Source organism: Hippopotamus amphibius, chromosome 5, assembly GCF_030028045.1.
Source record: "Hippopotamus amphibius kiboko isolate mHipAmp2 chromosome 5, mHipAmp2.hap2, whole genome shotgun sequence".
Lineage (NCBI taxonomy): Eukaryota > Metazoa > Chordata > Mammalia > Artiodactyla > Hippopotamidae > Hippopotamus > Hippopotamus amphibius.
This window is the reverse complement of record NC_080190.1, coordinates 837,218-1,113,538: the sequence shown is the minus strand read 5'-3', so window position 1 is coordinate 1,113,538 and position 276,321 is coordinate 837,218. Positions and strand designations below refer to the sequence as shown.

The 276,321-nt window shown below is 61.1% G+C and overlaps 4 protein-coding genes across 7 annotated transcripts; 1 reads left to right on the top strand and 3 right to left on the bottom strand.

The window, feature by feature from the left end:
• Nucleotides 1-20,016: 20,016 nt before the first annotated feature.
• LOC130853366 (collagen alpha-1(I) chain-like) lies at nt 20,017-28,689 on the bottom strand. Its single transcript, XM_057735095.1, has 9 exons — nt 27,939-28,689; nt 27,559-27,808; nt 27,175-27,330; nt 25,946-26,031; nt 23,938-24,301; nt 23,723-23,851; nt 22,763-22,952; nt 21,472-21,554; nt 20,017-20,803 (listed from the first exon to the last, which is right to left on the bottom strand). Exons 1-9 carry the CDS (start codon nt 28,687-28,689, stop codon nt 20,017-20,019), a joined length of 2,796 nt encoding a protein of 931 aa, XP_057591078.1.
• Nucleotides 28,690-32,010: 3,321 nt separating this feature from the next.
• LOC130853365 (nascent polypeptide-associated complex subunit alpha, muscle-specific form-like) lies at nt 32,011-44,333 on the bottom strand. The gene is made up of 14 exons (XM_057735094.1): nt 44,253-44,333; nt 43,771-44,091; nt 42,896-43,062; nt 42,672-42,777; nt 42,277-42,342; nt 39,672-39,788; nt 39,187-39,443; nt 38,939-39,141; nt 38,678-38,839; nt 38,299-38,563; nt 37,882-38,043; nt 37,666-37,788; nt 37,172-37,381; nt 32,011-32,305 (listed from the first exon to the last, which is right to left on the bottom strand). Exons 1-14 carry the CDS (start codon nt 44,331-44,333, stop codon nt 32,011-32,013), a joined length of 2,535 nt encoding a protein of 844 aa, XP_057591077.1.
• A 38,123-nt stretch (nt 44,334-82,456) lies between these two features.
• On the top strand, nt 82,457-256,208 carry INPP5A (inositol polyphosphate-5-phosphatase A). Of its 4 annotated transcripts, none has more exons than XM_057734839.1 (16): nt 82,462-82,670; nt 145,017-145,058; nt 164,392-164,492; nt 167,990-168,077; nt 197,956-198,019; nt 206,519-206,622; nt 212,248-212,300; nt 213,684-213,803; nt 223,886-223,970; nt 237,422-237,517; nt 237,608-237,682; nt 243,236-243,309; nt 251,291-251,402; nt 253,835-253,903; nt 254,663-254,750; nt 254,837-254,971. In XM_057734839.1, exons 1-15 carry the CDS (start codon nt 82,596-82,598, stop codon nt 254,741-254,743), a joined length of 1,239 nt encoding a protein of 412 aa, XP_057590822.1. In that variant the 5' UTR covers nt 82,462-82,595; the 3' UTR covers nt 254,744-254,750; nt 254,837-254,971. The 4 variants fall into 4 exon arrangements, with proteins under 4 accessions (XP_057590824.1, XP_057590820.1, XP_057590822.1 ...); XM_057734838.1 differs by having other exon boundaries at nt 82,465-82,670; nt 254,834-254,883; XM_057734841.1 differs by lacking the exons at nt 254,663-254,750; nt 254,837-254,971 and adding an exon at nt 254,138-254,444 and having other exon boundaries at nt 82,457-82,670.
• NKX6-2 (NK6 homeobox 2) lies at nt 256,117-259,624 on the bottom strand. The gene is given in 6 exon segments (XM_057734842.1): nt 256,117-256,187; nt 257,457-258,378; nt 258,572-258,744; nt 258,829-259,481; nt 259,483-259,576; nt 259,579-259,624. Coding segments are annotated over 5 exon segments (1,224 nt in total). The 3' UTR covers nt 256,117-256,187; nt 257,457-258,120.
• Between the last annotated feature and the right edge of the window lie 16,697 nt (nt 259,625-276,321).

Genomic DNA, 276,321 nt, shown 5'->3' with positions numbered 1-276,321 from the left:
CTCTGTGGCCGTCACCGGCTGGGAGCCCAGGTCTGCGGCGGCCCCGCACGCCCTGCTCCGTTCACCAGCGGGGAGACCGGCTGCTGAGGGGTGGGCCTGAGCCAGGGCCGCTGTCCCCAGGTCCTGCAGGGCTCTGAGGGGGCCCCTTGGGTTGCCTGGGGGTCATTTTTCCATATTTAATACACTTTTAAAAATTGACAGACTTTAGGGCATTCCCTGGCAGTCTGGTGGTTAGGACTCCACGCTCTCACTGCCGAGGGTGCGGGTTCAAGCCCTAACTGGGGAACTAAGATCCCGCAAGCTGCGCAACGCAGCCAAAAAGAAAGAAGGACAAGAGAAGTTGAGACTTTACATTTTAGAGCAGTTTTAAGTTCCCAGAAAAATTGGGCAGACGGTCCGGAGCTTCCCATCCCCCTCGCTGCACACCCCATCACTCACACCTGGCACGTTTGTTACCGGCAGTGAGCCAACTGATACATTATTATTAGTCAAGTCCAAGGTTCACATTAGGGTTGGGCTGTGAGTCCTACACTCCATGGGTTTTGACAAATGCACGTGGTGTGTGCCCACCGTTACAGTAACACGCAGAGTGTTTTACTGCCCTAAACATCCCCTGTGCGCCACCGTTCATTCATGTTTTCAACGAGTAAAGGCACATAGCATTACAAAGGAAACCAGTTATTTTGAAATCATTATCAAAATATTAACGAAGCAGACACGAGCTGGGTGGGGCAGCCCGAGCGGACGGCCACCCGGGTGTGGGGTCGTGGTGAGCGTGGAGCCTTGAGCTTCCTGGTGGAGGCAGAGTCCAGGCTCTGCGGACGCGCCGGGAGAGGGAGATGCTCGAGCCAGTTGGGCTCAGTGAGAAGAAAGATGCTGTTTGTTCCTGTCCGAGTTCACAGGCCCCGGAACCGAGGGTCCCTGCTCTCGAAAAAAACACCAGAAGCGGGTGACCCAGGAGAACGCGCGCCAACGGGAATAGAAAATGTGTTTTCAAAACCAAATCTATGTTGTTTTTGGAATCTGCAGCACGACACATAGCCAAGTGGGGCTCCGATTTCTCAGTCTGCACAGCCAGCTCCGAGCAAATTCAATTATCTCACACTGACGGAAACCGGGTCAATTAGAAGTGGATCAGGCTTCACAGGAGGGAGTGTGATTAGCGCCCGTCCACACCGCAGGCACGGCGGTCGCACGTCCATGTCGTCCCGGGACGGAGAGCTGCTGCCTGAGCCAGGAGGGGCTGCAGGGCGACCCGCGTGCGGCTCCCGGGGACCCAACGAGCGGCAGGGCGCTGCCCGCCGGAGGAGGCTGAGGCCTGGGGCGTCCGCTGCTCCGCCATCCCCTCCCTGCCGCCCCGATGCCTTGCGACTGCTCCCTGCGCACAGGGCGCCCGGGGTGGACGGGGCTGTGCCAGCTCAGACAGCCGTGGGCTGGGCCTGGGCCGCCCGCGCTGCGGGATGGACGGCGGCGGCCTCAGGGCGGGAAATGCCCGCTGGGCCGGAGGGATGAGAGCGGCCTGTGAGCGCGGTGGCCCCGTGGGCCGCACCAGCAGTGCTCAGGGCCTCTGCTGCCCCCGGGACTGGCTGAGGGGCAAGGCCAGGGGCTTCGTGGGTCTCTCCTCTGCTGTGGGAGTGGGGAGCGGGGGCAGCCTCTCCAGGGCCCCGGTCAGCCAGGCTACGGCGTGTACATTGACCTGCACCAGGGGCTCGGCCGCCCAGCGTCTCACGGTCCCCTCCGTGACGCCTGCCACCCCTCCATGTGGGTGTGGCTCTGGGCCGGTGGGCAGGGTGTGGCCGGGGTCTGCAAGGCTTTCTGTGGCCGGCCCTCCTGAGCACCCACCTGCCCCCCCCTAAAGTCCCTGCCGTGCCCCTCACCCCTACCCCAGAGGCCGGCCCTGGCATACATGATCCCACTGCCAGCCAGCGGGTGTCCTGAGCCGACCAGGGCCCCAGGGGAGGGGCCCCCGAGTGAGGGGTCCTTCCCGGGGTCGAGGTGAGTCCCTCGGAGCTTCTCAGTGCCTGCGTGACGCTCCTGGGCGGCGTCTGCCACGCCAGGTGCCAGCCTCCCAGGGGGTGAGCTCCAGGGTGACGTGTCCTGGGCTGTGGGCTCGCTGCCGTCACCCCTGCAGCCCAGGATCTATCAGGGCCTGGCCAGGGCCTCTCACCCTCCTGGCCCTGCCTGGCTCCGTCAGCATGTGGACACCAGGGTGCACACCCAGGGCTGGGTGGGAGGACAGAGGTGGCCAGCTGCCAGTCCAAGGCCTTGCAGGCGGTCCCTCCTCTGGCCCCAGCCCTGCCCAGAGCGTCGGCTCCAGTCCTGACCCCTCCCTCCCTGGAGGTGGCCCTGCCTTGTGGACGTCAGACCCCGGAAGAGCCGAGACTCCCAGCGCCCCCCTGCAGGGGTGGTCCCTGTCCTACCCCTTCCACTGGGCCACAGGACTCCAGGCCCACTTCTCCCTGAGTACCTCTCTCAGGGGTGCTTTTGTCTCCAGGAAAGCAGGTGTCTCGGGAAGTGCTTCTGCCTGCGGGCTGGGGGCCGGCCTGGCTGGAGAAGGCGTGGCTGGGGTGGGGAGGGACGTCCTTTCCTCCCACCTCAGGATCTGAGTGGGCTCGTAGGGCCTCTGGGGGGCCGGGCCGGGCCTCCCCACGGTGGTCTCAGTGCCTGTCCCCAGCCCACCAGGCCCCTTCCGCCCACCGGGCATCTCACCGGCCTCCAGCTGGGCCCACCTGTAACCCACGTTCCAGGCAGGCTCCGGGGGCTCATCTGGCACGTGCTGGAGGCCCTTGAGACTCTGCAGCGCCGTGACAGCCACAGCGTTTCCTAGGAAACCACAGCCAGCTGCTGGGCCGCCTGCCTGTGGGGGTGGGGGTGGGGCTGCGGCTGCCAACCAGGAAGGTGTGTCGCAGTGTGTGTGTCTGTGTGCGTGTCTGTGTGTGTGTCTGTGTGCGGGTCTGTGTGTGTGTCTGTGTGTGTGTCTGTGCATGGGCCTGTGTGCAGGTCTGTGTGCAGGTCTGTGTGGGGGTGTCTGTGGGAGCCTGTGCAATGGCAGGTCTTTGCGGGGCGTCTGTCTGTGCCCCCTGGCTCTGTGTCTGGGTGTCACGGGGGTGTCTGGTGTGGGTGTGCATCTTGGCGGGGGTGTCCTGGGCGCGTCTCCTCGAGCCTGGGGTTCAGGACGGCATCCTCGCCCTCCAGCACCAAGCTTGCCGTGTCAGCCTCGAGGCTGCTCCGCGTCCTCGCCCGCCTGGCAGAGGCCCCGGGCCTTCCGGACACTCCCACTGGCAAACAGCCGTGGGGCCGGCCGGCCCGGCCCCGAGGGAGGTGCCCTGCGGTGGGGGTGGGGGGTACGGGGCAGGCCTGGGCGTGCGGGTGCGGCCTGGGCCCCTCTCATCAGGAAGTGGATGCCGCCTCCAGACCCGGGGGCTCCTGGACGCCCACTGCCCGCAGCTCCCCGCCGGCCCCTCCGTGTCCCTGCCCGGCTCCCCGCGCCCCGCTGGTGCTCCCGCGCCCCGCGAGGACGGGACGAGCCCACCCTTCGTGTCCCGTGGCCTTGGTCTCGTGTGGAGGTCTCCCGGGCTCTTAGACCTTGAGACGGGCGTGCTCTGGGCCGCGATGAGGGTCACGGGCTAAGCTGCGGGGGGCGGGGGTGTGGGGGGCCCCTCAGGACACAGTGGGGCGCAGGGTGCACTCCCGCCAGGCCCCCGCCACCCCTCCATCTGCATGTGAATGTCTGAGCTGCACACGGTGCACGAGGCCAGGGAGCCTGGGACCCAGTGAGGAGGAGACGCAGGTGTGACCGTCCCCTGGGGGCCGCAGGCCCGCTCAGACCGTGGGGCCGCCCACTCTGAGGTCTGCAGGCGTGCAGGCCTGGCGGGGAGACCTGGGGCTTTGGTGGCCTCTCACCTGCCCCTGTGGTTGGCAAGGCCACACGCTCAGGCAGGTGACCTGAGGGGCAGGGCCTGGGACTGGGCCCAGAGGGGCAGGGCCTGGGGGGCCTGGCTCTTGGGCTTCACCAAGGACAGAGTCGTCCTCAGGTCACATCCTGCCAGCTGGGACAGAGCTGTCCCCAGCGGCCCTTTCCAGCCCCCAGACGGTCCACAGAAGCTCCGTGACTCCCAGCCTGCCTCCTGCTGGCCCCCCACCCCCACAGAGGGGCCGCTATCTCCTCCGTGTGGGGAGCCCGTTGCCCCTCCCTGGGGGCTGCGCGGCCCAAGGCAGGGCCTGGTCTCACGTTGCCGGGGAGCCGGCGAGCTCCGAGAACCCAGGGCCTGCACCTCAGTCTTGCGTTTGTTCAGCTGTCCCGCCAGCCCCTGGCGGACACAGGCCCCAGGATACCAGAGTGGACCCGAGCAGTCCCTGGCTCCCTGGCACTCAGCCCAGAAGCATTTCTTTGAGGGTGTGACTTGTGAGGGGAAGTACGGCAGGAAGAAGGAACCCGCCCGGCGGGGGAATCAGAGGGACTTCTTGGAGGAGGCGGTATTGAGGCTGCCACTGAAGCAGGAGTGGGAGGTCAGCTTGGTGAGGCAGGCGCTGGGGGGGAGGGGTGACTGGGCGCTCTCTTGGCCCTGCCCAGACACGGGGTCCCACACAAGGACGTATGTGTAAGGGGTGCTGGTGGAAGGCACAGCAGGGCCGAGGGGGTGAGCCGGGCCGAGGCGCTGGGACCCCGGGGGCCTGCTGCAGGCCCTAGAGGAACGCCAGCCTGGGCCCGGGCGCTGGGGGCTGACCCAAGCAGGTGTGCAGTGTGGGCTGTGGTGGGACCTGTGGGGCTCCTTGGGGCAGGTGAGGCCACAGCCCCGGCTCAGGAGTGAGAGCAGGTGCCCCGGGTGCCCCGTCATGCCCTGTCCTGAGCTCTGCTTGGGTGCACGTGGCGGGGGGGGAATGGGGCTGAGCCCAGACCCCGGGGGTCACTAGAGCACGTTAAGTACACGTGGGCGGCCGGGGCCCCTGCTCCCCTCCACGTGCCAGGAGAAGCAGCCCCCCGAGGCACCCCGCCCTCCAGGCACATGGACAGGCACAGAGCAGGGAGGCCAGATCGGGTGGGCCCAAGCCCCGCCAGGCCCAGCCCCAGCCAGCAGAGAACCCCGCAAAGGCCTCCCCCAGGACAGGAAGCAGCCCCTGAGGCCTGCGCTGGGGTGCCCTGAGGTGTCCCCTGTGCTGAAAGCCCAGAGACAGTGGCCCCAGGGAGGCCTTTGTACAGCGGCAGATGTGGCCACCTCCCTGTGTCCAACCCCGGAAGCAGGGGCCGCAGGTTGGAGAGTGACAAGGAAGCCAGAGGGTCAGCCAAGAGGAGGCGCCAGTGACGGCCCGTCAGGCAGCCCCTCTTCCCACTGGGCCCCTGCCCCGTGCCCGCCCCTCCCCCACTGCTCTGCTCCCCACGGTGTGGCCCGGTCCCCGAGGGACCCGGTATATAGATTTTCCTCTCTGCTAATTGGAATCTGTCTGCCTTAGAGGCAAATGGAAGAATTAAACATGCAGGATTTACAGTTAACATTTTAAACAAGCGCGTTCCCCTCTTTGAGCTAATATTGGACAAGGACCAGCAGGATGTCAGCCTGCAGCTGACAGGAACCAATGACCACGGCAGCCGCCATCGCTCTGCAGGGCCTTCGTCCCTGCCCTGGGCCCCATGCCAGAGCTGCCGGGGAGGGGCTGGCCAGGGAGTGGGGGCTGCCAGCCCTCCCCCCCCAGCGTCGCGGGGCAGGGAAATTCAATCCTCCTGCGGAAAGTCTTTCTGCAACAGAGACACGGTCAGGCTTGGTCCAGCGCGCGCTCTGTCTGGGGAAGAGAGGGAGGTGCGGTTCATTATGTAATTGTTCTCGAGTCTAATTTAGCACGGAGTCCTCTTGGGCTCCAGAAGCCACAGCACAACCAGTGCTTCAACAGGAGCGGGGCGGGGGCGGGGGGGGGGGTGCTGGTCTTTGTTCAAATTAATTTAGCTGCCTTGGACCCTGGGTCGGACAGAACAGAGCCACAAAGCCAGGTGGTGTTTGGCCTGCAAGACTGGCCCCGAGAGGCCAGGAGTGGGGAGGGGCTTCTCCAGGGCAGGGGGCTGGTGGTGCCCAGAGATGGGGGGGGTGGATGGAAGGCCCCGTCCGTGGATGCTGTCAGCAAATTGCAAGGGGGCCCTGGTCCTGCCCAGCTCAAGTGCAGGCCCCCAGCTGCGTGCTGGCGCCGGGGCCGGGCCGCGTTGCTGTGACGACGCGTCTCGTGTGTTGGCTGGGCTGCGGCGCTGGCCGTGCAGGCAGACACCGGTCCAGATGTGGCTGTGGAGGTGTAAGGTCTGCACTCCGGAGACTGGCGGGGAAGAGTGCCCTCCACGGAAACACAGCCCCCGCTTCTCCTCCTCTCACACACAGGACACTTCTGACGTCAGACGGGCGGGTTCTCCCACCAGCGGGGTGTCCTGCGATTCGGACACGGGCCAGTTAGCACGGACCGCACAGGGAAAGGGCTCCATCCCACAGCTGTCCCCCGCTTCAGACCCAGTCACGCGTAGCAGGGCCCCAGGTTACCCCAGGTCACACGTTCTGCCCAGCTTGGCTACAAATCGGGGTTCCCTTGACACCCTCTCCGATTTAATCATTTGCTAGAGTAGTTCGCAGAACTCAGGGACATGCTTCCTTAGGTCCACCGTTTGTCATGTCCCAAAGGGCCCAGGTGAACAGCCAGATGAAGAGGCGCTTCTGTCCCTGGGGAGCTGGGGAGCGTCACCCTCCCAGGAAGTGGATGCGTCCACCCACCTGGACTCTCTACACCCCGCGCTTTAGAGATGTGTACGGGGCTTCATCACATGGGCCCGACGGATCTCTACGTCAGTCTCCAGCCCTTGCCACGTCCCGGAGGGGGGTGGGTGCGGAAGAGAGCTCCGGCTCCCACCGCGGCTCGGTCTTTCTGGTGACCAGCCCCCGTCCAGGAGCCCACCCGGAGTCGCCTCATTAGAAGAAAGACACTCCTGTCACCCAGGAGATTCCAAGAGCTGAAGGAGGGCTGGCGGCAGAGGCCAATGTGTATGTTTCCTGTTATTTCACGCTCCAGCCTGCGGCGGGCCTCACCCAATCGGCTGCAGGAAAAGACTGAAACTCCCCTTAGGAAGAGGGCATCTGCCTCCAGACACGCGCCCTTCCCTGGGGGCTGCCTGCTGCCGGCCTGCCCTGCAGACTTCAGGTTTGCAAACCCTGCAATATGTGAGCCCGTTCCTTAAAATAAACCTCTCCCTCCACGCGTCCCCCACCCGCCCACAGGCGGTCACACCCACTGGTTCTGTTTCCCTGGAGACCCCTGACCGGCGCGGGAGCCCAGCGGTGGGGGGGGGGCTTTCCTGGCCGTGAGGACGGACAGAGCCCACCCGTCCCCGCTGCCACCCCCCGGTCCCCTGGTCCTTCTCCATCCTGGATCTGGCTCATCGGGGCTGCAGCTTGGGGTCAAGACACAGCTCAGGGCTGGGTGGGGGCCAGGGGCAGGGAGGGGCCGGGGGAGGACGGCCAGATAAAACACCGGATGTTTGAATCTCAGATAAACAAGGAATGAGACAGGCTTCTACTAAGATGATTTATTGTTGATCAGAAATCCACACATCACGTCCACCCTCAGGCCAGGCGGGCACGGGGCATCCCGTGTGCCAAGTAAGGGTCCAGCCTGGCCTCGTCCGCCCCGCACGCCACCCAGGCCCGCCTGCTCTGGCTCGGCCTCCTGGGAGGGGGCTCCTGGCCCTCTGGGGAGGGGCTGGACCCATCCCCACCGAGGGTCTTTTCAGCACGAGGGGCCGGGCTGCAGGCCAGGGCTGGACCAGTGGGTGCAGCCGGGAACGTTTCAAAGCCACTGCCACAGCCATAAACACAGGGACCACCGAGCCTCTGCCAACAGGACAGACCCACTACTGTGTCCAGGCCTGGGGACCGTCTCCACTGAGTCCAGCCGCCAGGGCCGGGCAGGGAGCCTTGTTTCCAAGGATCTCTGGGTGACCTGCTCCATTCCATCGCTTGCCCATCGCCCAGTGGGTCTCTTGTCGTCTCCAGGCTGTCTGGCAGCCGCTGGACACTCAGCTCCCGCCACGAGGCCCCCGGCACGCGCTCGCTCACGGGGACCTGGAGGCGGGGAAGGCCCCTCACCCACCAGAGCCCCGCGTTGTGCTGGGCGTCTGGAAATGGAAGCTGCTCGCTCTCCTCGAGGGGCTCTCTGGGGTGCGGGTCCTGCTGGACACCCCAGCGGAGCACAGAGGCCGCCGGCGCCCTCTGGTGCACCCCCCACATCCAGGCCACGTGTCCAGGCCCCCACGGAGCAGGAAGGTGACCCCCACTCAGTCCCCTGACCCCTTCAGCCCACCCTGAACTCCAGTCTGGAAACCCTCGTGAGGCCTCGGCTTTCAGGGCCGGGGCCCCATCCGTGCCCATCCTCCCAGGTTTGGCCATGACCCTGGGCCTCGCTGTGGCCGGTTGGCCTTCCGGGGCCCGGTGGGGGGAGGCTACCTCATCAGCCGCCTCTCCCTTGAACCCTGGGCCGCAGGTCGTGAGCGCAGGTGAACCGCAGCCTGTGTCCCTGGAGATGCGGTTTGCCTGCCCGCTCAGACCTGCCCTGGGCACCAGCCTCTCGCGCCCCTTCCTTGCTCTGCTCCGTCCTGATTATAAAAGTTACAGCCGCTCGTTCTACATTATTAGGAAAATGTGAAAAAAATTTTAAAGAACAAAATTAAAATGACCCATAATCACACCCAACAGAGATAATCACAGCTGCCTCATCGGTGTATTTCTTTCAGAGGGATACGCACTCACTTGCACACACATAGATACACACATGTACACACACACTTATGTACATGCATAGACGCCCACACACACGGAGACCCACACACATACATATACACACAGCTATATATACACACACGTACGCACAGATATATGCACATTCAGAGATACATACGTATACACGCAGATACATGCATACACACAGGGACACACACAGGGACGTACCCACACGCAGAGCCGTTAGGTGATTCTGTGCACAGCATCATTTCATACACCTTTTCTCTTGCATTAAAATTTGTTCAAAAACAACAAGATTTTGACGGACTGTGTGGGCTTATACGACACCTGACTTCCGGATGTGCTTAAGCTGCTGCGGTTTTGCGTTTACAAACCATCCCTGCTGAGCAGGTCTGCCCTTGTCTAGAGGCCACCCTCCCTGGGAGGGTCTCCTGGGGGGAATTACTGGACCCAACCCTGAGGACACTTTTAAGGCTCTTGGTATAAAAAGCCAAGCAGCCCTTTACAAAAATATGGATGGTCTAAAAGGAAATATTTCCAGGGGAAATTTGACACAAAATTTTAAATTTTCCTTCCCCTTTTTGTCACATCAAGGATGATCATTGTGCACTGCAGAGATAACAGATGAATATCAGTTAGTCAGAAAGGACATTGTAATCCCTGGTCCGGCCGCCTGGGCCCAGTGCCTGTCCTTCCAGGCCCCGCCCGCTCCCCCCGCCTCTCTCTCTGGAGTGGGGGTGCAGGGACGGGTGCCCCCAGGCCTCAGGCTTCTCCCACTGCTGGCCCCAGGGCCTTGGCCTGGATCTGACCCCTCTGAGCCCCCGTCCTCGCTGGGAGCTACCACCCCGCCGGCTGGGCTGTGAGGCCTGGGAGCCGCTGCGGCGCAGGGTGGGGCCCCCGCGGGACGTCCCCTGCCACGCCCACCCCCACCCCTCAGCACTGCACAGCCTGTGCTTTCATCCGCCCCCTGAGCCGCGTGCTTCCCCGGCCCTGCACCACGCTGGTCCCCCATCGCGTGGCCGGGCACACGGGTCACCCGGCCCTCTGATGCTGGACGTTGGGTCGCCCGCAGGTCTTGGCCACGGACGCCTCCGGGGGCACATTCCCGTGGGGGCGGCTGTGGCTGTGGGTCCACCTTCCTTGGGATGGTTTGTAGCGCTTTTCCCCCCGACAGCCTCCACTCCTGTGCTGGTGGAGCGTGTGCACACGTGTGAGGTGTGTGTCCCAGGGAGCCGAGACCAAGCGGAGGGGCCAGGGCTTTGGGGAGACGGGCGCGGGGGAGGTGGCAGGGGACTCTCAGGCCCGACAGCCTCAGCCAAGCCAGCCAGGTGCCACTCACCAGGCCGGCGGGGCAGTGCCCATCCCGGGGCCCCGTCCGCGTGGGGTGTGGCTCCGGCTCTAAGGCTGACCTCCTCCTCCCTGATTCCTTCATTCTCAGGAAGCTGCTGTCTGGTCCTTGGTGGCAGTCCCGTCTGGGGAGGACCTGGGAGGCTGCCTGGCTGCTGTGAGGGGACAGAGCAGGGGTGGGGGCGCTGCGTGGACAGCCTGCGAGCTGGCTGAGGGGCCCGGGCAGCCCCAAGGCCCTCTGAGCCTTCTTGATGCCCAGACCGAGAGTCCACTTTTCTAAATTCTGCCAGTCAGGCCCCCTGCACAAAGCCCCCCAGACTGTCAGTGACACTCACAGGAACAGACAGGACCAGGTCTGGGGGGCCTGGCAGGGTGAGGCCTGCTGTGGGCATGGGCCGGGGGACCTGGGAGGCCCCGTCAGGAGCGGAAACCCACCTGTAGCAGGGTGCTCTGGGGCACGGCAAGGCGACCTTTATGTAACTTCAAGTCCCTTCATCCTGTTTGCAGAAATTTGGGGGTGCCCTATATTTATCTTCCTTAAAAATAGCTTTATCGAGGACTTCCCTGGCAGCCCAGAGGTTAAGACTCTGCTTCCACTGCAAGGGGTGCAGGTTCAATCCCTGATCGGGGAACTAAGATACTGCATGCCACAAAAAAAAAAAAGGCTTTATTGAGATATAACTCACACACCATACAATTCACCCATTTAAAAGGTACAGTTGGGCTTCCCTGGTGGCTCAGTGGTTAAGAATCCGCCTGCCAATGCAGGGAACACGGGTTCCATCCCTGGTCCGGGAAGATCCCACATGCCCCGGAGCAACTAAGCCCGTGCGTCACAACTACTGAGCCTGCGCTCTAGAGCCCACGACCCACAACTACTGAGCCACGAGTCACAGCTACTGAAGCCCGCGTGCGTAGAGCCCATACTCTGCAACAAGAGAAGACGCCGCAATGAGAAGACCGCGCACCGCAACGAAGAGTAGCCCCAGCTCGCTGCAACTGGGAGAGAAAGACTGTGTGCAGCAATGGAGACCCAATGCAGCAAACAATCTAAAAAATAAATAAAATAAACTAATTAAATAAATTTTTTAAAAAAAGGTACAGTCGATGATTTTTGTGTTTCCACAGACGCTGCACACGGTGCAACCATCACCACGGTGCGTGTTGGCGGAGCTTCATCACGTTACAGAGAAACCTGAGTCCTGTAGCTGTCCACAGCCCCTGCCGCCCGCAGCTGCTGGAAGCCACTCGCCCGCGCTCTGTCTCTATAGATTCACCTTCTCTGGACTTTTCACAGAAACGGAACCATATAATACGTGGAATTTTGTGTCTGGCCTCTTTCACTTGGCGTGATGTTTTCAAGGGCCATCCGCGTTGCCGTGTGTGTCACTAATTCATTCCTCTGATGGCTTAGTGATGTTCTGCTGTGGGATGGACCACCTTTCTTTTCATCTTCATCCACTGATGGACATGTCGCTTCTTTTGCCTCTCAGCTCCTATGACAAACACTGTCCTGAACATTTGTGTCCGGGTTTTGGTGTGGACATCGGTTTTCCCTTCTCTGGGCCTAACCCTGGAGCGGCAGTTCTGGGTCCCGTTCTGGCTCTGTGTTTGACCGTTTGAGGAACTGCCAGCCTGTCTTGTAAAGTGGCTGCACATTTTTGCCTTCCCAGCAGGAGCGAATGAGGCTTGTGGCCTCTGGCCCTGGATGTCACCTGTCTTTTTAATTCTAGCCGTCCTGGTGGGTGAGAGGGTGTCCCTGCGGTTCTTGGGGCTTCCCGCACATCCCAGTGAAAAGCCGAGGCAGGTGAACACGCAACTGGGGGGTGGGGAGGCGGTCAGGTAAATAAATCCCAGCACGCCACCAGTGGCGGGTGCCAAAGGAACAGATTCTAGGAAACGTGAGGTGGTGACTGAAAACACGCGTGGGAGCAGTTAAGATCATGAAACTATTGCAAAACTTGAAGGCAGAAACACAGTTAAAACGAAACTGGTGAAAACCCCTAGTTCTCCTGATGCCATATTTTTAAAGCTTATTTAGAAAATGTTTTCCCTTTTCTTAAGGGTATTTAATTTTTAGAGAAAAATCAGAACAGTTCCTCTGCCTTGGTGTTGATATTGGTAATTATTTTTTATCAAGTGTTATTATTTTCTTTGTCGGGAAAGGAAGCGTGTCTTGGTCAATCATATTTCTTGTATGCTATTTATTTTTCCTTTAAGAACTTTTATTAAGATACAGTTGACATTCTTGTATGCTATTTTTAATTCCAGTTGGAACTTTCATCTCTATTCTGTAGATAATGCAAATCTACATATTCACGCCAAGCTGATCCTTAAAGAATATCTTTAATAATAGTTGCTCCTGTGAGAAGAGCCAGAAGTCCCCTTGGAGGGGCTTAGTGATTTCATCAAAGAGAAAGTTTCTTTCTGCCAGTGGCCTTCAATCTAAGAGTTATCTCCTAATTTTATTTTTTTAATTAAAAATTTTTCTTTCTTTTTATCTTTGATCCCTTTCCCCCATTTCTCCCACGCCCCCACGCCGCCCCGCCTCTGGCAGCTGCCAATCTGTTCTCTGTATCTGTGAGTTTGTTCTTTTGTTGTTTTTATTTTTTAATTCCACATATAAATGAAATCATATAGTATTCACCTTTTTCTGTCTGACATTTCACTTAGCACAATGCCCTCGAAGTCCATCCTTATTGTCCTAAATGGCAAGATTTTCTTCTTTTTTACCTGAATAACACTCCATCGTGTGTACACACCGCATCTTCTTTATCCGTTCATCTACTGATGGACACTAAGTTTGGCTCCATATCTTGGCTGTTGTAAATAATGCTGCTGTGAGCATGGGGGTGCAGGTATCTTTTAGAGTTAAGAGTTTTTGTTTTCTTAGGATAAGTACCCAGAAGTGGAATTGAAGGATCACGTGGTAGTTCCATTTTTAACTTTCTCAGGAACTGTCATACTGTTCTCCACAGTGGCTGCACCCATTTGCATTCCCACCAACAGCGTAGGAGGGTTCCCTTTTCTCCACATCCTCACCAATGCTTATTTCTTGTCTTTTTGATGAGAGCCATTCTGACAGGTGTGAGGTGATCTCTCACTGTGGTTTTAATTGATTTCCCTGATGATTAGTGATGTTGAGCAGCTTTTCACATGCCTGTTGGCCATCTGCATGTCTTCTTTGGAAAAATTGTCTATTCAGTTCTTCTGCCCACTTTTTACTCAACTGGGGTTTTGTTTTGTATTGTTTTTGTTTTTTGCTATTGAATTGTATGAGTTCTTTATTTTTTTGGATATTAACTCCTTATCAGGTATGATTTGCAAATATTTCTTTCATTCAGTAGGATGCCCTTTCATTCTGTTGGTGGTTTCCTTGGCTGTGCAGAAGCTTTTTAGTTCAATGTAATCCTGCTTGTTTATTTTTACTTTGTTCCCTTTGCTTCTGGTCTCAAATTCAAAAAATTATTGCCAAGACCTATGTCAAGAAGCATACGGCCTAATTTTTCTTCTAGGAGATTTATGGCTTCAGGGCTTACATTCAAGTCTTTCATCTGTTTTGAGTTAATTTCTGTGTGTGGCCTAAGACACTGGTCTAGTCTCATGCTCTGGCTTGTAGCTGTCCAGTTTCCCAACAGCGTTTATTGAAGAGACCGTCCTTTCCCCACTGTATATTCCTGGCTCTTTTGTCGTAAATTAATAGACCAGACACGTGTGAGTTTGTTTCTGGGCTCTCTGTTCTCTTCCATTGGTCTATGTGTCTGTTTCTGTGCCAGTACTATGATGTTTTGATGACTGTAGCTTTGTAGTACAGTCTGAAGTCAGGGAGCCTGATTCCTCCAGCTTTTGTCCTTTTTTTCTCAAGATTTCTTTGGCTGTTCGTTTTGTGTGTGTGTGGTTCCATGTACATTTTAGGATTATTTGTCCTAATTTCTCTGAAAAATGCTGTTGGAATTTTGATAGGGATGGCACTGAATCTGGAGATTGTTTTGTTTAGTGCGGACATGTTAACAATATTAATTCTTCCAATCCATGAGCACAGAATATTTTCTCACTTATTTGTGTCTTCTTTAATTTCTTTCATTAATGTCCTGTAGTTTTCAATATAAAGGTCTTTCACTTCCTAGGCTGAATTCATTCCTAGGTATTTCCTCCATCAGAAAGAGCTGATATAATTGTAAACACTATTTTATTTATTTCTCTTTCTGATAGTTATTAGTGTATAGAAATGCAACAGATTTTTGTGTATTGATTTTGTATCCTGTAACTTAACAATTCATTTATTAATTCTAGCAGTTATTTGATGAGTCTTTAGGATTTTCTGTATATAGTATTGTGTCATCTGCAAACAGTGACAGCTTTACTTCTTCCTTTCTAATTTGGATGCCTTTTGTTCCTTTTTCTTGCCTAATTTCTCTGGCTGGGACTTTCAATATTATGCTGAATAAAAGTGGTGAGAATGGGCATCCTTGTCTTGTTCCGTATTTTAACCTTATTTTCTTATTTTTCTTATTACAAAACCAGTCCATGCCTCTTCAGGAACACTCACGAGACACTGGCCATGAAACATCATGTTCCAAAGCACCTCCCATCACTCGCACTCCTCAGGGTAACTCCCTTTAACCCCGGTCTTGTCTTCTCGGAACGTCAGTAGGTGCAGGACGGGCCCGTGGGTAGGCGCGCGTCTTTAACCTGAGTTCACGGGGCATCGCTGTGTTATAGCCAGATGTTTAACCAGCCCCCAAAAGTTGAACATTTAGGTTCTTTTGAAATGTTCCCTTTACCAACAGCATCGAGCAGGAGGAGCTGGTGAAAAAGGAGATGAGAAAACCGAAAAGCGGGGACCCCAGGGCCTTTTAGAGAAACTGAAGGATGTGCTTTCAGAGCAAGTGACCTGGCATCAGAAAAACGGCGGTGGGGCTTGGACCTGATCTCGTTTGTGTGTGATTGGACACATCCACAATAAAAGGTTTAAAAGGTATAGAAGGAACCAGAAAAATCTGGAAAAAATGGAAGAAAATGCACGTAGTTCTTACAGGGTTGTTCTGGAAGACCCGAGGGGGCCGGGCTGCAGTGTCCCTTTTTAACCTCATTCTTCTGGGCCGTTTGTTCCCTCCGTGTCCTCCCTGAGGTCACTGGTGCTGACCTCGGGTCCACAAGGGCAGGGAAGAGAGGGGACCCCAGCCCTCACCCAGACCGGGGAGGCGGATGGCGCTGTCGTTTCGTATGAATACGAAAGTAGTTTGTAAGTATCGGCAGTGAGTTAGTGCTATGGTTGGACTTTAATTTTCACGTGAATATTGATGAGCTGTTGCCAAGTCCAGCCTGAAGTCTGGATGCTGAGCTGCATGGTGATGGCGCGGTCATCCCTCCCAGGGGCTCCAGGAGGGGCCGGCGCTGTCTGGAGCTTCCGTCCTCGGGTCCACCCAGGCCTCGTGCACCTGCCTGGTGTGTCCCCACCCTCTGCTCCCCCCTCTCTGCCTGCAGCCCCCCGCTGCATCTGAGCACCGGCCCGCCTCTCCTCCGGGCTCGGCCATCGCTGGGCCCAAGGGTGTCCTAGGCGGGGGGCATGAACTCTGCATCCCCACCTCCTCTCCCGGGGCACCAGGCCCCCTTCTAGGGGCACCTGCTCGCACAGTCAAGGCAGACCCTGACGTCACAGCTTCTGCCAGGTGTTCAAAGGGAGGCCCAGCAGGCAGGAAGGCCCTTTGGCTTGAAGAGGAAGGCTCAGAGCAGCCGTAGGGAGAGTTCTCTGAGTGACAGAGTAGCTGAGATGTGGGGTGTGTTCCCCCAGAGGTGTGCCCAGAGGCCCCCAGGGCCCTCAGAACCAGTGGGCGGGGCCGGGGTTGGGGGGGGCCGGGGGCCCCAGCAGGGAGGGCGGGGTCCTGCCGCAGGCTGTGTCAGAGTTTCCCTGCAGCGCATCCGTCCTGAGGACGTGTCTACAGAGAGGGTCTCCGTGGAGCGAGGTTCCAGCAGTTTCCTTGGAGAGGCCCAACGTGGAGGCCACCAGCTGGTGAGCCGCTGTGATGGGTGGTCCACCCAGGCAAGGCTGGCCTTGAGGCGACAGACGACCGAGGCAGCCGCAGCACCAGGCCGGCGGCGCTGCCCCGCGCCCCGCGCCCCGCGCCCCGCGTGAGCTGGGTGCTGGGTCTCACACGCTCCTCCTGGGCTCGAGGCCCTGGCACTGCCTGGCGACCCCCCTCGGGCTGCCATCTCCTGGCCACCGCGGTCCCCGCCCCCAGCTGGGTGGGCTCAGGGGCGCGGAGCCCCGGGAGGGGATTTTCCCAGGGCGCTGGGAGCGGCGGGCCAAGGCCCAGGCCCTGGTCAGCCTCGGGAGGCCAGGCGGCAGGATGAGGGGGGCAGGAGGGCTGGGACCCCGGGGTCAGCTCGCTGGCTACTCCATCCTGCCCCCACCCCTGGACGAAGCCTGGCTGGGTCCGGGCGGGGTGCGTGCGCCTCACCCTTAGCTACGGAGGAAGCCTCAGGTGCAGCCTTCCGGAAGCAGGGGGGCCTGGGCGGGGGGGACGTCCCAGACTGACTGAGACGCTCTCAGCTCCCTGCTGACTCACAGCGGGAGGGAGAGACCAGAGGAAGTGCGGCGGGAGGAGCTGGGGGAGGGGGAGCTGCGGGCGGGCAAGGCCAAGGCTAGGCGCCCGGGCCTCCCCAGCAGGCGGCTCCCGGGGGCCCTGGGCGCTGAGGGTCACCGTGTGGGGGCAGGGGGCGGGGGGCGGGGTCCGGCAGGCCTGCCGGCTGGGCCTGGGGCCTGAGGACCCAGGAGACGGGCCTCTCGCCGCAGGACCAGGAGGGCCAGAGGGGCAGTGCTGTGTGGCCCAGGGGTCTGCCCGCCACCCCCGGGGTCCCAGGGAGGAGGCCAGCCTGGCCGGGGGCTCTCAGGGCCTTGGGCAGGGCCGGGTGGGCCAGAGGGTGCGGGAGAGGCTGGGGTGGGGGATGCGTGTGCACGCGGGCAGCCCGGGGCTGGGGGGCGCCCCCGGCCCTCCCCGCCTGTCCCCATCCCACCAGCCTGCGACCCAGAGACTTTGTCGACTTCCTGTTCTCACACAGACCTGAGATGGCCGCCCCGACCAGGAGACTCGCCTTCCCCCTCCCAGGCGCCCGCACCCCCAGCGCCCCAGGGCCTGGGCGAGGCCAGCTGAGCGGGGCGGCTGGAAAAGCCAGTTCCGTGGGGCCGCCTGACCCCAGCGGCCTGTGCTGACGGGAGGATCCTGGGGGCCAGGCGGGCCGGGCAGCCCTGAGCTGGGGGGCCGGGCGCAGGGGGCAACAGAGACCTGCCCCACCCTGGACCCTCCTCCCCAAATCGCAGGGCCCGCGGGACCCTGGCAGGTCTCCTCGACCCTGGAGGAGCGGAGGGCAGTGTGGGGGCAGGGGCTGTGGGGTGGTACGGGGGCGCGGGGGCGGGGGGGAGGCCCGCAGCTGTCTCCCCTGGTCTCTGGGAGAAGCGGAGGCAGGAAGCAAATGGCCTGTCAAATTCCTAATTAAAATGCAGCATAAGCAGTGGCTCCGCACTGGGAGGGGGGGACCCCCCAACACCAGGTCTCGGCGCCTCCGCACAGGACAGCGCTCAGAGCCACGACCAGTGTCCTGTGGGTTTTAACCACAACGGAAGGAAGGCGCAGCCCCATGGGAAGCAGGGTGAGGCTCCGCCCCCCCCACTGCCCCCGCCCCCCCGGGGTCCCACTCCTCCAAAGCCCCCTCCCCCACCACCCCCCCTCCCCACCCACCTGGCCCTGCCCCGCCTGCAGGGGGCCGGGAGCTGCCTGGACTCAGACCTCCTGGGAAGTGTGGGCTTTGTCTTACACTTTCTGTTTTTTAAATACATTGTAATTTTTAATGAAATAATGTATCCTAAAAGCTGCACATTAGGGAAAGAGCAAAAATACAAAAAGACATTTCCATCTGGGGAGGGACCATCTGGGGAGAGAGAGGAGCGGCAGGGATGGAGGGAGGGTGGGCGGCCGTGGGGGCTGTTTGTCCTCCAAGAGCCCAGCCTCCATGTGCTCTGCGCAGCGCGGGGCAGGCTCCGCGAGGGGCGCGCGCCGCGAGCTGTGGAGACCCGGCTCCACGAAGGCCAGGCCAGCTGCCGAAAGACTGAAGTCCTGGAAGCCCCAGACATGGGGCCCACCTGGGCCACGGTGAGGACAGGTGGGGACGGGAGGGCTCAGGTGAGGCCAGGTGAGGATAGATGAGGTCAGGGGAGGACAGATGAGGTCAGGGGAGGATAGATGAGGACTGGAGAGGTCGGGTGAGGACGGGGGGTCAGCTGGCACTGGGTGACAGCGGGGTGGATGTGGACGCTGAGCTGAGGCCCCAGGGGGCGTGGCCTGCACGATGGGGTGTCCCCCCAGGCTTTGTGTGACACGTGGACCGGGGGGCCGTCGCCTCTAAATGTGGCTGCCGTTCCATCTGTAAAATAACCCGGCATCTTCCTCCGTCAGTGTGCCATCCATGGTGCTGCGGGAAATACTGTCTGAGTGGTGCTGACCGAGCCACTCGCCTGACGCGGGCGGGCGGGTGAGCGGGTGGCAGTCTGGCCCTTCCCAGGCGCCAGGAGGTGCTGCGGCTGGGACAGGGGTGCCCAGGGAGCTGGGGAGGAAAGTCCCACCCTGGCACCGGGACCCTCCCCACAGGCCGCCCACCCCCACCCCCACTGGGGAGCTCCTGCCGTCCACATCCACTGGGCAGACGGCGACCTGGTGCACGAGAGGGCCAGGAAGGCGGGTCTTGAATTTTCAGCGGAGGCCTTTGGTGAAGAGAAAGTGGGGGCCAGGATAGGTCACCGTGGGAGCCACTGAGAGGGTCCCTGCCCCCACGTCACCCTAGACCTGGAGTCCCTCCCCCATTCTCCCTGTCCAAGTCCCCTTCCCCCAGCATCCCCGACCCGTCCCCAGACAGCGGCTGGGAGGCAGCGTGGGCCCTCACGTGCTCTCAGCTGTCTCCCCCACCGGAACCAGGCGTGGGACCCTCCTGGCCCTCTGCCCTCACCAGGACAGAGGGGTCCCCCACCCGAGCCCCACCTGGGTCTGCGCCTTCCCGCCCATGCCCTCCAGTTATGTGACCTGGATTTCTCGGAGCCACGGCTGTGGAAGCCGCTGGATGGCGTGTTACCAGATGCGTGAGTGTGAGCACGTGCGTGTGCGTGCGTATGTGTAGCGTGTGCACGGCGTGTGTGTGTGCAGTAAGACCAGGAAGTCCTGTCTGCTCCTCTGCTGAGGCCGCAGGGCCAGCAGAAGCGGTGCCACCAGGGGCTTCCATCCCTCACAGGCCGAGACTGCGGGCCAACCTGTGGACAGCACCCCCCCCACAAAGGGCGGGGAGAGACGCTCACAGTGCCCCCTTGGAGGAATGTCCAGAGGGGAGCTGCCAGTGCCCCGCGGAGGGCTGGGCTCACGCATGGCTCAGGGCAGTCTGTGGAGCGGGGAACAGACAGGGAGGCAGGCGCTCCTGGTACTTGAGTTTACGGGAAGCCGTTGGGATGCTCGCCTGGACAAGGAGGAGGGGAGAGAGGAGGGGAGGGAGGGGGAGAGGAGGGGAGGGGGAGGGGAGAGGAGGGGAGGGGGGAAGCCAGGGGGGAGGGAGGAGGGTGCACCTTGGGAGAACGGGGTGCCAACCTCTCCCCGGGTGTGCTGTGGTGCTGGGACCCCAGGGCCTGTGGGGTCAAGGCCTGGGTGCGTGGTGAGCTCCAACCCTGGACAGGAAGCCGTGGGCCCCACGTGGGGGGCAGCGGGGAGGAGGCCCGCAGGCCCCCAGCCACCCCCCCCCCCACCCCGGCCCAGGCACGCGCTATACCTGGGGCTGTGGGGGGACCCTCGGCGTGACCTCCAGAGTCGCCTGGTCCCCGGGAGCGGGTGGGAGCCGCCATCGGAGCCCAGCCCCGAGGGCCAGCTGGACTCTAGTCCCGGAAGAAGGCTCCCAGGACGGGCTCCAGCCCAGCCTGGGGCCCCCTGCGGCCCACCGAGCACCCAGCAACCCGGCCCTGCGGTCCCTCGGGGGCTCCGCAGCCCCGCGGAGGGGGCGGGCGCCTTCCGGCCACGCTGCCCAAGACACAGCCGCCGCCGGGCCGGCAGCCGCCTCGGGCGCAGCGCCCAGGCCCCCGGCTTCCCCTGCGGGCGCCGCAGCGGCTCCCTGGGCCCGGCGGGCCCGGCCTCGGGGCGGAGGGCTGCCCGCCCCGTCCGCGGGGGGCCTCGGCCTTCCGCGCGCCCCTGCGGCTGCTCCCCAAGGCGCGGCTGCCCGGGGCTCGCGGGGAGCAGGGGCGACCGGAGACCGGGCCCCCCGCAGCCCCGCAGGCGGCGGAACCCGGGCCGGGTGAGCGCCGACGGCCGCCCGCCTCGGTCTCCCCTTCGGGGCCCCAGGCGCGTGGAAGGCTGCAGACGCGTGACGTCCCCGCGGACGGACGGCCACGCCGGCCCCTGCTCTCCCGCCGGGCCCCGCGGGGCACAGGCCGGCCCGGGCGGCGGGGGGCCTCGCGCCCCCTGGCGGCGCGCCTCCGCCTGCGCAGGGCCGCGTCCCCGCGGGCCGGCGGCGCCACCTGCTGGCGCCTCTCAGCGCCGCCGCGCGTGGCCGCAGCCGCAGGCCGGGGAGGCCGAGGGGGCCGGGCGAGGCCGAGGGGCCCGGGGAGGCCGAGGGCCCGGGCAGGGCTCAGGAAGCGGGCGGAGGCTCCGGGCTGCACCTCCTCCTGCCTACAGGGAGGGAAGCAGCGTTCGCTCACCTGCCGAGCCTTCCTGCGGCGCGGGAGGAAGCCCACAGGAGGCCGACGTCAGGGAAGGGGCTCTCCTCCCGTGTCTGAGCATCCAGGGCTGAAGGAAAGGCCCTTCCGGTCGAGAGAGCCCGGGCGGGGACCAGGCTGGGGGCACGAGACTGGGGGCCGAGCCCCGCTGCTCTTCAAACCTAGACGTTCTACTCTTTCATAGCTGGATTTTTGCGGGGGGACCGTGCCGCAGCTTATGGGATCTTAGCTGCTCGACCGGGGACTGAACCCGGGCCCTTGGTGTGAAGAGCGCAGAGTCCTAACCGCTGGACCCCGAGAGGATTCCCAATAGAATTCCCACTCTTTTGAAGTCCACGCTCCACGTCCGTTTTTGAGTCTAAAAACCGTCACAGGGGCTTTGAATAATTGTTCCCACGTACAAACTTCCAACATTTGAAACTGCGTTTATCCGTTTCGTGTACGTGGCTCCTTCAGTAGTTTCTTCGGTGGAGTAACAAACACACCTTTGGTACATGCTCTATAATCTCTAGAAACCTAATACCTTTCTTAAAAGATAATTTTCCATGAAAGGTAAGACATAAACACGAGCTCACGTGAAAGATATTATTTGCTCATTAATCAGTGGAGAACCAGGCGGACGCTCTAAGCAGCTCCAGAGAGAAGCCGCAGCACAGACGCACGGAAAGGTCACTGACGTTGAAGCCGCCGGGGGACCCTGCTTCCTGCGCAGGTGGGGGAGGGGAGATGGGACGTGCGCATCTGCCCCCGGTGGAGCCACGCTGACAGTGACAGCAGATCAGAGGTCCTCTACCACAGGTTCCTATCGAAGCATAGGTTTTGGTCTAAATCGCGGGTGTGAACGCTGTGGCCTTTAGCCTCTCCGCATCGTCGGCCTCTGTCGGGGAGGGCGAGTCTGTTACACTTCGCAGAGCGAGGAAGCTGCGCCCCTGCCAGGTTCTCCGACGCATCACAGAAAAGACCAAATGTGCACAGGTACGTTTACAGCACGCACAGTAACCTAGGATAGACGATGGTTTCCTGCCCCCTTCTGCACTAAATTCCAGTTGATCCTGGGCAGGACGGGTGCCTCCCACTGGCACGGTCCTTCGGCCATGTGGGCCGAGACGCCGGCTGCAGAAGCCCGACTCTTCTCTCGGGCGGCTGTGGGGAGCTCCGCGTGCCAGACGTGCCAGCCAGGCCAGGACCCATGGCCCCTGGGCAGCGGCTCTGGGGACGCGCTGGCCCTGTCTGGCTGCGCGTTGCCCATGGCATGGCATCAAGGGGAGGTGACAGGGGCTCAAGGTGTGCCCCATGGACCCATGGCCTGGGCGCGATGGGTCGGGCTCTCGAGACATGCCCCGTGCTCACACTGGCCCAGCTGCACATACACTACAACACAGCTTCCGTGGGCCCGAGGCCCGGCCTGACGGGCACGGTCCCTGTTAGATGACCTCACGCAGTCGTCTCCCTGACTCCCAGCCCTGGGCAGCCTGGCTGAGCCGGGCCCGGCAGCCTCCTTCCCCGGCCCTGGCCCCGGCGCTGCCCTCCCTACGGCCAGCCTCTGGGGCTGGGTGATGGGTGGCAAGGGCGGGAGCCCAGGACACACCCCCGGGCATGTTTCATGTTCTCTAGGGCACAGGGCACAGCCCCTGGGACCCAGCGACCCAGGGCGGGAGCCCCTCCCCATCCCTACGCCACTTGCTCAGAGCAGCCCTGCTCTGTCGCCTCAGGCCTCCGATCCCCAGGATTCTGGTTGAAGAGGTTCCCCTGCCAAGAAGTTGAGAACATCTGTCTCTGGAGTCTGATGGCTTCACTTCTACAACCAAAAATCACAAGAGCTGTGGCAAAGCCGAATCCTCCCGGGGCCCTGGGCTCCCGGGTCTCGGGTTTGCCCGAAGCTCCAACCCTTCAAACGTGACCCCGGTCCCACCAGTGCCAAGGTCCGGGGGTTGGGGGAGGCGCCTCGCACCCCGGGGACATCCTGTTCCCACTGGGGACCAGCGTTGGACTCTCTACTGGCCTGGGCGTGCCGGCCGCTGTGACCACAGTGGAAACGTCTTAAAGCTGAAATCTGGAAGCGACCCCACACCGGCACGGGGCACGGGAGGACGGGACCGCAGCTGTCACACAGGGACCCAGAAGGAGCAAGCGGTCGGCACGGAGACCTCCCAGGACATCGGGAAGTTTCCCGCTGAGGAGGGAGGAGTTGGGGGGCCTCTCTCGTCCCCTGGCCTGAGGTCCTGTGGCCCCAACTCACTGGATGGGCACCCCTGGCCTCCAGGGTCAGGGAGGGGCCCCGACACGGGAAGCTCCAGGGCCGAGTGCTTGCCCCCCAAACACCCCGACCACATGTGGGAGCGGGGCCCGCAGGGCTGTGCAGAGGGGAGCAGGTTGAAATCGACCGAGACCTGGAGGTTTTGTTAAAGGCGGTTCTTTCAGCGTGGGGGCTTGGTGGGGGCTGGGGAAGCATCTGGGTGCCTTAGTCCAAGGCCGGCAGGCAGGACACGGCGAGGGCTCGGAGGTGAGAGGCTTGGAGAAGCGGAGGCGCCGAGCTGGCATTTCCCACGGCCGGGCCCGTGGCCTCTGGGAGTCCCCGTCACCAGCAACCCAGCCTCTCGCTGGGCGGAGGCTCCAGGAGAGGTAACGTCCTGCTGATAAAGACAGTGGCCCCCAAAGGCGTGTCGGGGTGCCCAGGGTCCAAGCTGCACATCCAGAGAGTCTGGGGCGGGTCCTGCAGGGCTCAGGTGTTGCTGGGGACGTTGGGGGGCAGGCCCGCCGGAGGGCCCCTCGTCTCTTGGTCCCCGTGGGACGGTGTCCCGGGTCTGCCCCAGGTGCAGACACACGCAGACGGGCAGCCTTGGATGAGACCAGGCCCTGAGGCCAAGCTCACCAAGGCGCAAACCCGGGTTGGGCTCCCACCCGGCCTCCCTCCTCCTGGGCGTCCAGCAGGAAGCCTTGACGTGGACAGAAACGCCCGCCGGGCCGCAGGTAGTCATTTTGAAGCCTGGACTGGGGCCCGCTGAGCCGCCGATGACAGGGTCTTCAGGGCGAGTCACGTTCAGACGTCAAGTGTGAACTAAAAATACGAGGCCTGCGGTTACGCACCACAGTGGGGGAGGGGCCTTGCAGCCCCGGCTCAGAGCCCAGTGCCAGGCGGCCGCGGCGCCCCGGCTCTTATTAGCAGAGCCGAAACCTCCGCGGACCCACACGGCACAAAGCCCGGCTCCGTCCACCCAGCGTGTGGCGGCCACGGAGCCGGCGTGGTGGGTCCAGCGCTGCCCGTGCCCCGGGGCGGTGCCCTGTCGCGGGACGGTGCCCTGATGCGGGCCGGCGCCGGGCGCGGCGGGGGAAAGAAGAGCAGCCCAAGCACATTCCCAGGAGAGCGGCTGCCGCGGTCGCCCCCTCCTGTGACACCCAGAGCGCGTCCCCCGCAGGGCTGGTGGCACCTGGGACAGCTGGAGCAGGCGGCCTGGGCGGGGCGGGGCGGGGGGGGGAGCCCAGGGTGCAGGGTCTGGCCACCCCCAGGAGGCCTGGTCAGCCCGCCCACTGCAGTGCCCACTGCCACCAGCAGAGGGCACCCCCTGTGCAAGCAGGCGCCTCCTGTACTGTGCCCTGGACCCTCAGCTGCGGGTCCCAGGGCTGCAGTCCGCGTCAGACAGCGTGGGGCTGGTCCTCCCTGACCTCAGGGGACTTGGCTCCCAGCTCTGACCCTGGAGGGTTTGACCCCAGAGTGGACGGCACGGGAGGGGCTGCAGGGACAGTCACTCTGTTATCTCTGCCCAGGGCTCCCCACGCAAGCGTGACCCCAGACAGGCCCGTCCCATAAGGCCACGCGGTCTCTGAGGGTCTCCCAGGGTGACCGTGCGGGGTTCATGACCAGCCTGAAAGCCAGGAGGGCGGGGGCAGGGGCTGGAGTGCCTGGAGCAAGGAGGGGGCAGGGCACAGGCGGCCCCTGTGGGCCGGACGTGTCACCCCGTGGTCCCTGCCCACTAGAGCTGGAGCCACACACACACTTACTGTCCAGGTGACCACGTGGGGCGGACCGCAGACTTGTGGTGACACGGCGGTGCTGGGCCTGGTCTTCCCGTGTGTGCCCGTGTGTGCGCGTGTGTGCGCGTGTGCGTGTGTGTTTGTATACGGGCATGCGTGTGCACAGGCTGTACTCTGTTCTTGGGTGGGTCTCAGTTCCAGGGAGGAGGGTGTGTGAGTTTCTGTGGCCGCTGTCACAAAAGGCCACCGCTTAGTGGCTTGTGTGTTATCTTACAGTCTTGGAGGTCAGAGTCTGACATGGGTGTCCCTGGGCTAAATCCAGGTGTGGGCAGGGCTGCTCCCCTCCAGAGGCTCCGGGAAGAACCTGTTGCCCCTCCTTTTCCAGCTTCCAGAGGCACCTGCATCCCTCGGCTCACGGTGCCTCCTCCATCTTCAGGCCGGCGGTGGCCTCTCTGACCCTCTGGCCCTCCTGCCTCCCTTGAGATTATGCTGGGCCCACCTGGACAATCTCCCCATCTTGAAACCATCTGTCAACCTTCGTTCCATCTACAACCTTGACTCCCTTCTGCCACGCGAGCGACACAGGCCCAGACCCGGCTGCCTCGTCTTCCCACCCCACGGGGCCTCGTCTCAGGGTGCCGGGCCCTGTGCCTGGAGTCAAGGCTTGGAGAGGGCACCCCGTGCGGCACTCAGGCCATCGCTGGGGAAGCCGGGTCATGGGGGGCCAGGCGCTGGGAGCACAAGCTGCTTGCCTGGTGAGCTGGACCTGCCCAGGGGCTGCCGCCCCACGGCCGCGCTCAGCAGCCTCTGCTGCCTCTCCTCCCACCCTGGAGTTCCGCGTCCTCGGGCCCCTCGTCCTCCCAGGGTCCCTCCTCCTCTCAGAGCCCTCACCCACCCCCGCCACCCCGCCCCACACGCGGGGGCAGGGCCTTCCCTGCGGGGGGAGGGCCTTTGCAGGACAGAGAGGGATGAGGGCCCGGCATGGAGGCCTCAGCGCCGTGGTTGGGGCCCCAGCGTAGGTTTGGCGCAGGCCAGAGTCTTCAGCAACACCTCCTGCGGGGTAGTGAGGGGCTCCTGTCTGCTCTGTGGGTCAGGAAAGCCGCCACGATTCACGTGTGCCCACGTGTGGGCTGCTCCAGGGTGCTGCCCACAGCTACCCGGTGGCCTCCGCGGAGGCTGGGGAACAGGGCGACAGCAGTCAGGGTGGGCCTGCAGCAGGACCCGCGTAGGGAGCGGGGTCTGCCCTGGGCCTGTCCCAGCCGTGCTGCTGAGCACGGAGTGGGCAGAGCAAGCCCGGTGATTCCCAGGGCGCCCTGGACCCCCTGACCCGGGGGCCGGCTGCAGGCCGGGGGGCATCAGGCGACTGTCACTCGGATGATCTGTCCGGGCAGAGTCTCCAGCCCGAGTGCAGGTCTGTTCGGTCCTAGAGGGCTGGGCCTGTCCACGCCCTTAGAACCTGGGGGGCCGCCCAGGACCAGACTCGGGGCCTCACTTGCCTTCCCTCCTGCTCCAGGACCCCACGTGTCTCCTGTGCCCCACCCCCACCCCACAGTGCTCCCCAGCTCAGGCCTCGCCTCCTCCCTGGAGCCCTCCCAACCTTTCCCGCCCCTTCGCATCGAGGACCCCCAGGCCTCTCTGTCCTCACGGCCCTGGAGCCCCTCCCCTGCCGGGGGCTGGGACCTGGCCTGCTCTGAGGGCCCAGCACCAGCCCAGACGCTCCCGTGCGCGGGCTCGAGATGCTGGGCTGATGAATGAATACATGGGGGCACGGACATTTATTGCGTGGGCCTGGGTGGCCCTGCCGGGCCCTGCCCTGGCATTGCAGACGGGCACTGGGATCCAGGGAGGACGGTGACCTGGGGGGACCGGGTCAGGGCGCGGGGCTGCTGGGCTGCAGGCGCCAGGTCTCCAGGCTGGGGTGGAGCTCTCTGTGCTCCTGCTGTGGAAGGCAGCCTGGTGGGGGTCCCGAGAGCAGAGACGTGGGGTGCACCCAGGAGCATCAGCCTTGGGCACGTGAGTCTGCACCTCACAGATCTGTAGGGGTGTGAGCTGGCCTCCTCGCGGCATCGCTGGGGTCCCCCGGCATGGAGTCTGCAGCTGGGGGCCCCCCGCTAGTGCAGCCTGCCCACTGCCGGCTCCTGCCGGCCCTGCCGGGCTTGCTGCCTTTGCGGGCGCCTCCTCTTTCCGAGGGTAAATCAGGTCACCCACAGCTTCTCCTCGTGGAACAAGGGGGCAGCCTCTGAAACCAGGACAGATGGCAGCCTTTCTCCAGGGGGAGCTGCCTCATTAACCGTCTCTAAATTAGGCAGCGGGACGGTGGGACGGCGCGGGCCCTGGGAACCACGGAGTCACCTTCCCAGCCCCAGCGGGGAGGCCTGCGGCTCCGGCCCGGCCCAGACGCCCTGTCTCCCGCTTCCCTCCTTCCCTCCCCCACCCCCCACCTCCTCGCCACAGCCCTCAGACGCTTCCAGAAATGTCTGGAAGAGAAGAGCCTGCCCGCAGGGGGTTCTGGGAAAGAGAAGTGGGCTGGGGGGGGGCATCCGGCTCGCCCAGGGCTGGGCCCCGCGTGCCCCCGCTGGGACCTGGTGGGGACAGAGCCTCTATCCCATGGCTTGGGGCTGCTCCAAGCCTCCTCTCTGAGGGCAGGGCTGGGAGGGGCAGGCCCCGCTGCAGTGGACAGGCCAGGCCGGGCACAGGGGCCCGCCAGGGCGGGGCTGGGAGGCAGGGAGCCCTGACGGCCAAGCAGGGCCAGGGCTGGCAGCGTGCCCAGAGCTGACGCAGGTGCGCGGGTGCCCCGCGGGGGGGGGGGGGGGGGAGACAGGCCCCGAGACGTGGGCGGGGAGGCTCCGGTCCAGCTGCAGGGGCAGGGCTCCCAGCGCCGCGACAGGTGGGTCTGGAGCGTCTGCTGGCGTCTTGTCCGGCCTGGGTGCTGGTGGCGGCCACTCCCTGGGCTCCACCTGCTGTGTCAGCGTCGGGGAGCCTCCACCTGCCGGCCGGAGTCACGGCCCAGGACCCCTGCTCTCTGGACCCAGAGCCTGGGGCCAGCCCAGCTCGCCTCTCGTGGACCTGGGGAGGCCTGGCCTCTCCGGCCTCTGTCTCCTCTCATGTAGACCTGCCTGGGGCCCCCGTCAGCCTGCGCACCAGGGGCTGGTGAGAGCGGTACGAAGACCCAGACTGACTCTGGGTCCCCAACAGAGACCCCCCAACCCCCCGACTCATCTCCTCGGGCACTCTCCTCTGCTGGACCTCCTCGGCCCCCAGCACAGCCAGGACAGGAGGTGAGCCCTCTCCCTGTCTGTAGCCCTGACTGGCACAGAGGAGAGGAGACTGTCCTGACAGGGTCCCCGGGGGCGGGCAGGGCCCCTCTGCCGAGCTTCCCGCCCCGCTCTCCTCCCCACGGCTCACTCTCCCTGCGTCTCTGGGGCCCACATCCCGGATGGGAGGGTGGGGCTGAGGCCGCCCGGCCCCAGACAGCAGCTCAGGATTCACACCAGGTGGCGTGGGGCCTCGACCCCAAGGCTGCCCGAACCCCGCCCCCACCCCTGCCAGGGGCCAGCAGCCGGAGCCCTGCCACGCTCCCATCACGGGCCCCACGGGCTCGTGGGATGGAGGCCAGGCCAGCAGACACCCTTGCTGGATGCCCACCTGGCCCCCCAAGGCCGGCACCGGGCCAGGGCAGGCCCCCGGCCCCCGGCTGGCCGAGGGGAGCCTACGGTGGAGGCCTCCCGGCCCCGCCCACGTGCCCTGGAAGGGCTGCCCGGCGCGCTGGGCCAGAGCCTCATGTTTTCTGGCCCCGATGAAACCCAGCTTGTTCTGTCCAAGCCTGGACCCGGCCCAGGCTTCCGGCAGGGGGATGAGCCAGCCCATTCTCACGCTTGGCTCGGGGAAGGCCTGTCCTCTCCAGCAGTCCCGAGCCTCCGCGCCGCCCAGCAGATGCGAGCCTGGCCGGCCCAGCAGATGCGGCTCTTGGTGAACGCGGACCCCGGGTGGACGTGGGTCTGGCTGGGGTGCAGGGAAACGGAGGCCCCGGGGGTGGTCACCTCCCCTGGTGGGAGATCAGGCTGCCCCCGCGTCTCAGGTCTGCGGGCCTCACGGCTTCAGACAAGCCCATGCCGAGTCCGCGGCCCTGGGGTTCATCGCGCTGCCTCCCCCAGAGAGCAGGAGGCTGGGACGGGACGGGGGGTGGCGCGTGGTGGGCGAGGGGTGCCCCCGCACCCGGGCGCAGACCTCCCGGAGGTGCGGCTCGTCCTCCTCTGGGAGCAGCGCTCACGGCTGGCCCAGGGCTGGGAAGGGCAGCGCCGGGCCTGGCTCCCAGCAGCCCAGCTGCTCTCCTCCCCGGCTGCAGTCCGGGGGGGGAGCCGCCCCACCCAGGCCCGGCGGGAGGAGACTCAGCCGCTTGCTGGCAGGAGCTCGGCTCCGAGCCGACCTTCCAGAGCCTCCGTCCTGCCCCTGCAAGACGGTGACCACAGCCTGGCGCCTCCAGACCAGTCACAGGCAGCACAGGGACCCCCCAGCCGGGTCAGAGGCGCTGCTGCACGCGGGGCTCCCCGGCTGCCCCGCCGCCCCCACCCCCAGCTCGCAGCGGCCACGCTTTCCGCTCCGTGAGCCGGACTAGACGCCGTGCCGCCCCCCGGGGCCTCGTCTCCAGGTCCCTCGTGCAGGCACGCGAGGGTCCAACCAGGACCTCCGGGACCGGCGCTAAAGGGGTGAGGGCCCCACGGGTAACCCACATGGAAACGGCCCTGAGCCGTGAAGCACGTGAAGGAGGCCAAGTCCTGGTCTTTCCGCTACAGACCACGTGGACGCATGGTGGAAACCACGCATATCAAATCCTCCAGAAACGGGCACTGGCGGCTCGCCCCGCGGGAGCCCAAGGCTGTGACGATGGGTAACCCCGAGTGCCCACCTTAACCCCGGGGCGGGTGGGGAGGCCGGGCCTGTGAGCCCAGGGGCAGGCCGCACCAGGCTCCTCTCTGGAAGCCCCTGCCACTCCAGGCCCGCGGGCTCGGGGGCTCAGCCCCCCTCCAGGATGGGATCTGCCCATCGGCAGTGAGACAAGCCCCAGGAGGACGCACCTGTCCGGCGTCCCTCCGTGCGAGCCTCACCCCACCCCGAGCCAGGCCTGGCCCCCTGCCCCCTCCACTTCAGGGAGAGCCGAAGGGGCCAGCACTGCTTGGAGTGGGTCCCCCTGGGTGGGGGGCCACGCGGACAGTGGGGAGGGAGGACCGCTGGGCACGCAGGAGCGATGCTCCGTTCCCTCGGGTCAAGGCCACGTGTCCCCACACACCAGGTGGTCCTGCAGATGGACCATAGGCTCTGCTGTGTGTCCCACAGGGCTGGCCGGCCCTGGTCCCCCGAGCACACCCGGACAGGTGGGGGCAGGGCCCGGGGCAGCACCTGGTCTCATCTGATCAGACTCTCTCGCACTTGGGGACGCCGTGGCCAGGAGGGGCCAGCCCTGCCTGAGGACACAGGGCTGCTGTGACAGCCTGGGCTGTGGGTGGAAGGAAAGACCCTCCCCATCTGGCCACTGTTGGCTGAGGTCGTGTGGTGTCACCCGCTGAGCTGGCGGCTCCCTGCAGGCAGGGACAAGGCAGGGCGCATGGCAGGTGACACCTGTGTGACAATTGGATGGGCAGGCCTGGAGATCCAGGCCCTGGGGTCGTGTAGAGCTCACGGGGTCACCAAGGCCCCCAGCATGTGGCCGTCTGCCTAATGAAGGAACGACCTGGAAGAATATAGGCTGGCCCAGAGGGCGGGGTCTGCGGCTCAGTCCTCCAGGTTTGGGGCCAGGGGATGCTCTGCGAGATGGGGGCTTTTGATGACAGGGATGGGGTGTCACCCAGCCAGGCCACACCCCACCCCACCATCACACCAGAGAGCGCCTGGCCTAGCTGACCTCTGCTCCGCGCTCCTACCGGCCTTGGGGGGGGGGGGGGGGGGGGTGCAGGGTTGGAGACGCTTGGTGGCAACTGCGTGAGAGACTCTGGCCTCGGCCCCCTCCCCGCAGCCCAGGCCTCCCCTCGGGCCCGCCCTCATCCCAGTGCCCCAGATTCTGCTTCTGGAAATACACTTGCAATTAAATCAAAAACCCGAGAGCTGCCCGCAGAGCCAAGCGGTGGTTACACAACCCTCATCTCCCCGGCTCCCGGAGGCCAGGAAGACACACGTGCTGCCTCGCCGGGCTCTGGTCCTGGTCGCAAGCTCCCGGGCGGGGTCAGCACAGGCTGTGGGGGGGCATCCCGGGCCCTCTCCCGGCTGGAGGGCAGGAGGAGGGCAGGGAGGGCGCGTGCTCCAGGGCCTGGCCGCCCTCCGCCCTGGGGAGCTTGCGGGCCCCCCAAGCCTTCCTGTGGGGGGACGCAGCCCCCTCCCCGGTCGGGCTAACAGACGCCGTGCGCGGCACAAGGTGACCGCACAGGCAGCCTGTTTCCAGGCCGAGTCCCGAGGGAGACGGTCGGGCGGCGTGGCTGAGGGTGGGCTCCGGGCTGGGAGGGCATCCAGACGGAGGGCTGGACGCCCAGGGTCGGGAGGGCGGTGACGGCCCCCCGGGAGGCGCCGCGGGGGCGGGCGGAGGCGCAGGGCCCCACGGGCGGCTCCCCTCCACGCAGGCACGCGGGGGCCCCCAGCTTCTCTGCGGCCGACACCCACACGGGCCCGAACCCCACGGGGCCCGGCAGAACAGGGGGCGGGGGGCTGCCCGCGGACTGGCCGGCCACCGGCCACCGGCCACCGGCCACCAGAGGGGCCAGAGCAGGCGCCGCGGCAGGGCCGGGGCTCTCCGGGCCGCGCCCCCTCCCCCGCCCGCGCCCCCGGCCTCCTCCTGCCTCCCGGGCGGCCGCTGGGCCAGGCCGGGCCAGGTGGGGCCGTCACCGGCCACGTCAGAGCTGGCGCTGGCCGCCTGCCCGGGCCGCCGGGCACTCCCGGGCCGGGAGGTGTTTCCGGCCCCTTGGACGAGAGGAGCCCAGCCGGGTGCTGGTCTGTGGCCCGAGCCCAGCACGGGCCCTCCTGCCTGCCGCGCCCCCGCCGGCCCCTTGCTTTGCTGAGGACCCACAAGCGACAACTCAGCGGGTTCCCTCAAAGGGCGTGAGCTGCCCTTCCGGTGGCGGGGCTGGTTCGTCGGCATCGCGGGCACCTGCACAGGCGGACGCCACCCGTGCACCCAGAGCTACAGGGGCCGTGGGGACGGCGTTAGCCGCGTCCTTCCAGCCTGCCGCCAGGACCCCTTGTTGCCGGCTCTGTGCCTGCCCTGGCGGTGGACGCGGGCCCTGTCACCATGATGCTCATGGCCTGATGGGGAAGCCGACGTGGAAACACGCCAACAGGTGAGACAGGCACCGACAGGGATGAGTAGGTGTGGCCGAGAGAGCCGGGGGGCCGCCGTCCAGCCTTGCTGGCTGCAGGCGGGGGCCCAGCTGAGGAGGGGACGTTTAAAAGCTCTGATTGTACAAAGGCAGCAGCAGCCGGAGTATCTGGGGAGAGCGTCCTGGGCAGAGGGCAAAGCAAGTGCAAAGGCCCTGGGGCGGGAGGTGGTTAGAGGCAGGAGCAGAGGGGTTGGTGAGTGAAGCCAGCCTGGGGAGGGGGTATCCACACAGGCCCCAGAGGCCCAGAAAGGGGCTTTTGGGGCGGGCAGGTGGGGGAGGTGAGAGGTGCGGACGTACAAGGGCTCCTCGTGGACAGGGTGTGTGCAGCAAGGTGCAAACCTGGCGTTCTGTTCTGTGGTTGAACTTTCAGCAGATCTTCCTGCACTGACGGGGCTGCCAAGTTTGTCTCCAGGGGAAACTGCTTATTTGTTTAGGAAAATATGTTAACGGTCCTTTCGTTTCTGAAAGGAAAATTCCAGCACTTAGTCTGGACCCGGAATCAAAACAGAGTCAACGTGCACCCCCGTCCCCCGAAAGAGGGGAGTAGAGCACTGACAGTAAAGCGTTAGGTGACCCCCACCCCACCCCCCGCCCCACCAAACCTTGGGCCTGCGAGGGAGGGAGAGGGATGAGGCTGGGCCAGGAGGTAAGGGGTACATTGGACCTGTTTTCATTTAATTTCTCTGCTGGCTGGAGAGGTTGCATGCTTCCATGTTAGACATTTGAATTATTTTATGTGAATTGTTTTATCCTATCCTTCCCCATTTTGCACTGGGATGCTTGTCTCGTCTTGGTTTTGGAACTCTTCATCTGCTACAGATATTTTTTCCTGTTTGTCACTTGGCTTTTAATTTATGGAAGATATTTGTACATATAAAAATGGTGAAATGGTGTGCACTCAGATTTATCCGTATTTTCCTTTCATGATTCTTCTTTGAGTTAATACTTAGAAAGCTCTTATCAAATGTAAAATTGGTGCAATACCTCCATATGCTCTTTTAATTTATAGCATGATTTTATTTTTTATTTGCTTCTCTGGAATTTAATTTATGGGGATACTTGGCTAGGGGTATAACTTTATTTTTCTCCCCAGGTAATTAACCAATTATGCCAGCAACGTCTGTTGAATGTTCTCTATGTAACAGAGTTCTTGTGCTTGGCCTGGCACTTTGCGTAAAACTTAATAAAGGGGATGACTCAGAGGCGCAGGCACGGTTTAAAGAAACAGAGAGGACTGAGCCTTGCCCAGGAGCGTGGACCCAGGGGTCCTGGGCCTGAAGCTGCAGGCAGAGTGTTGGGGGCCCCACAGCGGGGCCGTTTTCAGAGAGACCCTGTGGGCTCTGCCCCGGGGAAGACACACAGCCTGTCCGGAGCAAGCTGGCCGAGCCGGTCAGGAAAGAATTCCCAGCCTCCCTCTCCTTCCACTTCCCCACCTGCCAGGTGGGACTGCAGAGGGAAATCTCTGCAGTCCCATCCCTGGAGGGAGCTCCGCAGCCTCTCCCCCCAGGGCGATCACCAGATTGTCACCTCTCTTCTTGAAGCCCTGGGGCCAAGGGGGCTGACCTGCTGGACAGGCAGATAAGGAGCAGACTGGTCAAACTCAAATGGCTGTCAGCCCCGCCCAGCTCCGTCCTCCACCGGACAGACGGGTCCAGCCCTCGCTTCTCTGTCTGCAAGGTCGAGTCTGGTGGAAGGAGCATCACCTGGATCTCACTGGTTCTTTCATGCACAGCGTTAACCTTATAACCAACAATTACCAAACATGGAAGAGGCAAAAAAATAGCATCCATAGTTAGGAGGAAAAAGTAGACAATAGAAGTGGACCCAAAGATGATTCGGAATCTAGAGTTAGCAGATGAGGACTTTAAAATACCTGTGATGAGTATATTACAGAAAACTGAGGAAAAGATGAAATAAGTAGGTGAAAAATGGAAAATTTCACCAGAGAATTGACATCTTAAAAATATGATTTAAATTATGAAAACATCCAATGGCCATTCTAGAACTACAATAGTCATCAATGGCTTTAACAGCAGAACACAGGGTTGGTGAAAATACCCAAACTGAAGCACAGAGAATAAAAGCAGAGAAACATGGACAATGCTCAGATGTTCTAAGAGAGGAGAGAGAACGGAGTGGAAGCAAAGTGCCAAGAGCTAATGACCTGGAATTTTCCAGAACTGATGAAAGACATTAACCCATGAATTCAAGAGGCTCTGCAAACCCCAAGCAGAAAAATCAAGCTACTGAAAAATAAGGAAATTATTAACTCCAGGAAAATATTAAATTGTATAACAAAGGGAATGCAATCAAATCACGTCTCCTAGCTCGGGTGTGAATGGCATTGACCTAATCTAATAACACAACCATCCATTTTGACTTAATAAAAAATTGTGATAAGTCCATAAAACCGGGGGAGGAGAAGTTCATGGGTCTGCGTAGTGGTGGAGGAAACGAGCGAGAGTCTACCTTCATCTTCCAAACCAGGAAGCCGACAGAGAACACCTGAAACTGAAAAATCAAGCTGTGGTAGGATGAGTATGTTGTTTAGAAATGGATTGGTATGGGGCAAGGGAGAAAGTGGGAGAGTGGGATTGACATACATACTCTAATATGTAGAAAACCGATGACTAATAAGAAAAAATATCAAATTGTACACTTTAAATATGTGCAGTTTATTGTACGTCAATTATATCTCATAAAACTCTTTTTAAAAGGAAAAAAAAAAAGAAATGGATTGATAAATACCTGGAGGAACTTCTAAGAAGAGCTGAAAGCAGTGACCTCTGGGGAGCAGGAAGAGAAGGACGAGGAGTTGGCGTTATGTTATAAAGCCCCAGACGGTTTTGAGTTTTAGAGTCAAAGTATGTATTACTTTGATTAAAATTAAGGTTAATGATGATTGTCCATTGACAGAGGAACGGATAAAGATGTGGTGCATATATTCAATGGAATATTACTCAGCCATAAAAAAGAATGAAATAATGCCATCTGCAGCAACATGCATGCAACCAGAGATTGCCATACTGAGGGAAGTAAGTCAGAAAGAGAAAGACAAATGCCATACGATATCACCTGTATGTGGATAATCTAAAATATGACACAAATGAACTTATCTACAAAACAGAAACAGACCCACAGACACAGAGAACAGACGTGTGGTTGCCGAGGGGTGGACCGGGAGGCTGGGGTGAGCAGATACGAACTATTACATGTAGGACGGATAAACAACAAGGTGCTGCTGTAGAGCACAGGGGACTCTATTCAGTATCCCGTGATAGACCATCATGGAAAAGAACATCAAGGAGAATAGATATGTGTAACTGAGTCAGTTTTCTGTACAGCAGAAATTAACACAACAATGTAAATCAACTACACTCCAATAAAATGAATTTTAAAAAATTAAGGTTAATGAACATTAAGTATGATCAAATGCCTTTTGTGGTGACTATTGATAATCGAATGATTGTATCTCTCATTTAATCTATTGATAGGATCAAATTATCTATACAATTTAGATTGTAGAGTTCTAAGTCATCCTTGCCTAAAAAGGACAAAATTAATGCCTCCACATATTGTTAATTTAAGATAGTGACTGAACCTAATTTGCTAAGAATTTATTGGGAATTGTTATACTGGTATTCATAATTGAGATTGTATCATAAGAGTTTTCTTGTAATGGTATCTTTGCTGAGTCTTAGTATCAGGGGTAAATTAGAGGTATGAAATTAATCGGGAAGCTGTCTATATTTTTCATTAATTATCAGTTGGTTCATACCTACGCGTGTGTGTCTATGTGGCGCTGAAAATACCTGCTCCTGACAAGTTTGAAATAATTCACCATAAAACTGATGGGCGTGGCACCACTTACAGGAATGGCTCTTTGGCAACCCTTTCAATTTAGTCCCTGGTTCCTCACCTATTAAAGTTGCCGTGTTTCTTCGTGAGACAATTTTGGAAAAGCACATTTTCCTAGAAAACTGCCCCTTTCTTTGAGATGCACAAACTTCATAACAGTGTTGTGGATGATTCACTTATTAATTTTATGCTACTGTGTTATTTTTTAAGAATTGCTTTTGACATTTAATTCTGTTTTGTAACTGAATATAATTCCTTAGACTAATTCCATGTGTAATTGATTTCGATGCTTACCACAGGTCTTTCCAGACGCAGGACGCCCGTCACTGCCCTGGGCCTGGCTTCCCCGCTCCTCGAGCAGGAGGAAGGCACCTCCTCTTCCAGTTCCAGTGCAGGCTCCGTCCCTCCGGTTGCTCTGGTTCCTTTCTCCGCGGTGACCCTGCCCCCACTTCCTTTCTCTCCGGCAGCCTTCCATTCTGCCGATATGCAGGCAGCTGCCCGCCTTCTAGAATGGTATCTTATTCCGCCAAGACCTCTTATTTGTCCTCTTGTTTCCTCAGTGTGTTTACTCCTGATTTTTAATGAAAGCACAAAGCAGACACTTGCAAACATACATGCTTCTCTATTAGAAAATATTTGGTAAAATGTGTATCCATTTTCATCTTGGCGGTTGTGTCCTCCATCTCTCAGGATGCAGGATTTTGACACAGGGCCCGTGGGCTTTTCGGGTGTGTGCACTTGGCTGTATGTGTGTATACATGTGCACACACGTGTGGGTTGTCCATGTGCACGGGTGTGAACACAGGTGTGTGTACGTGAACACGTGTGTGCTTGCGCAGGGGTGTGTGTGGGTGTGCCTGTCCGCGTGCCCGGGTACGCGTGTGTGTGCACAGCCCGCGTGTGTTTCCTGTTTGTCACCTGGAGAGGCCAGAGGCCCCGTGACCTGGGAAGGCAGACACCCGTGCTGGGAAGCTGTGGTGCTCCGTGCACCCAGCCCCCGGCCGCCCCACGGGCCCTTCACCCACGTGGAGGCCACTGGCCATCACCCCCCTTGAGAACCCGATCCTGGTGGCCCCGGGCAGCAAGGGCCTGAGCTCCGCGGCCCGGGAGCCGCTGTGCCCAGCGCAGACCAAGCGTGGGAGGGCAAGCGCCCCAGGCCTGCCTCCGGAGGGGCTGTGTCCTGGGGCGGGTCCACCAGGAGTCCCAGCGCGCACGCGGGCAGGTGGGTGTCTGGGCTGCGCCCGGGACCCCGGTTGCTGCCGGCCGTCCGGAGGGAGCGCGTGTCCAGCAGCCGCTTGGGGCCCTTCAGGGCGTGTGAGCCCCCACCGCGGCCGGTAACCCTTTACAGCCGCGGGAAGGGGAGAGTCGGCTGCAGCCCCGCGGCATTTTGTCAGATCAGCAGCAACGACCTTTGCGCTGAATGCAGTTCCGGGAGGACCCCCAGGTCCGCTGCCCGCCCACCCGACCTGGTCACGGCCGTGGGGTCCTCCCCGCCTGGGAGGGGCTGGGGGCTGCGCTTGACTCCTCTCGTCCCCCTGTGCCTGGGAATAGGGGGTCCTCCTGGATGCCCACCTCATGCTGGCAGCCAACCCTCCCGTCCCCGCTGCCCCCAAGAGGGGCTCACCCCCTTTCGGCCCTGGTCTCTAGCAGGCACTCCCCCATCTCACCGCTCCGGCCTCCCTCCTCACAGCACCTGGTGCCGGGCGCTCTGTGGCCCCCGGGGACATCCAGCTCCACCAGCATCAGGCTGCCCGGCCCACCGGCCAGGGCCTCCACCTCCTGTCCCCTCCCTGCCCCCACCTGGAGCCCCTTCCCCCTGGCCCGGGGGCCTCAGCCTCACCTCCTCGGCCTGGCGCACAACAGGGGCCTGTCGGTGGAGCTGCGGTGAGCGGACAGCTGCCGGCCCAGGTCCTGGGTCCCATCACCGTCCTGCTCGTGTGAGCTGACCTGCTCCCTCCAAGAGGACCTGGGAGACCTCTGCCCCTTCCGGAGCCTGAGGCCTCTGAGGGGTCAAGAGAAGACCGTGAGCTGCGGAAGGGAGTCAGAACCGCCCGCTGCCCGCGAGCCTCCTGACGGACCCACCCCAGAGGCTGTGCCATCCCCGTGGACACCCAGGTGTGGGAGGGATAGGCAGGGCTGTCTGGGGTGGCGGCGTGGCCTGGGGCCACGTCCAGGGTGTGCTGGCTCACTCATGTGTGGGCCTCGGTAGCCCCCGTCCACCAGCCGTCCCTCAGAGGCGGCCCGGGGCGGAGGTCACGACAGCCAGCCCGGCAGTCCCTCCACAGCCACCAGCTGCCCCGTCGCCGGGCACAGCGTGCTGTCCATACGGCCTTGGCTGTTTTCAGGCCTGGAGTGTGCACTGGGGCGGGAAGACGCCTCCCACTGGCCCCCGGGGCCCGGGGACGTCCCTGCTTCCTTAGCAGGTGGAGACGCTGCTGCGCCGTTCTCCCTTGGCCTCCGGGTCCCAAGGGTGGGCTGGAGGGGGTGGGTCACAGGACCACAGCCGCAGAGCTGGGGACAAGCTAAGGCCGGACAGCAAGGGGCCCCGCCAAGGAGCCTGACAAAAAGCAGAGCCCCTTCCCGTGTCCCCACGTCACCCTGAGCCCAAGCAGCAGAGGCTCCTGGGGAGGCTCCACCAGGCCCGCCCGGGGGCGCAGAGGGACGGGCTCCTGGGGGCCTGGGCGTCTGTCCGCTGGGAGGACCCGGGAGGCTGAGCCCCACGTCACTTGTGTCCATGCGGGAGGTGCCTGCAGGGACCACTCCAGGCATCCACGTGCCCTGGACCTGGGCAGGGAGGCCTGAGGGAGGAGCAGGGGCAGGTCCACTGCAGGCCCCCTCCCGCTGTCCTGCCCCACAGAGCGAGGCTGGCCGTGTGGCTCTGAGCCTGGCAGGCCCACCTGGTCCCGGGTCACCAAGCGACGTCTCAGGTTCCTCGGAGGCCGTGGGGGAAGGAGAGCGTGTCTGAGAAACATCCTCCTGGGGCCCAGCAGCGAGCTCAGAGGTTCTGGAAACCCACACGGGGCCCAGCCAGCCACCGCCGCTACAGGCGCTGTGTCTCACGGTGGGTGTGGGGCCAGAGGCAGGCCCGGCCTCAGGGTGGCTGGAAGGGCGCCTGGACACAGGCGCAGACCACCTGACCTGCTACCCGATGACGCAAAGCCGGAGGGTCTCACCCACCCAGACGCCCCCAACCGCAGCGATGGGCACAGCCGTCCAGGCGGGCCTCCAGGAGCCCCACCCCCCGAAGGCCTCCCACTTGTTGGCTGTGGGGCCCACCCCCTCGCGGGGCCTGGGCTGGGTCAGAGCCCGAGCCCAGCACTGCCCGCCCGTCCCCTGCCCCTGCTCCCCACCGCTCCCCCAATCCCCTCCAGGGCCCAGGGCCTGCGGGTGGGGGGGTGTGCCCTGGGGGAGGGCGGAGAGCAGAGTCAGAAACAAGAGCGGCCACGCTGGTGTGTGCAGAGCCCTGAGCTCACGACACTCCTGCAGGAGCTCTAGGCGGGCCCTCCCGCAGGCCACGGAGGAGCGGGGGACCACAGGGTGAGAGGGAGGGCAGGAGGCCCCTCGGCCTCCACTGGCCGTTCCTCCTCCAGATAAAAGCCAAGCAGGACAAGCAGCTTGGGCAGAGCCGACCAGAGGCCCCAGGGCCTCCTGAGCACAGAGCCTCACGCCACAGACGCAGATGCAGACGCAGACGCAGACGGGCCCCTGCCGTGCATCCCTGAGGGGGGAGAGCCCTGCCGCCGGCACCTGCAGGAGGCGGGGGGGTCAGAGGCTTCCCTGGCCGCGGAGGGGCAGTTGCAGAGCCCTCGGGGTGGGGGTGGGGCTCAGGTCTCAGGCAGTTCCCTGGTCAGGATGAGGCCCCCACCCTGAGCAAGCGGGGTCAGGGATCAGGAGGGCTTCCCCACGGAACCGCCGGCCGTGGGGTCACATGGGGTGGCGGGGGTGCCGAGGGCTGGGCCAGGCTGGGAGGAGTCCAGACCAGGCCAGAGTCAGGACAAGCCCCCGGTCCCCGGGCGGCCAGGCGGAGGTGGTGCCTTCCAAGGCCTGCTGCCTGCCGGCTGAGCCGCGTCCGCCGGCGAGTGTGGACACCCCTCCCGTGGCGCCCGGAGCGACCCTCCTGTCTCAAGTGTGCACGTAAAGCTCAGGAGAATAGCTACTGTCACAGCACAGATGCACCAACCAGCATCCGTGAAATGACACCACACAGACCGTGTTTTCAGACCATAGCACAGTTAGCTAGACGTGAAAACAACATTGAAAAAATAATCTTAATGATTTAAGGTAGTAAAAATAATCTTTTAAAATCTCCATTTATTTGGAAAATAAAATACACACTTCCAAACGATGCCTGGTCAGAGCGTAAAGCGTGATGGAAACTAGACACACTTAGACCCGGATTGTGGTGGAGAGGCTCCGTGTCGTGCTTGTCGAGTGTGGGATGACGTGTATGTGGACTACTGCAAGGTGGGCCCAGGGGAAGTTGTGTCTCCTTAAAAGAAGAAAAGGAAAAAAAAAAGTGGCAAGCATCCAACTTAAATCAGAAAAAGAATAACAGGCTAAAACTGATAAAAGTAGGAGGGAAAGGCACAGATTTGAGCAGAAATTAATAAAACAGAAAATGAAAGGCGCAGTGGCGAGAATCAAAGATGAAAGTTGGTTGGTGATTGGAAAGACAAACGCGAGAGAGAAAGGGAGAGAGAGACAGACAGACAGACTAACACGAGGAATGAAAGAGGGAACTTAGCTGACATACACAGAGGTTTTAAAAGACAGAAATATCGTGAACCACTCGATTTGAAATCTTATTCAAAAGGAACAAATTCCCAGAAAATTATAACTTTAAAAAATTGATTCCAGGGAAAGAGAAGACCACGTATTTCTGTGACGTTTGAGGACTTTTAACCGTTACTTGACAATCTTGCTACAAGAAATCTCACTGATGGGATAAAACAGATGTGTTCTTCCAAACTTCCAGGGAATGATTTTTCCACTCTTACGCAAACTTCCTCAGAGTAGACAAAGGGAGAAATCTCCCCGAGTTATTCTGAGGTCAGCATAATTTTTAAAAACAAAACCAGACAAGAATAGTACAAGAAGCATATTTTAGTCCCATTTCACTGTAAGTAAAGATGTAAAGATCCTTTTAACAAATTATTAGCAAACTGCGCCCAGTAAACCATACATTTTAAAAAAGCGATGATACCCGTGACCAAGCTGGGTTTATCCCAGGAGTGCGAGGGTGTGAAATAGTAAGTATTCTTTTAGACAAAAATATCTGATAATTATTTTTATGACCTTGTCCTAAGGAAGGATTTAGGCAAGGCATAAAAAGGTTAACCTCAGTAGAGAATATTTCATAAAGTGACAATGTCAGAATTTAAAACCTTCATTCATTGGAAACCATCATGTAGAAACACAAGCCACTCACTGGAGGAAGATATTTGTTTGCTTATTTCCAATTTTACTGAAGTATAACTGACATATAACATCGTACAAATTTAAGGTGTAAAACACAGTGATTTGATATATGTACATATTGCAAAATTATGACCGCAATAATTTAAATGAATATCCATCACCTCACATAGCTGCAAATTTTTTCTTTGTGATGAGAACTTTTGAGATCTATCCTCTTAGCAACTTTCAGATATACAATACGGCAGTGTTAATTAGAAAGATACTTGCAGTGTACATAAATGTCAAATCATGACTATTCAGCGTTTTTCAGCGTAACTTATATCTACTTATGTACGTGTAAGAAAAACCAAGCGGCCCAACACAGAAATGGGTGAAGGGCACGGACAGCTGGGAAGGGCAGAGAGGGAAACACAGTGACCCCCGACCACGCGGGGGAGGGGCCTGGCAGCGTCCTACGGGAAACGCAAACCCGCAAAGACCAGGGAGTGCTGGAGTGCTGTGTTCCCAGAGGAACTCTGCCAGGGCACCGCTGGGCTGTGCGTTGACGCAGCCCGCGCGGGAAGCGTCTCCGCATTTTCCTGTAAAGTTGAAGATTCATAAAGCTTTGACCTAGCAAACCGCTTCCTGGGCACACGCCGCTCCCGGACGCCGGGCGCCTCCCTCACCTCCTTCAGGCCTGTCTCCGCGAGGCCCTTCTCAGCGCGGCTCCCGGCTGCTCCCCCCCATCCTGCCTGTCTTCATTTTCTCCGCGGCCTCAGGGGTATTTCCTTCGTCTGCTGCCTCCTCCAGGACGGCGGCTCTGCGGGCGCGGGGGTACCTGCCACGCTCCCTTCTCCCCCTGAGCCCGGGCAGTGCCCGGCGCACACAGGCCACCCAGCACGCACTGGGAGAACAAAGGGACCAACGAGAGGCCCGGTGGAGGAGCACGTCACCCTAACCCTGACCCTAGCAGGGCAGGGCACTGGCCGGGCCCCCTGGCCACCTACAACGGCCACACCCGTGATATTTCAGGGCCCGGGGAAAGGGGCAGCTGGGGGCACACCTCACACGCCACGCCACGTGTCCAGACCCTAGGAGCTGCTTGTCCGTCTCACGTGTGGGCATGTCCCAGCCTCTGTGCCTCTGTGTCCACAGCTCCTGCACACAGTCAGGGGCCTGCGGCGCCACTCAGGCGCAGGGCTCTCCCTAGAGACAGGCCGGGGAGGGACTCACGCAGGCCCTGGAGGGGGGCTTGGGCCTGCGGGCGGGCGTGTGCTCTAGAGGCGGCACACGGCTCTGCCTGGACTCCTTATCGGTGGGCGGGGCGGAGCGGGCACCTCTGGAATTGCCATGGACGCAGGGGTCTCGTGGGACCTGGTTGGAAGACTGTCCTTATTTGGGGCCCTGGAGGGCCTGAGGTTCTGCATTTCTGACAAGCTCCCAGGTGATGCTCGGACATCCTTGGAGTGTCAGCGACCACGGGTGCAGGGCCGGGGGCAGGGTCCCTCTCCTGACGCTTAGGGACAGTGCTCAGTGCTGGACTCGACCAGCGCAGACCCCGCCCCGCCAGGACGGGCGGAGGTGCGTGAGGGCCCTCGCGCTCACAGGGGACCAGCCACACCTCCTGGGAAGGACGCGGAGGGAGGCCGGCCATCCAGGAGGCGGAGAAGGGGGTGCTCAGGAGAGAAGATGGGGGCAGGAGGTCCCACAGTGTCAGGGCAACCCACTGGGGGGGCTCGGGGAGAGCAGACCCTGGGCCAGAGGGGGCCCACCCTGCCAAGGGCCAGTGTGCAGTCCCCCCATCTGTCCCCGTGTCCCCACGTCCCCGTGTGCCGAGGTCCCAGGCCACATGGCGTTCTTCTCCTCCAGCCTGGGCTCCTCCTCCCTCCTCAGGCCCCAGCTCCGGGACCACGCGCTTCAGTCGCTAAGGCCCTGCTGCCCAGGGCCCCAGACAGCGAGGGCACCTCCGGGGAGACCCCGTCACGGCAGCCTCCCCCCCGTGAGGGCGGCTCCCTGCCTTTGCCGAGGGGAGTGGACGGCGGTCCTCGGGGGCCTCGCCCCGAGCTCTTGGGTTCCCGTCCCTCCGGCAGGACCCGGGCGGTGCTCGGCCGCGCCCCTCTCTCTGGGGAGACGTGAGAGCCCCTGAAAACGGAGCTGCCCGCCTCGGAAGGGCTGGACGCAGTCAAGAAATGGCTAAATACATTATCAGGGCCTGGACAGGCCAGCAGACGGTTCCAGAATTAAATCAAGAAGCCCATTTAGCTCGGCAGAGCCGGGATGCGCAGCGGAGAGAATTGTATCAGAGGCCTGGAGCCCGGGCCAATGAGGTCACCCTGAGAGCGCCTCGGGGCGGGGGGCTGCGCGCCCGAAAGCGGAGATACCAGGAGCCCTGGCGACGGGCGTCCAGGGGTCCTCCCACCGCCCTCCCTGGGGTCCTCGGGGCCCCCGGCTGGCGGCCCTGAGGCAGGAGCACACCCCAAGACGGTCTCCTCGCGTCTTCAAGTGGGGGTCTCTCCGTGGGCCTCCCGGGGGGTGGGGGCCGCAGGGCCGCGAGCCGCAGGTGCCCAGACCCGCGGGGCCGCGTCACCCGCAAACCGGCACCTGCCGTCTGCCTCCGCAAGGATGGCACCACGAGCCGCTGCAGCTGCTGGCCCTCACCAGCCGCGAGAGGCGTTCAGGTGGAGGTCGGGAGGGAGGCCCCTGTGCCCCGGGGGAGGCTGGTGGAGCAGGGCTTCACACAGCCAGCTACGTTCAGAGGCGATTTTACGAGCCCGGCTCCTGCATCTCCGCACGTCTAGAAAAGCACTAACGTACCTCACGGTGACGTCGGCCCCTCGCGACGCGCAGAAACCTTCCCGAGACGACCAGAAACCTCTGTAAACATATGTGCTCCATCGCATGTGCTCCCCCCTCACCCAGGTCACACCTGCAGGGACCTGCTCCCTCCTGGAGCGGCTGTCCGGAGCTGAGCTGGCTGCCGGCCTCTAGGCCTCACTCTGCCCCCCACACTCACACGGAGCATGTGTTTCGGCCAGCAGCCTCCACCCCCGCGTGCAGAGGGGAGACGTCCCTGCCCCCCGGCCCCGCGCCGGCTCTGTGAGCAGGAGGGGCTGGGGGGGCTGGGCTGGGGGGGTCTCTGCGGGAGGCTCCAGGCCCCGCCCTGCCCTCCACCGCCCGGCCTCCCAGGGTGGACAGACGCCACAGTCCTGGGTCTCCCGCGAGATCCGGGCTTTGTGTGTGTCCCCTCCCGCTGCCCGGGGCCCCCCGCCTCCGACGGGTGTCCCCCCACCCCCACAGTGGCGACATCGGCTGCCTGGTCCCTCGCGTCCCTCCCGCGGGGCCCCACGCAGGGCCTGGCAAAGGTGGGCACCGTGGAGCAGAACGGCCGCACCCCGAGGGCCCGAGGGCTCCGTGGTCAGCTCCTGCGGGTCCCCCAGCCCATGCCCACCCCCCACGAAGCGGGCCCCCCACGCTTGCTCCAGGACGGGGTCCTGGTGGCCTTAAGCCCATGGGCCGTCCCCTCCAGGCGCAGGCATGCCACCAAGCGGGTCCCACTGGAAGAGTCTCCCTGGGAGCAGAGGGCAGAGGCCGGCTCTCCTGCCGTGTTAGTACCTGGCAGCCTGTATCCCTCCAGGCCCCCAGCCTCCCGTGGAGCCAGGGGAGAAGGGAACCTGCAGATGGGGCGGGGTGGCGGGGGAGGTGGAGAGGAGCTGGGGCTTGGTACCCAGGGAAGCACCGCCACCAGCTCACAGCCCTCCCACCCCGCCCCCAGGTGCTGGGCAGGGGGGGAGAAGAGGGAGGGGGTGGAGGGAGCGGGGAGAGGGAGGCAGCTGGGGGGAGGGGGGTGGAGGGGAGGGGCTGAGGGGAGGAAAGAGCCGTCTCAACCGGGTGCGTGAGCGGCTTGGGGTCTCCCCGCCCCCTCCCTTCCTGGGCAGTGGGCTCCCCTCGGAAGGTAGTTGGAACTCAGAGGATGGAGAAGACAGCCGAGGCCGGGGCACCTGGCTCCACCTGGGAACTCTCTTCCCAGGGACCCTGCTCTCCTGGCAGCAGACCTGGTGCGGGCCCAGCTCCGACCAGGCCCAGGCCTGGTCCACTGAGTGATGTCCGAGGTTATGCAGTTATGTCCTGGCTGGGGGACCCTGAGACGCCCTCACTTCAATCCAAGGGAGGTCTCAGGTCCACCTTCTCTGCAGCTGCCCTGCGGTGAGTCTCCCACGGTGACCCTGTGCCCGCCTCTCCCCCCATCTCTTCCTCCATCCTTGGCCCCACCAGGTACCCTGCCAGCATGCTCACAGGGCACTAGTGGGGGCTTTGGTGTCACTGTGCTCCACGGGGTCCCAGGAAGATGTGGGGACAGGGTCCTCGCCCTTAACCTGCTCCCCTGGGCTCCCAGAAATCCCCTCTCACGCGTCCTCTGGAGGCCCTGCCAAGGGCACAGCCCTGTGTGGGGGGCAGGGCACCTTCTGACCCCCAGGAATGCCAGGTCGCTCAGGGGCAGGAGCACTGTTTCCTGTCCCAGGGCCGCCAGTGCGCACCCAGTGCAGCCCTGGAGAGGATGCGTGTGCCGCGGGCTCCTCAGCACCTTGGGGCCGGCAGAAACGAGGAACCGGGTGGTCCCAGGGGCTCCAGAAGCATCCCAGACCGCCCCTCGAGGAGCGTGGCCAGCCGTCCTCCGTGGAAAAGGCACCGAGCTCTCCTTGTCCAGCCTGAGACCCCGGGTCCCAGTCGTGAGACCCTGATGGCGGCTGCCGGCTGCCCGAGGCCTGGGGGTGAGAGCCCTCGGGCCCAGAGGCCTGTGGGAGCTGCGGGAGGCCGTCCAGTGGGTCTTCCCAGTTGGGGAGGGCGGCCACAGGCTCACCCCCTGAGGACACACAGACCGCTCCAGCCCTGCTCCTGGACCTGCCTCGTCCCGGCCCCCCGACCTCGGTGACAAGGCCCGCGTGGTGCCACCTGGTCCCTCCGCACCCACGCACGCCCGTGCACCGCCCGTCCCTGTGGGCCTGGTGTCCTCCGGCTCAGCCTTGCCTGGGCCTGGGGCCCCTCCCCGCCAGCCTCCTCTATGTTGGGCTGCGTCTGCTGTGAAGTGTCGGCCCGCAGGGCTCCGCCGAAGACCGCCCTGCTCCCTGCCCGTGTCCACCCCTGCCCTGATGCCGGGGGCAGGGCAGTGACCCTGCAGGCCCGGGCGACACTGCTCACTGTTTTGTCCCCACACCTGGCCCCGCGGGCCCCCCCCATCCCGCCGCTGCACCCGAGCACTGTCCCCGCCTGCTCGCACCGCCCAGCCGCTGACCCCGGCCCAGGGCACCCCGCCTGCCCGGCCACAGGTGCCTCAGCCGGGGCCCAGCCGTCCCCGCTCGGCCGCAAGGCTGGAGCCCCGGCCCCTGCTGCAGAGGGTCCCCTCTGGTCAGCTGGCCACACTGGCGCCCCCACCACGGGGCTGGACGGCCTCCCGTCCGAGAACGGCTGAAGCCACTTCCCCTGGTGGCCATCAGGCCACCGCTGCCTTAAACGGGCTGTCTCTCCCTTGCCTCTGTTTGTTTTTAATTTCTTAATTAAAATGATTTGCTTTAAATGTAATACTGCTTTCTTATACAGATCTGGTAAATGCATAAAACAGAAGGAAGAAAACACGTTCCCACGCCCCGTCGCCCGGCCCACACTCCCAGGCGCCCGGCAGCACCTCGTGCCGGCGTGTGCTGTCACCCAGCAGTGGACGCAGTGCACAGACGGCACGGAGTTCACCGATTAGCAGGGTCGTCTCTGGTTGAAAAAGGGATACCCGCATTTTCCAGAAGACTGGACGCCCCAGAGCGGCGCCCGCGCCCACACGCGCTTCCCTGGGGCCGTCTTAGGGATCATCTCGTCGGCCAGACCAGCGCAAAGGTATCCGTCGTCCCTGGTGGAGGAAAACGAGGAGGAGCTGGCTGTCGGGTAACCGATGGCCGTGGCCTTTCATCCTCTGTGAATAAAAATAAATTCACGCTTCAGCGAGAGGTTTCGTGACGCAGGAGGCCGTCCGTCACGGTGCGCCGTGCTGTGGAGGAGGGGCCGTCTGCTTGTTTGGTGCCCCTGCCGCCAGGCTCTCAACCACACCAAAAGTCCGCCGTTGCTGGGACGGCCGGACTGCTCGGAGCCACGTGGCCTGTCCAGCAGCAGGCGCAGGTCTGAGCTCCGGGCCGGGGCGGGCAGGGGGCGGCGGGGCGGAGCAGACGGGCGCCGCCCAGAGCTGGGCCCAGGCCCGGGAGCGGCAGCCGGGCGCCGGGCAGCCTGGCTTGGCTGCAGAGTCTGCACCGGACACACGGTTACAGACCCTCCTCCGGGGGCGTGGGGCTCACGCCGCTTCGCTTTCCTTCGGCCAAGCAGGTCTTCAAGGGCGCTTGGACGGTGTTACGCACCTTATCACAACCATTATCAGCATCCTGCGCGTACGGACACGTCATCAATACCTTTGGTTTTACCAGTAATAAACGCTGTTATTATTCTCTACCTTAGGAATCATGTATCACCTGTGTTTGCCTGTTTGATGGGCAGTGGCGCGGTATTTGCAGTGTCCTGAGGCAAACCGGGTCCAGGGTCCTGTTCCAGCTGTGCTGCCCGGCGTCCTCTCGAGGTGACGTGGCAGGTGGCGTCCCACCCGCAGAGCCCCGGGGCCGCCTGCTCCCGTTTCGCTGTGGACAGTGTGTTTGGTGTCTCAGAGGCCGCACGGTTTGTCCTAGTCCTGCCCCCTGAAGGGCCCGCTGTGTCTCCTGTTCTTCACCCGCGGTGTCTTCCGGGCTGAGTCCGAGCCTGTCCCCTGGCCCCTCCGGCCACCTGCCCTGCTGGCCCTCTGTGCTCCTCTCTCCCTCTGCACCGAGGGTTTTTCCTGTGGAGCCTCCTGCCCCGACCCTGCTGCCTGCGGGGCTTGATCCCCTGACAGGCTGCGGCTCCGCGAGCCCCGCTTCCCCGGCTCCTTTTGTCATCCTTCGGGAAGGCATCCCCACCCACTGTGCGTGGGGCCCGGCCTCTCACATCCTGTTGTAAATGTCAGAGTTTCCTTCTTTTCTCCAAAAGAACATCTTCAGACGTGGTTGTTCTTCTGAGTCTTCAGAATGATGCTCCTTTTGCTGTTTTCCACTCTTTTCTCTCCTCCCGCCAGGGCCGGCCACCCATCCCGTGGGCAGCCCACCAGTGAGGTGGGGGCCACAGAGCCTCCTCCTCCTGCTACAGGCGCCCGCACCCCTGTCCCACCGGTGTGGGGAGCCCATGGCTCCGGGCTGGGACAGTGGCCGCCCCTTGGCCACCCGCCCCCCCGCCCTGGCCCCCCAGCGCCCGCTGAGCCTGTGGCTCCCTTCGGTCCAGGCCCACCCGCTGACCCTACTTCCGGGCTGGGCTGGCAGCCGGCAGGCTCGGCGTGGCTCCTCTGCGGGGCGACTTGACATTCTTGACAACAACTGAGCCCCCCGATCTCCCCCGAAAGTCGTCAAGAGCCTCCCACGCAAGCGTGTCCGTCTGAGCAGGGGGGTGCTTGGCGTCTCCGCGGAGACCGAGGCTCTCCCACCCCGGGAACCCTGCCTCGGTCTGGGGGCCGGGCCTGCACCAGCGAGACGCCTGGGCACGGAGGGGGGTGCCCACCCACGTGCCATCTACGCTGTCCACTTTTTATGGTAAAATCAAGCTCAGATACAGAAAACCACACCAAGAAGACCCGTGGTTGAGTGGGTATAAACCGAGCGTGCTTGCCCCCACCACGCCCCGGGGAGCACCCCCCCACACAGGACCCCAGCCCCCGCGGCCCCGCTGGCCGCCCCGGCGTGACCGTCCGCGGCGTTTCGCGGGAGCTTTGGCCCCGAGGGTGCACACACCGTGTGCAGTCCTGCCCGCCCAGGGGCTCCCGCAGATGCAGGTCCCGTCCCTCTGGCACGTCTCGGCAGGGGGGTGGCCATCCCTCCGGGAGCGTGCAGGTCCACTGTGGCCCTTCCCCTGACGTGAGCGGCTGTGGGGGCCTGACGCCCAGGTCCCCTCACCCACGGGAGGTGCAACATGGTGACGTTCGGATTCTGTCTTCGCCTTTCAGTCTTGAGTCGACACGCTTTGATAAAAAGTCACCTCGCCTCCTCCACCGTTTGGTTGTCTGGTGGTCCAGTTCACGGGGAGAAGGCAGGAGAAATTCTGGGTTCTTTCCCTTTACCTGCCAGCTCTCAAGATAACGAATTGGTTCCTGTCATCTTCCCAAGGTGAGCAACCAGGTTATAGGTCATTAGGTTTTGTATAAACATTATAAACTAACCTGTGTGATGGGATGTATCCGTTGCGATGGTTACCTCTTTTGAACGTCAGGTTGCTCCACGCTGGGTCAGCCGGAGCCCCTTCGCGTTGACCCCTGAGTCCCGCTGACGCGATGCTCGTGGCCTCGACAGCACCCTCGTTCTGCTGGGACAAGACGTCCCAGGCCTTTCTTTGCATTTCCTCTCCCACCTCTGGAATCAGCCGCTTCTCCAAGAACTCCTGGCCTCCTTGCTACTGCGTGGATCACTGTTTCTAAACCTCTTCAGACGACAGAGCTCAGGGCCGTGAGGTTGGGTTTTTGTTTATTTTTTGTTGTTTCAGTTCTGCGTTAGGTCTGCTCTTCCTTCCTTCCACACAGAAGCGCTATGTTCGCAAGCACACAGGAGATGGTAATAGTCAACAGAGTCGAAAAATCCCATGATTACACACTGACTTTGTGCCAAATCGTACGTACAAGGGGATCCCAATAGCGACGCTCGTGCCACAGTCTCCCGTGTCGTTACCAAGAAGAGTTTTTATAAACGTTTGCTATGCCCTCTCTGCTCTCCCCTGTTTTCTAATTGCGTGCTCTCACCCCTCATCCTGAGGCCCCTCCCGCTTCAGCCCCTCTCGCTCGTAGTTCCATGTAATTCATCTGTAATGCCCACCTCTGGCCTTACGTCACCAGTGCTGTTCTCCTGCTTTCATCGTCTGGAGCTCGGTAGGGGCTCGTGGGGATGTTCCCGTAGTTGGTAACAGTTTCCTCGTAGAGTGTAACACTTGAAAGTCAGTTCTGCTGGGTATGAAAACCCTTGTCTCACACTTTCTTTCTTTGAGTATCTCAAGTAAGTTACCTAATATTCTCCTGGCAAGAATTGTTTTTTTACAAAAAAATCTGATGATAACCTGATTTTCTTTCCCTTCTAATTCACTGGCTCTTTTGGACTAGATGGCTGAGAGACCTTTCTCTTCCTTTAAGGTCCAGTGGCTTTACTGACCATGTCTTGGTTTTGGCATTTTGGACAATATTCTTGGGCATACAGAGTGCTCTTTTTATTCCAGAAAAATTTTGAATGTAAATGTTCATTCTGCTGCTTTGTTTTGATTTTCCTCTTCAGGAATTCCTATCCATCTTCTTTCCTGTCTTCGATCTTTTGTTGCTAACTCTGTCCTGAGTTCTGACACCTCATTTCTGAGCTTTTCTAATTTTGACTTATGTTATTCTCTGATGTCGTGTATGTATAGTTTTCTTCACATCTTTCAACTTGTTTGAAATAAAAGTTTCGATGTTTTCTGTACTGAGGACGTGTCTTTTTAGTATCCTTCCATTTTCTGTAAGAATGTTATTCTGCTCCTTATTTAATTTCTTCTCAAAATAGCTTAATATTGAATATTGCCTTGGTAATTCTCAGTGCTCACCTTTGTGTTGAATGGATTTGCGTAAACTTAGAAAGCAGGGGTTCAGGGCGGCTGTTTTAACCTCACGGAGCTCCCTGCTCTTGCTTCTGTGTAGCCTGCAGTGACAGGCTCTCCTTTCCCGCTCGCACCTGGACCTTCTCTTCCTTCATCTCGGGGGTCCCATGTCGCTCAATGCTGTTTCCACCCCAGAGGTCACCTCGGTGCGCGACCCTGTCCTGGAAGGGCACCCTGCCGGTTCCGAGGGTGAGAGCAGCCGGGCCGTGTCAGCTCCTGACGGTCTTGCCCCGGGACCCCGCCCTCACCTGCTATGGGAACGGGCGGACCCCCAGCCACCCTGCCCCCGGGCTCCCTGTTCTCCAGGGCGCAGCTGCGGGCTGTCGGGTCCCCTGCTCCCAGGTGTGCCAGGCGCCCCGCTGCCTCGGCCTCTGTGCTCTCCCACGGCGCGCGCACCCGCTGATCTCACGGCTGGTGCTGCCTTGTCCTCCTGCCGCTATTTTCAGCCTCACAGGAATCACTTCCCCTAATTTTGTTGCATATGCATGCATGGGTTTCAACTGCGCTTTCCAATCGCTCTGTCTGCCTCTGGGTGGGAGTTTGGAGAGATTCCCGTGCTGGGCGGCCACCACCTCCTTGCCTCCCGAGTCCCCTCCAGCCCCCGGGCCCTTCCTCAGCTTCCTTCCTCCCGCTTGGCCCCTCAGGTGGGAGACAGTTGTTTCATCCGTGACCCTCTGTGTGAGCTCTGCTCCTCGTAGAAGCAGATGCCGGGATGGGATGAGACCTGCAGGAGGTTTCACTGGGGGCAACACCGTGAAGGATGAAGGGAAGAATGCTGGATAAAGCCGGGAGACAGGCCCACCCACAGCACAGGCCTGACGCCGGTGGCAGAGGGAGGTACTAGTCAGGGTTCTGCAGAGAAACAGAACTGCAGGGTGTGTGCGCGCGTGTACGTGTATACAGGTAGACAGATGTACGTATAGACAGAGACAGAGGGAGACAGGTTTGTTGTCAGGAACCGGTTCACACAATGGCAGAGGTGGGCAAGCCCCAAGGTTTACGGGGGTGTCTGCAGGCTGGAGGCCAGGGGCACTGACCCCCCTTCCCGTGCACCTCGAAGGCCCGAGACCCAGGTGGGCCGATGGTGCGGCTCCCGCCCGAGGCCCGCGGGCCCAAGGCCCAGGCAGTGTCGACGCCCCTTCGTACCAGTCGAGCAGAAAGAACTCTCCCTGCCCGCGGGAGGCTCACCCTCTAGCTCCTCTCGGACTTCAGCCGACCGGACGAGGCCCGCCCACACGGGGTGGGGGGGTCGGCTTTTCTCTCTTTTTTAAAATATTTATCTATCTATCTATTTATTTAGTTTCTGGCTGTGTTAGGTCTCAGTTGAGGCGTGCAGGATCTTTTTTTGTTGCAGTGTGTGGGCCTCTCTCTGCAGTTGTGGCTCGTGTGCTCGGTAGTTGCAGTCTGCGGGCTTCGTCTTGCCGAGGCGTGTGGGATCTTAGCTCCCCCACCAGGGATCAAACCCACGTCCCCTGCACTGGAAGGCGGATTCTTAACTACCGGACCACCCAGAAAGTCCCCAATCTCCGTTTCTCAAAAAATGTTAATCTCATCCAAAAAAACCCTCACAGAGATACCCAGCATAACATTAGACCAAACCCCTGGGCACCCCTGAGCCGGCCACGCTGACGTAGAGTTCACCATGAAGGGGGCACAGCTCCAGGCCCGGCCCAGCCCGTGGGGCATCGTCCTGCCGCGGCCTCCCACTGGGGCCTCCCCCACCCCGGGTCCTGCAGGTCACTGGCTGGGAGCCGCCCGTGGGACGTGCGGCCTTGGGTGAACGAGGAGGTGAGCCCAGAGCAGCAGCACCTGGGCCACCAGGTAGGCTCCCGGAGCGGCAGGTCCCGGTCACACGGATTCACGGCCACCACACCTCCTCATGAGGCCTCAGCGCTGAGTCACAGACCAGCCTTGGAGCCATGGGGACGTTCTTGGATCCAAGCGAAAGAGATGAAAACACAAACCTTAAGCCACAAGGGAAGGAGCTGTCCTGTATCCACGAGCAGCTCCTTCCTGGAAAGACGGCCGTGGGCACGCTGGGTCGCCGGGCCCAGTGCCGTCCTGGGGGCCCTCTCCCCTCGGCTTCCCCTCACTCTGCCCGTGGCCTTGTCTCTGTGTCATGGGGAGCCTCCTCCATGAATCCAGGGAACGTGAACGTGAGCAGCTCCAGGTCCCCTGAGCCCCCGGGGAAGGAGGGACACCTCCGTCTCCCGGGTCCTCTGAGCTCACTTCCCGGAGCACTGACGGACCCGGCCTGGATCAGGTGCCTCCCTGAGGGCCAATCCTGGTGAACAGGGGGAGGGCAGTGGGGTCAGCCAAGCCTGGGGGTCCGAGCCCCCATTACCAGGAGGGAGGCAAGACACACCCTCCAAGCAAGCCCCTCCCTCGCCCTCCAGTCCGCCTCCCGTCCTCCTGAAAGTGGACCAGATGCCACTTCTAATTTGGCCACCACTTCTGTTCACCCTGAACCAAGGCAGCATTTTGGGTTGCTGAGACAGCACCGACTTCGAAGATGGGTCACCCTGGGTGAGGATCCGGCCCTCATACTCCCCGGCTGGTTGACTTCAGGCAGATCCTTGACCTCTCTGAGCCCCAGGTCCCAACAGCACCGGACCTTCCCTCCTCCAGCCGTGCTGGGGGTGCCGTCGGGCACAGCTCACCCAGGTCTCAGGACACACCTCGCCGTGGGCCGCCTCATGGACAGGGTGGGGCCCCCCGGCCTCCGGGGCACTCAGGGCCTCCTGCCTTGTCCCCGGGAGGCCTGTGAGCACCGCAGCCCCTCCTGGGGAGCTCACCTTCCTCGGGACGGAGGACGTCCCACTGTCCACCCAGGAGGCCCGCCCCGAGGGGAGACGTGGCAGGTAGGCGTCTGGGGCCCTGGTCCAGGGCTGAAAGCAGGGTCCCTCTCGGGTCACACACCCAGCCCAGCCCACAGCCTGGGACTGCTCAGGGCCACCTGGAGATGCGTCTACCATGAGGGTCCATGAGCCTGCTCAGTAGGCACACAGAGTCACACGTGGACATTCAAATTTACACTTTGCCCAAGTGACACGGACCTGCTTAACTCAGGGCCAGCACACGTGGTGACACAGACACCCGCACACGCGTGCACTCTGAACCCCTCACCTGGCGCCTGGTGGGTGTCTAGTGAATACCTGTGCAGGCGCGCTTCCAGGACCACATGAATATGGTGGCGGTTTGACTCAAAGGGAGGCCCTAAGGCTCCCGCTCGTGGACCTGGAGACCCGGGGAGGGGAGCGGCCACGGCTGTGTGGACTTGTCCCCTTTCAGGTCACCCTTCAAACATCCCTTCTCCAGAAAGGCCACGTGGCTTCTCCAGCCAGGCCGCGTCCCCTCCCGGGCATCCAGCTCTCTCACGGTCTCACCTTTGTCGCCGCTGCGGTTCCTCACTGTGTTCCTGTCCCTGCGCCTCTGGACGGCAAGCCCCCGGGGGCAGGGGTGGCTCTGCCACCCACCCACACCCCTCCCCCGCTCCCGGGCGCCCTCCTTCCCTCCTGAAGCACGCACTGCCCGGGCGGGTGGTGGGGGAGGACAGCGGCGGCTGCGCCACTTGGTTCCGTCCAGGGCCTCCCGTGCCGGGGCCCGTGGAGGACCAGCAGCCCAGACGTGTGCGTGGAGGTGACGGGGGCGGCCGGCGCCCTCGCCGCTGAGAGGCTCCTACGTGCCCCGGGGTGTGAGTTCACCCACGGCGGTGCTGGAAGAGCAAAGCCCTGGAAATTTTCCGAGGCAAACTAGCCAGGCTGGAGGCAGCCCAGGAACGGCGTCCAGGCCACACTTCCCAGGCCGCTGCAGCGAGAGCCGCGCGGGGACCACGGGGTTCAGGGGGTGCCGGGCGTGGACAGGACGCCGGGCAAGGGGCTCCTGCTCCCTCTCGGCCGGGAACTGGGTCACGGCTCCCTGCGGCTGATTTCAAACCTTCCTCATCGAAATTCTGAGGAAGGATTCACAGAAACGAAGGAGGACGCTGAGGTGAGATTCAGGTGTAAAACGACCCCCTCCAGCTGAGCCAAAGCTGGTGCAGCCAAGAGACGTCCTCCGCTTTGAACCGGGTAGAAAACGCAACAAAGCCCACATTTAGCCACAGCCGCGCGGGAGCCACAGGGGCCCGGAGGAGCCGCACTGCCAGACCCCGGAGCAGGGACCCTCCCATCACCAGAGGCTGCAGTGGAGCCCCGCGCCCCGCGAGCTCACCCCGCAAGCCAGGCCACCCGCCTGTGCTTCCAAGAGCCGCACCGTGACGGCCCCGCAGGGAGGACATGCCCTGCGGTGGGGACAGTCTGTGGTGGGCACATGCCCCGCAGAGAGGGTGGGAGGGCATGTCTGGAGCTGGGCCTGCCAGGCTGGCCGGGTTCCTCCTGGTCTGGGAGGACCTAAGCCCCACCGCCCAGCAAAGATGAGCCGGTCTGAGGCTGGGACGCAAGGGCTCGGTCCTCCAGCCGGGCCTGAGGCCACAGCCCGTCTGGGGTCTGCCTCCCCCAGGACAGATGACTGCAGGCTGGTGACTCAGGGGTGAGGACACTGCGTTGCCCCCTTGGGCCGGGGCGGGGGTGGGGCAGCCCGGTGCCGAGGGTGAGCTGGGCGATGGGTCCAGGCCCTGGGTCAGCTCAGCTTTCCACACGGCCACCCTCCTTACGCTGGGTCGTCCTGGTCGCCAGACGGCTGGAGCAGCCCCTGACCCCCACGGCAGGGAGGCTGGGCGCCTCCGCGTGAGTGGAGCAGCCGCCCGGGTGTCCCCAGCAGGCGTGGCCACGTGCCCCCCGGCCCCCTGCCTCCCGGGAACATGACTCCACACGCGGCACGTCTGACCCCACACCCACCAGGGCCAGCGTGGGACCCACACCTGATCTCCAGAACTCACGGGGTTTGAGTTCCTGGAACTCACAGGGGACTCACTGAGTGGACATCCTCTGGGAGCGGGGGGCCGGCCACGTTCAGAGATGAAGTCACAGAATGTCTCCCGCCCCAGGAAACGTCCAGAGCAGGGGACACAGAGAGGCAGAAAGCAGATCCGTGGTTGCTCGGCGGGGTGGGGGTGGGGGGCGGTGACCCTAAAGGATACGGTTTCCTCGTGGCGTAAGGAACATGTTCTAGGAAGGGCTGTGGCGGCGGCTGCACGAGGCTGTGAGCACCCGAAACCACTGCATGGCACGCTTCAAGGCGGTGAAGCCTGTGGGATGTGAGTTATAGCCCAAGAAAGCCGTTTGCTGTTGTTTCTGTTTATTTGTTTTTGTTTTTTAAAGATAGTGTCCCAACAAGAAGAATTTTCTCAGCAGACGTTTGTAAGGGCCGGCCCGGGCGGGGGCGAGATCCCAGGCCAGGACCCGGCCTCGGCGGCGCCGGTGCGGGGAGGCGGTCCGCCCACCGCCGTCCTCACCGGCCGACATGCCCCGAGGGAAGCGCCGCAGGCACGCGGCTGCACCGCGCCGGCCCCGCGAGGGGAAGGCGGCCGCCTCTGCTCGGCGGCGGCGGGTGCGCCTGGGGACACCTGGCATGTCGGACGCAGGCAGGCATGGAAACTTCCCAGGATGTTTAGGGCAAGATGAGTCAAAGGCAGAGGAAATCTGTTTTTAGATTCATCCCTTGTAGTGATGCCTTGACAGGGCCGTCGTTGAGGGTCTGTCCAGATAACGTTTCTGTGACCCGGTCAGGGGCGCTGGTTCTCAGCGCGGATCCACAGCCTGCGGGGGGACGGGGAGGGAGAGGGTTTGTCCTTCATTGTTAAAAAAACCCATCAGTCATAATTCTGAGGCTTCCGGCTTTTCTGCCAGGAATGTCACTTTTTCTGGAAGTTTCCAGAAAGCAGCCTCTCCCACAGGAGCACTTGTGGATTCGGGGGGCTGCCTGTCTGTCTGGGCTCCCCTGGGAGGGGGCAGCACCCAGCCGGACCCCCGGGGAGGGGGCTCCAAGGCCCCGGCCCCCCGCGTGGGCTCCTGCAGCAGCTCCCCAGCCCCTGGGGCCCTTGCTGTGACCTGGGAGACCTGCCTCTGTTGCTCGGCCTCCCGTCCCTGGCCCAGGGCCGCCCGAGGGTCCTGTGGGCCCGGCTGGTCCCACACTCCCTCCCCTTGCGAAGGGCCCAGCCCAGCCCGGGTCGGGGACAGAAGGTGTGCCCCACGTGCCGGCCGAGCCCTGGCCCTGCCTCCGTGCTGCACCCTGGCAGGACCCTCGGTCCGGTGACCTTTAGTCTCTGCGTCCTTTCCCGATGACCCTGGGTGCTGTGAGGCGCTCAAACTGGGATCTGAAGTGACTCGAGGGAGGTTAGGGAGGCCCAGGGGCCGCGCAGCGCCTCGCTCCGTGACGCCGGCGCGGTGGTCCTCCCGGGGCCGCGTCCTGGGCTGTGGGCGGAGGGCAGAGGCTCCACAGGCCTGCGGCTGTGAGAGCAGCTCGCGCGCAGTCAGCGTGGGTCCCAGTCTCTGTCTCGGACGGGGATTCTCTGAGGGGTGTCACAGTCCCACGTCCAGGCCACCCCCCAGACCCCTGGGGCGGGACCCGGCGTCAGCGTTACTGTGAAGGGACCCTGGTCCTTGAGAAGCCTGACACCCCGGAAACCCGCCCGGGTGCCCCCGCCCCATCCACGCCCGGAGCCGCGAGCAGGGTCAGCCTCACAGGCCCGGGGCCGAGCCTGGCCGGGGGGCCCGGAGGGGAGGCTCTGGGCACTGCGCAGGCCGTCAGGCGGGGGACCACGGCTCAGGCTCGTTAGCAATTGGATTCTCAGCGGCCGGTTCCGGGCCCCGCGCCCCGGGGACCGACGCGCGCACCTGCCGGGAGCCGACACCGCAGAGGCCGCCCAGCTTCCGGCCCGCCAGCCCCAGGCGGTCCTGGGCAGGCTGACCCCGGGCCCGGAGGTCAGAACCGGCTGGCCCGCCTCCCCACCTGCCGGTGCTGGCCCATTTGAGCTTATTGTTTACTGTGCGAACCAGGAAGAAACCCTCTGAAGAACACAGGACAGTCAGCAACGTCCCAAGTGCGCACGCACGGGGACCGTGGACATCTGGACAGACGGGCCCTCCTGGTGGGCCGGAGGTGGTCATGTTCCAGACGGAGAGACTTCCTCACACACGTGTCAGCAGGAGACCAAAACATTCCCGAAACCAAAGCACTTTCCACGTGCGCGTCTTCGAGCCTGAGGAATGAGACGGGGAGAGAGGGCAGGGGTCACCCGGGGTGACCTCGGGGCTGCCGAGTGCACATCCCGGAGAGGACGAAGTCTAGCCGCTGTGGGGACGTGCGGGCCGCCCCTGGCTTCTTGTGGGGCCACGACAAGGCCCCTGCAGAGCCCAGGGGAGCCCAGACCCACTGCGCTGGCCATGGCCGCTGGCTGGCTCAGCCAGGAAGAGAGCGTTCACCACCGGACGAAGCGGGGAGGGAGGAACTGGGGCCTGGGGGCGTACACCCTCCTCTGAGCCATGTTCTCAGCCCCACCTGGCCCTGAAGATGGTCAGCCTGGCTCTACAGGGCTTCTCCCGTCTGCCCACAGAGCCACTGGCCCTGCCCCCCTGCTCCCTGGGGCACTGGTGGGACGGTTTGTGGGCGTCTAGAGGTGTGGACGGTCCGTTGTGCCAGCTGCAGCCCCCGAGAAATGGCCCGGCCGCTCAGGGCTCAGCAGACTCCCTGACCCCTGGGCCATTTGGGGCTCCAGACACTTCTTGGCAAACAGGGATTCAGCCGACAGCTTTCAGCCACGTCCCCCACCCCCACTGGAGCCACCCAGAGCCCCAGTTCCCGCACGCTTCACCCTCAGGGGCAGGAAGCCAGGAGTGCGCACAGGGCCGAGAGCTGCTCCCAGACATGGGGTCCCTGCCCTGCCCTCAGGGCCTCATCAAGGGTGGAGGACGCAGTCTAAGAGGTGCAAGATCACCTCTGCGTGCAAACCCGGGAGATGTGCTGGGCCCCCGGGCTCATTGCGTTCATGTGGGGGAGGCTGAGGGGCGAGAAGTCACAGGTCCTGGTCCAGGGAGGCACGCGCCGGGGAGGGAACGGCAAGAGCAAAGGCCTGAAGGCAGGATGAAGTCAGCAGCTCTTGGAACAGAGAGGAGGGTGGAGGGAAGGAGGGAGAGAGGTGGGCAGGCGCCAGCAGCCAGGTCCCTCCGCTGGGCCAGAGCCGGCCTGCAGAGCCCTTGCGGACCCCCGGGCGGCGCGAGGGCAGCCCGGACCCTGCTGCATCTTCAGGTCAGGGGCCCAGGCTGGAACGTGTCAGACTCCAGGGTCGGGGTGGGGTGGGACCTCCCCAGGACTCAGGAGTGAAGGCCCATCGTCCTTGGAAGGAGAGCCCACCTGGCTTCTAACGTCCAGGTCGGCGCGGTTAGGAATGAGATTCTGGCCGAGGAGAGGGGGCCCAACCTGGGAAGCTCGTCCCCCACGGGCTGGCCCTGCAGGCAGCTCCAGGCAGCACCCCTGGCGGAAATGCTTCCCTCGGCGGCTGCGGCGAGGCAGTGCGTGTTCTCTGCTGCTCTGAGCTGTGCAGCCGGGTCTCGGACGCAAGCACAGACACCCGTCTGTCACGGGACCTCAGGGCCACCCCCACCCCAGCCCCCGCTCCCATCGGCCCAGGCTCCCAGGAGGCACCGACCAGCAGCTCAGGTGACCTACTGCTGCACCAGACCTTGAGCCCTGATCTTTTGGCCCCACCCTCATCCGGGACCCCGAGACTGGGTGGGGCCCTATCCCATCGTCCCTGCCCCCGTCGCCTGGGGACACACGTGTTCTCATGCTGGAGACCCTTGGGCCATGTGACAGCCACGTGTGACCTCAGGCCTGGGGCATGCTCAGGTGGAGGGAGACGTGGCTCCTCCACCTCGTCCCAAAGCCCTTGTCATGGCCCAGGCGCACAGTGAACACTGGAGAGCGCCAGCCAGCGTTTGGTACAATTAGGGTCCGGAGAGGCGGGCTGGGAGCCACTGACCCTTCCAGGATAAGATCATGGTTTTATTGTGTAGAAATAAAAATAGCTGGAATTTTCAGAACAATGTTAGTTAGTAGTGGTGAAAGTGGATAGGTCTGTTCTGACTGAAGCCAGTATCCGTCTAGACGGATTATAAAATTATATAAGATAGAAATTATAAAAGATAGAAAACCCAACTAAACTAGCTTCAAGGGCATTTATTCATTCACGTGGCTTTGAGATTCAGGTATGGCTTGATCAAGCATCCTGGTCTGGCTTCTAAGTGTATTTGTATGTTCCAGCTCAGCTCTCTTCTTTGTCATAAGATGCCTGCAACAACTCTAGACCCTATGTCCACACAGGTACAAATTCAAGGGAAGAATGAATACGTTTCTTCCAAAATTCCCCAAAAAAGTCTTGTTATATTTTATTGGCTATCACCAGGTCAGTTGCCCATTTCCAGCCAGGAGATTGGGATGCTTTGATTGACACACTTGGGTCACATCCCACCCCAGGTTGGGCTGGAGAGGAGAGAGAAGCAGTCTGGTGGTCCAGCAGTGACCAGAATCGCTGCTGTTTCAGATTCTGTATTATTCTGTTCAGAGTTTGTTAAGAATGCTGGGAAAAAATTTAGAAGTTCATCAAATGCTCTTTGGCATTTGTCGAGAGGCTAATAGTTTTCCTCTTTGATCTTTGGCTATCATAGAGCTTACACATTTTTGAAGTTAAACCATCCTTGCACTCCCAGGCTGAACCCTACTGGGACGTCGTAGGTTATTCTTTTCATATCACCCTGAATTTGCTTTGCTAGAGTTCCATTTATGATTTTTGCACCCGGGTGTCTATAATTTTCTTTTTTGAATCAGTTTCAATTTCCTGATCAAGGTTATGCTAGCATCATAAACTGAACTAGGAATTAACTAGTCTTTTCATCAGAAAAGTTTATATACCTTGGGAATTGCTTGTTCTTTAAATGTTTGAGAGGATTACTCGGGAAACCTTGAGAGCATTTTCCAAAAACCCTTCCATTGTTATTTGTGTGTCTAGTCTTTCTCATGCTTCTTAAAGCCATTTTGTTAATTTATATTTTTATAAAACTATTTTCATTGGGATTTTTATATGTTAATTGAGTGCCTGCTGTTGTTATAATTTTGCTTATTTATATTTTAGTCCTTTTTCTGGATTCCAATTGCCGTGGATTTCCTTATTTGTTTCTTCCATGGGCCAGCAGTTGGAGTTATTGATCAGTTTTTGTTTTTTTTCTAATTTCATAGTTTTTTCTTCTGGGATGATCTGTTCTTTCCCCAAGTTTGTTTTCAACTACAGCAGTTAGCTAATTCTAGATCTTCAGTCTTATTTGGAATGGCAACATTAAGGTCCCTCAGTTCACCTCTGGGAAGAGTTTTCGGCACATGCCAGCATTGGGACAGTAGCGTTTTCAATTTCGCTGTGTCTTGCACACCCTGGGACTGTGGTTTTGCTGGCCTCTTTGACCCAAGAGCTATTTTGGAGGATTTACTCTAATTCCTAGCGGCTGGGCATCTCCACATGAGCCACAAGGGGTGGCACAGGCCAGCGGGGAGGAGGGGCTCCAGGGCTGCTGCCATTGGCCCTCGGGTGGCCCTGGTCTGGAGCAGGGCCCGTCTGGCCCTTGGCCTGGCGGGGGCGGGGCTGGTGGGCATGGGCCCCTCGTCGGGAGGAGGGGTGCGTTAATACGTGCAGCCCGGCCCCAGCGCCGCGAGCTTGAGCTGCTTCAGGGTCAGTATCACGCTGTTATCCACGTCCAGCTTATTTCATCGCAGTGAAGAAAAGTGTGGTCTCTACCAAAACATTTTTTGGAATTATTGAGGTCTAGTATATGAACAAATTTTAGAAAGACGTAACATACGCTTGCAAACAAATGGATTCTTTGTGTGACACATGGCATTTGGTGACACAGTTTGTTCAGCCTTGTTATTTAATCTCCTTCAGTGTCGACAGCGGGCAGGGGCACGTCACTATCTCCCGGCGCAAACGGACTCCTGTCAATGGACCTCGGCTTCTGAAGCATTTGCTGTATGTGCTTAACTTGCTCTTATTCAGACCCAGGGGTTCAAGACCTTCCTCCCTCCCCCCGTCCTGATACCTCTAGATCCGCCCACCTCCCCTTGCGGACGCCTCCCTCACCATGGCTCCTCCTTGACCTTATGGCCTCCCCGGCTTCCTGCCGTTTCTTCTAAGGGAATCATCAGAATGATAACATTTTGTTTCTCTTAAACAGGACTATGCTGTGAGCTCTGTGATGTGCGTGCGGTCAGTGGTGTGTGTGTGTGCTGTAGCGCCTGCGTGCCGTTCGGCTGTGTGTGTGCAGGGTTCCCCCGCCGTGTTTGCCGGCAGCACGCGGGGACTGGTTTTCTTCCTTCCTGGTCCACGTGGGTGCTGGCTGTACCCCGGCCCGCAGCTGGATGGAGCTCCAGGGCACACCAGCCCCGTGTCCAGAGTTCCCATGTCCTCCAGTCACCTAGGCCCCAGGCCCTGAGGTCATGACTCCTGCTCGCCGGGCCTGCAGTCCCCTTGGGAGGCTTCCAGGCAGGGTCCACGTCCTCGGCCCTCTGCCCACCTGCTGGGGTTTGGAAGGGACACGAACCTTGAGGGGCTCTCAGGAAGCCGCACAGCTGCCTCGGAAAGCAGCCCCCATGGCCGAGGGGGCCACGTGGTTTCCCGTGAGCTCGGGCTGTGGGTCCTGAATGGGAGGCCATCCACCTTCCTGGGGTGCTGGCAGGCGGTGGGGAGCTGCCCAGCTGCACTTCTAGGGATTTCTGCCGGATTCTCAGAGCAAAGCGTAAGCCCTGGTTTCCCCGGGCATTGGAGGTGCGGGGGCGGGGGGGGGGGGGGTTCGTGTTTCTCCCTGTCTTTGAGGGCATGTTAGTGGGAAGTTTAAGAAGGTGCCTGGGACAGGCACAGGCAGACAGATATTTTTAATGGAAGCCTTTTTCCAAGTAATTTTGAAGTTAATGAAAAACAAGACAATGAGGACTTCCTAGGTGGCGCAGTGGTTGAGAATCCGCCTGCCAATGCAGGGGACACGGGTTCGATCCCTGCTCCGTGAAGATCCCACATGCCGTGGAGCAACTAAGCCCGTGCGCCACAACTATTGAGCCTGTGCTTTAGGGCCCATGAGCCACAACTATGGAGCCCATGTGCTGCAACTACTGAAGCCTATGCGCCTAGAGCCCATGCTCCACAACAAGAGGAGCCGCGCACCACAATGAAGAGTAGCCCCCGCTCACCGCAACTAAAGAAAGCCCGCGCACAGCAAAGAAGACCCAACACAGCCAATAAAATAGATAAATAAATTTATAAAAAAAACAAAAAACAAGACAATGCTTTCACTCTAGAAAATGGCTTTTATAAATCTTTTTATGTTCCCTTCACCACAGACAGATTTAGGAATAAAAAAAGAGACGCAGAATCAACAAGGTCTAATTTCCTGTCATTATCCATCCTCGGGAAGCCACTTCTCCCCTCAATATAACAGCATCCTAACACCTGAAGCAGAGAAAACAACCACAGACCAGGGAAAGGCTGTGAGTCCAAGGTCAATGCCAGTAGAGCCGTCTCTCTTAGTGACCTCATTCTGGGAAACACATGACAACGTGCGCCCCACAGCCGGATGGCACCGGGACGCTCTGTGGGGCAGGTAGGAAGACACAGCAGGCGGACCGGGAGGCAGGGCCTCTGTGCCTTCCCTGGCCTCCGCTTCTGGTGCCTGCCAAGGCGACGGCGGTCGAAACCACACGGAACTGCCGGGAAGGTTTGGGCTCGGGGCTTGTCAGAACTGCCCTTTTCAGCCGGAGGGTTCTGGGTCTCGGGCGGGCTTGCTAAGTCCACCCCCACCTCCAGCTCCAGGTGGCCCTTCAGTTCAGTCCCTGCCCACTGCCAGGTTGCCCCCGTGCCCCTCCTCACTGCCGAGCCCCGTGTCCCTGCAGAGCCATTGCCCCCCACCCTGGGGCCGGTCCTGGCTTCGAGCTGTCCTCCTCCTCCCCTCTCAGCCCAGGGGTGCCGGAAGACCTGACCACACAGCGCTGGGCCGTCCCAACCTCCTGGTGGGTGGGAAGGTGGCAGTGAGAGGGCATCCCTCTCTGGACGAGAAGATGCTGAAGAAATGGCAGTGTGCTCCCAAGGGACCAAGGCTCCCACATACACGCGGGTACATACATGCACACATGTGAGCATGTACACGCATGCACATGAGCACATGTGCCTACACACGCATGCCTGCCCCCTGCCCTGCCCCCAGCCCGCACACACTCCCCCAGGAGGGGACGGGATCGGGGCCTCCACACCGCCCAGCGGTCCAGGGACACAGAGCTGGGACAGGAGTCCGGCCCCCCCCCCCCCCCGCCCTGCTCCGCCCTGGTGACCTGCCCCAGAAGCACTTCCAGTAACACATGCTCCAGGCGGCCACACACAGGAACCGGGCTGCTGGGGGCAGGCCCAGCCTGGGGACACTCGGGGGGGCACCTTGGGCACCCAGTGCGAGGGCGAGACCACCAGAGGCAGTCAGGCCGGGGCTGCACGGGGCGCCCAGGCAGGGAGGAGGCAGGGTGGCCCCCGGGACTCCCGGACGCCTGCAGGGAAGGGGGAGACACAGGCCCAGCCCCCCTGGGGCCCTGACTGCTCCCCAGGAGGTGAAGGTCAGGCCACATTCTTTGCGGAGGCTGGAATTCTGACATCAGATTTTCCATGCTCCGCTTGGGGGAGGAGCTGGCTACGCAGGGAGGGAGCGGCGGGGCGGGGCGGCGGGGGGCGGAGGCTGCCAGGGCACCCACAGCTCAAGGCCCGCGCGGGAGGCTGCCTTCGGCGGCCTGACGCTGCCCCGGCCCGGCCTCCCACGCTCTGTCGCCTGGCGCATCCCGGCCATTGGCCATCGTGTGGCTTTCTCATCCCAGCACGGGGCCTTGCTGAGTCACATGGGGCTGGATTAAGGACTCTAAAAATAGCCTGGAGGCTGGGGCCAGCGCAGGAGTTATTATTAGGCCGGGACGGAGCCCCTCCCCCGGGGGCCTCCCTTCTCAGGGCCCCGGAAGAGCTGGGGCCTCGGCCAGGGGAGGCCGGGCTGCTGGACGCCCCACCCTGGACGCTCAAGCCGACCCCTCTTTCTGGGGCCCGGGGGCTGCCGTCCCTCCCCCGAGATCCTCCCAGACGCCCCTTCTTCCTCTGCTGCCATGGTGCACCCTGGGGGAGGCTCCTGGACCCTCTCAAAGGTCCGAGTGCCCCCAAAGAGCCTGCGGATGGGGGTGCCCCCTGTTCAGATGATCCAGGATCTCAGAGAGAAATCACGGCCGAGGAGCCTGCGGCAGCTTCAGCCACGTCAGGGTGCGGGGCCCCCGACCCCCCGGCCTGCAGCTTGTCTCCTCGGGGAGAGCCGTGGCGGCGCCGGCACCGCGCGGGGCAGCTCGGGCCATTCACGCGAGGCCAAGACCTTGGGGTGGCCAGTTCTGCCAGTGACGCAGCAGCGGCCCCGAGATGCAGCGCTGCGAGCAGACCCCGGCGGAGGGGCTGTGCTGTGAGCCCCTCCCTCAGAAACTCTGGTTAACGTCCGAGCCCCACGGCTGGGCCAGAAGGGTCACCCCAGGGCTCAGGCCACTTCCACCCCCACCCCACCCCGCCCCTCACTCACCATCCGACCCGGCGCTTTTGTCACCAGAGGCCTTGGCAACGGAGAAAGCCCCGGTCCAAACTCAGCCCCCGCACCTCCAATCCAGAGACCCCCTGGAGGTGAGCGCCCCTGAGGGCTGGACGCTGGCCCCGCCCCAGAGCAGGCCTGTCCCCACCCCGCCCACGTGGGTCCTCTCTGATGCTAAAGCTGCATCCACGCAGCGGTGCAAGAAAGCACTCCTGTGCCAGCCGATGTCTGGACTCAGAGGGAAGGGCCAACGCCTGGGGCACCTGCTCCGTTTCGGGAGAGGAAAGGATGAGGTTCACGAGGCTGGCGGGGCTCGCGGGAGCAGCGGCTCCCTGGGCCGGGTGGGGGCTGCTGTGACTTACCGGCTACTCGCAGGGAGAGCCCCTAAGCCAGGCGGCCTGGGAGGCACTCAGGCCACAGATGCTGCGCGCCACCCAGGGAGAGGGCAGCCTGCAGGGAGCGTGAGCCAGCATCGCCCTCACACCCGCCGAGTTGCCCCAGAGCCCAGCAGCCACCGGAGGGCGGCATGGCCGGCCGGGGGCTGAGGTCGAGGCTGGCCTCCCAGCGGCAGGCTCACCCCTGACCCCGCAGCGGGCGCTTCCAGACACCCCTCCTGGTCCTTTGACATTCTGAAAGAAGAGAGCATTTCCACACTTGCCACCCACACCTCCTGGCAAAGACGAGGCTTTTCCTTCTGAAAAAGTCATTTGTGGCCCGAAAGGGGCTGCCAGCGGGTCCTCGCCTGCCTGCCTCCTGACGTCCGCGCGCCAAGCCGTGAGCGCGAGCCGTGCGCACGTGGGGTGGCGGTCGAGCCCCCAGCACACCGTCGGCCCCCTCCCCGGCAGAGACCCCTGGGTGCGCAGGTGCCGGCTCTGCCGGGCGAAGGTCAGCATCCACGCCCCCCTCCGGGTCAGGAGGCCGCGGATTGGAGCTGCTGGGACGAGAACAAGTCCATCGCGGGGGCCAGAGCTGCCCGCAGCGCAGGCTGCGGCCGTCACAGGCTGGTGGCCGCCACCTGCACCTGTCCCGCTGTCCCTCCACCTGCCGGTGCCGTACATCACCAACGGCCCCGAGTCGGCCAAGAGGCCGCGGGGAAAGTGGGAATTCTGCACCTGACGTCCCGTGGGGGCGCTGCCAGGACCACCCCCCTGGGCGTCCGGATCTCAGCCCCGGCTGGCTGGGACCTGGCCTGGCGGTGAGGCCCGGGGAGCGGGGCCTGGAAGCTCGGCCCCTACTGCGGCCACAGGACGAGGGGACCCTGAGAGGGACGCTGCCCTGGCGTCGCGGCCGAGGCACGCTGTCCCCCAGGCCGCCTTTGCCCTGCGCCCCCAGGACGCCCTTAGTGCCTGGAGCCCAGGCCAGGACGGTCGCCTGCCCACAGCCCCGCAGGGGATTAAGGTGTGCGCAGGTGAGATGCTGAGGAAACGCTTCAGGAGGGACGGGCGTCTCCCGAGAGGGAGCCGGGTGGGCTCCGTGTCTGGCGTGCAGGAGGGGCGAAGTGGAGACGGGGGCGGAGGGGCCGTCATGCCCACCTGCCCACCAGCCTCGATGAAAAATTAGAAATCCACATTTACCTTTTTGCTCAAAGTAAGTGCCGCCCCTTGAGAGGAGACACCCGCTTTCAGGTGAAGAGAGGATGGACGAGGGGACAAGTGTGACACGGATGCAGCCAAGATCAAGGTCTCAGCCCAGGCAAAGGGAGAGGAAACAGAACAGGAAGGGGCAGAGCCACCTGCCGTTGGGGAGCCGGAGTCGCTGGTGGCGGCTGGGGGGCCTCCGACGTGGCCCTGCCCCCTGTCCGCCAGCTGCAGGGTGGCTGCACGCACGGCCTGCGCCTGCGGCTCAGCGACCACCTGCCGCCACGTGCCTGGCCCCGGGGCCCCTGGCGCCGCCGCACCGGACATGCAGTGGGGAGAGCTGAGCTCAGGGTTTGGGCCGCCACCGCCAGGAGGAGGGAGGGTGGAGCACTGGGTCGGGGGGCTTTGCACAGCGGACCTGGAGAGCAGGACCCGCTCAGCAGTTTGAACAGACTGGCATTCCTGCTGCAAGTGCTGGGTTACGTTTTGGAAATTCCGCTTGTGGACCCGAGCTCTGGGAGGGCTGGATCCTCTCCACTTCCATCGAAATCCCCTCCTCCTTCCTCCTCCCACCTCCCCTTTCTCCCCCCTTCCCCTTCCAGAGTGTGGGAAACTCCCCCCGCCTCTAGGCCTCGAGGGGACCAGATAGAGTCCAGAGGCCTTGCTGGGGGAAGCTGGGGCACGAGAGGCCGAGACAGAGGAGGTGCAGGGACCGTGGGGGGATGTGGGAAAGCCCAGGAGGTGATGGACCGGGAGGCCACCCACTGAGCAGTAACCCCCCCCCCCCCCCAACTCCCATCTCTCCCCAGGACAGGGCCCAGCTCCCTGGAGCAGATACCATCTGGGCCCCTGTGGGTGCTTGTGGTGGGGTGGGGCAGGGAGCACGCAGGCAGAGAGCTGCTCGCCTTGGGGCAGCGAGAGGCCAGCAGGCAGGCCGCACGCGGGGGAAGCCCAGGGCCTGAGGCGGGAGACCCCTGCCTGGGAGTGAGGGACCACGGGGGAAGGCCCCCACGGCGGCGTCCCGCCGGCTCAGAGCCCCTTTGTGAGCACAGCTGGGTAGGAACCCTCGACGGGACCCTCAGCACCGACCTCCCTCTGGACACGGGCTCAGGGTGGCCCCGTGACCTGGCGCTCGAAGGCCTGGCCAAGATTTCTCCTGGGCGGGACGCCACCCCAAGCCCTGTGGTCTGTGGCCAGGTGTCCAGCCCCGTGCACGCTGGGCAGGACATGGCCAACGGGGACCCTGCAGCGGCGGTGGGGGCACAGAGGGGGAGAGGGAGCTGAGCACATAGGCACCTGGAGGCAGAGGCACGCAGGGAGGGTCTCCAGGCCCCACCGAGGCCTGTGGCCTGGGCCCCAGAGGCAGTCCTGGGGAACCATGTGGCCACGGGGCGCCACCCGGCTGGTTCTGCGAGGGTTGGGCGGGGCCGTGCTCTCTTCTCTGGGTCCCGGGGCGGCGGCCGGGCCCCACCGGGCATGCCTGCCCTGGCCTCTGTGCAGCACCCACACCCGATGGGTCACTGTCCCTCAGCGTGTCCAGGGCCTGCCCGACCAAACTGCCTGCCCGCGTGCAGGACGCACCACACGTGGAGCCAGGCTGGCAGTGGAGGCCTGGACGCCCGGCGCGACCACAGAAGTCTCGGGCCGCTGGGCCTGCTGGCCAGGTCCTTGGCTCCATCACGCCAGGAAATGGAGATGTTCCTAAATGTGCTCGTTTTCCAGCTGCTTTTCCTTTTAAGTCTGTGCTTAAAATAGCCTGGAGCGGCCCCTCTGGTTCGCCTTTTCCGAGGTTAAAAACCGGTCGGCTGTGCAGGCAGAGGGCAGCCCGCGGGGAGCGCGTTCCCTTTCACTGCCATGCTTCTGTCTGAAAGCCAAGTGAATACCGTTTGCTCCTAGAGTCCCTGTTTTTGACGTGGACCAGAGGGCTGTGCGGGTGGAGAAGGTGGTGGGGTCTGCGCGAGGGCTGCTTCTCTCCGCGCTTGAGCTCAGACGGGGTGGAACCCGACGAGCAGCGCGGAGCCCGGGCCAGGGGCCGGCTGGGCCCTCACCTCTCCCACAAGCCCCCGTCCTCACAGCAGTCGGCTTCTCCTCAGCTGTTTGCCAAGGTTGCACGGGGGTGAGACACCTGGAGGCCCCGTGCCCACCCAGCCCGGCCAGGACCGCATCCCTGTGGGGATGTCCCGTGGGCCGCCACGTCTCCTCTTCCAGGGGAGGGCAGTGGTCTTCCCATCGACTGCAGGTCAGGCTGTCCACCAGGAAGACCCCCGCGCCCCTCTACACCCCCGGGGCTCACCTCCCTGCAAATGGGGTTCAGAGGGGAGCCCAGCAGAGCTCCCTGGTGCCTCTCAGGCCACACCCCAAGCCGGCCAGCCGGGAAGAGAGCCCCTGAGCTCTGCGGGTGCAGGGGGCAGGTGAGCTGGCCCCTCGCGGCAGTGGCGAACATCTGCCCCAGCCATGCTGGTCACAGGTAGCCCCTGGACGCCAGACAGATTCCCCGGGCCTGGAGTCGGGCGACATCCAAAACCCAGTTTAGGGCAGGTGCACAGCCCAGCAGGGCACATGGGGGGCACCTGTGAGGGTGGTTCAGGCCTGACCAGGTACCTCATGCCACCGACCACACAGCGTGGCCGAGTGTCTGCAGACTGGTGGCCCACAAGGTCCTGGGGTCCCCATCCTCCTCCCTGCCTGGGGGCCCAACACGCCCCCACGGCTGGAGGCAGGAAGCTGTGGCCCTCTGTCTGTGCCAGGAGGCTCCTCGGCCCCTCCCCGTCAGTCCGCTTCCCCTTCCTCTTCTACCCGCTCCGTGGCCACGGGGCTGACCGCACCAGCATCCTTCCAGGTCATTTTCTGAGCCTCACGTCCCTGAGCTCTGCTTTCTCTCCCTGCTCTGTCCCAGGGCTGTGCACCCCAACCCCGGCCTCACTAACTCCCCTACTGCGGAGCTGGCTGCCCCAGGGCCTCCACGGGTGGGCAGGGAGCCTGGGTCGGCCGGGAAGGAGGAAAGGCGGTGCGGCCCCGGAGCCGAGAGCGCCCGCTGAGGCCACGTTGCAGGGGTCTGGGCCTGCCGAGCGCAGCCCCAAGAGCCAGGATGTCAGGGTATTGCCTGCAAGTCCCTCGAAGAGGGCACTGCCACACGAACCCAGGTCACAGCGAGGGGGCCTGGGCCTGCTGGCCAGAGGGGCCTGGATTCCAAAGGAAGTGGCCTGGCCTTGGAGCAGGTTTCCGTTGGGGGAGCAGGAGATTTGAGGAGAGGTTCCCAGGTCCTGGCTGAGGTGAAGCAGGCCTAGGGGCTGGCAGGGCTGCCAGGCACTGTGTCCTATGGCCCCGGGCACGCCCCACGCCGGGCCTGGGCACCGCCCAACTCTGGTTGGCCTCCTGCTAGAAGAGTCTGTAGGGAAATGAATGTATGGAAGCTGGTTTTTGCAGTTTGCCCACCTGTTGTCCTGTGCAGGCTAATGTGAGTCTGCCCTGAGGGAGGACGCCAACGCGTGAGACGCCATCCCCGCGCCCCGCCCAGAGCCGCCGACACGGTGACTCCCTGGAGGGAAGGGGGGGACAGGAGGGTCCTCCCCAGCAAGGGTGGCCTGGCCACCTGCCCCGCTGCAGAGCCACGCGAGGTGGGGGCGCACACCCGGGGATGTGGCTGTCCCCTCGCTGCCAGATCTCAGTGGCTCGAGAGCCGCGTAAGGCCTTTGGGGGCGGGGGGGGGGGGGATGCTGATTCTCCCTCCGCCCCCACCCCCCGCCGCCCTGCTCTCTCTGCTCTGGCCCAGAGGCTGGGCCCAGCCTTGCTCCCTGACCGCTGCTTGGGCCCAGCCCACCGGATGGCTGGGCAGAGAACAGCAGGGCGTTTCTCCCTGCCCATCCTTCCTGCCCCGGGCGATGTGGCCATGGCCCCGCTGGCGGTCCCCGGGCTCTCGCTGGCCGTCCCCTCCTCTCTCCCTGCAGGACCCGTCGCCCTCTGCACCCCATCACTCGCCCATGCCTGCGGACGCCTTGGGGGACCTGAGCTGACCCCCCCGGCCACACCCCCTCTGTGTTGGCCCACAGGCAGCTCATCCCGTGAGCAGGTCACCTCCCGAGACTCTGACTCCATTCTCATGAAGAATTGGTTTCTGGTCTTATGAATATTTCATCCGTGCGTAATTAACAGCGGCCCTTTGGCTCTGGACAAAAAGAATTGCGTGTCCCCGTGTTTGACAGCCACTGCCCCGCCCCTGCTGTCCCTGGTTTTGGTCACCACGAACTTCACAGTCACACTGTCCCTCAGACCAGGGGTTGGGGGCCTCATCCCGGTGACCCCACTTGCACGAGGCCCCCAGTGTGTTGAGGGTCGCTGCTGAGATCACTGCCGGGGGTGGGGTCCTCTGAGAAGGGTGATGAGGCCGACCATGGCGGGCACCTCGCTGGACGGTGCGTCCGGCCTGGGTGCTGACCCTCGGGAGCCACCAGTGGCATCAGCCGCCCCTCCGTCCTGGCCGGTCTCTGCATCTGAGGCTCTAGCTGGCCAGGGCTCTGTCGGCCTGTCTGTCCGCTCCTGCTCCGATGGCCTTGCACGTGGCCTCTTCTTTCCTCCTGCAGACGGCTCCCTCCGTGTCACGGGGAAGTTGGCCGCAGCGGCTCCAGCCAGGGAGGGGACACCCCCTGGACCCTGCCCTGCAGGAAAGGACAAGCCCAGTCACTGGCACCAGCGCCACAGGGGAGGGGTCCCCGAAGAAAGGGACCCCGCAGAGCCTGAGTCCGGCTGGCCTGGAAGGGACGCGTGAGGGCCACGCGCGGGCAGGGCGCCCGGGCAGACCGTGGCGGGGGTGGTCCTGCCCTGGCTTGTCCCCCGCAGAAGCCGCGAAAGTTCGGGAATCAGCCAGGAAAGGGGGGGGCGTGCCCCGAGCCGGCTGGGAGGAGCCAGCGGACTCTGATGGGGGAGGGCAGCAGGGCCCAGCGGCTGGGTCCCCGTCCCTGCCTCCCCAGGGCTGGCAGGAGAGCGGGGCCCGAGGGCGCCCACGGTGTCAGGGTCGCTGCGCTCCTCAGCGCCCTCGGGACCTGGGCGTCGGCTGTGCTCTGTGCCTTCAGTGAGGAGCTGGGTCCGGAAGTCCTGCCAAAGAAACAGCGCTCTGCCCGGGACCGGGACCCTGGCCCTCCCGAGACCGTGCGTGTGGTTAGAAGCGTTGCCAATGGCATGTCCCTGCATGGTCGGCCTCTGAGCCCCGGTAGGACCCCTGCCCCCAACCCCCAAGCAGCCCCAGGCACCCCGGCAAGTCTGCGTCCTCTCTGGGTGTGGCCCACGGTCCCACCCGCCCAGGGCGTGGTCTGCGTCCCTGGGCCTCCCCGCTACACCGTGGTGGGGGAGGGGAGGAGCACTTCTACCCCCCCCCCCCACCCCCTGCCCCTGCCCCAAGAAGACCCCGAGCAGCTGGCCCGGAGCCCTGAGGGGTCAGGATGCTGGTTTTCTGTTTCCCGGAATCTCAGGGGCTCCTGTCTGGTTTGTTTCCTGGGCTTTGGCTGGAAAAGGCTGAATCTGCAGCTTTGAAGCAGGTTTTTAGTTTTGAACGAATCCTTTACCTAAGACGACTGTTCCACAAGTTGATCCTGGACTCACTTAAAGGCTGGAGGGTGAGGGTGCCAGCTGCGGGGTGAGTGGTAACTGTACCACCTGCAGTTCGGCTGCTGAGCTTTGGGCCATTTCTCCTGCCGGCCTAAGTGAGCTCCGGCAGAGGTGGCTGCTGAGCTGAGCACAGCGACAGCAGGAGAAATGGTGCAAGGGAGGCCAAGGCATGGGGAGGCCAGGGCGGGGGGGAGGCCAGGGCATGGGGAGGCTGGGGGCGCAGGGGAGGCCGAAGCGCGGGGGAGGCCAGGGTGCAAGGAGGCCTGGGCGCGGGGAGGCCGGGGCACGGGGAGGCTGGGGCGTAGGGGAGGCTGAGGCCTGCAGACCTGCAGGAAGGCCTGTCTTCTTAAAGAATTGCTCTAAATGGTTTGCTACTCAAGGCAGGGCATTTAACACGTTATGATAGGACATGCTGTAAAGTAAATATTTCGTTGGACTCATTTCAAAAAATAAACAGTTTAATTAAATCTATTTGTGGTTTGAAAAACTATCTGTCACGCATTTTCCATTCTTGGGGATATCTTAATTTAGCTTTAAATAGCATTAGCACTGTCATTTCAAATCTGTTAATGCGATTCCCTGCCTGAAAAATCCAAGAGAATGTCTAATAAATAATTAAAGAGAGAAAACCAGAAGCAATAGTTTTAAAATTTTGAACATATGTTTAGATTAGTAGCATTTCTATTTACAAACCACACCAGTTGTCACACACACTGTGTGACTGAAGACAGTCACATCCCTAATGACAATACAAAAGACTAAAACACCCAGGGATAAGTTTAAGAAATATGCATGACATTAAAGTGTAAAAAAGGAAATGACACCAAAGGATATATAAGAACCTTGCATTAATAGAAAGCCTTGTTTTTCATTTTAACACATTTTAACTTTATAATTAAGAGGATAATAAAAACTTCTAAGTAAAACAATGCATAGTATAATATCAGAGTACTCAATACTACTAACAGTATATTTCTATTTAATAGAGGAACAAAAACCACAAATACATATAACAAGAAAATGAAACATTTGGTTTTGATTAATTTTTCTCATTAGACTTGAATATTCCTAAGATATGAACAAATGGTGGATTCAAGCAGCATGTGTTGTGCGCCAGGCGGGCTCCCTGTCTTAGTCACAATTATCCCCAAGACACCCCTGTCTTTAGGAGTGAGCCTGTTTCAGTAAGATATTGCCGGCTAGATATAAGTAAATATTTTAAATAGAAGAACATTTGAAAGCACGTGGCCTTTGTAACAGAGGTGAGGCCGGTGTCTGGGGTCACCCTAAAAGGACCACCCACATCAGGAGGACACTGGAGTGACCTTCAGCCACAAGGAGATTCGGCTTTGAGTAGGGACTTCATCGCTGTCCTCGAATATGTGAAAAAGGCTTTCAGGGGTCCTGGTGACCAATCTTTTATTTTACTTTTCTTTCTTCCTTTTTTTATGATTTATTTTTAAATAAATTTATTTATTTATGTATTTATTGGCTGTGTTGAGTCTTTGTTGCTGCACACAGGCTTTCTCTAGTTGCAGTGCACAGGCTTCTCTTATTGTAGAGCACGGGCTCCAGGCGTGTGGGCTTCAGTAGCTGTGGCATGCAGGCTCAATAGCTGTGGCTCGTGGGCTCTAGAGCGCAGGCTCAGTCGTTGTGGCACATGGGCTTCGTTGCTCCACGGCATGTGGGATCTTCCCAGGCCAGGGACTGAACCCGTGTCCCCTGAATTGGCAGGCAGACTCTTAACCACTGTGCCACCAGGAAAGCCCCTCTTTCTTCCTTTCTTCCCTCCTACCCTCTCTCCCTTCCTTCCTTTTTTTCTTTCTCTCCTTCTTTCTTCCTTTCCTTCCTTCCTTTCTTTCTTTTTCTCTCTTTCCTCAGAACACTAGCTCTAAAATACAGCCCAGGTGACATTAGCCTGCCTACAAGAACACACAGGATGCACTTCCTTTACCGAAGGGCGGGTGGAGGTGCTGCGTGTTTCCTACCATTTTCCTTAAAAACGGAGGAAATAATACACTGACAGTAAGTGATTTATGAGGACCCCCCAAAGCAAAGATGCAGTTGGTTGGCAAAAATAAATCACTGAGAAGTTCATTTTAGCAGAGAGAAATACGTCATGTACATAACGTACCTAAGTTGTGAGATTTAACTTTGAACAGGCTGCTACTCAAAATAACGGCAAACGCTACTCAAAACAATAATAGTCTCCTTAAACCGTTTCCACCTGGTGGGTTCCGGTGTTTCCCTGCTCACTCACCGTCCATTCCCTCCCAGGCAGGACCGAGTGCCCACGTCCACAAGCAAAACCAGCAGGACCCTCTCCACACAGACCTCGGGAAAATCGGGAAAAGAAGAGAGGCGCGCTCACAAACTACTGTCGATTAGGGGCTTAGATACGTGTGGAGGGTGTTTTCTTATAAAATAAAGTTAGCGTATTTTTGAATTATGAAGATTGGAGCAAGCAGGCGAATCTTCATAAAGCTGATTTCATAAACACAAAACTGCAAAACAGAAATTACAGCCGAGTTGAGAATCCCTGAGCCATGGGGGCTGTGCACGGGCCGTGCGAGCAGTGACGGGGACCAAGGGCCAGCGCTCCTTCCAGCCCCGGTCGGCGGAGGACGGACGGCCTCTCGCGTCCCCTCAGAAGCTGCCGGCCAGGCCGGGCGCCGTGGCAACCGTAAGAGAGTGGCGCCGACCCAGAGACAGCGTTTCCTTGTACAACACTCCTGACTGCTTCCGTTACCACCTGCGACTCAAGGATTCCCGAGGCACTCTGTCCTCCTGGCTGCCAAGGGTTAACCCCTGGCCGGGGGCCCTGGGAAGGGGGCCACCGCGGACAGCCCCCCGGGGGTGGGGGCTGGAGGGAACGTGAGCCCTTGCCTGCCGGGGTGAGGAAACCCGGCACTTCTGCCTGCATCCTTGCATGTAAATCTCTTGGCCCCGCTGCGATCTGTTTCTGCAGGAGAGAAGTTGCACGTCTTCCCGAAGCGGCAGGCCTCTGCCAGAGGAACCGGCACCCACTCTGACTTCCTCCAAACTCGCCCCCTAGAGCCGCAGGGGAAGGTCAGGATCGGTCAGCGCTCTCAGGGCGGGTGGCCGAGGTGTCCAGAAGGCAAGGCCCAGGCCCGGCGGGTCGCCTCAAACCTCAGGGAAACTTGGGGGACGACGCAGCACCATGAATTTGATGGAGCGGAGTGAGAACAGGCCAGAATGAGGTGCCATCGGGGCCCTGCAGCGGCAGCGCCCACCCGGGGTTTGCGGCGTGTGTCCCCCAGCACCGGAGCCCCGGGCCCCTGTTAGCAATTCCCTTCCGGGGAGGTTCTGCTTCACCTGGAGGAGCAGGCGGTGAGGTGTGGCCCCTCAGCCTCCCAGCCCGGCGCCCCCTCCCTGGGCGGGCGAGGAGGACACGGCTGGCTGTGTGCCCGCCCTGCTCCCGGAGGTGCCCACAGGTCTGCAGGTTCGCGCAGACGTCTGGGGACCAGGGAGGGGACGGAGAGCAGCCTCTTGCTATTATGTTTCCAGACTCGTGACAGTGGGAGAGCGTCTTCTAAGGATGAACGTGCAGGTCTGAGCGGGTCTGATTTCCTAGGCGCTGTCCCAGTTAAAGCTCCACATCTCTTATCGGAAACCCTTGGGACCATATGTAATTTAGGGTTCAGATTTTAGAGAGATGACAGCCTGCACACCCCACATATAAACAGCAGGGGCTGGGGGAAGCCACATCCAGGCCCACATGCAAGTGTTTCCACGTGTGGGAAACGACAGAGATGGACGCGGGCTGAGCAGCGTGTGAAGACCATCCTGCCGTACTTGGCAGGTTATGCCAATAAACAAATCAGAAGACAGCTTCCCAATTTTAGAGGATTTGTGTTTAGGCTATAGAGCATAAGAAATTGTAGACGTACATAGTCGTAATGATTAATTCATTTTCCTTTTCAAATGTTTCAGGTCCACCTTACTGAGCTATGATTGTCTTACAATAAAATGCACCTGTGTTCAGTGGCCAGTTCTGTGAGTTTTGACAAAACGTGTACAGCATGTAACACCACCACAATCAGGATCAGGAATGTTTCCTTCTCTCCAGAAAGTTCCGTCCGGTGCCCCTTGCACGCAATCCTCTCCCCACCCTGGGCCCGGCAACTGCTGATCCACTTTCTGTCACTGGGGACAGAGCTGCCTTTTTCAGAAGTCTCGTAAATGGCGTCCCCCGTGCGCGTGTGTGTCTGGTGTTTCTGAGCCTGTCCGATGTCATTTCTGCTCCTGAATATCCTCCCGCTGTGTGTGGACACCGGGATCCTCGTTCTGCCTGTTCTCTTGATGGACGCTGGAGCGTAGAAAGGGTGGCTCTTTTTATTAACGGTGTTTCTCAAAGAACATGGTTTTAAAATTTTAATCAAGTGCAATCTTTTTCTTTTTCATTTATGAGCAGTGCTTTTGGTGTCCTCTCTAAAATTCTTACCTGCCCCAAGTCTCAAATACATCCTCATGTGTTCCTAGCAGTTTCACAGCTTTAGCTTTCGTGTCTGGGTCTACGACCCGTTTTTAGGTTAATTTTGGTATTGTGTGTGTCAAGATTTACTTTGTTTCCTGTGGATGCTCAACTGAACCCGTCCCGATCCGTTCTTTCCCCATTGAATGGGCACCTTTGTCTAAATCGGTGACCACGTAAATGTGGGTTCTCTGTTCTGCTCAGTTGATTTACGTGCCTGTCCTCAGGCCAGCAGAACCATCTTCATTTCTGTAGCTTCATAGTAAGTCTTGAATCAAGCACTGTGAGTACCCCAACTTTCTTTTTCAAACCTCTTCTGGCTATTCTATGTATTTTACATTTTCATATATATTTTAGAATCAACCTGTTAATTTCTAAAAAAAAATCAAACAAAAAAAAGCCTTCTGAGATTACAGTGGGGTTGCATGAAATCTATGCATCAGCTGAGGAGAACTGACATTTTAATATCTCTGAATCTTTCAACCCACAAACATGGTATATCTCCCCATTTACTTAGCTCTTTAATTTCAGTCCCCCATGTTTTGTAGGTTTCTTGTACACCTTTTGCTACGTTTATTCCTGCACATTTAAATTTTCTTGCTATTGTAACTGGAAATAATTTAAAATTTTATTTTTCCAATGTTCATTTCTGTTATAGCCATACAATTGATTTTTGAATATTGACTTGTATTCTGTGACATTGTTAAATTCGTTTATTTAGTGGCATCTTTTGTAGACCGCTTAGGATTTTCTATGTAGATGATCATGCTCCCTGAAACCAAAGGCAGTTTTACTTCTTCCTTTCCAATCTGTATGCCTTCTATTTCTTTTTCTGATTTTATTGTACAGACGGTTCTTTCATTCATGTTGAATAGACGGGGTGGCGGGGGTGCTCCTGCCTTGTTCCAAGACTCAGGGAGCAAGTGTTCAGTCCGTCAGCACCAAATATGATGTTAGCTGTGAATTTTTCCCAGGGGTACTTTATCAGATTTAGGAAGTTTCCTTTAGTTTTAGTTTGTGGAGAGTTTTGATCATAAAGAGGATGTTCAATGTTGTCAAATATCTTTTCTGAATTCCTTGACCTGATCACGCAAAATGGGAAATGACCTCGACTTACACACCAGGGTGTCACCAGTCAGGTGACTCACACAGGGATCACGTCACATGAAGAACATTTAGGGAGAGTTTCCAGTGGTGCAGGAAAGCCCTTGCGTCACAATGCTGGGCTTGGGAAAAGGAGTCAAGACCGCGTGTACAGCAGGATCAGCAGCTGGGGACAGGGCTGAGCGTGACAGTGCTCGGCGCGAGTGCCACGGCCATGCCGAGATGCTGGTGACTCAGGGTGAACTCCTGAGCGGCTGCTCCCCTAGCCACACCCTGTCTACAAACATTCTAGCCGAGTGCGTAAGCGGGCAGGTCAGCGAGTGACGGCGCACGCCTTTCTTGCCTGCTTTCCTGCGGGAACCTCGGCTTCCTGCGGATCTTTGCCGTCTTAGCTGTGGCGTTCAGAATAGGGCGCAGCACAGAGAAGGTGCTCGGTAAATACCAGCTGAAGGGATACGTGAATGCATGGCCAGATGGAGGTGGAGGCTGCACGGTGCCGCTGGGGGCCAGCTGGGCCTGGAGTCCCGGCCCTGTACCTACTGGCATGTGAAGGTGGCCAGCGTTTTAATCGCGAAGGCTTGGTTTTCTTATCCACACAGCCGGGATACACACCTCTTAAGACTGCTGGGAGGACTAGAAATAAGAACTGTGAAGCACCTCACACACAACTGGTGCCTGCGAAGTGACAGAATGACCAAGCCGATTCACAAGTATCCCAGAATTCAGAGGGAAAGAAACCTCCCTTTCTCAGATGAACGTGAGGTCAAGGAATACAATGCCCATCAACTTACTAATGGCAAAAATACCTCTGGCTAAAGCAACCGCGTCCAGCCCCTGAAAAACAGGACAGAGCCCTGCATTCCTTTCACTGTATGTCCAGCCACGCTGTCTGCCTACAGAAAATTAACTTGCGTGAGTCAGTTAACACAGTGTTTTAATCTACAATGGAATAAGTTTGCCCCACCTAGCAGGAGTATTGAAGATTGATGACTAAATGACTGAAATGCATTTTGCAACTACAAAGTGCCATCCACGTACCTATCCATCCATCATCTACCCATCTATCTGCTAAAGGATAACTTTTAGGCTTGTGGACAAGGAATCCCAGCTGCAAATCTCTCAACCATCGGATAACCTGAATCCATAAATAAATTGATTACTATCTTAAACCAAGGAACCATGTGACACACCTAGTGGCTAATATGCTGTCCTTTTTAGAAAAAGCCTACAGCATGTTGTTGTTTAGCCAAAGCATGGGGTCCGTCTCCCTCCTGGGAGCCCAGAGCACGCCTGGCCCAGCGGGCTGGGCTGGAGTGGCTGCTCCTCCGAGGAACCCACGTTGCAGTCCCAGCTGCCTCCACCTCCCCGGCTCAGCCCGCGAACACTGAGCACTGAATCCAGATGCCAGGCGGGCCAGGCCTCTCCTGAGCCAGGTAAGCAGGCTCTGCAGAACTTCTCCTTCTCCTTATTGCAAAGGTGACAGACAGGAAACAATGTTCTAAAGGCAGAGAAAGGCATCAAGCAAAAATGACTTTATGGACATGGCTTCTGACGCAGGTGGCCAATGTGCGATGTCTCCCTGAAAGTCGGGCAGCCCTGGCCCCGGGCATGGCGACGGCTCTGGCACGTCATCGATTCAAGTGACACATATTTATGGAGTGTTTCTCTGTGACACGCTGTGCCCGTGTGGTGGGGGAGGGGAGGCAGTCAGCAGGCAGAGGGGAAAGGAGAGCCTGGTTTCCATGGTGAGATGGGTGAGCTGAAGGGGATGCATGAGGTGCACTGGGGGGCTCAGAGGGGACTGATGGAGGAAGGGCATTTGAGAAGCCTGACGAGCCACAAAAAGGCAGTGAAGTCACCTCTGGGGCACAGAGACAAACACAGCTGCCGTGCCCTAACATGGCCACGGGCCCACCAGACAGCACGAATCAGGAGTCTGTGGCCACCCGCTGGGTTTGCCCGGTGCGGCAGCCAGGCATACAGCTCAATTAGGAGACGGTGATCACGGTGAGGATGGCCCCAGTGGGCTATGGGCACAAAGAAGCGTGGCCTGAGAGCCTGGAAGGGAGTGGCCCATTGGCCTCGAGGGCAGAGACTGGACAACTTTAAGGAGCGAGCAGGTTTACAGCAAAGGGAGCGGAGAGATGGAAGAAAATGGTGGGCCTTAGAGCTGATGGCACCAGCCAGCGGGTGGGCAGACAGCGGAGGCACAGCTGCTGGGGTGCCTGCTGACCCAGTGAGAAGATCTCCCACTGTAAGTCCTCCTCCGGCTGGGAGGACCTGCCGGCGGCTTGGAGAGAAGGGGGAAGGGGTGTCACCTTGGAGTGATGAGGGCACATGCGCAGAGAGGCCAGGAGGTCCGGTGTGCAGCACGGACACCCCTGAGGCCTGAGCGGTGCTGGGGACGTGGGGCTGGAGTTTCTCTAGTTTAGTGTTCTCTAATTTAGGTGCAGCCTCAGAGTGAGTGTGGGTGTGTGTGCAGGTGTGCACGTGGGCAGCGGTGTTTCTGGTCCACAGTGGGCTGGGGGGCTGGGGGGCGGCAATGCCACTTCCTAGGAAACAGGTTCCAGGCATCACGGACGCCCTCACATTTGACCTCTGCTAAGGGTACCCTTGGCATGTGCTGCTCTTGTAAAAAAAAGTAAAACAAGAGATGCTGTGTCAGTCGTGTCACGCTGCCATAATGGAACCCCACAGACGGGGCGGCCCAAACAACAGAGGTTTCTCGCTTACGGTTCTGGAGGCTGGAAGTCAGGGATCCCACCCCGAAGGGTTCCGTTTCTGGCCTGTGGGCTCCCAAGCCCTCTTCTCTGTCTCCTGCTCTGGGTGGAAGTTTGCGGAGGGCGAGCAAGTGCTCTGGGGTCTCCCCTTATAAGGAGGCCAACACCGCTGGAAAAGAGCCTCACCCCATGACCTCACCTAACCTCGAGTAACCCCCGGGAGGCGGGGGCCCCACAGGCAGCCACGCTGGGGGTGGGGCGTCAACCTAAGCACCGCGCGGACCCCCTCGGCCAGCAGCCGGCAGCCGCTGCGTGCACTGGACGGCGGCTCCCGCTGACGTGGTCTCAGGCCGCCGGCCAAGCGGTCGCGCGGGCGGGGGGCCGCCCTGTCCCCAGGCCCCGGCGGGCGGTGGTGCCGCCCGCCCCGTGGGAGCAGCGCGCCCGTCCCCGGCGTCCCCGCGGACACCGGCCGTCCCGCGGACGGGCGCGGGCGGCCACCGGGCCCTGCCACCGCACTGCCGGCGCGGCCCCTGCGTGTCGGCCGACCGCCTGGCGCCCGGGGCGGCTGCGGAGACCCCCGGGGCCCCCGCGCGCCTGCGGCCCTCAGCCCTCGGGCCCGGCGGCCGAGCCTCGCCGCCCTCTTCCCTGTGGGTCACGCGCGCCCACCGCGACCCCCGCCCGGCAGCGAGGGGCTCACGCCCCGTCGGAGCCCGGAGCAGCGCGCGGCCCCTTTAAGACGCGCCGTCGGAGCAGGGCCGTGACGTCCTGGGGGCGCGGGAGGAGTCAGCGCGCAGCCGCGGCGCGGGGGGAGGCGGGGCGGCAGCCGACGGACAGGAGCGTGGCTGCGGGCGGCCCGGGCCGGCGCAGGAGCGCCCCGCGCGGGCCCCACCCCCGGCCCGGCCCCGACTCCGCACCCCGCCCCTCCCACACCCTCCCGCCCCGCCCCCGTCCCCGCGGCCCCGCCCCTCCCCGAGTCCCCGCCCCCTCCCGCGCCGCCCCGCCCGCCCTTCGCCTCCCCGTCCCGCCCCCCGGCGGCCCCGCCCCGCCCCGCGCTCGCCCCGCCCCCGGCCCGGGCGGGCCTCGCCTCAGCCCTCAGCCCTCAGCCCTCAGCCCTCGGCGGCGGCGGCGGCGCTGCGGGAGCTCGGGCGGCCGCGATCCTAATGGCTGCGCGCGGGCCGCGGTGAGCGCGGGCGGAGAGCGACGGGCGCGGGGCCGCGGACAGCGAGCGCGGGCGCGGCCGGACCCTGGCCAGGCCCGGTCCCACCGGCCGGGCGCGCGATGCGCCCCGGGGCCGCCCCCCGGCGCCGCTGACGCCGCGGCCCGCGGAGACCCCGGCCGGCCGGCCCCGGAGGGCGGGCGCCCCGGCGCAGGCCGCGATGGCGGGGAAGGCGGCCGCCCCGGGCGCCGCGGTGCTGCTGGTCACGGCCAACGTGGGCTCGCTCTTCGACGACGTAAGTGCGGCGCCGGTCCCGAAGCCCGGAGTCCCGGGACCCGGACGCTGAGCCCCGAGACCCCGGGCCTGAACCCTGGGACCCCGGGACCCGGACGCTGAGCCCCGAGACCCCCGAGACCCCGGGACCCCGGGAGGCGGACGCTGAGCGCGGAGTCCCGGGGCCCGGACCCGGGCCTGAACCCTCGGGGCCCTGGAATCCAGACGCTGAGCCCCGAGCCCTGGACCCGGGACCCCTCCCTGAGCCCTGGCCCTGGGCCCCGGGACCCTGCTCTCCAAGTCCCAGCCTTCAGAGTCCGTAGGGTGAACCCAGAGCCCAGCCTCTGAACCCGGGTCCCTAAAGCCCGGTGCTGATCCCTGTCCAAGGTCCCCAGATCCTAGCCCCAGAACCCTCCTCCTAGGGCCCCCTACCCTGAACCTGGCCCCAACCTGGTCCTGAATTTAGACCCCAGAAGCTCAGCCCTGAATTCTGGTTCCCACACTCCCACGCATGTCTCCCGAGCCCCAATCCCTGACTTCTGGCCTCTGACTCCCGACCTTCCCTGGCCCTTGCCCCTGCCTGTCTGCCTGCCTTGTCTGCTGAGCTGTCTGTGGCTGCCAGGAGGAGTAGGCACCCTCATCGTACCTTGTAACTTAGTGTCTCTCTAGTTCTCAAACAAGGGGAGCCTGTGACAGCCCTGGAGGACTTTGTGTTTGTTGTCTATTAAAGAGAAAGATGCAAGAAGCTTTTCAAGGCCGGAGAAAGGATGCTGACTGCCCAAGGCCTTCACCTTCTGGGGCCTCCCACCCAGGCACCCGAGGAGGCCGTTGGGGGAAGCGTCAGCCAAGGCCCGGCGCTCCCCCGGCTCCCAGGGCGGGCCGAGGCTGACCTAGTTCGGCGCTGCAGCCACGGTGCCACCCCGCTGTTGGTACTTACACTGCCAACCCAAATAAAGCAGAGTGCGGCTCTAAGTGGCGTGCTTGTTTCAGAAGAAAGGGTGACGGCCCAGACGGAGCCTCAGCCGGCCTCGCAGCCCCCACCCCGCCCCTCCCCTCCCCTCCTGAGGTGAGCAGTGGGGGCGGCCACTGACCGTCCAGACCACTGGTGCAAACGTGACTTGCATCCCTGCCTCTGCTGACCTCCCTTGGCTGGCAGCGAGCATGGGTGAGGTGTTTCTGTAGGCTGAGTTCATGTGCAGGCGAGGTGTGATTTTATGAATCAAAGGTGGGCGCTGTTTTGTGTTTTTCTTATTTTAACTTCGAGGCGCTGTGTGTTATACTTCCGTGCTGGAGATGAACTGCTTGCCCTCTGACTCAGGCATGGACAGGACAGCTTTATCTTGTTTCGTGTTTGATCGTTTTCTACAAAAGTGCCCAGTATGGGTGTGTGTCTGTATATTTAGCATTCTATTCTCAGCTTTCCAGTAACATCCACTCTAACATGGTTTTACTCAGATGATTCAGATCCGTTAGCTGTGGCTTCAAAGCCTCAGAAATGTCAGGAAAATTAAGCACGGTGGGGGCATTTCAGTCTTAGAGGGAAAAGAATTTTGCTGTGCAGACATTCTTTCCAGTAATCTTTGATTCCAACTTCTAGCATTTTTGTTGTGTTTCAGCCACATACACACACATCTCTCTGTGGACATCGAAGTGGATCACTTCATTTACTTTTGTTTAGCAACAGGTTCTCTCCAAGTTTTCATTTTTCGTAAAGGCTGTATAGAGTTTTGCATCTTGTTTTTATCGGGAAGGAACCTTGTTTTGCTAAGCAGTGCACAGGTTAATTCTGCAAGGTGGCTTTTGACTTAAGGGCCAGTAGGGATGTATCTGTCCTCATCCACAGCTTTCCTCATGTGTGCCGCTCGGCCTGGGGCCGGCCTTCCTGGTGGCCTGGAAAAGCAGAGTGGGTGTTAACCAGTCCCCTGTTGCGCTGATTCTTGAGTGAAGGACATTTTAACTCTTTGCTTTATAGTAGGTTTCAGAAGACCTGCTTGGTGGCACTGTCTTTGTGTGACACGTGCCCCTGCTGGCCAGCACTATTCAGACGGTGGCCAGGCATCACGGGGTGTGACATTGCCTCTTCCTGGAGGGTGCAGGCTGAGGAGGAGGGGTCTGAGTTATAAACAGACAGGCCCTGCTGGGAAGGGCACTGTTTCCTTTTGTGCTCAAGTGACAGGTGATGTGTGTTGGCCTCTGTAGGTGTGTGGTCTCCCCTTGCTATCTCCTCCCCACCCAGAGGCGACCCTGTTAAAGCTCTGGATGGGGACTCTCACCGTGGTTTGGCCCTAACATTCTGCGACCCACAGGGCGTCGTCTGGCTGGCTGCCCGTCCCGCTCCGTCGGGTCCCTGCCCAGGGGCCTCGGGTTGCTCCTCACCCTGTGATGTCACAGAGGCGGGGTGGCCAATGTCCAGAGTACCTTTGTTCTCAAACTTTTGCCCCTTGCATCCTTAGGAATTATGGAGAGCCCCAAAGAGTTCTTGGTCACGTCGGTCATAACCACCAGTATCTACCCGTTCGCAGGCAGAGACTGAGAAAAGTGGAAACTGAGGCCGTTTCAGTGGCTCTCAGAAGGATGATGTCGTCACAGGCTCACAGCCCCAGAAAGCCCCACCGTTCACGCAGGAGACAGCGGGGTGGAAAGTGAGCCATTGTGTTGTATTGCTGTGGACACAGCTGTAACCTCCTGAAGCCCTGACCTCCAGGGCCTCCGTATCAGCTGGGGGCCCATCCTGAGCCTGTGGGGAGGGGGCTCTGCCTGGCCGGGGCCTAGCGTGGCCGGGCCACCTGGACCTGTTCCAGGTTGCCCCGAGAGAGCCCAGGGCCCTTCTGCAGTTCCCAGTCAGTCCCTTCTGCTGTCACCCCCTGTTTGCTGGCAAGGGACCTAATTACTTTGCTTGAGATGGCTGGAGTTTTGACAAGGGCGGTTTCTAGCTTTTGGTTCTTTGCTTGGCGGCCCCGCCCCCCTTTTTTTTTCTCTAGAAGTGAACTGAGAAGGTGGATTCTTGCAGGCTGTCATTTCAGAGCTCGGTCCCACCCTTACATGGTAAGGCTGCTTCTTGGGAAAGAGACGTAGCCAAGCGGTAGGATTCTGAGAGCACAGCTCGCTCTTGGGTGTCTGCCTGGAGGGCCTTTGTGCTCTGCGTGTCCGGAGCTGAAGGTCAGTCGAGAGCCAGTTGCCTTTTTGCAGGGCCAGCTCCTGAGCAGCCCCTCTCCGCCCTGACCTGGGATGGCGGCTCGCTGTCCATGCGGTTCTGCGTCAGGGTCTGAGAGTTCCTCCGCTGGGTCCGGCCCCTTGGGCACTTGTCCCTCTCTCTCCAGCACCATCCGTTTTGCCCTTCAGCCTCTGTGGCCATCCCACCCTGAAAGCTCCCCGGCCCTGTGCCCCCTCTAGCTCCTGCGGGGCGTCCTCTGTCTCCCCCGCCTCCGGCCCGGGGTGCGGGGGCCCTGCTGGGCCTCGTGCGGGGCCGGCCTTGGGTGCGGGCCTTCGCGCTTGCTCAGACGGCGTGGATGCCTCCTCTCCTTCGAGGAACTGCGTTTGGTGATGGCTTCACTGAGGCGTCCTTCACACGCAGGGACGTCACCCGTGTAAAGCGTCCCACCCGGTGGTTCCCAGGGTGTTCAGAGGGCTCTGCGACGGTCCCCGCAGTCACGTGTAGAAGTTGTTTTGTGCCTGAGAAGGGAGCCCCGTGTGCCTGCCCCCCTCCGCCGCGCCCCTGGACCCCCAGCCCTGATCATCGCGGCGGCTTCCCGCCTCGTGCGTTTTTGCCCGCGCTGGGTGCTTCTGCCTCTGGCCCCGTGTGGTTGGCGCGTCCCTCCTGCTGGCGGCTGTGCGGCTGTGTGTCTGCCGCCAGGCGTGGGTATCTGGGCGGCCTGCGCCCCTGGGCTGCCGCGGACCGTCGCTTACAGGTCGCCGTGTGGACGTGTCTTCGCTTCTCCCGGGCACGTCCCCGGGGTGGGGACTGCTGGACGCGCGCCTGAGCTCTTGAGGCGCTGCCAGCCGTTCCCTGCGCCGGGCCCGTCCTGCGTTCCCACCGGCGGTGCACGCGGCGCCGATTTCTCCACGTCCTCCGGAGCTCGGTGTCATGCGTCTCTCCTGAGAGACGTGCAGTCGGCCCCGCCCCGCCCCCGGCATTGCCACACCGGCCTCCTGGGGAGTTAGTGTCTCTACACGCGGGTGTGGAACGAGCGCCCCGGGAGGCCGGGAGGAGACCCGGACCCAGGCGCGGCCCGCGGCGCCGCGGGGACCGCCTCGCTCCGTCCGCCGTGGCCGGCAAGGGCCAGGCGCTTGGCCGGTGCCGTGCAGCCGCGGCCGGTTCCCGTCCAAGCCGCTGGGTTTTCCTAATGTCAGAGGTGGCAGTTTCTCTGCTGTCCACGCAGCCCCTGAAGCCCCGCCGGGCTCCCGTGCGCTGGGGCGGCGGGGAGCCGAGAGGGCCGGGCCCCTTCACAGGCCCGCTGCGGGCCCTCCTGCCCCTGTCCCATGGGGGTGGCCGCGGGGGGATGGCCACGGGGAGGTGTCTCCGCCTTCTCCTGGCATTACTGCCTCTGACCTGAGACCTCGGTGTACTTTCTCTGTGGGAATTGGGTCCGTTTGCCCGAGTTTGGGACCCTGTAGATGGGGCCCGCCTGTCCCCAGGGTGGTGTGGTCAAAGGAGATGGTGGGCTCGGCCTGGTGGGGTTTCCTGCTTCCTCTGAGTCAGGAGGCCGCGCTGCACCCCGCACACCTCCGCGCAGCCCCGACAGGCTCCCGCCATGCCTGCCCTGGATGCGGCTGGAGCTTGCCGTCGGCTCGCCGTCACCTGCCCGCAGGCTTCGTCTGTCTCCCGGCGCCCCCGCCCACGTCCCCGGCCTCGGCCGGCCGTGCTCTCTGTCCTGGATCCGCCGCCGAGAGCGCACGTTGCTCTGCAGCGTCTCCTGCTTTCATCTGCTCTGGAGATGCTGAGGGAGGGTTTAGGTCACTGGTGCGGGAGGCGTTTCTTGGGTGTAAAGTCTTAGATGTTCTGCGTGTTCGAATCTGCCGGGCGGCCTGCTGGACAGCCCTGGAGGGTGCTCGTGCCGGCGCACGTGCACATCCACTGCCTCGCGGCCCACGTCCCTCCGCGAGGCCGCGCTCTGGGCCTGTCATGCACTCTGCCCGCGCGTGGACTGTGTGCCCTCCTGGGAGTGAGCAAGCAGGGGGAGGGGCCGGTGCTGCTGCCCTGGCTTGGCTAGGGTGGGCGTCTCTTTCTGGGGAGAGAGGCCCGTGCTGGGGGTGCTTCCGCAGTGTGTTGGGTCCGATTCGGAGGTTACAGACCTTGCATCAGGCCTGCCTCCCAGCAGACTGCCCTTGTCTATGGAGTCCCCTGTTTGACCCAAAGGGAGGGGTGTGGAAACCGAGGTGGCTGCCTGGGGCCGGGGGCAGGGGGCAGGGCTCGCTCAGGTACTGGGGCGGGATGGCTCCTTACAGGTTGGCCCCCTCAGGGTCCGCCCCGGTGGGCGGGTGGCTGGCCGCATCTCCCGTGGGAGGATGGGCTTGGTGCAGGAATGGGGTCCAGTAGGTGGGGGCAGCGCAGGGCCGGGAGGCTCGTCAGAAAGGCAGCGGAGGGCCTGAGCGGTATCTTGGTCACCTGTCTGTTGTCACTGCTCAGGACACAGCCCTGCTCTCCTTGTGTTTGTGCGGGGCGGGGGGTGGGGCTTCCGGGGCGCGTGAGGCTAAGGAGGATGACCCTGGGCCTGGGGAGGAGAGGAGACGGAGGGAACGTGGCGAGTCCCCCAGGTGGACACGGAGCTGGCTTCCGAGTCCTCCCTTCCGTTGCCGCTTCGCTTAATTGGGGCACCTGGGACTCTCCCGTCTGAGCCCGAGAAGTGTCCCGACGTGAGCACCTCTGCAGGCCGGGGCTGGGCCGGTCCACTCCCAGCGTGGCTCTGAGCTCGCGGGAGACCTCATCCTGACGAAGGCGCTGCCGAGCACACTGCCGGGTCTCGTCTTCAGTGGCGAGTGAGGGTGGGGCAGCAGCTCGTGCTGGGGCGTCTGAAGTCCGGGGCCCGCGCAAGGCCGCTGGCTGTCTTGAGGGGACCAGAGCCGCCACCCATCCGTGCAGCCATGTGATGATTTACGTAACTCTGGAGTTGGAGCGGTTGGGGTGGCCCGCCTACCCCTGAGCCTGCGGGGTCCCGCATCTCTCGTTTGTCTGGGGAAGGCTGGGCACACGTGGGCCTCTGTTTGGGAGCATCTCGGACTTCCTGGGATCTTCCAGACGTTGCTGTCGTCATAGTCCCTGTCTCTGCTTGGCCTCTGGTGATGAGATCTGTTTTCTAAAACTTAAAATTTGAGTTTACAAGGTTTGTTTTGGGAGATGGATGTGGCCCTGGGACAGGATATCCCCTCGGATCTGCTGCTTGTGCAGGGGGCTCCATCGCAGGAGGAAGCGAGCGCGGTGGGGGGGGGGGGGGCTGGTGCAGCGAGGGCGTGGAGGTGTGGCTTAGGCGCTGGGCGCACCTGACCCGGGGGCGCAGGAGCCGGCTCGGCCTGCACGGCGGTCGGAATCTGAGGAGCTGGAGCCCACGCTGAGCCTGCTCCCCCTCCTCGTGGCCAGCGGTCCTAGAAGCACCACACACCCCAGGCCCCCACACCCCGTCTGCATCCTGGCCCAGGTCACTTCGTGTCCTCTGGGCCTTCCTGGCTCACCCGGCCTGTGAGCACAGGAGCTGGCGTTTGGGGCTGCGTCCTGGAGGTCGGGGGCTCCCGTGTCATCCTGGGCAGAGTCCAGCTGTGGCCCCGCTTTCGAGACAGCCCTCCGACGGCCGTCCTCTTCTGCCCTGCCTCTCGGGGCCTCTGAGTGACGAGCAGTTAGTTATTCTAGGAACTGAGGGGGATTTGAAAGCGGAAGGCCCAGCCTGGGCCCGGGCGTCAGTGGAGGGCCGCAGGCTTTTGTCATGTTTGTTACATTCGGGTGTGCTGGCCTCTGACCGGAAGTTCAGGGGCGGGATTTGGGGCTCTGCCCTGTTGGGCGCAGGGCAGAGCGGACGTGGCTGTAGGGCACCAGAGGTGCCGCCAGCCTGCTCGGTTGCCGGATGCCCCCATCAGAGCTGGATGGGGGCTGGGTTGGGGAAGGCGTGTGCCCTGCTGGCCTGGCACCTCGCGGGCAGCTGGGAGCCAGCGTCAGAGCTGCTCTCAGTGGTTGGTGGAAAGTTCTGCGGGCGCCCGGGCTCTGGCTGGCTTTTCCTTCTGGCTGGGACGGTCTGGTGGAGGCAAGAGTTGCGTCTCACATGGTCCACCCAGCGTAAGTGTGTGGTTGGATGGTCTTCAGACAGTCTTTGCCCTCGTGCAGCGTCACCACAGTCCAGTTTGAAACCCTGCCCTCCTGGCCTTTGGCAGTGCTCAGCTCAGCCCCCGGGGCTGCCCTTCCCTCTTCCCTCACTGTGGGTCCCACCTCACGGACAGCCTGTGGCCCTCGTGGCACTTCTCCGGCTGAGCGCTGTTCCGTTGGGTGGAGGCGCCAGCCAACGGGCGCGGGGCTGTTCCCGGCCTGGGCAGCTGTGCACGGCAGGGCATAGCCTCTGGGTGCCAGGGCTGGTCGTGTGGTGGGTGAACGCCTACTCTTTCCAGGCACCGCCCACCTGCTCTCAGAGCGGAGGCTCCAGGTCACACCTCCGGCCGTGTGGGCTCCAGCCACATGGGCTCTGGCCCTGCCACGCCAGGCCACACGTACTCCCGTCCCTTTGGTGATGTGTGTGCAGCGGAATCTCCTTGTGGCTGTTGTTTGCGTTTCCTGGCCTCTGCTTTTGAACGTAGGCATCCCTCTCAGATGGACAGTTTGCCACATCGGTGACACTTTTTGGCACACCGTTGACTGTATGGATGGGCGTAGCTCCGTGGGGCTGTCGCCCTTCTCATTCCCTGGCTGGGGGAGGCAGACGGTGCCAGAACCCCCCACGAGAGGCCTGCTTTGCCCGGACAGAAGGGGGCTGTGATCGTGGGGCACCTTTGAACACAATTACGTGGGGGAGTCGGGGTGAGGACACGGTGCGGAGCCGCCGTCCTTGGCCCCGCCGTGGCCTGGTGTGGGCAGCGGGACAGTGCATCTCTCTGCAGGGTTGGTCTGCTGGCCGAGGCCCACGCCAGGCCTGCCCTGGGGTGTGCTGTATGAGGGGGCAGTGGTGGGGAGGGCTTCCTGGAAGGGGCCTGGGTGTGCGCCTCCCCTCCCACTGCCTCCGGACGTGGAGGTACCACCCCAGGATGGGGCAGAGAGTGCCTCTCCCAGGGGGATTCTTTCCTCCCAGCCGCTGGGGTGTGATGGCCTGTCCGGGGGGCTGTCCTCCACCCCTACCCTTTGCCTTTCTCTCCTGGCTGAGTGGCCGTTAAGCCCAGCGCAGGTCTCGGAACGTCTCCAGTAAGCCTGCTGTGCGTCGCCTGCCACCCGCCAGGCTCCCGCCCCTTGGGGCCCTCACCTGGGCAGCGGAGATGCTCTCAGGTGGAGAATCTCCGTGAAGCTGCCCGAGAACGCCTTCCTGTGGGATGGGAACCCAGCCCTGTAGCTGCGCAGCCCTTGGCAGGCACGCACGTGTCTGTCCTGGTCTGGGCTCGAGGTCCAGGGAGGACGGTGCCCCGCAGGACACAGGGGCGGGTGTCAGATGCCAGTGATTCCAGCCACACCACGTGAGAAGAACAGGAAGGCACCACTTTGGCCTGTTCCTCCTTTAGGGAAAACCTTTTGCCTCGTGTGACCGCGGAGGTGACGGCCTCAGGCTCCGAGAGGCCTGTCCCCGGCCTGGCCTGGCCTCCTGCCATCTGTGTCACACCTGGTGGTCGTTTCGTCACAGTTGGCTTTCGCAGAGACCTCTGGGGGTGCTCGGGCCTGGCTGTCCTTGGTGGCGGGGGCGGTTGGGGGGGTGCTCTCCGGGCCCCGCGGCCCGCCTGGGAGGGGCTGTGCTGGGGTCCATGTGAGCCAGCGGCTTTGTTAGCTGCACGTCCCATTAGTCCTGGGGTCCCGAGGACACGTTGGGGGCAGCTGCATGGACCCCAGCGGTGAGCACGCTTCCGTGCCTACGTGGGTGTTGGGGTCGCTGTCCGTGGTAGGAGGCTGCGTGGAGAGCTGGGGTGGGGGAGCCTGGCCACGTGGGGAGCCTGTGTGTGTGAAACAGACCTCGGTCGAATGGTCGGCGCTCCCTCGGCAGCGTCCCTGGGAGCCGTTGCACTGAGAGGCCGCCACGAAGGCTTGAGGAGCGGACAGACCCGCCTGTCCTAGGTTGCCCGGCGATGCCCCCAGGTGCTCCCGGGGCCCTGTACCCATTCTGGGTCCCAGGGCTTCATCGGGGTGCCCTGGGGGGCACTGACTGTCCATCCAGTTCAGCGCGTGTTTCCGCAGCTCCTCGGGGCGCAGGGCGCTGTCTGCTGTGTCGTGGTTTGGGGTGACCTGGGCTTTACTTTCAGTTGGATTCGTTCTGTTAAGAATGACATCTGTCTAAGTGACAAACAAATTTGTGGGGACACATGTTTTGCTTTTATTTTCTCCTTCATCACTCTTACGGTTTTTCAGATCTGTTGCAACTTCCTGTTTTTGCTGCAACACGGTTGCTCCCCTCGCCGCTGCGTCCAGGCGGCACGCGCGGTGCGTGGTCCCGGTGGGAGGCGGCGGGCTGGGCTGCGAGGGGCGGGGGGCCTGCTTACTAGCGCTGCCGACAGAACGTGGGTGAGCGGCTGGAGCTGACCAGCAGGGGGACGAAAGCAGGGCCCGGGGGCTGTCACCTGGGCGGAGGGCCGGGGTGACGTCTCATCTCAGTTGCTGAACCCCTGCCCCCAGGACTCCAGCCCTACATACGTGCTCCGGGGGATGCACGGTGCTGTTGGGGGTGTTGGGACAGGAGGTCCAGGCTGCACACGGCTCCCGGGTGCCAGAGGGTTCTGCTGTGTCCCCGGGTTCAGCCTCAGCCGAGCTTGCAGGTGCACAGAGACACGGGGACCAGGAAGGCTTATTTTTAAGGGCTGTTAGTCGCGCAGCCCCAGCGGCTCAGGCTCCCTGCTCAGTGGTGTTTACTGAGAACCTCTTCCAGGGGCTGGGGCCGCCGCAGGTGACCCCGGGGCCTCCCCTCCGCACGCCACACTCCTGCCAGCCCAGCCACCAGCCCCGTGTCTGGGGCGCTCTCTGAACCGCAGCACGGTCCTAGCACAGGCTCCCTGAGGCCCCCTCGTGCTGCTCCCTGGCCCTGCACCTCCTGCGCCTTCCCCATCCATCCTTGACTGAGGCCGAAGGGGTCTGCTGGCCGTGGCCCTGAATCCACAGCTCAGGGAGAGGGCTGGCTGGAGCGCAGGTGGGGTCACGGGGCAGGTTGAGATCCGGAGAGGTGAGGAGGATGAGGAGGGCCTTGGGGGAGGGGCATTTTGGGAGTTTGAGGCGGAGTATCTCGAGAAGGGCCTGCTGGGGGCCCGAGGCAGGGGGCCGGGGTGGCCCCAGGACCCAGTGGGTCTGACTGCACGTAGCCTGCGGCGCCTGCACGTCACCACGCTTTGCCCTCTGTGGCAAGGCACGGCCCCCTTCCGGCCAGAGGGACCTGGCACCGGACTGCCTGGCTTGTGGCCTGTGCACTTGGCCCAGGTTGCCAGCTGCTGAGTGTAAGCGTGAGGTGGCAGGGGTCTGGGTGGTGACCCAGGGTGGTTTAGGGTGCCCTGAGATGCCCTGAGCACAGAGACCATGGAGCGCCTCCCGGGGCAAGAAATAGGCCGGGGCCTAAAGGCTTTGGGAGAACTAAGGAAGGGGTGGCCCCTGGGGCTGCCGTGAGGCAGGAGAAGTGGCAGGAAGTGGGGAGCTGGATCTGCGTGGGAGGCCATGTGGCTAGCGTGGGGAAGGTGAGTGGTGTGGCTGGCGTGGCGTGGCCTGGCTTGGCTGGCGTGGGCGGTGAGCTGCGGAAGCCAGGCTCTGCAGGCTGAGAGGCCGTGTGCATCTGATTGTGCTGGAGCCCCTGCTCCTTGAGAGCAGCTGGGGACGCAGCTCCTGCAGTGGCGGGAGGGTGCTCTGGGGTCAGGAGCTGCCGCCCCGGCCCCTGTCTCCCGGGCACAGGCCTTGGGTGCGGGCAGTCGGTTCCCTCCTCCAGGGAGTTGCCTGTGGCCCGTCTGTATTTTTTAGCAACTGATAAGTGAGTCAGTCCGGAAGGGGAAGAAGGGGGACTCAGGGCCGGGCCCAGGCGGGAGGGTGAGGAGCTCTGAGCCACTCAGGGAGGGGCAGCCGGAGATTGCTGGCGCCCCCGAGGTGCATGGAAGGGGCCCTTGGGGCACCGGAGGAATCCAGGACAGCAGCACGGCAGCACCAACGTGCGCTTCTCATTGCTGTCTTTCCAGTGCGATAGAACTCCACTCAGAAAGTGAGATGTTCATCCTGGTTTCTAGGAGAACATTGATATCTGTGAACCTTGATAACCTTGATAATTTTAGTTTTCTCTAATGATAACAACTGTGTGGCGAGACCCACGAAGGCCCCTGCGAGGCCTTCTCTGTGCTCTGGACGGTATTGCCTTCAGCGCTGTCACCCCCGACAGACTGCAGGATGCTCTCCGCGTTTTGTGGCAATTGCTGCGTTGCGGATCTGTACTGTGGACAAAGAACAAGATTCCAGCGTTTTCTAAAAGAACGGACACCCCCTTCCTACCGGGGGAGCCACCTGGGGGTCTGCAGGAGCCCCTGGTGCCCGGTGGGGCTGCTGAAACTGGGCGCCCGTGCTGTGTCTGCTCCCTCTGGAACCGGGGCGGGGGGCCGTGCCCTGGCCCAGACTCCTGTCTCAGCATCCGTGCGCCCTGGAGCACAGAGCTCGGGGCAGAGGCACCCCCAGGCCAGCCGGTGCTTGTCACAGACAGGCCGCCGGGTCCCTGTGCAGGAGTTACTGCGCGTGGGGGTACGGGGGCAGCCCCGCCCCTCGCGCCCTGCGCTACGTCCCCTCTCCATGTCCGGCAGCTTCCTCGCGCTTTAGCTGCTGTGGGGTCCGCTCTCCGGCACACGCTGAACTGCCTTCGTGGGGGACGCCGAGGGCAGGGGAGCAGCCGGCCCTGCAGGCTCCGCGCCAAGCTCGGGCCTCCCTGAGCGCCTCTGCGGAGTTGCCGGTGTCAGGTGGCGTCCAATGCGCCAGGCAGTCACGTGTGCACGTGTCTCCCCCCACGCGCACACACGTGCACGCCACATGCGCGCGTGCACTCACTCCTTCAGCGGTTGGGGGCGCCTGGCAGTCACATCGCCCCAGCTTTTGGTTTTGTCAGAGGAGCATAATGTGGCATCTGTTGTGTTTACTCTGCGTTTCCCTGGTTACGTGTAGTGTCATTTCCGAGCCTTTTTCTTTGGATTTCCTAGGATCTCTGTGTAGAATCTCGTATCTCCTACAGGTCTTTATCTAAGTTATCGATAGAGTTATTTGGAGAGGGAGGTGAGCATAGGGTTTGTAGGACAGTGACTGTGTTTTTTGTTACTGACTGTTATTTGTGGCCATTTTTCTCCTCGGGGCTGTGATCACACAGACGTCCAGGGAGCTCTATTTGTGTAGGACTCTTGACTGCAGTTTCTTTCCTGCCTCTCACATCGTGTTCACCAAGTTTTGCAACTTTCTCGTGTTTTTTCTTCGCTGTGCCGCGATACTCTTTGGAAGTCCCTGACCAGAGATGCGGTCAGTCTTCCTGCCTGAAGCGCTTGGAGTTGCTGAGCGATCCTCCTCACGTGGTCCGAGGGCATCTTTCTGTTTCCCGCCGCGGCTGCCGTCCTCGGACCTGGGGCTTGGGCAGCCTTGGCCAGAGCGGTCGGGACTGGCTGAGTTGCTGGTCGGGGGCAGCTGAGTGTGCTCGCAGCCAGCTGAGCTCAGGGCCGAGTGTGGCTCGTGGGAGCAAGCCCCTCCACGGGAAGGGCCCCTCCCTGCCGTCCCCAGCGCCGGCATGAGAGGCTCCCAGTGCCGGGGGTGGGGGATTCCAGTTCCTACACAGTCCTTCGTCTGAATGGGAGGCTCTGTGCAGAAATCTGAAGACAACAGCCACGCATCACTTTGGGGCATAGTTTGCTGGTTTGGTGTAGCGCCGAGCAGAGTTTTCTCTTCTGCTCTTTCCTGAGCTGATGTGACTGTGGGATGGGGAGGGGTCCCGCGGGGGCCTGCAGACCCACTGTTTGTCAGGCTTTGGCTGTGGTGGTCCTAAGGTCAGATCACATCCAGGCTAACAGGGAAGCGAGAGGGAGCTCGGCCTGCGTGGGCGAGGCCGCCTGGGGCTCTGCATCTGCCTGCCGGACGTGGACAGCTGGGTGCAGGGCCGCGACCTCAAATGGGCTTCCTACCCCCGGTGTCTGTCAGGGTGACCGCCCTCCTGCCCCCCGCGGCCTGGCGGGTGGGGTGCCCGGGCCGAGCCCTCCGAAATGGGCCTCCCTCCCCGCCTGCTTCAGTCACCACTTTCCCGGGGAGCCTGTTACTGTGAAAGTGGGCAGGTCCTCGCCCACAGCGAATCACACGTTAAGTGGTGATCGAACAGAAAGGTGGCAACTAGCTTATAGGAAAGGCAGCCTGGTGGCCAGACCCTGAGTTCCTGCAGGGCAGGCAGGGGTCCCCTCCCCTGGGCGGTCCTTCCTGCCAGCCACCCGCGGGTCCTGCCCCTCCGCTCCGTGAGGCTCTCCCTCCACAGAGAGGGTTAGCGGCCAGGTGGGGTGGGGCGGCCCCGAGACCCCACGCGTCCGGATCTCCCACCTGGATCTGGAGCGCAGCGTGGCGCACGTGTCTGAGGTCGACGCCCTGCCCTCCTCTGCTCTGGGGTCCCCATCTGCTGCCTTTGGCGGGCGGGGGCCTCGCGCCTGTGGTGCCTCCCGCAGCAGCAGGGACGGCGCTGGCAGCTCTAGTGTGCGGAGTGTTCGGTGCGGAAACCCGATTCTTTTCTCTCTCCTGGGGAGGGGCGCGAGGTCACAGCCTGTGGCGCCGCGTTTCCCCGTCTCGCCATGGATGATGTGCCTTGACTTCTGGACTCTTCAGAGGCAGAGAGGGACCAGGATGGCGTGTCCCCACAGCCTGGCGCCCCCGACGGCAGAGCTCCTGGGCACCCGCTGGCTCCTGGCTGGGGCTCAGCCTGCCCCTGCGGGCACCCTGCTTCCAGGAGGCGCCAGGGCCCTCGCACACAAGGGCTCGTGGGAACCAGTTATGTCAGCGGCCCTGATGTGAGGCCGCTCCTCGCTGCACCTGCCAGCCCCCTTCACCAGCCGCCTTCCCCTGGGAGCCTCCCAGCCCCGCCTGGGGCCCTGAGCTGACCTCTCCTGCGCTCGGGGTCCCTGGTGAGGACCTGGCGAGGTGCTGCTGAGCTGGGTGGGTGGTGGGGGGCGTCCCTCCCGGCTTCAGGGGAAAGCTCCCTCACCACGCGTGGGGCGCTGAGCCCTAGCCTCTGTCCGCCCTGTCGGTGGGTGACAGGGCGGCTCCCTCCCACAGCTCCCCTGAGGCCCAGGCTCCCCCCAGGCCTCCTCTGCGTTGGGGCACATGTGCAGTGAAGGCCTCCCCTGGGGGAGGAGTTGCTGCTCTGTCTGGGGGTCTGTACTGGCTGCATGTATCGTTGTTGTTGTTGCTAGTATTGCAAAGTTGAGACAAAATTGAGATTCCATAAGGTTTACTCTTTTTGTGTGTACAGTTCAGTGTGTTAATATATTCTCGAGGTTGTGCAACCGTCACCACTGTCTAACCCCAGGATGTTTTCATCACCCCTAAAAGAAGCCCAGCACCCTTAGTCGTCGCTCCCTGTTTCTCCCTCCCCCCCGAACCCTGGCACCGCTAGTCGTCTGTGTGTCTGCGAATTGCTCTGTTCTGCGCATTTCATACACGTGGACTCAGACCACACGTCTGACTTCTTTTTCTGATCATGTGTTCGAGGCTCATCCCCGTCACGTGTGTATCAGAGCCTCACCCCTTTTTATGACTGAGCGCTAGTTCATTGTACGGACAGACCACATGTTGTCCGTTCAGCAGTTGCTGTGAACGTTTGTGTACAAGTTTTTGTGAGAACGTGTTTTTAACTCCCTTGGGCACGTGTGTAGGCATGGACTTGCTGAGGCGTGTAGTGACTCCGTATAGAACTTCTTGAGGAGCTGCCAGCCTGTTTTCCGAAGTGTCTGCACCATTTTGAATTCCTACCAGCAACGCACAAAGTCTGCAGTTTTTCCACATCTAAAAACAGCCCCCGTTATTGTCGGTCTTTTTGAGTCTCACTGTCCTGTGGTGTGAAGCGGCGTTGACTTGCTTCTCCCTGAGGACTGGTGACAATGAGGGTCCCCCCGTGTGCTTGTTGGGTATTTGTATATGCACTTTGGAAAAATGTTTATTGAAATATTTTGCCTGTTTTAAAATTTTTAAAAATTGTTGAGTTTTTCTTTGTATATTCTGGATACTAGATTCTTATCATAAATATGATTCACAGATATTTTCTCCTGTTCTCTGTGCTGTCTTTTCACATTCTTGATAGGGTCCTTAGAAGCACAAACATTTAAAATTTTGATGAAGTCCTATGTGTCTGCTTCTGCTTTGGTTGCTTGTGCTTCAGATGTCACATCTAAGAAAGCATTGCCAACCCTCCTGCACTGTTGGTGGGAATGTAGCTGGTGCAGCCACTATGGCAAGTGGTGTGGAAGGTCCTTAAAAAGCTAAAAGTACAGCTACCGTGTGATCCTGCAGTCCCACTCCCGGGCACGTATCCTGAAAAGACAAAAACTCTGATTCGAAAAGACACATGCACCCCAGGGGCACTGCAGCACTATTCACCATAGTCAGGACACGGACACAACCTAAATGTCCTCCGACAGAGGAGTGGAGAAAGAAGATGCAGTGCATGTATACAATGAAATACTACTCAGCTGTAAAGAAAAATGAAATAATGTCATTTGCAGCAACATAGATGGACCTAGAGATGATCAGACTAAGTGAAGTGAGTCAAACAGAGAAAGACAAACACCACATAACATGACTGATATGTGGAATCTAAAAAATAATACAGATGAACTTATTTTTAAAACAGAAATAGATTTACAGACACAAAACAAACGTGGTTACAAAGGGGAAAGCGGGGAGGGATAGCTTGGGAGCTTGGGATTAGCAGGTGCACACTGCTATATATAAAATACATAAACCAGAAAGTCCTCCTATAGAGCCCCAGGAACTATATTCAATATCTTGTAACAACTTGGAAAAGAACCTGAAAAAGAATATATATGTATATGTATATATATGTGTACGTGTATATATGTATGTGTATGTGTATACGTCTGTGTCTGAGTTACTTTGCTATATGCCTGAAACATTGTAAATCAAATGTACCACAATTTAAAAAGTACACTTAGGGAAAAAAAGAGAGGCAGCAAAGAAAAAGGAAACCATTGGGTATCTCAGGTCACAGAGATACCCTTGTCTTTCCTTCTGAGGCTTATAGTTTTAGCTCCTCCTTCAGGTCCCTGGTCCGTCTCGAGGTCATTTTCCTGTGTGGTGTGAGGTAGGGCTGCTCCCTTACTCTGTCGTGTGTGCGCATCTGGCTGTCCCAGCACTGTTTATTGGAAAGACTGGTCTTCCCCAGTGACTCGCCTTGTTGAAGATTAATTGACCATAGGTATATAGATTTTTTCCTTGGACACTTAATTCTGTTTTCTCCATCTGGGTGTCTGTCCCTGGGCCAGGACCACAAGGTTTTGATAACGGTAGTTTGTAGTAAGTTTTGAAATGGGGAGGTGTGAGTCCTCCAACTTTGTAGTTCTTTTTCAAGTTTCTTTTGGCCATTCTGAGTCTTTCCCAGTTCCATGTGAACCCTTGGGCCAGCTCGTCACTTTCCACACGAGAGGCAGCTGGAGTTCCGATGGGGTGGCGTTGACTCTGCAGGTTGCTTCGGGGAGTGTTGCCGTCTTCACATTGTGTCCTGCCGTCCATGGACCCAGGATGTCCTTCCATGGATTGAGGTCTCTGTACTTTTCAGGACAAGTCTTGCACTTCCTCTGTTTAACTTTTTCCTAATCCTTTTACTTGCTGTAGACCTGCTTGAATTTCCTATTTTTGTCTGCGCTGGTTTCGGAGTTTGTCTTTCTGGGAGTTTGTCGCCTCGTCTTGGCTCCAGTTTGTCGGCAGACATTTGTTCCTCTTATTCCCTCGTGACCCTTTTTCTTTCTGTGCAGTTGGCCGTATTCGTCTCTCTTTCATTCCCAATTTTAGTGATTTGAGTGGTCTGATTTTTGTCAGTGTAGCTGAAGATTTGTCCATGTTGTTGGCCTTCCTGAAGGACCAGCTCGTGGCCTTTGGACGGCTCTCTGTTGTTCCCGTGTTCTCTGCGTTGGCTGCAGTTAGAGTTAGGTCACACAGGAGGCTGTCTTGGAAGTCTCGCTGCTGCCGTGGGCCCTGGGGAGGGCTCCGCTCTCTCCTTCCGTCTTGCCTTGCCTTGCGTTTGGCCGAGCCGTCCTCCACGGTTCCTGAGGCACGTGGCCGCCCCGCTCCCGAGACCCTTGGGGTGGCCACAGCTGGCACGTGGCTCTGACGTTGGGTCCTCTTCCCGTGTGACCAGCTTCGGGGCAGTTTTCGTCTGTGCCCGGGCGAGGTGGCCCTCCCTGCAGGCTTGTTGGCTTTGCCAGTTGCTTGAATAAATGCAAAGTAAGCTCGAGTCCGCTTCTGGTCTGGTGCCTCTCAGGCACTCTGGTGTCCCTGGGCCCCGTGCTGGCAGCTCCGTGACCCTGAGGGTCATCACGAATGTCACTCTCCCGTCTGCGTGCGGGCTGTCCTTTCTGACGTAGGAAGGCACGGCGCATGCCTGGGGTCGTCTGCAGCATGGACTTTGACGACGTGCGGCTCCCTGTCCGGCCGCCCACTGGCCCGTGGAGGCCACGGCCCTGGAGGAACCCGCACGGCACAAGCTCAGTTCCCCTGCTTGATTCCAGAGGATGACCCTGCAGTCGGCCCTGGTCCCCAGAGAGTGTGGACACATCCTGCCTGTCCTTCCCCTGTGTGTCTGCCCAGGAGGGAAGCGGCTTCCTGCAACAAGACAGGTCTTGCTTAACCAGTGTGAGCAGGAGATTGACTTGAATCAACTTGAATCTGCGAAAAACGGCGCTTTTTGAGGAAGGCGCTGACCCCGGGATCCCCCACTCTTCCTTTCCCAGTGACCTGTTGGCGGCCCCCTGCTGCTGCTCAGCCGCCGGCCGGTTGCCAGGAGCCCTGAAGGTCAAGGTCCCAGGTCCCAGTATGTAGTCCCTTTGGGGGTGACCTGCGGGAGTCTCAGCTCTGGGGTGCGGCCCGAGTGGCAGGCTGGCTCTCGTGACTGCATCCCTGGGCCTTGGCTGGGGTGGGAAGAGGCCCGCTTCGGCCCGTGGTCAGCCTGGCGTCCACGCCCAGCACTTGAGATCCTCCGTAGGTCTTGGGGGCTTTTCCATCCCTGCAAAGACCGAGCCCTCTCCCGTGTGCGTGGGTTCTGAGGGCGCGTGCTGGGCCCCCTTTGGAGTGGAGCCCATCCAGGGGGCGACTCGGCCCACGCTGACTGGGGACTCAGCCCTGCCCTCGGGGTGGGGGGGCTCACGGCCAGGTCACCTGCCGTCAGCACAGGGCCGGGTACAGCAGGCGGAGCGGCTCCCGCCCCTCGAACAGAAGCAGAAGTTTTGACAAACTGCCCCCTGGTTGGGCCGTGTCCGCACCCGCCTCGCGCCCACACTGCCGTCAGGCAGGGAGCGCCGCTGCAGGGCCCGCCTGACGGCTTCCGGCAGCTGGGTCCTCCGCCCCTGCCCGGGCTGGCTGGACGGCGTGCCGGGCAGGTCTCCTCCCGTGGTTGGCGTTGGGCTCGGCTGTGTGGGTGGAGCCCAGGAGCCGCGGCGGCAGGAGGACGGCCACGTGGGCCCTGCCAGGGCCGCGGTCCCCGCCAGGCGGCGCCTCTCCCCCGCTGAGCATTCCGACTGGCGGGTCTCTGACACGCCCCGGTTTTAAGTTCAGGTTATTGTGAACGACAATAATACTTTGGCTTAAAATATTCTTTTCTGACAGCTTGTCATTAGCAGCCTTAAAACAGACATTATTTTAGTCTGAAATGTAAAAAGAAGAATTAGAGAGTGAAAACCCATGTCGTGGCCCCTGTTTGATGGACAGCACCTGTGCAGGCCTGAGCCGGCGCCGCGGGGCGAGCGCAGGGCCGGGTCCTCGGCGTCTCGGGGGGCCCGGTCAGGTCCTGCGGCCCCAGGCGCGGGGCGTCCCACGTGTCTCCTCTGCCACCCGCGCTGTTTGGAAGCGGTTTGTGATGGAACACGGCGTGTGCGTTTGTGTTCTCCTAGAGATTGTTGAAAATGGCCCTTGCTGGGATGGTTATAGCTCCGAGATGGAGACCAAGCGCGTGTGTGTCTGTGTGTGTGTAAATGGAACACGTCTGTATGTACATAGGTGTTGTTTTAACATAAACTACCTTCCATTTATGGCTGCTTGGTGTACACTGGTTTCTAAAAACACACGCGTGCTGAGCGCTGTGGCCTCTGTGCGTCTCACTTCAGGGTGACATAGGACGCAGAGCAAAGGGTTGGTTTCGAGGAGGGGCGTTGGCTCTGGCCGGACGAGGAGGCCTGGACGTGTTTGCCCTTCGCCTTGGGCCTCTCCTCCCTGAGTCTGCATCATGGGAAGGAGCAGGCGGCCGGGACCTCACGGGCATCGTTCCTGGGTTCAGACGCGGCCTGGGGACTGTTGCGGAGCGGCGAGGTCTTGGACATTTTGCCCAGGCCGTTGACCCGGAAAGGGAGGAGGGAGGGAGGCCCCCCTGCCGATCAGGGTCTCCAGGAGCAGCGAGGCCTCCAGCAGGACTGGCTCTGTGTCTGGCCTCCTCCCAGAGGCCGCCACAGATGTGGCGCCCAGCTCCCCCGCTCCATCACACCTTCTGTGCTCACCGTCTGCGCGCCGGAGACGTCCCCAGACGGCCCCACCTGGCTCCTCCCCATGTGTCCCGGCAGGGGGACCCGGGTGACTGTAGCTTAGACGCCACAGGCGCCTCGCTTTGCCTGCAGGGACCCTGTGCCCGTCCCAGAACTGGTCCTGTTTGGAGGCGGCTGTGTGTGCGGGCTGGCCTGGCTGGCCCGCTGCCCACCCTTGAGGCAAAGGGCCGTGACACCCACTGGTCAGGAGGGGACGAGGATGGTGTCCCCGAGGAAGGGAGGCGCCCGAGGGGCTGTCCCAACAGCAGCACGCTGTCTCCTCCAAGGCTCGCCAAGGCTCTCCCGCTGCTGGCCGGCTGCGGGCCTTTCTTCCTGTGCTTTGCTCAGCGGTGGACACCCACCTGTGGGCTGGGCTTCTTGGGGCTGGCGCCCTGGTGTCCGTGCACGTGCTGGCCAGTTGGGAAGCCTCCAGCGGCTCAGCCAGAGTCAGCCAGAGGCTGAGGGCTAGCGTTGCCCAGTACGTTGAGGTTGGGAGCTTTGGCTTCGGGCTGGATGTGGACTGCTAGGACGTGGCAGGGATGGAATAGCTTGCGCTTGTGTGCAGCCGACTCTTATGTCTGTGGATCAGCTCTTGTGTCCGTGGACTTCTGTGGACCAGCCCAGCCTGCTCCCTACCCAGCCTGGGCTCGCCTGGTCCTCATACCTGAGCTGCCCTCTGCCTGTTGAAAACGGAGCGGAACCTTCTGGAAAGTCTTCAGAGGAGCAGTGTTTAGTGCTTCTGGTGCTGGACTGCTCTGGACCTTCCGGGGGGTCGCTGCAGCCTCAGGCCTCGGGTGCTGACATCGGGAACACAGCAGAGCCTGGACAGGCTCCGGAGCCCTGGCGAGTGGGGGCTGTAGGCTTGTGGGGAGGGGGAGGTCCCTGAGGGCCTGGGGAGACCGCCCCCGCGCCAGGTGGAGAGGCCCAGACGTGGAGGAGGCCCGGGGTCAGGGGAGGCATTGGCCGCAGGCCTGCGTCTGCAGCTCCTTCAGGAGGTCAGAGGAGGAGGAGGGCCTGTGGCTGCCCCTTCTGGGTGTGGGGAGGGGGCTTCTGGAAGGCAGAGTCTCCTTGGCCCTGCCTGGGCTGGGCGGTCCGTGTCCTGGGGCAGGGGCTGCAGGGGGCGTGGGGGCCTGGGGTGTGTGGTGCTTCCAGGACCCCTGGCCACGGGGAGGGGAGCAGAGGACGGGCGCCTGTGTCCTTGTGGTTTGTACTTATGTCTCCTCCCTGAAGCATTCGCTGGCCCCCCGCTTTGGCTGTGAGAGTAGAGGGTGACGGGTGGTAACAGTCTGAATCGGAGAGCTCGGCAGGACCAGAAAGCAGCGTGCGCTTTGTTCAGAGTCTGGGCTGTGAAGCTGCCGGGGCCCCTGGAGCCAGCCGAGGGATCACCCTGGCGCCGGGGTCTCCCTGCGGCGCCCCCGTCCTGTTCCCTCTCCCAGCCCAGGGTTCTGGTTCTGGGGTTTCCACGGCGGGGTGGCCCTGCAGGGGCGGCTCCGTCTTTCCCAGCTGATCGGGTGTCTCGGATGCGGATGTTGGCTTTGTATTTAAGGCAAGGAGGTGAAACAGGAGAACGCTCACGTCCGCGGCGCCTACAGAGAGGCTCGTGCTGAGTGTGCACGGCGGGGAAGCAGCAGGAAGCATCCGCGTGTCCCAGAGGGCCATAGTTACGGGGCGCCGTAGTGAAAACCTGTAGCATCAAAAAGAATTCTTTTCTCAGGGTCGCTGCTGAAAAACGAAATGTGAGGGGGTGTCCCCAGAAAGGCGACACCAGAGAAAGGAGTGGAAAGAGGAAAACAAACCCAGACTCTCCCCAGCACGCGGGTGGCTTTGTGGTCTCGCCGTGACTGCTGGGCGGCCTGACCCGCAGGGGCTTCTGGTGCCTGGTCTGCGTCACTCTCCTCCGGGCCCGGCGACAAGGACACACGTCCACTTGAAGCTCGTCCGTCAGGGCCCCCAGCGCAGGCTCGCGGACCCCACCTCAGAGAGCTGGCGGGCAGGCCAGGCACAGCTTGGGGGTCCTGGCTCTGCGCCCCCGGCGTCCCCGGTCTCCTCTCCTGTCGTCGTGCTGGCTGCGGCGGTGTGTCCTGGGGGGCCTCTCGCAGACCTCCGCAAGCCCTGGGCTTCCCCCTCAGCCCGGGCGGCCCTGCGTGTGGTGAAGAGCAGCTTGAGGGTGTCTGTGTGGCTGTGACCCTGCCTCTGTGGGCGTGTGACCCAGGGCGGGGTCGGCCCTGCCTGTCAGGCCAGCGTCTCTCGTGTGGCTCCTGGGCCCCCCTCCCGCCTGTCGGTCACCTGGTCCGTCCTGATGCCCCCGTGTGATTGAGAGTTGGTTCCGAAAGTTCTGGAGTTATTTGGAATAGAGAGTGTATATACCAAGAGTGTTGTTTAAGTGGCTGAAAGCTCATGATGAAAACTCAGCCGTGGGGTGGGGTGAGGAGGGGGACGTGTGGCGTCATTTCTGGGCGCCCCGCACGGCGTTTGTGGGGTGATGGTCCACGGGGCCTGGACGTTCTACCTCTGAGATGCCGCATTCTGGGTGTATTCACGCAGCACACGTGCACCGTGCGCCTGCTGCGTGCCTGGCGCACGTGGCCCGTGGGACGGTGCCCGTGAGCGCGCTGTGCTCAGAGAGGCCACCGGCTGAGCCTCATGGGCCCCCCCCCCCCCCCCCCGCCGCCCCTCGCTCTGCGGGGAGCAGTGCGGACTCGGCGCGCCGTCTCCACGCGCTGCCCTGCAGCCTCTGGGCTGAGCAAAGACTTTGCCATGTCCCCACATATTTTATAGAGCTTGTTTTAAGTGGTGCCTATTCGAGGGTTTATTTTAATCCCAAATCTAAAAACTTAAGAAATGAGCCAGACTTTTCTCTAAGGCACTTTTCACCTCTTGGTCTTCGAGGAGGCACGCCCGCAGGTGTGGGCGACGCACAAGATGTTCGGGGTTTGCCGTCGGTCTGAGCGTGGCCCTCGCAGGCGCCCCTGGACTTGAGTGGTGGGCGGCGGGGCGAGGGCGGGCTGGAGCTCCCGCTGTGGCCTAGGCCTTGGGGCGGCAGGGTCACCTCCAGGCACACACGTGCTGCGCCTCCTCCTGGTTCAGAGGCTCAGTGTGGGCCCGTGTCCTAGAGGTGACCTCGGCGGCGCCTCAGGGGCGGTAAAGGCCAAGGGGACCGTTGACCTCGGGGGCGATGGGGCCTCCGTCTGCCTGGGCTGTGGCCTCAGGGCCGGGCTGTGCTGCGCCGGTTCCTGGGAGGGGCCGCGGGGCGCGACGGCCACCCTGCCACCTGCCTTGCCCCCCTTGGTTCTCCAAGGAACCTGTCAAACTTAAGACAGCTTTAAGGCATTAATGTGTTCAAATATGTTCAAATAATTTTGAAAAAGTGAATGGAAGGGATAGTTTTCTAGTGAAATATACATGACCATGCTGGCCCTGGAGGAGAGAGAAAGGCGGATGTGGCCAGTTATTTGGGAAGAAAGAGCGGGGGACTCGCCAGGCCTCGGCGCTGGGGAGGCTCCCCGTGTGGATGTTCTCGGGGGGGCTCCACCAAGCGGCTCTGCTCGGCCTGCCAGCTCCAGGGCGGCCCGGGGGCAGCGCCATGACGGCCACAGGGCCGCCCCCCTGCCCCCGCCCCCTGCCTGGCGGCGGGACAGCCCACAGAGGACCAGCGGCCGACGGCAAGGGCTAGACCCGTGCCTGCTGCTTCGTGCCCGCAAGGGTGGGCTGTGTCGCTATCACAGGGACAGCCTGTCGACAGGAAAGCCCTCCCTTGGTTGTCTCTGTAGATGCTGAAGATATACTTGATAAGTTCAGCATCTCTTGATAGAAATGATTGCTCTTAACGAAAGTGAAACAGGTAGCTATTTCCTTAATATGATTTTAAAACATGGAAGTCAAGCATCTCCATTAGAGTCAGGGATAAATCAAAGACATTTGATATAATCACAATTATGTAATATAGTTCTAGAAGCCCTAGCTGGTGTAATTAGCAGGGAAACAAGAGGAGCATAGCTGTTGGGATGTTCGAATGGACACGGCCCGGAGAGCCTACTGAAAACCGAGAGTGTATGAGGCAGGGATTTGGTAGTGAATCTCATGGATGAAGTCAGTAGCATTCTCACACATCCAGACAGTCAACAGAGGAGGTCCCATGTATGATGATGAGATACACAGGCGTGAACTTAAGAAATATGCTCTCTCGTCGTGTCACGTCGGGGTGGGTGACCTCGACAGACTCGGCTCCGGGATGCTGACTGCCTTCTCTGGTTAAGGTGGTGCCTGCGTCTCCCCACCGTTGGGTCACCTTCTTACCTTCCTGTCCTGCATCAGGGGCCGGTCACCAAGTCCCCCGCTGCCCACACTCGAGGGGGTAACAAGCCGTGCCTCCCGGGTCATCCGTGTGTCCCGTTTGGGTTTCTCCTAGTTCTTCCCGTTTACTTATTCATTCAGTTGTCCGTTTATGCCAGTGTGGACTCACGGCGTTTGTCCTGCTGCTGGGTCTCAGTCCATCACTGTCGTACGTGGGGGCTCAGACGGCCCAGCTCTGGCTGTGGGGAGTCTTTCAGCTGGCTCTGCGTCCACGCCCATCCTGCTGTTTCCTAAGCGCGTCCTGTCGTTGCGGCCTGACAAGATGCTCTCAGCAGCTTGTCTTGAGCTTTCTGTGCCCCAGCCCTGGAGTTCGCCCGTTCTCCAGAGAGTCTGGCTCTTTCATTGGAGAATGGTGTTTAGAGACAGGATCTGGACGCTGGTGTGCCCGTTTACCCCTGGCGGTGTCACACGAAACTTCCTGTCCGGGAGGGAGTCTTCCCGGAAGGCAGCCCGGATTCCCCGGCCTGGTCCAGACTGTCTGCTCTCCGCCCCAGGCCAGCCGGCCCAGGGAAGTGGGGTTGCAGAGCCCTGGGACACGCCTGGGTGGCGCATTTGCATGTCACATGTCTGGGCCCTTGCCTCCCGGACCGCCAGCAGTGCTGCCTCACGTCTCTGCTGCGCTGCCCTGGGATTTGACAGGTACAGGAGCGCGCGGTGGCAGCCAGGAGCATTCTGAGAAGAGCGGCGAGAGGGGCGCTTGAGCAGATGGCACAGTGGACCACGGAGCTCTGACTCAGCAGCTTGGAGCTGATGTCACGTGACCACAGTCACCAAAGCCATGCTGTAGACTTGAAAGTTGCCAAGAGCGTGGAGGTTAAAAATTCTTACCACAAGGAAAAAAAAGTGCACCTCTGGTGGCGGGTGTCAACTAAACCTATTGTGGTGATTATTTTGCGATATATACAAATATCAAGTCATCACACTGTAGCCTGAAAACGTATACAAGATTTTGTGTCAATTATGACTCAGAAAAGCTGGGGGAGAAGAGAGGTAGGTCAGGGGGACACGACAGAACCAGAAAGAGACACAAAAGTGCACCAGACCTTGCCACGTGACGAAGGCAGCGTTTCCCTCTGAGCAGACAGCTTTCAGTGGGGGTTTCTGAGGTGGCCTGGTGGCCGGTGAAGGGTGGAGCCGAGTCGGAGACTGACCGCGCCTCCCCACATCTGAGGGCATCCTGGGCGGGGCCTTTATTCTCTACGCCACGTCCTCAGGAAGCAGAAAGAACACCGCTGCCAGGTGGGGTCACCAGTCATGCCTTCATTGGTAAGTGTGGCAAATTTGCATGTGAAAATAGATAAAATATAGCAAATTTGAGAAAGAGACACAGAAAAGTACCAAAATAAGTTTTTAAAACATCTAGGCATAGGGAAGACCTTCCTGAGTAGCACACGTGTGTGCAGACACACGCACACGCGTGCACGCACACACGCACAGAATCCACGGTCATCTTGGGAAAGGTCTGTGCGTTTGTACGACACGTGTTGGCCTGTCTGTTCTGTGCCGGCCCCGTGCCGGGCTCTGCGGAGAAGCTGGTGCACAGCCGAGCCGGGCAGAAAGCCCTGTGCTGGAGCCTCGCGTTCCCGCCAGCGTCTAACTGGCCTTCCTGTTCAGAATGATCATTTCCATGTAAAAGGGCCTGAGAAGGTGAGGCTGCAGGGCTTGCTGTGCTTCTCAAAGCTGCTCTGTCCCGCGGTCCAGCGGACCTTCCGACTTCATTGTTTCAGTGCCCGGTTATTTAAAGTACGTCGTTTAATTTTCTCTAAAAATTACACAAAGTTTATTGTAATGTGAATTATACTCCCATTTTTTTGTGAGCCGTCACATGGTGACTTAGCGCTCAATGAAAACATCTGGAAAACATTTTTTTAGCTTGTGGCGGCACCGCAGCCGTGCTTCCTCGTGTGTGTCTGCGGCCACCGTGCGCGGTCCAGCTGAGGTTTCGCGTGCAGAGTCCTCACGGGGACCATTTGCATAGCGCTGGTAGTTCAGAGGAGTGCCTAGCAGCTCCACAGGAGCAACGAGATTTTTAACATTTCTTTCAAGACAAAAAACCAAAACAAAACATGTCTTTCATTAAGCCTCGAGTTTTCCATTTCAAGCAAATCGTTAAGAATTTTTGTGAAACAATCGAAGCTTAGTTAATATTGAAATTTTATTGCCAAAAACATGTCAATTCATTACATGTATCTGCAAAAATAAGTACAGATTGCAATGCTATATTATTTGTATGTTTTGGAAATTCTTTTAAATACTGGACATCTGAAAACATCTGATTAATTCCAGTCACGCAATAAACAGTGTTAAATTCTGATACTGCATCTTTTCTTTTGGATTGTCATTGATTCTCTGTGGTTAAAAACAATTTAAGTTTTACGTAAATGTCTTATTTTATGAGGCTGACTCAGGATCGTTTTGTAAAGTCTCCCCGTGGATGAGCTCTGTTTGCACTTTGGCAGTGAGCCTGGCGGCCTCGACCCCCGCTGGGACCAGGGCAGCAGGACTGCCCCGCACCGCCAGCCTGTGGCACGAGCGTGGGGAGCTGCGTCCCTTGGGTAGGGGGTCCCCTTCCAGATCCTGTTCACAGACTCTTCCTGGTGCTCCGCACTTCGGGGCGGGGTCACAGGCCACGGAGCGGGGTGCGGAGCTGTGCTCTGGTGTCCCTCGGGCTCCTCGGGCCCCACCGCCGGCGCACCCGAGGACATCAGCCCCCACACGGAAGGCCTTCACTGTGTCCTCATCTTGGGTGTCTGCTTTTAACATTCTGTTACACGTTCTTGTCTTTCTACGTGTCAGCATCCCTGCACGTCCCCTCAGATAACAGAGCACTGACGGTAAATCCAAGGGACCAGCTGAACCGTCTGCAGGGGCAGTAACTGAATCTGGGGTGCGCACGAGGGAGCACGTCTCCTGGAGGGACAGGGCGCCTGGTGGGAGCTGGGCGATTCTCAGTGTCAGGACCGCCGCAGGCCGGACCCCTGACCTCGGTGTCCACTCACGTCCTCAGGGGCACGTGAGAGTTTCCCCTCCCTCCCGTGCCATCTCTCACTGCCAAGGCCCGTGTCCCGAGGGCTGAGGGCTGAGACCAGAGACCAGGCGACTCAGGCCCCCGTCCCAGGCGCTCCCGCTGCCCGGCGGGGGCCGGCTCTCCCGCCACGGGCTCAGGTCCTCCTGGGTCCTTTGGGCGCCTCGCCTGGCCCTTCACAGCGGCTGCCGGGGGGATGCAGAGGAAGCGGGGGCCCTGGGCTGGAGGCCACGGGGGAGGGCAGGGAGGAGCAGGCTGAGCAGGGGAGACGGAGGCGGGTTTCCCAAGTCAGGTCCAAGCCCCGTGTGCAGGGGAGGCGGGCGGAGGCCCGTGCGCTCCTGCCTCCCAAGCCCGCGGGGCCGGGCAGGGTACCTGCTGGCGGCCCGATGGCTGCGTCCTGCTCTCTGCCGCCACGCGTGCTTCTGTGAGCAGGACCGTCGGTCGCTCGAGACCGTGGAGAGTCAGAACCACCATGTTGGGCCCGAACAGCTGTTTGGGAGCTTAGCTGACTTAACGTCAAAATAGCCAGTGTGGCCTGGGAGCCCCCGGCTGAGAGGTGCAGGGGCCGGGGTCCACCCTGGCGCCCGGGGCAGAGCCGAGGGCACCTCTCTCCACTGCGGGCTTTGTCCCTGCTCCGCGTCCCCCGTGCAGTGGGGATGCGGGACGAGGACCCGGAGCCTCCCTGCGGCCGCACGTGGGGTTCGCGCCTCACGTTTGCATCGGGCGCCCCGCGGAGGAAGGTCATCCACCGAGAGCGTCGTCCGAGGAGCCAGGGCTGTGGAGACCTCCAGGCGCTGGACCCGGGCACCCTGACCCTCGAGCCCGGGGAGGCTGGCGCGACCCAGGCGTGCTGGGAGGCGGGCCCTGCGCGGCGTGGCCGAGGGCCGCTCCCACGTGAGGCCCGAGGCTTCAGCCGAGAAAGTTAGTGACAGGACGGCGCCCTGGGCCCTGTGACGTGTCCCTCGGGAGAACACCGAGAGGGTCTTTCTCAGCCGGAGAGACCCCCAGCGTGGGGGCGAAGCTGGCTGGACGGAGAGGTTTTCCCTGCGGTTCTCGTGGGTGCGGCCCGCGTTGGGTCTCGGGGGAGCCGCGTCCCAGATGACCGGCAGAGGCGGAGGGCGGGCGCCAGGGATGCGTGGAACCCTTTCCCCTCACGTCCACAGGTTCGCTGGAGGTGCGCTTCGTTTGCTCTCTTCACTGTGTCTGGTTTCATGAAGTGCGTTTACGGTTGCCTGTGGTTGTCCGGTCACGCGCATTGGCTCAGGGCCTCTCCTGACTTTCCTCCGTCGCTTTTGTCACCGGGACAGAATTCAGGGGAGGCTGCGGCCAGGCAGGGAGGGGGGCTCCCTCGCTCTGCTGAGGGCTCGCGTGTCGAGACGTGGATCACTTCCTGAATCAGGATGGAAGTAAATGTGGGCTGAGCTTACTCCGTGCGTGCTGCCCTTTGCCGATGCCGGGTTTCACTGCGCTGCTGCGCGTGGTGGGCGTGGCGCGTGGGCCCCGTGGGCACGGGTGTGGTTTCTGTTTCGGGCGTGTCTGGGGCTGGCATGGGCCCCGTAGATGCAGGCTGGGGGAGGCTGCTTTTCCCTCCAATTTAAAGGGGTCTGTGAAGGCGGCTCCCGTGAAATGCACCCGAGGCTCCGGGACACGGGGGCAGGCGGCAGGCGGGATGCCGTGCTTTCCCAGTGGGGAGGAGCCTCCTGTCTACAAGCCTCACAGCTGAACATCCAATAAAAAGCGCAGAGCGTGACTCGGGTTGCTTTCGGTGTCCGTGGACGTGACTGACATTGTCTGCCGTGTGACAGGTGAGGTTTCTCTCCAACACGTGCGTGCCGGGTGAGGAATCTGCTCCTGGAATTTTAAAAGCCTCTTAGGCAGTTCTAACGTTAACTCGAAGTGGGAGATCCGTGCAGACGGGGGTCGCAGGCCCACATGGCTGTCTGGGCTTTTCCGTGCGTCCCGTAAAAGCCCGTGGTCTTCCCAGCAGCCTGGGGTGTACACATCTCTGAAGGGTTGCGGGACACCTGCCTGCCTGCCTGCGGCATTTGGACAGCACCTGCTTTCTGCCTGAGTGTTGGTGCTTTTACCCGATACCTGGTTCCCGTGCAGACGCCCACAGACGACCCCGTCCCAGGCAGGGTTTTAGGTGGCGACTGGCATTTGCCCAGTGAGCTTGCTGGGGTCGAAGCAGGTGGGAGGGTGGTGCACAGGCAGAGGAGGCTCCGGTGGGAGCTGCAGGAGTGAGCAGTGCCCCAGACAGATGCGCCGTCGGAGTGCCAGGCTGGCCAGAAGCTGTGAGATGAGTAACTGAACGGTCTAACCACATCCACAGTCATCTGGAAGCTAGTGACAAGGGGAGAAGACCACATCATCCCCCTTCCCTCATCAGACCACAGCATCTGAGTGTATTTACTTCTAGGCTTTTTCCTGCAGAAATCCGTTTATTTGAAGTTCTGTAAGCAGTGTTTACACTGGCGAGGAGGGAGCCAGAACGAACGTGCGCCCTGGGCTCGCGGGCGCCTCCGCCGTCGGCCCTCAGAGCAGCCTCACCCATCCACGCGCCCGGGTCCTGGGGGGCGGCCTCTCTTTGGCGTCTTTCTTTCTTGTTCAGTTGCTTGCTGCCAAAGGGCCACCTGATGTAAGTAACATCGTGGGTCTTGTGAATTTGAGAACCCGTGGCTCCTCTCTGCTCTGGACACGGCACTCTGGGGAAAGGATTTCCCCCTGCTCCGCTCTGGGCCCCCCCGCGCCGCCGCCGCTGCAGCCTGCCTCCTGCCCTTCCCCGCTCGCCCTTGGCCGTGTTGGCAGGGGCTGGGCGTGTGTGCAGCCCTGACGCAGCGGCGGGGATGCCAGGGGTCCCGTCTCTCCCCCGAGGACTGGCCCCTCTCCTGTGCTGGTCACAGTGGACGGGGCTCGGGGTTTGTAGGGCTTTGGCTCTATTTGCAGGGCCAAGGGTGGGTTCCGGGTGCGGGGACCTAAATTTCTAGGTCCTGGGGGAGTCGGAGGTCCTCTAGCCAGGGTGGAAGCGGAGCAGCCCTGGCCTGGGCCCCGGGGCAGCCTCCTCCTCCTGCCCCTCCGTTGCCCCCGCCCTCGGGCCTGCACACACAACGCAGACACCTGCCTTATTGCTCGGTCGGCCAGCGGTGTGTGTGTCGGAATGTTCCGGGCTGTCTTGGAGCACAGCCTGTCTGTGTTACCTTTACGTGTTGTGTTCGCCTTCAAGATCAAGGGGACGTCTCGACAGGCTCACACCCTGCCCTTGCCGACCAGAGCGCCCGCTGTGTGTTCTCTTGGACTGGGGCCTGGGAGAGGCCGGGCCAGGGGGTGGGAAGATCCGGTCCCCACGGGCAGGGCGTCGTTCCCGGCACTTCTCCTGGACGCTGGCACTCTGTCCGTCCCCCTCCATCCCCCTCGGGCCCTGGGCAGTCTTCGAGCTCCTGATTGGAGAGAGACGTGTGGGTTTCCAGGCCTTTAGGGGCTCAGCGGCTGCTGCTCAGGGGTGAGCTCTGAAGAGCGGGTGTGAGCAGCTGTGACGTTGAGGTTTCTGGGTAATTTTAGTTGTGGGCACATTTGCTCAATGTTAGCACTTTGGCCTCACTCAAAACTTGTGTTGAGATTGGACTAAATGTTGAACGTGCGTTGAAAGGAGAAAGCTAGGACCTTCAAATTAGAATTCTAGGGAAAGAGTTATTTAACCCTCGGGAGATAACTGTACCCCCAACAAAATGTGTTGCAAACTTAGATTCGGCATCAATAAAAAACGAGAACCCTCGTGTTTCTGTCACGGTGGCGTGTGACCCTGTGTGGGACCAAAACTGAGTAGCTCTACCCCCGCCCCCCCCGCAAAAACTCGGCCGCCAGTGTCTTCGCGTTGTTATGGTGGGTTTTGCAGCACAGATAAAACTTTACGAAGGCCACGTGTGGCGGGGGCGCTTCGGTGAACACTGGTGACGTGTGCTGCTTGTTCCCCGGCTGGTCTTTGGAAACCGGAGGGGAAGGAGACCCCAGGCTGGAGCAGGCTCTGGCTGGGGCAGGATGGAGGCCCGGGAGGAGGAGGGTGGGGTGTGACCGACGCCCAGGAAGGTGTGAGGAGGGGCTGGGCCACAGGCCCTGGAGAGCAGGGTGGGTGGCCAGGGGTTAGGGGGCCAGAGGGGAGGGGGCATCGGGCTCGGTGTGGGCATGGGGTGGAGGAACGGTCCAGTGTGGGATGGCCTGCTGCGGGGCCGTGGCCGTGGGAAGGGCCCCGCAAAGCCTGCTAAGGGGCTCGGTCCCGCTCTGGCCGCAGGGAGCTGGGGAGGCTTGGGGCTGCCTGGGTTCACGTCCTGCAGTGCCTCTTCCTGGCTGTGGCCCTGGATTTCCTCTGTGTACAGTGGGGGCCCGGGGACCTGCCCCCCTGGTGGCGGCGAGAGGCAGCTCCGTGCCCCCCTGGGGGCGCTGGCACCGTGGGGTGCAGAGGGAGGAGCGAGCAGGGCAGCCGGGCGCCCCTGGGGTGGGCATGCTTCCTGGGAAGCACGGTCACAGCTCCCGGCCCCTGTGTGAGGGGCGGTGGGAGCCACGTGGGAGCCGAGGGGGTGCTGGGCCGAGGGAGGGGCCGTGTCCACGGGGCAGCCAGAGAAAGGGGCCGAAGCGCGTGCCCGGCCAAGGGGGCGAGACCGGCCCGTGCGGTGGGAAGAGCGGTCCCTGAGGGAGCCGCGTGGCCCGGGTGGCCTCGCGTTCTCTGTGCGACGGTTGAAACCCGTGGGGAAGGGGGGCGTGGCGGGCGCCGGGGCTTCCAGAGTTCTCAGGGGTAGGGGTGAGGGAGAGAGAGCGCGTCCCATTCAGGATTCTCTGTGCTTAACCACCCGCCCTCCAGAGGGTCCCGGAGGGCTGACTGCCGGCGTGAAGGCGCCCTCGGCGACTCGGCGTGTCCCACGCGTGTCCTGAGCAGGGGCGATGTGGCCCGTGGCCCGTGGCCGGCTGCTGCTGGGCTCCTCCCGGGCGGACCTGTGTCGGCTGGGCCTTCGCTGATGGCCTGGGGGCGACGCCGTGGCCCTGGGCTGACAGGACAGCGGATGGAGTGGCTCTGGACAGAAGCGGGGACGACAGCCATCTCCACGGGTGGCGGCGCTTCGTTTCAGGACGCTGCTCCGGGCTTTCTCCTCGCGCGTCACCGGTTTTCGCGTCAGGGTCTCATGTCTACAGCGTGGCAGCCTCTCTCGCGGTGGCTGGCAGCTTTCTGCTTCTGGGGGCCGGCGGGCCGGCGGGGCGCAGGGCGCGCCCGTCCTCCGTGGCCCCGTGTTTGTTCCAGGTCCCAGGAGGGGTTTCCTGAGTCCAGGGCGGTTCTCGGTCTGGGGGGAGCGCTGCAGGTTGAGGGGAGCCCGGGGGGGGAGGGGGTCCCAGGCAGGGCCTGGCTGGCGGCGTGGCACCGCCCCCGTGGCACCGCCCCCGTGGCACCGCCCCCGTGGCTGCCGTCCCCCAGCTCCGGCCTCTTTGCTCTGGCGGCCCCCGTGCTCAGGGGGGCCGGGCACGTGGGATATGGTGCACGTTCTTTGAACGGGTGCATTTTTGACTTAGTCCCCCAGGAGGAGTTGGGCCTGTTGGGGGTTTTCAGTAAGACTGTAAGGGTGGGGGTGCAGAAAGGTCACTCAGGAGAGGCAGCTGGTGAGAGAGGGGTCCCCCGGGAGGGCGATTGGGAGTCAGGTGGCCTGCAGTGACCTCAGGGAAGACGGAGGCTTCCTAAGGGGAAGACCCCCTGAGGGGCTGGGGTAAGGTCACGCAAGGTCACGCGTTCTCTTGGCGGTCAGCAGGCCTGGAGGGGCAGGGTCTGCTGCAGGACACGTCGCGAATGACGGGAGAGGCCACCGCTCCGGAGCAGCGTTCTCTGTGAGGCCGGGTGGCCGGAAGAAGGGCTGCACTGGCTGGGAGCGGCGGGCCGTGCTTGTTTGTTTGGGGACGTGTGGCCAGGAGGGGCCCTGTCTTGTACTGACCATCTGATTACTTTGAAAACAAAGCCGTGATTTGGGGAAAGCACAGATTTTTTTCCAGTGCTACATTTAGAGCTGGGCGGGGTGCAGCCTGACAGCTCGGCGCCCGCCTCCCTGCTGCCGTGGCCAGAAGCCTCCGTGTGCGCCAGGAGGCCAGGGCCGCGGACACCGTCGAGGGCTCCGGCAGGCGCGGGCCCCGCTCAGGGCCTCCCCTCTGCTGAGTCTCGTGGGGCAGCCTGTGGCGCCCAGCCCTGCGGAGGAGGCCACCAGCCCGGCCAGCGGGGCAGAGGTGGGCGGCCCAAGTGTGGCCTCCAGGCTGTGTGTATGTGACAGGTGTTTCGGGTTTTCGGTTCTGTGCATCGAGTCCTGATGGATTCACGTGGTTGGGGGGAGGGGGTCAGTGACCCAGCCGGCGCCTGGCTACCCGGCTGCAGGGTAGCTTCCCAGACGGGCCCTGGCTCCTCAGAAAGCCTGTGCCCGCACAGAATTCCTCAGCAGGAGAGGCCTCGTCTGCGTGGGTCTGCGGGGGCGGGGGACTCGACGCAGCTGGTAGGATGCTGAGTCTCGCTTGCCATCTGCAGGACACGTCCACGCGGGCTTCATCTGCGGGGACAGCGGTGGGGTGAGGGCCTGACAGGCCGCCCTCCCACAGACGCACATGGGCACACACCCCACAGGCACAGGTGTTGGTGACCCCACGTCCCGCCGGCACAGGTGGAACTGACCCCACATCCCTGCCTCCAGCCCCCCAGCCTGCGCTCGAGCTACCTGTGTGGCCTTCTCCCCTCCTGCTTTCCTTTCCTTCCGCGGTTCAGGGCCTCGTGACAGTGCGCTCCGGGTACTGTGTTCTCTATCAGGCGGGCGGCTTTGGGTGAGGGGCAGGAACCCTGACTCGGGGAGGCTCGAGTCCACGTGGGATCTGCTGGCTCCCGTGACTGTCTCCACGCTGGTTGGCTTGGGCTGCAGGCTGACTCGCCTCCTGGCTGCAAAGTGGCTGCAGCCTTGCAAACTGAAGCATCCTCACCATGGCGCCCAGGGGAGGTGAGGCAGGGAGTCCTTGGCCCCCAGGGCTCCACACGGACTGGGTGGCTGGTTGTGGGGCTCTCCGCTCTGCCCTTCCTGCCCAGAGCGCAGTCCCGGGAGCCTCCTGCCCCTCAGCAGTCATGTGCTGTCTGTTTCGGGACCAGGTTGCACGTTGCGTGCTTTGTGTGTGCTGGTGTCCCTGGGATGGAGGGCCCAGGCGGTGTGCACGTCTCCCACCACGCCCCCCACCACGCCCCCTGCCCCAGTCGTCCTGGGCCCTGACTCTCCTGGACCTGGTGTTTGGCGTTGGGCTGGGGGCTCCGAGCCACTCCCAGCACGCGCCGCGGCTCTGGGGCGTGTGGCAGCGCCACCCTGGCAGGGGTGGCGCAGGTGCGAGCCGTGCTTTCCCACCAGGAGCGCCGCGCAGGTCTGACAGCGGTGGCCGGGGGCTGGGGCTGGCAGGGCCAGCGGGCGAGCGTGCCGCTGGTTTATGCATTTCCTCGCGTGTGCGCTGCAGAGGCCACGGGAGACGCTGTGGGGAAGAGGAAGGGCCTCCTGTGCTCTGGCGGGAGCCCCGTGGGCTGGGCTGGTGGGAGGTGGGGAGCCACCCCTCCAACACCGCCTCCACCCTCCCTGTGATCACTGGTCCTCCGGCTCCACCCGCGCCGGTCCTCTCTCGTCCCCAGCGGGCACGCACGTGGGGAGAGTGGGCATCTCTCTGGGCCACGGGCAGGCTCGTGTGGGCGCCGCTCCCCCGCGTGCACGCAGCCCTGAGGTTTGTCAGCTCAGTGCTGACAGCGGGGGCTGCAGAAAACTGCGGTGGGGTCAGGTGATCGGGGCATCTTAGCTCCTGCTGTGGGCAGGTTGGGGGCAGGGCCCCGGAAGTACTTGGGGCGATCTGGCTCCCTCATCAGAGGGGACGGGGCAGAGAGAGGGAGGGGAAGGTCAAGGGGAGGGTGCCGGCCCTTGACCTCAGAGACTGGCCGCCGTCGAGGGTGTGTCTTCCCTGAGCCCGGGGAAGGGCCTCCAGCTCGCAGAGCTGGCGCCAACTTGCCGAGCTGGGCTGAGGCGGGCCAGTGCTGGCGGTGTGCTGGGGGTCTTGAGGGGCCGTGCCCCTGGGGCCTGCCACTTCCCCCGCTCATCAGCCTGGCCCTTCGGGGCAAACTGGCCCCTCCTCTGCGGCCGGACTCCCGCCTGCCGTGCCCGCTGCAAAGCGGGGGCTTCGGAGGTGCTTGTGCGTGTGTACCAGCCCTGCCCGCAGCCGGGGGCCTCGGGACCCCCAGCACTGCAGCCCTGTCGCTCTCCAGTGTGGGGACCCCGTGGGGCTTGGGGTGGGGGTGTGACACTCAGCCCTGCTCAGGGCCTGGCTCTTCTGTGACCACCAGTGAGAAGGAAGAAGCTGGAAAGATTTCGCATGTGTTTATTTTACAGGGTCCCTATTTTTAGACTTAAGTTATTTTGGACTTGAATTTTAAATTTTTCAGAAATCTCCCGAGACTCAGAATTAGCATGTCTGATGGCTGGAGGCAGGCTGCTCGGCTCTGCCGCTTTCTGACCCGACTGCCTTTCTGTGGCTCCCGACTCCTGCCTCCTCGTCGGCTCCCAGCCGTCCAGGCTCACGGGGCCACTCCCTCCGTCCCCCAGCGTGGGCTGCGGAGGGCCCCCTGCCCGGAAAGACCACCCCCCCGCACCGCTGCAGTGCTCTACTCCTGGGGGGTCTCACGGTGGCTCCTGGGTCCGGGCTGTGTCTGCTCCGTGTGGGAGTAGGTTTCTGTTTGAGAAAAAGAAAAGCAAAGTCTGTCGTCCTGGAGCGGCGCGTGCTTTGCGCAGAAGTCACAGAGGGACCTCAGAGAACATCAGCATCAGCCCTTTATCTTTTCTTTTCCAACATTTTATTATAAAAATCCCAGGAACGCAATGGAGTTGAAAATGCTATCATTAGCCCTTGTGTGTCCGTCCCCTAGATTGTCGCGAGCACGTCGCTAGGCTCGTTTTACCACGTTTCTTACCCACCTGTTCATCCATCGATCGTTCTTGTCTTTTATGCATTTCAAAGTCCGTTGCAGACATCCGTCTACTTCCCTCTAAATACTTTAGTAGCAATGTCATTTTGCCAGAGTTCAACATGGGTTTAGTTCTTTCTTTGATAGAGAGTTTGTGAGCGTGACGTGGACGCGTTTAATCACACGTTTGCTGCGTTTTGACAGATGCTTATGTTTGCCCCAAACCGTCATCAAATGTAGAACGTGGCCATCACCCTGCAAGGTCCCCCTCGCCCTTTCCCCGGCAGCCCCCACCCCAGGCAGCCGGGCCCTGACCCCGCTCCCGGGCTGGTGTTGCCTGTCCGAGGATGCGGGGCCGGGCCCGCCCGTGCTGCTGCCGCTCTGTCCGCCTCGGCCTGTCGCCGGGGGTCCTGACCTGGCCGGGGCTCCTTCCCCCGTCTTGCCGGGCGGATCGCTCTACCGAGTCCCCTCGTGCCGCAGTGGCGTTGGCTGTTCTCCCGGAGACACACACCTGGGCTGTTTCCACGTGCGGCCATGAGGGGCAGAGACACCGGGAACATCCTTGCGCAGGTCTGTTTGTGAGCGTGTTTTCACGTCTCTTCGTGAGTTCCGCCTGGGAGTGGAATTGGGCTGTCGTGGGGTGGGTGTGGGTTTCGTTTCGTCAGAAGCTGCCAAAGCTCTTTCCGAGGCGACCCAGCCATCTTGCCCCCGTCCCCCCCCCACCGTGGCCGTTGTGTCACTCCGTCACCAGCGCCCGGTGCTCTGGGCTTTGTCGTTTTAGCCCTTCTGGGGGTGTGCGCTGGCCCCTCGGCGGCTTTACCTAGCATCTCCCTGATGACTGCTGACGGTGGGCGTCTTGCAGGGGCTTGTGAACCGTTTGTGTGTTTTGGGGTAACGTACCTGCGGCCGTCTTCTGCCTGTTTTTTTGCCGAGCTGTCTGTTTTTACTGCCGAGTTGCAGGAGCGCTCTAGGTACCCTGGACGCCGGTCCTGTGTCAGGTGTGTGGCGTGCCAGTTCTCTCAGGCTGTGGTTTGTCGGCTCCTTTCCCAGCGGTGATTTCAGCCCCAGGGGCTCTCACGCGTGACTCCTGCGCGAGTGATTCTTGCTTCTGTGCCCTGAGAAGTCTGTGCCCACCGCCAAGTCGTGAAGATGCTCTTGCCTCTTTTGGGAACTCTGCAGTTGTACCTTCTCTGTTTAGGGGTCCCTTCATCCCAGATTGGTTCTGTGTGTGCTGTGGGGTGGGGCTGAGGTACGCTGCCTCCACGTGGACATGGTGGCAGCGCGCTTTCCCCCGCGTTGCTTCGGCACCTTTGCTGAGAATCGCAGCGTCAGTGGGTGTCTCCCATCCCAGTACTAACCAGGCCCCACCCTGCTTAGCTCCCGAGATGGGACGAGATCGGGCGCGTTCCGGGTGGTGTGGCCGTAGACCCGTGCGAATCTCTCTCTGGACTCTGTTCTGTCCCGTTGATCTGTTCGGTGAGGTTTACTCCAGGACCACCTGTCTTCAAGGCTGTGCTGTAGGCCTGCTGCGTCTGCGTGCACGTTCTAGAGTTGGCCTGTCAGTTTCTACAAGAGCCTGCCGAGGTCATGGCCGCCTGGGGAGGGCTGACGTCTCAGCAGGTCTGTGTCTTCTGCTCGTGGGCGCGGTGTCACTCCCTTTATGTAGGTCTTTAATGTTTCCCACAGTATTCTGCGGTTTTCAGGGTAGAGGGTTTGCGTGGCTTTTGTTAAGTGTATTCCTGTGTAATTTACATTTTTTGGATGCTGCTGTAAATGGCCTTTTTAAACATTTCGATTTCCAGTTGTTTGCTGTTGTTACATAGAAATGCAAATGAGCTTCTGTATATTCATCCCGCGTCCGGTGACCTTGCTACATTGTAGCTCTGAGGACAGACCGGCCGTCGGTCCCTCCCTCCGCCTCCCAGGCCGGTCAGGACCGTCCGCGCCACGTGGAGCAGCTGGCGAGTGTGGGCCCCCGTCCCCCTCTTCTTCTGGGGGAAGGGGTGTCGTAGCTCATCCGTGACAGTGGTGCTGCCGCAGGGCTATTCTTTTCTTTTTTTTCAATTGTCCTTTATCAAACGGAGGAGGTTTCTATGTCTTACTTTGCTGCGAGGTTTTCTGTTTAACCATGGAAGAATGTTGAATGCGGTTAAATGCTTTTCTGCATCTGTTGAGATGTTCCTGGGCTTCTTGGTCATGTTTTATACACATGGATATTTTATGTATTTCTGCATTCAGTTTCTGTAAGTATTCAGGAGACACTGGTCTGTAATTTAATTTTTTCTGCCGTGCCTTTGAAGGCCTTTGGCATTAGGGTTGTCTTGGCTTCTTAGAAGAAATTGGAAAGTATTCTCTCCTCTGTATTTCAAGGAGCCTGTGAGATGGGTCTTCCTTAAGTGATCAATGAAATTCACTTGGGAAACCATCTGTGTTTTGCTGGAAGGTTTTTGATACAAATCCAATGTCTTTAACAGATGGAAGTTTGTGTTTCATTGTGTTTTATTTTTAAGGAGCTTGTTCATTTCACCTGAATGTGGGGTTTGTTGGTGCCATGTGATGTCAGTGTTTTCTTGTTGCTACTTTAAGGTCTGTGTCAGCTGCTCCTCTTTGGTTCTGGATAGCGACCACTGGGTCCTTTCTTCCTGCTCGTTCTCCCCAGGGTTCATCAAGCTTACCAGTGGGTCGGCTTGCTGCCGCCTCGGCACAGAGGGGTGGGGTGGCAGCCTCTTCCCGCTCAGGACTCCCTGGCCTGTGTGGGGCTGCTTTGTTTTTGTAGGTTGGCGTGGAGGGTCCGGGCCCCATTTGAATGTGTGTGGTGTAAAACGCGGCTTGTTTCCAAGCACAGTGATGGAGTGTGGGTTCCCGGGCCTGCCTGGGGTCTCTCCTGGGGGAGATGTCCTGCTGCCCCTGCGGTGCGTCTGCACGGCTGCCTCAGTTTCTGCCTGTGACTGAGCCGTCCCTGTGGCAGGGTCGGCGCTTGCTAGGGCTCTGACCCTGACCAGACCAGGGTGAGTTCTCTCCTTGCACTTTTCCGTGGACCTCGGGCTGTGATCGTGTTCTGCACATACCCACGCTGCCTTTCCTCCGAACTCTGTGCATCTATGTAACTTTCCCCAGGAGTGTACCCCTGCCCCTGCCGTGGATGGACTGCACTCCAGCCTGGCTGGAGGCTTGCCCCTGCTCCACGGACGCCTCTCCCAGCCTTGAGCCGCGCTGCACATTGTGGTGGGGGTCCCACGGGGCGGCTGGCCTCCCCAGGGTCCCCGAGACGGCTTCAGTCCACTGTGATCAGAGCCGGAAACAGGCCACATGTCCCCTGATCCCAGTGTGCATGTTTGTATGTGGACGAGGGGTGATGTCTCGGGTGGGAAAGCCTGCCGCTGAGAATGGGGTGTGTCCTGCGGGAGAGCCGGGCGGAGGCTGCCTGGCCAGGCTGGGCTGGCCTGTCCTCCCCTCAGGGCCTCCAGAGGGGTGGAGGGAGCTCTGCTGGAGGTCGCGGAGTTTCCCGTTCTCCCAGGACCATCTCAGGCTTTTGTGCTGTATCTGGGTCCACCCGGCAGGGGTGGGGGCCCTCAAGCCCGCCGACAGGGCCGCTGTAGAGTCCTGGCCTTGCAACGGTCACCTGGACGGTCCCCTCCTGGAGAGGGACGTGTGAGCCTGTCCACCTCTCTCTCCTGTCTGCACATGGCTGCGCACCTGTCCCCAGAATCCCGCCGGGCCTCATCCTTGCGCTCGGCGCGCTGCCTGCGGTCTCTTGTCACGTGGGGTAGGAAGGCCGCCTCGCCCGACTGAACAGCCGCACTGGGCGGCCAGCTGGAAGGGCGAGGGGCGGGGGTGGGTGACTGTGCCACCGCTGGTGGCGTGGCGATGGGTCCGAGGTCCGCGGGAGGACGGCTGCTTAATCGTATTTCCAGGCTCTCCTCTGGCTGAATTTCCCAAAATTTCTGAAATGAGTATGATTCTGTTTTGAAAAGAAACCTGCTTATAAATTGGACAGAAAGGCATCTGTGCCCTAACTCGTGTGAGGGGCAGTTGTGAAGAAGAAAATTAGAAACTTGCGCTCAGCTAAAAATAACTCTGTGCCGATTCTGCTTTTGTAAAATATGTTTGCTGCACCTCCGAGAAGGAAAAACAAAAACAGGATGACCTAGCAGTCAAATGTAACCATAGGATGTTTTGTTAAATATGGAATGTTCTGCACCTGTTCTTGTAAGTTTCTGTTTGGAAACTTCTGTGCTCTGTATGCCAAGTAACCAATCTACCAATGCTAACTGTAACCATGTGCACTGACCCCATAAAAGTAAAGCTCACCCTGAGTTCGGGGCCCAGAACTTTGGAGCGTTAGCTCTTCTGGGGCTGCTGACTGAACCTGAGTTCTCCAACCCTCCGAGTGTGGTGCTTGATTTCTCGATGGACCGATTTCTGCAACAGTTGGACCCCATCTCTTCCCAGGCAGCCCCTTCCCTCAGGGTTTCCTCTGGTGCTCGCCTGCATTTCTAAATACAGGCTCGGGTCTGGGGTCCGTGCTGCTTTGACCCCCGCCCTCCCATGCAATTCTGGGTCGGGGCTCCGTCAGGTCTGAGGTCACCACGTGCACACTGTTCATGGCTCAGCCGTGTGGCCTGCTCTCGTTTTATTTCTTCGAAGTCGCCTTCTTATTAAAAAGAAAACAGAATGAGTGTGAGGAGAAGAGCACATGAACCCTGGCAACAGGATTTGGAGGATGGGAAGGAGACGGCCAGGCGGCAGCTCAGGGGTGGGTCACCTGCACCTGCTGCTGCCGCGTGGGGGCTGCAGGACAGAGGCGGGCCTGCGGGAGGCGGGGGTTGGGCGGGACGGGCGGTGGTGGCGACAGTGGTGGCCAAGAGGCGCCCTGCCCCACCCCGCCCCTCCTCTGTGGCCCTAGGCGCTGTCCGCGGTCACTGTCCCCGGGCGCTGCCCCCGTGATCCGGCGGTGCTGGGCAGGGGTCCTGTTCTAGCCAGAGCGATGTTGCAGGAGGATGCCGTGGTGTCAGAGGGAAACCTCGGTCCTGGGGGAGGTGCCCCATGTGAGGCCCCCGCAGACCAGAAGAGGAGGCGTGTGTCCGTGCTGCCGTGCGCGCCTGCCGCAGACGTCGGCCTTGTAGTCTGTGTTTTTCTGCATCTGGCGCTTAGTGTCCCGCTGGATAGGTCTCTGCTGAGAAACACGCCCACCGTTTGGTCTTAGCCCTGATGGCTGGCCTGAAAGGTGGATAATTTCATTTTTTATAGGCCATTATCTCAAAGTTAAACTTGCTTTGTTCCTTAGAATTTGATCCTATTTGATGATACATTGTCATTTAAATGTGCTGTGTTCCAGGGCACTCTTTAGGGGAAAGTGTTTATTTTATTATAAAATTCGCCAAGCGCTCCTTCCCAGTGATTAAGGTTCTCAGTGTATACATCTTTGTGAGAGGTTTTGGCCTAATTTATAGAGACGTAGACTGGCTCTTTCTTTTTCTTTAATGAAACAAGGAGGACGTTGCTGAGTTATCCTTCATGGGGAAACCTCTCTGGCTGTTCTTAGTTTCACGTTTTCCTGATTCTCTTACTCTGCCGGGTTTGCCTAAAGGCATCGTGTGCGGAGAGGAGGGACGGGCGTCGCAGCGTGCGCGCTGCAGGCCAGGCCGCTGCGTGTTGCTCACTGCGCCGCCCGCCGCGCGGTTCGCCCTCGCCCTTGGGTGGAAGGCCCGTTGTGACTTCCTTCTGCAGAAGTATTTTTAGCCTCAGTATTTGTGACCGCACAGGCAAGATTTCCTTTCTCTGGAAAGGAAACGGTTTTCCGCAGGGATAAGCGCGCGGCGTGGGCAGGATTTCCTGAGGAATCGGGCAGGAGGGCCGGGGGCCCCCTCCGGGCACGTCCCCAGAGGCCTCGCCCGCAGGGAGAGGGAGCCCAGGCGCTCATTTGCTTCTAAATGACTGGCGTTTGAACGTTTTAGGAAGCGTCTGGGGAAGATGCTTCTGCCGCCGTGTCCGCCCCTGCGGGAGGCAGCGGCGGCCCGGCTCTCGTGGGCTGGGCGGCTGGCCCCGGGCGCCGGGGCTCTGGCGGCCTCGACCCCCGCGCGCCCTGGGCCTGGGCTCCCGCGCCGCGCGGCCCCTTTCCTGACGGTCACAGCGTGCTGCCCAGCTGAAGGATAGCTCCCGCGCCGAGTACGCGGGCGCCGGGGCAGGGCTCTCAGGAGGTGGAGGAAGGGGCAGAACCGGGGAGCGGGCCTCCTGGTCCCCAAGCCGAGCCCCCCGGGAGGAGACGACGCGCGGGGGTTGGGGCGGCGCACTTCGGGGCTGGCCGGCCGCGTGCCTTCCAGCGCCTCTGCTGCCCCGGCCCCTTCCCGCCGGCCGGCCGCCCCGACGGGCTCCCCCGCGTCCCTGCTCGAGGGCCGCCCTCTGCCAGCTCTGCCCCCGCCCCCGTGTCCCTCCTTGGGCCCCCGGGCGGGCGCAGGGGGTGCTCCCTCGCACGCAGCCACCGCCGCCTCCCGCACCGTCCTCCGCGGAGCCGCTGCGCTCGCGCGGCCCGGCCCGTGGGCCTCGTGCGCCGCCTCCTCCTGCCAGACGCGTCCGCAGGCTTCACCACATGCCAGCCCGTCGGTCCGTGCGTGAGCACCTGCCGTGTTCCCTGCCTGCGAGGCCCGGGCAGGGACAGAGGCACAGCGCGGGCGGGGCCCGTGTCCTTCCTCCGCACACTGTCCTCTCCTGGCCCTGAAGGGACCGAGCAGAGCTGGGCGCGTGTCAGGGGCTCTCTGGCCCGCCCCACCTGCTGCGTGTGTGGTTCTGGGGGTGGAGGGCCCCCCCGTCTGGTGCCCCACCAGCCGCCTCCGGGGACGGCACCAGTGAAGAAGGAGAGGGGGTGGGCTGCGGCGGGCGGACGCCCGGGCACGTGTGCGACCAGGGCCCCTCCCTCAGAATCCCGATGCCACGTTTCATGGATTCTAAAAGTGCATCTTCCACATTTTTAGTACATGTGAAGCGAGACGTGTCTTCAAAGTTCATAAACTCATGGGTGGCTGACACAGTGGCATCTTGGATGCACGAAAGTGACGGCTGAGGCACTGTCCAGAGCTGGTGGCCTTCTCACGGGGCCTGAGTCCTCCGGGAGGAGGCGCCCTCGGCCCTGTTCCCGAGGGGACCCTGGGCTGGGGGGCCAGCGCCTTCCCGGGGCCCTGCAGGGAGAGCCGGGATCTGGCTCCTGGCGGTCGGTGCCTCGTCTGAAGCGTCCCTCTGCTGCTGTCAGCCTGTCCCCCCGTGACGCGGGGCCCTGGCCCGCAGAGAGAGCAGGGGCGGAACGTGGGCCGCTGCGCGGGCTCAGCCGAGCGCCCGCGGGGGCTCTGGGCTAGCGGGAAGCAGAGGCCCCCGCCCCCCCAGGATGCTGGGGGCGGTTGCTCGGACCGTCGACGGCTGCGGGCAGGATGAGTCGCCAGGGCCAGGGCTGCCCTCAGGCCAGCCACGCTGTCGCCCCAGGTGACCACTGAGGGGTCAGGGGTGGGAGAGGGCGGGGACGGAGGGGCTCCGTGAGAGCTGGGACCTCCGCGAGGGTCAGAGCCGCTGTCCGGGATGCACACGCCCTGCTGGTGCTCCCTTGGCCTGGGGTCTCGGTTCTTTCAGTCTCGCCCCCACCCCATCCCTCTGCTGCCGACTGCAGAGGCTGCTTGTCCTGCAGGGTGTCCTCAGTTTGGGTCCCCGGTTGTCCCTCCCTCTTGGTTTTGGGTTGGGCGTTGGGGGCCAGGTGCCCCCTGCCCGACCTTGGGAGCCTGGCCGCTCCCTTCCAGGAAGAGGGCGACCTCTTTGCACACGGAAGGTCAGTCGGAGGGCTTTTTTGTGATGCTCTGTTTGGGTTTTTTCATATTTTGAGCTTTTAAGAGTTTTTTTTCCCCTGGACCTTTTTAAGAGTTCTTCAAATATTAAGACGATTAACGCTTCATCTGTGATGTGTATGACAGATATTTTCAATCGGCTTAACAATTTTTGATTTTGCTAATTTTTTTGCCATGCAGAAGTTTTTGTTTTTTTTTAAATTATAGAGGAATATATCATTCTCTTTAAAAATTGCATTAGGATTTGAGTCATAGTTTATTTCTCCGAATGAACTTTAGAATCCACTTATCTCGTCGAGCTGGGTGGGGGCTGTCGTCTGGGGAGAACTGCTGACTTTATGGTGCTGAGTCACCCTCTGAGGACAGGGGAGGGCTCGCCAGTGATTCACGCCTGTTTCTTGTCTCTGCCAGGAATGTCTTAACACTTTTCTTGTATAAAATTGTCACATTTTAAACGTTATGCCCAACGCGTACCTTTTCACTTGCTGCCGTCTTAAACGGGGGCTTGCCTCTCCAGTGCACCTTCCACCTGGCTATTGTTTGTGTCTGTGATGGCCGTTGACTTGGGTTTGTTAACTTTATATCCTGCTGTTTTCCCTGAATTCTTCTGTTGTTTGTTTTAGTTTTACCATCGACTCCGGTTTCCCAGATGCACTGTCGCATCGCCTGTGGGTGCGGGCAGCCCGGCCTCGTGTACAGCTGCTACACCCGTAGTTGTTTTCTTGCTTTGATCTCACTCCCTAGTATCTTCGGTATAAGGTTACGCGGATGTAGCAGCAGTGGGCATCGTTGCCGAGTTCGCAGCTGTAGCGGGAGCAGCTGGTGTCCCCTGCGAGGAGGGGGCTGGCTTTAGGGTGAGGTGCAGAGGTGTGCGTGGTGTGTAAATTTTCTCATACGTGCTGTGATGTTCAAAGTTGTTGCTATTAAATAGGAAGTAATGAGAATGGAGAAAGCATAATAAAGTGCCGTAAACTGAAGGAACACAGGAAGGACCGCTGTAAATCCAGACATTATGGAACAAGAGGAGAGGAAAAACCCCGGAAAGCAGTGAATTAAGGAAATGTTGAGAGTTGTTTGTTTGAACATGTAAGTGAAATAAATATTTGATACGGCTGATTATTGGAGGGAGGGAGGGAGGGAGGGAGGGAGGGACGGACAGACAGCGCTGACCGCGCAGTGGTGCTTGGGAACAAGGGTTACTCATACAGTGTAACTCTTCGGATGACACTGTGAATTAGATCCTCAGCACAGACATTATACCAAAATAAAATCTGAGAGGGGAAAAATGTTTAAAGCAACATGTTTCATTTTGTTATACACACCCAGACGTTTGTCATATCAAGGACGTGTCTGGGTTTTCTATGCTGTGTGAGAAATGGTCGCAGACCGTGTGGTTAGAGTCGGCACCTGCTTGCTGTGTCGAGTCTCTGTGGGGCAGGAGCCGGGAGGGCGGAGCTGGGTCCTCTGCGTAGGCCTCCCCTGGAGACCCCAGCAGGGAGGGCCTGCAGCTCGGCTCCCGCGGCTGTTGGTGGACGTCACCTCCTCGTGGCTGTAGAATTCACGGCATCTTGCTTCTTCGGGGCCAGCAGGAGAGAGAGAGCCCTTTGCTCCCAGCCTCTGACCTTTAGGTCCTCCTCTAAGTGCTCACCCGATATCTGATAAGGTCAGGCCTACCCAGGATAATCCCCCTTTGATTAACTTACAGTCGGCTAATTTTGGAATTTCATTACAGCTGCAAAGTCCCTTCACCTTTGCCATATGTTACCCAATCACGGGAGTGACGTCTCACCATATTCCTGAGGGGGAGGGGGGTGCAGAAGTGCCGCCCGGGTGGGGCACCTGCAGGCTGGCGGGGATTCTGCCGGCTCAGGAAGCACCTATCAGTTCCTGGTTCATTATAGTTTTATCATAAATGTTGCTTTTATTGAAGAACTTTTCAGTTCATTTTTTTAACCTTCGTTTACTTCTTCTCCATCATTCTTCCCTTATTTCAGTCCAAACTTTTGACCTATATAATTTTCCTCCTCCCTGGAAAACTTTTGAAAACATGACTTTCAGGTCGTGTCAACTGGTGAGGAGTTTCCTGTTTCGTTTGTCCGAGTGAGTCAATTTGCCCTTCCCTTTTGAAGGATGATTTTGCTGGATGCATAATTCTGGTTTGTTTGTTTTTTCTTTCACCACTTGAAACATTGCGCTTCACTCTCTCCTTGCTCGTGTGGCTTCTGTCGCGGTCTCTGTAACTCTTGTCCTCGTTCCTCTATAGACTAGGCGTATTTTTTCCTTCCTTCTTTCCAGGTTGCTCCTTGTCTTTGGCTTTCAGCAGTGTGTGGCCGGATTCGGACAGCTTGGTGCTTACCCCACTGGTGTTCTTAGCCTTTTGGATCTGTGGTTTGGTATCTGTCATTAACTTTGCAACGTTCTTGGCTATTGTTTCTTCAAACTTTTTTTCTGCTGTCTTCTTTTTCTTCTTCCAGTATTCCTGTTATATGTACATTTTAGCTTTTGAAATTGTCCTACAGTTCTTGGATGTTCTGTAATTTTTTAATTTTTTTAATCTCTGCATTTCAGTTTTGGAAGTTTCTGTTGACATACCTTCAAGCTCCTAACTGTCTTCTTGGCTCTGTCTAGTTGTTAACGAGCCCATAGGAGGCATTCTTCTGTTTTGTTAGTGTTTTTGATTTCTGGTATTTCCTTGTGGTCCTGAGCGTGTCCGTGATTCTGCGTATATTACCCATCTGTTCTCGAATGTTGTCCACTTTTTCCATCACAGTTATTTTAAATTCCCTTTCTGATCATTCCAAAACCTGTGTCATAATTGAGTCTGATGCTTTTTTAAAAAATTTCTTTAGGGAATTCCCTGGCGGTCCAGTGATTAGGACTCTGAACGTCCACTGCCGGGGTGGCGGGTGCGGGCCCGGGTTCAATCCCTGGCTAGGAAACTAAGATCCTGCGAGCCACGTGGCATGCCAGAGAATACATAAATAAAATAAAATGCCTTTAGACTGTGTTTTCCTTTCCTTGCCCTTTACTCTGCCTTGTCACTTTTGTGGAGACCTGGACGTGTTGTGTTGGGTGATAGGCCCGTGAGGCAGGAGCCGGGCCGTGTTTACCGGTTGCTGTCGCGGTGGTGTCAGAGGTGTCACCCCACCCTCGGGTCCTGGTGTTGGGGCTCCCCAGGCACTCCTCCTGAGACGCCGTCTGCAGGCTGCCCGTCTTCCGGCCGGAGTCCGCGACCGTCGCCCTGAGCCGGCCTGGTGTGGTGGCGGGGAGTGGGGGAGAGGGGTTTCTACAACCTGTGATTAAGTCTCATCTGCCAGGGGCTGTGACCCTCACACCTTTCTTGTCTCCCCCTCCCCACCCTTTCGATGAGGTAGGAAGGCTGGGGCGGGGACATGTCCTTCCCACAGAGGGGCTAGGGCTCCGGCAAAGTCTTTCCCTGCCGAGTGGGCTTTCGAGAACGCACGGGTGTCTCTCGCAAGGGTTACTCTTTCCCTCCCTCTGCCAGAGCCAGGAGGGGACCTTCACGTGTGAGGACTCTGTGGCGTGCCCGGAAGGAAAGCCTAGAAAAATGTGGGGCTGCTTAAAACGGTGGTCCCACGGGGTTTCTCGCGTTCACGCGTGTCTGCACTCAGCTTCCAGCCTTTCGTCACAGTTGCCATTTGTTATGTGTCTTCCTACGAGGTTCTGACTTCCAGGTTTCCGGGTGGTGGTCTCCTAGCCGTTTCAGTTCTCTGATGGGTCCAGAACGAGTCATTGTGTGTCAGGCCTGTAGCTGCAAGTTTCCAGTTAACGTTTCGTTTCACTGTAGAGATAATCGTTTGATTTTCTCAGTCTTCTTAGTGTGGTTGGTTGTATTAGGGGCTTTCCTCATTTTGAACCGTCCGTGCACGTTGTTCTGATTGTGAATTTTCAGTATGCTGCTGCTTTCTTTACTGCAGGGTATTTGCACTGACAGCCACATGTGGGATGTGCTGTTTATCTCATTTATATGTCAGTAGCATATGTTTTCTTTATGAAGGGACTTTAACGTTTTTCTTCTTTTTTTGTAACCTCGAGCTGTACTAATAATGGCTAATTATATGTGACTGTTACACTTAAATTAATTAAAATCAAATAAAAATTTTAAAATTCAGTTATTTAGTCACACTAGCTACATTTAAAGTGGAAATTCAGCTGGTGCCAAAGAGAGAACATTTTTATCGTCACATGAAGTTCCACTGCACAGCGCTGACCTAGAGTCAGAGAAACTCCTGTGTGGGTGGAGACCTTCTGAGACCTGCACTGTCCAAGCCAGCGGTCCCCAGCCACAGATGTGTGTGTGGTGTGTGTGCTGTGTTTATGGTGTGTTTGGTGTGTGTGTGTCTGTGTTCGTGGCGTGTGTGTGTCTGTGGAGTGTGTTTGGTGTGTGTCTGTGTCTGTGGCATGTGTGTGTGTGTTTCGTGTGTGTGTGTGTGTGTGTGTGTGTGTGTGTGTGGTGTGAGAGTTGTTGGTCTTCTGACTTACGCACAGCGGCTTTCGCGCAGTGACATGCAGATTCGCCCAGCAGTTTTTATGTAAGCTGCAAATAGTTTCCCCTGTTTGTCATTTGCCTTTTCTTGATGTTTATAGTGAATGGTGGTTGTTTCAAATGTTGCCAAAGTATTCTGAGAGCTTTCATGGTTTTTCTCTTCCTTAAACTTTTAAAATTAAGAGTTAAAAATATGAAAGTAATGCAGGGTGATAATTATCAGCATATTAGAAATGAAGAAAATAAAAGAGAAAGAAATTGCTTCAAATACAACTGCGCAGAATTTTGGTGGTTTTTTCTCAGTCTTTTTTTTCCTACCCTGGTAGAGGGTTCAAAGCAGCTGCCCTGCAGGGAGGCCTGGCACCTTCCCCTCTGCCGATCACTCCTCCCGGACCCCCGGGGGCCTGTGCGGCCTGCCTCGGCCGCGGCTCGTGGGCCAGGAGGCGCAGGGCGGGCGGCCCGTTCTTGCACGGGCTCCTCTGCAGCCGGTGCTGGTGCCAGCCTGGCCCCTGCCGTTGGCTTGCGCACGGGCACCTTCCATCTCTGTTACGGTATAAACTGCGTCCACGTTAATGTGTGCTGATTGGATGCGGTAATGTTTTTGGTAAAACACACCCAGCACAGCAGTTACCATTTTAACCTTCTGTAAATGGACAGTTGCGTGGCGTTACATCCATTTGCAGTGTCGCGTGATCCTCACCACTGTCTGTACCCAGGACGTCATCGTCCCCAGAAGTTCCTCGTGTTGCCTCCTCCCTTCCTTTGTCCAGCAGACGTACTGCAGACTTTATCAGTGAGCCACCTGCAGTGCTCTGCTCCAGGATCCTTAATTGTGATTCTCTTACAAATGATGTCATCATGGACTTGTGTGCAGAACGTTTTTGTTGTTTAGAATTGCTTTTTTTAGGATTGACTTCCAAAAATAGCATTTCATGTTTGGAAGGAATGAGTATTTTTAACATTTTCCCAGCCACGTTTTGATAGTTTTTGTGTTATTCTGCAAGATTACAAGAGCAGATTGAGGGTGTCTGCGAGGTAAGGTGTGTGCTTTCTGCAAATGCACGCAGAGCCCGCCTGGGCCACACCTTGGGCTGAAAGGAGAGTATTTCTTTAAGAACTAGTGTGTGTGTTTATCTTTTAGTCTACTTTAGTGGCTTTAAAAATAGCTCTGTGTTAGCCAAATATGGGCTGCCACTCCGAGCAGGCCTCCAGGCCTTGCCGAGAGCCGCTCCTGGGGCAGAGTCACCAGTTAGTGAGATTAGCCGCTGGGACATAAGTGGACCTGAGACTGCAGCCCAGCAAGACCTGTTTGGGTGGGGCCCTCAGTTAAAGGGCGCCATGCTAGGGTAGGTCTGATTTTGTAGCAACTTCTGGGATACGTACATTTAAAAATATCATTTTTGTTCTTGGTCTTGGCAGAAAAGCAGGCCTTGTGTGTGTGTGTGTGTGTGTGTGTGTACATGCACACATGCTCATGTTTTATGTGTGAGGGTCTATTTTCTAGACATTTGGAACCGTGGCGACAGAGCTTTCCCAGCACTTCTTGTTGTTTCTGCTGCGCCCCTCCCCTTTCCTCGCGGCATCTCGGGAGCTGTGTCAGGCGTGTGCCTGTGTGGTTGTGTTGCTGTGGGCTTATCTAGGACAGGGCCCAGGCCTCATCCACGCTGTTCCCCCAGGAGCAGGAGCTTTTGGTCGCCCTGATTTACCGCCTCGAGGACACCGTGGTCTGTTGCTAAACTCCTTACATTCCGTGACGTAGGATTTGAGGCATATATTACGATATCAGGCTGTGATTCCAGTTGTCACTTTAAAGAAGTCATGTGTTTTCCACACATCTTCAGGATTGCGTTAAGAAAGGGAAGCTCTAGGCTTGTCTGTTGGGTGGGGACCCTTTTATCCATGGAGTTTACAAATCATGGCTTATGTTGGCACAGCTGACTGCCTGCTCAGTCCTGGCTGTGGTTCCAGTGTCTGTCCTTTCGATGTGTGCTGCGTGGTTATGGTACGTGGCGACACTGGGCTGTGTAGGGCAGCCCCAGAGTTTTCTGTGTGTCTGCCTTGGGTGGGCCTATGAGAACTCCCCTTCTTATCACTGGGCTTGAAACTTTCATGTTTTTCATTTTTCAATAAAATAAGAGTAAGATGCAATAACGTACGTAGAACAGCTCCAGAGCCACAGCCCTGGGGGCCTCGCTGCAGTGGAGCTGCGGCTACTTCAGACTTGTTTCTCTTTGGTTTTGTTGTTTTCAGATCCACATAGCATAAAATCTCCTGCGTGACCCAAGCACCCAGCTCAGTGGCATTAGGTACATTCACACCATTGTGCAGCCATCGCCACCATCAGCTCCAGGACTTCTCATCTTCCCAAACTGAAACTCTGCCCCATTACATAATTACTCTGTGTGCCCCTACCTACCATCGCAGCCCCCACCACCTCCTTCCTGTCCCTAGGGACTTGACTGCTGTTTGAGTTTATTTTTGTGTATGGTGTTAGGACGTGTTCTAATTTCAATCTTTTACATGTAGCTGTCCAGTTTTCCCAGCACCACATATTGAAGAGGCTGCCTTTTCTCCATTGTATATCCTTGCCTCCTTTGTTGTAGATTAGTTGACCATAGTTTATCTCTGGGCTTTCTATCCTGTTCCTTTGATCTGTATTTCTGTTTTTGTGCCAGTACCATACTGTCTTGATTATTGTAGCTCTGTAGTATAGTCTGAAGTCAGGGAGTCTGGTTCCTCCAGCTCTGTTTTTCACCCTCAAGATTGCTTGGCTATTTGGGGTCTTTTGTGTCTCCATACAGATTTTAGGATTTTTTGTTCTATTCTATGAAAAATGCCATTGATAATTTGATAGAGATTGCATTGAATCTGTCGATTACTTTGGGTAGTATAGTCATTTTCACAATGTTGATTCTTCCAATCCAAGAACATGGTGTATCTCTCCATCTGCTTGTGTCGTCTTTGATTTCTTTCATGACTGTCTTATAGTTTTCTGAGTACAGGTCTTTTACCTCCTTAGTTAGGTTTATTCCTAGGTATTTTATACTTTTTGTTGCAATGGTGAGTGGGATTGTTACCTTAATGTCTCTTTCTGATCTTTCATTGTTAGTGTATAAAAATGGAAGAGATTTCTGTGTGTTAATTTTGTATCCTGCAACTTTACCAAATTCATTGATTAGCTCAGGTAGTTTTCTGGTGGCATCTTTAACATTTTCTATGTACAGTATCATGTCATCTGCAAACAGTGACAATTTTCCTTCTTCTTTTCCAATTTGGATTCCTTTTATTTCTTTTTCTTCTCTGTTTGCTGTGGCAAGGACTTCCAAAACTATGCTTAATAGTAGTGGGGAGAGTGGACATCCTTGTCTTGTTCCTGATCTTAGAGGGAATGCTTTCAGTTTTTCACCATTGAGAATGATGTTTGCTGTGGGTTTGTCATATATGGCCTTTATTATGTTGAGGTAGGTTCCCTTTATGCCCACCTTCTGGAGAGTTTTTATCATAAATGGGTGTTGAGGGCTTCCTAGGTGGTGCAGTGGTTAAGAATCTGCCTGCCAGTGCAAGGGACACAGGTTCAATCCCTGCTCCAGGAAGATCCCACATGCCGTGGAGCAACTAAGCCCATGTGCCACAACTGTTGAGCCCATGTGCTGCAACTACTGAAGCCCACATGCCTAGAGCCCGTGCTCTGCAACAAGAGAAGCCACGGCAACAAGGAGCCCGCGCACCACAACAAAGAGTAGCCCCCACTCACCACAACTAAAAGAAGGCCCGCGCACAGCAAAAAATAAAGACCAAACACAGCCAATAAAATAAACAAACAAATAAATAAATAAATAAAATATATATAAAAAAATAAATGGATGTTGAATTTTGTCAAAAGCTTTTTCTGCATCCATTGAGATGATCATGTGGTTTTCATCCTTCAATTTGTTAATATGGTGTATCACATTGATTGATTTGCATGTATTGAAGAATCCTTGCATTCCAGGGATAAACCCCACTTGATCATGGTGTATGATCCTTTTAATATGTTGTTGGACTGTGTTGGCTAGTATTTTGTTGAGGATTTCTGCATCTAAATTCATCAGTGATACTGGTCTGTAATTTTCTTTTTTTGTAGTATCTTTGTCTGGTTTTGGTATCAGGGTGATGGTGGCCTCGTAGAATGAGTTTGGGAGTGTTCCTTCCTCTGAAATTTTTGGAAGAGCTTGAGAAGATTGGGTGTTAGCTCGTCTCTAAATGTTTGATAAAATTCACCTGTGAATCCATCTGGTCCTAGACTTTTGTTTGTTGGAAGATTTTTAATCACTGTTTCAATTTCATTACTTGCAAGTGGTCTGTTTATATTTTCTATTTCTTCCTGATTCAGTCTTGGAAGCTTATATCTTTCTAAGAGTCTGTCCATTTCATCCAGGTTGTCCATTTTATTGGCATATAGCTGCTTGTAGTCATCTCTTATGGTGCTTTTTATTTCTGCAGTGTCCATTTTAACTTCTCCTGTTTCACTTCTAATTCTGTTGATTTGAGTCCTCTCCCTCTTTTTCTTGATGAGTCTTGCTAGAGGTTTATCAATTTTATTTATCTTCTCAAAGAACCAGCTTTTAGTTTTATTGATTTTTGCTATTGTTTTCTTTGTCTCTATTTTATTTATTTCTGCTCTGATCTTTATGATTTCTCTCCATCTACTAACTTTGGGGTTTGTTTGCTCTTCTTTCTCTGGTTTCTTTAGGTATAAGGTTAAATGGTTTATTTGGGATTTTTCTTATTTCTTGAGATAGGATTGCATTGCTATAAACTTCCCTCTTAGAACTGCTTTTGCTGCATCCCTTAGGTTTTCGATCATTGTGTTTTCATTGTCATTTGTCTCTAGGTATTTTTTGACTTCCTCTTTGATTTCTTCAGTGATCTGTCGGTTATTTAGTAGCGTATTGTTTAGCCTCCATGTGTCTGTGTTTTTTACAGTTGTTTTCCCGTAACTGATTTCTAATCTCATAGCGTTGTGGTCAGAAAAGATGCTTGATACGATTTCAGTTTTCTTAAATTTACCAAGGCTTGATTTATGACCCCAAATGTGATCTATCCTGGAGAATGTTCCATGTGCACTTGAGAAGAACATATAATTTACTGGGTTTGGATGTAATGTCCTATAGATATCGATTAAATCTAGCTGGTTTATTGTGTCATTTAAAGCTTGTGTTTCCTTATTAATATTCTGTGTGAATCATCTGTCCATTGGTGTAAGTGGGGTGTTAAAGTCCCCCACTATGATTGTGTTACTGTCGATTTCCTCTTTCATAGTTGTTAGCATTTGCCTTATGTATTGAGGTGCTCCTATACTGGGTGCATATATATTTAAAATTATCTCCTCTTCTTGGATGGATCCCTTGATCTTTATGTAGTGTCCTTTCTTGTCTCTTGTAACATTTTTTATTTTAAAGTATTTTTTATTTGATATGAGTATCGCTACTCCAGCTTTCTTTTGATTTCCATTTGCATGGAATATCTTTTTCCATCCCCTCACTTTCTGTCTGTATGTGTCCCTAGGTCTGAAGTGGGTCTCTTATAGACAGCATATATATGGGTCCTGTTTTTGTATCCATTCAGTCAGTCTGTGTCTTTTGGTTGGGGCATTTAGTCCATTTACATTCAAGGTAATTGTCGATATGTATGTTCCTATTACCATTTTCTTAATTGTTTTGTTTTTGTTTTTGTAGGTCCTTTTCTTCTCCCATGTTTCCCACTTAGAGAAGTTCCTTTAGCATTTGTTGTAGGGCTGGTTTGGTGGTGCTGAATTCTTTTAGCTGTTGCTTGTCTGTAAAGCTTTTTATTTCTCCGTCAAATCTGAATGAGATCCTTGCTGGGGAGAGTATTCTTGGTTGTGGGTTCTTCCCTGTCATCACTTGAAATATATTGTGCCACTCCCTTCTGGCTTGCAGAGTTTCTGCTGAGAAATCAGCTGTTACCCTTATGGGAGTTCCCTTGTATGTTATTTGTCATTTTTCCCTTGTTGCTTTTAATAATTTTTCTCTGTCTTTAATTTTTGTCATTTTGACTACTATGTGTCTTGGTGTGTTTCTCTTTGGGTTTATCCTGCCTGGGACTCTCTGCACTTCCTGGACTTGGGTAGCTGTTTCCTTTCCCATATTAGGGAAGTTTTCAACTATAATCTCTTCCAGTATTTTCTCAGGTCCTTTCTCTCTCTCTTCTCCTTCTGGGACCCCTATAATGTGCATGTTGGTGCGTTTAACCTTGTCCCAAAGGTCTCTTAGGCTGTCTTCAGTTCTTTTCATTCTTTTTTCTTTATTCTTTTCCACATCAGTGATTTTCACCATTCTGTCTTCCAGCTCACTTATTCAGCCTTCTGCCTCAGTTAATCTGCTATTGGTTCCTTCTGTTGTATTTTTCATTTCAGGTATTGTGTTGCTCTTTAATTCTTCTAGGTCTTTGGTAAACTTTTCCATATTTGCATCCAGTCTTTTTTCAAAGTCCTGGATCCTCTTCACCATCACTATTCTGAATTCTTTTTCTGTAAGGATGCCTATCTCCTCTTCATGTAGTTATTTTTCTGGCATTTTATCCTGTCCCTTCATCTGGTGCAAAGTCCTCTGCCTTTTCCTTTTCTCTCTCTTTCTGTGGCTCTGGTTTTCAGTTCCACAAGATGAAATACTGCTGATACTGCTTGATTCTGCTGTCTGCCCTCTTGTGGAGGAAGCTATCTAGGAGCCTCCTGTGTGCTTCCTGATGGGAGGGACTGATGGTGGGTAGGGCTGGGTGGGCGGAGCTCAGTAAAACTTTAATCTGATTTGGTGGGCGGGGCTCAGTGACACTTTAATCTGCTTGTCTGCCAATGGTTGGGGCTGTGTTCCCACCTTGTTGGATGTTTGGCCTGAGGCGACCCAGCACTGGAGCTTATAGGCTCTTTTGTGGGGCTGATGGCGGACTCTGGGAGGGCTCACGCCAATGAGCACTTTCCAGAACCCCTGCTGCCAGTGCCCCTGTCTCCTTGGTGAGCCACAGCCGCCCCCCGCCTCTGCAGGGAACCCTCCAACACCAACAGGTAGGTCTGGTTCAATCTGCTATGGGGTCACTGCTCCTTCCCCCTGGGTCCTGGTGAGCACACTTTTTTGTGTGCCCTCCAAGAGTGGAGTCTGTTTCCCCCAGTCCTGTGGAGGTCCTGCAATCAAATCCCGCTGGCTTTCAACGTCTGATTCTCTGGGGATTCCTCCTCCCGTTGCTGGACCGCCAGGTTAGGAAGACTGATGTGGGGCTCAGAACCCTCAGGACTTCTGCGGTATAACTGTTCTCCAGCTTGTGAGTCACCCAGCCAGCATTTATGGGATTTGATTTTAACGCGATTGCGCCCCTCCTACCGTCTCATTGGGGCTTCTCCTTTGTCTCTGGATGTGGGGTGGGTTTTTTTGGTGAGTTCCAGTGTCTTTCTGTCGATGGTTGTTCAGCAGTTAGTTGTGATTCCGGTGCTCTTGCAAGAGGGAGTGAGCGCACGTCCTCCTACTCCACCATCTTGGACTGTCTTGTGAGTTGTATTTCTGACTGAGGCCAGTTTATTTTTTCTATGGTTGCCTGTGCTTTTGGTGCCATGTCCAAGAAATCACTGTGAAATCCCATGTCATGAAGCTTTTCCCCATGTTTTCTTCTGTCTTATGTTTAGAGTCCAGCTCTATTCTTTTGTGTGCAGAGATCCGTTTTTCCCAAAATTATTTGTTGAAATTACCGTCTCTTCCTTGTTGAATGGTTCTGGCACCTTTGTGAAAAATCACTCAGCACACATGTGACGGTTTATTTCTGGGCTCTTTATTCAGTTCCACTGGTCCATACGTCTGTCTCTGTGCCCGTCCCTCACTGTTTTGATGACTGTAGCTTTGAAATCAGGAAGTGTGAGACTTCTAATTAGTTCTTCTTCTTCAAGATTGTTTTGAATATTTATGGTTCCTTGAGACTGCATATGAATTTTAGTATGGGTTTTTCTATTTCTCCAAAAAAAGTAGTTGGAATATTGACAGGGATGGCATTGAATCTGCAGATTGGTTGGTATCGACATCTTAACAACGTTGTTTCCCAGTCCATGAGCTCAGGATGTCTTTGCATTTACTGATGTCTGATTTCCGTTAGGAATGTTTTGTAGTTTTCAGTGTACAGTCCTTTCCTTGGTTAAGTCTATTTCTAAGTATCTTATTCTTGTTGATGGTATAGTAAATGGACTTTTCTTTATTTCCTTTTTGGGTTGTTCATTGTTTGTGTATAGAAACACTGATGATTTTTGTGTGTTGATTTTGTACCCTACTACATTGCTAAAATTCGTTTATTAGTTCTAACAGTTGTTTATTTGGTAGAATCTTTAGGGCTCACTACATGTAAGATCATGTTGTCTGTGGACAAAGATAACTTTGCTTCTTGCTTTCCAATTTGTATGCCTTTCGTGTCTTTTCTTTGCCTCATGCTGTGGCCAGGGCTTCCAGGACTGTGTTGAGTAGAAGTGGTGGGAGTGGGCATCCTTGTCTTGTTCCTCATCTTAGGGGGAAAGCTTTCTCTTTTTCACCATTGACAATACTGTTGGCTGTGGGTTACTTCAGTTTTGAGTGTTAGAATCTATAGGCATTTCGCATCTTATGTTCCTCTCTGTGCTTTTATGTCTAGAAGGGCTATCTTTCTTCTGTAAGGACGGCTATTTGCTTGTATCTTCTTCTGAAATTTTTTTCCTGTTTCAAGTTTGTTTTGTTTGTAAAGTGAAGAAAGGATCTAACATAGCATTTTAAAAATAGGTATTGAGCTAGTTGTCCCGGGGTCCCCGTTGACTGCTGCTTTGGCCCTCACCAGTGTGATGTGCCCTGTCATCTCCTGTGGCTGCCTTAGTTCTCCAGTTAGGAATGGGGGTGCTGTGTCTTCGGGGGTCTGGGTGTTGGTGCCTTTCTCTGTTAGAGGGCATGAGACAAGCATGCTGAAGTGATTCTCAGTCCTTCATGGAATTATTTTATAAGGTCCTTTTTTGTTTTCCTTAAAGTCTAAGCATTATAGAAAAGTAGAGATCATCCCGAGTCTCACACCCAGCAAGAGCTCTCGTCCACATGTCTCTGATGTCTCTGCACAGGGGCTGCAGTGTGAAGGCTGGGCTGTGTGACGGGGGCCGCACAGCACTGCTGTCTTCAATCCAACGTGTAAATTTAATTCTACTGAAATTTTCGGAAGGAAAAAGTACTGACTTGAAACTGAAGGAACTTCTCCACTTGAGACAAATGCTAAATATATATATCTCTAAAATTCTTTTAAGTATACGAGAACTTAAAAATAAAACTTTAAGAATTTGGAGTTTGACAATACAGTTTAACTGTAGACCATGTTCATGAACTGCTTGCGGTGAGGAAATCACTCTTCTTCCGCAGGGGTTCTTCGCTTGTCTCCACCGCACCAGCCCCCCACGTGTAGGTTTCACGTCTGCGTTCCGTCGAGCGTGGGACGTCGCGTCCCTCCACGTCCGGTCCCTAGTCCTGCACGGAGGCGGACGCCGGGCTGGCCCTCGCGGTCTTTCTGTTTCTGTTTCTGCGCTCTGGGCCTCCACGTCCCAGATCTGTCTGTCCCTCGGTGACCTGTTGGCCTGCTGTCCGTCTCTCCGTATCCCCCTTTCTCAGGACGCTCTTCCCCTTCAAGCTTGGCCAGCGTTCCTTCCCTTCCAGGGCACCGTTTGCTCTGCACTGACTCCTAGATCTTTTTGGCCTGTGTTGAGGCTCCCTCCTCAGGGACGCCGTCCCTGCCGCTCCCCACCCTCAGGGTCACCTCTCTGGTTTCCGGAGGTCGTTTCCCGTTCTTTCCCTCGGCGGCCGCCTTTCCACGTTGGACCCTGTCTGTGTCGTGTTGTTACGAGGGGGTCCCCTGCCGTCACCCCCGTTTGCTATTTTGTTAGTTTGTGGGGAAAGAGCTCTTGACCAGCTCAGCCCCAGTGATTTAGAGAGTTGTTATTATTATATTGACTTTGAAGTTGTCCTGCTTGAACAAGGGACGCACACTGTGGTGTGCGGGCTGGGAGGTGACAGTCCTTGAGGGAAGACAGGGAAGAGTGTGGTGCGGCTGCTGTCTGTGCTGGGGGGGCTCTGTGACCCAGGAACGTGGGGCTGCCGTGAGGGCAGTGAGGGCGTGGGGGCCACGGAGCATCTGTGGGAAGAGCAGGTGCAAAGGCCCTGAGGCTGGAGAATGGAAGGTACCAGCCTCCCAGAGCAGAGCTGGGGCAGAGAGCTCAGCCTGGGCAGCTGGGCAGGCCTGGCAGGGACTGGCCTTCCCTGCAGGGAGGTGGGGACGCTGGAAGGTGGATCGGATGTGTTTTCCGGGCATCCCTGTGGGTGCAGAGTGGAGGTGGACGGGGAAGGGCCGAGGGCAGAAGCAGGGGAGCCCTTGGGATGAGCCTGGCTCAGGGCAGCAGAGGAGGGTGCGGGGCGGGGGAGGGGGAGTCTGGATGCACTTTGGCAGCAGGGGCCACAGGGCGGGATGGCGGCTGGATCCGGGCCTCTGCAGGTGGTAGGGTAGATAGGTGGATGGAGCTGCCATTGACGGAGATGGGGAGGAGCTGGGGGGCCTCCGGCATGTGTGTGTGAGAGCGTGTGTGTGAGTGTGTGTGTGAGTGCGTGTGTGAGCGTTTGTGCATGTGTGTGCGTGTGTGAGCGTGTGAGCATGTGTGTGAGAGGGAGGGAGGGCGGAGGAGCCTGTGGTCCAGGTGGCGTGTGGGGGTCGTGGTCTGACCCCCTCGGCACTCGGGGTCCTGGGGGTGGGGGCTCTGTGGAGGTGGGTGAGTCATGGGGAGTGCCTGTGATGGGAAAGGGACATCCCCGTGTGGAGGTCAGGGACGTGAGGACAACTTGCAGGGAACCTGGAGGGGCCATGGGGCTAACGGTCAGTGCAGTCCAGGGTCATGCAGGGCAGCCGCATCGGCCCACATGGACATGTCCACCCGGCGACCGTGGAAGTACCTGCTGTGCAAGTACATCACCAGCAGCCAGTGTCCAGCAAAGCCCGCGTCCAGCCTTGGTCGGGAGAGGGCGGCCCTCAGATCCTAAAGCAGCACTTAATCTCTCTTAGCGCAGGACCATTTGTTCAAATGTGGGGGAGGTCACACCCGCAGCACGCGCGTCACCTGCCCGCCCTTCCGGGGGCCTGGTCCCCTCTGCCCTGTACCCACCTCAGGCCTTTCCTCCGGTTCCGGGTCTCGAACCCCCGCGCAGAAGCTCTGGGGCGACTCCTCAATGCCACCTGCAGTCAGCCAGCCCCGGCCTCCCCGAGGCGAGGAAGCTCAGGTTTGGGGAAGATGAAACTTGCCCTTGGAGCCTTCGGGGGCCCACCTGGCAGTGCTCACTGGGTGGGGCTCTGGGCCGGTGGCGGGATGGGAGGTCACGGTGGCGCCTCTCCTGTGGGCTGACTCAGGGATACGGTAATGGGCCTGAAACTGGAGCAGTTTGTCCATCAGGCCTCTGCCTTCATTTGCGGACGGCCGCTGAGCACAGGGCTTTGGTGAGTATGTCGTGAAAACGTGTGTGTTGGCTGGGGCTGCAGGGCTGGGGGGCGGGGGGCTCTGCAGGAGGAGCAGGGCCAGGAGTGCACATCCGGCTGCATCCCCCACGACGGAACTTGAAGCCAAGTCTCTTTGTCCTTTATCTCCAGGCCGAGCCCACGAGCCCTGGCGTGGAAAGGTTGCTGAAATTCTGGTGGGCCTTCTGTGCCCCTAGACCAGCACCTTCGTCCTCAGCCCCACTTTCCAGGGGCTGCCCTCCCCGCTCACGCATTCCTCGTCAGGGCCTCGGGGCCTCGCCCTGAAGTCCTCTTCCTTCGATCTCCTCGGGGCTGTCCCTCCTCATGTCCTGGCCCCGGCCTGGGGTGCCCCGTGTCCTTGGTTCAAGCGGGGGTTCAGCGGGTCAGTGGGAGAGGGGAGCACAGTTCAGCGCTTCCCGTGCTTTCGGAGCTGGGCCGCCGTCACCGCAGTCAGGTGAGCGTAGACCACCCGCGCCCCTCGACATCTGGCTGCCAATAGCCCGCTCCCGGCTCTGCGGACCTGCCTGTGCTGGATGTTCCGTGAGGTGGGATCAGACGCCATCTGTCCTTTGGTGAGGGGCTTCATTCACTGAGCACCGTGCTTTTGAGGCTGGTCCAGGTCGTGGCCTGTGTCCGTGGCTGTCATGTTCTGTTGGAACCTGTTTTGTCCCTCTGTCCACGCGCTGACGGGTCCTTGGACAGTTTCCAGCTTTCGGCTCCTGAGTCCGCTGCTGCAAGCGCTCGTGGCCGCGGCCCTGTGTGGGACGAGCGTTTCCACGTCTCTTGGGTGCTGCTGGGCCACGTGGTGACTCCACGTCTAGCGTTTCGAAGAACCGCCAGACTTTCCCGTGGCGGCTGCACCGCCCGCACCGTCCCTCCGCCGCCAGCCGTGCCTAAGGGTCCGCGTCTGCACAGTCTCCCCAGGCGTGCAGCTCTCTCTGCTGTCTGCCGTCCGGGGCTGGGGCAGATCCCTCTGTGGTCTGGGTTTGCTTCTCCCCGAAGCCTGGAGATGTCCGGCATCTTCGTGTGCGCGTGTGAGTCTGTTCAGACCTTCTGCCTGGTCTTTCCTTGGGCGGCCTGCCTTCTTGTGGTGCTTTTCTTTGTTCGCCTCTGAGGGTGGCGGAGGGAGGCAGGGCCCTCCTCGCTGTGCAGGAAGTGGGGGCTGGTGGCCTGGCCCCGAACTTGGCCTTGGTGACTGGAAGGCCTCCCACCTGGCTGGACTCTGGCCACCGTCTTTGTGGGGCGAATGCCCGGGGCGTCCTCCGCGCCTTCCTCTGTGCCCTGCAAGGCTCTGGTTCCACAGCTGTTTCTCCCCTTCGTTCATTAACTTGTCTGTGGTTCCCTCTTCCAGCCCTCGGGACACGTAGGGACGTGGGCGGGCGACAGCCCCGGCCTGTGTGGGGCGTGTGCTCTGGCACCGGGCCCCACGCCCCCAGCCTCGGCGTCCAGGGCTCTGCTCGGATCAGGGCTCTGAGTCCTGGAGGCGGTGGGTGGGGTTTGGGGCATTTTTGTTTGTTTGAGTTGTAGTAGGAAACACAGAATACTAAATTTTTCATCCACACCGTTTCTACGTGTGGTCCAGCAGGGTCAGGGACGCGCACACTGATGTCACTGGATCCCGAGGACGTTTCGTCTCCCGTGTCTGAACCTCTGCACCCACTGGGCACGCGTTTCCCCCCCGTGTCCCTCGTCCCCGTCCAGGCCTGTGGTGGCCTCTCAGCGCCTTGGCCGTGTTGGGTTGGGCTGGGCCACATGCCCTGCGTTGCTGGCTGGCCCGGTGGCCCGGGATCCCGGCAGGGACATGTGGGAAGAGGTGGCGTCCTGTTTTCTCAGGGGCTGTGCTCCGTGGGCCAGCTCTTCCCTGGGGCGTCCGCAGGCCCAAAACTGGCACTCAGTGCGGCGCAGCTCTTTCCGCGTTCTCGGAGCCTGCCCCGGGGTCCCACACGGCTGGGTCCTGCCGAATGCCCAGGCCTGGCTGCGGCAGCCCCCCCGCCCCCGACCCCCTGGGACTCCACCCCCCTCCCCCCACCCAGGGGCAGAGCAGGGCTGGCGGTCAGCTCCAGATCCAGGCTGCCACCCCTTGTCTCTGGGCGAGCTGTGCACCAGCACCCTGTGCAGGGTGGGGTCCCCTGTGTGGAGCAGGGCGTTCCCCCCCCCCCTCCCCCCACCATGTGAGGGTGGCATATAGGCCATCACGTCGGCGTCTGCTTGCAGCTGTTGGGGCTGTGTCACTGGCCTGAATGTCTTTTCTTCTTAATTTACAGCCAGAAAACCTCCAGAAGAACTGGCTTCGGGAATTCTATCAGGTAAGAGCCCCTGTGATGACCAGCCCATGTGAGGGAACAGCTTACGTTGCTGGCGGTCACATTTCATCCTGTGGTCTCCCGCTGTCCCGGGGTGCGGCCAAGGGGGTGCATCCCGTCCGCTTCCCGGTTCCTCCTCTGAGGCCCCTCCCTTCTCAGGTGCCCCCACCTGGGCCAGGGTCTCTGCTTGTTGCAGGGGAGGCCGTTGAAAACTGGTGGGGACATTCGGGTGCCTTTTGGGAGGGCCCTGGGGTCTGGGCAGAAAGTGCAGCGACCGGCTGGGGGGCGGACACTGGCCGGAGGCGTTGGGGGAAGCCAGTCCCGGCACCTCCCGTGGAGCAGCTGCTGGTCGGGCCCCTTGTCTGTGGTCGGTGCTGTCCTGGATTGCGGGGTGGGGGCAGCTCTGGAGGGAGACGAGGACTCTGCTCCTGGAGCCTGTTCTCCACGGGAGCGGGCTAGGAACACAACCGGGGCCAGCTCCGACGTCCCCCCCGGGGCCCAGCCTCGCAGCATCAGGCCCAGGCCCAACGTGTGGGACCCTGGCGGGACGTCCCAGAGGCCACTCGGGTCTGTGGGCGAGCAGGGCATCCTGCCCGGCCGGGGCTGTGGGGCGACTGCGGGCCCCCGGGAGGCCAGTGTGGCCGCCGCCCGGAGGGTGCCGGGTAGGAACAGTGGGGGTGCGGGGGGCTGTCCTCCTGCAGCTCTGCCGAGCCCAGCGCGTGTGTTCTGTGCACAGGAGGACGTGTGGGTGTTGGGGGCTGGCCTCGGGGCTGCTGAGACCCCAGGGGCCGAGGGGTGGCACCCTGGCAGGTCCACTTGGGGGCACTCGGTGCCCCGACGGTTCTGTGGACGGCCCCGGGCTCCTGCCGTCCGCGCTGGCATGCGTCCAGCCTGTCCAGTCTGCTGGCCTGAGCTGTCCACACCCCTCCAGGTGCGCGGGCCACGGGTGGGGGTGGGGGTGGGGGTCCCGCTCCCGCTCGGGAGATGCAGCAGGATCCAGAGGGGAGAGTCCGCTGAGGGGCGTGTCCCCCTGGGATGTCTGGAGGTGGGTGGTGGTCTCGGCCGGGAGGTCAGGTGGGTCCCTGGGGAGCGTCCGAGGTCCCGGAGGGTGGGGCCGGTGAGGGGCCGTGGCGGGGGGGTGGGAGGGTGTCGGTAGTGAGTGGGACCTGTTTTTCCATCACCTGGGGGTTCGGAGCCTCGCCTTCCCCACGGTCTGCCCTGCCCCGGTGGAAAGCTGACCTCAGGGCCCCTGGCTGAAGCCCACCCGGCAGAGCTGGGGCATCAGCTGCAGGCAGGCACTGCCCACGTGGGGACGGGGCGGCCCCTTCCTGGTAGAGGGCTCCCCGTGGGGGCGGTCGGGCTCCAGCGGCTCCCTGTGCCTGTGGCCATGGACTGGGAGCCCGTGGTGTGGCTGGAGCCACCTGCCCGGCTCTGTCTGCTCCTGGGTCTGTGTTCTGGCCAGAACGGCTGTCACGTTCGTTTGTTTGCTTCTGGTGGCTGGGCCTTGGCGGCGTCCAAGGAGCACAGCGGGTGAGACGCGGCAGGTAGCGGGCCTGGCTCCGGGTTCCTAGGGGTGACAGCCCCAAGGATGCAGGCTGGTGGGGGGTCGCCCTCGGTGAGAGGCCCCTGGGGGCGGTCGTGGGGAGCCGGCCTGAGACTCCGACGCGACAGGCCCCAGACAGCAGGCGCGGGGCTCACACACAGTCTTCCTTTCCTTCCTCTTTTACTGGTGCCCTGGAGTCGTGGTGCGGTGCAGACAGGAAGTAGCCGGTGGTCTGGGAGTCAGCTCAGAGCCAGGTCGCTCCGCTCTTTGTGAACTTGGACCCCAGGAAACGCAGACCTGGGGGTCCCCTCCTCTCCGAGCCCCCTGGCTGCACGCGCAGCCACGTCGGAGTCGATGGATGGGCAGGTGGCTTGGTGCTTTCCTCGCGGTCGGCGTGCAGGGTGCCTGCATCCCTTCTGGAACGTCCGCCTCGGCAGAGGGAGTAGAACGTGAGGAGTGACGAAAGAGCACAGAAGCCTCTGTAGGAGGGAGACGTTTCAGTGGCAATTCTTAAACGTGAGGTTTTAACACAAGCCCTCCCCCCAACTTTCTTGGGCCAACTCGGTCCATGAGGTGCCCAGCCCGCTGCCCGCAGCCCAGAAGCCGGGGGGCTGGAGGCTGAGAGGCCCATGGCCCAGGGCGCGGGGCCTTGAGACACGGGGCGCTGCGTGGCTGTCCCTTTTTTTTCCTCATCCTGAGTTTACATTATGATTTTTTCACAGTAGGCTTTAGTGACCTGCTTTTATAAACAGAAGAACTGAATACAGCCTTCATGTTTTCTAGAACCCTTGGAATAATTTTTGCTTTTTTGTGACGCTTGATCGCCATACAAAGGCAGGAGGCAGGAGAAATGCAGTTTGTGTTCCCATCCCTAGTTCTGAGCTGAAATTTCCATGTGTTCCGTCCTGAATGTGACCACGGCACCAGAGAGGGTGGTCAGCCTTCTAGAAGATACAGAGCCTGGTATCACCCCAGCTGGCCTTCCCCTGCCTTCCTGCCCTCCACTGCCGCCCCAGCTCTGACCTCCCCCGGGCGTCAGACTCCCGGGCCCATTGCCGGTGACGCCTGCAGTCTCCCATGCCCGGGGGGCCGGGGCAAACCCCAGCCCACCTCCAGGCCAGCGGCAGCCTTGCCGCCCCCTTCACGGTCCATCCAGAGTCTCCCCAGGACCACCACACCCCATCCTTTCTGTGTGCAGCAGAGCGCCCTGCAAGTGGAACCCAGTCCTGCTGCCCTCCTGCTTCCCGCCTCACGGGCGGAGGCCCAGGGTCCGTGTGGGGCCTCCAGGCAGCCCCCCGCCCCCCAGCCGTGCTCTGCCCCAGGCCCGCCTGGCGTTTGGGCCTCTGCACTTGCTCCTCCCTGCACGACCCGCTCTCACCCTCCTGGTCCCTGTGGTTGTTGCCCCTCAGAGAGGCCCCTCCCGGCCAGCTCCCCGGCCTCCCCCAGCCTTGTCTTGCTCTGTGATTCATCACGATCTGAACTTGCGTTCTGGAAACGCAGGCTCCACCTCTGCCGCGGCCTGGACGTCTGTACCCCGCCCCCCCAGGGTCACGTGCTGAACCCTCATCCCCCGTGCGATGGTATTTGAGGTGGGGCCTTTGTGAGGTGATTAGGTTCAGATGAGGTCCTGAGGGTGGGGCCCCATCGTGGGATAAGTGCCCTCAGACGAAGAGGAAGAGACCATGGCTTGCGAGGTGCCGGCCGCCGCACAGGGTGCGGGGGGCCAGAGGGGAGTGGGCCCGACACCTCACCCTCCGGAGCTGCCCCCGTGCTGCGGAGAGACAGCCAGAAACAGCCCCGGGTGGCCCCTGCTCGCAGGGTACTCAGGACGGCCCTGGAGGAGGCTGCGGCCAGCCCTGAGGACGCATGGGCGCAGCCATTCTGCCTCTGATGGTCACGGATCCCCGTGCTCCAGGCCGCGGGCCGGGCTGGCAGGAGGTCGATCGTAACTTTCCTGTTTACAGACGTGGTGCCCTTGGCAGGGCCTGTCCCGCAGCTGCGTCCCCAGGGCCTGGAGCGTGTCTGCACGTGGTGTGTGCTCAGTTCTCGGCTGGGTAGCAGTGAGGGAATGGCTCAGAGTGGACGAGGATAAATGAGTGTCCCCACCCCCCGTGCTGCCTCTAGCTTGGTGTCACACCTCATGTCTAAGGTCTGCGTGTCCCGGGGAGAAGGTAGCTTCCTTAGCCAGGTGCAGGTCTGCGCACTGGGACAGCTTACTCTTCTTTTAGTAAACTGGGAAATCTTTCTCTTAGAGTCACATACACGCTCGCTTGTAATAGCTTCAGGGTATTTCATCAAATGGATGGATAGGCCGTCATGTTTTAAAGTCATTTTTCTATTGATGGACCTTAGATTGTTTCAAGTTTGTTTATAGTAATGCTATAGATAAATTTTAAAACAGATACAACATTGGCTCACATACAAACATGAAAAACGAGCATGTGTTGACGACTTTTTTTATTGAGGTAAGAAACATTTGTTATTTATTGGTGAGAGAACAAGTAAGATGTTAGAATTCGTTCAGAGAAGACGCCAAAGAGCAAGCACGGGGCCTCTCCCGTCAGCGGCGCCGAGACGAACGTGCAGGGCTAGTCGGGGGTGAGCTGTGCCCCACCAGACACCGGCATCCTGGGGTCATTAGGGTTCACAGAATTGTGGGACAGCTCAGAGGCCACTCGGGGCAGAGATAATGCGAACAGGGACAGGGCACTTCTGATCTTTTATGCCTGTTTGAACGTCTTTCATGATTTTCCCTGACAATAACTTAAAGAATAATGCGATGAGTAACACCTGCTTCCGGCTAACACGGAGAAACAGGTACCAAATCTATCCTCCTGCCCTAAACAAAACCAGAAAACACACATGAAACCCAGGTTTCAGGCCTCAGGCGGCAGGCAGGAGGGCATCGTTGGCCGAGGGGTGAGAGGTGGGCCTGTGTTCACCCCAGTTCACAGCCAGAGAGCTTCTAGGCTAGTGTCCAGCAAGGTAAAACCTACAGCCTGATCTTTTACAACCGATAAAAAATGACCATGCAGGCGAAGAAGCAGGGAAACGGGACCCTTAAAGAGGAGGACGTCAGCCAAGTGTATGGCTAGAGGTTCATCAGTTTTATTGACCTTGGAGAAGCTGCTTTTGGTTTTCTTGGTTGTGTCTGTTGTTTTCTGTTTTCTCTTTTGCTGATTTCTGCTCTTTATAATTTTCTTTTTTTGATTACTTTGGGTTTAATTTGCTCTTCTGTATCTAATTTCTGAAAGTAGAAGACAAGAATGACCAATTTCAGAAATTTGACACTGGGGGATCTCCCTAAACATCCTGCAGACGATAAAAAGGTCGTAAGGGAGACATCACGAACAGCTTTTTGCTAGTAAATTTGGACACTTATGTGAGAGGAAGATGTTTTTGGAAAAACAAAGGATTGAACTTACGTCAAGAAGACATAAATGAGCTCTCTATTAAATGAAAACTGCTAAACACTTTCCCACAAAAAAACTCTACAGCACCAGATGGTTTCACGGACGAATTCTGTAAAACATTTAAGCGAGAAACTATAACCATTCTACAGAAACTTTTCAAGAAGACTGACGTGTGGACGAGACTTCCGGACTCATCCTGTGGCGCGAGCAGCCCCCTGACAGCAAAGGCAGACAGAGGCATCAGAGAATAAAAATGCACATCCCTGTCCCCGTGGAGTAAATGCCAAGACGCATGGAGCATCATCGGATGAGATACGTGGAAGTATTTATATGCAGAGAGACACGCAACGCACGCACGATGGAAACAGCAGCACGTCAAAAAGCGCACGTGTCAGCATCGAGCAACGCAAGCCTGGCCTAGCATATAAAATGAATGGATAAGATTACGCATGCCAACCGATCGAGAGAGAAAAACCACATGCTCACCTCAGTAGGTGCAGAAAAAGCATTTGCCAGAATTCTATAACCACCTCTGATGAAAACTCCCAGCAAACGCGGAGTAGAGAGGCGCTTGCGCAGGAGCTCGGCAAAGGGCGCACTCCCCGCCCCCAGCTGGCAGCACACCTCCCGTGCGAGACACGGGGCTTTTTGGCTGTGAGGCCGGGAGTAGGGTGAGGATGCCTGGTCTCACCTCTCCGTTCAGGGTGGCAGTGAAGGTCCTGGCCAGTGTCACCAGGCTAGAAGGGAGAGGAGGGGATCAGACTGTGTTTGGGCAGAAGGCATGACTGGCTATCTAGGAAATGATGAGGAATCCACAGAAACTTCACTGTTACGAATATACGTGAACTTCCTTAGTTTGCAGCATACAAGATCAATTTGAGAACATCTTTTTATATTGGATACGATCATTTATAGTACCACTAAAATGAAATACCTGGATATAAAGCTAATGAAATATGTTAATATCTGTACACTGAAAACATAAAACACTGGTGAAAGAAATCAGGGAAGATGCAAAGACATGGAGGGGTGTACCGTGTTCATGGATTGGAAGACAATTATGTTAATATGTCAGCTCCACGCATGATCTACCAGTTTGATGCAGTTCCAATTAAAATCTCTGCAAGCACATTTTGGTAGAAGACTGCAAGATGGTTCTGAAGTGTAAAATGTCCGTGGCAGAGCACAGGAACTAAAACAGCCAAAACAGTGTTGGGAAAGCAGTGAAGTTTAAGGGGTCACACTTTCTGATTTCAAGACTTACCCTAAAGCTAATGCAATCAGGACAATGTGCTTTTGGCAGAAGGACAGAGAGATGGCTCAGTGGCAGAAAAGAGGTGCAGAAATAGACCCACAGATATGTCTAAGTGATTGGCAGAGGTTAAAGGCTGTGCATTAGAGAGGGACAGGCTTTCCAGCAGGTAGTGCTGGACCAAGTAGACATCCGTTAGCAAAAGAAAGGTTTTCCGTACTTCGCACCATACACAAAAATTAAAATAGGTTGTAGACTTAAATGTAAAACTTAAAATTATGATGTTTCTAGAAGAAAACTTAGGAGAAAAATTCTGTGGATGGCAACCAGACTGTGGTGGTGACCACTCTGTAGTGTACATGGTGACCACTCTGTAGTGTACACAGGTGTCAAGTGATAGTGCTGCACACCAGAAGCTTACATTAAACAGACAGATAAATTTAGCTCTTAGGGTTCCCCCCGTAGTCCCCCCAAATTCTTGTGACCTCGGTTAGGCAAAGCTTGCCTAGATACAACGCCAAAAGCACAATTCAGAAAAGAAAAATGCTGATAAATTAGAACTCTTCATAACGAGGAACTTTTGCTCTCTGTAAGACACTGTTAAAAGAATGAAACGACATCCCAGATCGGGGTGGGGGGGGGAGTAGATATTTGTAAATCACTTCTGATGAAGGGCTTGTATCTAGAACGTACAAGGAACTTTCAAAAGTAATAAGAAAGCAGAGAACCCGATGTACGAGGGTGAGTCAAAATTATCTGCACCTGGGTTATATTAAAATTTCTATAAATTCTACAGCCAGAGTGCAGATAATTTTTGACTCACCCTCGTACAAATGAGTGAAGAATTTGAACAGGTACTTTACCGAAGAAGATACACACGTGGTAAACAAACGTGAAAAGATGCTCTGCATCACTAGACTTTCAGGAAATGCAAATTGAAACCAGAGTGAGATATCAGTTCGTATCTGTTAGACTGGATACAATGAACAGAACCCTGACCGCGTCCTGTAGGGACGAGGATGCAGTCAGGCAGAGCTGGCTGGCGGGGACGCAGGGCCGTGCGGCCCCCGTGGAGAAGCCTGTCCGTCCATCTGTGAAGTCAGCACACACCCACCACACGACCCAAGGTTCCCGCCCCGTTTACCAGCTGACGTGGACACGTACCTTCACACGAAGCGGTGTTTCCTTGTCGTCTCTGAGAAGCCAGGCCGCGGGCCCGATCCGCTCTGCTGGCGTGGCTCTCGGGGACCTGCAGGACAGGGGCCCGGAGGAGGGGAGGCGGGTGCGGGCCGTGCGCGGGCTCTGGGCGGCGCTGGGGGCAGGGAGGCGCCCGTCCCCTCTGCGTGCGGTCCTTCCCGCCCCGCCTCGGCGCTCACTGCCCCCGTCCCCGCCCCGGTCCCCAGCCTCACCCGAGGCGGCGGCGTTTGAGGTTCTTTACGGAGACACGCAGAGCTGGCGACAGGCTGTGGGTGTCACGCGTCTGTGCTGTGCCCTTGACGCGGGCACGGCAGCTCTGGGGGTCCCGTGGTGCCCCGGCTGAGGGTCCCCATCGGCCCTCGAGGTCACTTGCTTGCTGGTGTCAGCGTGGCTGCATCCTTTGCCCCTGATATTAGAGACGTGGGCTCAGCCCCTTGGAGCCCACGGCCGAGTCCAGGCGGCCCTTCTGGGAAGCGCTCTGACCCCTAACCCCAGGACTCCCTCCGAGGTGGATCCCGGGGGGGCTCACACCCGCAGGGGCACTGGCCGGCCGTGGCGGACTTTCCGTGATGGGGCACAGAGCTTCGTTGTGCTGCTTGCTGTGAGATCCAGAGGTCATCGCATTAAATCCACACGCGCGGGAGCAGCGGGCCGCAGGGTCCGGGCAGGGCCTGAGGACCTGGGGGGACGGGGCTCCCGGAGGCTCCCCGGCCCCCGCGCAGGGACCACGTGCAGCCTGGGAGGGGAGCTGGGTGCGGAGCGGGGGGCCTGCAGGCCGGGACTCCGGAGGCCTCTGACTCGGGGTCCGGCATGGCATGGGGGTTGGGAAGAGACAGCCGAGGGGGTGGCTGAGGGGTGGGGGCTTGGAGGAAGCCACGGTGATGAAAGGCCGGGGGCACGGGCGGGGAGCTTTCGGGACCCTTCCAGGCCGCGTTCACAGTCCCCTGTGCGCTGGAAGTGGCCCTGAGGGAGGAGGGGCCGGCTTCAGGAAGGAGGGTTCCAGAAGGGATTCCGAGGCGTGTCGTGCTGTGCCCAGCACAGCAGGGCCTGGCTGCCAGCTGGCCCTGCGGTCCGTGCGGAGAGCCAGGTGAGCGCGTGCGCGGCGGTGGGAGGCCTCGTGCGTCTGCCCAGGACCTGCTGCGATCCTGCCCCACACCCAGGTTGGGGGAGAGTGCTTTTTACGTTAGAATCCATCCGTTCATAAAGAACTCTGATGTCCCAAAGCAACAGGCTTTGTTAAGAGTGAGCCAAGTGCCAAGTGTCTGCCTCTTTAAAAGGAGCAGCCTGTGTCCAGCTGTCCAGGCCTAGTGTCCAGCGGGCGCTGGCCCTGCCCGCTGGACGCTGCTGTGGCTTTGCAGTCGAGCGTGCCTGTGGGTGCCCAGGGCTCATGGCTGCGCTGAGAAAGCTCCAGTCCCGCACGTCGGGGTGGGCTGCCAGGCCCACACCCACCCCAGGACATGGAGTGGCCCTCCTGCCCCACACGGGGCCGGGGGACACCCTCACCGACTGGACGGCCGGGCCCTCTGCCTGCTGGCGAGCTCACGGAGACGCGTGGCGTCCTGGGTGCTGGCCGGCGGCTGCCGTGGGCCTGGGCTCCGGGAGCGTGTCCGGCCAGGGCGGCCAGGAGCTGAGTCTGGGCCTCCTCCTGGGGGCGGGCACCCAGTGTGCACCCACACGGTCCCAGCACGGCCCTGGGGCGGAGGAGGGACAGCCTGGGTGTCCAGGGCGGGCAGACCTCCTCGGTGGCATTTTCAGTGGCTGGTGATCAGCAACGATCTCCCCTCTGGGGAAAACCCCTCTGTCCCTTTCCGGCCCCTCGTCTGTCTCCCGCGTCCCCGGGCTGTTTGTAGGATGTGATTCCTTTTTAGGTCACTCAGATGCTCCTCTTGGGAGGAGCCCGACCAGGCCTGGCTGTTCCTATTTTTAGTGTGGGGGGCGGGGCGGGGGGCGGCTCTGCTGTGTCCTGGGAGCCGAGGGCCGCCTCTCGCGCGGCAGCCTGCGCTGTGTCGGGAGGGGCTGCTTTCTGTTTGGCTGGATGGTGGGGGTTTTTTTTGTTTTTTTGTTTTTTTTTTTAACTCCCAAGGCTCTTCCTTGCCAAAATTTCTAATTCACTCTTTTCCGGAATATTTTTCTTGAGCCTTCCTATGAACAAACCCACCTATTTTTATCGGTTGCCTGTTTTTTTCCCTAAAGTTCGCAGAAGCTCCTTTTCTTGGTAAGGAATTTGGCCCAGCCCACGTGCAGTTTGGGCAGTGACCTTGTCCCAGGTGGGCAGGGTGGGAGCCGAGCTCGAGTCCGGTGGGCAGAGGCGGCAGGTGCCGACCCTCCCGGGGCCTGCCGCCCGCTGCCCCGTCCAGTCCCGCTTCGCTGGGTCCCTTCCCGCCAGCTGTGACCTGAGTGCGCTGCCCACACCTTGGCGGGACACTCCTCTCCATCCTCTAGATGTCCGGCCGTCGGCCCCGGGAGGATCTCTGTCCGGCCTGCTTCAGGTCGCAGAGCTGCTTCCCAGAGGCCGGGGAAGGCCGGCAGCACCGTCCTCAGCTGCCCAGCGAGCTCTGGGCTGGAACTTCACGTGCGGTTCTGGTTCAGGAGGGACTGCGAGGCCCCGCGGCCCCGGGTGCCCCCCACGGCTGGTCCTGGCACCACGACATTTGTGGTGGCGTCGAACGGACACGCTGTCTAGTGCTTGCTCTGCGTCCGGTCTGTGCACGTGACCATCCAGGCAGGCGTGTAAGGACCCCCTGAGAACCCAGGGCAGCGGGCACGGAAGAGGGCACGCCCTGCAGCTGCACCTGGCCTGTTCTGTGCAGTCTGCCCGGGCAGCGTGCACACGCGTGTGTGTGTGCGCACCCGTGCTCTTTTGCGTGAGTGTTTCTGCTTCTGGCCACACACACACGTGTGGTTGGCGTCTTCCTGACGAATTCTCTCTGGTCACCGTGACGTGCTCTTCACCCCTGGAGTCTCCTGCCGCCACTGCGGCGGCCTCCCAGGCTTGCAGGGTGTCCTTCTGCCACTCCCTTCAGCCTGTGGCCCTGCACGCCCGTCTCCCCTGGCGAGGGTCTGTGCTGGCTCTGCCTTGTCTCCCGATACCGCTGTGCTGGCTGGCACGGTGGCCACTGCCCACGGGTGGTCAGGCTGCCCTGCGCTCAGTGCGGGTCGAGACCGTCCACGCTTGCAGGACGGTGATGTGGTTGGCTTGGGGTCGGCCTCCGTGCTGTCTGTTCCACGTTTGTACCTTCTGGTTTGTCCCTTTGTTTCCCCAGTTCTGCTTTCTTTTGGAGTCTTTTTGTGTGTGTTTTTTGCATTCCATTTAAACCTGGTTGTTGCCTCTTGCCTCTTGTAAACTATTTTTAAGTGCTTGCTGTAGGATTTGACACGCTCCTTCACGTACGACGTGCAGACGTTGGCATCATACAGGTTTCTGTGTGGCGTGTGCTTTACGTCCACGCGCGTCAAGGACTCCAGCAGGTGGTATGACAATAGCTGCTTTAAATTAGGAGGCAGCACCCCGCCCACCCCCAGCCCATCCCACCTGCTGCCTGGTTGGGGATCGAGTTCCTGGAGGGCGGCCGCGCCCGCTCTTGAAGCATCTCATCCACAGCTGCCTGGTGGCGTTGCCATGGAGACCGCTGGCCTGTGGAGCCTAACATTTTACCTGGCTCTCGAGGTTAATGTCTGCCCAGCCCTGCTCTAGCAGATCCCGCATGAGGGGCTCACGGGGACAGAATTGGCTAGATTCTGTGTGTGAAAACTGGTTCTCCCCGGCTTTGATGTTTGGAGGACCGTTGGCCGAGGTGTGTGGTCCCTCCTTGCGCTCTGTCTCCCTGAGACTCTGCGGCTGCCTTGACGTGTACATTGGCTCTGAAAGTCTGGGGCGGGTCTCCTTGATTTTGTTTCCCGGAGACCTGGAGGAGTGTGTCTTTACCTTTGAAATCGCGTGGTTTCACTAGAATACATCCGGGCGTCGATTGTTTTGGGTGAATTTACCGAGGTGCCCCGTAAGCCCTTCAGTGTGTGAATTCAGGTCTTTTCCTATTTTGGAAGCTTTCCTTGGGCCGTGATTTTAAGGATCAGTTCTGGTCCCTGGTTTTGCCTTTCTTCTCCGGGGACCGTGAAGCAGAGGGTCTTCCCCCTCTGCCCGTCAGCCACCTTCACCCCTTCCTCCCCTGCTCTCTTCATGACGCTGTTTTCACCTTCTTAGTGGATTTTTCTGGCTTCTGTGCCCCTTGCCGAATCTTCCTTGAAGTTGATTCTCCCTTGGGCACTTATTCATTTACTCTTCTTTTCTGCGATGATTTTGTCTTTTTGTATCCCATTTCTTTCCTGAGGTTAATCGGCACTTTTCTTTCTTTCTCTCTTCCGGCTCCCTTTCTGTTTTGGTGTTGTGTTTCTAATTCCAGGTGTTTTTCATCTTCTCAGATGCCATTTGGTGTGTTTCACTCTGCACGGTCGGCTGCTCAGCGATTCTGTCTCGGGGGCGGGGCCTTTTCCCCGGGTGGTTTGTGCACGTTGCTCCTGGCCTGTTCGCAGCAGCTTTGTAGGGACTTGAACTTCCTCTGCTGGTGGTGTCTGCACGCGTAGGATTCCTCGCGTCACAGCACCCTCTTCTGTCCGTCCAGCAAAGTCCGGAGCGCGGGGCTGCCTTGCCTGGTGTTGGGCAGGGAAGGGGTGCCTCTCCTCTGTCCCAGGGTTTCTGTCTCCCCTTCTCCTCCACCCCTTTGTCTGGTTGCCAAGGCCACCTGCCCTCCCGGCTCTCCCTTTGCCTCCAGAAGCAGAGTCTCACTAGCGCCCTGCAGCCGGTCCCGCGGACGCTCTGCTGGGCCTGCTGCTTCCCAGGATTTTCCTTTCCGGCCCCATTGGAAACGGCCTCCGGCCCCTCCCGTGACGCCTCCCCCGTCCGGGCCTGGGGCGTCATACCCCACACTGTGGACGGCTCACCAGGCTGTGCGTGAGATCCGGAATTGTTATCTTACCACCGGAGGCTTGTGCCCTCTGACTACATCTCCCCTCCCCTCCCCTCCCCGGTAACCACCTTTCTGGTCTCTTTCTCTGAGTTTGGCTGCTAGATTCTGCCTGTGAGTGAGATCACGCAGGGGCCTCTCTGGGCCTGACGTACGCGCTTAGCGGGAAGCCCCCCAGGCTCTCCGCGGGGCCGCGGGTGGCTGGGTGTGCGTTGATAGATTCTAGTCCTGTCATTTCTCCTGCGTGTGTTAGCTGGGACGCTTTCCTCAGGAGAGACCTGCCCTCCTTGGTTTGTTTCCCGAGAGACTCAGACGTGGGCGCCACGGGAGGGAACTTCTTCATTCTCCTCATCCACCGGTTTTCAGAAGAATATCCTGACTCCAAGGTGACTGATGTGTGGAGTTCACATCACTGTGAACTCCCGGATATGAATGGATTTACATATGTGATTTTCAATCCATTTTACACACGAGTGGCCTGTCCTGGGTGGAGCTGGTGGAGGTCACCACTCGTAGCGTGCGGGGAGGCATGCGGCGGTCCAGCCTCGCCGTCGGGCTCCGCCTTCACCCTCGGGAGGCCCGCGGTGCTCCGCTTGTGCCTTTGCTGCCGGAGGCGGGAGCCAGCTCTTCCGAAGCAGCTCTTTCTGCACGAGCTCCCGTGCTTGGCTGCCAGTTTGCCTCCAGCTGCGCATGGAGAGCCTCGTGTGGATCAGTCGCCTTGCGTGGCACGTGAAGTGTGTGATTTGTGGGTGTGGAGGGACGGCCGCAGCAGTGGCCCTCGGTGCACGGGTCCTTCTCCACGTCCGCCGCCACTCCTCCTGCGGTGGCTCGTGGTAAGGATCTGGTCGCTCTCACGGCATCACTTCCAACGAGACGTGACTTTGGCTCTTTGTGCGGTGTGTGTGTGACCCCGTGTAGCGCCGCCTTTTGCCTTTTGAAACATCCTCTCACATCTGCTGCGTGTGGAGGCGGCCCCCGAGGCTGCGCCGGCCGGAACCTGCAGCCAGGTGTGGCCGGGCCTGGCGCGCGGCCCGCGAGGGGGCGGGCGTGGGGGGGGGCAGGGGGGGTGGCCTCTGGACGACCCCTTAGCAGCCCTGGACTTGGGGTCTGTGTCCACGCTGCTCACCGGTCGCTGTGGCTCAGCGGGGCCGCGGAAGCCGGGCAGCACGGCCCCCCCCCCCCCCCCGTGGCTCAGCACGCTGCACCCCTTGGTCACCTGCCCTCACGCGAGCACGAGTGCCTCCCCTCCTGCATCGCGTGCCCAGTGGGGTCCCTCCACCTGCTGCCCGGGCCCCGCTGGCGGGTGCTCCGCCAGGTGTGTCCACGTGAGGCCGGCAGCGCAGGTTTAGGTGGACGGGACCTCCGTCAATGGCCAAGTGGACGCGCGTGCCGAGGCTTCCTGCACACGCTTCTCCATGCGCAGGGGAGCCCACACGCGTGTGCTCAGGGCAGGTGTGCATGTCGTCCCTAGAGGTAACTTGTGCTCGGATCGTCAGGAAGTGTCATTCGGGTCATCGTGTAGAGAACGCTGAGTTTCAGGTGTTAAAATAATGTCGTTTTATTTGGCTGTTTGTTTAAACGGATGCGCAACTGAAATTTAGTTTCAGCTTAATTTCACTATAATTTAAATTTGGAATTGAATTTATTTGAAGTTTGTGTGTTTAAATTTAAATTTAATTGTGATTCCCAGTTAAAATGTATTGGCTAGAGTCTTCCTTCCGCAGAAGGTGGCTCAGTCAGGGGAAGGTGTTGTGGGCACATGGGGGCTTCACCTGTGCCGGGTGGGCCTCCCCAGCCTCTGTCCGGGCAGAGCTGCAGTGCAGGGAGTCCAGCCAGAAACCTCTGTCCCGCTGAGCTAGGACAGATGACTTGGTACTTGGGTGAGACTGGAACGCGGCGGCGGGAAAGGAGGCCGAGGGGCGGAGGGGTGGGAGCTGCCCGCACAGCTCCAGGCTGAGGACGCGTGGAGACGCCTGGCCGCCTGGCCCTGCTGTGCGCTGAGTCGCGGGCACCGGGGCAGGGCGTGTCTGTGGCGCAGTCGCACCCACCACCCCGGCTGAGCATGGTGTCTGAAGAGGGCTCGGTGGGGGTGGGTCAAGAGAAGAGAAGAGACGGCGGTTTCCTCGATCAGCGAGTCCCTCGTCTGTGCCCAGAGCGTCGCTGACCCGTGGTTTTCAGAGACCACAGCCCCAAAGGCGGTCACAGATGTGGCCACCCTACATCCTCCTTCAGCCTGGGACTCGGGACACTGAAAGGTGGGCACTTCGCGGGGTGGGGGCTGTGGCGGGGGGGCAGACGGCACCCTGAGATGTGTGGTTGTGCGTGACCCATCCTGGGCTCTTGCTTGCAGAGTGCCAGCCAGTGCCACCCGCACATGGCTGCTGGGGGCATCCTGTGACCGTGTGTAGGCCGATCCCTGGGGAGAGCTTTCTTGTCTAAACAAAGTTGGCAGAGCTCTAGAAAAGAAGGCGTTTCCCCTTTGCCTTTAACCTTACACCCTTTCCACTTCTTCCTGCCTGGAACGTGGGCACGAGGACTGGAGGCTTTGCAGCCATATTGTAGTCATGAGGAAGACCGCCGGTGCCTGAAGTGGCAGGGCAGACGTGGAAGCGGCCGGTTCCTGGGTGCCGTCCGCGAGCAGGTGCACCATCTCTGCCTTCCAGCCCAGCCTCCTTGTGCAAGCGCTGGTTTTCTGTTGCTGGCCAAGCACAATCCTAATGGAAAACTGTTAGCCAACTTTTCTGAGAATTTTGAATAAAACTTATTTACTGGATCAGTTTATTTACGGATGAAGCTGAGCTCTTCATTTTGTCACTTTGCTTTATGAGTTTGTAGCACGAATAAGTGCTCCTGGGGGACCTTTCCTGCCATGTCTTTTCTTGGAGGTGGAGAAGTAAGAGGCCCTGAAAGGCACACAGTGGGGGTGGGGTGGGGGCACGTGGAGATGAGCCTGCGGCCACATGGCCTCCATGTGCAGACCTGCAGGGCCGGGAGACCGGAGGGGGAGGAGCCCCACGTCTGCCCTTGCTCTGGGGCTCCGTGACGAGGGCCCTGAGAGCCGCGAGGTGCAGACCTGGGTTGCAGCCTCGCGCGCCAGGGTGAGATAGCGTTGTGTGCTGGAGCTGGCGGGCCTGTCCCGTTGATGCTGAGCGTCGCCCGTTCCCAGAGCCTCTTGTTGTTCGAGGCAAAGCCCGAGTGGGCAGGCTGGTCCTTTGGGAAGAACATGGGCTGTGCTGTGGGGAGAGGCTCTATGCAGGGTGGCCTCAGACAGAGAGGAGTGGGCTGTCTGGCTCTGTGAGTGCCTGGGAAGCGCACATCTGTGCCCATCGGGCGGCGCCCGACCCGTGTGCCCCCAGTGCTGCTGTGGGCTCAGGCAGGCCCGGCCCCAGGTCTCCGGGGCCAGTGCAGCCCTGTCACGGTGCGAGGCTCCAGCCCACCCATCCCCAGTCGGTCTTCGCCTCCTCAGCTGTGGCCGAGAAGGGGCCTTTGGGCTGGTGAGGTCGGGGGCGCTCTGGCCCTGTCTGGCCCACAGCAGGACCGGACCCCCAGTGGCTCCTGGAGCACCCACCTTGGTGGTACCACCGGGCCCTTCTCTCGCTGGCACCCGGGCCCCTGCCATCCCGACACAGGCCTCCTCACCTGTCCTCTGCAGCTGAGGGTCAGGTGACCGGCGGAGGCTGCCCGGGATCCTGACCCCACCAGGCCCGCAGCGCAGACAAGACCCCCACGGGTTTCTGAGATAAACCACCATGGAGTTGGCGCTGGGTCCCAGGGAGGGGCCCCTCTGCTGGGCGCTGCCGGATGCTGTGGCGTCCACCCCTCCCGTGGAGCTGCTGTTTTGGGATTTCTCCATTTTTTGAGATGTGTGGGATCAGAGGCGCTTCGTGTGATCTAAGTAGTGAATTCTGAGCTGTAAAGGCTGTTTCAGGCCACACCCGGTGAGCGCCGTCTTCTGAGGGGGGCCCGTCTGGGTTGAGTGAAGGCGGGCAGGGCGGCAGGCGGCCCAGAGACCCTGTGTGTCGGTGGCGTAACGGCCACCCGTGGGCACCTCGTCCTCGCTTCCCGGATTCATACAGAAAGTTCTTGGAAAGCGGCTCAACTCATCTTCTCCTGGGGACTCGGGCCGTGGTCCCAGCGCATCTGCTGACCTGCAGCCCCAGGGACGAGAGGGGAAGGCGTGAACCGGGGAACCCATCGCTGCCTCAGAGCCCCATCTTCGCCCACAAAACCCAAGCGTCCCCTGCTCATCTCCGGGGCTTCCTTCTCCTTTTCCCACCCGTCGCAGAGCTGGGCAGAGCGCACGCTGCAGAATTACAGGGGTGAGCGGCGTGGACCTTGCCATCGTGCTCACGACGGTCTGCCGGTGTCAGAGCAGTGCGCTCACTTCGCGAGGAGTTCCCAGCCTCCACGGGAGGAGCGCTCCTGGGGGAGTCTGTGCCCTTTCCCTTCGTGAAGGTCTGGCTTTATATGTTGTTCCAGGTACTGCCGAGGGCGGGTGACAGAGCTGCGCGCATCACAGGGCCTCTAGTGGCTTCCGTGTGACCAGGCCGTTGTGTCCACCTGCGGGCTGGTGTGGCTGGCGTGCCCGGTGTGGCCGGCGTCGTGCACACGCAACCCTGGCCTGAGGGCAGATCTGTCTGGTGACCTGACCCAGGCTGGCCCGGGCGTCTCCTGACTGGGGCCCTTTGTGCGCTCTGCATTCAGGTCTCGGGCGTGGAAAGCACGCGCAGTCTTTCCTGGTTGGTGACTGTGCTTTATCGCACAGGTGCCGCTGGGGTTCCCGAACTTTGTCTCGTGGTCATTCCGGGCCCGCGAGGGCTGTGCAGGGAGTGTCGTGTGTGAGGGCGCCTGCCAGGGGGCGCGGGCGGGCGGTGCCCGGCTTGTCTCGGAGTCTCTGTTCTAGCAGCTGCGCTGGAGCAGGAGTGAGCCCGCACGAGGCGCGCTGCCCGGTCCCCGGTCCCCCGGGCGGGGCTGTGGCGCCCCCAGCCTGGGAGGCACCTGGGCCTGTTCCAGGTCCCCGTCCCTGCACGCCCGAGGCTCAGGGTGGGAGCCGGGAGCGGGGAGTCCGCGCCTGGGCTCGGTGGGGAGTGGAAGCGCCTCGGGCACGGCCCGTGAACCCGCTGAGGCGGGGCGCAGGCTGAGAGCCAGGGCGGCCCGCTCTCCCCGCTGCCATCACCTGGCTGCCTTCCCACGTGGCTGCAACACGCTTTCTGGTCTGAATTTTCCTCCGAGTGAAAGAACCTCTCTTCTCGGGGGTTGTGTTCTGAGGTCACAGCTGGAGCAGGACCAGGTGCAGGCGCTCTCCCCGAGGCTGGCCGTGCTGCCCGCCGTCTCCAGGTCAGGGGGCAGCTGCTGCCGGGCAGTGCTTTCTTCTGAGACCTGCCCGGCGCTCTCCCCTCGCAGAAGCGTGGCACCCAGGGCCTGGAGCCCCACGTCCTCTGTCCCCGTGGCCGCCTCTCTGGCGTGGCCTGGCTGAACCCTAAACGCAGCCCCTTCCCATCAGGGACCACACGGCCGCTGTTCCCAGAGCAGCCCGTCTCTGTGAGGCCCGTTGAATGCAGCCCTCTTCTGTCCACGGTGCACTGACCTCCGGGCAGGGTGTGGTGGTGGCCGAGGCTGGGTTCAGGCGCTGACACTGTGGCCTCAGGCATGGATGGCCTTGTGCAGGGGGCCTGCCCCTGGGTGGTGGGCTCGGGGAGGGGCGAGGGAATTCTGTGGGCTTCGGCGCATGCTTTGGAGCCGGCAGTGTTGCCACGTCAGCAGGCACCAGGGAGAGGGCAGGAGAAGCACAGAGGGAAGGGCGGAGGGGCAGGTGCGGGTGGGGACGGGCAGCCTCTCAGCCCCCGAGCCCTGGTGAGTCTCCATCGCTGCCCTTGGCCAGCGGGTCCCACGGGCCCCACTCGGGGGCCCCTCTCCATTCCCAGGGGCCCCCGCCCCCACTGCCCCCCAGGCTGTGCCGACCCCCCCGGTGGGCGTGCTGGCCTGGCTGCCTCGTCACCCCGCCGTGTGCCCCGTCGGTGACGTGCTGTGCCCGGTGCCCCAGGAGGCGGGGCCGTGAGTGCCGGGTCCCCTCCTGAGCACGTGCAGCTCGACACCTGCGCGGGGGACGCCCAGCATGGCTTGCGGCAGTAGGGACGGGCGGGTCCGTGCCACCCCCCGGGGGTGTCAGGACGCCGTGCTGGGTGGGGTGCGGGGCAGCTGGACGGGGCTCTCGGGACGGTCTTTGGGTGCTTCCTGGCGGGGCTGCTGGGAGCTCAGTGGCCGCAGCTTCGGGGACGACGCTGTTCGAGTGACAGAAGTGTGGGCGGGTTGGGCGCTGCCTCAGGCCCAGTTTAGTTAGAACCCCGGGGGGGGGGGAGGACCCTGGTGAGGGGCGGGGAGGCGCCGTGGGCCTGGCCCTGTGGGCTGCGGGGGGCGGGCGGCGCCTGGAGGAGGCGGGCTGAGCCGCCTCTGCTGCCCGGGGCCCGCGGGGCTGGACCGGGTCCCACTGATGACCACAGCCGTGTCCCCCCCCTTGACGGCGGGGCCTGCCCCGTGGGGCGGGGGAGGTGGTGTGCACGTTGGGTGTGAGACGGCGCCCGCTCCTCGCAAGGCCAGCGTTGCTCCCTCCCAGACGGTGCGAGACCTGCACACACGTGCGCAGCACTGACACATGCACGTGACATGCATGCACGTGCACCCTCGTGGGCTATCGCGGCATCCGTGGTGACCGCTCTTACACAGGGGGTCAGGACGCGTGTTGTCTCTCTGGGCCTTTGCAGACGCCCTGCCGCTGACACGTGGGACTCCGTGGCCCGGGGGAAAGGCCCAGATGACGGAGGAAGGTCCTGAGAGACCGTGAGCCCTCCCTGAGGGTTTGTGGTAACCGGGAGAGGAAGGCCCCGGAGACCGTGATCCCCAGGGTTTGCGGGGACAGCGCCGTGACGGGAGCCCCGCGGGAGCCCTGACGCTGCCGTGTGTTCCTCCCCAGGTCGTCCACGCGCACAGACCGCACTTCCTGGCCCTGCACTGCCAGGAGTTCGGAGGGAAGAACTATGAAGCCTCCATGTCGCACGTGGACAAGTTTGTGAAGTAAGTCCTGGGGTCGCGGCCCGTCCCCTGCTCCCTCCCGGGGTGGGGACCACACGCACACGAGGGCGAGGCCCGGGGGGGAGGCTCGAATTTCCAAAGAGGAGGCGGGGCCCCCGTGTGCGTCTGCGTGGCCCCGGGGTGGGTGCAGGGCTGGTGGCGTGGGGGGTGGGGGGTGGGGAGACTGCATGCCCGGGGCCGCGGGTGGGGTGATGGCGCCCCGAGCTCCGAAACGTCAGCCCCGGGTCCAGGCCGAGATACAGGCGTGTGGCCTGCTGGCTGCTGGGCACAGACAGATGGGCGGGCGGGATGGACGTCCACGCAGCAGCTCACAGCCTGTTGTCACAGTGGGACGGGCAGAGAGTGCCGTCGTCCGTGGGACGTGCGTGCTCTGCAGCCCCGTGGACGGCAGGCCCGCGTGGTGCCACCCGGGAAGCAAGGGTGCGACCTTGGCGGGGTGGACGTGGCGGGGCGCCAGGACAGGTGGGGTGGCAGGGCTGGGCCCAAGAGGCTGCTTGCTGGACGGCGGGGCCCACGCAGCCCTGGGTGTTGGCAGCCACTGGCGCGTCCTCCCGCCCCAGGCCCCAGTGCCCGGCACCCTCTCTGTGCTCTGTGTCCCCTGCCACGTGGCCCCGTCCTCCCTGACCCTGGACTCTGGGCCCTGTGACTGCTCCCACTGGCGGAGTGTGGGGAGGTGACACTTCCCACGTCTGAGGCTGGTCGTTGAAGGCAGCGGTCGGGGTGGGGGGGCAGGCGTGGGGCCACGTGTGGTGTCCAGGTCTGTGGACGGACGGTCTCTGCACCCTCTCAGCCTGGGGCCCCGCTCGAGGCCGACTCCAGCCGCCGTCACGGGCCTCGGCCCCCCGTTAGGGTCCCCGATGGTGTGGACTGACACAGTCCGTTGTGTTTCTAGCTTTCAAACTGTGGGATCATTTGTTGAAAGCCTTCTTGACAGAAACTAATGCTGGGATTAGTACGGACGAGCGGAGGGTCAGGACTTGCTTCAGTAGTTCTGAAGCACAGCAAGCGGGGTGTCCTCACTCCCCTGGCCTGAGGGCCTCCTGTGTGTGTGTGGGGGGCCGACACCTAGATGTGCTGCAGCGGAACCCCTCCCCACCTCACCCCCGTGTGTGGCAGGGTCATCTGGGCCAGGGGACTGGTGTCCTGGGCCAGGAAGCAGTGGAACTGGGTCCCCAGCATGTTGTGGTTGGGAAGAAGTTCAGTTATTACTAACTGTAAAAGGCCTGAGGACAGTTCTGAGAGCAGAGAGTGGGAGAGTGTCTAGGGAGAGATTTCTTTAAAAAGGTGCAAAAGTACAGCCCACAAGAGAAAAGACACACATGTGACCATGTTGAAATTAAAAGCTTTATCAAAAGACACTATAAACAAAGTAAAAGGTTAGCCACACTTGGGAAAAGTTATATGCAACATATTTTACTGACAAAAAACATCATTACTTAAATATATAAAGAACTCCGGTAAGTCAGTAAGAAAAGAACAGCTTTGGAGGAGCCTGGCACGTCCGCGCTGAGTGGCCGCAGGTGGCAGGCAGCACTGGTGGGGCCGCGTCCCAGCTCACGACCCACGGCTCCTGTCCCCTGCCGTCCTCCTGCTGTTGTTGATGTCTTACTTCTGCCCATGTTGTGTGTCACATACGTGTAATTCTTGCTTTAAAGTCAGTTGCCTTTTGAGAAGGTTAAAAAGTGAGAGAACATGTCACCTGTTTGACTAGTCACCTGCCGTCCCCAGGGCACATCTTCTCTGTGTAATCAGCATCCTCTCCGGCACCGTTTTCCTCCAACCTGAGAACTTTAACGTTTATCTGAGCTCAGGTTGCTGCTGAGCGATTCTCACAGCTTTTGTTTCTCTGAGAAAAGTCTTTGTCTTCATGTTTGAAAGCTGTTTCTGTTGTAGACAGAATTCTGGCTTGTCAGAGCTCGAAGGGCATTGTTCCATTGTCCTCTGCACCATTGTTCCTGGAGAGAATCGGCCGTTGTTCTCGTCTTAATTTTCTGTATATAGTGTGTCTTTTTTCCTGGCTGCTGAGTTTGTCTTTCTAGCTGGTTTGCAGCAACTTGATTGTTTTGCTTTAGTTTGATTTTCTTTGTGTTTATTTTGCTTGGGGCTCTTTGAGCTTTTTCAACCTGTAGGTTTATAATTTTACTGAAATTTGGGAAAAGCTCCTGTGTTGTTTCTTCCCTTTTCTTTTGCGCTCGGACTCTGCTTCCTGAGTTAGACTGTCACACAGGCTCTACAGCTCTTTCAATTTTTTTCAGTTCAGTTTTCCTCTTTGCTTCAGTTTGGGTAGTTGTATCTTTTAGTCAGTAATCTATTCTTTTTTACGTTTTAATTTGCTGTTAGGTCCATTCAGTGAATTTATTTCTGATACTGTATTTTTCAGCTCTAGAAGTTTCCTTTGTGTCCATGTTTTCCTTTAAATCTTTGGTTATGTTTATAATAGCTGTTTCAAGTTTCTTTTCAGCGAGTGCCACCACCACTGTCCTTTCTGGGTCTGTTCCTGTTGACTGTTTTGTAGACTAGGGTCGTATCCGTTGCTTCTGCACGCGTCAGTAGTGTGACGCGATGCCGGCATCCCGCTGCGTGTGTGTGTGGTGTCTGCATCTTGCCTTGGCCCCGGAGCACGCTGGGCTTCGGCCCTGCAGGGCGGCTGCTTGCAGGCCAGCTTGAGCCTCACCCTCCTCCCTTCCCTCCTCCCTGTGCCTTCCCGCCTCCCTCGTTTCCGCTTCCTAGAGCCGCAGCCTCTCCTCCTCCTGCCCTGAGTGTCGGCGGGTCACACGGCGCCTGTGTCCCCCTCCCCTACTGTGGCGCAGCTGGGCAGGTGGGGGTGCACACCCTTGGCGGGGGCAGGGTGCCACCACACATCCAGCACCGGCACGGAATGCGAGGGCACACGGTGGCTCCGTTCCAGCCACGTCTGCAGCGACGGCAGAGACGCCGCCTGCTGACGGTCCTCCTGGTGACGGCGTGTGGCCGAGAGGCGTGTGGCCAGGGCTGGAGCCAGCTCGCGAGGGGCGTCCAGAGACCCTCCTGTACCTCGTGCTGCTCAGCCTTGGCTGCTGGGTCAGGCCCTCGGCGTCCACCCCGTGAGGAGCGAGCGTGGGCAGCGCAGCCCGGGCCTGGGGGCGCCTGTGCGGCCCCTGCGAGGGCCGCGCGCAAACAGCCGGGACCCCCACAGGCTGTGGCCTCGTGCTTTCCCGGCCTGTGGCCCTGGGTGCGTTCCCAGTGTCCCCTTCCCCGAGGGGCCTCCGTCCTGTTCATTTCATGACCGGCGTGGAGCAGCCTGCGTCGAGGGCGCACGGTGGGTCTCGGTTTCTGCCGCCTTCATCTCCTCCCCCCCCCCTTCCTTCCTCTGTGGCTGTTTTCAGGACCACGTAAAGTGTGGTTTCTGAGCCTCCATTCCTGTGCTTCGTAAGCTCTCCGATAAGGCGGTGAGGTGTGTGTGCGGCTGTGCATTAAAGAGCTCCCTCTTTTCCTTCCAGAGAACTGCTGTCCAGCGACGCGATGAAAGAGTACAACAGGGCACGGGTCTACCTGGATGAAAACTACAAGTCCCAGGAGCACTTCACGGTGAGTGCCGTCTCCTTCCGTGGCATAAGCGTGGGACTAGCCCAGCGTCTGCTGGAGCTGCCATCCTCTGGTGATGTAAAGAGACTCCGCGGGCAGCTCTGTCACCGGCAGGGGCGGCCGTGCTTGAGTTACAGTGTGACAGTGGTCTGGGGGACGGCAGATGCCAGGGAGGCAGCCCCGGCCAGTGTGATGGCCATGGGGGTGCCGGGTGCCGGCTCGGCAGAGGCGTCTCGGGGCAGCGAGGCTGGGCGGCTGAGTGGCTGTTGCTGGCCCGAGGGTCACCGGCTCAAGGCCCATCTCTGGGGGCCCTGAGGCCGCCGGTGCTTGTGTCCTGCGCCGTGTCCCCGCCGGTGGCCTGCCCCTTGTGCCGTCCTCTGGTGCAGGCGCAGGTGCTGGCTGCTGGGTCCCCTCCTCTGTGCATCCCTGGCTCGGAGATCTGGCAGCGGGTGACCGCGGGCCCGCTGCCTGGACAGGGGCTTGTGTGCGGAGGGCAGGGGCTGGGGAAGAGCGTACTGCGTGAGCAGCCGGAGCAGAGAGGCCACCACGCTCCCCCTCTGCTGCAAGAGGCTCCTGCCAGCTTCCATCCTTAAACCTGGGCGTCTGATGCCCTCGTGCAGCAGCCACAGGGCTGCAGGTGCACGTCTCTGCTTTTAACTGCGTCTGCAAGATCCTGCCTCCCAGGGTCTGTCCTCGGGCGCTCTGCTCGGTGGCGGGACCCTCCCCACGCTCGCAGGGGCCTCTCCTCCACGCTGATGGGCTCAGCAAGGCCGCGAGATCAGGACACAGCCCCTCCTCTGCCTCCCCCTGCTCCCCGATGGCTCCTTCCCCTCAGCTCATCCTGCAAATAAAAGTGCTCGCCCCAGGCGGGTGTTACTCAGATGCAGCTCCGGGATCAGCGCTGAGCACCACCCTGGGTGTCAGCAGGCTGGGGCCGCGGCAGCGGGCAGGGCTCCGTGAGGGGCAGCGGCGGCAGGCGCTGTGGAGACAGGAGGACTCGGCGCTGGAGCCCAGGAGGCGCGGGGGGAGGAGGAGGCGGCTCGAAGGGGTCATGGCTGGAATCTGTCGTAGTTCCACACGACGTGTAAACCCGTGGCTCCCACCACTGCGCCCAGCGCCAGGCGGTCGGCGGCATCCCCGGGCTGCGGCCAGCGGGTTCGGGGCCCTCGTCGCTGCCGTCCTCGTAGGGGCCTTGGTCCCTGCTCGGCCAGCAGAGCTGCCACGGCCCACTGGTGCCCTGATCACCTCTGCCTCATGGACACCGTCCTCGGGTCCTCACAGCCTGCTGTAGGTGGCAAGACAGGAGTTTTACAAGTCAAAGGGTGAAGGAAAAGCCCATCCACATGCAATCTGAGAAGGTTGGAGCCTTTGGGGCGAGGGCTGTGACGGGCGGGGGTGCAGGGCGCGGCTCCCCACGGGGACGGGGCAGCCGGCCTGTGTGCACCGTGTCGAGCTACGTGGATGGAAAGCTGGCAGGGTCCCTGTCAGCCACTGTGAGCTCACGGGACTCTGTGGGATGCGGGGCTAGGGGCCGCGCTTGCAGCCCTGGGACAGGGATGTGGCACGTGGACGTGGCACCCCGAGGGGCGAGGCCGGCAGCCCTGTCGGGAGAGCGTGGCCAGTGGCTTCCCCGCTCTTCCCCAGGAGGCGGGTCTGGCTCTGGCGCAGGGGGTGGGTGCAGGGCGGCCTGTGGGTGGGGTCTGTCCCAAGGACTGAGGCCCTCCTCCGAGCTGGGACGGGTCGCGGCCTGTGTGTGCTCCTGGTCATTCCACACGCTGGAGCCCGGGCCAAAAACACGGCTCAGCACGTGTGGGAGATTGCAGTTACACAGAGGAACTCAACTAGGAGTAAAGAAACGGCATCGCAAAAAGTCCCAAATATTTGGAAATAACAAGCTTATAAATAACCCATGAGTCACAAGGACATTAGAAATTATTTCCAATTATGTAAAAAACACTAAAAACCTTAAAAATTTGTGAGGTGCACCTAAAGTAGTGCTTAAAGGGAAATTTCTAGTGTTAAATGCTCATGTTATAAGTTTCTGCAATGAGCAAATTTAATAAATGCCAGTAGAAGAAAAAAAATAGTAAGGCAGAAATCTGTGAAATAGAAACTAGAATACTAGAGAAAATCAGTGAAATCAAACTGATTCCTCAGAGAGGCTGACAGGGCTGACGCAGCTCCGCGCGTGACCCGGAGCGTGAGGCGGGGTGGGCGGCCGAGGGGCCGCGTGGGCCCGGGCTGAGTCCACAGCGAGAGCGGGCGTCCGCTCCTTAGTGGCCTGGGGCCTCGCGTCTTGTGCAGAGAAACTCTGGCCTCAGTTAGAACCAGCGTGTCTCCCTCGGTCTGTATGCTGACAGCACGTTCGTTGGTGACAGGGCCGCCCGGCTTGGTCCCAGGGGTGGCGCCTTCCTGGGCAGGTCTGACCCCGCCCAGGACAGCCCTGCATCGGACGTGGGGCGAGCCCAGGTCTGGGGCCCCTGAGGCTGTGGCTGCAGGTGTCCGCAGGACTGGACCGTGTCCAGGAGATGAGGACGAAGGCCGGCCTGCCCAAGGAGTGGTGGGCGCGTCTGCTTGCCCCCGGCCTCCGGCCACCGCAGTCCAGTGCGGCCTGCTTCGCAGGTGGGGACGGCCAGCGGCGCTGCACCCTCGGGTCTGGACCCCATCCCAGGCTTTCCCGGGGCGGGGGGGACCGTGATGGTGAGTGATGAACCTCGCTTGGCCCTGGCCATGCGGCCCCGTCCCCTCCGTGCCCGTCTGTCGCCCCCTCAGTGTGCCACCCTTGGAACCGCCTCTGCCGGGTCCTCTGGACGTCCCGTTGGAGGGGACCCTGCCCCCCTGGGGTCCTGGACAGCACTGGCCAGACACACGGCCCCCCTCTCGCCCCAGCCTGGTGGCCTCTGGCTGTCAGAGGGAGGGAAATTTAATTTTTACAAGATTAATGGTATTGGAGCAATATTTTTAGCTGAGTGTGGTTCAAATAATAGGCCATTAATTGAAAAAGGAAATTGAAATGAATTTATCTTGTCCATAAATGCTGTCACAGGTATTAATAGGGATCAGAGAATAGCAGCCTCTTCCCAGAAAGGGGCTGAACCTGCCGCTGCCGCGCGTGGAGACGTGGGGGCTGCGGCCTGGGGTGGGGGGGCTTCTGGGGGGATCAGCAGCCTGGAGGGGGGCAGCGTCCTGGGGGGGGCTGTGTCCTGGGGGGGCAGCGTCCTGTGGGTTCTGCAGCCTGGAGGAGCGGCGGGGGCGGGGGGGGGGCGGGCAGCGCCCTGGGGGAGCCTGCGGATGCTCGCCTTCAGCAGGAGATGGCGCCAGAGCAGCGTGTCCCACCGGAGCGGGAGCTGCTCAGGGCGGCCTTCCGGCCTCAGGCCCCGGGCCTGCCGGGGGGCACCGCCAGCGGTCACTCACGCGCCCCCTCCCGCTCCCCCGGACACCCCTCCCCTCCCCCTCCCCTGACGACCTGGGATGAGGAGGAGGAGGAGAAGGAGGGGGTCGCTGGCTCCTGAGGCAGGACGGCAGGCAGGCCCAGGGCCCCCGCGCGCACCGCCGGGGCCACTGAGGGGCCGGGGCTCCCGGGGGAGACGCCCCCCGCCAGAGGGTCCCCCCGCCAGAGGGTCCCCCCTCCAGAGGGTCCGCTCCCCGAGCACGCGAAGCGCAGGCACCGGCCCTGGCTCGGTCCTCTCCCTGCAGCACCGCGAGGCGGGGACTCCCGGAGGAGCCGCGGACCTCAGCCCCAGCCCGCCGGGCAGGACCCCGCGGAGCCCCCCTCCCGCTCGGCGACGGGGCGGGAGGCTGGGGGGCGTGGCTCCCGCGGGGGGCGTGGCCACCGCGCTCTCCGCGCGGGGCGGGCGGGGCTGCCGGGGCTGTGGCCCCGCCCCTCCCGCGGCCGCGCTGCCGGCCCGGCTCATCCCTGGGGGGACGGGCCGTTAGCGGTACCTACGCGGGTGCTCCTTGTTCGGTGTCAGCCCGTAGGACCTGGGGCCGTGGGGCCGTGGGTCTGGTGCACGTGGCGTCCGGGGAGCGTGGGCCGGAGGCTGGCCGACGGCTCCTGGCGGCTGGCGCTAGGCTGGTGTCGCGGGCCCGCAGGGAGCCCTGCGGTCAGAGCAGCCACGTGGGCACCCGCGGGGCGGGAGAGGGTGCCCGGCGTGGGCGCCGAGGACAGGCTCACCGAGAGCGCCGTGCCCGCCTGGCTTTGACGACCGCGGCGTTGCCTTAACACGTGGCTTCCCCTCAGAGCTCTGAAAGTGGGGTTCCGTCTGGGCATACGGGGCAGCGTCCTTCAGTGGCCGGCATCTGTGTCCCCAGGGCACCGGGAAGGCCGGCGGAGGGGGTGGGGGGCCCCGGGCTGCGAGACCAGGCCTGGAAGGTGGAGGCATCGATTGCCTGAGGGTCCTAGACTCTTCCTCCTCTGCTTCCCGCCGCTGGCCTCCACCTCCATTCGTGGTTATCCTGGCCCCTGGAAAGAGGCGCACAGGTGGGCTTCCTTTCCTGTAGGCGAGAGTGCGGCCAGACCAGAAACCCACTGACACGAACTTGAGGGTCACAAAGGTTTCCCAGCACTGTGGCCTCACTGGTCGGGGGGTGAAGTAGAAGCCAGAAGTGATCCTTTCAGGCCTGTCCAGGAAGCACCTCTCCATCCCCGGCCTAAAGCTGCTCTTTGCAAACCCACGTCCCCAGGCCAGGCGGGTGCAGGGGCCTGACTGCATTTCTCCCTCAGAGTCAGACTAGGAGGCCCCGGGGCAGGCCCTGGCGCCCGGGGTGGGGGTGGGGGGGCGTCTGTCCACATCTTGGGGGGTCTGTCCGTGCCCAGGAGGGGCCTGTCCACCCCCGGGGGGGTTGTCTGTCCGTGCCCCCGGGGGTTCCTCACCCTGGAGGGTCCATCCACGCTCCCCCTCACTCCACTGTCCGTGCTGGTGGCTCCTGGGCCCAGGATGCCTTGACAGCAGGTCAGCAAACAAACTGGCTCCTTCTTCCTTCGCCTCGCTGTGTTGGGGCCTCCTTCCCCTCCTCACCAGGTGAACACAAGCCCGGAGGGTCTGCGCCGGCCTTGGTGGTCTCCTTCTACAGGAGGGTCTGGGCCTGCCTTCCAGCTGTGGTGGCAGTTGCTCTTTTCCGTCGTGATCCGGGGCCCTACCCCGCCCCTCGGTGCCCTGGGGCCTGTCGGGGGTGGGCCGGTGGCCATGCTCCTTCAGAGGAGACGCCCTCCCGGACCCCCGGCTCCCTGCTCTGAGACCTGCCCCTTCCCTGTCTCTGCCCTCCTGGATAAGATTTTAGGGGAAATTTATAGAAAATGAATGGAGTTGACTGATGTTCTTTGATCCAGGGCGGGAGGAGGGCAAAGGCATCCCGACTTGCTGCTCCAGGAGCCCCCACCCGGCCCTGCCCTGTCTCCCAGCCCCTCGCCTGCCTGTGGATGCAGACAGGCCTGATGAAGTGGGGGAGCAAGATTGGTTTTCCGAGGGCACTGGGCCCGCCGTGCGCAGCTAAATCATGGCTGTCGGCCTCGCGGGCGGGGGACACGCTCCCGCTGCAGCCCCTGCAGCCCCGCGGGACGTGGTGATGTGCGGCCGGGCGGCGGCTGGGGCTGCAGGGAAGGTGAAACTGTCATATCGATCTTTTTAGCACTAAAATATGAGCCACTTTACTCTGCTCCCCGCTGCTGTGATGTGAAAAATAATAACTCGGATCCAAATTAAAAATATTGATCTCTGGAAGGTGCTGAAAGTAAATAAACACCTCCCGAAGTTTTCGGGTCAGCCGGGAGACGGTACCAGCAGTAAATGTGTCCACACATCCGAGTCCAGGGTTCTTGATCTGTTTTTTCTTTAAATTGATTTTTCATTATTTACTTCCTAAAAGTGTTGGAGTTTGGTCCTCCACTGTTAAATCCCAGTGTTTGGGCAAATCATTTCTTTGGGGCTTATGAGGTACGCCTAATCCACTCATGCATTGACTGATTGATTTCTGACTCAATAAGCATGCAGCCTGGCCTTATTCAGGGCTCCCGTCATAATTTTTTATACATTTAGGCTCGACTTTTTTATTTCCCTCTCACGGACGAGCTGGCGTTGGGCTATCAAGTGGGGGGGGGGGGCAGGGGACAGTTGCCGCCGGGTGAGTTTGATGCAGCTGTGCGTCCCGCGACCTGGGTGTGTCCTGGCTCAGGGCCAGCGGTGGGGCGAAGTCCTCCGGGGCCTCTGAAACCCCCTCGCCCAGCGGGTGTGACCCCGCGGGTCCGAGAGCTGTCTGCGACTGTGTGGCTCGAGTCTCGGGCGCCGTGGTTTTCTGGTAGCCCAGGAGACTCCAGGCTGGGTGCTTTGGGAGGCGCTGCCCTCTGGAGGCCCCGAAAGCCTGGGCCTGTTCGGGTTGCCGCACACCCTGGGTTCCTGGGCCGGCAGGGAGGCGGGAGGGGTGGCGGCCGGGGCCACTCGGGATAGAGAGGAGGTGGTGTGTGGCGCCTTCCGTGTGGCTGTTGTGGGGTGAGAACTCACCTGGGAAGACGTTGGGCCTTAAATGTGGCTTGTGGCCAACAGCGTGTCCTGCTGCCCCGAGAGCCAGGGACCGTTTCCCACTGGTGGCTGGAACCGGATGCCACCAGGCATGGGGGCTGGATCCCAGGGTGGCAGGGAGAAGGGGGGCTGTGCCTGGGGCTCTCGGGGGAGGCCAGCGCGCTGCCCACCCCACGCTCTGTGTGCTCGAGGCTGCCATGCAGCCCTTAGCTCCGGGAGGGCCCCCGTGTGCCTGCTCGTGGCCGTGAGAAGCAGTGGCTGGAGGTTCTCAGTGCAGGCCGTTCCCCTGGAGATGCTGAGTGCTGATGATGTGGAAAACACGTGTGCAGGGCCCCGTGTCTGCTCCAGTGGAAGCCTTTCGCGGAAGGCCTCTGCCGGGGCCCTCGTGCGGCCATGGTCGCCCTTGTCGGGTGCAGGAGGAGGCGAAGGCTGCGGGGGCTTCTCTGCTTTGCCTGGACTTGGACCACAGGCCACGGGGCTGCCTTGTGCCTTGCCTGAGGGCATGGGGTCCTGACCCACCCAGGCCAGGACAGGTTGGGAAGGCTGGGGGGGGGGCGTTTCCAAGAGTGACTGGCGTGCTGGTCGGGGGGAAGGAGGGCCACTGGCCAGGGCTCAGGGGTGTCACTGGGTTCCTTGATGGAGGACAGAGCCCTTGGGGGTCTAGGCAGGCCTGTTTGGGAGGGACGGAGGGTCTGGGAGGGGGGAACTGCTTTCCACCATCCTGGTCTGGAGGCTGTGGAGTGAGGAGGACGTGGCCGTGGCTGCTTCCCTGGCGTGGGGGTGTGGCGTTGGCCTGTCGGGATTTTGAGTGGGAGGCGGGAGGAGTCCCACCATCCTGGACACGTGGGCAGCTCTCCCGGGTCTTGGACGACCTCTCCCCAGCAGGGAGCTTGTCCGAGTGCCAGACACCCTGAGTGAGTCCTATTTTCCAGCCGTAACATCCATTCCTGGAGCACTGTTACCTGCCCCTCGCTTTGGGCACCTCTTCCCCCCAGAAGCCACGTTTCAGATGAGAATATGTGTCTCGGAGGATGACGTGCGCTTCAGGTGCACCCAGCAGTGCTCACTTCCAAGGCCGTATCGGAAGGCATGCCAGAATTCCCATCCCGAATTCCCAGCCAGGCACTCTATAAACGTGCAGGCAGGGAAAAATGAAAATTGTACTTCACATGTGCAAGGCCTTTTAAAATAGTATGTCCCTGGTGCCCTGTGTCAGGAAGCTTTGGTACTCTACCCAAAGATCTGGGAAACACAGGAAGCAGGGGTCTGAGCACACCAGCTCCCTTGAGGGCAGGAGCAGAGTGCTCAGACGTGAGGGCTGGTTACGTCCGCCCTGACCAGGTGTCTGCTGTGCTCTTAGCAGAGGGACTTACCTGGCTCCCTAGGTGTGAAGAGTGGATCCCCTTTCTGCTCAGCTCTGCAAACACGGATCTGTCTCCTCTGTGATGGGCCTGATCCTCAGCTCTCGAGGGACACTCCCAGTCAGTAGTGAAGGGAGATCCCAGGAGGATAACCATGTAACAGGCGAGAGAGCAGTGATACAGCTGGTTAAGTGTCTGAGAGAGAGAGTCTCCAAGAAGATGAGATTGCTGCTGAGACACTGAGATGAGGTTTAGAGAGTGTGTAAATGACTTATGATAAATGTATATTAAGGAACTCAGTTAACAAAAAAAGAAGGCAGTAATGAACTCCAGTGAAAACAAAGAGCTGTTCAAGAGAGGAAAAGCAGTTGTAATGTGATAAGTGGTTCTATTGTGAGGAGCATTTTCAAAGTTATAATGATATAAATACTGATTATTAATTTAAGTAAAAGTGTGTTTTTATTTAGAGGATGGGGATCAGGGACGGGGTGTGTGTGTGTGTGTGTATGTGAGTGAAGGAGGAAGATGGTATAAAGGGATTAAATTCTCATCTTCCACAGTGGAAAAATCAATAGTTAATATTGAAGACTAGAAAATCAAGAAGTAGCATTGTAAGCTTTAGAGATATGGAGGTAAATACCAAAGGAAAACAATTAAAAGAAAGTAATCTCCTCTGGGGAGTAGAAACTTGAAAGGATCAGGGCACTGTTATCTTTCCACAGTAAGTGTTGCAGCACGGTGACTTTTTTAGACAAACAAACAAAAACTAGCAGGAAGAGATTCCTTCTCTTAATGATGACCTCAGAGGAGACGTGCAGAGGGAGGGGGTGGTGTTGGGCGGCGTGGTAGAGGGGTGGCATGTGGATTTGTGTGCTGGTGCACAGAGGTAGCTGTGGGCAGTGCATGGCGGTAGTTCCAGCCCTCTGATCACAGGCCAGAAGAGATTGCAGGGAAGGAGGAGGCTGGAATCCTGGAGATTCCTTGGGCAGCAGGCAAAGGAATTCCATTGTGAATGTGAATTTGAATGATGCAGAGTCTGGGGGAAAGAGGTGAGGCCATCAGAAAGGCAGGGAAGGGACAGGCCTATCAGATGTGCCTTTGAAGTTCTCATTGAAGTCAGTACACAGAGTGGACCGGAAGTGGTGACCTGCTTTGGTTTTATTTTCTTGACTCTGTGCCTTCCTCTCTCTGAGCCTGAGCCGTCCAGAACATGTCCCTTGGTGGACACTGAGGATAAAGGGGCCAAAACCAGAGTCTCCTGGGCTGAGGAAGCCAGGGCGTGAGCAGTCCTGGAGTACAGCTTACACCCCCCCACCCCTGTCCCGTCCCCCTGCCCCCGCACACTCACTCTGTCACTCCAGCCGAACCACACTGGGCCTCCACAAAGCCATCTCCACTCCATTCCCCCTGCTGTGTCCAGAGCCAAGGGCAAATTGCTTCAGGCTTGAGATCAACTTTACTGACGTGACTGCATTGAATATAATGAGGACAGTATCTCCTTCAAGGAAAAACAATACAAAATGAAGTGCTTTCATCAATAGTCAGAATGGATTTGCTAATGGAAAAGTATTTTGTTTAAAATCTAGTCATGTAGTTAGGGCTTATGAGCTGTCAACTTGCAAGTGATTTAGGTGGAAAATGAAATTTAAATAACATTACCATTTATAGTAGCATCAAAATATGAAATGTTTAGAATACCTTAGGCCAAAAGATAGGCACTACAGCATACTGCTGAGAGAAATAAAGGAAGATATGGAGAGATAGACCATGTTCATGGATTGAAAGACTCAGTATTGTTAGGATGTCATTTCTCTCAAAATTGATGTAAAGCTTCAGTGCAGTACCAATCAAAATCAGAGCAGACTCTTTTTTTTAATAGAAATTGACAAACAGATTCTAAAATTCATATGGAAATGTAAAGAAACTAGATTAGCCAAAGCAGCTTTGAAAATGAACAAACGTAGGCGTTACGCTACCTGACTAAGGTTTGTTATAAATCTGCAGTACTTAGGACAGTATAGGCTTGTAAAACCAGAGAAATAGATCGTGGACCAGAGTGGAGAATCTAGAAACAGTCCCACCATTGATTTTTTTCCCTACTTTTTAAATTAATGAAATAGAGCCATTTTAGTTTGCTCTTAAGAGATTTTTTTTCTCCCTACATAAAAGGGAACTGATTAGATATATCTCCCCCCTGCCATTTTTCTCTGATTGCAGCACACAGGCTTCTCATTGTGGCGTCGTCTCTTGTTTCGGAGCACAGGCTCCAGGCATGCGGGCTTCAGTAGTTGTGGCTCACAAGCTCTCGGGCGCAGGCTTAGTAGTTGTGGTGCACAGGCTTAGTTGCTCCACGGCATGCTGGGTCCTCCCAGAGGACCAGGGATCGAGCCTGTGTCCCTTCCCACCACTGATTTTTGACGAAGGTGTTGAGGCAGTTCGGTGCGGGGAGGATAATTTTTTCCCAACTGGTGCTGTAACAGATGGCCACATCCAACAAGAGAGCCTCAGCCCTTACTGCAAAACTTAATAAAATTTAACTCAAACAGACTATAGACCTAGTGTAAGAGCTAGAACGGTAAAACTTCTACAGAACACGTAAGAGGAGATCTTAGTGACTTTGGCTTTGGCAAAGATTCCTTAAATATGACACAAGAAGCACACACTGTTATTAAAGAAAAATTAAGCTGTTGCACATCATGAAAATGAAAAACTCTTGTTCTTCAGAAGATACAAAAATAGTTCACAGCCAGAGAGAAGATATTTGCACAATATCTCTGAGAAAGGACTTTAGGGTCCTACATGTAAAGCGCTATTGCAAATCAGCACTAACCAGACAACTGAATCTCTGAACGATCGGAACAGACGTTTCACTGGGTGAAGTATGGAAATGGCAGATAAGCACACGGACAGACACGCAGCACCGTTAGTCACTAGAGCAGTGCGAAGACCACGCGTGCCCCACTGTTGGCCAGGGCGCGAGGCCTGGCCACGTCCAGTGCAGGCGAGGGAGAGGAACAGCCGGCCTCTCAGGTGTGGCCACAGCGGAAATGTCAGGTCACACAGCCACCGGGGAAAACACGTGGGGAGTTTCTTCAAAAGTTAAACATACACCTACCGCGTGACCCAGCCGTTCCACCACTAGGTGCCCACCTAAGAGAGACGAAAGCACGTCCCCGCGAGGCCTGTACGTATGTGTTTATGGCAACTTTACCCCTAAACTGGGGACAGCCCAAACCTCTGCCCTCAGGTCTGTGGCTGAGCCGGCTGCAGTCCTGCTCGGCCTCGGTAGGTGAAGAAGCGCTGATGCAGGAACGGTGTGGGTGGACATCAGAGTGATGACACCAGTGGAAGACGCCGGAGAGAACACGCGTGCGGCACGATTCCAATTATGTGATCTTGAACACGCAAATTGACCTAAAACAACAGAAAGTAGTTAGTGGTTTCCTGGGACAGGGGCTGGAGGAGGGGGTTGTCCGGGGACAGAGGGACACAGGGAAACCCTCCCGGGTGATGGATGGCTTCACGGGTGTGTAGCTATGTCAGGCCTCATCTAACTGCGGAGTGTAAGTCTATACAGTTTTGTGAATGTCAATTATCCATCAGTAACACTGCAAAAAATATCTAGTCATGTGGTTAAAGGCCGACAAGCAGTCAGACTTTAAACGATATAATTGGAAAGGATGTTTCCATTACAAGCTGACTCCAGGTAAAGGCCATTCAAATTGTCCTGTACGTCTTATGATTAAGGAAACTTAACATCCTCAAGAAGTAATAACAGAGTGTGAATAATTTTCAGTTTCATATGTGCCCCGTGCAGATATTATCACTATAAACTTTGTTCTTTAGGTTAAATAAGGCTTTATAGATTTTGAATGTAGCATTATTCCAATTCAGTGGAGTAGTCGGTGCTGACTTTGGTGCATGTTTTCTCCTTATGTTGGATGTGTAGTTGCCAGTCCATTTGCCCGTGGTTTACGTTCCTGCGTTGGAGCCTGTGAGACGGACGCAGGGTCTGCAGGGTGGGTGTGGGGAGGGGCAGGCAGCCGTGTGGTGTGGGAGTGGTTCCCATGGCAGCCGCGGCTCCCTGCACCCCCCGCAGGCTGATCACACAACTGGCCCGTCCCCAGAGCCCCCAGGCTGTCCCCCACCTGCATAGTGCCCACGGCGTCCGTGGGGGTCACGGCCATACTGGTGTGACTCCTTGGCGAAGGGGCACCTGTTCCTTTGCCCAAAGCCCTGCTTGGGGCCGCTTTCCTGATCCTGGCGGTTGTTTGTCTCTGCGTCCCTCCCACCCCTACAGGCCGCTGGCTCTCTGGGTGGGAATCGGGGCCGGGCTCTCGGGGGCCGTGGGGCCCTGGTGGCGATCGGTCAGGCGCAGGCAGGTGTGATGGAGCGCGTGTCACCCACCGCCTGGAAACAAATGCAGCTCCTGGAATGTCTTGGTGAACAACTGAAAAATTGTAAAGCTCTTAAGGACTTTCACGCTTGTTAGCGTTTTTTGACAGGAAATCAGTGAAGGGGTGAACGTAAAGAGTGGTCGTGTCGACTCACAGGTCACCTTGTTGCCCGCCCACGCAGCCCGCGTGACACGCCCCCCAGCCCTGAGCTCACCAGGCCCCTGCCCCGTCCTCCTCCCAGACCTGCACCTCTGCACCGGGATCGTCCTCGTGCCCCGAGGGGACGCCCGTGAGCCCTGCCGAGCAGACGCCTCCTCCCACGCCAGGAGCTCAGCCCCAGGAGTGCAGGGCCGTTGGGCCTCAGAGCCCGGTTCCCAGAGGAGGGGGGGCACGGGTCCCTTGAAGACGCAGCGAGGAGGGGCTTCCCGAGGCCTCCTCGGGGCTGCCAGGGAGGTGGGTGCCTGTGTGGACGATGCTGCGTTTCCGTGACGGGCTGGGGGTCGTGGCAGAGCTTGGGGTGGCCGGGGGTGCCCGGGCGCCGCCTTGCCGGCTGTCTGCAGCCCGGCCTGTGCCCACTGTGTGTGTGGAGCTGCGTCTGCCGTGTGAGCGTGGGTCCTGGCGCTGGGCCGTGAGGGTGGCCAGTGCTGGGCTCCCCCAGCTGCTCTATGCTTGTCCTGTGCACTCACCCCCGTGCCCACCACGTGCGGCCAGGCAGCCGGGGGTCCTGCTCCCGTCCACGCCTGGCAGTGCCCGTGGGTGTAACTCTGCGAGCCAGATGTCCTTTCTGGATGCATGCCTGTCAGGCTCGCCCCGTCCGGATCCTGCTGCTTCCTGGTTGTCCCAGGCCTGTCCCCGAAGGACAGGGATGGGCGTCGGGCTCATCCGGTGCAGGGGTCCCGGCGGGGGACGGCCGTGGCCGCGGTCTGCCGTGGCCCTGGCCTGGTTCTCAGGGCTGGTGCTGGATCAGGGCCTTGTCGGTGGGACCCTGCAGCCCAGGTGCTGGGCCATCAGAGGCCGCCCTTCCCTGCCTGGACCTTTCCAAGGTGGTGGCCGTTGGCCAGCGTCTCCAGACTGTGTGACCTCAGGGTGCATCCCACCTGCAGGCACCTGGAGTCCCGAGAGCCCAGGACACCACCTCTGAGACTCATACGGATACCCATCCTGAAAGCCAGCGTATCCCGTGGTTTTCCCTAGATTTTGTGTCTCTTGCCTTTCACAAGAGGACCTACTTTTTAACTATTACAAGGAAAAGTGGGTTGAGATTTGGGGTTTTCCTCGCTGAGTGATTGTTTTCCAGGCACGCCAGCTCCCCGACGGCCCCTCACCACGTTTACCTTAAAGTCAGATGATCCTGTGCACGCTGTGGTTAATTTTAACGCACCATTAAAAATTCCTGCCTAATTCCTTCCCCTTCGAACGTGATAATCTGTAGTTGGGGGGCTTGTAGTTAGAAGCCAAAGAGGAGAACCAGGTACAGACATGTCTCTACGATCGTGTGGCTGCCCTGCGATCCTGCTGGCCGGGCTGTGAGGACAGGGCAGCGGGCAAGATCCACTCAACACGTGGGACGTGGTGGGGAAGTGCCAGCTGCCACAGCCCCCCTCCTCCGCAGAAAGCGTGACGTTCAGACAACCTGCAAAACCCCGGCAGGCACTCTGGAACGGAGCGGCCCTGGCCCTCTGCAGCGGCTCCCCGCCCCCTCGGGCCAGCCTGTTGGGTAGCACAGTGTCCGCGGTGGTCCGAGAAGCCCTGAAGGCTGGGCCGCGCGGCACTTGCGCGTCTTTCCGGTGGAGAGCGCTGCACGCTGCGCTACATCGTGATGGCAACATTTGGTGGTCACGTCTCATTGCTGCCCTGGTGGGTGTGGCCCAGGGCCAGCAGGTGCCCCCTGGGAGCGGCCCCTCCAGTGCAGGGGACGCCGTCCCTCTCGTGTGCCCCGCCCCCCGCCATAGGTGGCTCGGGTGGAGAAATACCTGCGCAGGAGCGCCGGCCAGGTGGTCTGCCGTGCACCCTGCACCTAGTGCTCCGGGTCACGGGCGGGTAAAGGTGATTTCTTTGTGTTTAATTTTTTTTTTTATTAACGCTCCACTCCCAGCCGCCACTGAGGAGAAACGCGGCTGGACGCAGCTTTCCGAGCCAGGGCCAGAGCGGCCGAGCTTGGGTGAGGCTGAGGTTTCTGAACCCGTTTACGAGGCCCCGTAACGCACGCTGCGCTTGTGGTTGTCTAAGGACGGCGGCTACGGGCTCAGCAGCAGACGTCCCTCTGTGACCCGAGTCGGCGGGGCTCGGCCCCGTTTGGGTCAGAGCTACGCTGTTTTAATAAATGTAGGCTCTTCTTCCAACCATCAAAATTATTTAAAGGCTTTTCAAAAGAGAGAGGACAAATCGAATCATAACTGTTGTATCTCATTCGGAGTTAAGTGTATTTTTTAAAATGTGGGCCTTGTATAGAATCTCCTCCCAGTTTTCATCTATTATCACAATAATTGAGTTTGTAGCTGGAATTAAATTTATCAAATTGCGTTATCCTCTTTAGAAATTGGAGAGGTAGGCTGGCAGGGCGCGGCCAAGTTAATCCGCTTTGCTGAAGCCCCCAGTGGCTTCTCCAGGCCGATCCGGGCGGCTCAGACGTCTTCCTGTCACCCTGGACACGGTGTAATTTCTCCTCAATCCCTTGTGCAAATAATGACATTTGAATCGAGCATTAACAGGCTTAATTACTTTAAAATTGTCATTTTAATTTACACTGATATAGTATTGATCATACAAGCAGAGATTAAGCTGTTCAGTGGAGCGGATGATGGGGAATTAAACATTAAAGGGCCCCCCAGGGGCCGCGCGCTGCCCGGAGAGGGCGGAAGAGGGATGATGCTTCTCGGTAATGAACTGGCGGCATGCGGGGACATGAATCTCGGGCTGCGGGAAGAGTGGAAATAATGGGGTTTGGGAGGCATTTGCAGGTTATTCATTCACTGCCATGCGCCAATTCTCCGGCGATCCATCCGCCTCACCAACATTTATTTATCCAGCAAATTCCGAGCCGTGACCTTTTGGCTGAGCACATCGCCCAGAAGTTGAGTGGAGATGTTCCAGGTGTAACTTTTGTAAGTGTTTCTTATGTTTCCTCATGTCTCGGTCACGTCCGGCAGGTGCCCCAGTCTTTCGGGTGCGCTCGGGACCGGGGCTGTGCGGCGACGGTGGGACGGGGGTGGGGGCCAGGTTTCCGAGCGGCTGGTCCCTTTTTAGACGAGATGACTTGAAGGTCTTGCGTTTTTGCTGTGGAAATCTTGGCCCTTTGCCTCCTCCCAGTTCACCTTTAAGTTCTCTCGTAGTCAGAGCGACCCCCGGCCGTACAGGCGCTGCCGGTGGAGAGCACACGGAAATGAAGCGGAACGTCTCCTTTTCCACAGCCGGCACGCTGGCAGACCCCTCCCGGCTCACGTCAGAGCACATCGAATATCTTAACCTCAAACGCTTTCCCTCTGTAGAGGTTACGTAATAAAAACTTAACGTGACTGATTTTATAGCTCAACAGGGAAACATGAAAATCTCGATCACCGTCCGTGATGGCTTTATTTTAAGCAGCAGGCTAGAGATTTAATTAGAGCGCGAGCAGAGAAGTGGAGAAATGCTGCTCCCTCACTCAGGCGGAGCGTGGATTTGCACAGGCGGTGTCAGAGGGGCTTGTCCCTCTCCTCAGTGTGACTTAAAAGCTTGTTTTCCATTCTCCCTGTTCTTTGGCCAGCTCTCTGTCTTCAGCCCTTAGTGGCAGCGCTTGTTGGGCTGAGGTCGGTGCCTTCCGCGCTGGCGCATCACCAACACTGCTCGCTTTTATTGGGCACCTGCTGTCTGCCAGGGTTGTTCTCAATGTCTGGCCACGACCCGCCCCCCCCCCCCAAGCTGGGGATCTGGGGACAGAAAGGCCCAGAAACACTAATGTCTGGTGGGCAGTGTGGAGGGTCACAGGCTCGGCCCCTGCGGCCCCACCCAAGGTGCAGATAAACGGTAGAGAGAGAACACGTGCGTGTTATCAACCCTGCGCTTTCAGACCTGCCGCACATCCCTGCAGAGGAGGACGGGGCCTCAGTGACCCGGGCTCGTAAACCAGACAGGACGGCTCCCAAGACACCCCTGGGACGGCAGCCGTGCTGTCAGGCCCTCTTCCTTGACAGGCGTGGAGGGGGACGGCCGGCCCTCCGTGTGCTCACCGAGCGCTGTTGGAGGGGCATCGACGCACCAGTCAGCTGGTCAAGTGTGGGGCGCCAGGCCGCCGACGGGGTGGGCCGCGGGAGGGCTCTCCTGCTCAACATGAACGACGAGACTCCCCGAGGCTCCTTGAGAGCGTCCGGGCGTGGGGGTGACGGGCTCGCAGCGCAGGGGTCTCTGCCGGGGGCCCTCGGGCAGCTGCGCTCCCGGCTCTCCCTGCTCGCGTTACGCGTTTCCCGCAGCGGCCCCAGCTCCTCCTCGTGGGGCGAGGCTGCAGCTTACACACGGACTCAGTGGCTTCCAGGGCATCTGGTGTCACGTGTGTTCAGGAGGGCCTGGCCTGCGCACCCTCACAGCCCCCAGTCCTCTGTCGCTGCCCCAGTGGCCCCTGCCCTCCCTGCGTCCCCCGGGCCCCTAGGCCCCTGGGTCCTCAGGACCACCCCCGACCAATCCCAGGCTCGCAGACCTCCTCCTGGGAATCCCTCCTGCTGAAGACTTGCAGCGCCCCCGGCCCTCCAGACCTGCCTTCTGCCCCGGGCCCCGGTGGCCTGCGTGTCCCTGCCCCCTCCCCCCCGCCCGCCGGCATCTACCTGTGTGTCAGACCCTCCCCCCACGTTGTTCTGCCAGCTCGGCTCTGGGACCAGTGGGCAGGCAGGACGCGTGGGTCCCCGGTCACTGAGGAGAGGGCGCACCTGGGCCGCGTCTGTCCCTTCTCGACCCTGCAGGGGCATCGGGCACACGGCTCGGGGGCTCGGTGCCACCCCTGGCCGTCTGGCAGGTGCCGTCAGGGGCCTGCCCCCGCATTGGGCCGGATCACCCCCATCAGCACACACAGGCGCTGTTTCCCTCTTTTGTGGAAAAAGCTCTCTTGACCTCATCTCCCCCTAGGTTGTCGTCCCGGGGAAACACGGGTCTTCTCTTTACGGGAAAGGTAGCTGTGCGTGTGGCCAGGGCAGCGAGGCCCGGGAGGCGTGCACGTGCGGGGTGGTTGGCAACACTGTTTCTCCGTGACCTTGTCAGTAGGTCCCATTCCTGTCAAGGTGAGGGGATGGCTCTTCCCGTACGGGCTGCTGCCACCTGGCCTCAGAGGAGAGGTGAGGAAGGAGGGCCCTTCTTTCACATGATGGGCGTCGTGCTGCCCCCGCGATGTGAGATGTGGCGCGTGGGAGCCGCCTCCTTCCTGCTTGTTTCTGCTCGGCGTGCCCAGTGGTCAGTTAGGACTCCTGGTGCAGCAGGAGGGGCAGCAGACTCCCCGAGGGGGGGACGTGGAGACGGGTGGGCAGCCAGGCTCGTGTCTGTAAGGGTGGAGGGCAGGGGGCCTTTCCTGGCCGATTGCCCCCCGCCGGCTGTGCCGTTGTATCCCGCCGTCAGCAAGGACGCTCTGTTCTCCCCATGTGGCAAGGGCACCGGGTGATAGGGATGCCTCTCGTCACCTAACCGGACTGCGGGCTACCTCTGAGTGGTTGTTCTGAGCAGCCCTAGGAAGCAGATACTATGAGCATCTCCCCACATCACCAGGGGAGGTCCAGTAACGGGACTGGGATCCCCAAACCAGGAAGAGCAGGTGCAGGATAGGAGCTCGAGCTTCTACTCCAGAACTGCGTTCTGAGCCCCTGTGCCACTTACGCCCAGAACAGAGACAGAGAGGAAGGTGGGCTTGAGCCAGAGTGAGGCGGGGGGTGTCAGGGTCCAGGACTGACCTAGCGGCCAGTCAGGGGAACGCTGGGCTCTGAGGCCTGAGGACGGTGTTTGGAGCTTGCGGTGCCCTGACTCCAGGAAAGAACAGGAGGCTGTGTGGCTGGTGCTCCGTTCAGGACACTGTTGTGTGTGGTCCCTCGTGGACCTCCGTGAGCACGCTGAACCAGGCACCCCTACAAATGAGCCTTTGCCGGTGTGTCTGCCCACATCACGAGGCTGGCCACTGCGGAGCTGAGGGCAGGATGCACGCGCTGCGGACGGGCCAGCAGAGGACGGTGAGCGGAATCGTGGAGAGACGGAGGGTGGGGTGGAGGTGAGTGGCCCGTGGAGGTGTGGTCTGACAGACGTGGAACTGGAGCTGAGGGGACGCTGAGGGCATCAGAAGTCATGTTTGAAGAGATAAGAAGTGACAGTTTCCAACACATAAGCAACAAATACACAGATGCAGAAATCCCGTGAGCCCCAAACAGGATAAAAAACCTGTGTCCAGGTGGATCACAGTGAAACCAAACAGAACCCTGGACAGAGAGGACCATGGGGAAAAGACAGGGTCCCTGCGAAGGGGCCGCGGTGACGCTGACGGCTGCCTTCCCAGCCGGGCCACGTCCCAGAAGGAAGCTGCCACTGGAGAATCCCATACCCACAAAATACCTTCAGGGTGGAAGGTGAAATTGACGTTTTTATTCAAATGAAACCCAAAAGGATTTGTCACCAGCAGACCCAGCCAAGGGGCAGTGAATCCTGAAGGACATCCTTCTCGCGGGCGGAGAAGGACCCCAGATGCAAAGTAGAGGCAGGAAGAACAGGAGCGGTGAGCGAACGTGGGGCGGCCGTGCTGGGGCCTGAGTGTGACGGGAAGGATCGCCTGCGGTTTAGGCACGGGGTTGAAACCCACCAGCAGCAGCATCGGCAGGCAGCGGTGTCAGCCGCAGCAGTGTCCCCAGGGCTCTGCCGTGGGGAGAAGGGCTGTGAGGCTTGAGGGGCTGGGGTCCCTGCAAGCCTGCCCTTTGCAGATGCCACTGCTTTAGCATTTCTGTGGGCTGGGGACTGGGTTAAATTATTTGAAACTGAAGTAGATGGCAGTTTCCCAATATAATTGAAGTTTAAAAATCAATTAAACCTTTTTAGTAGCATTTTATATGCCCAGGCTTCTCCGATGGCAGAAGGTGTTTTGTAAACAGCATGTGTCGTGTGTTGGCTGGCTCTTAAAGTGCATTTCACTTTAATTAATCCTACATCCACAGTGCTCATAGCCTGTTTCTGCAGAACATTTGTAGGAATGAAATTGTAATTGAAAAGCTAACGATTTTTAGAAGACAAAAGATGAAAGTCAGAGCTGTTTTAATTATGATGCAAACTCTCTACATAATTGAATTGGCATAAAAGTTTATTGACTTACTTTGGTGATCACTTAGACGTGGAAAATATGACGACAAATTTTGTAATGAAAACCGGCTGTTATTTTAAGCCTGATATTTTTCTCTGCTCGTTGTGAAAACCGCCCATTTGCAGCATATTCATCATGGAGAAGAACCTTCACACGGGAGGACCCTCATCTTGAGAGGAAAACCCTCAGGTGGGGTAAAGGTAAAGATGGCTTGGGGGCGCCTGCTGAGGCGCTGGAGTCTGGGCACGTCTCGCTGCCCCCGGGAGGGGGACGGCCCCAGCGTGAGCTCTGTCTTGTGGGCGGGTTTGCTTTCCCCCCTGCTGCCCGGCGTCAGCCCCTGGAACTTGCTGAATCGGGCAAAGTCAAGTAGCATTTCCCTTTCCAGAGGAAGGTCCGAGATGCTGTGTGGAACCAAAGCGAGTGATTCTGTGTGGGGAAGGGGGTGTCGGGTCGTGGACGGGGGTGCCTGAGAGCATCTCCTAGGTGCTGGGGGGTCTGAGGCCCCCTGCTGCTGGTCCCCGGGCTCCTGCTCTCAGGGGGCAGCGGCCTCCCAGGCTCCTCAGCTGCAGGAGAGCGAGCGTCCCTTGTGCCAGAATTTCTTCCACGTCACCACTGCCCCCGTCGCGGTGGGGTCGGGGCGGTGCCCATCCCCAGGCACTCAGTACGCCGGCGGGTCAGGCCCCGTGGCTATGCCCCCCTGAGGCTCACCTCCAGGACACCTCCTGCCCTTGTGCTGTCCTCTTCTCTGACCATTCCTGGTCCCACGACCCCTGTCCTGTGACCTCCCTGTGTCCCCATGACCCCCCATGTCCCCACTGACCTCCCCTGTCCCCGTGATCTCCCCCTGTCCCCGTGACCTCCCCTCTCCCCATGACCTCCCCTGTCCCCACTGACCTCCCCTGTCCCCGTGACCTCCCCATGTCCCCACTCACCTCCCCTCTCCCCATGACCTCCCCCTGTCCCCATGATCTCCCCCTGTCCCCGTGACCTCCCCTCTCCCCATGACCTCCCCTGTCCCCACTGACCTCCCCTGTCCCTGTGACCTCCCCATGTCCCCACGGACCTCCCCTGTCCCCATGACCTCCCCCTGGGTCCCCGCGGACCTCCTCCTGTCCCCACTGACCTCCCCCGTCCCCATGACCTCCCCCATGTCCCCACTGACCTCCCCTGTCCCCATGACCTCCCCATGTCCCCACTGACCTCCCCTGTCCCCATGACCTCCCCCATGTCCCCACTGACCTCCCCTGTCCCCATGACCTCCCCATGTCCCCACTGACCTCCCCTGTCCCCATGACCTCCCCCATGTCCCCACTGACCTCCCCTGTCCCCATGACCTCCCCCATGTCCCCACTGACCTCCCCCATGTCCCCACTGACCTCCCCTGTCCCCATGACCTCCCCATGTCCCCACTGACCTCCCCTGTCCCCATGACCTCCCCCTGTCCCCATGACCTCCCCCATGTCCCCACGGACCTCCCCTGTCCCCGTGACCTCCCCCCGGGTCCCCGCGGACCTCCTCCTGTCCCCACTGACCTCCCCCGTCCCCATGACCTCCCCCATGTCCCCACTGACCTCCCCTGTCCCCATGACCTCCCCATGTCCCCACTGACCTCCCCTGTCCCCATGACCTCCCCCATGTCCCCACTGACCTCCCCTGTCCCCATGACCTCCCCCTGTCCCCATGACCTCCCCCATGTCCCCACTGACCTCCCCTGTCCCCATGACCTCCCCCATGTCCCCACTGACCTCCCCCATGTCCCCACTGACCTCCCCTGTCCCCATGACCTCCCCATGTCCCCACGGACCTCCCCTGTCCCCATGACCTCCCCCTGTCCCCATGACCTCCCCCATGTCCCCACGGACCTCCCCTGTCCCCGTGACCTCCCCCCGGGTCCCCGCGGACCTCCTCCTGTCCCCTTTGCCCTGGCTCCGGTCCCTCCCAGGAGCTCAGCACCCGTGGTGGGGAGGACTCAGCACGCGCCGACCACCCCGTGTACATCTGGGCCCAGACCTCTGTCCTGGGCTCTGGGCTGGACGTCCCCCTGAGGCGTCTCAGGGCCCCTTCGGCCTCGGCTCGTCCAAAGCTGGACCCCGTCCCTCCTGAGCCCTCCCCGTGGGACGGCAGTGCCCACGTCCAGCTGCCCAGGCAGAAGCCCCGGCTCCGTCCGTTCTGTCAGGACATCCTGGGCGCAGCGCCCCCTGCTCAGAGGCGGATCCGTCTTCCGGAAGCCCCCGTCACCGGCCCACGCCTCGCGCCCTCCTCGGGCTCTCAGGCCAGACTTCCCACTGCCTGAGTGCGTGGCCTCACGCAGGTACGCGTGGGACCAGGGTCCTTGCCGTCTGGGGACGTGGTGACCTGCCCTCCTCACAGGCCGCCCAGGAGGCCGTCTGGTGACACGTCGGTGATTGGAAATGTGAACATGCGCACCTGGTGAGATGGTCACGGGCCGGGAGACGCTGAGTGGCTGTCAGGACGGCGGGGCCACCTCGGGTGGCCTAATTGGGGACAGCACAGCCCGGCTGTGACAGGGTTCCGTGCCCGGGGCGCAGCACGCCAGCCACCATGGCGCACGCTTTATGAAATGCTTTTTAATTCAGCAGCAGAATATCATTAACTTTGTAAGTAGATGAATACAGTGGACAACCAATTTGATTAACTTCTGATGCCGCCGTCGGACGGAGACCAAATGCAATGACGCGCGTCTCTGGCGCGGGCGGGCGGCCTGGCGCGGGGCTGCGGGGGGCGCGGGTCAGCAGGGGCCCCGGGCCGTCAGTCCGGGTTTAGCCCGGAGGCTGACGTGGGACGTCGGCACTTTGTGAATAAGTCAGCTCTCGTTTGAGACGGTCACGGAGCTGCTCCGAGAGGCAGTGACACCTGGCGCAGCCCTTCCCCAGGCTGCCTCCCGGGGACGTGGCCGGCGTGGCCCGGCGGGCGGCCTCATCCGATTAGGCTGCCCGTCTGCGAGTTTATTATGCGGGAGGAGATCAGTGAGGCTCTGCATTGATTGGAGCAAAGGCCTGTTTCATTTATTATTGTTTGTAATCTAATGGATGTTATCGTAACTTTACTTTGATTTATTACTCAATCTATGAAATTGTTTTAAAACCAGGAGTCTTGGGGCTTTCTCCCGTGAAGCAGTTGTTCCCCTTGTTGCTGAGAGTGCGTTATTTGTTGCAGTCGGGCCCAGCTTCTGGGCGGCGCGGTGAGGCCATGGGTTAGGTCGTCCTTTGAAATCTGCGCGTTGGCTCCAGAGCCGTGCCCCCGTCTCTCCTCGGGGTGCCGTGTGCCTCTGCGACCCTCTCGTCTGACCGGTGGATTTCTGCCACGTGCCAGGCCTTGTGCTGGGGACTCAGAGGGGACCAGACCACTCTCCAGGAGCTCCCTCCCCTCCCAGTAAGGAAGGCAATAAGCACACAGCCAGAGTAGGCAGCACGGCAGAAGGACGGGGCTGTGCGGGGGCTGCAGTCCAGGAGAGCTGCTCAGAGGAGGCAGCATTTCCAAGGAAACCTGCAGCCTCAGGGCTCTTGTGAGAAGAGGTTGGCAAAGCAGGTGATGCCTTGATGATGGCAGAACTCGGCCGTCTCCAGGCCTGGAGGGCCAGTGTGGCCGCAGCTCCGTGAGGGAGCGTGACTGGAGAGCAGAGGACAGGCCAGACTTCTGGCGGCCCCACAGCAGGTGGAGGAGAGGCTGGGGGCAGGAGCAGAGGAAAGCAGGGCCCCGCCTGCCGTGGGCAGGGGGACGTAGAGACAGCGGTTCTGTGGTCGCGGACCCCACGCAGAGAGTGGACGTCTGGGGAGGGACGCGGTGGTGGAGAAGCAGCGGGAGGAGAGGGCGAGGTTTCCAATGGCAGCAGGAGGGGCCGATGCCATGGCGTCCTGCGTCCGTGAGTCTGAGAGCTGGACTCTTGTGGGACGTCCGCGTGGGGGCTGTGTGCTCCGGGGCCGGTGCACGCGGCGAGCTGGTGGCTGCTGCCTCATGGAGTCGGGGAGCAGACCCCAGGGAGGCCGAGAGTGGTGTGCGTCCTGCAGGGGCACGGGTGTCCCGTGCATCTGGGGAGCTGAGGGTCCCCACTGGGCCGTCGCGAAGACTTGGCTTAGTGAGCTCACCAGGTGGGGAGGACGGAGACAAGGCCGGGAACAGACAGAACCGCTGGACACGGCACAGCAGACAGAAGCCAGCATCGTGGGCAAGCCAGGCCGAGGCCAAGGATTCGGGGCTGGCTGACGTCTTAAAACCTCTTAAAGCAATTCACGGCTTTAGCCAACCAGAGACCAGGAGCGCCCGGTGACCGCCTGTCGCTCCGCCGGCCAGCTCCGCTCTCGGCTGAGGCCCTCTCTGTCCCGGCCTCACCGGGCGACGCGGGGCTCTCCCCTCAGCGCGCTCCCAGACAGCTCATGCACACGTGAGCCTGGACTTCGGGCGTGGTCCCCCCGCCCGGTGGCGTCCCCTCCCGGTGCCCAGCAGGCGTCCCCGCTTCCGGGGGGGGGGTCTCCTCTTCCTCGGAGAATGGCACCCCCCCAGCTCCTCTCCCCAAGGCGTGGGCACCGCCAGCCCTGTTTTCCTTATACAGCCTCTGCTTCCAGCTGCTCGGCAAGCCCTGACTCCAGGGCATCCCCGACGCCCCCGCGCCCCCACCCCCGGCACAGGGACAGGCCAGGCTCTTCTGTTCAGTGGAGCCCGGACGCCTGGCATTCAACAGGACAGAGAAACACGAGGGAGAGGAAGGGTGCGCAGACTGTGAGGAGGGGACACGCTGCACACGCACACCGCTGCGGGGCGTCTGTAGCTGCCGAGACGGAGGGTGAGCTGAGCAGGCGCTGCGTGTCAGGTGAACGCACGGAAGCCAGGGCGCCTGGGTGCTGGCGAGAGCGCTGGAAACCCACAGTGGTGAAGTGCTTTTCCAACAGCAGCAGAAGCTAGGACGCCTGAGAACAGATCTGACTAAAGGCCGTCGAGACCCTTACAGAGAAAGGTGTGACACCTTATTAAAAGACGTTTTTGAAAGACCTCGATGTGGTTAAAGATGTACTGTGTATGAGCAGGAAGACCGAGTGCCAGAAAGATGCCAGCCGTCCCCACGTCAATCTGTGTTCGTAACCCCAACCCAGCGGCAGGTTTTGGGTGTCATTTGGCAGTTTTGGGGTTTTATGTGGAAGTACAAAGGGCCAAACACAGGAAAAGCGACCGCGAAGAAAGGAAAATGGGCATTCACTCATGCTACTGAATATCAAGACTTATTATAAAGCTGCAACAGGGAGACATGCTATTAGAAATAGCCCAACGGGGCAGAATTGAGGGCCTGGAGAACAGACCCCCAAGGAGACGCCACGTGGTGTGTGAGAGTCGCCACGTAAACGTGGGGGACCGGCGCGCACGGAGTCCCACGTGGAGTGAAGAGCTGCTAGGCTTCACCTCGTGCCGTTCCCGCAGATGAGCCCCTGTTGCTGTGAAAACCCAAACGGGAAAAACCACCTTACACCTTTTACCTGGGGATGGTGAGACCCGTTGTGGAATCGGACTAGGGAACTGGTTACACACAAGACGTAAAGGCAAAAACCGAAAGGAATATGTTGACTAATTTGACTACCTTAAAAATAAAAGCTTTCACTTATAGGTGTATATGTATACGTGTTATGTACGTGTGTGTGTGTGCATGTGTAACTGTGAGTGGAACATAGAACCAGTTCCTGAGGAGGAAGTAGGTGCTATGGTGTGGATAACGTGGGTGAAGGCTCTGAGCCCTTCCAGGGGCACCTTTGACCTTGGTCATCGACACTCAGGATGGCGGCCGCCTCGCGGGGGACAGTGGCGTCAGGAGTGTCCAGCGCACTGGACACCTCGGAAGTCCGCACCCAACCCGAGGCTCCTCTAGGGCAGTGACACCCCGTGTGCACCTCCGTGTCCCCGTCCCCCCAGGACCCCTGCTGTGAGTTCTGTGTGGCTCACGTCCGTCCTTCATCTGTCTAAACGCTTCTTTCCGTTGTGTTTCTCTTATCTTGGCGCCAGGCCTGGGCAGCTTCAGGAACGTCCCTCTCTCTCAGCATCGCGAAGCCCCTCTGTGGTTTCGTGTCGTTTGCACGTTTTCCTCGCTGTGTACTGTTCCACTGTAGGACTGGACCGCGTTCGTTTGTCTTCACACGCTCGGCGTTCGGCGGCTGGGTCTGCTGGTGTTTCCGGCAGCGCTGCCCGCCGGCCCCGCGTGTGTCCTGAGGGCCCTGCCTCTGAGAGCGAGCCCTGCGGGGGGGGTGTGTGCACAGCTCCCCCGGGGTGTAGGCCAGCTGTGAGGCCTGGGGCTGGCTCCGACGGCTGGTGCTCAGCACGCAGCGTCCTGAGGTTCGGGACGTCCTGGCGTGTCCCCTGTGTTACGGGGGACCCAAAGCCAGGACGTGTTCACGGCACAGCCTCTCGGGTCCTGAACTGTGCCCTCAGGGGGCGGAGGTGTTTTCACAGATGCCGCCCTGACCCCACCCCACGTGCGCCCGTGCAGGGCCGCACCTCGCGTGGGGGCCCTGTGTCCACGGGGCGCAGTCTGCTCCCCGGGACAGAGTGGCTGACGTGCCAGGGTCTCACGCGTCTCCAGACCACGGGGCCTTTCCAGCCGTGAGTCGTTCACGCCCATCGATTCTACGTAGGACAGCTCACGTTGAGTGTGTTGTCACAGACTTGAGGATTAGGTGTCAACAGTGTCTTAGGACGTTTCGTCCTCTTCATAGATCCATTTATTTTATTTTTAAAAAAATAATGCGTTGAAAACGCTTTATCCATAGACACAAGGCAATACGGTGCCTTCCGGGAGGAGCTGTGTTGCATTTAAAGGCAGTTGGCCTCCCCGATGGGCAGGGTTCCCCAGCCCCGGCTGCGCGTGGCCCCCGGCATGCCCGCTCCGCCCTAGAACACAGCAGCTGGCTTCTCTGGGAGCCCTGCCTGGCAGACGACCGTGGGAGTTCGCTGGGACTTTGAGGAGGGACGCTCCCTTCTGCGGGCGCCCTGGGAGCTCAGACCTGGCCGTCCTGTCCCCGCGATGCCGTCGGGACACCTTTACCGCTTTGGGGTCGTGTGTGAGACGTGCTGGTGTGGTTTCCTCTTTCCTTGTATCTGGAGAAGAAAACTGTGTTTCTGTGCCCTTCCTGCTCCATTTCCTGGGAAAGCCAGCCAGACGCGGAGGCCGAGGCCAACCTGTACCTGGGCTGCAGACGTCAGCACGGGAACCATCCGTTAGTGAATGTCTGATTTGTTTGCAAATAAGAGGCAGAGGTGTTTCCAGGGAGAGTCTGGCTTGCAGCGGGTGGGCGGCGGCTCTTTCTGCGGGACCCTCGGCAAACCCGCTTCGCCTTTGCTCCACGTCTGCGGACGCATGGCTTCCTGTCCGGCGCGGGGAGCGGTCTGCCTGCGGCCCTGTCCCGTGTCCCAGCTCAGCGTGTCTGCAGAGCGGCCTGCGGCTGTCAGAGCTCAGCTCCCGGTGTGGCTGTTGGTCACGTCAGCCGTTAGCCACGTCGGTGGAGGCTGGGGACTGGCTTCGTAGGGTTCCCAGTGTTGCAGGCCCTCGAGGACCCAGCGAAGCCGGACGGGTGGGACCGGGAGCTTTGGGCCACAGTTAATATGAGAGCCACACGGCCCTGGACCTGGTCCACACCCTGCACCCCTTAAAGCCCCGTCGCAAGAACTCTGGCTTCTGGGTCCCCGTAGCCGTGGGGCGAGGGCGCCCCCGAGGCCGTCCTGCTGCCAGAGGTCAGGGTTCCCACTCTGTGTCTGCTCTCCGGTGGACACAGCAGTGGCTGGACTGCATTTCGCTAATGGAGAATTAATAGGCCCTCTTGACAGTCAGGTTTATAAATATGTAAAAAAGTATTTTAATTGTTTCTAGCAAAACAGGCAAGGAGTCAATACCCTGAGGCGTGACGGACACACTGCGGGCAGGTGCGGGGTCAGAGGGCCTCGAGCTGGCGCCCACGTCCGCACGGCCTGTGACAGATGGGCCCTGAACTGTATTGACGGAGTCAGTCAGACGTTGAAAAAGTTGGGTTGAACTTTGACTTGAGACACTCACTAGAGCTAGTGATGGATTTCCTGACTCTGTGAGTTGCAGTTTCTGTACCTGCGTTGGCAGTTTATTTTCCATTTACTTACTGTAAACTTCTTAGCATTATATCAGCTTTATCACAGTCAGTGAGGCACTGGTTCACGTGTTCGCAGTTGTGTTTATTTACTTACGCTCTTTCTGAGCGCTTTCTTTACCCAAAACAAACAGAAGGATATCCACTGGCTCACGGCTGTGGTCCTGCTGCTTTTGGGGTCCACGTGCTGCCTGCATCCCTCCTCTTGGAGGGGCCCGGACAGTACGTGGCCAGGACAGAAAGCGGAGGCTGGTCCTCGGGTGTGTGCGCCGAGGTCCTCTCGGAGAGCATCCGGGCCAGGTGCCTGACGCCAGGCGAGCAGCGTGTGCCGTTCACTCGGTGCCTGGGCGGAAGGGGCCCGCTGGCACTGACCTGAGTCCCCGCCGCACACACAGGTCCGCGCACACGCACACCAAGTGAAGCGTGGATTCCAGCGAAACAAGTGACTTTCGGCGCAGGGTGCTGCACCCCTGCCGCGGCCCCGCCTCTGCACTATGGCCTTGTCCTGAGGGGCGAGCAGGACCGGCCCCTTCGCCCAGAGCAGCTCTGGCGCCGACGGGCGCGCGTGGCTGCTGGTGCTGTGGATCGTGCACGGGCAGGGCTGGTGGCCCCGGAGGCAGCGGGGCCGCATCTCAGTCCTGAAGGACGATCACGTGGAGGGGGAGGGACTGCCCTGGGCGGCGGCCAGCCTGGGGGAGCCAGGGGTGGGGCGGGGGGAGCCACGGCCACGGCGGGGATGGCCGCGCTGCCCGAGACGGAGCCTGTCTGCACTCAGGACCCGTCCCGCTCTGCCCCAACCCTTGCACGCTGGACCCCTGGACCGCGCGGCAGACATGAGGCAGCGGGTCGGGCGTGTCTGTGGCAGAGACTCCCATGCGGGGTCGGCTAGAGCAGGGGTCCCCAACCCCTGGGCCGTGGACCATTACTGGCCTGTTAGGAACCGGGCCACACAGCAGGAGGTGAGCGGCGGGAGAGTCCTCAAAGCTTCAGCTGCCACTCCCCATCCTCCCCATCCCTCCCATCCTCCCCATCCCTCCCATCCTCCCCATTCTCCACATCCCTCCCCATCCCTCACCGTCCTCCCCGGCCCTCCCCATCCTCCCCCTCCCTCCCATCCTCCCCATCCCTCCCATCCTCCCCATCCCTCCCATCCTCCCCATCCCTCCCATCCTCCCCATCCTCCCCAGCCCTCCCCATCCACCGCAGCCCTCCCATCCTCCCCCTCCCTCCCATCGCTCCCCAGCCCTCCCCATCCTCCGCATCTTCCCCATCCTCCCCATTCCTCCCATCCTCCCCATCCTCTGCATCCTCCCCATCCTCTGCATCCTCCCCATCCTCCCCATCCTCCCCCTCCCTCCCATCCTCCCCAGCCCTCCCCATCCTCCCCCTCCCTCCCATCCTCCCCATCCTCCCCAGCCCTCCCCATCCTCCCCCTCCCTCCCATCCTCCCCAGCCCTCCCATCCTCCCCATCCTCTGCATCCTCCCCATCCTCCCCATCCTCTGCATCCTCCCCATCCTCCCCATCCTCCCCCTCCCTCCCATCCTCCCCAGCCCTCCCATCCTCCCATCCTCCCCAGCCCTCCCCATCCTCCCCCTCCCTCCCATCCTCCCCATCCTCTGCATCCTCCCCATCCTCCCCCCCATCCTCCCATCCTCCCATCCTCCCCAGCCCTCCCCATCCACTGCAGCCCTCCCATCCTCCCCCTCCCTCCCATCCTCCCCAGCCCTCCCATCACCCCCATCCTTCCCATCGCTCCCCAGCCCTCCCCATCCTCCGCATCTTCCCCATCCTCCCCATCCTCCCCCTCCCTCCCATCCTCCCCCTCCCTCCCATCCTCCCCAGCCCTCCCATCCTCCCCATCCTCCCCCTCCCTCCCATCCTCCCCATCCCTCCCATCACCCCCATCCTTCCCATCGCTCCCCATTCTCCCCATCGCTTGCATTGCCTCCTCAACCACATCCCCCCACCGTCCATGGAACAACTGTCTTCCACAAAACTGGTCCCTGGTGCAAAAAAGTTTGGGGCCCACTGGACGAGAGGCTGGAGCTCCCAGTGTCCTGGGTCAGGAGGTGTCTGTGGCTGACTGTTGAGTTTCAGGGGCTGTGACTGGGCTGCAATGAGCTGAACTCTTATTCTTGCTCAAAACTGCTTTAGAAATATTCTCATACTGGTCTCTCTCGATTTCTCTTTTTGGTCTACAGGCACTAGGAAGCTTTTACTTTCTTCATGAATCCTTAAAAAACATCTACCAGTTTGACTTTAAAGGTAAGACCCCATGCTGTCCTTTGCTGTCTTCTGGGTTTACTGTCTTGGTGGACCCCACCCCCGCCCGGTGGTCTGGCTTCTCCCTGTCTCTTCCACCCAGTGCCCCTGCGAGAGGATCACGTGGTCTGGGTTTGATCGAGTGGTTTGGTGCAGTCACTAAGCCAGGAATTGCAAGGAGACCTGCTTTCTGGCTTCCCTGAAACCGAGATGCTGGCCTGCCCTGGGCAGCGTCCGCTCCCCACACTCCCACCCCTCACAGCTCGGGCGGGTGACTCTGGTTTTCCTGTAATAGAGTTAAGAGGAGAAGGAAATGGTTTGTGTCTGTTCCTGTCAAATGTGAGAAAGTGAAAAAAAAATTAAGAATACAACTGGAGGATGGCATATTTCAGAAGAAAATAGGCCAGAGCATATGTGTGGCAGAGCGGAAAACGCTGCCCCGTGTGTCATGGGCAAACACCGCGTGCCTGTGCTGAGAAGAGTCCCCTGAGGTGCTTGTGACGTGGAGGCGTGCGAGGAGGTGCCGCCCTGCCCGGGTGGGCTGCAGGATGTGTGCGCCCGTCTTCCACGAGGGCCGTGTCTTCGTGTGACGTGTGGGTGCGTCTGAGCTGCGCATGGAGCCGAATCTCCTTACTCTGAGATGCCTCCGAAGGTGTGGCTGCCGAGCGGCTGGGTGGGTCGGTCCATTCAGAGCCCCTGTCTCGCCTGCGCGCGCCAGGTTGAGAAGCACCGACTCCATCCGCATTGAGAACAGGGTCCCAGCCAGCAGCTGAGGTCACCGGCCCTGCTGTCTGAGGGTTCTCTGCACGGGAGACGCCGCGTCTGACTTTCCCACCGAGGCGCTCGGAGCGGCCCGGCAGACCTGGCGGGAGAGGGGCTGGACTGCTCTTCCCACGACCTCTGCAGACACTGGACTCCTCGTGTCACGTCGTCGGGCCACGGCGCTGCGAGCAGAGGGGAGCCGGGCAGGCACAGCGGCTCCGGCGTCGCTGGAAGCGGAAGGGCTGCGCGTCCAAGAACCTGCACCTCAGGCGTCACAGGCGCCACGTCTCTTGAACTTTTCCTTTTCTCAAGGAACCATCTGCAGATGTATTTTATTGCTGTATCAAACTCATCGTGACAGACCTGGCTGACCCACAGTTTGTTTACAGCTGGACCTTCGATGTGCATTTGACTCCAGCAAGACCCCCAGCGTGTCCGTGACGAGACCTCTGATGAGACGGGCAGTGGCCACGCCCTGAGCAGGTGAACCTGGCAGTGGCTGTGTCACGTGTGGAAACACCCGGGTGCGTGGCGTGGCAGGTGTTGTTGCCCACCCGCGGGGCGGGCCGGCCGGGGTCTCTGGCAGGCCTGCTCCGCGGCCCCTGCTCTTCGAGGCTTTCACCTCTGCCTGGAATGGAGCTACAGAAAAGCAGTCCAGAATTTGTGAAGTTGGAATACACTTTTAAAAAGCGATAGCCTGAATTTTAACAAATAGGTTGCTATTTAGAAACTTGAGATGAAAAGGGGTGAAAGGGACTCCAGTTTCTGGTCCAACGTGTGATAAGCTTGGACGTTGTCACTGCTTCCTCACAAGAGACAATCCAGACAAGCTGAAAATAGAGGGTTCTTCTTAGATCCCTCGGAGAAGCAAGGTCACAGGGCAAACTGCTGTCTCCAGACCTGGGGAGACAGGCACGCAGGCCCGGAGAGTCAGAGCCCACTGTGCAGAGACCACTGCATGCTCGGGACGCCTGAGAGATGCTGAGCGTGAACCGCTGGCGGGGGAGACGCACCCAGACTCAGGGCTCCAGACTCTCCTGGGTTTTACCTCGAGGAGCCTCACCGGGTTCTCATGATGCAGATCAAAGGAAAATCCCCATGCACTTCCGGCAGGGGAGGGGAAAGTAGCTGTTTTGAAATATGCCCAGACAGTTCTTCTGTTCTTCTTAAAGGCCTGCCTTCAGGGAAACCCTTTCACCAGAGCCCAGCCCACTGGGGTCTGATCAGGGCCTAACCGATGAGGGAGGGAGAGAGACAATTCCAGCCTCCTCTAGCCTTCCTGTGCAACCTGAGGAAACAGGAAGAAGAGCTAATTAAATCCAAAGTAAGCAGAAGAAAAGAAATAATAAAAGTTGGAGCATAAATCAATGAAATTGAAAACGCACGCTCAGTGGAGAAAATTAATGAAAGCAAAAGCTGGTGCTTTGAAAAGATCAATAAAACTGGTAAACCTTTAGCCAGGCTAACCAGGAGAAAAAGAAGACACAGATTACTAATATTAGAAATGAGAGAGGGGCCTCACTGCTGACCCTTGAATGTTAAGGGATAATAAAGGTATGTTATGAGTCAGTCTGTGCCTGTAGATTTGGTAACTTAGATGCCCCTCTTCTTTGAAAGATACAACCCACCGAAACTCATTCAAGGAGGCCTGGGTGATATGATGGGCCTTTATCTGTTAAAAGATATTCAATCATTAATTAATAATATTTTAAAAGCATCAAGCCCAGATGGTTTCACTGGTGAATTCTATCAAACATTTAAGGAAGAAATTATACCACTTCTCTAGAATCTCTCCCAGAAAATAAAAGCAGAGGGAAAACTTCCTGATTCATTCTATGAGTCCAGCATTACCCAAATACCAAAACTAGGTAAGGGTATTACCAAAAAGGAAAACTATCTCTCCAGTATTTGTGTTTTATGTTCATGAGGCCTGTATCTCTCATGAACATAAAACGCAAATTCCTCAACCTAATATTAATAACTCAAAACTAACAATGTATGAGAAAAATCATACATTAAGACCAATTCACATTTATCCCTGATGAAGCCTGATTCAACATTCAGAAATCAATGTGATCCAAAACGTCAAAAGGCTAAAGAAGAAAATTGCATGATTATGTCAATAGAAGTAAAAAAAAAATTTGATAAAATCCAACACCCATTTATAGTAAAAAGTCTCAGCAAACTAGGAATAGAGATCTTCCTCAACTTGAATAAAACACATCTGCAGAGATTCTAATTTACATCACACTTAATGGTGAGAAACTATATGCTTTTCCCCTAAGGTCAGTGACAAGGCAGGGGTGTCCATTCTCACTATTTCTTTTCAGCATCATACTGGAAATCTTGGCTAATGCAATAAGACAAGAAAAGGAAATAAAAGGCTTATTGATGGGAAGGGGCTGTACTAGTTCTTAGGCGACATGTTTATATAGAAAATCCTGGACTTCCCTGGTGGCGCAGTGGTTAAAGTATCCGCCTGCCAATGCAGGGGACATGGGTTTGAGGCCTGGTCCCAGAAGATCCCACATATTGCAGAGCAACTAACCCCGTGCGCCACAACTACTGAGCCTGCACTCTAGAGCCCATGAGCCACAACTGTTGAGCCCTCGTGCCACAGCTATTGAAGCTTGCACGTCTAGAGCCCATGCTCCACAACAAGAGAAGCCACCACAATGAGAAGCCCCTGCACTGCAATGAAGAGTAGCCCCCACTTGTAGCAACTGGAGAAAGCCCACATGCAGCAATGAAGACCCAACGCAGCCAATAAATAAATAAATTTATGAAAAAAAAAGAAGATTCTAAGGAACCAACAACAACAATAGCAACAGAAACTGGTGCCAAGAAGCAAGGTTGCAGGGTATGAGGTTAATAAGTGTAAGTCAGTGGCTTCCCTTGACACCAGCATCAAACAGGTAGAATGTGAAATTAAAACACAATATCGTTTACCGTAACACACATACAAAAAGAGCACTTAGGAATAAATCTAACAAAACATGTTCAGTATCTACATGAGGAAAACTACAAAATTCTGATGGAATTTTGGAAACAAGAAGACCCACATAAATGGAGAGAGAGCCTGTGTTCATGGCTAGGAAGGCCCAGTGTTGTCAGGAGGCCAGTGCTTCCCAGCTCGATGCATAGATTTAGCACAAGCTCGTTCAGAATCCCGGCCAGTTATTTTGTGAATATTGACAAACTGATCTAAAGTTTATATGGAGGCAAGAGACCCAGAACAGGCAGCACAACACTGAAGGAGAGCAGAGTCGGGGGACTGACGCTACTCAGTGTCAAGACTTTCTGTAAATTACAGTAATCAAGACAGTGTGGTGTTGGTGAGAAAAGAGACAGACGGATCAATGGAACGGAGCAGAGAGCCCAGACGTGGACCCACGCAAGGACAGTCCGCTGATCTGTGACAGATACGCAGAGGTCATAAAATAGAGCAAATGTACTCTTCTCAACAAATGGTACTGGAACCTGCTGGACACCCACATGCAAAAAATTGAGTCTAGTCACAGAGCTCACACCTTCACAGAAACTTAAAATGGATCATAGACCTAAATGTAAAATGTGAAACTGTAAAACCCCCAGATGATAACATAGCAGAAAATGTAGGTGACCTTGGGTTTAGTGATGACTTTTTTAGATACAACACCAAAAGCATGATCCATTAAAAAAATAACTGTAAGTTGGAATTCATTAAAGTGAAAATTCACTTATACTTTGCAAAGGACACTGTGAAGAGAATGAGAAGACAAGTCACAGATGGGAGAAAATCTTTGCAAAAGACACATCTGATAAAGGACTGTTATCCAACATATACAAAGAGCTCTTAAAACTCAACAATAAAAAAACCCAATTTAAAAGTGAGCTAAAGATTTGAACAGACATCTCACCCAAGAAGATATATAGATAGCAAATAAGCGTATGATGAAAAGATTTCAACATCATATGTCATCAGGGAAATGCAAATTAAAACAACAGTTAAAACCACTGCACACCTATGAGAATGGCTAAAATCTGACAACTTGACAACACCATGCTAGCAAGGACGTGGCGCCACAGGAGCTCTCACTCTCCTCTGGCGGTGATGCAAAGGGGTCCAGCCGCTTTGGAAGACAGGTCGGCAATTTCTCCCAAAGCTAGACATAATCTTACACATCCCTTGACATTTACCCAATTGAGTTGAAAACTAATGTCCACACAAAAACCTTTACAGAAATCTTTATAGCATCTTTATTCATAATTAGCAAAAACTGGAAGTAACCAGAATATGTCCTTCACAGGTGAGCAAATAAACAAGTTGTGGTCCGCCCAATGGAATATTATTCAGCAGTAAAACAAAATAAGCTATCAAGACACAAAAACTCATGGAGGAACCTAAAATGTGTGTTCCTGTTAGAAAGCAGCCCACTGGAAGAGGCTGCCTTCCACGTGTGGCCAGCAACCAAAGAAACGTGGAGACAGTGAAAGCATGGCTGTCCACAGGGGCTGGGGAGGGCAGGGTGAACAGGTGGAGCACCGGGGCTGTAGGGCCTTGGAGGTGCTCTGTGTGACACTGCAGTGGTGGATATTGGCATCGCATGTTTCCGGACCCCTGGCGTGTAGGAGCCCAGCAACGCCAGCTGTTGGGAAGCTATGAGGGGTGGGGGAGGGGTGGGAACGCTTCACTTTCCGCTCAATTTTTGTAATCCCCAAACTGTTTTAAAAATAAAGTCTTGTTTTTAAGAAAGATCAAGGCCTCCTCCCCACCCACTCCTGCCCAGTCTCCTCCCCTTTCCTCAAGGAGACTGGGGCTCCGTCCAGCAGGCCGGCCTCCTGCTGCTGCGCCGGCCCCATCCTCATTGCCGAGAGCCTGCAGGCGGCTGCCGACACCTCAGGGCTGGGCCTGCATCTGTGCCCACCTGGCTCACCGAGGGCTGGTGCGTCCGGCCTGTGGATGTCTGTCTTTCCTGAGGATGTCTGTGCCCACCTGGCTCACCGAGGGCTGGTGCATCCGGCCTGTGGATGTCTGTCTTTCCTGAGGATGTCCGTGCCCACCTGGCTCACCGAGGGCTGGTGCGTCCAGCCTGTGGATGTCTGTCTTTCCTGAGGATGTCTGTGCCCACCTGGCTCACCGAGGGCTGGTGCGTCCGGCCTGTGGATGTCTGTCTTTCCTGAGGATGTCCATGCCCACCTGGCTCACCGAGGGCTGGTGCGTCCGGCCTGTGGATGTCTGTCTTTCCTGAGGATGTCCGTGCCCACCTGGCTCACCGAGGGCTGGTGCATCTGGCCTGTGGATGTCTGTCTTTCCTGAGGATGTCCGTGCCCGCCTGGCTCACCGAGGGCTGGTGCATCCGGCCTGTGGATGTCTGTCTTTCCTGAGGATGTCCGTGCCCACCTGGCTCACCGAGGGCTGGTGCGTCCGGCCTGTGGATGTCTGTCTTTCCTGAGGATGTCCGTTTGGGGGGTGTCCACCCTGCTGCAGCTCATGAACTGAAGCCCCCAGTGGGCTCTTGTGATGATCCAGCCTTTGCTGCGGGGATCCCCGTCCTGAGCAGACCTTTAGAAAGAACGTTCTTCATTCTCAGGTCCAGGCAGCACTGGAGCCGTGGCTGTTAGCAGACGGCGCACAGGGAGGAGGGCTAAATAACCCCCTGCAGGGCCCCCAGCCAGTGCTGCCGCTCCTGCTCCCCACCCGGAGGTCCGCAGAGGCCCCGCGTCAGGGGGCCCCTCCCAGTGACAAGGCTGGTCACCCGGGAGGAGGGGGTCCCTAGGACCGGGCAGAGGCCGGCCACTGCCGGGCGCTGGACCTTCACCTGGCCCTCACCCTCCTCAGGGGCCTGGTGGGGCCCAGGGCCACCCTCCCCTCCCCCATCAGGCTCCGCTCCACCCTGCTCTGGGGCTCCCGGCCCCCCCACCAGGTGCCAGCACCCGTGCTCCTCACTCGGCGGCAGAGCTCCCCATCGGAGGGGCCCCCTCCGCCTTCCTGGCCGCCACAGGCTCCTCAGCAGGACCCAGCTCAGGCCCCTCTTGGTGGCCGCACTTGGGGAGTGTCCACGTCCCGTGTCCTAATCCACGTCCATCTCCACGCCTGATGCCCAGGTCCGCTCTCCGTGTCGGGTCTGTGTCCCGTGTCCATGTCTCCTCGGCGCTCAGTGGACGTCCTGGTTCCCAGTGGTGCAGGGAGAGCCCCGGAGGGGTGTTTGAGGAGGGGAGTCAGGGGCCGGGGCGGAGTGGAAGGGTGGGGGCCCCCCTGCAGGCTGCAGCCACCTGAGACCCCAGGACCCAGCGGTCTGTGTGGGGACAGGCCTGCCTTCTGCAGGAGTGGTCAGCTACCCTGCTCCTGGGCCGGGGTAGCCCGTCCGTCCTCGGGAAGGGGAGCTGGATGTGCTGTGCCTGTGACGGCGGGGTGCCTCTCAGACGGTGCCCGCCCTCCCCCGCCATCCTGATGCCGGCTGTGCGGGGTGACGTTTGATAAAGGCTGCCCTGCCACGGAGATGGATGGGTGGTTACGGGAAGTGCCCCCTGTGACGAAACGCACCTTTGCACCGTTTCCCGCTGCAGGCGGGTGTTATGAGTGGGTCGTGGCTTCGCGCCTTGTTTGTTTACACCCGCCTGCGCCCACCTTCCCCGGGGACCGGCCTCCTGGCTCGAGGGTTCACCTGCATTTCCCCCGTGGGCCCTCGGAGGCAACGAGAGTGGGGACCCGGGTGGGGCAGCTTCAGAACCAGAGGCACCTGTCGTCTGAGGCTCCTCCCTGTGGTCTGGGAACGAGGTCGGAGGAGCAGCGGGTACAGCCCGGCTCTGCACTGGGAGACGGGGGTCCACGTCACGTCCTGTCTGCACACCAGGGGGCCCGCAGCACGGGCGGCAGGCGGGCTGCGCGTGGCGTGCAGGCCAGGACGCCCACAGACACTCTGACAGCACAGCTCATCCTTTGCCCCCACACCAAGGATCTCCTTACACGCAGGACCCTGGCCCAGGAGCTCTGGCAGCCAGTGGGGGCAGTCCGGCGACCCCGTGGGCTGGGGTCTCTCCGTGGCGGGCTCAGCGGGTCCTCCTGCCGCACAGGCTTCCTGCCAGCTTCTTGTGGGGAGCCTGGCAGCCTTCCACCCGCCAGACCCGTTAGAGTTTGAGGAATAGACACATATTTGTTCATTAAACCCCACGGCGGTCTCTAAAAAGGAACGATCCCAGGCCCCAGGTGTGAAAGGACCAGACAGGCCCTGTGTGCCGGGGTCAACCAAGTGCAGGGAGGGCCTACAGGGCACTGGATGGGGCGGGTGGCGGGGGAGCGCGGGCCCAGGGTGCCAGGACGTCTTTCCTTTCCCGTCTCACGTAAAGATGCATCCTCCCTGGTGATGAGTGATGTTGGCTGGATGTGAGGAGGAAATCGATGTTATTAAATGAATTCACCGTAGTGTGAGTGCACGGTCACTCCACGGTCCTTTTAAATACAGTCGCAGTTTGCTCAGAGGATGCCAGTTAGCCCCTGTAAACCTGCGGGCTGGGAGCTCCGAGGGGGTCATGACGTCCAGTGTCAGATTCAGGTTCAGAGAGGGGACTTTATGGGCCACAGGCATCCCCCGGAGCAGCTGCCCTGCCTGGGGCCACAGCCCTCGTCCGGTCTGCCTCTGGGGCCTCCCTTGCCCCCCGCAGTGCCGCCCGGGTGGGACCCGGGACCCCCCGTGGCTCTGAGCTGGGAGGAGGGGGCAAAGAGCGGAGGTTACCCCGGGTTCTTCTGCTCTCTTCTAGCCAAGAAGTATAAAAAAGTCACCGGTAAGGAGATCTACTCAGACACGCTGGAGAGCACGCCCATGCTGGAAAAAGAGAAGTTCCCACAGGACTATTTCCCCGAGGTACGTGGGGGCCCCGCCGGCCACACTCACGCCAGTGCGTTTGCCTCCAGGGCGGTCGCACCGGAGGTGAGATCTCGGACACGACATCGCCCTACTTCACAGGGGGTCCCCCCGCTGCCGTCACGCTCCAGTGTTCTGTCCTTCTGGGAGGCTCTGAAACCCGTGTGGGTTCACCTGGGTGGTGTCAGGCGAGGGCTGGGAGAACCTGGTGTTTATCGTCCCATCAGTCAGTGCGTTTCCCAGTCATCATCATTCCCAGGCAAAGGAAGCTTCTCCCCCCAGAGATGCAGGAAAACAGCAATCTCTCCCTTTGCCGGGCGCCTCCCAGCCGACCCTGGTGTGAGCAGGTGACGCTTCCCGGCCAGAGAGCTGGGGCGCGTGGGGCGGTGGCCCTCGGACGCGCGCCCCGTCCGTCCCCGGGGTGCTGGGCGAGCCCCCGGCTCTTCCACGGGTGAAGCCTTGGGTGTGGCCAGAGGCTTGGAGCCGGGCCTCACCCTGTGTCCCTGCTTCGCGGGGGAAGAGGCAGGGTTATTTCTTACCTGTGCTCAGACACAGTCAGAGAGCGCGGGTGTGTTTCCTCCAGGTGTTACTGCATTTTGTATAGTTTTGTCATTTTTATGCAGCCGTTACACTGCAGGCGTAATTTTGGATTCTAGTACTTTTAGTGGATGTTATAATAACCAGCGTTTTTGGAGTCTCGTAACCTTTGTGGTTCACACGTTGGTCCAGACTGGGTCAGCTTCCCTTTCAGGGCCTGTCGGCTCACGGCAGGAAGTGCCCACGGGTGAAGCATTCCGGGTGAGACTGAGAGCAGGGCATCCCCCGCTCACAGCCGTGTTTCCACGCGGACCCCCGCCCCTGCCCCCGCTCCGCCACGGGGCAGGTCTGCTTGGCTGAGAAGGATGGCTGGCTGCCCGCCCCCGGGCCACCGCTCCTGCCCTCGGAGCTGATCTCAGCAAGGCCACCACTTTATTAACTCGCTTTATGACCCGATCCTGCAGTGGGGGGAGGTGGCCGCCCCGTGAAGGATGGGCGCGTGTCCCGTCGGCACGGCTTCCTCATCCATCGTCACCGCCAAGGACGTGGTGTCGGCCCGCCTCCCAGCAGCCGCCGCGCCCCCCGGCCCCTCAGCACTGCTCCCCCTCTGCTCTGTGTCCCAGGTTGGAGGAGGGTGCGGCTGGAAAGCTCTGGAAGCTTCCTTCCTCGGCCTCCTGTGAACGCGGCTGAGCCCGCGAGTCCTGCAGTACCCCCAGGACAGTGGCCGCGGGACACGTGGTTCCCCAGAGAGCGACCGGGGGCCCCAGTGAAAACTGTGCAGACTGGGGGGGGGGGGTGCCAGGGAGGGGGCGGGGGCTGCAGCGCCCCGGGGAGGGCCTCGGCCTCGTCCGCGACGCGGGCCCCTTAGTGGCGGGAGAGCCAGCTTACAGCGGTCCAGCGGGGCCGTCTGGGGACAGCCCCGACCTGACCAAGGAAGAGGCTCTGATATGTCAGCAACTGTTCTGCAGGAGGGACCCCTGGCACCCCGGGCGATGGCCAGGGTCCATGCACCTGGCAGGGAAGGCAGGGCCGCTGGGGACGGCCCCAAGGCCAGCCTCGCCCAGGTCAGCGCAGGGGCTGGGCGGCCGGCAGGCAGCGCGGGCGCGGGACGCACGTGGGGCCGGGCGGGGAGCGTCTGAGGCACCCGCGGAGCAGTTCCGCATCTTTGTTTGCAATCTTCTCCTTTAATTAAAGTCCACTGAAGGCCTGAGCCATGGCGGGCGCCCAGGCGAGCCCGTGGCCCGGGCGCCCGGGATGCTCTTTCCCCGCCCGCCCCTCCCCTGAGGCGCTGCCCCCCCAGGGCCGCCTGTGTCTAGGACGGAGGTCCTACTCCTCGACGCCTGCCAAGGACGGGGTTGCACCTGGGTGACCCGGCTCAGGATGGACACCTGGCGTGCAGCCACCGTCTCCCAGGGACTCGCCCGGCCCCCCCAGCGTCCCTCATTCTCTCATCACGCGCTGGTGACTGCAGAATTCCGTGTCCCCTCATTGCACCTGTGTTCTCAGCGCCGGGGTGCCAGGAGGCTCCCAGCATCTGCCCTGCAGGAGCTGGGATGCCCCCCAGAGAGGAGGCGTCTGTGATGGTCACGTGTCCTCCTGGGTGGGCAGAGGGCGTCTCCAGGAGGAGGCTGCTTCCTCCAGAGAAGGTGTCTGGCACCTGGGCGGAGCCTCTGTGTTCCCGGCCTGCCCCCCACCTCCCGCCCCCTTGGCTCTGGCCTCCATCCCTCCCTGCACAGTGGCTTCCTTCTGAGGGGCTCCCTGTCGCCCCCCCCCCCGGCTCTTCCCTGCACGGACTCCCTCCCCAGGCCCCCGTGTGTTCAGGGGTCTCCCTGTGGTCTCTCTTCTCTGCAGGGCCCAGGCAGCTGTGACGCTTGAGCGGAGGTTGACGTGGGGGTGGGTGGGGCAGGTGTGGGGCCTCAGCCGTGGTCCCCGCCTTCCTGCACGCCCCACGTGCTGTCCCCTCCGAGGTGCTGGCAGGTACCGGCTGGCTCCGTGGGAAGACAGCGGGGGTTGCGGGTGGGGGCGGGCCCTCCACGGACCTGCTCAGGGCAGCCTCACCTCCACACCCACAGGCAGGGGGGTGCGTGCGTCTGTGGGGGGAGGAGGCTGGGGGGTGTCTGGGTGGGCCCCATGTCCGGGCTAGAGCGGCGTGTTGCTGGGACGAGGGGACCCGCACCCCGGGGTGCTGGCCTTCCTGGGGGCCCCGATCTGCTCCACGGAATTGCCTGCGTGTGGTCCGCTGGGCCTGACGACGCGTTCCAGGACTTGTTCATCTTCCTTTCATCTTGATAAATTCACAGAAGGAAAATCTTCCTGAGAAAAACACAAACGCTTCTCATGTTCTGTCAATAGTGTGGATTTTCTCAGATGTGAGACGCTCCAGGCCGCTGGCGGGCGGGGCTCGCGTGTCTTTACTCAAAGCCTCGGCCTCGCGGTCCGGCAGGGTCAGCGGCTGCGCGCTGGCTCCTGCCCTCCTGCCGTGCCTGCAGCCCAATCCTTTAGCTGTATTTGAACGTTTTGGGGGAGGGAATTAGTTTAAGACTGATTTCTCTTTCTTTTATTACCATCACTTAAGGATAATCTAAATGTAATTACCATGACGGAGGCATAATGCAATTCCAAATAATTACAGCCCGCTGCATATAAAACTAACAAAACTTTCCCTGTTGATTTATGGGTGCTTTGGGCTCGACATGAATTTCAAATGCTGCCTCTGGGAGCAGCACTCCAGGTAATGTGAGACCATTTTTAAAAAGCAGATTTGTGTAGTCGATTGGGGCTGAGGCGTTTTTTTCCTCTCGCCGTCGTGAGAAATTGGTTGTTACCATAGATCACAGGGACCGCTGCGAGCGCTTATGAAAGATGAATTAATTTCACTAATGCTCCGAAGCGGGCCTCTCTCGGGCAGGCTGTGTGGCGATAACCTTCCCGCAGCCTCCCTTTTCTCGCTGTGATTTATGCCGTCTTTTAGGAGATGAAACCGCCTGTGTTCGCAATCCATCTGCTGGTAAAGGAATCCTATTAACAGAGCATCTGAGCGGGGACTTAATATTGTCAGGTGAACGATGTGGCAGCTCGCCCCCCACCGCCGTGCGTGACGTGGTTTCCATTCCGGGGGTGAGAGCCTCTCTGAGCACCGGGGCGGGCATCCCGGGGGCACCCCAGCCACCGCCGTCCCATCTGCCACTGCCTGGCGCCTTCGGTGGCTTGAGGAGGCAGCTGATGGCCGTGGGCCTGGGAGCGTGGAAGGGACTGGGAAGAGGCAGAGGGGGCCCCAGCCCCGCCCACGCACACCCCGCCTCCGCTTGCCACGAGCATCTACCTCCAGGAGCTTCTGTGCCGGAGGCCCCAGCCCTCTCCACACGCGCTGACCGCAGGCTGCTCTGCTGGCCGTTGCCAGGGACCCGCCTGGACCCTGCTCCTGCTCCCCAAGGCTCACCCTGCGCCCGGGAGCCAGGCCGCTCCACGTCAGGGCCGCTCTGTGCTGTGGCTCCTGGTTCCCACGCGCTTCCACGGCCTGCAGGAAGGAGTGGCTCCAGACGGAGGACCTGTTGCCGGTTCTCCTGGAGAGGCCGAGGGGTGGGGGGCGTGTACAGCCGGGGCACGTGGAGACCCCTCCCGCCTCCCGCTGCGGCCCTGGGAGCAGGCGAGGGACCCTCGCGTGGGTTTGTCCCGGCCCCACGTCCGGCCCGGCTCCCCTGCAGCCTGCCCCAGCGGGTGACTGCTCGCCGTGTGGCCTCGGGTGCAGTTCTCGACCTCGAGGGGTCACGGGTCCCGCAGGCGCAGCACTGGACAGCGGGCTGGATTCTCAGGCAGACGTGGGCCAGGAGAGTTCAGTGAACCAGCGCTCCTGTCACGGATGCGTCGGAGCTCACGGCCGTGGTGACCTTGGCCAGGGCAGTCTGGGCAGAGGGTGGGGTTAGGAGCCCAACGCGGGGCCGAAAGGAGCGGAAGGGAGAGGCGCCCCTCGTGCGGTCTGGGTGTCGGGCGGGCGGGGGCGGTGCGTAGAGTGTGCTGTGGCCGCTGAACTAAGCAAAGAAACACGTGGCGTCCCTGGACGCAGCCTCAGGCAGCAGCTCTCTTCACTGCGTCGCTGTCTGGGTCCCGCACAGTCATGGTCCCCACGGGACCACGTGGTCTTCGCCCTCTGCCCCCACCTGTCACCACAGCACACCCCCACATGCCCCCCGCCCAGGCACCAGCCCCCGTGCTGGGGTGGACACGTGACACGCTGCCCTGGGACGTGGCTGGACATCCCAGGAGGAGACGGGACGGTCCCTCCCGGGCCGCTGGGGATCCAGGAAGTTCCCAGCGCCTCCTGGGTTCTTGCGAGGGGCGCCGGGCGGGAGCCCCTCTTCCGAAACTGCTCTGGCTGTGACGCAACCCTGTGCCGTGTGGCTGTGTAAGGTAAAAGTGACCACAGCCCTGTCACCCGCAGCTCCCGACACGGAACACCCGTTGTGACAGCGTGGCTGCCTCCCCCTCCCCCGTGCCCAGCGGGAGGTCGGGGGACACGGAGGCCCCTGACGCTGGACGGGGCAGGTGGGGACTCCGCGCGGCTTCTCCCGGCGTCTCCCGGACGTTCCTTTGGTGGGGCTGGAGCAGGAGTAAAGTCGGGGTTTTGGGGGTTCGACCGCCTCTCGGTCTCCCGGGGCCCCACGCGGCTTTCACGGCGATGACGCCACAGGCCCGGAGCCCGCTGGTGGCAGCCTCTCCCGGAAAGGGCCTCTGCACAGGCCACGCGGCCTCCTTTCAGCTGTGACGTCCGGTCACCCGTCAGGCCTGCCAGCTGCGCAGGAGGTCTTGCTGGAGCCTCCGTGCGGGGCCCCAAGCTTGACCAAGCGCGTCCTCCTTTCCCTCGGGGCTTCCCACGGCCTGGCCGACGCAGCCCTGCAGCCTTGTCCCGTCTGGGAGACCGTGGTGGCCGCGCCTCGTGGTCCCCTCCCTGCCTGGAGCGGAGCGCGGAGCCCTGCGGTCTCGCGGGTCCCGATGGAGAAAGCGTCTCGGCGCCCCGACTGCCCCGAGCCGGGCGTGTGCTCTCCCCACCCCTCGCCCCGTGCTGACGAGTGTGACCTGTCTGTTTTTCAGTGCAAGTGGTCGAGGAAAGGCTTCATCCGGACGCGGTGGTGCCTTGCGGACTGGTACGTCCACCATGGGCCCCTGTATCCCGACTCCCGGGACTCTCCCTGTTTCGTACCGGACGCTCGTGGTGTGGGGGGGCACGTCTGTCAAAGGCTGCCTGACCCCTGACCCTTTGCTCTTTGACCCCTTTTGTTCGGGTGATGCCGTGTGACACGGAGCATGGTTGCTGGACCCGTGACTCTGGTGTCCCATCACTCACACCCGCCCACCCCCCCTCCCACGGGTGCCCTGGCAGCCCCTCCCCCTGTGTCCACGTCCAGCGGTGGGTCCTGCTTCCCTGGCGTGCGCTTGGCCACCTGGGGTCAGGCCCGGGGGATGGAGGGCCGCGGTCTGGCCTGCGAGGTCCTGGGGTTGGGCTGTCTCCCTGGGGAGAGGCCCGACCTGCCGCTGGCGGACCGCTTGTCCAGGCCGAGGCTGCAGCGCATCCTTGGGAGCTGCGCCCCCACCAGGTGCCAGCGTCGGCCAGTGACCACGGCTGGGCCCTCAGCCGCCCCTCCTATTTCTACGTGGGCCCCTCACGGGAGCCGCATGGGTCAGGGCGTTCCCTGGGGCGGGGGTCTCAGGGTGCAAGGGCTGGGGGAGCCAAGACAGCCTTCGTGACCCGAACCCCCTCCCGCCCTCGGTCCCGTGGGCCGCCCACGCGTAGAGTGAGAGGGGTACAGGGTGACCTCCGGGGTCAGTGGGTCCTCTTGCAGCCTAGGAGAGAATTCAAGCTCTTTATCTGGCCCGGGGTGGGGGGAGGTTACCGTCAGGTCCGCACGCGTGTGTCACTGGGTCTTGGGGCCGGGTGCTCCCGGCTCTGCGGATGGCCGCCAACGAACGCTGCAGCCGACAGGCCGCGGAGATGCCCGGGGCTCCCCGGGCACGAGAGGCTGACGGGCTGAACCCACCTCGCCACGTCCCTGCAGGAGCCCAGGCGACGCTGGGCCCAGGGTTCCCCCGAGCGTTTTCCAGGGGCTGTGAGCGCGGGGCTTCTTCTGGGGAGTGAAATGAATCCCTTAGTGGCCCACATGGCACAGGGACCCCACGGTGAGCACTGACCCCTACAGGGGGCTTCGGGCTGCACCAGCAGCTGCTTTGGGGGATTGAGGCCCGGGGAGGGGCCTCGTCCTCTCCTTCCTCCTCCCTGTCCTCCCTCCCCACCCCCATGTTGAGGGAAGTTGCTGGGGGCCTGTGCATCTCCCGCGCTGCAGAGAAAAGCTCTCTTTTCCGTGGGCCGAGTCCCCGCGCCTGTGTGGGGACTTCACTGTGTGACGACTCCCGGTCTCGTGTGTCTTCTCCGACCGCAGCTCGGAGGAGGACACGCCCGGGGCAGCTGGGCGGCCCCAGGCGGCCTGGCGGCTCCAGCCCTCGTCACGAGCCGCCTGTCTCTGTCCCCGCAGTGCCTTTGACTTGGTGAACATCCATCTTTTCCATGATGCTTCCAACCTGGTTGCCTGGGAGACCAGCCCTTCCGTGTACTCCGGGATCCGGCACAAGGCCCTGGGCTACGTGCTCGACAGGTGGGTGCTGGGGGCTGCCCTGCCCGCCTCCGGGGAGGGTGTTGCTTGCTCTTCAAGCCACTTTTCCTCGTCTGCTTTTTCCTGTTTACCAAAAATACGACACTTGCAAGTGTCGACCCCAGGGTAATGCACACATTCTGACTCCTGCCCTGAGGCTCCCGCCGTCCCGTCCAGACGCACGGAACGGTGGGTGTCCTCACTTTCCTTCCTGTGTGGGGGGAAGGCGAGCGTGGCAGACGGAGACCTCCTGTGGCCTGGGGCCCCCCGGCAGCACCTGGGTCTTCCCGGACCGCGGCCCCCCGCGGGCGCCAGCTCTGGGCGCCTCCCAGCAGCAGCTGTTCGGGGTCTGCCCCCACCGCTGCACGCCGCCGGCCTCCCCGCTCTGCCCCTGCGTCCCGCGTCCGTGCTGCGGGCCCCTGGCCGGAGGCGGCAGCCTCGGTGGTCACCAGAGTAGGGGAGTCCCTCCCGCCTCCTGCCCAGGCTCCCAGCACCTCCCACTGCCCGGGCCTGCCCCACAGTTGGTTGTCGGGACCCTCCCGCCTGAGCCCTCTGGGGCCCTCCATCTGTCTGCCGTGGTCTCGTGTGACCTTTCGCAGGGTCAGTGCTGATGGGCTGTCATGTGGGAGAGAAAGGCTGCCCCTCACGCCCAGTTAACAGGCTGCATGTGGTCTTGATTTCCCGGAGCCCGGCCAGCAGCCGAGTCCTCAGCTGGGGTCCTCTCCCAGCAGCGCCCGTGCCCTGAGTGGGGCCCGCGGTACACTTGGGCTCGTGGTGGGGTCTCAGATTTCCCCGGGCCCCCGGACCCCTAGTTGTGCCTGTCCTGTGTGCGTGCTCGGCCGGGACGTGCCCTGGACAGAGGGGAAAGCCGGGAGCCTGCCCGCTGCACCATTCACCAGGACGCGACAGTGGCCACCAGTTCACCTCCAGGGCCCCTGAGATCAGGTCCCTTGCCCCGTCCAAGGCCCCCACGTGGGGGACACGGGGGTCTGCTTGCCCTCACCGTCTGCAGCCAGGTGCTCCTTGGGCCAGGCGTCCCGGCGTGGACTGAGCTGAGCCGGGGCCACTGGAGGCAGGGAGGGGCAGCGCGTGCCGGTGCGGACTGAGCTGGGTCAGGCCCACCGGAGGCAGGGAGGGGCAGGGCGTCGTGGCCTTCCCCTCTCGGGATCGCGCGTGCCAGCCACCAGCATCGCCCAGTCTGTGCTGAGGCCCCGGCTGTCAGCCCTCGGGGGCACCAGCCTGACACGCTGGCTAGAACATGCTGTCTCAGCTCAGGAGAAGGCGAAGCGGCGCGTGTGGTCACATCAGACGCGGACGGCCCTCCTGGGAGGGGTCGCCTCGCAGCAGCCAGACCGGCCTCCCTGTGCTACCCGGCTGGGGCTCTGTAGTCCCGCGGGCCCTCTCTGGGGCCTGCGTCAGAGCCGGAGCTGAGCTGGGTGGGAGTGAGCTGGTCTTGGCGACTGTGGTCAGGTTGTCACGCGCATGGCCCCAACGCCGCTGCCCTGCGTCCCCAGGAAGGCAGCCTCTGGGTCTCGGGCCCTCCCGGGCCCTGCGTTCCCACGAAGGCTTGTGTGGGGCGTTCAGCCAGCCGCGTCCGGACCTCCGCCGCGCGGGGCCAGGCCGCCCGCACAAAGGGCCGCGCTGTCGGCGGTGAATGACAGGCCGCCCTTTCATCGGGGCTGCTAACCTTTTGGCAGCCACCAGCAGACTGCATTCTCCCTGCCGGGCGGGAGGACAATGCCATGCTGGGCCTTTGAATGGACGCCGCCACCAACAGTGCCCCATTCAGCGTTGGGAACCCCTGGGAACATTGTCTGCGGCTGGCGTGGACGCAGGGAGACAGCGCGGGGGTCTGAGCAGAGCCTGCCTTCCCAGCGTAATCTCTCTGTAAAGCTCGCAGGCCCGCGTTTCCGTCTGAGTGCGGGTGTCGGGCCCGGGAACGGTGGCACCTCAGCCCAGGTCCTGTCTCCACGCGCCGGCGCAGGGACCTTGGGTTAAAATCAAGAGGCGCCCGGTGCTGTTTGCAACTTTTCTGTGAATCTGAGATTATTCCAAAATAAAAAGCTTATTTAAAAAAAAAACAAACCGAGAGGCAAACTCCCATCTGAAGTGTGTGACCTTTCAGAAGTGTTTCTGCCTAGGGCAGTGCCCGCCGTGGGTGCGCGTCCCCTGCAGAGCACGGCACCTGTGACGCCCGTGGCGGAGCCGCCTCGCGATGATGGGCTTAGTGGGAAAGATTCCCTTTGGAGACGTCGGAAAATAGGATTTCCAGTTAGTAAAGGGCGGCCAGTGGGTCCGTCTAGGTTTTTATGGCAAATGATAATGGATGTTTTTGTGCAGTATTTTTTTTTTTGCTTTACATGTCTTGTTCTGGGACTTCCCTGGCAGTCCCGTCGTTAAGACTTTGCCCTTCCAGTGCAGGGGGTGGGGGTTCAGTCCCTGGTCGCAGAACTAAGGTCCCCCATGCCATGGGGCACGGCCAAAAAAAAATTTTTTTTTTAATCTCTTGTTCTTAAAGGTTAAAAGAAGACAAACCGCTAATGAGCAAAGAGCGCCAGGCCCAGAGACTCCGGGGTGGGCGGTGTTGGGGCCTCTGCGCAGGGCCTGGGGTCCTGTCCACCTGGAGCGGTGGCTCGGACCCTCCCTGGGGCTCTGGGGGGCCGTGCGGGCCGCGTGCACCTTTGCATCCACGGTGGGGGCGGGCAGGCCCTCTCCCGGCGCCGTCACGCTCTTGGGGGGCGTCTGGGCGTTAACCCAGTAACAGAGACCACCTCTACACCCTCCTTCCTGGACCCCCCCAAGCTTTCGCCGTGAGATAAGATGTTTTTCCACAAGTGACAGGGCTCTTGTGTCTCCCTTTGCAGTGCAGCCCGGCCAGGTCCACAGGAACCTTTTTACATCACAACTGTGACATCTCAGCATAAAGCGCCCTTGTCCCCCAGTGTCCCTGCGCACACCGCCCACTGTCACAGCGCTGGAGTTAATCTGGTCCACATTGGGACATTTAACTTTTATGTCCGGTCAAAGGAGCTGTTTCATGCTCATTTGGGGCTTTCAGAGAAAATGATTGCCAGCAAAATTATGCTGCCGGAACAATTCGGAGCAATTAGTTTCCCAGGGCGCGGCGGTGTGATGCGGCCTCCACGCAGCTCCCCTTTGTCGTCCTGCGGGCGGCCATCCGTCAGCTGTCAGCCGCTCAAAGACCCTCGTCTCAGGGCTTCTCTTCGGGCCGTTCCCAGAACGCGGCTCGCCGGTCAGCCCGCAGAAGAAAAGCCGCCAGTCTCCAGGCGGAGGCAGGCTGTGTGCTAAGGGTGGAGGTCACCAGGGCGCCCCGCGTGGCCGGCCGCAGCAGAGCCGTGGCTCCAACAGCCCCGAGCACGGGCGGTGGGTCTCTGGCTCCCAGCTCCCCACTCAGGCCTCCCTCAGGCCTGGAGGCCCGGGTGGCCGCTGTCCCTTGTCTGTTTGGAGCCCCGCTTGGACGCAGGCGTCTGGAGCCCGCTAGGCAGCGTCCTCACGGCCCCAGCTCCTCCCCAGCCCGAGGGCTGGGCTCCCGCGTGTTCCTGGTGTTGGGCGTCCAGAAAGGTGTGGAAGGCTACGGTGAAAGCCACGCGCCCTCCACTCAGCGTCAGGTTTACGTTTTTCCCTGCTTGTCCTTTTGTTCGGAAGTAAAATGAGGGGGCCGCCGATGTCCCATGTTCCCCATCCCGAGCCCTCATCGTGCCTCCTCCCCCCATCCTGACCCAGCACCTGTCCTCCCCGGACCCTGTGCACACCCCTGGACCACGTGTGTGCGGTGCTGTATGTTGTTATTGCAGGTTTGTATCCTCTGTGTTTGAGGGACGCAGGCTTCCGTGAGCACCGCGTGAACGGCTCGTGTCCTGTCTCTGTTGTGTCCACACTCCAGCTCCGTGCCCCCTGTGGCAGCTCCCTCCGTGTTCGTAGGCCATTTTGCTGGCCTTCCTTCGGGGTGTTCTCAGGGTTTCGCCAGCGTTCAGGACATCTCGCCTTCTCTGCTGGATGCTGGCGTGCTCACCCAGGCTGGGGACCGCAGGATGGTCTGCCTCTCCCGAAAGCCTGAGGTTCACCGTTGTTTCCGACGTTCGTTGGTATCAAAGGTCTTAAAGGCTCCCTCAGCTTTCTGAGCTTCCAGCTCTTGTTTTCTCTTCCGGGTACGTGGGGAACCACGTGGCCCCAGGAGGCTAAGGGTCTTCGCTTCTCTGGCTTATGGTGGCCTCTGAGCAGAAAAGGTGTATTTAGTATCGTGATGCTATTTAAAGACCAGGTGAGAGTAACTGCTGACAGGAAGCTCAGCCGGACGCCCGCAGGAAGGCTGCACGCTGCATCCCTGCCCTGCAGACCGCTGTCCTCAAAGGGAGAGTGGACGTCCAGAGGATGACAAGCCCAGAGGGTTGAGCGGTGCCGGGGATGGAGGGCCTGAACCCTGCTGTGCCCTGGCGCAGCTCCAGAGGCTGGAGCCCATCTCGGTGCACAGACAGGAGACGCGGGCCCAGGCCCGAGCCGGAGCGACGGTGCGATTCCTGCAGGCCCCGCAGCCACAGACCTTCCTCGCCCTCAGCTCTGGAGTCTGCCAGCCTGGGATCAGGGGCCAGCGTGCTGGGCTCGGGTGGGGCTGCTTCCCGCTGGTCGATGCCGGCTGCCTTCTTGCCGTGTCCTTAGGCGGCACAAGAAGCCCTGGTGCCTCTTCTCACGAGGACCTGTCCCGTCGGATCAGGGCCACCCTCATGGCCCCGTTTGACCCAAATCCTCTCCGGTACTGTCTCGAGGGCGCTGGGGCTCCAACCTAAGAGTTTGGGGACAGTCCAGTGCCCGCGGGGCCTCAAGGCCTCATTCCAACAGCTGAGCTCCTCCATCAGCCGGCTGAGACCAGAGGGCGCTTCAGGGACGGGGCGCACTCACCAGAAACTTGTGGCAGAGCGTGGGTTTCGTGACTAGCGCCTCACCAGCCACAGCGGCTGGCCTGGGGCCCTCTCCGCGTCCTGCTGCCCGAGGCTGTGGCCTTGCTATGCTGTGACTTCCCCGGCTCCACCCCACGCAAGCGGCTGAGGGTCCGTGTGTCACCCGTGCTAGGGAGCCCCGTGCCTGGCCTGCCCGCCGCAGAAGGCATGCGTGACGTCGCAGGCCACTGGGGCGCCAGGCCTGGGAGATGCCGGCTGGAGGGGTGTGTGGCGCTGGCAGGCGGGCGGCTGGGACCCCCCAAGGCCCGTGCGTCCCTGGGACCCGGCCTGACACCCAAGGAGCGGTCGGGTGTGGGGAGCGCGCCCGGCCCGGCTCAGGCTCTGTCACCAGGTGTGTCCTTCCTGCCTTCGCATGGGATCCTTCCCCTCTGTCTCTGTCTCACGTGCGTCTGGGACAAACCACCTCCCCACAGGCTCCCTGTGCCAGCAGCTGTCACGACAGGGGACTGTCCCCCGGGGCTGCCAACCCGAGCCCGCAGCCAGCACACAGCCCGCGTGCAGGGCAGAGGGACGTGCGCAGTCCTGAGAACAGCGCCCAGGAAGGTCAGCCTGTTGAAGGAGGCTCAGGCGCACGTGAGAGAAACCCTGCGAGGCGATGCTTCGAGACGGAGGGACTCTCCGAAGGCCCTGAAGTAGGCGTCCCAGGCGTAGGAGCCTCCTGCGCCCGTGTTTGTCTGTTTCAGGTTGTTTGACCTGAGCACATGGCGAGCCCGAGGTTGGTTTCCACCATGTTCAGTAGCTGGAAATAGCGAAGGAAGGACCCTGGAGTCCAGCCTGATGGGCAGCCCGACGGCCTGGCGTCTGTCTCCCTGCTGCCCGGCGTTCCAGGGAGAAACGTTGTGACCTCGGACACTTCACCTGTGGCTCCTTCAGGGCTGTCGCCTCCGCCGTCAGGGTCTTCAGCCACGAGGCACGTCCGCGGCCCCTTCCTTCCTCGCGGGGCCGCCTGAGCGGGTGGGGGCGCGTCTGCACAGCGGGGTCCGTCACCTGATGAAATCGCCCGTCAGAGCGGAAAGAGGCTCCGTTTTTAGCACCTGAAACACTGAGCTTTATGGCCCGTCTTGTAATTCTCTTTCTGAAGCGGGCGTACGGTATTGACGCAGACCTACTGTTTAATCATAACAGCTCCTGACAAGGTAATTAATTTTAAAACAGTGCTTTTTTCCTGCTGGTCCAAATGGCACTATATAGAAATTAAAAGTGAGGGCCGCGGGCGCGGCCTGGCACTCGGGCGATTGCCTCGCGGTGACAGCCCCTCCATCTCGCCTCCGACGCCGGTGTTATTGATGGGCTCGGGCCATTACATCAAAAAGAGCAGGGCGCCGGAATATGATAAAGTTTAGGGTTTTAATGATAGAATTACAAGATTCGAGACAAGCTGATGAAATCACCTCACCAGTCGCCACAAGCCACCCCGTCCATCACCAGAAAGAGGCCGAGGGGGCCGGGTGCTAGGAAGGCCGCCGGACACAGCGCCTCCTCCTTCCGAAGCCCCAGAGCGTTTCAAAGTTGATTCAGTCTGATAGTAAATCTGACATTTGTTATTTTTTTAAAAAGGAAATTACCTCGAAATGGGTTCTGCCGTTTCATCAGCCAGTCGTTTGCATCCTGATTCAGTGTCAGCGCTGCTTCCTGGTCCCCGGAGAGGACCGTGTGCCGGGCTTCAGCCTCGCCCAGCTCACCTGACGCCCGCCCGGCTCCACGTGCCCCCAGGAAGCCGGCCGCCGGGGGAATGGGCTCAGGCCTGGGCCTGGCCTCCTGCAGGTCCCTCGGCTCCTGGGCCCCAGGCCGCCTCCCCGGCGGGTCCTTGGTGGCCCCGGGAGCGGGAGTGGGGCTGTGACCTCCTCCAGCGCCTTCAGACACCGTCCAAGGCGCGTGGCCCCGAAAAACGTGGAGCCCCCGCCTGTCCCACCACAGGGCTGCAGCACGGCTCTCGGAGCCAGGACGTCGCGCACGGTGCTGGCTCGAGAAATAGCTCAGGGTCGGAGGCGGCTGTGGACTCTCTAGCCTCACGTCTGTGCTGTGTCCCGTCTCCTTGCTCCGTGTTCCGTGTGACCCGACGCCACATGACGTGTAGGAAGCCGTGGGAGGCAGGGGGTTTGCCTGTGAGTCCAGCGGCTTCACCCCCTCCCCACACCGGCTCTTCTCATGGGCTCAGGGCTCCTGGGCTTCCGAAGAAACAGGAGTTGCTAAACCGTCAGAAAAAATTGTGTAGGTTTGTTGACTTTTAAAGTGTCTCTGCCCAGGAAGGGCGACAGCTCTCCCTCCCTTCAGCAAGTCAAGTTGAAGCTTTACTTTGGTTTCGTTTTTCTTAAAAAGTGAATAATAAGGACGAAAGGAAAAAGACATCCCTTGGAGTGGCGTGAGGGCCGCGTGGTGGCGCGAGGAGGCGCCGTGTAACTGCTGAGCACGGGCCTTGTGGGGTCCCAGGTGTGGCGCCAGCCCGCTCCCCGACCCCCTGACCCGGGGACACCCTGAGAGCATCCCCCAGGCCTCTGCTCAGAGGCCGCCTTGCTGGGCCAGGGGCATGGGGCTGGGGTGGGGGCAGGCAGGAGGCCGGGAGCTGTCCCTGAGGGCCTCCCGGGGGGGCTGGAGTCCACCAGCCTCCGGGAGCTGCAGGGACTGGATGGTCCTCGCACCGGCCGCACGGCTGCCGGGCGCAGAGGGGGTGACGTGGGGGTCGCTGAGCCACGAGGCTGGAGGGCGAGGGCGCAGCCCCGTTCCCTGCCCCCCACCCCCAGGCGCAGGCCCCGGGGCGCAGGCGGCTCTGGCGTCCGCACACAGCCAGCAGGGCTGTGGTGAGTAGAACAGGTTTGGGATTTTTTAAGAACAACGTGGCGGAACCCCAGTGGGGGTGTTTCAACCACTCGCTGGGCCTGGGAGGCGGGGCCTGGAGGGACGTGGCTGCTTCTCCTTTCCTGCGGGGCTGGTGCCCAGGGCACCCCCCCAGCCAAGAGATGGGTGACCGCGGGGGCCGTGCCTCGCGCTCCTGATGGGGGCACCCCTGTCGGCCTTCCCAGGAGCCTTCGCGGGTTCTCGGGGGTATTTTCTTCTAAAGACGTTTAACAACAGAAAAAGAGGAACTTTTTTCAAGGTGGCTCAGCCCCCTGCCGGCTGACGGTCGGTGGGGGCGGGTGCCGGGCGGGCTGGGGGTCCTGGACGCCTCCCTGCATTTTCATCCCTGAGCCGTGTGGCCTCCACAGGAAGACGTAACTTTCACACAGGAAGTGGCATTGCTGAATATCTGCACTGTTAATGACAGGCTGTTAAAATATGTGCTTTGTCCTCAAAGTCATGTGTATGAGAATCAATCCAACTAAACAGGAAAACAAGCATTTTCGTGAACTCAGCTGCGTGATGCAGCGATTAATATGCAAGAAAACATGGAAGCAGCTGAGACGCCTCCTGGAAGAACTTCAGCAAGAAGGGCTTCCCTGTAAGAAACCCTGTTATTTAAAAGCAAACAGGAATAAGTAAAAGATCTGCAGAAAAGGAGAGTCTCAGAAAGCCCCACGCAGTCTGGGGCCTCTTGTTCTGTGCAGACTCAAGGGGACGAGGACTGAATGTTGAACAAAGGGTTTGCGTCAGTTGCCATTGGGAAAATCGATAAACTAAGATCCCTTCTTCACACAGAGTTCCAGGTGGATTAAAGGCTGCCCCACGCGCTCTGCCGGGAAGACGAGAGGACGTGTCGGGAGTCAGCCTGTGGGGAGAAGGGCCCGCAGCCGGGGGGACGTGGGCGCGTTTCCTGCATGAAGATTAAGGCTCGTGTGCAGCAGAAGTACCCTCAGCACAGACGGCATCCCCATCACACTTTACGGGGAGACGCCCAGAGCTCAAAGGGCAGGAAGCTGGGAACCGGAAAGAAAAGCAGGCCAGGCACCAGCCGCACGCACGGGGAGGGGACGGCCAGCTCGCCCTCCCGGGGTGCGGACGGGACGGAGGCAGCCCCTCCAGCCGTCGCAAGACAGTGGTGATGTCCCCGCTCCCCGTCAACTTGTCATTCTTGGGCGAGGGCATCAAGCTGGGAGACCACTGCCCAGGGCGGGGGCGCACCGCTCCCTCTGCACTCGGGGTGGGGCCGGGCCCGCGGCACCCGGCTGCTCGCTGACCGGCCAGGAGCTTCTGCGTTGACTGGGTGACTGGTGCTCCCTGGCTCTGCCCGCTTTTAACACTTAGTTTCTCAGAGTCCATTGTGGCGCCTGGGCCGTGGGGACAGCGCCTCACCCTGCACCCATGGGCCGGCCGCTCGGTCTCAGTGGGCGTGTCAGTGCGGCCACTGCTGGGCAGCGAAGCCGGGGACCCGGGTCACCGAGCCTCCCGCCCTCTGCACGGGCCGCACGTCTGCTCTGCAGGTTGTCTTGTGAACGAGGGTTCGCGTTCTGCGTTGAGTCGCAGGTGACCAGCGCTTGCTTCCTTTGCCCTCGAGGCCAGCATGGCCGGGATCCTGCTGCCGCAAGGGCGGGGGTGGGGGGATGCGTGGAGGGCTTGGGTGGTGTCCTGGCCTCTTACAGGGGAAGAGAGGTCTGTAAGGGGGTTGCTGACATGTCACTGCCACGTTTGCTGTGTGTGCGTGTTTCAGCTGAAAAATCTTTATGCAATAAATTGATTGGTTTAAAGTATGTGGGAAAAGGTTTTTGAGCACGGCAGTACCTGGCTTAAAAGAAGAAGACGTAAACGATCTTACTTTGTAGCTTTGAAACGTACTCTTGGGGATGAGATACGACACTGAGAATGAAGTGCCCTCTGATGGGAGGAAGTGTCCACAGGCCACACGGAGGCGGCCTGGGCGCACGTGGGTCACCTGCTCCCGGCAGATCTCCTGTGTCCCCGCTGGAGACGTTTTCCTTCCCCGATGTGGCGTGGGCTGTCGTTTCCCAGCACGCGTGGCTCTCACGCCCCGGCCCAGCAGACGGGGCCGCGCTCGTGCACACACCTCGGTGCTGGCCAGCTGAGCGCCGTCTGGGGCCACGTGTTGGTACACGGTCGCTGGGGTGAGAGTCTCCTTCCACGGGAGATGGTAGGAAATGCACGTGTCGGGGGCACAGGGGCGAGGCCGGGCGTGGCGGGCTCCGTGCCTCAGTAACCCCTCTCCTTCTCTCCTCCCAGAATCATTGACCAGCGATTCGAGAAAGCATCCTACTTTGTCTTTGGCGACTTCAACTTCCGGCTGGATTCCAAGTCCGTGGTGGAGGTAGGCCGCGCCGGGAGCCTCACACGTGTCCGGTCATGTTGGGAAAACAGTGGAAGCCCATGGGGCCTGATGGGTGCGTTCCCACCGTCCTGCTCGCTGGTTCTATTTAAGGCAGAAACTCCTAACCGAGGACGTTTTACGGTCAAGAGGGGGCTCTTACGGGAAGTGGGGGCGAGCGGGAGCCCCTCGGAACGAGTCGTTGGGTAGCTGTCGGGTTGCCGGCCGTCGGCACACGCGCGCTGTGCGTGGAGGCTCCGTGGTCGGCCGTCGGGAGAGGGAGGGGGAGGAAGCTCCCCTTGAGAAGGTGGCCCCCGGTCAGCTGTACGCGGCCAGGCCCGCCAGTCCGCAGGAATCGGGGTCCCTGGGGGGACGCCCACGCTGAATACCCGGCCCCGATGGAACGCATGGCCTGGATCGCGGCCTCCTCCACCCCGGGCCGCCCGCGCCAGGAAGGTCCGCGCCCTGGGCCCCGCCGCCGCCCCACTCTGCTCTCGTGGGGCTTCAGCGCTGATGGCGGCGCCCAGGCTGCGGTAAGGGGCCCGCCTGCCGCCTGGGGGTGGGACAGAGGCCGTCGTGCGCAGGGACTGGCGCAGGCCTGTCCAGCGCGGGGCGCACACGGGGGTGCGCATGCAGCGGTGGTGGGCGCAGCAGTAGGAGACCCCGTGGCCCCCGCCTGCCCCCTCCCTTGGGCACCTCAGGTGCCGGCAGGCCCCCCCCCGCTCCACAGAAGGTTGTCTCTTAAACCTGCGCGGTGAGGGGCGCCTGATTGTGGGAGGGGCTTTCGGCCACTCGCAGTGTTTTCACACAGACGAGTGGACTCCACGGAGGACTGTGGACCCTGCGACCGGCTCTGCTGACGTCTCTTCCCTCGTTTCGCATTTGGCTCTGTCAGCAACCAGGGCCCAGGGTCCCGTGGGTCCCGCACCTTCTAGCCGTGGGTGCGATGCCCGTGCGCGCGTGGTGCTGTGCAGGGCGCAGGGAGCCAGCCTGGTGCCCTCCCGCTGGCGCCCTCGGCCCAGCGCCGCCTCCAGGGGTCCTAGCCTCACAGGCTTTCCTGAGATGAGCCTCCAAGCGCAGGTCACTTCTGGCCGGTACTTGGGCCCGGTGAGTCTGCTGTGCCCGGAGCAGCCCGGCCCCGCCCCCGCTCTCCCGAGGGGCCCGCCTGAAGGGCCCTGGGCAGACCGCAGCTGATGGACGGGAGCCGCCAGCCGCCGCATGTTAGGAAGAGCTCGGGGACGTTTCCAAACTGGCCTTTTCCTCCTCAGCAGAACAAATGCCACACAAAGGGCAGAGGCTCTGAACGAACAAGGGCCAAGTTGTCACGGGACGCGTGGCGCGTGCGGGGCTCTGGTTTCCGTGCGGGGTGCTGAGCTGGGCACGTGGCCCCGGGGGGTGGGGTGGGCACCAAGGCAGCGGGGGCGGCACAGTTAGGGCACCTGGAGAGGTGCTGTTTTCCTTTTCTTACCGAGTGGGATGCGGAGGACCCGGTCCCAGGCGTAAGGAGGTGTGTGCAGGCGTGAGAGGGTGGGTGTGAGTGGAGCTGGGCTGACCGCGGGAAGCCCCCCTCCCACACGTCTCTGCCTAGCGCCCTTTCTCCTGACCTTTCACCTCCAGACTTTGGCTTGACCTCAGGGACCCATCCCGTTGCCTAGAGTAAGGACGCCTGCCCCGCGGTGGCCGCGCAGGTGGCCAGTGCTGGCCGGGGTCATGATGACTCTGGACGCGGCCGGGAGGTGCTGCCCACGGCTGGGCTGCTCTGTCCTTCTGCGTTTCCTCCCAGAGGAGGGGGTCAGGGCTGCAGGAGCGGGACCGGCGGCGCACACCCTTGACCGCGGGCGAGGAGGGGGCAGACCCTGAGCAGGGACGCCGGCACTCAGTTCCTGGTCAGCAGCAGCCCGCGGTCAGTCCCCAGGGTGGCAGAGCCTCGAGGAGCCAGCTGCGGAGGCCGGGGGGGGGGGGGGGGGCTCGCCCGCGTGCCGAGGGGCTGCCTGGTCTGTGGGTCCGCGGTCAGACCCCCGAGAGCAGGCGCGTTGTTCTGAAGGCCCCCTGGGGACCCCGAGGGCCTCCGAGGACCGGCAGCCTGGACGTTCCAGGCTGAAGCCCCGCCTCTGACGGGCTGCCCAGGTCCTAATACGTCCTCCAGCTTCCTCTTCCTCTTCCTTCAGGAACGCGCGGGGGTCTTCACTCTTGGGTGCTTTCCCAGCTCATTAGCTGGCTGAGGTGAGGAATTGCTTGAAATGCTGTTTCCTGTGTACGGTTCTCGCACACAGCTGATTTTTCAGGGATGCAGAATTGTGTGCACAAGCCTCCCTCCTGGGCCCTGAGGGTCCCGCCCTGGCCTCCCCGGCCCTCGGCCTGGCTGCCCCTGCCCCGCGGCCCTGGTGTCCCGCCGTCTGGGCAGCTGCTGGGACAGATCCAGTGCTGGCCGAGCCCACCCGGCACAGTCTGGGGCCCAGAGGGCGCGGGTGTCCCCCTCCTGGTGTCTGCTGCCCTCACCCCCGTCTGCTCCTGTCCCCCCCAGTATGCTCCCCTCCCCCCGATGTCTGCTCCCCTCCCCCCAGTGTCTGCCCTCCCCCACCCCCGTCCGCTCCCGTCCTGCGTGGGTGGCCGTGGCGGAGGTCAGGTGCACAGGTGCACAGGTGCAGGGCGGCAGGGCAGCTGCTTGTAAAGAGCATGGACGTCCGCGTTTGTGTGGTCCCCTCCCCCGGGGAGGTCAGCTCATCAGCAGTAAATCCTCCATGCGCTCTAGGTTAGGCATTTTCATGTGTCTTAATTAGAAGCCCTGCTGCCCCTGTGGGGACCCCACGTCCGTGGTGCTGGGAGGCCGGAGGGCCCCAAGGCGGGGACAGGTCCTGAGGACACGAGGGCCACCTGCGCAGGGAGGCAGCGAGCGCAGACCCCCCACCCCACCCCGCCCCACGTGTGCGCGGGGTCCTGAGGTCTCCCGGTGAGAGGGCACAGCCAGCAGAGTCTCAGGGGCCGGAGAGGGTTCTGGTGGGAGTGGCTGGGGCCTGGCTGCACCCCCGCCAGACATGGTTGTTCTGAGCGCAGCTCTCCCAGCGGCGCCCGTTGTAGGCGTCGGGCTGGCTCTGCTCCAGGAGACCCCGGTCCACTGGGACCACGGCGCCTCCCTCGCGGAAGCGGTGGCTTCACCGGGCCCCGTTCGGCCTCCTCGCGCCTCTTCTGGGGGCCGCCCAGCGTGTGGCGGCGCATCTAAGTGGACCTGGATGTCCCCCGGGAGCCCCCGCCGCCGTGCTCCGGGCTCGCCCACAGCGGCTCGCGGGGTGCTGGCCCTGTCCGCTGCTGCTGCAGACGTGCGCTCCAGCCGTGCCCCGTCTCGTGAGAAGCCCAGGGCTCCGTTGTGCAGGGCCGTGAATCTGGCACTTTCAGAGGGGGAGGCGTCACTGGTGCTCCGTTGAATCACGTGCTCGATAAATAAACACATGTGTCTGAGGTCTGTGTGTTAACTTTCGGAGGGTCTTCGCGTGCACGTGGGCCTGGGCATAGGCGGCTGTTCGGTCGACAGAAGCTTTACTTACATGTTTGCACAGTTTGTTATGCAAGTAAAGCTAACCAACGGGACATGATTTTTATTCCAAACACGTGGAATGTGATTTTTGGTGTGGGGCGTTTTTAGGGCCGTTTGGTCAAATGAAGACTTAGGCCCTGGAATGAAAGACGGTCTTCCCCGCACGCCTCGTCAGCACAGTCATCAGCTGTTCCCGAAACGTCCCGGCTGTGCGGGAAGCTGCCAGGCGGCCCTGAGGCTGAGCGCCCTGGGGGAGGAGCAGGGGTCCGACCGGGGGATCTTAAACGGACAGCGTGGCGCGTGACGTCCGGACCCCGCCCTCGCGCCTGCGTCCGCCCTCCGGGTCACCACGTCACCTTTGGCTCCAGACGTGTGCAGCCGATCGAGAACTTACAGTGAACTTGGTATGTCCTGAAGCTCCCGCTGAAGACACAGCTTGTGCCTGGTGGCACCTTCCGATGTTGCGTTTCGTGTCCCTGCCTGTGCCAGCGTCCCCGGACAGACGGCGCGGCTGGAACACCGGTCTGGAGGCGGAAGTCTGAGGTCGGGGAGGCTCCCTCCTGCCTCCTCGGCTCTGGTGGCCCAGGTGTCCCTGAGCGGTGGCCGCGTCACCCCAGCCTTTGCTCCGTCCTCACGTGGCTCCTCCCTGCCTCATTTTCCTTGTGGGGACAGGCACCGGACGCGGGCCCCACTGAATCCAGGGTGAGCTCGGCTCGAGAACCTTGACCAATCGCAACTGTCAAGGCCCTGGTTGACAGTACGGTCGCGGGCTGAGGTCTGGGTGGACGTGAATTTGGGGAGGCCCTGCAGCCCCCTCCTCCCAGAGCCACGTTCACTCTCCCACTGCTGGAGAGATCAACGCTGCCGCAGAAAACATACCTGTGGGCAAAGCTAGATCCAAAAACCTAACCGGAAAAGACCACGTTTCTTTTGCTGGAGATTAATTTCCGTAGCCTTCGTTAAGCTCCCTACGAAGGTCTTGAACTTTATTTATTTATTTATTTTTTAAAACACCACGTAAGCACCTCTTGGAACGTCAGAGTCTGCTGGCCGGTGTGGCTTTTTGAAAGGGTTTCTAACTGTAGAGACAACTTAGAGAACCTTTGTGGAAACCAGAGGAAATTTCTCCAAATTTTCCTGAAAGGCCATCGAACCGAGTGGATGGCCTCTGGAGCCGACCGGCCGTCCCAGCTCCCGGGACGTGAAGAGTGTCGTGAGAACAAGGCCGCCCGGTGTCCGCGGCTCCGGGACGCCTCCTCGTGGGCTTTGCCTGTCGCGGGAGAGCCGTGTGTGCAGGCGAAGGCAGCCACCTCCCGGGACCTGCACGGCAGGGGCCAGCAGTGTGCTTGGGAACGGGCCACCTGGTGGGCAGGGCCGGGCCGTGGGGTCCTGCAGGCTCTCAGGCGGTTCTTGGGGGGATCGCTGAGCATGGCAGGTGGCCTGTCGGGCGAGCACTGGGGCGCTGGGTGGGGGGCAGCTGGGACGCAGGCATCTTGGCCCCGCCCCCGCCCCGCCCCCGCCAGGGACTGTGCCTGGAGGTGCAGCCGCCTGCTGGTTCCTCCCAGACAGCACGGCCTGGGAAAGAGCGCCGGTTGAAGGGAGGTGCACCAAGGCTTGAGCCCAGGGCGCAGGCCTGGACCTGTCCCGTCCCCCTGGTGAGCGGCCACCCTCCAGCTGCGTTTTGTGCCTACAGACCAGGTCCTGGGGTGGGAGAGGCCACGGCAGCCCTGACCCGTGTTCCTGGGGAGGCCTGTGCCCTCAGCGGGTGGGTCACCCCACAGATGGTTTCCAGGTTGCCCCGGTCAGCTCAGCGCCGCGCCCGAGGGGACCGCGAGCACACCAGGCAGCACTGTGGTCGTGAGGGGTGGACGGCCTGAGGGGCCGCGAGGGTGGGGACGCGGGGCCTCCATCTGCCGGCGCCGTCTTGTCTGGAGGTGGCAGGTGAGCCCGGAGGAGGAAAGTCCAGGTCAGGCCAGCTTGGCTGGGCTTTGGCTTTGTCGCTGGCCCCCTGCTAGAGCGGCAGGTGCGTCCGCCCCGGCCCTGGGCCCCTGGGGTGCCCGGGGACGCCCTGCTCCTGGAGCTCCGCCCGCCAGGCTCCTGGGAGCTCCCAGAGGAGAGTCAGGTGCTGGCGGAACCGCGAGGGCCCTGGCCAGCAGGGAGGCCGAGGCGGCGGCGGTCTGCCTGGGCTGCAGCGGGCAGTGGCCTCTGGAGGGGCTCCAGGGCCAGGTGGAGGCCCGCTGGTCCTCTGTGGTGCGGGGTTGCAGGTGTTCTGCCTGGCACCAGCCTCAGCAGGAAGCGCTGTGTGCAAAGCGAACGGTCGTCCCCCTGGAATTAGAGCTCTGTGTTTCAGATGCAGATTAATACAAACATGCTTGCAGAGGAGAACTGAAAAGATGATTCTACGCTCAAACTTGGCACCGCTTAGGCCCTAATTAAAATATACACAGATTAAACACGATGACCGTGTGCCGTCTGATGGGCTGTGCGTCCTCAACTAATTCATAGCGCAGCCTCCTCCTCAGCCCCGCCGGCGGGAGTGCTCAGGGGGTGTGTTTCATGCCTTGCGCGGCGGCAGCGGGCAGCTGGGCGCTCAGCTGGCCGGTGGCAAAGAGGGACAGCAGTGCCAGGCGCTCCCGTCCCTGCACGGCCCAGCCGCACCCCCTGCCATCCGTCACCACCGACAGCCGTGGCGATGCGTGTGTTGTTGGAGGCTGGCGGCTGTTTTTAGAAACCGGTTGCCGGTTGCTGACAGGTACAGGCTCAGGTGCCAGCAAGGCCTGTCGGGGGCAAGTGAGCAGGGCCCGCGGGGATCCTGGCTTCGCGGAGGCACAGCCATCCTGACGCTCACGCTCACGGCGGTGCCCCAACAGCCAGGGTCCCAGCACCGAGCGTGCCCGCCTTAGAAGAGGACCGGGAAGCCCTGCAGAGCCCTTCTCTCCACCGCCCCCCCCACCCCTGCCCGCATCACAGGGCCGGCCAGGAAGATACACAGGCTGCCCGGTGGAGCCTGAGCCCTGCTCCAGACCACGGGCACTTCTGCCACCCAGCCTCCTGCCGTCTGGCTGCATCTGCGTCCTGGGAGGGTGGGTTCCCACTCCGCCAGGAAGGGGCATCGCACCTGTGCCCGCCCTTTGGAAGGCCCCGTGAACCTCCCGCAGCCTGTTTCTGCATTTTCTCACTTCTCTGATTACCTTTATTCTTTGCAACTTGGGGAAGGCCTAGGAGGCTAACGTTTTTCCGCAAACAAGAGGCAGGAGGAGGACGGGGCAGGGGGTCTGTCCCAGGAAGCACAGAAGGAGGTGACAAGGGGTCCTGCTCTCCCCCTGCCCCTCGTCCCCCGCTGCCCGGCACCCTGAGCCCGGGTGGTCTGTGGGAGGCTGGGGACGTTCTCAAGAGGCCAAACCAGGAGTGTGGCAGGTGCCCCGGCCGGCTCCCCCGAGCGGCAGTCCAGTGCTGCTGGACACGCGCCTGAGAAAGAGCCCGCACTGCTTCCTCCTAGAAGAACCCGCACCTCCGCTGGCGTGCCCAGCCGGCCGCGTGCGGGCGCTGCCACCCTCCGCTGGCGCGTCCTGGGCAGGAGATGAAAGGGTCTTTGTGGCGGTTGTTGTTCTCGTGAGCAGCTGACCCACAGAACGAAGAGGACGAAGGCGCCACGGGTGCTGACGCGGCCGCACAGCAGCGCCTCTCGCGGACCCAGCCTGCGGCCTCTGCCCGCCCGCTCCCGCCCGGGGGCGTCCGCTCCTCCAGGCCCCCGGAGCGTGCGTGCTCTGGCGGTCACAAGTGTGTCCCCTCCTGGGGCCTGGGGTGTGCTGGGAAAACCACTGAAGAGATGGGGTTCTCCAGGAGGACCTTCTCTGGGGCAGTCGGAGTCAACGGAAAGGGGGGGCTCTGGGCCGTTCCTGTCAAAAGCAGGACCACCGCCTCGTGGTGCTTTCTGGTGAAAACCCGACGTGGCCTCCACCGCTGCTCGGCCTCAGATCCTTGGCCCGACCGGGATGGTCCTTCTCCGTGTCAGGCAGGCCACGCGGACCCTGGAAACCAAGGAAGCCAGCACCCTGACGAGCTCCCCGAGGGCGGGAGCGCTGCCGGGCCCCTCCTGCGGCCTCTTGCCCCGGCCGCCCAGCACAGAGGCGGCGGGGTGGGGGGAGTTTCTCCATCCTTATCACGGGTCCCTGCTCTGGGCCCCCCTGTGTGCGGCTGAGAGCTGGACACTGCCCAGTGGCCTCCGTCTTAGCCGGAGTGCCCCCCTGACACCCAGGGACAGCAGCTGCGGCCCAGCGCCTGGCCACACACCGCCCCCCAGGGCGTGGCGACCCAGGGCCTCGGCCGGCCTGGCCACCGCGGGAGGGCCTGGGGCGGAGCGCGGGCCAGGCGAGCCAGGGCGCCTCCTTTCCAGAAGCCATGTGTGTGCGTGTGCACGTGTGTACACACGTGTGGTGGGGCGGAGGTTGAGCATGTATGTGCACAGGTGCTTGTGTGCTGCCACGTGTGCACGTGTGTGCGTGCTGGGGACAGAGGCTGGAGCGCTGGGGCTCCCTGGGACCACGTGTCCGTGCACCGGGTGGCGCCGTTGCTCGCAGGCTGAGTGGCCCGTGTGTCCCCGCACGTCCCCTGCGTGTTGCTCCCTGGGCGGTGCGGGTGGCTCCAAGACGCACGGCTGTCTGCCCAGCACCTGCTTCTCAGGTTGTGGCACTGTCCGCCCCGACAGGTCTGGTCAGAGAGTCACGGAGACTCTTTTCTGACCGCTTTCCCGCGGAGCCGTGAGCTGCCTGTGACCAAGGCGGGTTCTGAAGCCGCCGACGCGCCTCAGGGCGCCCGGGTGCTGCCTCGGGGCCCCTCCTCCGCTCCCCGGACGCCTTCAGGGTGGAGCGACACCTGTAGACGCCGGTGACCTGGACTGGTCCGTCCCGGGGGCGCACGGTGCCTCCGTCGTGTTCCGGGAGGGCGGGTGGGGTCAGCGCTGAGCGTTTCGAGTCTCTGCACCCGCCTCACCGTGACTCGGTGTTGGCCCCAGGCCCCCCCACGCTGACCTGTGAGTGGGGTGCGAGGCAGCCTGTAACCCTCGATTCCGAGAGGTGGGTCGGGGCGGCGGCACCGAGGGGCCTGGAGATCCGGTTCTCCTTCTGGAGCTGAGGCAGGTCCGGGTTTAAGGGGTCGCGACACGGCAGGACACAGGCCATGTGAAAGTCCCGCGTTACGGGGGAGTCACTGTAACAGAAAAGGTCACGTTTATCCTCTAGATGGGGTCTGTTGTCCAGAGTCATTTGAAAAATCTAAGCGTGAAAGGTAATGCTTTTCCATTCACTTGTTCTAAAGAAAACCTATGTGAGAACTCAGGTCTTCCTTTGTAAACTGTTGTTTTGAAGTCCACTCTTTCTGTGATCTGTGCTGCGTGAGGGTGTGGATGGACCTTTTATTTGTGTGCCTTTTTGTTTTTAGACATTTTTGTGGCTGGAATTTAATCAAAAGTAACAGGATGACAAGAACGGCCACGGGATGGGGTGAATTTCTCCCTGACCCCCTTTGTTGGCTGGTTTTCAGTGAAGAGCGTGGACGCCAAGGGCCCGGTTTCCCCGACCTCTGCGTGATTTCAGGGAGGACCCCAAGCACTTGGGGCCCCGCAGCCTAGCCAGGGTGGCAGCTCCAGGCCAAGCTCCCCGGGTGCAAATTGCTGGCCTCAGCCTGGTGTCTGCTGGTCACGCAGCACGGAGACTGCAAGAGCGTCTGCATTTCTGGGGAGGAGGTGGCCCCCCCGCAGGAAGGAGCGGCTGGTTATAGTGACGGCTTGCGTGACATGCCCTGTGCAGAGGAGGAGAAGCCGAGCTCAAGCTTGGGTGGAGCCGGGGCCAGGCTGGCGGGCAGGCGGGCAGTCTCCAGCCCCTGCCCCCAGGAGGTGCCGGCACCAGGGCTGCAGACACCGCTGAGGAAGCAGCTGCTCTGTTCCCGTTTCTGTTCCCGGCCGGGGGGCCCAGAGTCCCGGTGGAGCGGCCAGAGCTCAGGGCCACCGAGGAAGAGGCCCTGTGCGCACCTGCCTGTCCCCGGCTGCGGCGGGCAGAGGCCGGGGTCCCCGCAGCGCCTCGCCGCCCAGGCCGCCCCGCCCGCCCCGCCGGCCCGCGGAAGGAGGCGGGCGAGCTGCTGGGAGCGGAGCCCCATCTGAGGTCTGGGCCTCCCCAGCCTCACTCCTGCGTCTGAAACGCCGCCCCCTCACACGGGGCCTCCAGGGCGGGTCGCGTGCTCTCTGTGTTTTGTAGGCCATGCGGCGCGGGTTCAGGGCGGGAGGGTCCTCGAGGGCCAGGCGGGGCCAGGCCTCCCCACGGCGTCGCCGCCGTGAAGCGATGCAGGAGGCTGTGCCGGCACCGCGTGGAAAGCCCTTGAGGACTGGTCGCTCTTCCACGCGTTTCTTCTCAGCCTCTCGGAGTCGGTCCTGCGAGCACGCGTGCGGCCGGAGAGAGGACAGGCGGCCACGGCCCGTCGGCCTCTTTGTGCCCCGGCTTTGTTTCCGATTTCATGCTGTCAGAGGGTCTGCATGTTTTCCTGCGTGAAGTTGTCAGGGGATGAAAGCTCCGGAGCGGGGTCGCGCGCCGAGGGCCGGGCAGGGAGCCCGCCCGCCAGCCTGGCCTCTGCCCCAGCGGCCACCCCCTCCCTCCTCCCGGCCCCTCTGCGCAGCGAAGGGGCCTAGCAGGGAGAAGCAGCGCTTCCTTCCGGACGGGCTCATTCCTCTTTCTCTGGCCAGAAAGAGACTCGCCTGCGGCGACAGCCGGGGGCCAGCCCACCCTCCCCAGCGGAGACCCGCCGCCCGGGCACGGCCGGCTCCCTGTGTTTCCGGGAGCACGTGGCCCTGTGATGGCGCAGGTGGAGTGCCCACCCCATCCTCACGCGGCAAGGCCCCCTGCCGTGGAAGCTGTGTCCAGCCCGGCGGGACCCCGTGTGCGGCGGGCCTCCCGTTGGGAGCTGCCAGCTGTGCTTCCCACGGGCCCGTGTCCACATAGAGGTGCCAGAGGCCAGGCCCCAAGCAGCGGGATGCCATCACAGGGACAGGGTAGACCCTGCGTGGCGGGGGGCGTCAGAGCTTCAGGAAGCCGCTCTTGATTACTTTTCATGTTAAGGTTGTTTTACTTTCCATTTGATGCGGAAGAAAGTTAATCCCGGCCCTGAGGTCTTACTTAGAAGCCGAGTGCGCTGAGCAGGGGACAGAGGACCCCTGTGTACCTGCCGGCTGGCCACCCACGCCCGTGACGGAAGCGGCCTTGTCACCGGCAGGTGGACACCCCGCGTCTCCGTCCTGGCCGCCGGGAGCCCCTCAGCCCTCCCCCACACCCCACGGCCCACCGGCCGTGGCCTCCCCACCAGCACCTGTGCCCCTGCCTGCCCCCCGGCTCCCCTCCGGCCCTGTCCCCCCTCCCACGCTGCCACCCAGCCTCTGCCCCGCAGGGCACTCCACCTGGAGCCCCACCCTGTTAGCTCCGTCTCTCTAGTTTCCCTGACACGCCAGCCCCGGGCGTGCCCTCTGTACACGCTGCACGTCCTAGGTGCCAACCACAGGTGCCCGCCGGCCCGGCCTGCACTGGGTCCTTTGGAAACTTGGGTGTCTGTCATCCGGGGCTCATGGGGGCTCCGCTTCCTCCAGGCCCAGCGTGCTGGGCGCAGACAGAAGCCGGGTCTCTGGAATCACAGTAACTGGGTGGACGCCTGGTAACCTGAGATGCTTCTTGTTTTAATACACACTAGCTCTGGAAGTGGCTGCGCAGGAGAGGGCCTTCAGCTGTTATTTATCATTTAGGAATTTAGCAATGACAGTGAGAAGACAGCGGGGGTGCCTCTGACCTCCACAGGTCAGAACTTACCGCACAGACCTTCAAGAGACACCTCTCAACCCAAACGCGGAAACCCACCGCGTCCCCCCAGGTTCCCGGCTCCTCCCAGGGCCCGTCCTTGGGTGTGGGGCTGGCCGTCCGCCGCCCACCCTGACAGCGGGCTGGCGGAGAGCAGAGCAGGTTCTGTAAGGCGACACTCACAGGCTTGCCTGTGGGCACCCCGGGGGGCCCTGCCTGCATCGTTTGGACCCTAGTGGGGCGCGTGTGTGACGGCGGGGTGGGGTGACGGGCAGGCAGCTCCAGGAGGGGCAGGGCCAGCTGCACAGGCGCCCAGACCCCGGGGGGTCTGTGCAGATCCAGGGGCTGTAAAACTGCGGGACTCCACAGGAAACACGGCACGCTGCCCTTCTGGGCTGACAGCGGCGCCGGGTCCTGTGGGCGCCACCCCAGCGGCCTGTGCTGCATGGCAGGCGCCCGCCCTTGGCGGCAGCTGTACCCCTGCACTCCGGGCGAAAAACCAGGGGCTCCCGGTGCCAGTAAGACAGTGCTGGGCCGCCTTTCCTGTGCCCTTCACGCAGCTGCTGCTAACGACATACATCTTTAAAAATAGCATTTGGGGATTTTTTTTCTCTTTTCAAAAGAGGAAAATGCTTTCTGTAAGGAGGCAAGCCGGAAAAGCCCTGGCCGGGGTTTCTGCATGAGCGGTCACGCCGGCCGATTGAAAGGCCGGGGAGGGGCCCTGGGGAGGGGGCCTGGACGGCAGTGAATGAGGCGGCTCCCGGGCCTGTGGGAGGAAGGCCCCTCCGAGGGCCGGCGGCCAGATGTTTATCCTCTGGGAGCCGTCTGACGTGGCGAGAGAAAGCAGTTTTTCAAGAAGCTTCCAGCAGACGCCTCTGGGAGAAGTCGCGGGGCCACAGGGCGTGCGCGGCCTCCCCATTCTCTGCCCTTAAGCCCCTTAATCGCATTAGCATCTGGATGGGGCCAGGCCCTCGCGCTGGGGGGCGCGGGCAGCGTCCGGGCTTGTTCTAATCCGGCCGTCTGAAGGCGGCCAGACTGATGGGTGACACATGAGTCCAAAAGCCACTTTGGGGGGCTCGACCTGAGTGGCCGTCTCCGCTCGGAAAGCCAGCCCTGTCCTGAAGCGCCGCCGGGCCCGGCGTGCGGGCTGCCCAGGGCCACGGGCCTGTCCCCCAGCGGCCGGCGCTGTGAGCTCGGGCCCCGCAGCTCCGCAGGCAAGTGACCTCACGAGGGCTCCTTAGATGAGAATTTTTTTTTAAGTCAAAATTAGTTGTGTTGCGGTGCTCTTTCTTTTTTTAAAAAAATAAAAATCACTTAGTGCTTTTTAAAAAACAGCTCTGTTGAGGTGTAACTTGCACACAAACCGAAATCCCGTTTCAGCCTCCCCGCCCGGCTGGGCCAGCCGCCTCAGCCCCCAATCTGTCCTTCCTGGACTCTCCGCGTGGCGGGACGTGCCCCCGGGGAGGCGTGTGGGGCCCCCCGTGTCCTCGCCAGCACGTGTCGTGAACCTGGTCAGAGCTTGCCTTCTTTCCGCGGTGTTGGCGTGGGCAGCGCGGCCCTGCGGTGGCCCTGACGTGCGAGGCCTCGCGGCTCCTGGGCCAGGCTGCGGCTTCGTCCTGCCTGTGGGGAGGGACCCTGGTTACCCCATCCCGCTGCCTTTCCTCGCCCCACGCCCAGGCTGGGACAGAAAGAAGGTTCTAAAGGAGCCTGGATTTAATAGAGTTTTCAGCCAGCCTGCGTGCAGCCCGTGGCCTGTGCCCTTCCCGCTGCCCCCTCCACAGCTGGTGGGCGTCTGTGCCCAGGGCCCCAGCGTGGCCTCTCTCCCTCGTGCTGCCCTCCGGGTCCTGTCCGGCCGCGCTGCACCGTCCCTCCTGCCGTGGCTGCGGAGGGGCCGCTGCTCAGACTGTCCCCTGCAGAGCCCCCCGCGGCCTCCTGGGTCCCCGGGTCCTCGGGACAGCCCGGGACAGAGGGCCGCGGGCCGGGCCTCTCGCCGGTGGGTGGGAGCCTGAGCCGAGGTCGGGGAGGGCGGAGGCGGGCAGCCAGCCGGGCGGCACGTCTCGGGGACTGAGCTCCCTCCGTGTCTTCCCCAGACGCTCTGCACAAAGGCCACGATGCAGACCGTCCGGGCCGCCGACACCAACGAGGTGGTGAAGCTGATATTCCGCGAGTCCGACAACGACCGGAAGGTGAGCCCGTGGGCGCCGCGCCCTGTGGCCCCGCGCGGTGGGGGGCGGGAGGCCCCCGGGCACCTGCTCTGACGGCCCCTCTGCCGGCAGGTGATGCTGCAGCTCGAGAAGAAGCTCTTCGACTACTTCAACCAGGAGGTGTTCCGGGATGACAACGGCACCGCGGTGAGTTCTGCCTGCAGCGTGTGGCTGGCCCCGGCCCCTCCCCCACCCGCTTTCCTGGGGCCACGCTTCCCGGCGCTGGGACGGCCCCACCCCGCCCCGCCCGGCGATCGGCTTCTGAGCCCTCAGTCTCCCAGCACGCCTCCACTGGGACCTTCCTGGGGGGCGTCCTGCCGCCGGCCTGGCAGCGGCCACCTGCCTCGCTGCCTGGGACGGGCAGTGTGGCCCTCAGCACTGGGGTCCCTTCCGGGTGAGGGGCAAAGGGCTGGCGGCTTTGGGTGCGGAACCGGGCTCCCCTTGGGAAGAGGAGGGACCGCCGTGCGAGTGTGAGGGGCATCTCCGTGGCCGTGGACGCGTGTGTGTGCGTGTGCAGCGCGCAGTGCTGATACGTGTGAACAGACGGCTGCCGCTCAGACCACCGGGCGAGCGTGGTCCCTGCGCGGGGACCCGGCGGCCTCATGCGTCCATCGGGCCTGCTTTTGACGCGTCTATCTGGCGTCTGTGTTTTGTGGGCGCCTGAGGGCGGTCGGGGACACCTGTGGGAGGCTCACCGCACACCCAGCTGTGCCCCGTCCTCCCTTCCTGCCCTGGTGAGGGGCCGTGGGTGCCGCTGTCCTCAGCTCTGTGCTGTCTTCCGCTCGCGTCACCCGCCTGCCAGCTCGCCACCGGGGCCGTTGTCACCCCCAGGGGTGTCGTGATCCCAAAGGCCAGGGACGGTGCTTGGATTCAGGCCCCGCCCCCCAGGCATCCCCCACCGTGGGGCCGCGCCCTCGTGGGGCCGCTCCCCGTGGGTCCCACTGCCCCCAGCTCAGCTCTGTGTGCTCTGGGCCCCCCCGGGTGGCCTGGTCATCTGCTGGGTCTCCCGTTTCCGGCTCTGGACAGTGACTCTGTCTCTGGCCTCCCCGCTCCCTCCCACCGGTGCTGCTGGGGGCTCCGTGCCTCTGTGTGGGAGGGTCCTCAGCTCTGGGCCAAGTGCTCAGAAGAGGGCTGCACGTCTGGCCGGATGAGGGGCTGTCCGGCCGTCCAGACTCTGCCAGGCCCGCCTCCCCGTGCAGAGCCACACCCGCCCCCTCCCCGCCTTCCTGTCCCCCCGGAGCCCTCGTCACCCGCCCGGCCTCTCTCACCTCGCGGGCCCAGCGGCTTCTGAGGCTGAACTCTCCACATACCTGAGTCTGTATCTCCACCCCGGGCCCCCGCCCGTCCGTCCACCCCCGCCCAGCTTCCGGCCCTTGGCCGCCCCCCGCCACTGTCAGGTAAAGCCCAGGCCCCTGACCTCTCCTCCGAGGCCTGGATGACGGCTGGGGCCCCCGTGCGGCCCCCACAAGCCGCACGGGGTGCGCCTCTGCCCCCAGGGATGCTCCCAGCCTCCTCAGCCCTTGCACGCATCATCCTGCGGACACGCGGCCCCGCGGCCAGGTCAGGGCTGGGCTCCGCAGGGGGCCTCAGGTCCAGGCGAGCTGGGCTCTCCCACGTCCCGTGGCACTTGTGTCCGGCACGCGATGCTCACGGCGCAGCCACGGCCCCGCTGGGCGGGAGGCCGCACTGGGCACGCCGTGTCCGGCTGCCGTCCTGTGACTTCCCAGGCCCCGAGCACGTGGGGCCGGTGTGGGGACACGATGCGTGCCGTGTGCCGTGTGGCTGTGCGGCACCAGGAGACCTGGGGTGCCCTCCGCTCCCCGGGCCGCTGGGCGACCACCTGAGCTTGTGGAAGGCGGCTGGGTGGGCTTTGAGGGCCCCCAGCACAGAGACGGCCCCTTGAAGCCTGGGACAGTGTAGCCACCGGGGCCAGCAGAAAGCGGAGGCGCCCTGAGAGGGGAACGGTGGACACAGGGAGGGTGGCACTGGGGTGGCCAGGGGGCCGGAACGTCCCGGAAGGAGCCAGGACACCGGTGAGAAGAGGGAAGCTCCGTCATTCGAGGGAGAAACATGGGCCCGAGGTGGGGGGGGGGGGAGGACGTCACACGTGGGTGCAGAGCCCCCCACTGCCCCGTTAGCGCTTGGAGCGTGTGTCACACCACCCTGGGAACCACAGATGTCGCCGTTAGACGTGATCTCTATTCTCTACTTATCGACCACGTGACACTGGGCTCCTTTACGGTGGAGGAAAGTTAGTTTGAGTACTTGGGAGAAGTTTGAGTCTGACTCTGAGATGAAGAGTCGCGGTGGCGTCGAAGCAGAAACGCCGAGGTCTCCACGTGGCGCGGCCCCGCCTGTCGGGTCAGGAATCTCCTGGCGGGGGAGGGGGTGGTGGGGGGATGGCCTCGCAAGTCCCCCTGGCGCCGGGCTGGGTTCAGCGGTCCCAGCCCAGGCAGCTCAGCACGCGTCAGTCCCACGCGGGAGGTGGCGTCCAGACCCCCCCGGGGGACGGACGATGCATGGCCCTCGGAGCCCTCGGAGAGCATCTCACCTTCACGGCGAGACGCCCACCGCAGATGGATGTGCCGCGCGGCCGCAGCCCCCAACTCCATCGCATCCTTGATCCACCGCCGGTCTTGTTCCCGTCTGACAGAAATTTAATTCAAGCTGGCTCTGAAAATAATTATTGTATTTTAAGAGTAGTAATCATTGGCCAGGACATGATTGAATGTGTCCATGCCTATTGACTTTTTCTATGATTTATAGCTTTGTTTAGTCGATATTCCCATCGAGATTGTATAATTAATTGTAAGTGTGGCTGTCAGAGCTGCAGGATGGAGTGCCCTGGTGAGGATTTGGAGAGATTAAATTTTCCACGGCTGTCCCAGGGCAGGGCGCGGGAGTTTTCACTGCGCTTGGCCTGTTGGATAGAGATGTTTTCTGTGTGTGTAGCAACTGCTTCAGCTCAGGGCGCATCGATTTTCCGGCCTCTCTCCCTTTATCAGCGCGGTGTCTCTGCAGTAACAGAGGAACGTGCGGGGCCGGGACAGCGCCTGACAGATACGTGCGGCCAGCCGGCCACTTAATCACCATCCACACATGCCCTGCGCTGTTTTTCACTTTGTAATCAAGAAGAATGTTTAAGATACATGTGAAATTGGTTATCATTTTGTGAGGAGTATCAAAGAGATACAGAATACCATTTCAACAGAAATGCAATGTCATTTCTAATCAGAAACACCCCACGCTGGCCTCCCGTGGCGGCAGCCGTGGCTCCAGCCCCGTTGCTCCGTGGCCGTGGGCTGTGGAGCCCTGGGCGCCGGCTCCTGTCACAGCCGTGGACACAGGAACAAAACGCAGCCCCAGGCGCAAAGCGTGGAGGAAGGACCCCACAGTAGCGAGAGTCCACAGACGTCAGAGAATCAAATACCTGATAGAAATCGTAAGATGAGAAGATTTAAAGTTATTGAAAACATGAAAGAACCAGAAACGTAGACAAATACCATCCTCTGAAAAAACAGGCAGGTTGACAAATATACGTTCTGGCAGCAGCCACCGAGGTGAAACGGGACCCAGCGCAGCACAGACGCGCGCGGAGGTGATGCCTGGAGGCGGCTGCGGGGCGGGTGGGGCGGGGGGGGCGAGGCCTGGTCCTCGGGAGCTCAGCGAGTCCTGAGCCGGACACCAGATGCGAGGGAGACTGAGAGCAGCGCGGGCACCAGGTCACCCACCAGAAGGACGCTGGCAGCCAGCGGGCCTCGCGGGAGCGACAGAGCCGGTGATGACGGAGGGATCACGGGAGGAGTGAGGAGGATGCGGCCGCGGCGGCCCCACGGCGGGACTGGAGCAGCAGGAGTGAGAGCGTGCGTGCGGGCTCTGCGGACACGCACGTCCCGTCACGTGGAGGACGGACTGGGTGGCGAGCCTGTCAGGACGACCGCAGGGACTTGCTGTGTCCAGATGCGGCTTTTCTCCTCTCAGAGTCTGAGTGAAGTTTGGGAGACGTGGGAAGACTTGGCGGCTCTTGGCAGCTGCCGCTCGGGGCTGCACAGAGGCTTCTGGGGGAGGCGCTGCCCCAGCGCCGGGTTGCGTGGCCGGCCCCTGGGGTCCTGTGGGTGCCCTCGCCTGACCGCGCCTCTCTGACCGTCGCGCCCACTTGCAGCCGCCACGCGGGATCAGGGCCGTCCTCCTGTCTGATCTGCAAAGGCCAAGAGTTCATGCGCGAACGTTGTGGACAAGACGCACGCGAGGCCTCCATGTGGGCATGTGCACCCGCACGTGTGATGTGAGGGACTCTCCAGGCACCCACGCGTGCAAGCACACGCAGTGCGCACTGGTCGGGCCCCACGCTCATGCTGCACCCTCCCTGGAGACGACCTCGCCACCCCTGGCACCCGGAGGTGCTGACTCTGGAACCTTCCAGAAGCTGCTTGGCCTAGGCTGCTCCCTGGACGTGAAGTGTGCTTCTCCTCAGTGTGGAGGCAGAAGGCCATTGGTGCTGGGAAGCGGAGGGGCTCTGTGCCCCCCCATGCCCCCCCTCCCCCACCCCACCCACAGCCCCCACCCTGTGCCTCCCCTCCCCCATGCCCAAGCCCTCCCTCCACCCCATGCCCCTCCCCATCCCACACCCCCACTCCTGGCCACACACCCCTAGGGCCCCCAGCGTGGCTGTTGGGGGTGCTGAGTGGGGTAAGGTCTGCCGCTGGCGTTTCTTCCCAGCAGGTGTGAGCTCACGCGTGGCCCCTGTGGGCCAGCATCTGACTTCGCCAGGCAGGGTCTCGGGCCTCTTGGGACCCCGTCTCCGGGTGTCCAGCGTGCCGCAGGACCTGAGCCTGCCGTCAGGCAGCTGTGTTTGAAGTGGTCCTGTGCACACAAAACCCAGACACCATCAAGGGCTCCTGCAGGGGAGGTGTCGACTCTGCTTCCCCCCGACCCCGCCCCAAGGAAAGCGGCCTGGCCGCTGGCTGGCCCGGGGCACCCGAGCTTGGCGGGGAGGGCCGCGCGCAGGTGGCTCAGGTAGCAGCCTGGCGCCCGGTAATTGCTGTGTGCGCAGCGCTGCTAACTGCACGCTTCAGGGGTGACGGATGAGGCGGCAGGAGGAGAGAGGACGGGTGTGGCCTCGGGGGGCCTGCGCGGTGCTGCGCTCCCACACAGCTGCAGGGGACATGCGTGTGGACCATGGTGCATGGCCACGGCGGCCAGAGGCTGCCAGCACACTCTGCTCCTGGGGGCACGGTGCCCTGTGGGTGTGGCTCTGGAGTCAGTCCCTCGAGGCCAGGTCTTGCTTTTATCTTCCTGTGCGAGGCCGACACTCTGACTCTCTGACCCAGTTTGGGTAAGACGGTGTCCCCTCTGCTGGGCACTGCCTGAGGGCACGACGGAGGCGATGCAGCAGAGCCAGGGGGCCCCGCCAGGCTGGCCGGCACGGGCAGTGTGAGGTCCGGCGCGGACGGCAGGGGTCTGAGTCTGGAGCAGGCCTCACACAGAGGGACCTGCAGGGCGCCCCGGGCCTCTCCAGCCACAGCCCCGGGCGGCCCACCCTCAGGAGGCCCCGGGTGGCGTGCAAGGCAGGCGCTCGAGCCCCGCGTGCTTCCTGGAAGTTACAGGGTCCCTGCCGCAGATGGACCTTCCCCAGGCTGCTGGGTGCCCCTAGGGAGGCAAACCAAAGTGACGTTGTTTTTTTCTGTTTCTTTTCTTTAGCTCTTGGAATTTGACAAAGAGCTGTCTGTCTTTAAGGACAGACTATATGAACTGGACATCTCGTTCCCTCCCAGGTAAGGACCGCCCACTCGCTGGCCCAGCAGGGAGCTGCCCTCCTGTCTGTGCACCTGCCCCCCTGCCTCCTCCCGCCCCTGCTGAGCACGGCAGGGGTCTGTTCTCTCCTTTCCTCCCCCAGGGCCTCCCCCATTAGCCTACGAGGGGCCCACAGAGGCAGCTGTACGCTCTGGATCTTTTCGGGACCATCATGGGGTTGATTTTGGTTCTGTTTGTGTTTGTCTTTCTCGGGTACATAAGCTTTTGCTGTGCTTTGCCCTGGTGTTTATAGAATCTTGAAATCTGCAGCACTAACACTGTGTTCGCACCCGACCAGCCCGGGGCTGCAGGGGAGCGGGGGGGGCAGTGAGGAAGGTGGCTGAGAAAGAGAGAGATTACGAAGTGGCCTGGACACTGGGTGGGTGCTCGGCCTGCGGGGCTCAGCCTGCCTTCCGCCACCCTCGGGCCCATCCGGGAGGACACGGGCACCTCATCACAGGCTCCTCCCACCCGTCTCTCTCCTTTTACAGGTTCAAAGTAGAAATTGTTATCACTTGGGAGAAAGTGAAGCTTGGGCGGCTTCAGGGAAGCCTCAGCTAGAGGGGCCTGGCGAGCAGCTGTAAGCGGGGCTGAGCCGCTGTAAGCGGGGCTGAGGGTGCCGCCGCCCCCACCCCACCCCCGTCCGTGTCGGGCCTGGCGGTAAACACGTCAGGTCCACAGCAGAGGGACGGTCCGCATCCAGGACGTCCTGGGAGGCCAGGTCCTCTCAGGCGCCCTGTGAAGGTCACCCCTGCCTCCTGGGCCACACCCCAGTGGTCAAACGCGCCGGCTTGCAGGGACCCCCACCGTCCACTGGACGTGGGACGTGCTGTGGGTCCAGGCTGTGGCCGAAGCGGCCAGGCGCTCGCAGCACAGGGTCAGGGCCCAGACCAGCGGCGTGAGGTTCAGGGGCCAGAGAATCCGGGGCCTGGGTCCCCGGGGTGCCTGGCAGGCGCCCCGCAGCGGCTCCGACGCCCGAGAACTCGCGACTCAGCAGCTCAGGCCGGAGGGAGGCCCTCAGCAGTGCCGTCCAGGTGCTGACCCACACGGCACCCTCAGGCGATCTCAGGCGTGCGGTGTGCACATGTGTGCGGAAGCTCCTGTGCACACGCGTGTAGGGTGTGCGTGTGTGTGCCGAGTCCGTGCTCGTGTGTGTAGGTGTGTGTGTAGGTGTGGGTATGTGTTGGGTTATAGACTAGTTGCCCGTGGGCACGGGTGTGGACGTGCAGGGGCACACGCTGTGTGCATACATGAGCAGATAGGTGTTTGCATGTGCCTGGGTCTTTACGCGGGGGTGTCTGCATGCGGTGCAAACTCGTGTGTGCGTGCGCGTGTGTGCTTCCTGGGTGTATGCACTGTGTGCCTGGGTGTGCTGCCTGCGTGTGTACGTGGTGGCTGTGTTGCAGGCATGTGCAGGCGTGTCCTCTGTGCACAGCGGCCAGCGTAGGGCCGTCTCCCGCTCTGGGAAGCGGTCGGGGGCTTCTGGCCTCCAGCGGTTTCCCTGCAGACTGCCTGTTGCTTGTCTCCGAGCTGAGGGGTGGAAGCCCCGGGAGCCGCCGGAGGAGCCTGGGGCTGGGGCTGCCCTGGCCCTGCGCGGGGAGGGGCGGGCCGGGGCCGGTGGGCAGGGGAGGCACCCGTCCTCTCTGCCGCCCCCTTCCCGTCCTGCCTGTGCGGCGCACCCGCCGGGGGAAGGAGGCAGGATCTCCGCCGGGGTGCCCGCCCCCTGTGTGTCCTGCCCCGGGGCCGTCCTGTGCCCGGCCTCCACCACACTGCCTTCTTTGGGGTCGAAAGGCCGCACTTCCTGGTTCTGTTTCTGCGGGCGTGGCTGAGCCCCGTAGGGATCTTTCCAGATGCCTCCGTGGCAGGGAGGGGCCCTACGGCCGCATTTACGTGCGTCTGTCCACGTGTGGCCTTGGGCAGGGTGTGGGTGTGTGGCCGCCCCTCCGTCACAGAGAAGGTCCACGCCAGCCCCTCCCCACGCTCCCGAGGCCCGTGTCATCTTCACGACCCTGCTCTGTGAAACGACCCTTTCCTCCCGCGTGGCCGGGACAGAGGCTCGTGGGCTCTGAGGCTGCGGGCCCTCGCGCATAGCCCTCAGCATTTGTGGGGACGGGCTGTGCCCCCCTGGCTGCCGGGCTCCAGCACCTCCTGGGGGGGGGGGGGTGGACGGTGTCCATTCGAGGGGCGGTGGCCACCCCCGGCTATGTGCCCGTCCTTGCCCGGCTCTCCTCTCTGCGAGGCCCGTTTCCTCCAGCCCGTCGGCGGGGGGAGCCCGAGCTGCGGGCATCGCTGGTGCCCGTGTCCTGGGCGGCACCCTCTGGGAACCTTGTGGCACCTTTTGCCTCAGTCACCCCAGCAGGGAACGCACTGCAACCTGGCCTCGGGGTCCTGGTCCCCGTCCTGGTGGAGGCGCGCTCACAGCTGCTGGGGCCGGGCCGGGCTGGGGGCCGGTGCGGAGCCGGGAGCGGAGGCCGCCGCGCCCCCCGCGGCTCCAGGCCGTGGCTCGTCGCACCCCTGGGACAGCCCCCGAGACGCTCCAGGAGCGGACGGGTCTCCTGGGCAGAGCGGGGGGCGGGGCAGGGGGCGGGGGGGCGTGTCTCCTGAGCAGAGGCGTCGGTGACTGTCCTCCGAGGGCTGACACAGCGCCCCTCCCGATGGACTGCGACTCGAGGCTGTGTCACGTTGCTGGAAGAGGGGCTGACGTTTCAGGCGTCTGTAGAGCCTTGAATTCTCGTTCTTCTCAGCCTCGGACACGGTTTTGCACCCCCGTGAGGGACGGCCACAAAGCATTGGTGGGGTGGGGCTGGGGCCGAGGACGCGGCCGGGCCAGGCTGGTGGGCGCAGGGGCTGCCCCGCCCCAGAGACCCTCCAGGCCCTGCACTTCCAGATGACGCCCGCCCACCCCAAGTGGCAGGGACGCGCCCGGGACCAGGCCAAGTGAAGGCCTTTAACACCACATGGTGTTTCCGCGTGCTGGTGACATAAAAGCTTTAAGTGCGCGCTCAAAATACCCGCTGGACAAAGAGCGTGTAGCTGGCGCGGGCACGCGCCGTGCCCACCTGGTCCCTGTGTGACCGGCCTCGCGTCGATGCAGAGCCGCCCGTGAGGCTGGTGGTCGGCAGTGGGCACGACGGCAGTCGGCCTTCCTCACCCTCCGTGTCCGCCTGCGCGCCCTCCGGCCCAGCGTCCACTCGCAGCTCCCACTCTGAACCTGGCTGGGGGCCGACCACGGAAGCCCTCCTTTCCTCTCCCCGGCATGGCCCAGCGTGAGTGGCAGAGGTCTGGGACGCCCCAGAGGTGACGCCAGAGCCTGTCCTGTGCTTCCAGCAGGGAGTTTCTAACGTAGAGTGTAATTCTGAGTTACTGTTGTTGCTTTTAAAATAAAGAGATCAAAGCATGAAGATGAGGCCGTCCCGCTGCCTTTTCCGCCCCCAGCCCTGCACGCAGCCTCGCCCTGGACCCCACCCCTGTGGGAGGCACTGCCCACCCCCGCCCTCAGGACCGCCCCTTCGAAACCTCCCTTCACGGAGGCCCGACCGTTCCCAGGGGCCGCGGGGATGTGCCCCACACGCTCCGCCCTCGTCCCACCGACTCCTAAACCGTGTCTCCCAGGCCTGAGATGCAGTCCAGGCATCTCGCTGGCATTGCCCACGTGGCGCCCAGGAGGGGATGCGCCAGCACCGTGACAGCAGGAAGCAGCGTCTCCGTTGACCGTGAACATAGAGTTTACCTTCCAGCCCCCCCAGGGCCCACACAGCACAGCTGAGCGCTCCCCAAACCGGGAAGTCACCAAGATGCTGCTGCGCCGCGCAGGTCCGGGAGCAGACGGGAACCCGGGGCCCGGGGCTGCTGTCTGTGGCGCAGGAGCCGCCGGGGGTGGGGGAGGGCCACGGAGCCCCCTGTGCTGCGGCGCTGCCCGACGTGTGTGCTGCAGCGTGAAGCTGGCAGAGCTCGTGGACAGACGCACACCGCCCAGCTCCACCCACATCAGAGAATGTAACTCACAGAGGAAGTCACACCTTCCCAAAGACGGATGAACGCTCCCCGGTGGGGAAGGTGTTTCTACTGGACAAGTTAGCTACTGGACAAGAAAAAGGTCCAGCGTTAGCTTTCGGAAAAAACAAAAATGTCTGTAACACAGGGATGAAATGCATCATGCAGATCGGGCCAGAGGAGGCTGTCTCTCTGGAGGGGATGCGTTCATTTTTAATTAAAGATTGGGGGGCTTCCCTGGTGGTGCAGTGGTTAGGAATCCGCCTGCCAATGCAGGGAACACGGGTTCGAGCCCTGGTCCGGGAAGATCCCACATGCCATGGAGCAACGAAGCCCGTGCGCCACAACTACTGAGCCTGCGCTCTAGAGCCCACGACCCACAACTACTGAGCCCACGTGCCGCAGCTACTGAAGTCACTGCCATGAGAAACCCACGCACCACAATGAAGAGTAGCCCCCGCTCACCACAAATAGACAAAGCCCCTGTGCAGCAATAAAGAGCTAATGTGGCCAATAAATAAATAAATTTATTTAAAAAAAAGATTGGGGACACTTTTCAGACTTCTTTTGGGGCCATAATTCACAGCTGGACCATCTGTAGATTCCTGTCTGTCATAATGAATATAAAATAGTGGCATTTGGACAAAAAGGCCGAGCTCCCTGCCATGTGCCCGGCCTGGTGCTTGGGAAGGGACCCACGACGTTTGTCCAGCTGGCCAGCGAGCCCCGGCTGGACACGGCCCACACGGAGGCATGGGCACAGGCGCTGAGGGGCGCGGGGCCACAGCACCGGTGACTCGGGAAGCCGGCCGGTCTCCCCACGGGGATGCTGCAGGCGCCTTGTGTCCACAGGGCCCGGTGAGCTCTGCGGCTCTGACCGCGGCCCTCCTGACACCAGGCTCTGAGCTCCTCCGCGTAACAGTGTGAATGCTGTCGGTTCAGGTTCAGCTTCCTTCCTCCTCCTTCTCTATCCCGGGAGTTTCAGGTGTTTGGAAACCGAGTTCCTAAGGCAGCCGCTGCCCGCCAGCCTCCGGGGCTGCCGCGGGCTGCTTCGCTCTCCGTGCGGGCCTGTGTGCCCTCAGCAGGGCTGTGACTTGGGAAGGCTTGCATTTTCCCGGGAGAGAATCCCAGGAGGGGCTTCTGCACCGCCCCCGCCCCCCAAGTCTCCTGCAGCACCCCAGCTTCGCCACCTCCCGCTTTGGTGCAGAACTGGGCCTGTGAGGCCAGGTTCAGGGGCCCCCGCCCCATCCCCCCTCGGGTTCCTCCTGCGCCCGCATCTCCCGCCCGCCGTGGCCGGGCCTGCAGAGTCGGGCGCCGGCACAGTGGGCCTTTGTGCCTTCCCGGCCGGCTGCCGCCTCGGCCCTGGTGACACCACCCGCCTGCCGGCCCCTAGGGTGCAGCCCGAGCCTTGTCAGCCAGGCCGGCAAAGGGGCCGCGCGCCCACATCCTGTGGGAAGGAGCCAAGGGGCCGCGAGGACAGGTGGGCGATTGTTAGCTCTGTCATGGGGCCGCTCACTGCGGCCGTGACGCCCCCATCCCCCGTGGGCCCGGCTAGCCGGAGGCTGTCCCACGTCCCCGCCCTGCGCAGCATTTGCTTTCAGATAAGTCCGCGTGCACAGCGCCTATGCATCAGCAGCAGCCCCGGCGGGTGGCGAGGGCGCGGCCTGGGCGGGGCCTCAGCCACCGGCCCCCTCCCCGGCCCCCCTCCCGCCGTCTGCCCCAGCACCGCCCTGCCCGCTCCGGGCCTGGCGCTGGGGGCAGCTGGGCCCCCTCCGGGCGTCTCCACAGGAAGGGCCCTGGTCTGCGGTTGGGGGTGCGGCCCCGCCCACCCTAGCCAGGGCGCCCCTCGTGACCCGCTTCTTTTCTCCCACCGAGTCACGTGTGGGCAGGCCCACGTGTGGACAGGCCCACGCGTGGCAGCACAAAGGGGCCAAGGCCGTGTGGGGCCCCCAGCAGGAAGCTTGTGTGCGTTCCTCCTCAGCAGGGTGCGGGTGCTGTGAGGCCCCGCAGCCCTGGGTCCCACGGTGTGCGTGGGCCCCGTCCGGCGCAGCCTTGCCCGCGTGGGCATCCGTGTGCCAATTCTAGCCCCGGCCCACAGCGTCTCCCCGAGCCTGCCCTAGGCAGGTCCCAGGGCTCTGCGGGCGCTGGGGTGCAGCCTCAGCGGGACCCCGATGGCAGGGCTCGTGAGGGCTTTCCTGCGGTCGCGTCAGCATCCCGGGTGCAGCTGCAGCCCTGCCTGCGTCCCATCCGCGCGGTGCCTCTGAGCGATGCTGTGAGCCGCCGCTCGGCTCTCCGTGCGCAGCACGTATCTGCTTGGCTCCCGCCGGCGGGGAGCGCGGGCGAGGCCCGGGGGCCGGCTCATCCTCCAGACCTCCCGTTGACCACAGATGCCCCTCTGGGCGAACCTGTCCTGCCCCCACGCATGGCAAAGGGAGAGGAATTTCAGCCCTGCAAAGACCAGCTCCGGTGGGCTCTGCGCGCACACGACCTTCGCCTTGCCGGCCATGGGCACAGCCCTGCCACCGCCCTCTCCCCGACCTTTGCCTCCAGTGGAGGGGGCGGGGGGCTTGCTTTGTGCCCAGGGCCGGCCCATGTGGCCCGGATTCCTGCAGCTCTCGGGGGGGGGGGGGGCCACTCCTGCAGGACCACAGCCCAGTCGGGCGGGGACGCACCTGAACGGGGCCGCCGCTGGTCCCTCTCCCCCTGAAGGCAGTTGTGGGGGGTCAGTACTCTGTGCCCCCGGCGAGAGGGATGAGGTTAGGAGCAGGGATTACGTGCGCTTTGTTTGACGCTGTGTTTGCGGCTTTGGGTCTTTAATGAAGTAAGTTCCTGCGGGGGCAGGGGCGTACGTCACCATTTCTGGTGAAAGCGTGTGGACCCCTCTGGAGGCTGGGAGAGGCTGAGAACCATTAGCTCAGGTTTTGCGGATCCTGACCGGGGGCCACAGCGGGGCGGGGGGAGAGGCCTCGCTGAGCAGGTGCCCAGGACAGAGCAGCCCAGGAAGACAGCGGCATTTTTCTCCTCCAGCTGGAAGCACAGGAGCATTTAATAGAGTAAGTGCTGTTCACAGCAGATACCGTGTGTATTTGGGGATTAAGCAGAAAGCACATTAGACCTTTGCAAGGAAAAGTTTTAGGCTAGACAGTGTTGAAGGCCACAGGAGACGCACCGCAGGGAAGCAGACCATCCCCATGGGGGCGCAGGGGACACGGCTGAGGGCCCCAAAGCCAGTCCATTCCAGTTAAATTCATCCGCCGTTCGTTCAGTGCAGCCTGGCCAGCATGCCCACGGGGTGGGGAGAGCCGCTCCACGTGGGCCAGGGCGGGCCCCAGGCAGTGCCCAGCCTGAGTGGGAGATTTGGGGCGTTCTGGGCCTCAGCCGGGCGGCCACGGTCAGAAGGCTGGGGGCTCGGCCCCGCCTGCTTCTCGACGCGTTCACCTCGCTTGCTGATGCGCCCGTCGGCTGCGGGGGCTCCGGTCCCCAGGGGCCCCCAGGCCTCTTCCGGCGGCCGCGTGGGGTCGGTGGGCGGGAAGCGGGGCCCGTGTCGCCGAGGCAGCGCGTCAGGGCCAGGCACACACTCCGCCACAGTGATGGGCCAGGGCCACGGCCCAGGCGCTCCGGCGCTTCCCGAGATGGACACCTCGGTGGGACAAGGGTGTGGTGTCTGTCTGGGCCCAGCCGTCTGTAGGCTCCTGTGCAGGTTTTCGTTGTGCTTGAGGCTGTGTCCAAAAATAAGACCAAGTTTAATAGATGAGGCCGTGTTCTTGGGGAGTTTATCTGAAGTGCTGGGTGGGACAGCCCTTTGACTTTATTCTGGAAACTTCTGTCTGCTTGTCCTTCTCCTGGACAGGTTTGGCCTTTCTGAGGTGCCCAGGGCAGAGCGCCCCCCCCACCCCCAGGCACGGAGGAGGGGCTGGAGGCGGGGCCGGCACCACTGCTGACCAGCGCCTCCCTGTCCCGTCTCCCCAGCTACCCGTACAGCGAGGACTCCAGCCAGGGCAGGCAGTACATGAACACCCGGTGCCCGGCCTGGTGCGACCGCGTCCTCATGTCCCCGTCCGCCAAGGAGCTGATTCTGAGGGTAAGTGTGAGGGCCCCGGGCGGGTGGGGCGCCGCGGGCCGGGGGATGGGCCCTCCTGGCGGCCCCAGGAAGAGCCCTGACCCCGGCCTTGGGGCTGGGATGGAGCCTGGTCTCCCGTGTCTTTCTGGATTCAAAACAGGCATGAACGGTTGCCAGGGCTTTAGGAATCGCTGTCGTTTATTGTGTCCTCGGAGGAGTAAATGAGCTCTTGTCCTCGAAAGCTCTTGTGAGCTGTGAGGTCTGTCCCTATTTTCCTGAGCTGTAAATCAGAGCTGGAGTCACACTGGGGCTTGAGAAGGTGAAGACGCCCGGCCACGCTCAGGGGGCGGCATGTGTGCTGCATGGAGGGGACACTGCTTTGCTGGAGCGTCTTGGGCTCCCGGGTTTTCAGTACTCACATGTAACACAGAGAATCCGTATCTGCACTGCTTCTGTCAGCCCCATCAGGGAGGGATCTGGGGATGAAGGGCACTGACTCATCCATGCAGCAAGCGGTCCGGCCTCCGAGTGACGTGGGCAGCCAGTTAGGAGGGGGCAGGAGGTCCCCACGGCCCAGGCCGTCCCCCGACCTCAACCCAGTATGTTTTGGGCTCCAGTCACCACCCTCCACAGCCCCCGAGGGCTCTGAAGAGCCCTGTCTGCACCCCTGGGCCCCGAGCCCTCACCCAGAGACGCAGCCAGGAGGGCAGAGCCCCCTCGGCCTGCCCGGGCACACGCCCGTCCCCCCGCTCGGCGGCCCCCTCCAGGAGGCTCCGCTGGCCTTTCTCGGGGGGGGCCTGCCCTCGATGCTCTGCCTTGAGCCAGACCTCCCGGGGCGCGTGTGGCGGGAGCTTGCCAGGCTGGGTTGGAGGCGGGGGTGCGTCTGACAGGGTCTGCGGGCCGGCCCGGGCAGTCCTCCCCCGGACTGTGGGCAGGGCCTGCACCCGGCTGTGACATGCCCGCCCCAGAGCCCATCGCGGAGTCCAGGCGCTGAGCTGCTCCCACCAGCGGCCTTCCCAAAGGAAGTTGCGCGGGACACTGGCCCTGACCGCACAGGCCTGGGCAAGCGTGCCCGGTGCCCGGCCTTGGTCGCAGCCCTGCCCTCTCTGCTGGGCCTGCCCTCAGGGCCCTGGGATGTGGTCTGAGGAAGCAGACAGTGCACGGTGCCCATGGTGGCTCATACCTGCTTGCGTGCTGAGCACAGGGCTGTGGCCGGAGCGGGGGCCCCAGGGGCCGCGGGGTGCAGAGGAGAGACAAGGGTCGTCTTCCAGGGAAGATGCAGTGAAGCCACTAAGACAGGAGGCGCGTGTCGGACAGTGAGGGAGGCGCCAGGGCTGCAGAGGGTCCAGCGGCAGGCGGCACTGTGTTCCGTCATCTCCGCTTCGGGCCCGACTGGATGCTGCAGACGCAGAAGGGACAGAGTTCCGCGGGGCGGCCTGTCGTGGGGAGAGCCCGGCACCTTCCCGGGGTGGGGGTGGGAGCCCCGGCGGGCGGTGGGCGTCACGGGCCCTCTGCCGGGCGAGCGGCGTCCGCGGCGTCATCCGTCACGCCACGCTCGGTCACCTCAGCCTCATGTTCGTTCCGCTTCCCGGCCCCGAACACGGAGGCGGCAGGCGCGGTGATGAGCGCGCAGCGAGGTGTGCGGCACCCGCTGTCATTTGTTGATCTGTCTCTCGATCGCGCCCTCGGAGACCCACGCTTTCATGCTGCCTGTGCCAGTTACCGCGCTGCATGTGATGGACGCCCACACGGGGGGCGCTGCGACCGCCGGGGCTGTGCAGGGGGTCTGTGGCCACACTCTCCGGCAGGCGACCGTGCTGGAACGGAAACCTGACCTTAAGCGTCCTGCTGCGTTAAAGATAATCCAGGTCCCCGTCTGGGACGCTTCGGCTGCGGGAGGCGGAGCCGGCTGCCTGCTGGGAACACAGCCTTGGCCGGCGCCCCCGGAGCTGAGGTGCCTGCCGGCGGGCGGAGGGGACGGACACCCTGTGCACACCGCCCCGCGTCCCTGGGTGCCCACCGCCGGGTGCAGCAGTGTGGCACTCGGGGGCGTCTGTTCTCATCTGAACAGGGAGTTCTGGATCAGAAACAAATGCCAATGGGGAAAACAGGGACCAGGCGGGCTTCTTCAGTGCCGGGGGCACAGCTGGAAGGCAAGCTCCCAGCTGCCCCGACTGCCCGAGGCACAGGGTCCAGGGCCTGGGCCGGGGCGGAGAGGCGCTCGGGCTCCACGCCTCCCCCATGTCGCCGCCCCCCCCCCCCCCCCCCCCGACTGCCCATACCGCCTAGGTGCCGGCGGCAACACGGCAGCTCTGAGCCGGCTGGCGCCCCACGGACAAGCGGGCAGGGTGGCCGCAGGCGGCGCATCCGCTGGGGCTGTCGCCTGGCTGGCCCTCCGGGGGAACCCCACCGTTTCCGCCTCCCACACCTCTCCCTCTGTTTGCTTTTCCCAGTCGGAGAGCGAGGACAAGGTTGTCACCTACGACCACATCGGGCCCAATGTCTGCATGGGAGACCACAAGGTGACTGGGCCCACGGGGCAGGGGCGGGGCGCGGCGGGGGGGGGGCTGCTCCTGTCCCCTCTTCTCCGCCTCCTTAGTCTGGCTTCAGAGAGGAGGCCACGTTGGTCCATTTTTATTTAATTTTAATAAAATACCAGAAGGTAGGTAGCTGGGTAGGATTAGATAGGCGGGTAGATAAGGAGGCAGATGTGACTGTCACAGCAGAATAAAATACAGCGTTACTCTTTGTGAAAGGCTGTCTCCGGAGGCGGTTCCCAGCGAGCAGGCAGGTGTTCTACTGGCTTCTGAACGCCGAGCGCCTGCCGCCAGCGCAGGTGGGCGGCGTGCGTGTCACGACCCAGCGCTTCGGGGGGAAACGCCACGTGTCTGGTCGTGTAACTGTCCAGACCCAGCGCCCCGCCTCCCCCCCAGAGGGCCGTGTGGTGACGGGTCATGTGTCACCATCAGCCACACGAGAGTGACCGTTCCCCACTTCCAGGGCGTCTGCGTGGCCGCCCCCGTGCCCAGCAGGCAGCCCCAGGACGGGCTCTGTCCTTCCCCGTGTTCTCCGGGCCTGACCCAGCACTCCTGAAATCAGCGTTCACAGTCGTTTCTGTCTGGAAATGATGCCATCTTTATAGAATGAGAAGGCCCTGTGCTTCGGAGCCTCTGGTCGCCCAGAGGAACTGGGGTCCGGTGCTGGGCCCGCTGGCACGGCCGGGCAGCCTGGGAGCGGGGTCGGGGCACCTGGTTCTGACGGCCTCTCTTCTCCCGCTGCAGCCCGTGTTCCTGGCCTTCCGCATCGCGCCCGGGGCAGGTAAACCTCACGCACATGTACACAAGTGTTGTGTGGTGCAGTGACGTGGTGGTAAATATGCCTCCTTCCCTCGAGTTCACCTTTCTGAGCTTTTCCTGGTGTGTTGTCCTCTTAACGAACGACTGATTTCACAGCAGGGAAGCGATGCCAGCGCCACGAGGGGACGCCCGGCGAGACCTCCCTGTAGCACGAGGACCCACGGCAGTCGCGGCCCCATGAACCACGTCCTCCGACGGCTGCACCGACAGACCCGCCCGAGCGCCACCGCTAGACGGCCGGCCCCACACTTTGCTTCAGCCCCGGACGGCACTCCGGACAAGCCTCACATACCTCACCGTCCTGTCTGTTCGTGTGACATCAAGTAGAAACATTGGGTTTTTTTTAAATAAGTCACAGTCCTGTTGCCAAAACTCTCATCGACAGCAAAGAGATTCTGTGCTTAGACGTCACGGTTCTGATCTGTAATCACTGTCCGCGTGGAGGAGCGTCTCCGGCGCAGAGACCCCACAGGCCTGCGCGTCCCCTCCGCGGCGTGGCCCTCGCTGCTCTCACGTGTGCAGGCCCTCCCCTGCCCGTCACTCCGCCGCCACGTTACGTGGTGTCTGAATCACTGCAGCTGCTTTCCATTTTTATATATAGAAATATATACTTTTTAAAAATAATTTATAAACCTTACCAAAACTTACGCTAAATATACTTTCCAGTATGAACGCTTGAGTGTCCTAACAGCAGGTAGAACTGGTGTCTAGGCGTCTGGTTATGTGCCCGTCAACACACAAAGCTGTAAGACAAGCACTGCGACCCGGCAGAGCCGGCAGGGCTCGGACCGACCACAGCACATCCGCACGAGCAGTCTGACACGCCTAGGCCTTTTTCCGTGTCATGTTAAGAACTGAATGTGAAGTGTATAGCTAGCCTGGGTGTACCTTTTAAGAATTTTGTAAACCGTTTTGTCTGTCTTTTGTTACTGTTCTACGGTGCCGAGTATTCTACATAAGACAATAACATCACGGGAGAAATAAAATAGCCTCGTCTGCTTCCGACAGAAACTGCGTCTAACCTGGGCTGTATATAAAAACATTCGGAGAAGCAGACTGTACACGTCCTCGGCAGCTGCGCCTCCGACGACCCGTCATCACCCTGCTGCAGTCCTGGCGCCCGGCGCCCGGCGCGGCGGGGAGAGGTGGTCCCAGGGCCCGTGGGTGAAACACAAACGGACGCCTCGTGGATGTGTTTTAACACTACAGAGCTCCGGGCCCGGGCGAAGCCGCTGGGGCGGAGCTTGTCTGGATAAATCACTACCGTTACAGGTGACCCGGCGTCCGCTTCCCGAATCTGTGTCTCCACGGGACGCTGGGGGCCTGGGTCAAGCTGCGGTCGCTCTGCTCTGTGCACGTGCCACACGGCCGTTCTGGCCCGCGGCGGTTCTGTGTAGCGGCGTTTCAGCTCTGGTCCTTCTGGAGGCCTTTGGAAACGCCCCTCCAGTCCCTAAGCAATAAAATGATCTTGGTGAAACAGCCTGTGTGCTTTGCGCTTCCTCCTCCCGCGCTCGGGCGCTCTGCAGCCTGCCGTTCCCATCACGCTCCCCAGCGATCCTGGCCTCCACTGTGTCCCACGTTCTTACAGAACCGAGCCACAGCGTGAGAGAAGAAAGACCATCTTTTGGATTTTTTACTGCGGAGATTAACTACTGGGATTTACCCCTCAGCGTTTTTTAAGTGAGGTTACATAAACGCATCGCTTTCCTCAAAACTTTAAAACTGGAAATTCTTTTGCTCTTAACTTGAGCTGAAAGAAAAGTTCACTCACATAAATTAAAAAAAAAAAAAAAAATTAATGCTCCCTTAAAAAGAAAACCAGCCAGTGGAAACCGTCTGTTTTCTAAATTGGTACAGCCACATGGCAAAAAAAAAAAAAAAATCAGCCCTTTACACGTCTCTTTAATGTCTTCAGTAATGCCCTCCAAGAGAAGTCTCACAGTAGCATAACCCTTTATATTCAATTTTTAAAATTAACAGTTACGCCCACAAAGATGCAGCCACGGAGTCTGAACGGCGGGATGGTCTGGGGAACCAGGGCAGGTCCAGGCTCCGGGTGAGGAACAGGCCAGAGGCGGGGTTCCCGGGCCCCCCTCCGCGGGCTTAGGGGGCTGGGGCGGTCTGGCCAATCCAGGGAGGCGCCCTCCGGTGGAGACCCGAGCTGCCCGCGAGGAGGACAGGCTCCAAGCGCCGGCCACACGTGCTTGCTGTCCCAGGGTCGACTGGGCAGAGAAAGCTCCGGGCCCCCTGAGAGAACTGCGCGCTGCGGGGCAGCAGAATGATTCTGGGTTCCTCTTTAGAGTCCCAGTTTGAATTAAATCATGCTTCCTACCAATGAAAACCGTCTGTTAAATGACGGGCGGCGGGGCTGCGGTGCTGACGGGTTTAAACCCGCGTTCATTTCACCCAGCCTGAGTGTGGTGCTGCTTCCCGTTAGGAGGCTCCTAAGGACGGGTGCGCTTTCATCCACAAAATCAGACCGAAGCACAGCAGCAGCAGCCGCGGCCCCCAGGCGCCCCTCCCCGCCCCCCATAAAGGAGAAAGGTACCACTTGGGGTGGGGCGGGGGCGCGGTTCACCTGCCCTTTCGGGCAACCCCAGGTGTGTTTAAATCTGCCCAAACCGCATCCCTCTGAACCGGTGCAACGGCGGCCCCGAGATCCCTGGGGAGGGCGCCCCGGGCCGGGCCGCGGGAGTCGGGCAGGGGACGAGGGTCCTACCTGCTGCCTGCCGCGCGCGCCGAAGTTGCCTGCGCCCCGCTCCGTCCCCGCGCCGCCGGCTCCGCTCCAGCTCGCGGAGTCTTGGCTCCTCTCGGCTCTCAGCCCCGGGCCGGCGACCCGAAGCTTCTCGGTGCCGGGCCGCCTTCCCCGCGCCGGACCTCTCGGTGCCCTCCGTCCTGCGAGCTGCTGCCGGCCGGGCGCGGCCCGGGGCGCCAGGCCACCAGGGCTCCATCGCGCCGATGCCGGGCCGGACCCGCGCCAGACCCGGGCGCCGCTCCGGCGCGAGGCGCGGGCCCCGCGGGGCCGCAGGCCGGACCGGGGACAGGGACGGCGGGCCCGGCAGAGGCAGAGGGCCGCGCCGCCGCGCCGCGCCCGCGGTTCTCGACAAGGAAGAAACACGCGGTGCAGCCTCGGGAGCCACGGCTCCGACGGGGACGTGTTAAATAATTTATTGACGACACAAAGCAGTTCCGCCCCGGACGCGCCCGGCAGCGGCGGCGCAGACCCCGCGCCGAGCGGCGGAGCAGGCGGGCGGGCGCGGCCGGGGCCCCCCTCGCCGAGCCCGCGCCGGGCCGCTGGAGGACTCACTCTGTAAAGACACCTAGAGGCGCGCGGGCGGCGGGCGCGGCGCGTTCCCGGGGTGCCCGGCCCCGCCGCCGCGCCCTCACGAGGCGTCCCCCGCGCCGCCGCCGCCGCACGGGCTGACCAGCGCCAAGCTCGAGGGCTTGTGCTTCTTCAGCAGCCGCGTGATCTTCTCGTCGTCGGAGTTGGGGTCCAGGGGCCGGTTGTACTCGTCGTCGTCCTCCGCGTCCGAGCCGCCCACCTTCAGCTTCTCAGCGTCCGAGTCCTGCTTCTTCTTGGCCGACGCCATCTCCGCCGCGTGCCGCTTACGCCACTTGGTCCGGCGGTTCTGGAACCACACCTGGGGCGGGGGGGGCCCGTCAGGCGGCAAGCACCCGGCCGGCCGGCCGGCGGCGGCGGCGGCGGCGCGGCCCCTCGGCGGCCCCGGCGGGGACTCCGCCGCCCGCGCCGACGCGGAGGGACGCCCGGCGGCCGCCCGCAGACCGTCCGCGGGACGCGGGGCAGCGCGGGGGCGCCGGCGCCGCCCGCCTCACCTTGACTTGGCTCTCGGTCATGCCCAGCGAGTAGGCCAGGCGCGCGCGCTCCGGCCCCGCCAGGTACTTGGTCTGCTCGAAGGTCTTCTCCAGCGCGAAGATCTGCTGGCCGGAGAAGGTCGGCCGCGAGTGCTTCTTCTTGCCGTCCTTGTCCAGGGCCCCGCTGGCCTGGGCTGCAAAGCAGGGCGGGTGAGCGCGGCTGGCGGCGCCGCGGCCCCGCCCGCCCCGCGCCCTCCCCGCGCGCGCGGGCCACTCACCCGGGCCGGCCAGGCGCGGGTCCCTCCAGGGCGAGCCCTGCACCACGCCGGGCCAGAAGATGGGCGGGCGCCCGGGCAGCTCGGCCAGCGGCTTGGGGTAGCCGCGCGCCACGGCGGCCGCGGGCCCGAAGTAGACGCCGGCCGACGAGGCGAGCCCGTGGAGACGGGGCAGGCCGCCCAGGAGGCCGCCTCCCGCCGCGCCCACGGGCCGCCCCAGGATGTCGCTGATGCCGTGCGGGGTGCCGAGCGGCAGCTGCGCGCCCAGGCCGCCCAGCGCGGGCGCCTTGAAGCCGGCCGGGCCCTGCAGCGCGTACGGGAACAGCGACGTCTTCATCTCGGCCATGTTGTGCAGCGCGGCCAGCGGCGCGCTGCTCAGCACGAACGCGCCCGGGCGGTTAGCGTCCATGGGCGCCGCCGCCGCCGGCCCGGGAGCCCATCCGGGCCCCGCCGCCGCCGCCGCCCGCGCCCGCCGGCCCGGGAAGTTTGCGCGCGGCCCGGGCGGGCGCCGGCTGCAGCGGGGGCGCGGGGCGCGGGCGCCGACGGCGCGGAGGGCGGGCGCGAGGGCGGGCGGCGGCCCCGGCGCGGGCTGGGCGGCGGCGGGGGAGCTGCGCGCGGCGGCGGCGGCGGCTCCGGGGCCGGTCGGAGCGGCGCCGGGCGGGCCGGGCGCGCTGATAACCGCGGGGCCCCCGCGCGGCGCGCGCGCTGATTGGCTGCCGGCGCCCGCGGCCCGGCCATTGGCCAGCGCCCCGCCGTCTGCGCGCGCCCCCGCCGGCTGCGCACTCCATGAAGGGCCCATTAGCGCGGCAGGTGCCTCCCGGGCCGTAAATTTGCCCCCTGATTTATCTCCCCGGGGACGAAATAAATCCCGTTGGATGGGAGTTTAGTTAGGCAGAGGGTTTAATGGGAAATCAGGAAAAAATACGAGAACATATTTTATCACCGAAAGAATGCAGATTTCAGGATCCACTGGGCACACTCCGTGCGCCCCATGCGGTGAAGAGGCTCGGGCGGGGAGGCGCGGGGAGCCAGCAGGCGCCTTCGGGGTCACGGCCCGCGCCCCGCCTGTGGCTTCCCGGCCGCGCCCGGCTCAGGTCTGGGGGAGGAACGAAAACAGGTCCGGGGACGTTCTCCTCCTGGATGCGGAAGGGCGGGGGAAGCGGGACCTCGGAGTCCGCGGGCCGGATGCGAGACTCGGCCCGCGGGAATCTGCTCTGGCGGGGTGGCGCGGCCGCCAAGTCGCGCGCGCGCTGCCACGGGGGCGCTTCCCGGGCCCCTCCTGGCCAGCGGACCTGTACACGGCCCGGTCAGCGCGCGGGGACCGCCCGGGCCTCCGGCTCAGGCGAAGTCGCAGCTCGTTCCCGGGGGGCAGCCTGAGCCCGGAGCTGGAACCTGGGAGCCGCCTCCTGGCGCGCAGCCGTTCCCTCGTGAAGCACGGTCGGAGCCGGGGCTCGGAGACCCTGGCAGGCTCAGAGTCCCGTCCCGAGGCTGTGGGGCCACGCTCAGGGCCTTAACGTGGGTGCGCGCCCTTAGCGCAGCGGGCAAAAAGCGCAGCCTTTTGACGGGCACGCGGGGCCCATAAGTGTCCTCCTCTGGGTGGAAAAGCCTCCCACCCTGTAGGATTGTTGTGGGGGTTCAGATAATTCCGCAGTGGCCTGCGGGCGCCGGCGGAGGGCAGGCGCTGAGTACAGTACCGGACATTGCCTCCTCGGTTCCCTTGGGTGGTGTCACGTATCGATTACTAAGCGACGGCTATTATTATTCGCTGTCGGTCGGGAACGTGGCGGGAACGTGTGCGAACCGACGGCCGCCGTGTTGCGGCTGGTGGGGCAATGTGCGCCAGGCTGGCCTCTCTCGGGCCTGGTGCAGTCGGTTAGCAACGACTTTCCCGTTTCAACCCGGCCGCCAGGATTTCTGTGCCGCGGGCGAAGGCGACCCTCTCGGCTCTGTGCAGGGACCCAGGCTTCGCTGGCAGTGAGACCTCTGGGGGTCCATTTTCGTTTTCTGCAGGTAGCCTCGGGGTCTTGGCGCTGCGAGTCCCTACGCCAGATGGCCGCTCAGAAAGCCCCTGCCCGCCGGGCTGGGCAGGCGTTCGGTGGCAGCGTGTGTGCGCCCCGTGCTGTTCCAGGCGGCGCGCCCTGGCGCGTGGTGCCCCCGGCTTCGCGCGCGGTGCAGCCCGAATGCAGGGGACTTTCTTCCCGCTTCCTCGGCCAGGGTCGCCGTCACGGCATCCGGGTGTGGCTGTCCCGCAGGCGATCGGCACCAGCGGGGCCAGGCCGGGGTACCTAAGGAGCGCGCCCCGCCGGCATTCCCGCGCTACCCACGGCGGCCCGGCCCCAAGACCCGCCCCGGGCCTCGCTCGCGCGCCGCTACCTCGGGCACAGCGTGTGTGCGCCCCGAGAGCCTCGCCGCAGGGAGGATTCTTCGCTGCAGGGCCTGGGCCCCTCGGGGCTCCTCGGAGGCGGCGGCGGGGGTGAGCAGGCCTGGGCTCCGATGGGGCGGGAGCTACGGGATCGGGGGCGGGCCCAGCGCAGATGGGGCGGGGCCGACGGGGGGCGGGGCCGACGGGGGGCGGGGCCTGCCCCTGTCTCCCGACCACTCTGCGCCGAGGAGCCGACTCCGGGCGGCTGTGGCCGGACGGTCCTCTGGGGCGGGGCGGGCCGGGAGTGGAGCGCCTGGACGGGACCACAAGGCGCAGTGTCCTCCCCGCGACCCTGGCTCGGGGGCAGGAGGGACACCGCAGCTCTGGGCGCCCGCTCTGGCTCCTCGAGCACCCGGGCTGGGGCCTCCGCAGCCCTTTTTACTGCTGAGGAAAGAGAGACCCCGAGTCGCCGCCCGGCGCCCCGCGTCCGTCTGCGCCGCCGGGCCCTCCCTGGACGGCGGCCGGAGTGCTGGGGGCCGCGAGCGGGGCTGCTTCTGCCCTGGCCGCAGGGGAGTGTGCCCGGCTCTCCAGGGAGCCAGCGGCTGTGGGGTCGGGATGGGGGGGCCGGTGTGCGGCTTGGAGCGCCCAAAGAGGGTTGGGGGCGCCGGCAGTGCGGGTGCGGGCGGCCTCTTCTCCACGCTCTCCGTCGGTGGGTGTCTCGCTGTCCTCCCCACGCGCCCTGTCCTGGCACGCGGGGTTCCCAAGCCTCGGACGCCCCCCACCCAACCCTCCGGGGCGCCGCGGCCCGCGACACCCCCAGTGCCCCGGTCCCGGGTGTGCTCGGCCTGCCTGCCCGCCGTCTCTGGGCGCTCCGGGACTGCGCCCCCGCACCCTCTACCCGGCTCGCACCCCACCCTGTACCTGGCTCCCACCCCACTCGCTCCTCCTGCGCTCCCGGGAGCCGCCTCCCCCCCCCCTCCGGCAAAGGTCCCGCGGGCGCCTGCAGGGAAGGAGCGCGCCTCGGCTGCCGCCGCGCGAGCCGGTTTCCGCCGGAGTGGAGAGGTTCGCGAATGCCACCCCCTGGTGTTGAAGGAAAAGCCCTGCCTGGGAAGGCGCCGCGGCCTGAGGCGCTCAGGCTCAGAGCTGTGGGCACGCGCCAGCGCGCTGCTGGACAGAGGCCTTTGCTCCGTCTGCATTTAGCGATGGCGCGCGTGCTAGGGGCCCCGCGGGCCCCCGGAGAGCCGCGCGCACGGCGGACCCCGCCCCGAGGGGAGGAGCGCGAAGCACACGGGAGACCAGCAAGCTTCCGACCGTGCCTGCCGGCGGGAACAAGCCCGGCGAGCGCGCGGAAGGCGGCGGTCAGGGAAGGCCGGTCCCCCGGGAGGCCGGTCCCCCGGGGAGGCCAGACAGAGCCAACAGGTGTGCGGCCCAGGGCGGAGGGAGGGGGTGCCGAAGGGGGCTTGCACCTGGAAGGAGCTCGGATTCTGGCTCCAGCCACGCAGGCACCCCTCGAGTTGGCAAAAAACCTCGTCAAAGGAATGACGGTTTGTCATTTTGGGGGGCTGGCAAGTCGTGGAGCTGCCGCCTGCTCGGGCTACGCCGCTCGGTGGCTTCCAGCAAAGGGCCTGGCTTTGTCCCCCCACGTGGGAGCAGTTCTCAACCTCAGGGACCCCAAGGAGGCGACCACACCTGGGGGCAGATTCAGGGGGCTGCTCACCCAGGGGTGGGTGGCTGGAGAGAACCAAGCGCCGCCCGCCACTCTGGGATGAGGGGGCAGAGGCGCGGTCCCCTGGGTTCTGGAGATGCTGAGGGGAGCCAGGCTGGTGCACATCCCACCCCCTCCCAGCAAACCCCAGGGCCACGGGGAAAGACCGGAGCCCTGCCCATCCCGCTGGGCGCGCTCCGCTGGCGGACCCCCGGAAAGGCGGCTGGCGGACACCCACTGCCGCGCAGGGCCGTGCGTGGGGGCCGCTTGGCGGACTCCCAGCCCCGCCGGGGGAGTGACCGTCTGAAGGCAGCCAGCACTGAGTGCTGAGGTGCGCCTGGGCCTGCGGGGAGGGGCACGGGTGGGCCGGTGGAGGAAGCCCAGCTGGTCACCGGGCCCAACCTCGCCCCTCTCCTACCGACATTGTGGGCGAGTGCCGCCCACCGGGCTCCGACTCAGTCTGATCCCCACACAGTGACCGGAGTGCCTCGGACCGAGGCCGCCCGTGGCCTCCCATCCCTCTGACCCCCACACTGGTCCCTGTGCGGCCACCCTGCCTTCCACCGCCCCCAGACCACTGTCCCCTCACCTTCCTGTGGCTCAGTTCCTGCTCCGTCGGGTCTGTGCTGGAGCCTCACCCCCAGCCTCCGTGGGGCTGACCTGCGCCTCTGCCCTGCGGCCTCTGCCAGCGAGTCAGCACCTGGGCGCAAGGCCCCCGTGCTCGGGGCACCGGGGGGGCCGAATAAGTGCTGCTGAGTCCCAGCTTCCGAGGGTTTCCAGAGCCCGTGCTCCCCAGGGAGACGGCATGGCCAAGGGCCTCCCGACAGCCTGAGCCAAAGAGCACCATGGGCATGTGGGGCTCCTGGAAGGGACTTTCTGAGCCAAGCACCTTCCCTGGGAAGATGCTGGCAAGACCCTGGGAGGCTGGGACCCCCAGCAGGTGGGAGGGGCCCCCGAAGGTGTATGGAGGAAGCAGCAGAGGCCTGGGAGCAGGTAAGGCCGAGGGGCCCCAGCTGCCACCCCTTCCCGGCAGGAGGCAGCCTGGACGGCAGGCGGGGAGCCCCCTTCTCCAGGGACCTCCCGCTGCTCCCCCATCCTCGGTGATGTTCTGGCTTCACTGCACTTGCAGGCCCTCCCCAAGCCTGGGACGGCCGGGACTCTCGCACCTTGCCGAGCCCCTCCCCGCACCCCCAGCTCCCCTACTCCAGCTCCTTTACTTCTTTAAAAGCTATGTATCTTGATAAAAGTGATGGCCACAGAAGAGTACACAGAACCCCTCTCCGCGCCCCTGTCGTTCAGAGCTGAGTCCCTTTTACCATGTTGCGGTGTTGGCCTCACCTTTCCCGCAAGGAAGTGCCCGGCCACCAGGTCGAGACCTGACACACGGGTAGGGAGTCTGGAACACGCGGGTCTCCCGGGGCCTGTGGCTGTGCAGGGCCGCCAGCACCAGGTGGCCTGACCGCACGACTCTGGGCCATTGTCTCTTTGGGGCACGTGGCCACAGGCCTCTGGTGGCCGCTGGGAGGTGCCCCCACGCAAACTCCTCTGCTGATGTAGGCCCAGTTATTTTCATTCTCTTCTCAGGCGGCTTCTGAAGAGAGGGGCGCCTTCCACCCTCCGTGGCCAGTGCACCTGGGCGCGGCGGTCTGACGGGCAGCCCTGTCTGACGGGCAGCCCCGGGTTCCAGGCACCTGGCCTCTGCACTTGGGGCGGCACTGGCCACACTCCTGCCGCTCCTGCATCCTGCGCGCCTGGCCTTCCTCCCTCTCCGACCCCTCCCTTGTTCTTCCTCTCCTTCCAGGGTCCCTCCCCCACGTCTTCTACCCCCCGCCCACCTCGCATTCTCCACGTGGACGTCCAACAGGCATCGAGGCTGCATCGCCTCTTCCCTTTCAGGTGTCCTGCAGCGTCCTCCGTCCAGGACAGGCTCCAACCCACCAGGGCCCGGGCGGCGACAAGCTTGGGTGCAGGAATAGCTGGGGCTCAAGAGGGAAACGTCCATGTGGGTCTGGTCCAGGCCAATGTTTCGGACAAACCTGCCCCCCCGATCCATCTTCCCCCCACCCCCCGCCCCCAGGCCCACCTGCCCCCCAGCTCTGGGGCGCCTTTCCTAGGGTTGCCATTTTGCTCTGCTTCCTGCTTCCGGGTGGCTCCTGGCTCTTGGTTGGAGACCTGTGGCCACGCGTCCCCCGCAGCCACATCCAAGCTGGGCCTGGCGAGGGCTCCGGCCCGCTCTCCACACCCAGGAGCAGGGCCACCGCTCCCTCCGCGCACCCCGGGCTGTCCTACCCGCGCTGGAAATCGCCCCCCACCCCGTGCCTGTGCAAACGGGAGCCAGGCGAGCGGGGCCCCAGGAGGAGGTGGCCTCCGCCTGACGGCAGGCGCCTCAGAAGCGCTCCTCTGGGGTCCCAAGGCTCTTGTCTCCTTCAGGAAAGGACAAAGAGAGGCAGCCGTAAATCACGCTGGGAGCGCATCCCCGGGGCAGCCGCGCAGTTGCGGGTGATGAGCTCTCTCCCGGGCCGCTCTCCCGGGGGTCTGACCACGTGCCAAGCGTGCTAATTGGGAGCCAAGTACAAGATTTGTGTCAGGGCGTCTGCCCCGGTGCCTTTGCTGCGCTCCTGGGATGGGCTCGGACGGCGCTGGCCAAATGGACGCTTCCGGAAGGGCTCCTGGCTACACTCCAGGCCACTCCGGCCCCTGTGTGGAGCTTCCTGGTGGGTGAGGGGTCCAGCTGTGCCGTGGCCAGCGTCTCCTCGCCCCTTGGGCTCCCTGGTGCCGGGCAGCCTCAGCCAGCGGTGGCCGCGGGGGAGGGGCTGCCCTGCCCCTCCCCTCCCCCCCCACCCCCGCCCCCGTCCCCCGGTGTGGGGCCTGGCACGGGCCTCGAGGGCCTCAACGTCCTGGTCCAGGTATCCCCAGGTCTGCATTAAACGCCTCTCGTGGTAGAGGGAGGCAGACAGTAGGCAAATTAATAACCGAGCCTGACAAACGCACGTTGGCGTCAGGGACTCCGTGACCCCTGCTCGGCCGCAGAGGACGCTTGACGGTACCTGGGGGAGGGGCTGCTTCCCAGGGGCCCCAAAGCTGGGAGACGGCTGCGGCGGCGGCCAGGCCACGGCCAGCCCAGCAGGTGGGGTTCAGTCTCCAGGGGAGGAGCTGCCTGTGCCGGGAGCCAGGCTGCCTTTTCAGAGGGCCACTGGGCTGCGGGCAGAGGGCTGGACCAGGAGGGGTTTCAGGCGCGAGTGATGGGGTCCCCGCCCCGTTGCCGGGGGGCGGGGGGCGGCACGCAGGGGCCCTTGGTCTAAGGAAGGCCTTCACAGCTGGCGCACAGGTCAGGGCTAGAGTTTGTCACAGACTGGGCAGCCTGTCCTGTAGGCTGGTAGACATGGGGCACGGCCAGGCTGTGAATAGCCCTCCTGACGTTGAGGCAAAGAGCACCCCACGCCCCTTGCAACGCACGAGGGGCTCCCGGCCCCAGCCCGGGCTGCCTGCTGCCTGGCCGTCTGCCCGTCTGGGCAATGTGACCGGCAGGGCTGGGGAGGGGCGTGAGCTGGCCCATGACCCCTAAGGGCTCAGAGGCTGTGTGTGGCCGCCAGGGCCCCTGCCACAGGGGTGGGGGCACGGGCACTCCCAGGGGCTGGTGGCCTGTGGCATCAGCATGTGGCTTGGTCTGCGGGGGCCCCGTGAGCTGCCTGCGTTTCAGGGTCTAGCTGACTCTTCCTACAAAGGGCCCGGGAGAGGTTGTAGCTAATTTAATTCATCTACGGAAGTTCATCCACCCTCCCCGCCAGAGTTCCGCCTGCCAGGCCCATGGGACTTGCTTTTCTTCTCCTGGGAGGACCCCACTCTTTCTCCTGATCACCAGCTTGGCCACGTGATTGCTGTGTCTGGGGAAAGACGGGCAGGCGGACAGACCCTGGCCCAAGTGGAATCTTTAGGAGCCTTGTGTCCACCGGTTGCCTGGCCCTTTGTCTCCCCATGGGAATGGCATGTCCCAGACTTGCCCCGGGTGGGAAGACCAGGATATGGTGGTGAGGATGTTTCTTACCCAGCGTTACAGAGCAGAAGCTGGCTAATATGCGACCAGAGAGTAGCAAGGGCTCGTTCCAGACCTCCGAGGGAGGAGGACAATCTATGCTTCGGAGTCTCTGGTTGGGACGAGCATTTATTTGGGTGACACCGGTGGGTTCCTCACTGTCACTTTACCTGGCTTATGGGGCAGACAGGAGTACGTCCCAATGCCTGGCCCCAGGTCGTGCACAGAGACTTGAGGGGCCAAGGCTGGGTGTAAGCCCCTGCCCTCCGGTGGTGGCACAGCCTGGTGGGAAAGGCCTGTGGGGCCCTTACTCAGCGTCCTGGGACACAGTGGGGCCCAGGGACTCGGGAGGCTCCCTGAGGAGGTGATGGAGAGCTGAGCCTCTGGGAGGGTGCGGATCAGGGCTGGTGTCTCCTGCTCTCAAGGGAAGACTTACACACCCAGGACCCCAGCCCCAACACGACTGTCCTTAAGGGTCTCTGGGGGCCCACCCAGCGGCCTAACCAACACCCCGGGATTTCCACCGCTGGAAAGACCCCAGGAAGCCCCCTTGGGAGCAGCAGGCAGGGCTGGACACATCCAGCTGCCGCGGAGTCGGCGGCCAGGGCAGAGGGCGTGTTGCGGGAGACATCGCTAGAGGGCGCTTGAGCCCAACCACGGTGGCCGAGCACCGCACCCTCGCCCAGCCCAAAGGCGGAAGGCAGGCGACCGCTGGGGCCCCGAGGCTGCCCTTGGGGGCACAAATGTGAGGGGGGACACGGGAAAAAGATGCCAAGCCCCATTCCTCCCCGAGGTGGGGACAGGCCCAGGCCCAGAGGGTCTCCAAGATCTCCTCTGCGGTCCCTGCCCGCCACCTGAGGGCCCAGGGAGAGCCCCACCCCACCCGGGTCTGGACATTCAGGGGCCTCTGGGACCCAGGGGCATCCAGGGCACACAGGGTGGAGGGGCGTCCCGGGCACACAGGGTGGAGGGGCTCCCGGGCACACAGGGTGGAAAGCAATTTTGTTTTCAGACAGAACTTTTTTTCTGGCTATGAAGGTGACAGACATTGGTTGTGAAACATTGAACACAGTGGAGAGAGTAACCCTCAGCCCCTGGGGGCCGTGTGGCCGGGTCCTTCCCACTGCTGTCCGCTCACTGCCTCACTCGTTCGTGCGCCGGCTCACCGAGCGCCTGCTGGGGGGTGGACGCCGCCCCAGGCCCGGGGACAGAACGCACAGAAGACCCTGCACGTGGCAGGTCTCACTCTCCATAAGATCCCACACACGAAGAACTCACACACACACATCCCCGTCTGCAGTCCTCCCCCACCTGGCCTGTGCCCCGGCGCATCAGGGAACCGCGTGCATGGCTCGGTCCGGCAGACCAGTTTTGCGGGCTTCCCGTAATCTATACGCCCAGCACCTCAGGTTTTCCCAGTTTCCACCTGTAGCAACGGTACCAGGAAGACCACGGGGTGCACGTGCAGAACCTCTGCAGCCTTGTTCACGTAAACTGCTGCAAGTCCCTGACCGGGTCTGACGGTGTCTGTGTTAACCCTGCTGCCGCGGGGGGCTACACAGGTGTCTGCGGCCCTCTGTCATCTTACGTCATGCGTCTTGCTTTCGTCCTCGCCCGTGGCTCCCTCGGGGCTTCTCCCCTGTCATCCGGCCTGCTTTTTAGTCTTTCTGTGGCCTGGGCACGACGTGGGGACCCAGGAACTCCCCCGGCGAGTCCTGGGAGGTCCGGGTGAGGAAGAGGGGGTGTCCCTGCAAAACAGATGCAGTTTGTGGGCGGCAGGCAGCCACGTGTGAGTAGAAACCGTTGGCCAGACGGTAAAACCTCTGAGGTTCATCTCAAGACAAAGCTACCGCTGGTGGCAGTGGAAGCTACAAGCTGTTCCGAAGACAAACCTGGCACCAAAATCCTTAAGCGTTAAAAAAACGACAGAAATGCACAAAGAAGCCAAAAGAAACCAATTGGGGTCATGAACTTTAACTTTCCATGACGGCCCAAGTCGCACGCGGCGACTGGAGAGAGAAAGGACCAGCCTTGGGACCTGTAAGCATATGGACCCTGTGTCCTGAGAACAGAGGCACGACGGTTACAGGGGTCGACCATACAACGCTCTCAAAGCAGGCACCAACAGTTTCACCAGCGTGGGCAGACGGCTTCCGGGAGCACCGTGACCCCGGGTGGGGCCAGGTACGCAGTGTGAGACGCCCACGAAAACGCGCAAGGTAGGTGCTCGCTGCTATGACAACAAAAACGCTCCTTTCATCCAATACTTGTCATTTCATCCTTAAACACGTGGACACTCATCCAGAGAAAAATCCTGGAAGTACCACGGCCCTAAACCCTGTGCTAGGGAGGAGCCTGGGGGGGAGGAGCCTGGGGGGGAGGAGCCTGGGGGGGAGGAGCCTGGGGGGGAGGAGCCTGGGGGGGAGGAGCCTGGGGGGGAGGAGCCTGGGGGGGAGGAGCCTGGGGGGGAGGAGCCTGGGGAGGAGCGGGGAGGGCAGCTCTTGCCGTCCTCCTTGCAGCCTTTGCGGTGCGTTTCGGTGTTTCCCGTGAGCACGCGTGCCTTGTAAATAAAAGCCAGAAGGGCTCGCGTCCTGGGAACTGAGTGGCCGTGGGGCGCCCCCGGCGAGGCCGGGCCCCGGGAGCCCCGCGCGTGCTGAGCCGCGGATGTCCTCTCCCGCGGGGCAGAGCCGAGAGCCCCCCGGGGCTGCGGGGCTGTGGGCAACGCCCGCCTCGCGTGGGGGGAGACGGAGCGCGCGGGTCCGGCCCAGCGCGTGGCCTGGCGGCCGTGGCCGGCGTGCCGCGAGGGAGGCCGTGGGGCGCGGGGGTCCCCGTGACGCCCCCGTCCTCTGAGCAGGAGCCCCTGGCTCGTTTAGGGGACCCGGCGTCTGCCGGGCCGCCGCTCGGGCTGATGCGCGGTCGCGAGCCAACAGCGCAGAGTCCGCCCCGCCCGGGACCTTCGCGCGAGCCGTCCGCGTGCCTGCGTGGGCAGCGTGGTGAGTGCCAGGACGGCAGGGCTGGTGCCCGCGGCAGAACGGCCTCCTCGCCGGGCGAGGCCTGGGGGGGACCGCACCGGCCGGCGGCGCTGAGCTCCAGGCCTGCGGGGGCACCGCGGTGCGCGTGGCTGCCAGCTTCCTCCTCTCCAGGCTGAAGGCGCAGCCGGGCCGGGGGGTGGACACGTGGAGGTCGTGGGCTCCAGGGCAGGACGACAGCAGGGGGGCCGGAGTGCAGGGCAGGGGCCACGCGGGAGCGGGTCCCCACCGGGATCCCGCCCCTCTGCGCCCTACCTGGAACAAGCTCCCATCAGGACCAGGCCGGCTGTCCTCCAGTTGATCTGAGCTCTGCCTCTGGGCAAAATTGTTTGGCTTTATTTTAACGTCTCATTTGATATCCAGACTGGTTCCAGAGCCCGCAGATCAGGTGGTGCTTCTGCAGCTTCCTAGTCCTGACACCGCAGCCGGGGGAATGGAATCAGCCAGGACGCCCGAGGGGTCAGGACGCCTGGACGTCGCCCCCAGGCTGCAGATAAGTCTTCTTTCCCCTTTTTGCTCAGATGCTAAGATGTGGCACTAAGGACAGTGTCTGTGTTCAGTTTTCAGGGAAATCCAAAATAATCTGCGGTGAGCAATGGACCCGAGGAAGGGGCTCGAGGGGGACAGGCAGCCCGCGGTGGGAACCTCGGGGCGGGCGGCCGGGGCCGGGATTCCGGCTCCTCAGCGTGTGGTTACACCTGTGGCCACACCTGGCTCTCCGTCCATACGTGTCCTGGCTCCTGAAACGTGTCCCCATCACCTGTCATGGTCCCATCAGTCCTCAGGGGTCAGGGGTCACGTATGCTGGGTTCCGCCACAACCAAAGGATGCTGTCCGCTTTGGTGACGTCCAGACACTGTCGTGACGTGGTCCCCAAAGGCAGCAGCAGGGGCCAACACTGTCCTTCTCCCCAGGCTTTTCCTGCCTCCACGCCACCGCCCCCTCCCCCCGCCTGCCTGGGGCTCCGTCCCCACTGTCCTGGCCCCTGTATCCACGGTTCCTGGCCTCCACCAGGAGCCTCTTCCCAGAGCCTGGGCCTGTCCAGGCACAGCTGCCCCTCCTGGAGAGGCCACCGTCTCCCCCGTGGGGAGGGGCTCCTGCAGGCCCAGCAGACTTCTAGAGGTGGGGGCCCGGCCAGCGGCGTCCTCTGGGCAACACCCACCCCGTCCCCACGTCCAGTCTCCTCCACCTGACGTCGTGCACAGAAAGAACCCTTCAGGGTCTCGAGACTTAAATGTAACAGTAAACAAAAGTCCTCCGCAGAACATTTGCTTCACCCTGTGGAGGACAGACCTCTCAGCAGGTCAGAGACGCAGGAAGCCCCCAAGCCCGCCTGGCCGGGTGCTCCAGCAGCGTCCCCCAGCGGGTCCCCCGCCCGCTGGCCCTGCACGGTGACCCTGCTCCTCCCGCTCCGGGCGCAGGCTCCGCACCCCGCACCCCGCGGTGGCATCACGGTTTGAAGGGCAGGGCGGGCCTGGCCCCGAGAGGTCTGGATCCAGAACCCTCTCTCTTGACCGTTCTGAGAGGTGAGAAAGATCGCATTTGATGCCAGAAAAATGTGCGAAGTGAGTGAGACCCAGCAGTAAACGGGGAACTGGGAAGAATGCTTTCAAGATGAGTGTTCGTATGCTACAAAGGACCAGAAATTAATAATAAAAGAGGAACCCTATCAACCCAATAGAAGAAAAGGACCAGCTTGAATAAAAAATTCATAGAACAGGAAACCCAAGCGGCCATGAGACACACGAAAAGATGCTCAACTCACTGGTCAAGGAAGTTCCATCCAGATAGCACCTGAGATGCCCGCCTCCCAGCAGCCCCGATCGGGCCGCACCAGCTGGCTTTGCTGGGGGCTCCAGCCGCAGCTTCTCTGGGGGGTGGTTCTGAGCCTGAGAGCAACACTTCAGAGCACGTTTCCTGGGGGGGGGCGGGGGGGGTCCTAGAGCTCAGACAGGATGGTCCATTGTCTCCGCCCGAGCTGTTTGTCCCCCAGTGTCCCCATCCCAGAGCCTGGCTGAGAACAGGTGCCCAGAAAAATGGGGAGGGTGTGGGGGTGCCCCGAGCCCAGGGCCCCAGGGCAGAGGAGGCCTCCACCTGATTCTCCCCATGCCGTCTCTCGCCTCGTGTCACAGAGGATTAAACTCTGTAATAAGAAAATTTAAGAGCTCCCCATCAGCTCCATCCCGGCCATTAGCCAACTGCACCGGGGTATTAATCTAGTCATCTCCCTTTGGTCTCAATGAATTGTGATAAAAATGTCCAACAATTAGATTATACTGGCCGACAGCGCCGTGTGATTGAGTGGCCAGGCCGGGCACGTCCCTTGAATCACCCTGACGGAGGGAGTGGGTTGCACGCTGCAGGACATCCCCTGGGGACCCCTCCCACTCTGTGTGGGCACCCGGTCCATCCCCGGCCGGCCGTGGGTCCCGTGAGCAGGGCCGTCCCTCTGGAGACCCGGTCCTGGGCGTGGGGGCCCGTGGGGGCCAGAGCGATGCTGGGTCACGGGAGGAGCAGGCCGCCGCCCCACAGGACAGACCCCGGGAGGCGGGGGTCCCAGGCCCCTGCCGGAGTCTGCTGATCCCAGAGGAGTGCTCCGGCCCACAGAGCACGAAGGCCCTGCCGTCGGGCCCCGGCCATCGCTTCCCGGGAGCCACGCTGCTGTCCTCTTCGTGTGGGCGGAGACATATGGAAAACTGATTTCTCTGTTGGAAAGGGGATAATTAAACTGGTGTTTCTATCTCCATCATCGTCATGATAAAACCAGAGGACGGCGGGTTCTGCACGGCGTGAGGTAATATTGTACGTCTTCATGCAAGGGAACATTAATTGAATACAAATGGCCTTTCCTGAAGTTGCCGGGTTATATTTCAGAGATATGGGATAATGATACCAGTGAATCATTTTTACAAGATAGAAAATTACTGGCTCCTCCAGGAAGATCATTAAGGAAAACAATTGTTCACAGCAATTGAAAATAGAGTTTTAATTATTTAACACAGAAATTAAACTATTAGAGACCAGTGTTGAATGAGGGAACTTAATAGAAATTTATATACAAGCGCCCATGAACATTTTAGCTTTATTAACCTGCCTAATTTCTTAATCCAAATCAATCTGGAAGGGCTGCTTTAGCTGTGAGTGTGAATAAACTGCTTGGAGAGGAGGGTGGGCCCGGAAGCCCCAGGCCCCAGGTGGACAGGGGAGGCCTCCGGAACCACGGGCAGGCGAGGGCAGCCGTGCCCTCAGGTGGGCACCGGCGCACCCCCTGGGCATCCCGGGAGGGGGCCAGGAGCTCAGAGGGCCCGTGCCGGGAGGTGTAAGCCCCGGGCCAGGGCAGACCAAGTCCAGGGTGTCCCACGCGGCAGAAGCAGTGGCCACGTCGTGGACGGTGAACCTTGGTCTGTGCCGGGGGATGCTGTCCTGTGGGAGCAGATGAGGAAGGAGGCGCTGACCCGGCCGGGCGCTGGGTCCCCCACGCAGCAGGTCACACGAATGTGAGCCCCCCACCCCGGCGGGCCCGGCTGCAGAGCCCACAGGCCCTGGGCCGCCAGCCCACTCCGCTTCAGCCCCCACCCGCCCTCAGGTCCCCCTGCCTCCCCGGGGGATGAGGGGGCCCCGGGCTGCCTCGCCCCATCCAGAGAGGCCCCCCTCCAAGCCCGGAGGAGCCTGGTGGCGGCGCGGCCGCTCCGCTGTGTCGGCCAGCAGCGTGCTTGAGGGCGCGGTGCTTTAAACCAGGTTTCTGATTAACCCCTTTTAACATGTTGTGGGAAAGCGCCAGGGGCTCGCTGTGTGAAAAGGCCGCGAAAAATCCAGAAACCCTTAAAACACGGGTTTCGGCCTTTGTGTGGCTGAGAGCATCTCTCCCTTTACCTTCCCCTCGTGTTTCCGACAATAAGACATATTGTTAAAAGAAACTCCATATTTTGAAAATATGAACATCACTATTTCCAAGACATAAATTCAGAAAACAAGCTGAACTTTTAAGCAGGGGACTGACAAGCAGGAACCGACTGGTCCGCTTCACAGGCTGCTGCGGGCGAGGGGCCGGTGCTGCTGCCTGAGCCCGGCGGCCCCCGGGCCCCACCTGCCCCGTCCTGGGCGCTCACTTCCCGGGGGAGTGGGTGGGGCTCCTGGGGGACCAGCTCAAGGTCGTGGGGCCTGGAGTCTGGAGCCCAGCTTGGACCAGCGCCCAGTCGGGGGCTGGGCGAGGGCCGTGGTGGGGTCTCCTGGGCAGTCCCCCGCTCCCCTGTGCCAGGGCACCCCGTCACCCACCTGTGTCCTTTCTGGAACATTCAGAACGTGCAGGTCTGGTCGCCCTTTCTCAAAGGGCTGAAGGGCTGTCCCCCATTCGAATTACATTCTCTCTTCTATTATTACCAATAAATTCCAAGTGATCTTTCTTCTCCTTATAGTTTTTAGGGTTACATAAATTTCACCTCCGCAGTTTTTTTCACGCTTGAATATATTACAAAATGCCACTTCTGTTAGAGGAGCTAATTGATACTGTGATTTGTTATGTTGCCGGGACATAACTCAGAAATTTACTGTAGCGCCTCTGCTACATGGAACGGCACTCAGCGCTGAACATTCCTCACCGCAGCAGACACAGCCGCAGGTAAAAAATGTGACGCTGCAGAGATGAAATATTTCCAGAGGCTTTTATTCTTGTTGTTTGGGTGGGTGCCAACACCCTTCTAGAAGAAAGCTCATATTTCCAGTGCTGCTTGATTTGAATTTATTCTCTGGTCATTAGTTAGCGCTTTAAAAAAAAAAAAGCTGGAATAAATATGTGTATATATTTGAAAAAAGGAAAAAATCAAACACAAAAGGGGGAATCATCAATGCTCAATATAATCAAAGATGAGCTTTTAAAAAACTTTTATGGTGACTCATAGGTTCACAGGAAGTTGCAGGAATAGCACAGGCAGTACAGCACACCCTACACAGCATGTGCTCCCCTGGGTCACGCCCCAGACGGCGGCAAACCCAGAGCCCAGGCGGGTGCTGCCGTCCGGGCTGAGGACCTGGTTCTGCTCCCAGCACCTCCACAGGCGTTTGTGTGTCTGTGTCTGTGTCTGTTTGAATGTGTGTGTCTGTGTGTCTCTGGACGTCTGTGTCTGTGAGTGTGTCTGTGTGTGGGAGGGGCACTGTGATATGTTATTCCATGTATAGATTTCTGGTGCTGTCACCACTGAGGTACAGAACCTGGCTTTGCCCCAAGGCTCCTGTGGGCCCCTCGTCTCCATCTCTGCTGTTCTGTCCTTTGAGGATGTTGTATAAGCGAGACCGTAGTGTGACCCCGCTGGCGTTGCCTTCTCTGCTCAGCACGACGCCCTGAGGTCCATCCATCCACGTGTGGCTTCCTTTCCATCGTGGGCGTTCCAGCGAGTAAACGCGCTGTTTGCCTGACCACCGGAGGTGAAGGCACTTGGGTTGTTTCTAGGTTTTGCTCCAATAGGATGGAGCTGCTCTAAACGTTCATGCACGTGCTTGTGTGAACCTAAGTTCCCGTCTCTCTCTGGGATCTCTGCAGAGGCTGGGTCGTATGCTAACTGCACACACAGTTCGTGAGAACCTATCGAACTGTTTTTCCGGAGGGGCTGCACCATTTTAGACGGCCACCAGCAGTGTATGGGAGTGCCAGTTTCTCGGCATCTTCCCCAGCATTTGGTGTTTGTTACTATTTTTCCTTTTAGCTGTTTTAGTAGATACGGTAGTGATATCTTATCACTGTCTTAATTTGGGCTCTTTTTTTTTTTTTTTTTTTTTTAATGTTTGGATGGTTGTGTGTCTTGGCCCAGGGAGGCCATGCTGCTGGGGCCAGTGTCCGGGGCACAAGGTCAGGATGGAGCTCTATGCCTGCTCACGTGCTGGGAAACCTTCCCCTGCTGTGCCACCTCCCATCTGCTCAGCTCCTGGGCCTCCCAGCCTGACGGTCACCTGGCATCCGTCAGCCTGGGACTTGGCATCCTGTGGCCTTCGGCTGGCTGCCTCCTGCTGCCAGGTGACCCCAGAGGCCAGTGAGGCAAGCAGGGGGCTTGAGGCCTGCTTGCGGACATGACTTCTGTGCGGACGCTGCACTTGTGTTCAGAGCCTGGCAGGACAGGCCCAGAAGCCCCAGGAACTCCCAGGTGTCCAGGAGAGAACAGCCTGAGAAGCCCCTGGGGGCTGGCGGCCTGGACTGTGCGCTCTGTGACCTGGCCTCAGGGGATCTGAGGGGCTGCCTGCCAGGACCCAGTGCCAGAAGGGGCTCTGACCCTCCCTGACCCTCGCCTGTGCACCCTCTAACCGGCTGGCTCCCCAAGGAGGCCTGGAGCTGGCTCGCCCTCGGCCCTAGGCCACAGGCCCTGGAGGCTCTCGGGAT

Coding starts and splice junctions, on each gene's coding strand:
- LOC130853366 (XM_057735095.1), bottom strand. CDS start 28,689: ATGGGCTGGCTCATCCCCCTGCCGGAAGCCTGGGCCGGGTCCAGGCTT. Junction 24,302..25,945: donor CACCCTGGAGCAGCCCACAC/GTGGGCACACGT, acceptor CGCCCCGCCCAG/GCCGCCTGCTCCAGCTGTCC. Junction 21,555..22,762: donor ACCCCCGGACCTTGGCACTG/GTGGGACCGGGG, acceptor CCACCTGCGCAG/GAAGCAGGGTCCCCCGGCGG.
- LOC130853365 (XM_057735094.1), bottom strand. CDS start 44,333: ATGGAGCACATATGTTTACAGAGGTTTCTGGTCGTCTCGGGAAGGTTT. Junction 44,092..44,252: donor GGGGCCGACGTCACCGTGAG/GTACGTTAGTGC, acceptor GCGGCTGGTGAG/GGCCAGCAGCTGCAGCGGCT. Junction 38,840..38,938: donor GCTTGGTGACCCGGGACCAG/GTGGGCCTGCCA, acceptor CTCCTCCCTCAG/GCCTCCCTGCCCAGGTCCAG.
- INPP5A (XM_057734837.1), top strand. CDS start 82,596: ATGGCGGGGAAGGCGGCCGCCCCGGGCGCCGCGGTGCTGCTGGTCACG. Junction 212,301..213,683: donor CGGTGGTGCCTTGCGGACTG/GTACGTCCACCA, acceptor CTGTCCCCGCAG/TGCCTTTGACTTGGTGAACA. Junction 223,971..237,421: donor ATTCCAAGTCCGTGGTGGAG/GTAGGCCGCGCC, acceptor TGTCTTCCCCAG/ACGCTCTGCACAAAGGCCAC.